Source organism: Hordeum vulgare, chromosome 1H, assembly GCF_904849725.1.
Source record: "Hordeum vulgare subsp. vulgare chromosome 1H, MorexV3_pseudomolecules_assembly, whole genome shotgun sequence".
NCBI lineage: Eukaryota > Viridiplantae > Streptophyta > Magnoliopsida > Poales > Poaceae > Hordeum > Hordeum vulgare.
In genome coordinates, this window is record NC_058518.1 from 362,991,817 (window position 1) to 363,280,174 (window position 288,358).

Below are 288,358 nucleotides of genomic sequence, written 5' to 3' on the forward strand. Positions count from 1 at the left end.
AGTGGATCCGAGTTTTGCCAGCTCATCAGCTGCTTGGTTCTTCAGTCTCGGAATATGGTGAAGTTCTAGACCTTCAAACTTCTTCTCAAGCTTCCTCACTGCATTGCAGTATGTGGTCATGGTGGGGTTCCTGACGTCCCACTCTTTCATCACTTGATTGACCACCAAATCCGAATCGCCGTAGACCATCAAGCGGCGGACGCCGAGTGAGACGGCCATGTGCAATCCGTAGAGGAAAGCTTCATACTCTGCCTCGTTGTTGGAGGAATCGAAGTGTATCTGTAGCACGTACTTGAGCTTGTCGCCCTTTGGTGATATGATCCATCGAAGAACATTGTCCAATGGGCCGAGCAGATGTGGGTCGGTTGCTGTTGTTCTACCCATTCTGCTATGAAGTCAGCCAGAGCTTGAGACTTAATAGATTTCTTGGCCTCGAACTTGATATCGCAGTACAACATATCCATTGCCCACTTTGCCACTCGGCCTGACGCGTCTCGATTGTGGAGAATTTCCGACAAACGGAGCATCAGAAACGACACATACTGAGTGGTCTTGGAAATAATGGGCCACCTTCTTCGTAGTCATGTAGATCCCGTAGATAAGTTTTTGATAGTGGGGATACCTCTGCTTGGAAGGAGTCAGGACTTCGGAGACGTAGTACACTGGCCGTTGAACTTTGTATGCTTTGCCTTCTTCTTCTCGTTCGACTGTTAGAACAGTACTGACGACTTGATTTGTAGCCGCGATATACAGAAGAAGGGGCTCTTTACTGAGCGGAGCAGTAAGAACCGGCTGGGTGGAAAGTAGGACTTTGAGGTCGTCGAATGCGACTTGGGCTTCGTCTGTCCAGTCGAAAGTATCTGATTTCTTCATGAGTCGGTACAGAGGAAGCGTTTTTTCGCCGAGTCGACAGATGAACCTGCTCAAAGCCGCTAGGCAACCTGTGAGCCGTTGAACATCGTGTATTCTGACCGGCCCCTCCATTCGGACGATGGTCCCGATCTTTTCGGGGTTGACATCGATCCCTCGTTCGGAAACGAAGAAACCGAGTAACTTTCCGCTGGGAACACCGAATGAACATTTGGCGGGGTTGAGCTTGATATCGTACCTACGAAGGTTGGCGAATGTTTCTGCCAAGTCAGTCAGCAGGTCGGAACCTTTGTGTGACTTGACTACGATATCATCCATATATGCCTCCACATTCCGACCGATTTGGTCGAGAAGGCATTTTTGGATCATGCGCATAAAGGTAGCTCCTGCATTCTTCAAACCGAATGGCATAGTGATGTAGCAAAAGCACCCGAATGGGGTGATGAAGGATGTTTTTAACTCATCAGGACCATACAGACGGATCTGATGATAGCCCGAATAGGCATCAAGAAATGACAGACGCTCGCAACCCGCAGTCGAATCGACAATTTGATCTATGCGGGGGAGCGGAAAATGGTCTTTCGGGCAGACCTTATTGAGATGCTTGAAGTCGATGCACATTCGGAGCGAATTGTCCTTCTTGGGCACCATGACGACATTGGCGAGCCACTCGGAGTGGTGAACCTCGCGAATGAAGTTGGCTGCCAGCACCTTGGCCACCTCCTCCCCGATTGCCTTCCTCTTGTGTGCGGCGGACCGGCGCAGGCGCTCTCGGACGGGCTGAGCGACGGGGTCCACATGCAGTCGGTGCTCAGCCAACTTCGTGGGTACACCTGGCATGTCAGAGGGTTTCCATGCGAAGATGTCCCAGTTCTCACAGAGGAATTGGGTGAGCTCGGCTTCCTATTTAGGGTCGAGGGTGGTGGAGATGTTCGTCGGGGCAGCAGTGTCGTCTGTCGGGTGAATGTTGACCTTCTTCGTCTCTCCCACCGACTGGAATGCAGACTCTGAAGCTGGCTTCTTTGAGCGCATCAGGTCGGCGGGGTCGACTGTTTTCTTGTACTCGTCGAGCTCGAGGACGGCCATCTGCTGGTCGGTGATTCTTGATCCCTGCTGCAGACACTCTTCGGCTCGCTGTCGATTGCCCGTGATGGTGATCACGCCTTTCGGGCCTGGCATCTTCAGCTTCAAGTATACATAACATGGACGGGCCATGAAACGCGCATACGCTGGGCGGCCCAGAATTGCGTGGTAAGCGCTGTGGAAGTCCACCACCTCGAACGTCAGCTTTTCCTTGCGAAAGTTCTTGTCGGAGCCGAAAACGACATCCAACGCGATCTGGCCGAGTGACTTGGCCTTCCGTCCAGGGACGACTCCATGGAACTGCATGGTGCTCTCGCTGAGTTTGGACATCGGAATGCCCATCCCCTTGAGAGTGTCGGCGTACATGATGTTCAAGCCACTGCCGCGGTCCACGAGGACTTTGCGCAGTCGGACTCCTTCCACCACCGGGTCGACAACCAGAGCCTGTCTCCCCGGGGTGGGTACGTGTGCTGGATGATCCGACTGGTCAAAGGTGATCGCAATCTGAGACCATTTGAGGAACTTGGGGTTGGTAGGCGTGGCCATGTTCACCTCCCTGTTCACCAGCTTCAGTCGACTCTTGCTCTCCACGTCAGCAAAAATCATGAGTGTTGCATGGACTTGGGGGAACGGATCCTCCTTATCCTCCTCATCCTGTTTGTTGTCTTTTTCACTCGGTTGCCCTTCGCCGAACCCCTGGATCAGGAGGCGGCACTGTCGAGTGGTATGTTTTGGATATATGGGGTTGCCTTCTTCATCCATCTTCGTATGAACCGGGCAAGGCTAGTCCAGGATGGGATTATTGAACTGCTTCTTCTTGGGGGTAAACTGCGCCTTCCCTTTGCCTTTGAACTTGGCATTGGTCACGGCTGCAGCTTCTGCCTGCGGAGTGGACGGAGCTTTCTGCTTCTGCTTCCGAGTGTTACTCCCGTCTCCATCACCGACTGTCTTGTGGTTGCCGCTTCGGATGCGGTCCTCTTCTTCGCCATTTGCATAGCGAGCTGCTATCTCCATCATTTTGCTCATGGAGATGTCACCTGTTCGGCCGAACTTTAGGTACAGATCTTTGTACCGCACACCTGCCTTGAAGGCGCAGACTGCTTGATGCTCGATGACGTTCTCCACCGTGTGGTAGAGAGTTGTCCAACACTGAATGAAGTCACGCAGGGGCTCGTTCTGCTTCTGGATGCAATGCTTGAGCTCCACGAGGCCCGCAGGGCGCTTGCTCGTCCCTTCGAAGGTCTTTATGAACACTCGGGCCAGATCTACCCAACTGTAGATGCTTGAGGGGGCCAACTGATTCAGCCACGCTCGCGCCGAGCCGTCGAGCATCAGAGGGAGGTGCTTCATGGCAACATGGTCGTCCCCTCCTCCGATCTGGACTGCCACTCGGTAGTCATCCAGCCACGTTTCTGGCTTGGACTCTCGTGTAAACTTGCTGATTCCCGTCGCCAATCGGAAGTTGGGCGGGATGTCAGCCGAACGGATGGCTCGACTGAAATACTCGGGACCAGACACGATGGTCCTGCTTCCACTCGGACGGTCCATATCGTGACCCTCGCGGTGGGCACGGCCCCTGTCGACCCTTCGCTGGGCGATACGCCCTCTTGCGTCGGGCCTTGGGTCGTAAGTGTCGCCGACTGAACGCCGATCATCATGATGTCGGGGCCCATAGGGCCCACCCCGCGGAGGGGTGCGTGAACGGTGACGATCTTCGTGATTTATGGAACGGCTGCCTCCCCTGTGCCGCTGCTGGGAACCAGGGCTGTGAACTGACCGATGCGTATTCGCATGAACATAACTATTATGGATCCTGTTGTGCGACTGGGGGACTGCCGAATTCTGCTGCTGTGCCGTGTGCAACAGGGCTCGGATCTGCTCGATCCCTCTACCAGCCTCTGAATCAGTCGGCTGGAGGGAATCGTCTATCTTGGCAGCCGCAGCCAAGTTGAGGAGGGGTGTGCGGAACAACTCCACGTTGCTCCGCTGAGTGTGCCGACTGGCAGAACGGCGAGGTGGACGGCGCGCGTCGGACGTTTCGCCGATCTCGTGCTCGTTCCGGCCAGCTTGACGGGGATCTTCATGAGAGTTGGCCATGTGTACTTCTGCTGCAGGCCCGCGACCCGCGTACTCGGAAGGAAACTCAGTCGGAACCGAGCCCGAGTGCTGGGACAGCGGGGCAACAACAACAGACTCTAGAACCGCCACTTGCGAAGACGCGTTCTCGCGCGCCTGGGCGTGTTGCACCCAATGCTGGAGCCGCGGACGGCGAGACCGCTTGCTGCGGCGCGTGACGGCGGTGCAGGTCGACACCGGAGCCGACTGTTGGAGAAGAAGAATGCCGCGGGCGCCGGCACGGAAGTGTGTAACCCCGCGACGGGGAAGCGCCTCGACGTCGAGAGGAGCATCCCAAAGCCACGCCGAATCGTCGACGATGAAGGAGAGAGCGTCGAAGAAGATCTGGTGACCCATGCTCGAATCTCCACCGGACGACATGACGAAAGGAAGTAGTCGCAAACTCGCCGGAAGTCGCTTAGACGCCTGCCCCACGATGGGCACCAACCGTCGTGGGTATAAGCCTGACAGTAGATGTGTAGGGTACGAAAAGGATGGGCAGAGCCTTAGCTACGGCGAGGTTGTATGAGTTCAGGCCCCTCTGCGGTGGAGGTAAAAGCCCTACGTCTCAGTGCTCTGGGAGCTTGTTGTCGAATGGAATATGGAATACAATGAGTTGCTAACCCCTGCACCAGCGGGGGAGGGTGGCTTATATAGAGTGCGCTGCCCTCCACAACGGTTCAGGTACAGGGGTGGAGTAGTGGCGATTGAATGCGTATGTTACAGGTAACGTACGTCCTAAATGCTAATAAATGCACCGGGAAACGTACGACCGTTTCCCTCCAGGGGGTTACGATGTTCCGAGTATCGTCCAGTCGATTAGTTGGATGTTCTTCGAATGCTAGTCTCCGACTGGATGATCGAGGACCTATTACCGACTGGACGATGGGGACTCCTTAATTAAGTCGAAACTGACTAAGAGCGTTGTCCCGGGATAGTCCTTGGATAGGACTTACAGGGCAGACATATGACCCTACCCTAGGACTATAACCCCATCAGTCAGATTACCCAGTCCGGCTATAGAGGTTCTAACCGAGCGCATGGAAGCGGTGGTTGGTGAGGTACATACATACATATACATACGTCTGTGCGTGGCAGGGGCAGGAATGTTCTGGCTCGAGCAGAACGAAAGCAGTATGAACGCTGTTTTTATGCTAAACCGGGTGATGTCTTGGAATCTCGTGAGTAGTGTAACCTTTGACATGCTGTCATCGACGATTACTCATCAGCCCCTTTTCTTTCGAACAGAGAAGCATCGGCTTTGTGATTCACTGTATAGATTGGGATTGTTATTATGACGTAGCCTGCACATGGCAAAAAAGTTGGAAGGCGCGTACGGGTAAGCGGTTGCCCGGCCAAAGCGGCTGACTGCGTGGCCATGTCGGAAACCGCAACCCGGAGAATGTCCATTCACACGGACACCCCATAACCAATTAGCCATAGACCATGACTACAAAGACGCCAAGGAGCGCACTTGTGCCATCATGTACATGTGACGGGGCTTGCGACCGCGGACGGCCACACACAAATTTTTTTCGTATTTTTTAACACGGTACAAACACAAACATTTGTATACACGTGCATACACTCACTTCTATAAATGCATACGCACATCATATCCTTATGAACACCTTCGAGAGATTAAGCTCGCATAGCATCTTGAAATTTACAAAAATTCTAATGAACTGAGGATATCACTATCTTTCTAACCATTTAACCACATGTTGGTTTACGATTTTTTTCGCATTTATGTGTGGACAAAAGAAACCAGTCCATGTATATATTTTTTTTAAGATCCAGGCTTGCTGGCTTTTCATTGGCTTAGCAAAAGAGAGGTTACAAAAGTTTGATCAAGTGACCAGAGTCTGTGGAGGGTCGGCAAGGCACGCGGCACATTATATCCCTCCCTAAGTAAATCATAGATATGTGATTTCTCACGTAATCTTCTCGAATGGGGGCTCAATGTTGTTTGCTCCGGCTAGTCTACATTCCTCCATGTCTCTCCGGCAGGCCGCTATCGCGTCCCGTGTGCTCGTCGTCTTCATTCGGAAGGTGCAACTGTTTCTCTCCTACCAGATGTGCCATGTTAGCAGCGCCACCATTGTTTTGACACCCTTTCTTTCTGCTGGTGCGGAGGTGTCCATGATCGTTGTGATTACTTCAGTGGTGGTTGTGCATGTACTCTAGGTAGTAGGGGAGAACGCATTGCAGCTGGCCCACGAAGCCACTCTCGTTCAGACTTCCCTCGAGGTTTGGCATTCCATAACAAGTGAAAGGAGGACTCTAGGTTCCTGTTGCAGAGCTGGCAGAAGTAGTTGTTTTCCCACCCTCCGTGTTGTAGATGGTCGTTGTACCAGAGCCAGTCGTGGTGCAGCGGCCAGGGAAGAATTTTACATTCCCCGATGCCCAGATCTTCCAAACAAGCCCCTACTTTTTTCTTCTTGGTTACTCGGCAAACTGCATATTTTACGCTCCTCTTGGTGTGTATTGGCCTCCTGCTTGCCATTTGATCTCGTCCTCCACGTCTTCACTTAGCACAATGTTTGCTTCTCTGATGCGGTGAAGGAGCAAGACAAATTGGGGGATGATCGCCGTCTTGTTGCCTTGTTTGAGGTCGAGAATCCATCTGTCTCCCCGGAGGGCTTCTCCGACCGTGCGGTTCTTTCTGAGGAGTGTTCACTGAGGGAGTCTAGGATTCTGGGGTCCTCGGGCGGCCGGTTAGTCTATGCCGGGTTAGCCAATTGGGTCGTACTATTGAAGATCGGACCTTATCATGACCTCTCTCTGGAAGGAATGTTCTAAAGATTGGCGTGTACTTGTAGGATCAAAAGTATGTCTAGAGGGGGGTGACTAGACTACTTGACAAGATAAAAATTTAGCCTTTTCTGAATTTTAGTTGAGGGGCAAATTTGGCAGTTAAGGCAAGTCAAGTACGACCTACACATGCAGTTCTAAGAGTGTAGAAGCGGAAATTAAAACATGCAAGTGTAAAATAAAGGAGTAAGGTAGGGAGATCAAAGGCATGAGGTTGACACGGTGATTTTTGGCATGGTTCCGATAGGTGGCGCTATCGTATGTCCATGTTAGTGGAGGCTTCAACCCACGGAGGGTAATGGCTGCGAGAGTCCACGGAGGGTTGCACCCACAAAGGGTCCACGAAGAAGCGGCCTTTGTTTATTCGACCACGGCTTCCGCCCATGAAGGACTAGCCTTACTCATGGTAGATCTTCACAAAGTAGACGATGTCCTTGCCCTTACAAACATCTTGGTTCAACTGCACAACACGAAGTAGGAGGCTCCCAAGCGAAACCTAACCAATCTAGGAGGCACCACCCTTCAAAAGGTAATAGATGTGGTAGACAATGAACTCCTTACTCTTGTGCTTCTAAAGATAGTCTCCTCAACACAAAATCACTCTCTCACAAAATAGGCATGGGTAGGTGAAAGGATCGACGTGGTTGACTAGAGGGGGGTGAATAGGCAACTACCAATTTTTAGCTCTTCTTAACAAGTTAGAGAAAGAAACACAAAGGTTCTCTAAATTAACTACTAGGTGAGCAACCTATATGATGCTAACTACCATGACAACTAGTGCAAGCAAGAAATACACAACAACAATAATATACACAAAGTAAAGGCAAGAGATAACCGCAAGTGGAACCGATGAAGGCGAGGATGTGTTACCAAAGTTCCTTCCCTTTGACAGGAAGTACGTCTCCGTTGGAGCGGTGTGGAGGCACAATGCTCCCAAATAAGCCACTAGGGCCAGCGTATTCTCCTCACGCCCTCACACAATGCGAGGTGTCGTGGTTCCACTATTGGTGCCCTTGAAGGCGGCGACCGGACCATTACAAACAAGGTTGGGGCTATCTCCACACAATGCTCGGAGGCTCCCAACAAGACCGCGGAGCTTCGCCACAATGGATATGGCTCTGAGGTGACCTCAACCATCTAGAGTGCTCAAACACCCAAGAGTAACAAGATCCGCAAGGGATTAGTGGGGGGAATCAAATATCTCTTGGTGGAAGAGTAGATCTTGGCCTTCTCAACCAATCCCTAGGAAATCAACAAGTTTGATTGGCTAGGGAGAGAGATCGGGCACAAATGAGCTTAGGAGCAACAATGGAGTCTTGCAAGGTCAAATGGTAGGGTTCTTGGAGTGGAAGAACCATTTATAGAGTGAGGGAACAAATTCAACCGTTACCCCCACTTACATCACCCTCAGCACGGTACTACCGCTTGGGGGTAGCGGTACTACCACTGCCCCTAGAGGTACTACCGCTTGGTAGGGAGCGGTACTGCTGCTAGCCCCAGCGGTACTACCACTAGGCCTGGAGCGGTACTACCACTTGGTAGGCACATATCCACGGTAGTAAAAACACTACTATCGGGCCTACCACCGCTGGAAACGTGTTCGCAAAAAGTCCAACGAAGTACAACCTCTCAGAGAGAGGTACTACCGTCCCGAAGCGGTACTACCGCCCATCCGGAGCGATACTACCGCTCGGCGAGCGATACTACCGCTGGACCTTTTTGCAGAGACAGAGAGAGAACATGTGGGAGCTCCATTGCTGCAAGTAAAAGATGGTGGAAAGGAGAAGTGTGTTTGTGTGTGTTTATTCCACCCAAACCTTTCCGACGCGGAACCCTCTTAATAGTACGGCTTTCCTACAACTCAAAACCACCAAAGAGAACCGTAGAATCCATCGTGCTTCAAAAGCACCGAGGGGCGTCGAATCGTTCTGTGCCTTGCCATGTATTATCTAAAATGCTCATCGCACACGATTAGTCCGCAGAGGTACTGTCATCAATCACCAAAATCACTTAGGACAAAATATGCCCTAACAATCTCCCCCTTTTTGGTGAATTGATGACAACATCGGATTTGCACAAAAGAGAATATAAGGAAGACATATGCAAACCCAAAGTATATGAATTAGAGACTGGCTCCCCTGGATGTGTGCATGTTTAAAGTAGTGCTATCAACAACAAGGCACACAATCCAAGGAAAAGCATTCCCCTAGAAATCATAGACGGATACTCCTTGCAATGACCTGATACAACGTTGAGTAAGTAAGCAAGGTATAGCATGTGAGCATAAAGATAAGGGCACAAGATAAATGACATCACAAGCTAAGCATATAAAGAGATAATAGAGATAATATAAGGATAGCATATGTCTCATACCATATGACTAAGAGTCTTCACACACATGATAAATTATCCGACAAGATAAAACCAGCCAAGTTCAGCAAAGAAAGACTCAAAAAATACGAAAAACCAAAGCAAATCCCTAACACTCTCTCCCCCTTTGGCATCAGGACACCAAAAAGGCAGAGAGGATGCGAACGACACCGGTGGTAGCTCAGCCATCGGACTTCTCATCAGATTCCTCGGTAGCCTCCGGATCAGTCTCCTCCTCATCTTCCTCATCACGCTCCTCCAGAGCAGACTCAGCCCACTGGAAATCTCTCGCCTGTATCCAAACAGCCTCTGGAGTGATGACCTCCTCAGATCCGCTCGAGAAGTGTACGTCAAGCTTCCTCATGATACGCTTATCCATCTGACGGCTCTCCTTCTAGGCCACATGAGTCAGATACTGCCCCTTTGCCTACATGCAAAATAAGGTCCTCATCTGGTCCTCCAGCTTCTGGGCCCAAGATGGCTCAGCAAAAGAACGGGTATGAGTGGCAGGGCTGCCCTCATCCTCAGCAGCAGCAACCTCCTCCTCAGTCTCCATGCGTTTAGCAGTACGTGAAGTGGAGGTGTTGACCCACTTGTCTTTCTGGCGTAGCTTGATGGGCTCATGGCTGATACACCCAGTGGCAGCAGGGAAGGGCACGCGAGGAAAAGACTCAGACCACTTTGTCTTGATGAAGTAGTACATGTAAGGTTCATAGATGGAAACCTTACGGTTGTATATTGCCGTATGAAGCTCGCAAAATATCACCTTAGACACGTCGAGTGGGCCAAAGTTCTTCGTCCGTTCCTCCTCACACATAAGGAGCATGTCCACCAAATAAGAATATACTTGGTCTTTATTGCCAACCTGAGGGAACAGAGTGTTGTGGAAGATCCTATGCATGACATCCAAGAAGGAGGGGAGCACATTCTTCCTGAGATTGTAGGGCATCAGCTTCTCCTTGGGGGTAGCATCGGGGGTGGCATGAGGGCGCAAACCGACAGGTTTATGCAGCCCCTCGTCACGGACATGCAGAAGCTTCATGAACTCAACCCAAGAGCCAAACATCTTCTCGACATTAGTCATCCAAGTCATAGTACGACCAACATCAAAATGAAAGTGGATAGTGACATAGAATTGTGCCACTATATCTGGATCGAAGTCATAGCGAAAGGTGATGAGGTCCTCAATACCCAGTTGTTGTATCATATGCAGGGCCTCTCCAAAATATTCAGGATCCCTCTGGAGATGGTTAAGATCAATCCACTGCACCGGGACATAGATTTTCTTTCGAGTCAGGATGACATCTTGATAGATCAGTGCTTGCTGCTTGGACCAGAACATCTCACAACCCCTGATCTGAGCCCTCTCAGTGACATAAGGATTGCACTTTCGGTGTTCCACATACTCTTTAAGAGGCAAAGTGTCATATTCAATGTTGGCCTCCTTGTCTTCGATGCAGTCCGCTTAATATTGCGCTTCGGGGGATTGGAACCTTCCGGGTCGTCAGAGTTGCGGAACCTCTTGGACTGGGTGTCACGAATCGGATTTGAGCGACGGGAGCCACCACCTGTGACACGCTACACAAACACAGGAAAACAAAAAAAAGAAGTCATGGCAAAGTCCACAACATACGAGAAAATTCACATGGAACCAACTAAGATCATGCATACAAGGCACAACGATAGTACCGCTTGTTGACGAGCGGTAGTACCGCGAGATTACAGATCTCATAGAGCAGAATATAGATCTAACAATGGTGTTGCAGATTTAATACAACCGGAGACCCAAACTATGCATAATCTATTCAACAAAACACAATGGAACACTCTCAAGAGCTCTCCTCCCATCCATGTATGAGACAAAATCATGCCATAACAATGGAGGCAATACACCAAGCCCCTAACCCTAGAACCAAAAAATCCGAAACAAGAGGAGGATAGGGGCAGTACTGGGATCCATGGCACAAGGAGGAGGAAGGGGGCAATTCATTCAACTGGTACGGAAGGAGAAGCACCGCGGAGGGAGATCTCCTCCGGTGAGATTAGAGAGAAAGAGAGCTCCACGGGAGAGGAACAAATGTGGCATAAAAACTACCTCCTCTGCTTAAATAACCCCCAGGGCACGAGCAGGGCGGTAGTACTGTGCTGGTCATAGAGATAGTACCGCTCACTTGCGGCGGTAGTACCGCTTGCTTGCGGCGGTAGTACCGCTCCCCCTGAGGCGGTACAATCTCTGAAGGCGGTAGTACCGCTGTCAGAGCGGTAGTACCGCTCCTGACAGTGGTAGTACCGCTAACAGAGCGGTAGTATTGTGCCAGAAAAATACAGAAAAAATCCAGAAATTGCCAAAACTGCGAGAAATCACTATGGACACATACCAGTCATTATAAGAAAAGAAACTCAAACAAAATATGCTGGATGGTATTGTCATAACCCTCTTTTGCAGGAAGGGAGCGGTGGCCGGAGCCACCTATGTTTGAGACAAATGGTATGACACCGCGAAGAATTATCCTTGGGTTCTTGACCAAAGCTCATCTTTGAAGCACAAGTGACATCAATAATGGCTAATGTGAAAAACTTGATCGATTTATGCATAATGGGGGAAGGGGAAGTTCATTGGTTGAACAACACTCCCCCTATGTCCATGCCTACACCTAGAGAAAGATATAATGAAGAGTGAGGTGCGGAGTACCTAGTTTCAATCCACATTACTTGAATCAATGATATTTAGCTCATGCCTTAACTCCCGGAACCCTGCTTCATCTAGGGGCTTAGTGAAAATATTTGCAAGTTGCTCTTGAGTGTTGATGAATTTGACCTCAATATCTCCATGCTTGATATGCTCACGGATGAAGTGATGAGAATATCAATATGCTTGGTTTTGCTATGTTGCACCGGACTGAGGGAAATCTTGATAGCACTTTGATTGTCACATAGAAGAGACACTTTGTCACAAGTGACACTGTAATCCTTTAAAGTTTGTCTCGTCCATAGCAACCGTGCACAACAACTTGCAGCTGCAACATACTTAGACTCGGTGGAAGACAGTGAGATACAATTTTGCTTCTTTGAAGACCAACTTACTAGCGAACGACCAAGAAATTGACATCCTCCAGACGTTGACTTCCTCTCCACACAGTCTCCTGCGCAATCTGAGTCAGAATAGCCCACTAGATTGAAGCTTGCTCCTTTGGGATACCATAGGAGAAAGTTTGGGGTATGAGCCAAATATCAAAAGATTCGTTTAACAACCGCAAGGTGGCTTTCTTTTGGTGCAGATTGGAACCGCGCACAAATCGCTACACTCAACATGATGTCCGATCCAGATGCACAAAGGTAAATAAGGGGTCCAATCATGGAGCGATATACCTTTTGATCCACTTCTTTACCATCGGGGTCACTGTCAAGCTTGGATCTGGTTGGCATGGGAAATTTGACTGGCTTGACGTCCTCTAGCTCGAACCTCTTGAGCATGTCTTGGGTGTACTTGGATTGTTTAATGAAGGTTCCTTCTAAGACTTGTTTAATCTCGAATCCGAGGAATAATTTCAGCTCACCCATCATTGACATCTCAAATTTCTCGGTCATTAGTGCAGCAAATTCTTCATTTAAAGATTCGTTAGGAGAACCAAAAATGATATCATCAACATATAGTTGGCATATGAACAAATCCCCTTTGACCTTTTTGGTAAAAAGGGTGGGATCGATCTTCCCAATTTCAAACCCACGATCTTGCAACAACTCGGTAAGGTACTCATACCACGCACGTGAGGCTTGTTTAAGGCCATAGAGCGCCTTGTTGAGTTTGTATACATGATTGGGGAGCTTGGGATGTTCGAATCCCGGGGGTTGTTTGACATATACCAACTCATTTATAGGACCATTAAGAAATGCACTCTTCACATCCATTTGTTGTAATTTGAAATCATGATGAGAGGCAAATGCAAGCAGCATACGAATAGATTCAGGACGAGCCACACAGGCAAATGTTTCACTTTAGTCGATACCCTCGACTTGGGAGTAGCCTTGAGCCACCAGTCTTGCCTTGTTTCGAACCACAATCCCATTGGCATCTTGCTTGTTTTTGAAGATCCATTTGGTCCCAATGACATTATTTTCCACCTTTGGTCTTGGCACTAATTCCCAAACTTGATTGCGCTCGAAGTTGTTCAGTTCTTCATGCATGGCCATAAGCCAATCCTCGTCATCGAGCGCTTCCTGTACCTGTTGAGATTCACAATACGAAACAAACGCGTGATGCTGATACGTCCCAAATGTATATATAATTTCTGCTTGCTCCATGCAAGTTTTGGGTGATATTGTTATGTGTTTTGTAGACTTACATAACTTTTCAACATATTTAGACTAACCTACTAACTCAGTGCACCCAGTGCCAGTTTTTGTCTACTCATGTGTGTGAATTGCAGGTTTATACCCATATTTATAGTGCCCGAAAAATTCCTCAGAAAATATATAAAAAATCAGCGTTCCAGAAGACTCCAGACGCCCGAAGGAGAGCCAGAGGGGGGCCAGCCCCCACCCAGGCGGCCACCTAGCACGACCTAGGGGGAGGCCGCGCCACCATGCCGCCTGGGCGAGTGGGACCTCCCCTTGTGCCCCCCTTTCGCCCTATTATTACCCCCGTGGAGGAAACCCTGATTCCAGATCCCTTTTTCCATAAGCAATTCCGATCTCCACCGCCATCGCCAACAAGTTTCGGGGAACCAGAATTCTTGTGCCAGCACCCTACGAGGACGGGGAAGTGCCCCCCGGATTCATCTCCATCGACGTTGCTTCCTCCCTCCATGAAGCGGGAGTAGTTCCTCCTCGGGGTTGAGGTCTTCTACAGTAGCTATGTTGTTAATTTTCTCTCCCATGATGTGATCTTGATTGTGATCATAGGCTATGTTAATCTAGGGTGATCCCATGATGTTTCCCCTTCTTCTATGTATTGGATTGATGTACTCACTTGATCTTATCTAGTATAATCTCCGAGACCATGGTGATAGCGGTCTATTGGACATGGATTAGAAGAATATTTTCATGAGTGATTTCCTCTTTTGTGAATTGATTGAAGATTGAGAGTCTCTTGGTGCTTGTCTTTGACTATCCTTGAGATATGTTGTGGTGATTGTGCTACTCTCTTTGAATGGCCGCGGTGACATTGATAAATCCATAGATGAGAACTACGAACTCTGAGGTGTGCTTTTGTAGCCCTACATAATTCTCGACCTCCCTTTATCACAAAGGAATGACCTCCGAGTACGTCTCCATTGCATGTTTTAGTGCAAATATCATGTGATTAGACTATATTAATGTTGTTGGGAGTTTCCACTAGTGAAAGTATGAAGCCTAGGCCTTGTTTCTCACAATTGTTACACCATTTGTGCTCACTTTTGTCACTTGCTACCTTGCTGTAATTTTTTATTCCAGATTTATATTACCTTGCTTTGCCATACCTATCACCCACATTTTACCATATCTCCACTGAACTAGTGCACCTATACAATTGACCATTGTATTAGGTGTGTTGGGGACACAAGAGACTTCTTGTTTCTTAATTGCAGGGTTTCTTGAGAGAGAGACCATCTTCAACCTCTACTTCCCTGAGTTCGATAAACCTTAGGTCATCCACTTGAGAGAAATTGTTGTTGTCCTACAAACCTCTGCGCTTGGATGCCCAACATAGTCTACAAGAATAGAAGCGTGCGTAGACATCAAGCTATTTCTAGCGCCGTTGCTGGAGAGGTGAGTGCTTGAAGGTATACGTTTAGATCTTGCAATTAAATCTTTTCGTTTCTTCTTTTTATTTTCACTAGTTAGGCTTATGGAAAACTACACTCTTAGTTCGCTGCTTGGGGAAGGCCGCTTTACCACACCCTTGGTAGAGAAGTCTCCTCCACCTACTGAATATATCCCATTAGAAATACCACTTGGGATAATTGAAATAATTAGGAATGGTTGTTATGCAGGAGATGGAACAGTCAATCCTAGTATTCATTTGTTGAAACTTATAGAACTTTGTGAGTTATTTAAGATTTCAGGTTTGACAAGATATGGAGACATGAGGAAATTATTTGCCTTGTCACTAAAATGAAAAGCATTGTAATGGTATAGGCTACTAGATGATTCTCACCTACGGGATTGGGAAGAGTTCTGATCTCTCTTTTACTCCAAGTTTATCCTCTTCATGAAGTCCATGAGAATAGGAATTATGTTTACAATTTCTATCCTCATGGTGGAGATAGCATAGCTCAAGCTTGGGGGAAACTGAAAACTTTAATGCTAAAATGTCCTAACCATGGGCTCCCCAAAGATATGATTATTACTAATTTCTATGCGAGACTCTCTCGACAGGATAAAGACCTGATCGATGCTTCCTCTATGGGTTCTTTCACAAACGAAAGGATTGATGCTAAATGGGAACTCCTTGAAAGAATTCAACGCAATACTGAAGATTGGGAGATCGACAAAGGTAAAGAGTCAGGTATAAATTATGAGTATGATTGCATTAAGGCCTTTGTTGAAACTGCAAGTTTTAATAAGTTTAGTGCTAAGTTTGGGCTTGATTCTCAACTCCTTGTTGATTTCCTCAAATCTTTTGCTTCACATCTTAATATGCCTAAGGAGAATTGGATCAAGCATCGTGAACCTTTTAAAGATATTTGCAAAGAAAATGAAATTGTTAATGATAATTGCAACATGCATGATCTAATTCCTGAAAATGAAGTTTTATATAAGCATGTTAATTTTTGTGGAGTGGATAGACCTTGTAAAAGGCCTATGATTGAAGAAGGGAAGTATTGTAAGCAACATAAGCATGAAAGAACAATCACTTGGGTTAGATATTTAAATGAAATTGCTAGAGAATTGTGTGACCTTTATCCTTTTACTTGTGAACTTTGTGGTATAGAGGGTCACTTTAATTTTCAATGCATGTACTTTCAAAACATAATTGTTAACCAGTTGTGTGATAACATGATCACTTCTGATCTTTATGATGAACTTATGTTATTTTTGATGTGCGAAGAGTTATCAGAAAAAACTTCCTGGCTAGATGATAATGCCTTAGGAATAAACAACACTTTGCAAAAATTCCATCACTATTGTGTTTTTAATTTCCATGAAAATGATTACATAAGTGAGATTAGAAAGGAGGGAACTTTACCAAAGCATAAAAATGTATCTTATGTTTCCACTAATAAAAAGGAGAGTTTCCCCTGTTGTTTCTAATGATAAACCAGAATATGTGGAGAAGCTTCCTCTTTAACCACTCCCTGCTAAGGTGAAGAAGAAGAAAAAGAAGAGGAGGAAGAGGAACAAGAAGGAAGAAGAATGGGTATCAACCTGGCCTGAGCATATTCCTCGCATCAACTTTTATCCTAACAGACATAAATTTATGGAGGATGGTGAGCTTGATTGCATTCATTATTATCTTGATGATAAGTCTGTAGGTACTATTGAAGATGATTTTGATTATGATATCCATGTTACTTATTGTGATTGGGAAGATGATGATAATGCTACTTATGATCTTGAAAATCTTTTTGGTACAAACGCTGAAAATGATGATACGGAAAGCTCTAAGCTTGGGGTGATAGGATTGCAAGTCCTTTACCCATTAGTGATGTGATAATTGATAATTATTTTTCTAGTAAGAATAAAGACAACATGTTTACAAATATAGTTGCTAGCAATAATAATGCTCTTCTCTACCATGATGATGTTATAACTCCTATCTATAGTGATTGTAAAGATACCTATGACATAAGAAACAATTATCCATATGAAACTCGTCATAATCATGGAGGGAATTACTCCCTTGCTGAACACCATCTCCCCAATACACAATTAATCTATAGTGTCCAAGTTGTTTATGATAGTCCTACTCCCACTATTACCAATGAGAAAGATTATGCTTATGTGGAGAGTAAGAATACCTTTTTGCATGTGGATCATGGTAACAATGCTTTATGTGATACTTATTTTGTTGAGTTTATTCATGATCCCACAGAAAATTATTATGAGAAGGGAACATATGCTTATAGATATTTCAATAATATCAAGTTCCCTCTCTTTATGTTGAAGGTTTTGAAGCTACACTTGTTCTGCCTTCCTATGCTTATTTCTTTGTGCTATTACAATATTCCTATGCATATGAAGCATGTTAGACTTTAATGTGTTTGGTATTTTCTTATTGATGCTCTCTTTTGTTTTACAACTCTTATTCCTATGAGAGCATCATTAAAATCTTAAGCCTATCTTTATGGCTATAAAGAAAGAGCTCTAGGGAGAAAACCCTTGTTATCTTTACTTTGAGTTTTTAATTTCAGATTTTAGTGGTCTTGATGTGTTTTACTTCTGTAGCAACATCATTGCATCTTTATTTTGAAGATTTGTGCCAAGTTTTAGCCTCCAATTGCAAGAAAGTTCAAAAGTTGTGACATGCTCTCCAGAAACAGATTTTGTCCGCTTGACGGAAAAATTCACCAAAAATCACCAGATCATCTTTTAGATCTGAATGTTTTTGACAGTATGATCTATACAATTAGATTTCTGATGTATGTTCTGAGTTTTTTGATTTGAGTTGCAGAAGTGCCCTGAAAAAATTATTTACTACCTGCTGGTCTGTTTTTCATAGATTCTGCCACGTTTTGCGTTTTCATCGTTTTGCAAATCTTAAGCTTGCTTTTTCTTTGCAAAAACTTTTTGGAAATCTTGAGAAACAATAGCTCTTCATGAAAATCTTTATTTCCAGTGGAGAAAAAATATTTTATTATGGGTGCTAACCACTCTAATCAGCTTATGATGAGTTTCGTATGAAGGGAGTTTTCAAGTATGTGATGGAAGATGATGAAAGAAGATATAGGAGTGTCAAATGCTCAAGCTTGGGATGCCCCCATGCACCCCCAAGAAATATACAAGGAGACTCAAGTGTCTAAGCTTGAGGATGCCCCCGTGCATCCCCTTCTCCATCAACAATCATCAGTTCGTCCTTCTCCATGCTATATTTTTATCTCTTCATGTGTTATGTGCTACACTTGGAGCGTCTCGCTCTTTAATTTTTAGTTTTCTTTAGTTTTGCTTTCTGTTCATAACAATTTGGACCCTAGACTTCATTGTTTGGGATAGAAACACGCTCCACTCCACCCTAGAACACAACATAGGTTTTCATCCTTATCTTCTTGTGTGTTCTTTATCTTTTCATAGCTATTGTCATGCTTAGCTCTTAGTTTCATGCTTATCTTTTTAAGAGCTTTTATTTAGGTTGCTTTTGGAACTCTCTTGAGTTATCATGCTTATCTTGTTTAGAGAGTTGGCTTGTTGCACGGTGTTGTGTGTCTTGCATGAGTAGGCAACTGAGGTTGCTATTACAAGTGTAGTAGTAACTTGCAATAGTTTTGAGGTATTGATTTCAGTAATGTTTGGACTTCTGGTGCCAAGAGCTTTAGCCTTTTAGTGATAGGTGTCGTATTTTTGGCAATCCGTTTTATTTTCGAAAACTACAAAAATTAGTTAAGAACTCTAGCTACTAGATGGATCGCTAACCTCTGGAGGGGTTGGAATATATAGAGTACCCTCACGTACCATGGGTTGAGGATGCGCATGGATAACCAAGCCCCCATACACTCCTCTTCGGGGGTACTTGTCTCTTTGTGAATCTCCTGAATAGATAGAGAGTTACCGATAATAAGTGCATGAGTTCTTAAGACTAATGCGAGCATTCGATTGTTGGCACTTCCACCATCCATATTTTGCTAGCCTCTTCGGTACCGTGCATTGCCCTTTCTCATCTTGAGAATTGGTGCAAACTTTGCAGGTGCATCCAAACCCTTGGCATGATACGCTCTATCATCATAAGCCTCATTATATCCTTCCTCAAAACAGCCACCATACCTACCTATCAAGTCATTTCCATAGCCTTTCCGAGATACAGTGCCATGCAACATCCACCATCTCATGACTTGATCTTCATGTCATACATGCTTTTGTTTGATCGTAGAGCCACATGCTAGTTGGGCCTTGCCCTTATCATTGCTACATGATGCGCTAGTATCATTGGATATCCTGCTACACTGGCATATGCATACATTTTCATACATCATGATAGTTTTCATCTTTCTTTATGTTGAGTACTTCTTATAAAGTGTGAAGATCTTCTATTATCTTGTAAAATATAGAGTGTTGCCCTTAAGTGAGGAAAAGATCCCAAAGAGGACAAAATAAAAGATCCCAAAAGAGGACAAATTAAAAGATCCCAAAGAGGACAAATGAGAGATAAATAGAAAGAGCCAAAGAGGCCACAAAAATACAAAAAAATAAAAAAAAGAGAAAGGGGCAATACTACTATTACTTTTGAAAGATTCACACTCGTACTCCATTATCATATTTGTACTCCATAGAGATTATCGTTCATGCATAGCTATGTGGTGTCCCTTACACTATAAAACTTGGCTTGTACTCCCTCCATTCCTAAATATAAGTCTTTGTAGAGATTTCACTAGTGGACTACATACGGATGTATATAGACATACTTTAGAGTGTACATTCAATCATTTTGCTCCGTATGTAGACATATAGTGAAATCGCTTAAAAGACTTATATTTAGAAACAGAGGGAGTATATTCCAATGATGAGCCTCCTCAAATGAGATCTAGGTCTTCATGAGCAAGCAAGTTGGATGCACCCCCACTAGTTCCATTGGAGAGCTTACCTTAGCTCATATGTGCATCCGTTGCATGGCGATCCCTACTCCTCACATCATATCTATCATTTGGCTTTCTCTCGCCTATGATTGTCCTCATTGATGTGAGCCTTTCACACCTTTTTGTCTTCCTTCCCCATGATTTTTCTATTTGCCATCCTAAGTGCCAACTATCTTGCTTGCGCTCATCCATTGCATGAGTGCTCAAAGTCGAAAGGGAGAGGATCAGTTTAACTTGTGCCTGACTAATGGTCTAGGGACGAGTCAAAATAAGATTCTGAAGGAGACCAAGTGTGAAGTTTTAGTAGACTGAGTTCTCAATTAAACTATATGGTATTTTTATGCTCTAAACCCATCTCCCACTTTTTGCACGCAAACACCATTTGGAGACATTTGAGTCACGGACAGCGAGAGCTCTTGCACCTTTATGTTATTACTTTGCTAGTTTCAATACTAGATATAGTCTCTTGCTTGTTATTCTATTGGCTTGAATTGCATATCTTACTTTCTTTACTTTGAAGTTCTTATATGTGTGTTAGCATGTCACCACAGAAATTATGCTTGCTATCATTTACCTACTCGAGGATGAGCGGGAATTAAGCTTGGGGATATTGATACGTCCCAAACGTATCTATAATTTCTGCTTGCTCCATGCAAGTTTTGGGTGATATTGCTATGTGTTGTGTACACCTTCATACCTTTTTCAACATATTTGGACTAACCTACTAACTCAGTGCACCCAGTGCCAGTTTCTGTCTGCTGATGTCTGTGAATTGCACGTTTATACCCATATTTACAGTGCCCGAAAAATTCCACGGAAAATATAAAAAAAATCAGCGTTCCAGAAGACTCCACACGCCCAAACAAGAGACAGAGGGGGGCCACCCCCCACCCAGGTGGCCACCTGGCGCGGCCTAGGGGGAGGTCGCGCCACCAGGTCGCCTGGGCGAGTGGGACCTCCCCTGGTGCCCCCCCTTTGACCCTATTTTTACCCCCGTGGAGGAAACCCTGATTCCAGAACCCTTTTCTCCAGAAGCAGTTCCGATCTCTGCCGCCATCGCCAACAAGTTTCGGGGAACCAGAATTCCTGTGTCGGCACCCTGCCGGGACGGGGAAGTGCCCCCAGATTCATCTCCATCGACGTTGCTTCCTCCCTCCATGAAGCGGGAGTAGTTCCTCCTCGGGGTTGAGGTCTTCTACAGTAGCTATGTTGTTAATTTTCTCTCCCATGATGTGATCTTGATTGTGATCATAGGCTATGTTAATCTAGGGTGATCCCATGATGTTTCCCCTTCTTCTATGTATTGGATTGATGTACTCACTTGATCTTATCTAGTATAATCTCCGAGACCATGGTGATAGCGGTCTATTGGACATGGATTAGAAGAATATTTTCATGAGTGATTTCCTCTTTTGTGAATTGATTGAAGATTGAGAGTCTCTTGGTGCTTGTCTTTGACTATCCTTGAGATATGTTGTGGTGATTGTGCTACTCTCTTTGAATGGCCGCGGTGACATTGATAAATCCATAGATGAGAACTACGAACTCTGAGGTGTGCTTTTGTAGCCCTACATAATTCTCGACCTCCCTTTATCACAAAGGAATGACCTCCGAGTACGTCTCCATTGCATGTTTTAGTGCAAATATCATGTGATTAGACTATATTAATGTTGTTGGGAGTTTCCACTAGTGAAAGTATGAAGCCTAGGCCTTGTTTCTCACAATTGTTACACCATTTGTGCTCACTTTTGTCACTTGCTACCTTGCTGTAATTTTTTATTCCAGATTTATATTACCTTGCTTTGCCATACCTATCACCCACATTTTACCATATCTCCACTGAACTAGTGCACCTATACAATTGACCATTGTATTAGGTGTGTTGGGGACACAAGAGACTTCTTGTTTCTTAATTGCAGGGTTTCTTGAGAGAGAGACCATCTTCAACCTCTACTTCCCTGAGTTCGATAAACCTTAGGTCATCCACTTGAGAGAAATTGTTGTTGTCCTACAAACCTCTGCGCTTGGATGCCCAACATAGTCTACAAGAATAGAAGCGTGCGTAGACATCAAGCTATTTCTAGCGTCGTTGCTGGAGAGGTGAGTGCTTGAAGGTATATGTTTAGATCTTGCAATTAAATCTTTTCGTTTCTTCTTTTTATTTTCACTAGTTAGGCTTATGGAAAACTACACTCTTAGTTCGCTGCTTGAGGAAGGCCGCTTTACCACACCCTTGGTAGAGAAGTCTCCTCCACCTACTGAATATATCCCATTAGAAATACCACTTGGGATAATTGAAATAATTAGGAATGGTTGTTATGCAGGAGATGGAACAGTCAATCCTAGTATTCATTTGTTGAAACTTATAGAACTTTGTGAGTTATTTAAGATTTCAGGTTTGACAAGATATGGAGACATGAGGAAATTATTTGCCTTGTCACTAAAAGGAAAAGCATTGTAATGGTATAGGCTACTAGATGATTCTCACCTACGGGATTGGGAAGAGTTCTGATCTCTCTTTTACTCCAAGTTTATCCTCTTCATGAAGTCCATGAGAATAGGAATTATGTTTACAATTTCTATCCTCGTGGCGGAGATAGCATAGCTCAAGCTTGGGGGAAACTGAAAACTTTAATGCTAAAATGTCCTAACCATGGGCTCCCCAAAGATATGATTATTACTAATTTCTATGCGAGACTCTCTCGACAGGATAAAGACCTGATCGATGCTTCCTCTATGGGTTCTTTCACAAACGAAAGGATTGATGCTAAATGGGAACTCCTTGAAAGAATTCAACGCAATACTGAAGATTGGGAGATCGACAAAGGTAAAGAGTCAGGTATAAATTATGAGTATGATTGCATTAAGGCCTTTGTTGAAACTATATAAAAAATCAGCGTTCCAGAAGACTCCACACGCCCAAACAAGAGACAGAGGGGGGCCACCCCCCACCCAGGTGGCCACCTGGCGCGGCCTAGGGGGAGGTCGCGCCACCAGGTCGCCTGGGCGAGTGGGACCTCCCCTGGTGCCCCCCCTTTGACCCTATTTTTACCCCCGTGGAGGAAACCCTGATTCCAGAACCCTTTTCTCCAGAAGCAGTTCCGATCTCTGCCGCCATCGCCAACAAGTTTCGGGGAACCAGAATTCCTGTGTCGGCACCCTGCCGGGACGGGGAAGTGCCCCCAGATTCATCTCCATCGAGGTTGCTTCCTCCCTCCATGAAGCGGGAGTAGTTCCTCCTCGGGGCTGAGGTCTTCTACAGTAGCTATGTGGTTAATACCCTCTCCCATGATGTGATCTCGATTGTGGTCATAGGCTATGTTAATCTAGGGTGATCCCATGATGTTTCCCCTTCTTCTATGTATTGGATTGATGTACTCACTTGATCTTATCTAGTATAATCTCCGAGACCATGGTGACAGCGGTCTATTGGACATGGATTAGAAGAATGTTTTCATGAGTGATTTCCTCTTTTGTGAATTAATTGAAGATTGAGAGTCTCTTGGTGCTTGTCTTTGACTATCCTTGAGATATGTTGTCGTGATTGTGGTACTCTCTTTGGATGGCCGCGGTGACATTGGGAAATCCATAGATGAGAACTACGAACTCTGAGGTGTGCTTTTGTAGCCCTACATAATTCTCGTCCTCCTTGATCACAAAGGAATGACCTCAAAGTACGTCTCCATTGCATGTTTTAGTGGAAATATCATGTGATTAGACTATGTTAATGTTGTTGGGAGTTGCCACTAGTGAAAGTATGAAGCCTAGGCCTTGTTTCTCACCATTGTTACACCGTTTGTGCTCACTTTTGTCCCTTGCTACCTTGCTGTAATTTTTTATTACAGATTTATATTACCTTGCTTTTTCACACCTATCGCCCATATTTTACCATATCTCCGCTGAACTAGTGCACCTATACAATTTACCATTGTATTAGGTGTGTTGGGGGACACAAGAGACTTCTTGTTTATTAATTGCAGGGTTGCTTGAGAGAGACCATCTTCAACCTCTACTTCCTTGAGTTCGATAAACCTTAGGTCATCCACTTGAGAGAATTGTTGCTGTCCTACAAAACCTCTGCGCTTGGAGGCCCAACATAGTCTACAAGAAATAGAAGCGTGCGTAGACATCATATGCTCACAATAGTTTGAAATTTGTTGACGAGTGGATACTCCCCTTGTTAAGCTTCCAAGCACATTCTTCATAAGATGTGATTTGACCCTTAGCTTGGATGCTATCTTGGCTGCGCAACGCTCCAGGAGTTCTGCGCTAGTTAATTGAGGAGCATCAACTCAATCATGTTGTTTGGCCTTGTCATTGAGTTTTGACCCTGCCTTGGCACCGCGGTAGGAAATTGAAGAGCAACCACGTGATCAAGTTGATCTTCGTCTTGAGCAAGCTCACTAGTTTGTTCTTTATCTTGTGGCTGCTCTTGATCTTCATCTTGTGGCTGCACTTGGTCTTGATCTTGAGCATATTCGGAACCTTGTGTTAGAACTTGGACATCATTTGGTGCATCACCATCTTCGTGTGGTTGATCTTGTCCTTGATCCTTTTCAGCTGGTTGAGGGTCTTCACTTTGTTCATCGGAAGCATGTGGGGCTAGCGAGGGTGATGGCTCCACTTGAGTAGAGCATTGTCCTTCTCCTTCAGCCACAAGGGGTTCCTCAATGGGGAGTATTTGACCAATACCCATTCTTCTTATGGCTTCAGGAGGAATTTCATCACCTACATCACAAAGACCACTTTGCTCCACCTGGGAGCCATTATTTTCATCAAACTCCATGTTACATGTCTCCTCAATGAGTCTGGTGGACTTGTTGAGGACACGGTAAGCATGAGAGTTTGTAGCATAACCAACAAATATGCCCTCTTGAGCTCTAGAATGAAATTTAGCTAGACGGGCACCTTTCTTGAGAGTGAAACACTTACACCCGAAAACCCTGAAGTACTTGAGGCTGGGCTTGTTTCCTGTGAGGATCTCATATGGAGTCTTGTTCAAGCCTTTGCGGATATATATCCGATTGGATGCATGACATGTTGTGTTGATGGCTTCGGCCCAAAAATTGTACGGAGATTTGAATTCCGCCATCATTGTTCTTGCCGCGTCCATCAACATCCGGTTCTTTCTCTCCGCCACACCATTTTGTTGAGGGGTGTATGGTGCTTAATATTGATGCTTGATCCCCTCATCACTAAGAAACTCATCGAGGGTGTAGTTCTTGAACTCGATGTCGTTGTCACTTCTAATCATCAAAATCTTTGCTTCATGTTGACGTTGAGCTTCATTAGCAAAGTTAATGACGGTCTGTTGAGTCTCACTCTTCCTCTTGAAGAAATATACCCAAGTGTATCTTGAGTAATCATCAACAATCACCAAGCAGTACTTTCTGCCCCCAAGACTATCAAACGATGGAGGAACAAAGAGATCCATATGAAGGAGCTCCAAGGGCCACTTAGTGTAAATGAGAGTCGTCGGACGATGAGCAGTTTCATGAATCTTCCCTTCAATACAAGCACTGCAAGCACAATCTCTGGCAAAACTCACATTTGTTAGTCCACGAACATGGTCCCTGATACGTCTCCGTCGTATCTACTCTTCTGAACTCTTTTGCCCTTGTTTTAGACTCTAACTTGCATGATTTGAATGGAACTAACCCGGACTAACGTTGTTTTCAGTAGAATTGCCATGGTGTTGTTTTTGTGCAGAAATAAAAGTTCTTGGAATGTCCTGAAAATTTACGGAGAATTTTTCTGGAATAAAAGAAAAATACCTGCGCAAAGATCCACCAGAGGGGGCGTGCCAGTGGGCCACAAGCCCACAGGCCGCGGCCACCCCCCTAGGCCGCGCCGTGAGGGCTTGTGAGGCCCACGTGGCACCACCGCCCCCAAACTCAGCTCTATTTATTCCGTCTCGCCCGGAAATAAAATCAGAGAGAAGGTTTCATCGCGTTTTAAGATACGGAGGCGCCGCCACCTCATGTTCTTCATCTCGAGAGCAGATCTGGAGTCCGTTCGGGGCTCCGGAGAGGGGAAATCGTCGCCATCATCATCATCAACCTTCCTCCATCGACAATTCCATGATGCTCTTCACCGTTCGTGAGTAATCTCATCATAGGCTTGCTGGACGGTGATGAGTTGTGATGAGGACATCAATACCATTGCTACACCCACAGCACCAGCTGCTATACATACTGGACCAGTTACTAGAGCTCGTGCACGCCAATTGAATTACCAGGTACTTTCGTTTATTGGGAATACTTCTAATGTTCATGAACATATGATGCTGCCTAAGTTAGATACTTTTGTTGTTCTCATGAATGAAGGACCTAGCATGGACAAGAAGGATATCCGTTGGAGCGGGATGAAGCATGGCAAACAAGGGGCACGCGCGGGAGAGAACAATGGAGCTTCCCTTGGTGATTTCCGCACTTTAAAGCCACCATAAGGAGAGCATGAAGACTTTGGACGAAATATTCAAGACCCCACTTTATTAATTTCGTCCATAGGCTATTATAGGTGTTGCGCCACCTTATTTTTGGGCCAGGTCCATGTAATTTCGAAATACCATAATATAGGCTATTTTTAGAGTCCGTATGTGTGGGGAAACCGAGACTAGGGCTGTTTTCGGAACCCTTCCCCAAGGGTTACGAAATTGCCTCTCTTTTCCCTCATATATACAGCCCTTAGGGCACCGTTTAGACTTGGGTTTTGTTTAGATTTCAAGTTCGCCATAGCTGCAACTTCGCGTTCTTCGTTTGTATTCTACGACCAGACAAAGACGTCACAGAACCCCACCTTCATCAATAAAGCTTTTCTCTTATATTCGCAATATCCTGATTGCAATCTTGGTTTCTTGCTTGTTCTTCGTTTGCGTGCAGGAAACAGACCCTCGTGGTCAGTTTGATCGTGCTCCGGCGTGATCAATAACCTCTCGGAGTTGGTTTAGCGATTGCTAAGGCGCGACGTCCTCACACGTTCGTAGTCGGATCGTCAAAGTCTACTCCATCTAAACGATATCCACGATCTCATCGAAAGACAGGGACAACTTCGCCTCTATCAAGTGGTATCAGATTTTCAGGTTGCTCGGTGAGATTCTACCAGTTTTTCATCTTTAGATCGGATCTGTTCTTCATACCTATCGTCCACGAAACAGCCAAAAAAAAATATTAGGCTTAGATCATCATCTCCGAACCAATCTGAGCCTTTGCATAATCTTTTCAGTAGTTTGCTTAGTTGAATTTGCGGTTACATCGTCGTGTCGAGTTGCTGGTCTTAGTGTCTAGTTCTTTAGAGTTTCGAGTTCTGTTCATAGTTTGTCACGCCGTCACCGCATCGTATTTCATCATATACCACCACCACGCCACCATTATCCTTGCTGCCATATACCACCACCACGCCACCATTATCCTTGCTGCCATATACCACCACCATATATCCATTACCATCCTAGTCTGTTTCGGTTTAGGTTATTTCGAGATCTATTTGATTTCGATTTCGCGTTTCCTTACCTGAGTAGGTTTCGGAAAAAAAAAAAAAAAAAAAGAGTCTGGCACGCTTTCCAGAGCACTTTTTAGGCCAAAATTTCGAGGGGTGAAATTTTTTTTTCCCTATCGTTTTGTTAGGTTTTTTAAAGAGTTTTGAGACCCTCGCCATCATAGTGTTTTTTTCGCATTTTTTTGGCCGCCGCAGCCCCGCACCGCTAAAAAAAAAAAAAAAAAAAGTGTCCACAAAAAATTTCGTCCCTATCCTGTTTTTAGTCCTTGGGAAGAGTTTTGAGCCACTCGCCATTATAGTGATTTCCTGAAGAAAAAAAAAGAAAAAAAAAGAAAAAAAAAAGAAAAAATCAGAGTGGCTCTTCCCTTGATTAGTACGTGTCGTCGTGACTTCGTTGGTGTTCTAGGCTCGCGTCTCTAGTACGATCTAGCCTAGGACCAGCACGGTACCGTCGTTGAGCGTCTTTTCAATTTTGCATCTCTGAACTGATTATAGCTGACCCGTCTTGCTACCATATTATAAGCCTTCCCAGCTCCACATACATCTACATCGTGTGTTTGACACCACCTGGCAATCGCTATATCCAACCTTCGAGAGTTTTGACTACACCGGTTGCCGATCGCCACCTGCTGCTGGGTAAGAATTTGTAAGAAATTGAGATTTGCTTGACAGATTTGTGACACACCACCACCACTTCCTAGTAGTCTGTAGGGTCATATTTTGCTGTGTTCCTATTGCTGCTAACCATGCCAGGATCACACGACGAGGAGATCGACTGGGAGAACCTGACCAACCAGGAGCTTTATGATAAATTTCAGCAAATGATGTCTCAGCAGGTACAGGGTTTCCTAACAACCTTTGGAGAGGCCATGGAAAAGCTGGACGGTATGGAGCAGAAATTCGACACCAAGATGAATGCCAAGTTCAATGAGGTGCTTGCCAGATTACCACCACCAGCTATAGCTTCTGTTCCCCTTCAACCACAACAACGGCGACGACCGGGACGCGTGCCTCTCGGCCACGTGCAGCCTTTTATTGGTCTTGATCCTCCAACTGCTGCTGCTGGTGCTGGTGCTGCTGGTGCTGGTGCTGCTGCTGCTGCTGCTGAGGTTTCTACGGCTGAGCAGCATGATGATTATGATGATGATTACGATGGTGATTACGATGCTGAGGGAGAGCATGCTCCAGTTCAGCACGGGGAACAACAACCACCACCACGACAAGCCGCCGGTCGTCCACATGGATACAGCCGCAACGGTAGGGATGCACCACACCCTCAGGTACGGGATCACGACCATCTCCCTAAAGTTAAATTGAATATTCCTAGTTTTGATGGTCGCTATGTTCCTGATCTCTATCTTACTTGGGAGTTAGAAACAGAACAACGTTTTACATGCTTGCAATTTCCTGAAGATAGACGTGTGGCTGCTGCTGTTTGTTCTTTCACTAGTTTTGCTTGTGTTTGGTGGTCTGAATATTGTCGAATACATCATGCTAATATTCCAGCTACTTGGGCTGCTTTGAAAACTGCTATGCGTACTCGGTGGGTTCCACCATATTATCAACGAGACTTACTTCAAAACTTGCAGCGTTTAAGACAAGGAAAAAAGTCTGTAGAAGAATATTATCAGGAATTACAAACTGGCATGATTAGATGTGGTATTGTTGAGGACAATGAAGCTATGCTTGCACGTTTTATGGGTGGACTAAATAGAGATATTCAGACTATTCTAGAATATAAGGATTATAACACTATCACTCGTTTATTCCATCTTGCTTGCAAAGCTGAACGTGAAGTGCAGGATCGACAGGCTTTGGCAAGAACTAACTTTTCTGCAGGTCGCACTTCCTCATGGACGCCACGAACCACGTCTACTTCAACACGTCCTCCTGCATCCGCACCACCTGTTTCAGCCGCCAATTCCACCAGAGATACCAGGAAACAGGCCCCTGCACCATCGTTCGCCAAGAGTACACCTTCTGGGCCCGCACAGAGTTCTTCTTCATCCACTGCATCTACAGGGCAAACACATGAGGTTATCTGTCGTCGTTGCAAGGGTGGAGGTCATTATGCGCGAGAGTGTCCATCCAAGCGTGTGATGATTATTACTGAGGATGGTGGATATGACTCCGCTAGTGATTATGACGAGGAGACTCTGGCTCTTATTGCAAGTGAAGAACGGGGTGTAGATGATACTGCACAAGAGACACAATACATGGCTGCTGACTACGCTGACAGGTATGAAAGCTTAGTTGCTCAACGTGTTTTAAGTGTGCAGGTAACACAGGTTGAACAAAATCAGAGGCACAACTTGTTCCATACTAAGGGAGTGGTAAAGGAACGTTCTGTTCGCGTAATCATCGATGGAGGGAGTTGCAACAACTTAGCTAGCATGGAGATGGTGGAGAAGCTATCTCTCACCACCAGACCACATCCTCATCCTTATTATATCCAGTGGTTCAACAACAGTGGCAAGGTTAAGGTAACACGTACTGTTCGTGTGCATTTTAGCATTGCTACATATTCTGATTTTGTTGATTGTGATGTGGTACCCATGCAAGCATGCTCCGTTTTACTTGGTAGACCATGGCAATTTGATAAAAATTCTGTCCACCATGGTAGAACAAATCAGTATACTCTTGTTCATAAGGATCAAAATATAACTTTGCTTCCTATGTCTCCTGAACATATTATGAAAGATGACATTGCTAGAGCTAGTAAAGCAAAACAAGACCTACATAAGAGTGAAAATCAGATTGTAGCAAAAGAATTTGAGCAACACAATAAGCCTAATAAATCATCATCTAGTGTTGCCTCTGAAATAAAACTGAAAAGTGGTTGTTTACTTGCCACTAAATCCGATATTACTGATTTGGATATCACTACATCTGTTTGCTATGCTTTCGTCTGCAAAGAGGTATTATTTTCATTTGAGGACATGCCATCCTCTTTGCCTCCTGCTGTCATTAACATTTTGCAGGAGTTCGCTGACGTCTTTCCACAAGACGTGCCACCGGGATTACCACCTATTAGAGGGATTGAGCATCAGATTGATTTAATTCCCGGTGCATCGCTACCAAACCGTGCACCATACCGTACCAATCCAGAGGAGACGAAGGAGATTATGCGTCAAGTACAAGAGCTACTCGACAAAGGTTATATACGTGAATCTCTTAGTCCTTGTGCTGTGCCTATTATTCTAGTGCCGAAAAAGGATGGTACATCGCGTATGTGTGTTGATTGTAGAGGCATTAATAATATTACTATTCGTTATCGTCATCCTATTCCTAGGCTAGATGATATGCTTGATGAATTAAGTGGCTCTATAATTTTCTCTAAAGTTGATTTGCGTAGTGGATACCATCAAATTCGCATGAAATTGGGAGATGAATGGAAAACGGCATTTAAAACTAAGTTTGGATTATATGAGTGGTTAGTTATGCCTTTTGGTTTGACTAATGCACCTAGCACTTTCATGAGATTAATGAATGAGGTTTTACGTGCTTTCATTGGACGCTTTGTGGTAGTCTACTTTGATGATATATTAATTTATAGTAGATCTTTGGAGGACCACTTGGATCATTTGCGTGCTGTTTTTACTGCTCTCCGTGATGCACGTTTGTTTGGTAACCTTGGGAAGTGCACCTTTTGCACGGACCGAGTATCTTTTCTTGGCTATGTTGTTACTCCACAGGGAATTGAAGTTGATAAAGCTAAGATTGAAGCTATTGAGAGTTGGCCGCAACCCAAAACGGTCACACAAGTGCGGAGTTTCCTTGGACTCGCTGGGTTTTATAGGCGTTTTGTGAGAGATTTTAGCACCATTGCTGCACCTCTCAATGAGCTTACAAAGAAAGATGTGCCTTATTCTTGGGGTACTGCACAGGAAGAAGCCTTCACAGTTTTGAAAGATAAGTTAACTCATGCTCCCTTACTCCAACTTCCTGATTTTAATAAGACTTTCGAGCTTGAATGTGATGCTAGTGGAATTGGATTAGGAGGTGTGTTATTACAAGATGGTAAACCTGTTGCATACTTTTCTGAAAAACTAAGTGGGCCTAGTCTGAATTATTCTACTTATGATAAGGAATTATATGCTCTTGTTCGGACTTTGGAAACATGGCAACATTATTTATGGCCCAAAGAATTTGTCATACATTCTAATCATGAATCTTTGAAACATATTAAAAGTCAAGCAAAACTGAACCGTAGACATGCTAAATGGGTTGAATTCATTGAGACTTTCCCGTACGTCATTAAACACAAGAAGGGTAAAGATAATGTTATTGCTGATGCTTTGTCTCGTCGTTATACTATGCTTTCACAACTTGACTTTAAAATATTTGGTTTGGAAACCATCAAAGATCAATATGTGCATGATGCTGATTTCAAAGATGTGTTGGAGAATTGTAGAGAAGGGAGAACATGGAACAAGTTCATCATTAATAATGGCTTTGTGTTTCGTGCTAACAAGCTATGCATTCCAGCTAGCTCTATTCGTCTTTTGTTGTTACAGGAGGCGCATGGAGGAGGATTGATGGGACACTTTGGCGTAAAGAAGACGGAGGACGTACTTGCTACACATTTCTTTTGGCCAAGGATGCGACGGGATGTTGAGCGTTTTGTTGCTCGCTGCACGACATGTCAAAAAGCTAAGTCACGACTGAATCCTCATGGTTTATATATGCCTTTGCCTGTACCTAGTGTTCCTTGGGAGGATATATCTATGGACTTTGTTTTAGGTTTACCTCGAACAAAGAAGGGGAGGGATAGCATATTTGTTGTCGTGGATAGATTTTCAAAAATGGCACACTTTATACCATGTCATAAAAGTGATGATGCCGCTAATGTGGCTGATTTGTTCTTTCGTGAAATTATTCGCTTACATGGTGTGCCAAATACGATTGTTTCAGATCGTGATGCTAAATTTCTTAGCCACTTTTGGCGATGTTTATGGGCTAAGTTGGGGACAAAATTGCTTTTTAGTACTACATGTCACCCCCAAACTGATGGACAAACTGAAGTAGTCAATAGATCTTTGTCTACTATGCTTAGGGCTGTTTTGAAGAACAATCTAAAACTGTGGGAAGAATGCTTGCCTCATATTGAATTTGCTTATAATCGTTCGCTGCATTCTACTACAAAGATGTGCCCTTTTGAAATTGTGTATGGTTTCCTACCTCGTGCACCTATTGATTTGTTACCTATTCCATCTTCGGAGAAGGTTAATTTTGATGCTAAAGAACGTGCTGAATTGATATTGAAGATGCATGAGTTAACTAAGGAAAACATTGAGCGCATGAATGCTAGATATAAACTTGCTCGAGATAAGGGTAGAAAACATGTTGTCTTTGCACCTGGAGATCTTGTTTGGTTGCATTTGCGTAAGGATAGGTTTCCGGATTTGCGTAAGTCAAATCTAATGCCGCGTGCTGGTGGTCCTTTCAAAGTGTTAGAAAAAATAAATGATAACGCATATCGACTTGAGCTGCCTGCAGATTTTGGGGTTAGTCCCACTTTTAACATTGCAGATTTGAAGCCATATTTGGGTGAGGAAGATGAGCTTCCGTCGAGGACGACTTCAGTTCAAGAAGGGGAGGATGATGAGGACATCAATACCATTGCTACACCCACAGCACCAGCTGCTATACATACTGGACCAGTTACTAGAGCTCGTGCACGCCAATTGAATTACCAGGTACTTTCGTTTATTGGGAATACTTCTAATGTTCATGAACATATGATGCTGCCTAAGTTAGATACTTTTGTTGTTCTCATGAATGAAGGACCTAGCATGGACAAGAAGGATATCCGTTGGAGCGGGATGAAGCATGGCAAACAAGGGGCACGCGCGGGAGAGAACAATGGAGCTTCCCTTGGTGATTTCCGCACTTTAAAGCCACCATAAGGAGAGCATGAAGACTTTGGACGAAATATTCAAGACCCCACTTTATTAATTTCGTCCATAGGCTATTATAGGTGTTGCGCCACCTTATTTTTGGGCCAGGTCCATGTAATTTCGAAATACCATAATATAGGCTATTTTTAGAGTCCGTATGTGTGGGGAAACCGAGACTAGGGCTGTTTTCGGAACCCTTCCCCAAGGGTTACGAAATTGCCTCTCTTTTCCCTCATATATACAGCCCTTAGGGCACCATTTAGACTTGGGTTTTGTTTAGATTTCAAGTTCGCCATAGCTGCAACTTCGCGTTCTTCGTTTGTGTTCTACGACCAGACAAAGACGTCACAGAACCCCACCTTCATCAATAAAGCTTTTCTCTTATATTCGCAATATCCTGATTGCAATCTTGGTTTCTTGCTTGTTCTTCGTTTGCGTGCAGGAAACAGACCCTCGTGGTCAGGTTGATCGTGCTCCGGCGTGATCAATAACCTCTCGGAGTTGGTTTAGCGATTGCTAAGGCGCGACGTCCTCACACGTTCGTAGTCGGATCGTCAAAGTCTACTCCATCTAAACGATATCCACGATCTCATCGAAAGACAGGGACAACTTCGCCTCTATCAAGTTGGATGAGATCTATCATGTAATCGAGTTAGTTTTGACGGGGATTGATCCCTAGTATCCACTATGTTATAGATTGATGTTGCTACTACTTGGCTATGCTTAATGCTTGTCACTAGGGCCCGAGTGCCATGATTTCAGATCTGAACCTATTATGTTGTCGCCAATATATGTGTGTTTTAGATCCTATCTTGCAAGTTGTAGTCACCTACTATGTGTTATGACCCGGCAACCCCGGAGTGACAATAGCCGGAACCACTCCCGAATATGACCATAGTATGAGGAGTTCATGTATTCACCACGTGTTAATGCGTTGGTCCGGTTCTTTATTAAAAGGAGAACCTTAATATCCCGTAGTTTCCGTTAGGACCCCGCTGCCACGGGAGGGATGGACAATAGATGTCATGCAAGTTCTTTTCCTTAAGCACGTATGACTACATACGGAATACATGCCTACATTAGATTGACGAACGGGAGTTAGTTACTTATCTCTCCGTGTTATAGCTGTTACATGATGAATCACATCCATCATACTCATCCATCAACGATCCACTGCCTATGAGTCTTTTACTACTGGTCCTTGCTACGTTACTTTGTCCAGGCTTGTCCCTTGCTACAAAAGGGATTGGGCCACTTTGCTACTACTGTTGCTACTGCTGTTACTCTGTTGCTACTGATGTTCCTTGCTACTTTGTTGTTACTTGTTGCAAGACTTTTTCGACACCGTTGCCGGGGAAGAATAGTTCCCCTTCCACGTGCAACTTACTGACGTTGTTGATACAATAGTTAGGAATAGTCAGCCGTCAGCAGATCTGTTTCTAACACCGTTGCTATCATACTACTTTGCTACTGATACTTTGCTTGCACACACTAATCTTTCAGGTGTGGTTGAATCTAACAAACTCAGCTGCTAATACTTAAGAATATTCTTTCGCTTCCCCTTGTGGCGAATCAACAAATTTGGGTTGAATACTCTACCCTCGAAAACTGTTGCGACCCCGTACACTTGTGGGTTATGAGTCCCCTTTGAGAAGACTTTGCAAAGATATCATATTGACATGGGCTAGTCGGCGATGCCAAAGCAAGCCCACATCAACTTTATCCATTAGACAAGTCGCAGTCTTAGTGGGTCACTGTGAAAAGTTCACCACATAGAGACCATTTTCGACATATCCTACATAGGCTACTGTAAGAGTCTTGCTCCACAAAAGGGCCACGGTATCAAGATTAAAGAATGTGGCAAAGCCCATAATTGCAAGTTGACGAACATAAAGTAAATTGTAAGCAAGGGACTCAACAAGCATGACCTTCTCAATAGATAAATCTTGAGAGATGGCCACCTTACCAAATCCGAGTACCTTAGACGTTGAAGCATCAACAAATTCGACATGGGTGGGCTTAGATGGGGTAGGATGCACGTCCACCACCAAGTCCTTGCTTCTGGTCATATGATTAGTTGCTCCACTATCGAGCAACCATCACACCCCACCGGAAGCAAACTCCTGCAATAGATCGATGCTTGGTTTTAGGTACCCATTCTTGAATGGGTCCTTTGATGTTAGAAACAAGGGTCTTAGGAACCCAAATAGCCCATTCAATGGACTCATAATAAGAACCAACAAATCTGGCATAGACATGCCCATCACCAGCACGACATAAAACATAAGAAGGATTAAATTTGCTGGCTGTGTTGCTAGGGATGGTTTTGCCCTTCTACAGCCTATCTTCAGGATCTATTCGGAAACTTCTTGCCTCAAATTTTCAGCGCAGTTGGAGATGTTCTGATATGGTAACTCTTCGTGCCATTTTCTCCGCTGAATCTTGCGTCAGCTGTTTTGGCACCGTAAAGTGGTAAATTGTGTAAAATAGGCCAAAACACTATAATTACATCATCATAATGTGAAATATATCAATGAATAGAGACAAATTATGATACAAAATAGTGATGCATTTTGGACGTATCAACTCCCCCAAGCTTAGCCCTCGCTTGTCCCCAAGCGAATACTAAGCTAGGTAAACATGTCCACGAGTTTAGAGAGTGAAGTGTCGATAAATAAGAATACGGACAAGAAGCATCATAATGTCTCTAGTAAACTCAACCATCCTCAACAACAATCTCAACTCATAAGGCCCTTATGAAAGAGTAATATCAATTAGAATCAAAAGTAGAGCTAAGAGAACTCATCAAACCATGGCAAACATGTCCTTGGTCAAAGAACAACTAATAACTTTTAACTTTTGCTCTTGCTCTTATATTTTGATGAGATCAATTGAAGCTTTTTGAAAGAACATGTTATTAGTCAAGAAGTGAAAATGCTAACACTAAGGAAGATGTTTGCTTTAGCTAGGCTTTAACAAACAACTTACTTATCTTAATGATAACATCAACAAAGGTGTGATATGACAACTCTCAAAGAAACAATATAAATGCATGCATCTTTGTCAACATAAAGTGTCTGCTCTTTTCTGGATAGAACGAAGTAGGTTTACTGACTCAACATAAAAGTAAAAGATTGGCCCTTCGTAGAGGGAAGCAGGGAAAACTCATGTGCTAGAGCTTTTTAGAGATTTTGAAATCAACAAGATTGTAAAACAAGCTTTTGAGAGGTGCATAATTTGTCAACGAATGCTAGTAGATAGCCCAATACTTCTCATGCTGGACAAGTTTTGAGGAATGGCTCCCAAAGTGGGGACGATCACATCCCCTTAGTCTCCTTGGTTTATCACTACCAAAGTTTTCTGATTTCTCATCAACAAAGCGTGAAGGAGGTTTTGTTTGTTGTTATTATCTTTTATGAGCTGGACGCGCTCATGCCAGTCCCTTCTGGTAGTAGGGGTTTGCTGATTAAACATGCAAACCCAGGATAAAACTTGTCCAATATGAGAAGATTATGAATTATCTACTACTTCCTCATGAGCTAAAATAGAGTCACAAAACAAGGAATAATATTTGAAGGTTTAAATATAGCACATGAGTAATATACTTTAGGAGTGGCGGTGAAATACCACGTAAAGGGAAGATATGGTGGACCTCAATGCAAACACCTATTTCACGCTCACGGATACAAGACTCTCCACAAAGGAGTGATAGACCTCAATGCAAATACCTATTTCGTAAGATAACTTCCCTAGACATGATACGCCACTAAACTTGACCATAAAAGGTAAAGGATAAAAAATAAATATACCGGGCACTCCCCCAAGCTTGGAACAAGCTAAGGGAATGCCATTACCCATGAAGATTTCACTCTTAATCCTTGTTCTTGTTCCTCAGGTAATCCTTAGCGAAACACTTCCATGGCAGAGGTCCTCCCTCCACACAGGATTCTTCAGTCTCCAAGATCCTGCTTTCGGCAGATAAGCCTATGCGCAAAAACTTAAGTTCAAACTCACAGTTCTGGTTTTGAAGGTCGTAGATGTGCCCTTGAATCTCGAACACTTTAGTTTCTAGTGAATATATGATTGATCGCACTTCTTTCATCTCCTCCTCATGTTCCCTCTTTAGCTCGGCGATGATATCGCAGTCGGCCTCGACACCACGCTCGATCATCAACTAGTACTTGAAGACCTCTTGCTCCACTTCTTCCAGCCTGGCCCTGGTTCTCCCCTCCTTGACAGGTCCCTTCAATTCTTCTTTGTGGAGGACACCATCCTCCACCCAAAGTGTTTGAGAGTGTCTCTTTACATCTGCGAGGTAAGGATTGATGATGTTGATGAGGAACTTGTCCTTGGGAGATTTTGGGGAAGCCATGTCACCTAAGTTTGCTGAAAGTTCTCCTAGTACAAACAGATTGAAAAGAAAACGCATGGAATCGCAAGATACAAAGCCGGGACAATCCGGGAAAATATATAGCAAAAATTTATGCACCAAAAGGAAGGTAACAAGCCAAAGTAGAGTCGGAGACGGACTCCTAGTGGTCCAGGCGGCCTCCTGGCGTGGCCAAGGCTAGCCCACGCCACCAGGTCGCCTGGAGCACCTAGAGCTCCTCTCCGGCCCCTCTTCGGCTCGGAATTTTCCTAATTTTGCAAAAACACATAAAATGGAACTTTTACTGATGTTCGCGAAGTTTCCTTACTATATCTCATACCTATTCTTATTATGCTTTTGTCGGTGTCTGATACAGCTTTGCAATATGTTCTTCATGAGTGGCTACCTATATCACATCCACCTGTACATTCATGGGGTCTCCAGCCATGTAATGCTTGAGTCTTTGCCCATTCACAACATGTGGTTTTGTGTCTTCAAAATTATTAATCTTGATTGCACCGGAGCGGTAGACTTCTTCGATATGGTACGGTCCTTCCCACTTGGAAAGTACTTTGCCTGGAGAAAACCTGAAACAAGAACTCTACAACAAAACTTTTTCACCAACATTAAATTCACATTTCAAAATTCTCTTGTCATGCCACTTCGTTAACTTTTCTTTGAACATTTTTGCGCTCTCGTAAGCTTCACTTCTCCACTCATCTAGAGAAGTCAAGTTCATGAGACGCTTTTCATCAGCAAGCTTTGGATCAACATTAAGCTTTCTAACAGCCCAAAAAGCCTTGTGCTCTAACTCTAGAGGTAGATAGCATGCCTTTCCATAGACCATCTTATACGGAGACATCCCCATGGGATTCTTGTAAGCAGTTCTATACGCCCACAAGGCATCTCCTAGCTTATTGGACCAGTCCTTTCTAGAACTGTTCACTGTCTTTTGCAAGATCAACTTGATCTCTCTATTTGTGAGCTCAACTTGTCCACTTGTTTGAGGGTGGTAAGGTGAAGCAATTCTATGATTAACATCATACTTGGCTAGAGCTTTTCTAAAAGCACCGTGTGTAAAATGTGATCCCACGTCGGTCATGAGGTACCTAGGTACACCAAACCTAGGGAAGATTACATCCTTGAGCATTTTCAAAGATGTCTTGTGATCAGCACTTTCAGTGGGAATTGCTTCAACCCACTTGGTCACATAATCAACACCTACTAAGATGTGAGTGTACTTGTGTGAAGGAGGGAAGGACCCATAAATCAAAACCCCGGCAATCAAAAGGCTCAATGACTAGAGAATAATTCATAGGCATCTCATTCCTCCTACTAATATTACCAACTCTCTGGCACTTATCACAAGATAAAACATAATTTCTAGCATCTTTAAAGAGAGTAGGCCAATAAAAACCTGACTGGAGAACCTTGTGTGCGGTCCTCTCACTGGCATGATGTCCTCCATAAGGACTGCTATGACATTGTCTCAAGATATCCTTCTGCTCATGCTCCGGTATGCATCTCCTCACGATCCCATCCGCACCTTCTCTAAAAAGATGTGGGTCATCCCAAAAGTAATACCTCTACTCATGGAAGAACTTCTTCCGCTGCTGGAATGTCAAACCGGGAGGCAAAAACTTTGCGACAATAAAGTTAGCATAATCTGCATACCATGGATCTGAATTAGGTTTCACCTGCAAAACAGCTAACAGTTCATCAGGAAAACTATCATTGAGTGGAATAGGATCATGTGGTATGTCCTCCATCCTGGAAAGGTTGTCTGCTCCTTTCCTATCAACAATCTGCAAATCAAATTCTTGAAGAAGAAGGACCCATCTGATAAGCCTTGGTTTGGCATTCTTCTTTTCCATAAGATACTTAATAGCAGCATGATCAGTATGAATGATGACTTTAGAATCAACAATGTAAGGCCTAAATTTATCACAAGCAAACACTACCGCTAAAAATTCTTTCTCAGTAGTAGCGTAATTCTTTTCAGCACTATCAAGGGTTTTGCTAGCATAATGGATAACATTCAATTTCTTATCAACCCATTGTCCTAACACAGCTCTGATACGTCTCAAACGTATCTATAATTTTTGATGGTTTCATGTTGTTATCCTGTCATCTTTGGATGTTTTATGTACCTTTTATATATTTTTTGGGACTAACTTATTAATTCAGTGCCAAGTGCCAGTTCCTGTTTTTTTTGTGTTTTTGGCTCTTTTCAGATCCGATTTTGGAATGGAGTCCAAACAGAATAAAATCCCCGAAATGGTTTTTTCCCGAACGGAAGAAGATCAGGGGGCCTGTGGGCCAAGCCAGGAAGGCAACAGGGAGCCCACAAGCCCCCACTCCGCCACCAGGGGGGAGGCGGCGGTGCCAGGTATTGTGGCCTCCCTGAGCGCACCCTGACCTAGATCTTTGGCCTATATATTCCCTAAAATACAGCAAAAAATCAGGGGATCCACGAAAATACTTTTTCGCCACCGCAAGCTTCCATTTCCGCGAGATCTCATCTGGAGACCCTTCCCGGCGCCCTGCCGGAGGGGACTTTGGAGTTGGAGGGCTTCTTCATCATCATCATCACCCCTCCAATGACTCGTGAGTAGTTCACTTCAGACCTACGGGTCCGTAGTTAGTAGCTAGATGGCTTCTTCTCTCTCTTGGATCTTCAATACAAAGTTCTCCATGATCTTCATGGAGATCTATCCGATGTAATCTTCTTTGGCGGTGTGTTTGTCGAGATCCGATGAATTGTGGATTTGTGATCAGATTATCTATGATGTATATTTGAGTCTTTGCTGATTTCTTATATGCATGATTTGATATCCTTGTAAGTCTCTCCGAGTCTTGGGTTTTGTTTGCCAACTAGATCTATGATTCTTGCAATGGGAGAAGTGCTTGGTTTTGGGTTCTTACCATGTGGTGACCTTTCCCAGTGACAGTAGGGGCAGCAAGGCACACATTAAGTAGTTGCCATCAAGGGTAACAAGATGGGCTCTGTCGTTGATATGAGATTGTCCATCTACATCATGTCATCTTGCTTAAGGCGTTACTCTGTTCTTTTGGACTTAATACACTAGATGCATGCTGGATAGCGGTTGACGTGTGGAGTAATAGTAGTAGATGCACATAGTATCGGTCTACTTGTTTTGGACGTGATGCCTATAGATATAATCATTGCCATAGATGACGTCACGACTTTGCGCGGTTCTATCAATTGCTCGACAGTAATTTGTTCACCCACCGTCTACTTGCTTTCATGAGAGAAGCCACAAGTAAACACTACGGCCCCCGGGTCTATTCACATCTATCGTTTCCACTTTTGCTTTTACTTTGCTTTGTTACTTTGTTGCTTTCAGTTCTCACTTGGCGAACAATCTATAAGGGATTGACAACCCCTTCATAGCGTTGGGAGAAAGCTTTCTGTGTTTGTGCAGGATCTTGTGATACTCTTCCACTGGATTGATACCTTGGTTCTCAAACTGAGGGAAATACTTACCACCGCTGTGCTACATCACCCTTTCCGCTTTGAGGGAACACCAACGCAAGGCTCCAAGGCCACGGGGGAAATCCTTTGCATATTTGCCTAGGAAGTCCCTTAAGGCATAGCCGTAGCAGAAGGATTCCTGGTGCCGTCGAGACGACTATTCCTGGCGCCGTTGCCAGGGAAGCACAGCTGACATCAGAAGTATTTCTGGCGCCGTTGCCGGGGAGGAGAGATCAAGATCTATCCAAGTAGGTGTCACAAACTCATCTCTTGCATTTACTTTTGTTGCTAGTTGCCTCTCGTTTTCCTCTCCCCCACTTCACATTTGCCATTTTCATTTGCCTTTCTCCTTCGCCGTTTTCTTTTGCCTTTGTCGTTTCCCTTTGCCAGTTTTCTTGCTTGCTTGTGTGCTTGTTTGTTTGTTGAAGTCATCATGGCTGAAAACACCAAACTTTGCGACTTCTCGAGCACTAATAATAATTATTTTATTAGTACTCCAATTGCTCCCGTCACTAGTGCGGAATCATATGAAATCAACGCAGCTTTGCTGAATCTTGTTATGAAAGAGCAATTTTGTGGCCTTCCTAGCGAAGATGTCGCATCCCATCTCAATACCTTCATTGAGCTTTGTGATATGCAAAAGAAAAGAGATGTGGATAATGACGTGATTAAGTTAAAACTTTTTCCTTTCTCATTGCGAGATCGCGCAAAAACTTGGTTTTCTTCTTTGCCTAAAAATACTATCAATTCTTGGGATAAGTGCAAAGATGCTTACATATCCAAGTATTTTCCGCCGGCTAAGATCATCTCCTTACGTAACGATATCATGAATTTCAAGCAACTTGATCATGAACACGTTGCACGATCTTGGGAGAGGATGAAGCTTATGATTAGAAATTGTCCCGCTCATGGCTTGAGTTTGTGGATGATTATACAAATCTTTTACGCTGGCTTGAATTTCGCTTCTCACAATATCTTGGACTCCGCCTCTGGTGGAACGTTCATGGAAATCACGTTAGGAGACGCTACAAAACTCCTAGACAATATCATGACCAACTACTCTCAGTGGCACACTGAAAGGTCGCCTGCTAGCAAAAAGGTGCACGCTATAGAAGAAATTAACTCGCGTAGTGCTAAGATGGACGAGTTGATGAATTTTGTTGCTAGTAGAAACGCTACCGTAGATCCTAATGACATGCCACTATCTTCTTTGATTGAGAGTAGCAACGCTAGTTTGGATGTGAATTTTGTTTGTAGGAACAATTTTGGCAACAACAATGCTTTTAGAGGAAACTATGTTCCTAGGCCTTTTCCTAGTAACTCCTCTAACAATTATGGCAATTCCTACAACAACACTTATGGAAATCACAACAAATTACCCTCTGATTTAGAGAGTAATATCAAAGAGTTCATCAACTCTCAAAAGATTTTCAATGCGTCCATAGAGGAAAAACTACTCAAAATTGACGATTTGGCTAAGAGCGTTGATAGGGTGTCTTGTGATATTGATGCTTTGAAAGTTAGATGCGCTCCTCCCAAGGTCAACTTGGATGAAACTTTGAAAGCTATGCGTATCTCCATGAATGAGAGCAAAGAAAGAACCGCCCAAATTCGCGCTAGGCATGAATGGTTTAAAAGGGTGTGTTCTAGTGATGCAAATCACGAAGATCTTAAAGTGCTTGGTGTGTCTCCTCTTGAATCTTTGTTTTCGCGTGTCAAACCTATTTATGGAGGGCTGGATATGAATCCACTTTGGTTGAAAAACGCCCCAATGATTTGGAGTCCACCCATCTTGATGATAAAGGTGTGGAGAGTGGAGTAGAAGAAGTCAAAATTTTGGGTAGTAATGAAACTCCCACTTTGGATTTCAAGGAATTCAATTATGATAATTTCTCCTTGTTTTAATGCATTTCTTTGATGCAATCCATTGCAAACTCTCCACATGCTTATAGCCAAAGCAAAGCCTTTACTGCGCATATCGTAGATGCTATGATGAAATCTCTTCAAGAGAAGCTCGAACTAGAAGTCTTTATACCTAGAAAACTTCATGATGAGTGGGAACCTACTATCAAAATCAAGATCAAAAACTATGAGTGCAATGCTTTGTGTGATTTGGGTGCTAGTGTTTCCGCGATTCCAAAGTCTTTATGTGATATTCTTGGTTTTCATGAGATTGAAGAGTGTTCTCTTAATTTGCATCTTGCGGATTCTACTGTCAAGAAACCCATGAGAAGGATCGATGATGTTCTTATTATTGCAAATAAGAACTATGTACCCGTGGATTTCATTGTACTTGACATAGATTGCAATCCTTCATGTCCCATTATTCTTGGTAGACCTTTCCTAAGGACTATTGGTGCTATCATCGATATGAAGGAAGGGAATATTAGATTTCAATTTCCTTTGAAGAAGGGCGTGGAGCACTTTCCTAGAAAGAAACTTAGATTGTCTTATGAATCTATGATGAGGGCCACTTATGGTTTGAGCACCAAAGATGACTATACGTGATTTCATCACCTTTCGCCTAGCTAAGGGTGTTAAACAAAAGCGCTTGTTGGGAGGTAACCCAATGAATCTATCCTTTTTATTTCTGTTTTGTGTTTTCCACACTTTCATAATTCTGTTATGATTGTGTTTTTTTAGTTTCTTTTTGCGTTTGTGCCAAGCAAAACCATTATGATTAGTCTTGGGGATGATCGTTTGGTCATGCTGGAAAAGATAGAAACTTTGTGCTCACGAAAAGAATTTTATTTTTGTTTCTGTAAGAGCTTTTGAGTTTATTATTTTTGCTTCTGATTGCTAAGCACATTCGTCAGACTGTCGTAATTTTGCAGAATTTTTGAAGTACCAGAGGTATACGAAATATATAGATTGCTACAGACTGGTCTGCTGTTAACAGATTCTGTTTTTTGTTGTGTTGGTTGCTTATTTTGATGAAACTATGGATAGTATCGGGGGGTATTAGCCATGGAAGATTGAAAATACAGTAACCCAACATCAGCACAAGTAGAATATAAGTTTGCTACAGTACCTAAGGAAGTGGTGGTTTGCTTTCTCATACTAATGTTATCACGAGTTTCTGTTTAAGTTTCGTGTTGTGAAGTTTTCAAGTTTTGGGTGAAGTTCTTATGGACAAAGAGATAAAGAGTGGCAAGAGCTCAAGCTTGGGTATGCCCAAGGCACCCCAAGAGATTCAAGGATGCCTTAAAAGCCTAAGCTTGGGGATGCCCCAGGAAGGCATCCCTCTCTCGTCTTGAATCCATCAGTAACGTTACTTGGGGCTATATTTTTATTCACCACATGTTATGTGTTTTTTATTGGAGCTCTTGTATCGTAGGAGTATTTTATTTTTGTTGTGTCACAATCATCCTTGCTGCACACCTAGAGAGAGACATGCACTCACCGTGATTTTGTCGAGCTTCACTTATATCTTTTCGTAGACAATTCAGCTCACATGTGCTTCACTTATATCTTTTGAGCTAGATACTTTTGCTCTATGTGCTTCACTTATATCTTTTAGAGCGCAACGGTGCGTGGCTTGGTAGTTGATCTATTCTTTGAAAGTAGTCTCTAAAGGGGTAGTTATCCAAAGGGATACGAAAACTTCCACCTTCATGTGCATTGAATAGTTAGAGAAGTTTGATTCATCTCAATTAGTTTTGAGTTGTGGTTATGGCAATATTGAAGTCATGCTAGTAAGGTGTTGTGGATCTAGAAATACTTGTGTTGAAGTTAGTGATTCCCGTAGCATGCATGTATGGTGAACCGCTATGTGATGAAGTTTGAGCATGATTAGTCTATTGATTGTCATCCTTTGCGTGGCGGTCGGGATCGCGCGATGGTTTATACCTACCAACCCTTCCCCTAGGAGTATGCGTTGAATGCTTTGTTTCGATTACTAATAAAATTTTTGCAACAAGTATATGAGTTCTTCATGACTAATGTTGAGTCCATGGTTTAGATGCACTTTCACCTTCCACCATCATTATCTTCTTAGTGCCGTGCAACTTTCGCCGGTGCACAAAACCCACCATTAGCCTCCCTCAAAACAGCCACCATACCTACCCACTATGGCTTTTTCAAAGTCATTCCGAGATATATTGCCATGCAACTACCACCATGACATGTGCCACCACGTCTACATTGCCTTTGCATGATCGTAAGATAGCTAGCATGATGTTTTCCATTAATGTCTATGCCATGCTAGATCATTGCCACGGTACACTACCGAAGGCATTCCATATAGAGTCATAGTTGCTCTAAGTTTTGAGTTGAAAGTGTGATGATCATCATTAATGGAGCATTGTCCCATGTGAGGAAATAAAAGAGGCCAAAGAATCCCACCAAAATAAAAAAAGGCCAAAGAGCCCACCAAAAATAAAAAAAATGAGAGAAAAAGAGAGAAGGGACAATGCTACCACTTTTTCCACACTTGTGCATATTAAGCACCATGATCTTCATGATTGAGAGTCTCTCGTTTTGTCACCACCATATAGCTAGTGGGAAATTTTCATTATATAACTTGGCTTGCATATTCCAATGATAGGCTTCCTCAAAATTTCCTTAGGTCTTCGTGAGCAAGCAAGTTGGATGCACACCCACTAGTTTTCTTTAAGAGCTTTCACATACTCGTAGCTCTAGTGCATCATTTGTATGGCATTCCCTACTCATTCACATTGATATCTATTGATGAGCATCTCCACAGCTCATTGATATGCCTAGTTAATGTGACTATCTTCTCCTTTTTTTGTCTGGCAACCTCCACCACATTCCACACCATCTATAGTGCTAAAACCATGGCTCACGCTCATGTATTGCGTGAGAGTTGAAAAGGTTTGAGAAAGTAAAGGTGTGAAACAATTACTTGGCCAATACTGGGGTTGTGCATGATTTAAATTCGCTGTGCAATGATGATAGAGCATAGCCAGACTATATGCTTTTGTAGGGATAACTTTCTTTTGGCCTTGTTATTTTGAAAGTTCATGATTACCTTGCTAGTTTGCTTGAATTATTATTGTTTCCACGTCAATAGCAAACTATTCTTTTGAATCTAATGGATCTGAACATTGACGTCACATAAGAGGAGTTACAAAGGACATGTATGCTAGGTAGCATGAAAGCATCAAAAATTCATTCTTTATCACTTCCCTACTCGAGGACGAGCAGGAGTTAAGCTTGGGGATGCTTGATACGTCTCAAACGTATCTATAATTTTTTATGGTTTCATGTTGTTATCCTGTCATCTTTGGATGTTTTATGTACCTTTTATATATTTTTTGGAACTAACTTATTAATTCAGTGCCAAGTGCGAGTTCCTGTTTTTCTATGTTTTTGGCTCTTTTCAGATTTGATTTTGGAATGGAGTCCAAACGGAATAAAATCCCTGAAATGAGTTTTTCCCGAACGGAAGAAGATCATGGGGCATGTGGCCAAGCCAGGAGGGCTCCAGGGAGCCCACAAGCCCCCACTCCGTCACCAGGGGGAGGCGACGGTGGCAGGGCTTGTGGCCTCCCTGAACTCCCCCTGACCTAGATCTTTGGCCTATATATTCCCTAAAATACAGCAAAAAATCAGGGGATCCACGAAAATACTTTTCTGCCGCCGCAAGCTTCCGTTTCCGCGAGATCTCATCTGGAGATCCTTCCCGGCGCCCTGCCGGAGGGGACTTTGGAGTTGGAGGGCTTCTTCATCATCATCATCACCCCTCCAATGACTCGTGAGTAGTTCACTTCAGACCTACGGGTTCGTAGTTAGTATCTAGATGGCTTCTTCTCTCTCTTGGATCTTCAATACAAAGTTCTCCATGATCTTCATGGAGATCTATCCGTAATCTTCTTTGGTGGTGTGTTTGTCGAGATCCGATGAATTGTGGATTTGTGATCAGATTATCTATGATATATATTTGAGTCTTTGCTGATTTCTTATATGCATGATTTGATATCCTTGTAAGTCTCTCTGAGTCTTGGGTTTTGTTTGGCCAACTAGATCTATGATTCTTGCAATGGGAGAAGTGCTTGGTTTTGGGTTCTTACCATGTGGTGACCTTTCCCAGTGACAGTAGGGGCAGCAAGGCACACATTAAATAGTTGCCATCAAGGGTAACAAGATGGGCTCTGTCGTTGATATGAGATTGTCCATCTACATCATGTCATCTTGCTTAAAGCGTTACTCTGTTCTTTTGGACTTAATACACTAGATGCATGCTGGATAGCGGTCGACGTGTGGAGTAATAGTAGTAGATGCAGACAGTATCGGTCTACTTGTTTTGGACGTGATGCCTATAGATATAATCATTGCCATAGATGATGTAACGACTTTGCGCGGTTCTATCAATTGCTCGATAGTAATTTGTTCACCCATCGTCTACTTGCTTTCATGAGAGAAGCCACTAGTAAACACTACGGCCCCCAGGTCTATTCACATCTATCGTTTCCACTTTCGCTTTTACTTTGCTTTGTTACTTTGTTGCTTTCAGTTCTCACTTGGCGAACAATCTATAAGGGATTGACAACCCCTTCATAGAGTTGGGAGCAAGCTTTTTGTGTTTGTGCAGAATCTTGTGATACTCCTCCACTGGATTGATACCTTGGTTCTCAAACTGAGGGAAATACTTACCACCGCTGTGCTACATCACCCTCTCCGCTTCGAGGGAACACCAACGCAAGGCTCCAAGGCCACGGGGGAAATCCTTTTCATATTTGCCTAGGAAGTCCCTTAAGGCGTAGCCGTAGCAGAAGGATTCCTGGTGCCGTCGACACAACTATTCCTGGCGCCGTTGCCAGGGAAGCACAGCTGACATCAAGCTCCAACAGCAAAATCACTAGCTTCACACATGATTTCAAAAGGCAAATTCCAATCAGGCGATTGGACTATATGGGCAGTTATCAAGGCTTTCTTAAGAACTTCGAAGGGTTCCTTACAATCTTCCTGAAACACAAAAGGAATATCCTTCTCGAGAAGATTAGTGAGGGGTTTCAAAATTTTAGAAAAGTATTTAATAAATCTTCTATAGAAACCAGCATGACCGAGGAAACTACAAATACCTCTGATGTCCTTTGGATAAGGCATTCTCTCGATCGCCTCAACCTTTGCCCTGTCCACCTCGATTCCTTTTTCAGAAATCTTGTGGCCAAGAACAATTCCCTCATTGACCATGAAGTGGCACTTCTCCCAGTTGAGTACCAAGTTCGTCTCCTCACATCTGTGCAAAACTTTATTAAGGTTGTGAAGACAATGGTCAAAAGAGGTTCCATAGACGGAGAAATCGTCCATGAAGACCTCCACAATTTCCTCACAAAAACCATGAAAGATATCACACATACACCTTTGAAAAGTAGCAGGAGCATTGCATAAACCAAAAGGCATACGTCTATAAGCATAAGTACCAAAAGGACAAGTAAAAGTGGTATTCTCTTGATCGGGAGTGTTAACATGAATTTGAGAGAAGCCAGAATACCCATCAAGATAGAAAAAGTGATTGTTTTTGGATAACCTTTCAAGCATTTGGTCGATGAACGACAGCGGGTAGTAGTCATTCCTAGTTGCCTTGTTCAGCTTCCTGTAATCAATACACATTCTATATCCAATAATAATTCTTTGAGGTATTAGTTCGTTCTTATCATTAGGAACTACAGTCGTACCTCCTTTCTTGGGAACACAATGTACTGGACTTACCCACTTACTATCAGCTATAGGGTAGCTAATACGTGTGGTTAGAAGCTTGAGGATTTCGGTCCTCACAACATCCTTCATCTTTTGGTTCAACTGTCGTTGATGATCAACAACCGGTTTAGCATCAGGCTCAAGATTGATAGTATGCTGACAAATAGATGGACTGATCCCCTTAAGATCATCAAGGGTATAACCAATAGCGCCTCGGTGTTTACGAAGGACTTCCAATAATCGTTGTTCTTCATATCCTGAAAGGTTAGAATTGATAATAACAGGATATAATTTATTTTCATCTAAATAAGCATACTTGAGCATACTGGGAAGAGGTTTGAGATCAAACACCAGGTCTTCTTTTGGTTTCGATAAAATTCCCAAAGGTTCAACCAAAAGGTTGTGCTTCAGGATAGCAGGTTGTCTCAAGAATATGTCATCTAGCTCATTCATTTCCTGTATATGCATATCATTCTCGTGGTCCTCCATAAATTGCCGCAAAGGATCGTTAGGAGGAATAGCAATAGAAGCAATCTCTTCAATAATTTTATCGTTACTAGGCAAATCAGTACCACGAGTTTCCTTTGAGAATTTAGAAAAGTTAAATTCATATGGCTCGCCATTAAATTCAACAAATACTTTTCCTTTCATGCAATCTATAATAGCTCCACAAGTTTTGAGAAAAGGCCTACCAAAGATAATAGGGCAAAAACTATCTTGCACTAAACCAAGTACTAGAAAGTCGGTAGGATATTTTACCTTTCCACATAGAACTTCAACATCTCGCACAATTCCAATAGGAGAGATAGTTTCTTTGTTTGCAAGATGAATAGTAACATCGACTTCTTCAATTCACATGGTAGAATCTCATTCATGATCTCTTGATAAAGTGAAAAAGGAATAGCACTAGGACTCGATCCCAAATCACATAGCCCATAATAATTATGATCTCCTATTTAACAAAACAACTAGAGTACCTGAAATTGGGCCTCTATTCTTGGATGTAACAAGGTTAGTAGAAACAGCACAAAACTTTATATTGGAATCCTCAATATTACTAGTAACAAGATCCTTGACTAATGCAACTTGAGGATTGATTTTAATCAGGTCTTCATGCTCATCAGTCGTTCTTTCACTTTTATTCATGATGTCTGTGACAAAAGAATGCTCCCTCATCCTTGCGGGAAAAGGGGGCTTTTCATATTCAACTGCAGGCAAGATAGGGTCAACAACATTAATATCAACGGGTAATTCCTTAAAAGGTTTATGGTGTCGATCCCCCTTCTTCTTAGAAGAGTCAATATGAGAAGCAAAGTCTTTGCAAAAATCAATTAGAAGCTCGGAATCAAGACCAATCTTAGCACATAAGGTATTGAAGTAATCAGTTTTCACATAGCTCTCAATGTAATCACACTCATAATTTATAACGGGTTCAATACCTTTATCAATCTCCCAATCTTCAGCGTTCTTCTGGATCCTTTCAATAAGATCCCACTTAGCTTTAGTGCTTTTGTTGGAGAATGCCCCACTAGAGGAAGCATCAAGCATCTCTTTATCTTGACGAGAAAGCCTTGCATAAAAATTTGTAAGAATAATTTCTTTGGAGAGCTCATGATTGGGACATTTGAGAATTAAGGACTTCAATCTCCCCCAAGCTTGAGTGATGCTTTCTCCGTCACGAGACCAAAAGTTCTAAATATAATTCCTGTCTTGATGTATTTCATGAAGAGGCTAAAACTTTGCATAAAAGAGAGGCATAAGATTTTGCCAATTTAGTAAATGAGAGTCATCAAGAAGCCTATACCAATCCAAAGCCTTATCTTTTAATGATAAATAGAATAGCTTTCTCATAACAAAATCCATCGATATACCTGCAAGCTTAAATAAGGAGCATAGTTGTGAAATATATAGCAAGTGTTCACCTGGATGTCTATCTCCTACATATCGATTAGCCAAAACACAATCAATAATACCAGTTGGTATTTTAAAGGGCACAATTTCAGTAGGTGGGGGAGGCTTCTCCATCACAATAGCGTTGGGGCAATTCCCCACAAGCAAAAAACCAAGAGAAGAGTTGACCATAAGGACAAAAGGCGGAAACAGTAAAACAAAAACAGCACGTACAGCGTAATGGTTTCCTTACCAATTTCACTTACCAATAGAACTAAACTCCCCGGCAACGGAGCCAGAAAAATGGTATTGATGACCCACAAGTGTAGGGGATCTATCAGCCTTTTCGATAAGTAAGAGTGTCGAACCCAACGAGGAGCGGAAGGTACCTACAAGTGATCTTGAGCAAGGAATAACTGCAAGTACTAAAAGGTAACTTTTTATGGGTTTTCTAGTATAAGCAACAAGGAAATAAATGCAAGTAAAGTAAATGGTGCCGAGGTGCAGCAAGTGGCCCAGTCCTTTTGAACACAAAGGATAAGCCGAGGGTCTAAACTTATAAAGACTAAGGCGTTCCTAAGGACACACGGGAGAGATAGTCAAGTGCTTTCGCCATACTCTGTCTAGTACTATGTTTTGTATTGATAAGTGTTATGTGGGTGGATCTTAACTAGTGCACCGTCTAGGCTAAGACAAGTACACTCTTATGATTAATCCCTCTTGCAAGCATCCGCAAATACAAGAGAGAAATTAAGGCTAAGCCTAACCATAGCAATAGGCTTTAGGATCCAATACTCCCTCATGCAAAAGTATGCGAACTGGGGTTCAGGTTTCTGTCCTCCGGCAACCCACCATAAGCATTCTTTATACACGATGCATTCCCCTAGGTCCTTAAAAAGGTGAATTGTTATGTACTCGACGTTCACATAACACCACTAGAAGAATAACACCATAACTTAAATATCAATCAACACATATTACTTCAACATCATATGACTACTAGCATCTAGACTTTTCCCATGTCCTCAAGAACTAACGAAACTACTCACAAGACATAAAAGAGATCATGATCATAGGTGATGAAAATATGATTAACAATCTGGTCATAACAATAGTTCTCCAACAAAACTCAATAGCATTCACCACAAAAGAGTAATCAACACCGGTAGAGTAGAGAGGATGAATAACAAGGTACAACTCCGATTGCAATGGTGAAGTACATGGGATGAAGATGGAGATGGTGCTGGTGATGGTGATGATGGTTATGATGATCTCGATGATGCCCGTGATGATGGTGATGACGATGAGGACGATCTCCCCTTCCGGGAGGAGTTCTCCCTGGTGGAATTTGTCCACCGGAAAGGTTTTTTCTTCTCTGTAGGTTACCGCCGCCGAGCGGCGGCGAAATCGCGAACACTCTTCTGTCCCCCGTAACTTTTAGGTCAAGAGGAACATATAGGTCAAAGGAGAGCACCGGAGGCGGGACCCACCACCTAGGCGGCTTCCTGGTGCGGCCTAGGGGTGGCCCGCGCCAGCAGGTCGCCTGGGTGACCTTTGGCCCCCCTCCGGCCCTTTCTACGGCCTGTCTTCGGGATCTGTTCGGAAACTTCTTCCCTCAAATTTTCAGCGCAGTTGGAGATGTTCTGATATGGTAACTCTTCGTGCTATTTTCTCCGTTGAATCTTGTGTCTGCTGTTTTGGCACCGGAAAGTGGTAAACTGTGTAAAATAGGCCAAAACACTATAAGTACATCATCATAATGTGAAATATATCAATGAATAGAGACAAATTATGATACAAAATAGTGATGTATTTTGGACGTATCACCACTGTATCATCATTGTCATCATCGGAGGTGTACTCTTCAAGTGCCACCATACCCTTTGGATGGGGTTTATTGAAAAAGTTGTTCTTGTTTGGGAAATACTTGGCTTTGTCTTTGCGGATGAGCTTGCCACCGTTGTATTCCCTCTTCTCATAAGGACAATCTGCCACGAAGTGACTCACATTGCTGCAGTTATAGCATGTCCTCACACGATGCTTGGTCTTGGACCCACTCGAGTTATTCTTGGAGAAGTTGGGTCATGAGTTTCTCTTGTTGCCCCAGAATTGCCTTGGCGCAAGAGCCATGTGCTCGTGATAAGCATACTTAGTGTCTTCGGGGCACCCATCCTATTCCTCTTCTTTATCAGGAACAGCCTTGGATTTTAAGGCGAGGTTGCGTGAAGCAGCCTTTGACCGAATGCGAGCAAGAGCATTATCGGTAGTCTTGTTCATGATACCCATTGCAATGAATTCATCCAACACTTCATCGGAGGACAAGGAGTGAAAATATGGCCATTGACGAATGAGAGATGAATGGCTTTGTTGAATGGCATGATGGCCTTGAGAAACTTGTGCTTGATCCATGTGTCATCCACATATTTGCTCCCGTTATCCTGGAGAGCAACATCAAGAGAAGTCACCCTTCGATAGATATCTTGAGGGTCCTCATCTTCCTTCATCACAAACTCATCAGCCTCATCAAGAACCACTTCATAGTTGGACCGTTGAATGCTTGAGCTTCCATTGTACAACACCATGATGTGCTCCCAACAGTCCTTGGAACGAGTGAAAGGATGCAAGTGAGGAAGATCTTCAGGAGGCACCGTGGACTGAAGAATGAACAATGCGGAATGATTATATTAATTGTCCGCTTCTTCTCTTGGCGTGAGGTTGCTTGGGTCATGCGGGTAGAAGCCTTGCTCAATGATTCTCCATAAATTTGTTGAGCAGTGATTCAAATGAGACTTAATGCAAAACACCCAGTTAGCAAACTCCCCCTTAACAAGCTTAGGAGGAGGACCAAGATTATTAATATGTGGTGTAGGAACTGGTCCTCCATAGACCAGGGGAGGTGGAACCGAGGCAAAGGTTCATGTCCCATTCTTGTTGACAGGGGAAGAAGGTTGCATACCTTTAGCCACTTCCTTGGTGGAATTGGCCTCCGATTCTGTGTTGGTAGGTTTAACCACGAACGCCGGTTCGGGAGAACTTTTCAACCCCTCAAGCAACTCTTTAAACATGGAATTGACTTCGTTCATCAAGGACGACCTCACGGAGTCCATAGCCTCATTCAAGTCGTCCATTGTGACCGAATTCAAGGCCACAGCCTTGGGTGGTCCACTGTCTTCCTCTTCATCATCAACCATACTCTTCGGGTGGTCAAACCCTTAATAAAGAGACGTGGCTCTCATACCAATTGAAAGGATCGATATGATTGACTAGAGGGAGTGAATAGGCAACTACCAATTTTTAGCTCTTCTTAACAAGTTAGAGAAAGCAACACAAAGGTTCTCTAAATTAACTACTAGGTGAGCAACCTATATGATGCTAACCATGACAACTAGTGCAAGCAGGAAATACACACAACAATAACATACACAAAGTAAAGGTAAGAGATAACCGCAAGTGAAACCGATGAAGGAGAGGATGTGTTACCGAAGTTCCTTCCCTTTGACAGGAAGTACGTCTCTGTTGGAGCGGTGTGGAGGCACAATGCTCCCTAATAAGCTACTAGGTCCACCGTATTCTCCTCACGCCCTCACACAATGCGAGGTGCCATTTTTCCACTATTGGTGCCCTTGAAGGCGGCGACCGGACCTTTACAAACAAGGTTGGGGCTATCTGCACACAATGCTCGGAGGCTCCAACAAGAACACGGAGCTTCAGCACAATGGATATGGCTCCGAGGTGTCCTCAACCGTCTAGAGTGCTCAAACACCCAAGAGTAACAATATTCGCAAGGGATTAGTGGGGGCAATCAAATATCTCTTGGTGGAAGTGTAGATCTTGGCCTTCTCAACCAATCCCTAGGAAATCAACAAGTTTGATTGGCTAGGGAGAGTGATCGGGCAAAAATGACCTTAGGAGCAACAATGGAGTCTTGGAAGGTCAAAAGGTAGGGTTCTTGGAGTGGAAGAACCCTTTATATACCGAGTGAACAAACCCAACCGTTACCCCCACTTACAACACCCTCAACATGGTACTACCGCTTAGGGGTAGCGGTACTACCGCTTGGTAGGGAGCGGTACTACCGCTAGCCCCAGCGGTACTATCGCTAGGCCAGGAGCGGTACTACTGCTTGGTAGGCACATATCCACAATAGTAAAAACACTACTACTTGGCCTACCACTGCTGGAAAAGTGTTCGCAAAAAGTCCAAAAAAGTGCAACCTCTCAGAGAGAGGTACTACCATCCCGAAGCAGTACTACGGCTCATCCGGAGCGGTACTACCGCTGGACCTTTTTGCAGAGGCAGAGAGAGAACATGAGGGAGCTCCATTGCTGCAAGGAGAAGATGGTGGAAAGAAAAAGTGTGTGTGTGTGTGTGTGTGTTGATTCCACCCAAACCTTTCCGACGTGGACCCCCTCTTAATAGTACGGCTTTTCTATGACTCAAAACCACCAAAGAGAACCGCAGAATCCACCGTGCTTCAAAACCACCGAGGGGCATCGAATCGTCTTGTGCCTTGCCATGTATTATCTGAAATGATCAATGCACACGATTAGTCCGCAGAGGTACTCTCATCAATCACCAAAATCACTTAGGACAAAATATGCCCTAATAGTAGGAGAGATTTATTTGGTGGAAAGCAACTTGGGGAGGCTAGAAATCAAGTTTCAAATGATTGGATTGGAATATCTTGGTCTTACACATGAGTAGGTGGCTCTCTCTCAGAAAAATGGATCTCGCAATGAAGTGTGTGTTCGGAGTGCTTCTCCCACGATGAGAGGTGGGTGAAGGGGTATATATAGGCAACACACAAAATCCAACTGTTACATCTAAAGTGGCAAACTTAGTGACACTAAAGTCATAAACTCGACGGTATCGACTTGTACGAAAGGCAGCAACTTTTGAATCTCGGTGAAACCGATATACACAACTCGGTGGCATTGAAAAAGTGACTAAGTGTCAGATGAGAAAACTCGGTGACACCGATAGTCAAACTCGGAAATTCCGATTGTGTGTATCGAGGCAACCGAAAGTTGGTCACCAAACTCGGTAGCACCGATGTGGTTTTCGGTTGCACCGATTTGGTGGGAATGGGTCTGAGGTCAAACCCTATTTGGTGGGAATGGCGAGGGTTCTGTCTGAGGTCAAACCCGATTTGGTGGGAGTGGCTAGGGTTCTGTCCGAATTTGGTGGGGCTGAAATGATAAACTTGGTGGCACCGAATTGGAATATGTGGTTTTGGACAGAATGGTTATGTCGGAGAAAAATGACTGAATATTTTGGTGGCTAACTTTGAGCACTTCAGCAACCAGTTCATTTTAATACCTCACCCCTTTTAATAGTATTGTCTTTCCTATGGACTCAAAAGTGATTTCTCACAAATATAAAATGAAGAGTCTTCTAGCTTGAAGCTTGAGCCAATCCTATTCCTTTCTTGCATCAACGGGCATCTCCACATAAGCCTTTAGCCAAAGCATCTTTTGAATTTTTCTGAAATATACTTGGATAAACATATTAGTTCAATGATGCATATGTTGTGATCAATTATCAAAACCATCCTAGGGAGCAATTGTGCTTTCAGTACTTCAAGCTCATAAGGACTAGGTCGGCTCATCTAACCCTGATTGTGGTCGGTAACTTGTAACCCTAGTGTCCCTGGTGTCTATATAAACCAGAGACCCCTATCCGTGTAGAGGAGGCTAAGTCATCTAGGGTTTAGCATATACAATCTGGAGGTAGATCTACTGTGTAATCATCTTCATCAATACAATAAAGCAGGACGTAGGGTATTACCTCCATAGGATGGCCCGAACCTGGGTAAACAGTTGTCTTCCCCTTCTTCCTACAACTCATCGATCCAAGGTCCACAGTTCGGGACCACCAACCCGAGATCTGCCGGTTTTGACACCGACATTGGTGCCTTCATTGAAAGTTCCAGTGTTGGATCGCTGAGAATATCGATGGCTCACTTAATCGTCAGCGACGCAGTCAGCAAAGGAGACATCTTTGTCCCCGGGAAGGTTCTCTCATTCGGCAGCATTACGCTGTGAGCCGACCCAACCTACCGTCTTGGCCGGACCGGAGGTTTCGTTCCTGATCAGCAAACAAGGTCAGGGAGTTTCGAATTCCCAACCCGTTCGCAAACCGATCTGGTCCTTGCAAGAATCACGGCTTCGGCCGATGAGATCAAAACCCCCGAAGCTTAATTTCGGGTCCCACGTCTGGCCATGTCCTCGGATCCCTCTCTTCCGAAGAGTCGGCCCCTAGATCGGACTCGACCCTGATGCGTGGATCACATCAAATGGCTTTTGCCGAACACGCCTCCCTCACGGAGGCCCGGGAGGCTAACTCCAAAAATCATCCAACAATGTCCCAGGACAAGCCCTCAGTGTTAAATGAGATGCTCGACCAGATCCAATTGTTGCACATCTCAACCAGCCCGACCCGCTCGCAGTACGGCTCTGAGCCGGAATATGGGGACTTTTATGGCCCACCCAACAACCACTTGGTAGCTATCATTCGAAGATTTAACCGACGCGTTAGACTATGGCTACGAGGAGCTTGAGGGCATGCCAGTGGCACATGAACTTGCAAGACAGATGAAGCAGACCTAGTGGCACATGAACTTGCAAGACAGATGAAGCAGACCTACCTTTGAGGCCAACGGGAAGCAACAGTAGCACCGACAACTGCGGAGTTGCCGGTGAAGGCCTGTGGACATACGCGAGCTCAAGCTACCAAGGCGTTGCAACCACCCAACGATCATGCGGATATTCCACATGACAGAAAGCTAGGGGTAGAAATCTGCCACACGATAGAAATTTGCTAGAGCAGACTTGAAAATGAAGAAAGGTGTGTGCTACGGATTGGCATCTCCTAACTAGAGTAGAAATTTACCAGCATAGATTTGAAAGTGAAGCAAAGCGTAAGGGGACCTATGGTATAAATTATGGGACGGGAAACGGTGATGATCGCCGGCCGGCTGATCAACTACCTTGTCACTTAATAAATTATTAGGCGTAGGATAGTGTTGAAACGGAAGCACATAATGGTTGCTGGCGTGAAGAAGAAAGGAAACGACGCAATGTGCGACCCTTCGGGGGCAAAAGCCATGGAGTGGTGCCATGGACTGCAGAAATAGATGTTAGTATGGAGATGATGTCAGCAAATGATGTGGCATCACGTAGGAAAATTCTCTAGTGGCAGGCACCTATTTAGGAATAGATGATATATATTCATGCAATTTAAAACATATTTTGATTTTTTTAAATGTCCATGCAATAAAACAAAAGATTGTACTTTGTCACGTAATCAAAAGAGTGTTCGTGTTGTTTTTTAAAATATCCATATCTTCACTCTTTTTAAACACATGTTTACGTAACTGGATAATTGTCCATGCGTTGCAACGAGAGAATAGAAATTCTAGTAGATGAGCATGTGACAACATGTTTATTATTATGTTGTCGTGCTAAAATATTAGCAAGTTTTTGTACGCAATCACCATAATTTACCTATCATCTTATTGTTAAGCACTTATTTGATAAGAATTTATTTACAGGTTTTTGTAAGTAATCACCATGACCTACCTGTCATATTATTGTCAATCACTTATTTGATAAGAACTTAATGACTCACCATAAAAACTATTATTTTATTTTGGTGCGATGTGGGACGGTTAAATTGATTGATAGAAAACAATTGGGACAAAAAGCAAAGATGAGAGGGAGAAAAGAAAAAAAAGGAAGGGGGGAACTCTCATAGGGAGGTTGGATGAAGGAAAGCTGTAACTGAAACCTTACGTTCTTTTGAAGTTTTAGGGACAGAGATTTGCATTTTTTTGGAAAATGTTCATGCAATAAAACAAAAGTTTGCACCTTATCACATAATCAAAAAGGCGTTCATGTATTATTTGAAAATATCCGTGAAATTTTGAAAAAAAATATTTACTCCTTTTAAGCACATGTGTATGTAACTAAACAATTATGTGTGCATTGCAACAGAAGCATAGACATTCTAGTAGATTAGATTGTGATAACATGCTTATTATTATGTAGGCGTGCTAATATCTTAGTAATTTTTTACACATAGTCACCATGATTTATCCGCCACCTTATTGTTAAGCACTTATTTGGTAAGAACATATTTAGCAAGTTTTTGTATGCAATCACCATTATTTATCTTCCATCTTATTGTCAATCACTTATTTGGTAAAAACTTAATGACTTACCAAAAAAGTTACTTCCTCTATCCCATAATAAATGACATAATTTAGTATTAAGTTAGTACAAATTTTATACTAAAACAGTAAGGGCGAATGAAGTATCATTTTATTTTTGTAAGTTAACAAGACACGGGACAGTTGAGTCGATTTTTGAGAAAATCGATGGGAGAAAAACCAAAGAGAAGGAAAACAAAAAAGGAAGGGGGGACTCTCATAGAGAAGTTGGATGAAGAAAAGTTGAAACGGGAACCTCAAACATTATTTTTAAGTAGTAGTAGTGATTTGACGAGCTATTCACAAGCTAAAAATATTCTCCTTTATTTCTCAGAAAAGATTGATTAAAAATATGATAAAAATATAACTAAACAAATATATCTATACCTAATAAAAAAATAGGTATTCTTAATCCGTCGTGCGTTTTTGCGGCACCGCATTAGAAATTTTTAAATAGACCTGTAGTCCAGCAATATAAGTCATCCACTACGGGCTGAAGGAAGTAGGCCCATTTAACGCACACACGGTGCAGCCCGGAGGCAAAATAAACATAGGTGCAGGGACGCAGATTTGAATTCCCGACCACAAGCCAAGTAAGTTTTGCTCCCGCGAACTCAGTTAAGATGCTTGGTGTTTATAATTGTGCAGATTCATCTATTTAATAGTTTCACCTTGCTTCCTCACACGCAATCATTCCAATTTATATATGTCTCCAAAGTTCTTGTGATATCAACAAGAACAGATTGAGGAGAGGGTTATTTATCCCTAGAGAAGATTTAAAACAAAGTGACAAAAAGGTAAGGAAAGTAATATTCCCCAAAAGGAAAGGACTGCGCCGACGAGCTAATTCAAACGAGATTATTTGAAAAACTTTCTTCAATTTTCAAGAATATTTTTCGAAAATCTAAAAACATTTTTGAAAATACATAAGATTTTTTGGAAAAGTAAAAACATTTTCCGAATTTGAAGAACATTTTTTGAAAAATCCAAAACGCTTTGTGGAACAGAAATAGAAAATAACAAAAAAGAAACCGAAAAGAATAAAGAAGGAAGAAAACAAAAAGAAAGAAAACCCGGTTCAAGGAACCTTATAAAAGTTTCTCGAAACCGGAAAAAAAATGGCTGGGTGCGCATGTGCGAAGGACCGAGGAACATTTTCTAGAAGTTTCCCAAAACCGAAGGTGTTGGAACTATAAATGGGTCGGCCATTCATGAACGCTAGCTGGGTGCGCATGTGTGAAGGACCGAGGAAAATCCTATTTAACGCTTACTTCATCAAAATGACGGTCTTTCGGGGACCTCCTATTATACGCATTCTGCGTCCAACATGGCACCTTTGCACAAGCAAGCGACTGGGCTGCCGCCGCTAGCAAGGCGACTGGGTTGGCCCAGGTAACCACTGTTGAAAATATGACCTAAGGGCAATGATAAAATAGTTATTAATACATTTCCTGTTTCAAGATAATCGTTTATTATCCATGCTATAATTCTATTGAATGAAAACATAGATACATGTGTGGATACATAGACAAAACAATGTCCCTAGCAAGCCTCTAGTTGGCTAGCCAGATGATCAAGGATAGTCAAGGTTTTTTGACTATATGCAAGTGTTGTCAGTTGATAACTGGATACATCATTAGGAGAATCATGTGATGGACTAGACCCAAACTATGAACGTAGCATGTGATCGTGTCATTTTGTTGCTATTGTTTTCTGCGTGTCAAGTATTTATTCCTATGACCATGAGATCATATAACTCACTGGCACCGGAGGAATACCTTGTGTGTATCAAACGTTGCAATGTATCTGGGTGACTATAAAGGTGCTCTACAGGTATCTCCGAAGGTGTCCGTTGAGTTAGTATGGATCAAGACTGAGATTTGTCACTTCGTGTGACGGAGAGGTATCTCGGGGCCCACTCGGTCATACAACATCACACATAAGCCTTGCAAGCAATGTGACTAAGTGTAAGTCACGTGATCTTGTATTATGTAACGAGTAAAGTGACTTGCCGGTAACGTGATTGAAATAGGTATGCGGATACCGACGGTCGAATCTTGGGCCAGTAACATAACGAAGGACAAAGGGAATGACATACGTGATTATATGAATCATTGGCATTGAGGTTCAACCGATAAGATCCTCGAAGAATATGTAGGATCCAATATGGGCATCCAGGTCCCGCTATTGGATATTGACTGAGGAGTGTCTCGCGTCATGTCTAATAGTTCTCGAACCCGCAGGGTCTGCACACTTAAGGTTCGATGATGTTTTAGTATAGTTGAGTTATATGTGTGGTTACCGAATGTTGTTCAGAGTCCCAGATGAGATCACGGACGTCACGAGGGTTTCCGCAATGGTCCGGAAATGGAGATTGATATAGAGGATGGTTTCATTTGGTCACCGGAAAGTTTCGAGCATTTCCGGCAGTGTACCGGGAGTGACGAATGGGTTCCCGGTATTCACCGGGAGGGGCCCACCCACCCGGGAGTGAGCCCAGTGACCCTAGGCTGGCGCACAAGCCCTTAGTGGGCTGGTGAGGCCAGCCCAATAGGGCCATGCCGCCACAAGGGAAAAATACCAAAGAAAAAGAAAAAGGGAGGTGGGAAGGGAGAGGAGGACTCCTCCTTCCCCAAACCGAATTGGAGTAGGAGTCCTCCTCTCCACTTCGGCCGACGCACCAAGGGGCTCCTTGAGCCCCAAGGATAGCCCCTCCCCTCCTCCTATATATACTGGTGGTTTTAGGGTTTTTGAGACACAACTTTGCCACGTGCAACTCAAACCTATATCACATAGTTTTACCTCTAGATCGAATTTCTGCGGAGTTCGGGCGGAGCCTTGTAGGAGTAGATCATCACCACCACCGGAGCACCGTCAGACTGACGGAGAACTCATCTACTTCTCCGCCTCTCTTGCTGGATCAAGAAGGCCGAGATCGTCATCGAGTTATACGTGTGCTAAACGCGGATGTGCCATCCGTTCGGCGCTAGATCGGAACGGATCGTGGGACCACGGTGATTTGAATCACGAAGTTGTACCACTACATCAACCGCGTTTCTTAACACTTCCCGCATAGCGATCTACAAGGATACGTAGATTTAATCTCCTCTCGTAGATGGACATCACCATGATAGGTCTTCGTGTGCGTAGATTTTTTTTTGTTTCCCATGCAACGTTCCCCAACAACCAGCTCGTTTTTTACTTTTTACTTATTTATTTCCCTTTTTCCTTTTTTGTTTTCTTCTTTATTTTCTTTTGTGTTTCATTTTCTATTTTTCCAAAAAGGTTTTATGTTTTGAATTTTTTGAGTTTCTCAAACTTAATCAGCTGTTATATTTACACACAAAAATTATAAATGGATTTTTTTCAACTTATATATACTTTTTGAAACATGAAATTTTTTCGAACTTACATACATTTTTTCAAAATGTAAACATACTTTAGAAAACGAAAAACATTTTATTAAATTCCTGAAAATTTTTAGAATGGGTGAACAAAATTAGAACAACTTTTCAATTGGTGAACAAAATTTTTAAAAAGAAAAACATTTTACATCAAAAAGATCATTTTTTATATAAACAATTTTTGAAGCGGGAACATTTTTTTTAACTTATGTACACTTTTTGAAACACGGACATTTTTTGAACTGAGGTACACATTTTGAAAAATGCAAACATTTTTTAGAAAAAGAAGAATAAATTTTAAAGTTCCCAAACATTTTTAAATCAAGAACATCTTTAGAATTGGTGAAAAAGATTGGAACAAGTTCTAAATTTCTGAACAAATTTTAAAAGTGAGACATTTTTCGTATTACAGTAACATTTTTTTATAAAAATGTGAAAAGAAGAACATTTTTTGAAAATTGTGACAAATTTATGAAAAAAGGAACATTTGTTTTAATTTGTAAACAATTTTTGAAGCGGGAACATTTTTTCAACTTATGTACACTTTTTAAAACATGTATTTTTTTTATTTACATACAATTTCTGAAAAGGCAAATATATTTTACAAAGTTTTATATATTTTTTAAATTCCTGAACATTTTTGAATTGGAGAACAAAATTTGAACAACTTTCCAGTTGTGATCAAAATTCTAAAAAAAGAAACATTTTACGTAAAACAGGAACATTTTTTAAAATACCGACCAATTTATGAAAAAAGAACATTTTTTGAAATTTGTAAACAATTTTTAAAGTGGGATCATTTTTTCAACTTATGTACACTTTTTGAAACACGGGCATTTTTTGAACTGGTGTACACTTTTTGAAAAGGCAAATATTTTTTAGAAAAAGATGAACAATTTTTAAAATTCCCAAACATTTTAGGATTGGTGAACAAAATTAGAACAAGTTTTCAATATTTAAAAAAAAGACACATTTTTCATATATTAATAATTGTTTCATAAAAATGTGGGTACAAGAACATTTTTTGAAAATTGCGACCTTTTTGTGAAAAAGGAACATTTTCTGAAATTTGTAATGAAATTTCGGAGTGGGAACAATTATTCAACTTATGTACACTTTCTGAACTTATATACATTTTTTGAAATGAAAAACATATTCAGAAAATGAAGAACAATTATTCAACTTATGTACACTTTCTGAACTTATATCATGAACATTTTGAAATCATGAACATTTTAAGAATTGGTGAACAAAATTTGGAAAAGTTTTCTATTTGTAAAAAACATTATGTAATAGAAACATTTTTCGTAAAACAGGAACATTTTTTATAAAAAATTAAAAAGCAAGCACATTTTCTGAAAAATCTGACCAATTTTTGGAAATGTTCTGAAAATAACTGCAGTTTTTTTAATACAAGAACAATTTCAGAAAGACGAACATTTTTGAAAAATAAACACATTTCGAAAAAAGGAAAACTAGTTACGAATTAAAGCAATAAAAAATGAAAAGAATCCATCACATTTTTAAAAAAAGGAACATTTTTCTGTCATCGCGAACATTTTTCTAAAATCCCGACCATTTTTTGAAGTTATGAATGTTTTTGAAAAACAGCATTTATTTAAAATTTAGAACATTTTTGTAAAAGAAACAATATTTTTATATTTTCAAATACAATCTTGAAATACGAACTTATTTCAAAAAATATATACATAGAAAAAATAGAGAAAAATGAAACAGAAAAAAAAAAGGAATCAGAAAAAAGCACAAAAAAGCAAAAAACAGAACTGCCTGCAGAGGGAGATGGACCGGCCCAGTTGATCTCGCCCCTGTGCTTCTGCCCGAGTATTTGACGCAAAGAGCTTCGAATAAAGTTTTCCGGTCTTTCGCAAGCCGTCGCAACCGGTTTTTGAAACATTCTATACTTTTTCAGCCAATCTTTTCCGGTTCTGTGAAATTTCTAAAAGATTCCTTGAGTCGGTTTATTTATTTCGTTTTCTTTTTTCTTTATATTTTTTGTGTTTTGTTTTTCTGTTTCTGTTTAAAAATGTTCTGGATTTCCAAAAATGTTCCGGAATTTAAAAAAATAATCTGCAATTTTTGTGAAAATGTTTTTTATTTTTCGGAAAAATGTTACGAGATTGAAAAAATGATCCGGAATTTGAAAAATATACCGTAATTCGGAAAAATGATTTAGAATTTGGGAAAAACTTTCAGAATTTGAAAAAATAAATAGAAAAACAACTTTCAGATTTTTTTGAAACAAAAAATAAGCTGAGTCGGTATAGTTGGAGGCAAGCCGAAGGTGGGTTGGCTGAGTCGGGGACACCATCCCTGTGCGGCGCGCTACTCCTTGCCGCAATGCGCGGTGAATAGGAGGTCCCAAGCACCGACAAAGCGACGCAGAGAGCGGTGAATAGGCTTTTCCCGAGAAAGATACCATGAAATGGGTTAGCCCTCAGCCTATACATTCGGTGTCTTCGGTTTGATTCGGTTCGGTTTATACGGTTTTTGGTTTATACTGTTTTTATACTTTGGTTTATACGATTTTATACATAAATACGGTTCGGTTTCGGTAATAACCATTTAATTACGGTAATAACCATTTAATTTCGGTTCGGTTTCGGTAATAACCAAAATAACCAAAGTTGAAGCGAGTTTTTGAACTACACATAACCTTTTATCGCATGATTCAATCGATGTATATAGGTTAGTTTTTTCTTTTGTGTAGTGTGTACGTAGATTAAATTATTATATGACATACATGATTTGATGGCATATAGTATACCATACGCATGCACTAGATCGAGGCATATATGCGGTAGACTCGAGGATATTTTCACGTGAAAAAAATATATGCCAAGAGAGACACACGGCGTAAAATACATGAATGTAGTCCTCATTCTAGCTGGGCCGCGACTTGCGAGCGTCCTTCAGCCACAACCCACAGGCGCTAGGCAGCGCAGGCCCACGCGGCGAGGGCCAACCGCCCAAGCACAAGCCTGGGAGCCTGGCAGCCTCGAGCTCGCGCTATAGCTCAATCAGTTTGTGCAAGGCATGTTATATGTCATCGACGGGACGATGTGGTCGGGATCTCCTAAAAATGCTAGGCTCATGGAGTGTCGGCTCATAGACTGTACGGACCAGCTGAGCTTTCTGTTTTTGGCCTAAATAACCCTAAACGCTTTGTATCCATAGTCTGACAAGACTCAAGCATCAGACCACTTAAACGTCGTCTATCAACTCCAAATCCTACGCTCAAAACTAGTCCTCTTTTGTAATTAAGAAAGTTATAAAAAGATCACCCCGCAACGTCCGTGCATGATCTTTTGCCTTGATCCAGTTTCCTTTCTGGAGCTCATGCTCCATCCCAAACGCAGCACATCTCCCAAGCCTTGCCAGATCCCTTTTCCATACGGCACCGCCCCTGATCCTCCTTCTCCCCTCTTCATCAAGCAGCAGAGCGAGCTCCTTCTTTTCTCCTCGTCGTCGAGCAGGCCGGCAACCCCATCCTCTACTCCACCATGTGTGGGGTGTGCCCCGACCGAGATCGGTGGTGCGCCATCCTGGCATTAGGGGGTTCAGGCCCCCATCTGAACGGCGATTCCTGGATCCGCAAGGAAACCTCCTCTCCGCTCCATCTCTCACATGATGGGCCCCCAGGGAGACCTCGTCGGTGAGCCATCCTGAACGTGCCTGCCACCTGCTATCTGTTTGGTGCGTCCGTCAGAGAACAAACAGATGCATCCGGTCATTTTCCCCTCTTTGAAGCCCCCTCTCATAAGAGAAGGTATCGCAGTGCATCAATCTCCTCTCCTTTGAATATTGTTTTTCCTTGGTTACTATTTTTTCTCCGTGTGATGATCTTTAATTTCAAAATTGTAGTAGGTGTTCTATTTTGAATATTGTTCTCCTTTGAATATTGTTTTTCCTTGGTTACTATTTCGATTTCCAGTGCTCTATGCTTCAATTACAGATGAATCATATGTATAGAACATTTTTTCATGGTTCTTGCAAATTGTGCTTCCAAATCAGACCTCAACTGCTTCAACCAATATTAATTTGTGCTACGGCGACGGAAACGCTGCTTCTTATAATAAAATTATTGTTCATATATTTTTCTTCTTGCAAGAACTTTTTTTGAACCACTACCAATGTATGCTTCATTGAATCTCATTTATGTATCCATGAAAAGCTTACAAGATGCTCCTAAAATTTACTTCTATATGTTTCTGAATCCCGGCTACAAGCATTGCCAATGTGTGCTTCTGTTGTTGTCTAGGTTCAAGCAAGTGAGTGCTTGAACCAACACCGGTGATTCTTCTTTCAGATATTATTGTACATGCTTCTTGCGGCAATTTTTTGTTTCCGGCCACTCTTGATGTTAGCTTATTATTTATTTCTCATATTTTTCCTCTACATATATTTTCCCACCCGATTAAGGCGCATCTTTATTTTCAACAGAATGCTACTTGTGTTGAGTGTGCTAGACCGGAGATCACTTCTTATCGGAGGCTACCTTGTTGAAGAACTCGTGACGTGTGAGGAGCTCTTATATGACCAGTTAATTGAAAATGTACATAGAAGCTGCCTATGCATAAGTGAAATTAGTGTTGTTGTAGAAAGAATTGTATGTTGTTTGTATCAGATGAATTTGAGGTGATGTCTATTCTTGTTCTGTGTTTCAGACAATTCCTTTGATGAAACAAATATTTCTATCAAATGTGAATATTTTTTGGTACAATAAATAAAATTTCTAAAGCAACCAAAAGGATGCTTTTGTATGATAGAAATAAGGCTTCGATGATACAAAATAAAAAAGTTTTCTATCACATGATTGTATAATATGTTTGCATCGCATGAAAGGGTGCTTCCACAGGTAGAAGTAACGCTTCTACGATTGAATAATATGTTTACAACGTGAAAGTATGCTTCCATTGACAAAAAAATGCTTCCTTGCAAACTTCTGGTGAAAAAATGCATCTCGGAAAAAATGAGTGTTTTTGGAAGCACATCGTAATCTAAAAAAAGATATTCCCTTGCGCAAAACACATCTGCAAAACTTAAAATATATTTATTCGTTTAAAGCAAACCAGAAATAGTTAGGAAGCTAATTACATGTGATTAATGCAAAATTCTTGTAATTAATGGAAAGCATCCATAATTAACGCTAATCATATCCTCTCGTGAAGGTCTTGAGAGGCAAATCGGATGTCCCCGCTTCCTTCGATCCTACGGTGGAAAGATGGGCTGACGGATGCATTCCATCTATAGTCTGATGCCTAGCGTTCCCCTTCCCTATTCTCCTAATTCACCCCTTTCCCCTAATCTAACAGATGGGCTAGGCGCCCAGCCCCGTTAACCCTCATAGTTGTCCATCGATGTAGTTGCATGTGAACGGTCAAATCCTAGACATTCCACAAGATAAAGCTTGTCGCTAGCCTAGCCATCATACCTGGCAAGCTTCCATGTTAGAGTTGCGTGAGCTATAAGAACTACTCCCTCCGTTCCTAAATAATTAAAGTTGGAAGAACTAGTCTAATTTTTTTAACTACATTTATTTAGGTACATAGGAAGTACAACATAGCTAAGAGTTTTTGACAATTTGAACGTGTCCCCCCCCCCCCCCCCCCCCAAAGCGGATACTATTTAAATGCAATCATTTTCATATTTGTGAATATATTTTTTTAAAAACTCGAGCATTTTGATAAAATGGGAATATCAAACATTTTTTAATTGGTGAACAATTTTTGAAAAACGGGATTTTTTCTTAAAATGCAAATATTTTTTGAAAACCTGGACAAATTAAAAAACATCCTTTGCATGTGTGAACAGTTTTGGGAAATAGGAATATGTTTTGAAACATAGAATAAAATTAGACAACGTGAACATTTTTTTTGTAATACAATATCATTTTTTTAATTTTGAACTTTTTTGAAAAAATACGAACAATTTTTGAAACATGAGAATATTTTGAAAAATGAAAACAAATTTTGAATCCCAAAGAAAATTTGAAATTCTGTACATTGATTAAAAAACTATTTTTTCTTCAAAATTCCGAACATGTTCTAAAAAACTAATATCTTTTTCTAAAATATGAATAAAATATAAAAACGTGATTTTTAAAATTTGAACAAATTTTGAATTTATGAAAAGGTAAGCAAAAGAAATAGATAAAAAGAATCAAAAAGGAAACCAAAACATATATACGGAAAAACAAAAAACAAGTAAGAGAAACCGAGTAGATAAAAACGTTTTATAAACCTATTAGAAGATTACCAAAACCTGTAGAAAGCTATAAAAAAACTATGCTGCACACTTTGTTGGAGGCCTTCGGTCGACAATTTGTGCCAGGGCTATATCTCGCCAGTACCTATTCCTATTGGGAATTGCCTATGGCAACCGGGACAAGACCATCAACGCATTCACTCGCTAGTACACCGTTGTAGTTTGCTCGCTCAGTTTAGTTTTTATTTCAGTTCCTTTTATTTTCTGTTTTTTTTTCATCGATTTTTTCCCACATATTACTTGGTTTTCATCGATTTCCTCTGCTATCCTTTGTTTACCTTGGTTTTTTATTTCTACATCATATTTGGTTTTCTCTGTATTTCTCGTTTTTTAATCAGTTTTCTTCATATTAGTTTTTTAACACAAGGCCATGATTTAGAATAACCTTTTCTAAATTTACAAAAAAAAGTGAATTGAAAAAACAAGGAATTCAAAAGAGTAAAAAAATGTTGGCAAATATTTTTTGAGAAATTATGAACAATTTTTGGAGAATATAAAAACATTTCTAAATCGATGTAAATTATTTGAAATTGCCATTATTTTTAACTTCATGATTTTTGTAGAAACAAATTTTTTTTTGGAAATATAAACTGTTTTTTTCTGATTTTGTTTTTTACTTATGAATTAAATTAAACTGGAAAATAAAATAAAAAATAAAAAATTACAAACAAAGAAATGATGAAACAAATGGGTCAATAACCTTTTAGAAGGTTTCTAAAACTGGTCTGCAACTTTACAGAAGGTTTCTAAAACCAGTCATAATGGTTGACTCGCTCGTTTTCCTGATCAGTCGGGCTATCTTTTACGTTACTGAGCGATCGGAAGCTTAATTGTCGCAACGGGCGATAGATAGCGTTTATGCTCTCTAACTGGATCTTCCACACTATGGCGTTCCTCTACGCAAGAGAACCCTCTGTGGTTAACGCCATGGCTTTAAGCTCAAGTTGTGCCTCTACTAAAACCTTTCACGCTAACAGACACATTTCACGTAGGACAAGAAAAAGTTTCTAAAAGAGTAGGGAAAGAAAAAAGATAAATTTTTTTGCGGGAAAAACATGTATATCCTTCCCTCACAAAAGAACGCATGTATTGTATTCCAGGACCGGTCCTGTCATATCAAGGGCCTGTGCAAGACCAAAGAGAGGGCCCCATGCACATAAAATATGTATTGAAATAGTTAATCATGCATTTTTTATTACAAAGTTAATATATATAATACTTTGTTGATTACAGATTATGACACATCCTCGATCCCATCACTGCAAAAGATGAAATGCAAATCACATAAGAAAACTTCTTCTAGTATTTTGAGAAGCTTTTTTGCATCATACAAACTTTTTTGCATCACTTCGTCTTTGCATCGTCATCATAGTTAGATAGTTCAAACAAAGCTGGTCTTAATTGAGGAGCTTGATACCTAATATATATCCTTAACACTTTTAATTCATCAGTTTTTTTTTCTTTTTCATTTATCACCCCCGAATATATTTCTAGATGACGTCTTAGCAAACAAATAGTACACTTGTCAAAAGCTAAGGCAAAAGAATTGGATTGAAAGCACCTACAAACTGAAGTGTGAAGACCCGAAGAATGGTGGTAGTAGGACCTGCTTGTTGCCGAATGGACTACTCGTCTACTCCGATCCCCACGCGAACGAAATCCCCTTCACAACTTCGTGGGTAGTTTGGGCGCGACATAGACAGTGGATCAAGCATGAGGGAAAAAACAAAACATGAGTCAATCAAAGGAAGTTGTATGGGTATATAAAGGGGATTTCTATTAACCGTTGTAAATAAAGTAGGAATTCGTTGGGAATCCACCTAATAAGGCGTCGTCGTCCTTTAATTGATCCAAGCGGTTGGAAATTACATGGGAGATTGGATCGGGTCGCCACTAACGGGAGCTTAAGAGCATGTTTGGGACTGCTCTGCTCCTTAAAATTCAGCTCTACTCCAGAAAACACAAGCCAAACGGGGTAGCTCCACAATATGCCGCTCCGCAAAAAAACTAGAATGTGGAGTACAACTTCAAAGTTTTAATGAAGCTCTTGACATGGTGCTTCAAAAAACTCTAGAAGCTGGAGTTGGGGGAAAATTACCCACCACTGCCACCAGTAAGTGGATGCCCCTTCACTTATGCCTCCTCAACCAATCAAATAGATTCTTTTTATCAAATTTTCTATTCTTGAAGCTGGAGCTAAATGGAAGCCAAACATTTTGTTGATAGTGTTATAACTTTCGTATGAAACTGCTCCGAAGTGAATTTTATAAAGTGAAACTGATTTTGGTGAAGTAGAGCAGTCCCAAACAAGCCCTAAAATTGGGAAAAATGAAAGAGGTGTAGAGAATAACGAAGCAGCGTGCCGCCGTAGGTGTCAGTTGAGGCGTTGAGATGTTGGCTCCTGCCCTCGATTGGATATGCGCACGACGCCCGTACATCTCACGATTGGGCCTTTGATAATGGGTTAATTAGTAATTCTAGTTTTTTAGGAAATTACTAATTCTACTAGTTAATCACTCATACACAAACGTACCCGCTAAGGGGCCCCTGATCCTTGGGGGCCAGTGCAGCCTCACTTGTGGCACATGCACAGGGCCAGCCCTGTGCACGAGTAGAAAAGATGGCTTTGGTCCAGGTCCTAAAATCCTATTAGTCCCGGTTCACATACGAACCGGGACCTATGGTGACATTGGTCCCGAATCGTGAGGCCAGGGCGCCGGCCTGGCATCGTGGGCCATTGGTCCCGGTTCGTCTCACCCCTTTTGTCTCGGTTCCAGTCAAAAATTGGGACTAGTAGGCTGGCAATCGTTCGTATTCCCTTTAGTACCGGTTTGTGGATCAAACCGGGACTAAGGTGTGGTGGCGGGCGTTTGTACAACCGTTCGTATCCTCCTTTAGTCCCGGTTGGTGGATCAAACCGGGGTGGCGGCCCTTCGAATCACCCCTTTAGTGTCGGTTTGTCGTCCAACCCGGGACTAAAGGTCCAAATGTTTCGCCCTCCCGCGTCGTTTCGAGTGATGAAAATTACAACCGAAGCAAAGTCTATCGCCATTCTCTGTTCTTCTCCTCTAGCGATCTCCTCTGTTCTTCTTCTTCCTCTCTTCTTCCCCTCTCTTTTTCCATTCTTCTTCCACCATGACATATGAAACCAGAATGGTGCACGCACATGGGACGACCCAACTCAGGGTCGGGTACACAAACGAGAGCTCGACGGTGCCAAATTTTCTTGGACGGTTCCAGGCGTGGGTTGACGCCGTGCTGGAGCGTGAGGTGTTCTTGGGGCTTGATCTGGAGACATGGCCGACCAACAAGATGTTGTGGTCATCCAGATGTGTTTCAAACAGCATGTCTTGATCTTCCAATGGGCGAGGTAAGTTTTGAGGCTTTCTTTGATCCAAGGTTATAAAAATTGCATGTATTGATCTTCTCTAGGTTCCATTTGATAGCAATACGGAGTTTCTATATACGTTCCATTGGATAGTTAATTCAGGGTTTCTTAATCAATTCATAGGATATGAAAATTGCATAGGATAGCAATATGGGTTACAACATTGGAATCCTATATAAGATCAATTTCTCTTTAATTAGTTGTAGTGAAACAATTTTCCAGTGGTAAGTTTTGAGGCGTTCTTTGATCCAAGGTTATGAAAATTGCATATATTGATCTTCCTAGGTTCCATTGGATAGCAGTATGCAGTTTATATATATGTTCCATTGGATATATAGTTAATTGAGGGTTTGTTGATCAATTCATAGGATATGAAAATTGCATACGATAGCAATATGTTACAATATTGGAATCCTACAAAGATTAATTTCTCTTTAGTTGTAGTGAAACAATTTTTCATTGGTAAGTTTTGAGGCTTTCTTTGATCCAAAGGTTATGAAAATTGCATATACTGATCTCTCTAGGTTCCATTGGATAACAATATGCAGTTTCCTTATATGTTCCATTGGATAGTTAATTGAGGGTTTCTTGATCAATTCATAGGATATGAAAATTGCATCGGATAGCAATATGTTACAATATTGGAATCTTATAAAGATCAATTCATAGGATATGAAAATTACATAGAATAGCAATATGTTCCATTTGAATCGTTATGATAAATTTCCCTTTAGTTGTAGTGAAACATTTTTCCTTGTTGCAGCAGTATGTAACATTTGTTCCATTTTAATTTGTTGATGTTGCAGTAGTGATAAGCATTGTTCAGAACTCATGGACTTTCTTCGCAGCGGCATACATTTCGCTAGCGTTGACATAACGAACGGCACGCCAAATATGAGGCGCAACTTTGGTTTTGAGATACCAGCTGAGTGCCACATTGATATCCAAGGCCTATTCCAGCTTCAATATGAGAGGACTTCGATGGCTGATATGGAAGTCACCTTGATCGACGAGGAGTACCATGATATGAAGACTTCATTCTCGAAGTCTCAGCACAAAACATGGGGGAAGACCCCACTTGACCCTATCAACGTTCGGTATGCAGTAAAAGATGCATATGTTGCATACGAGTTGCACCGCAAGATTAGAATCGTGAAGTATGGCCAGCGTCACCTCACACCACCAGCATTGGGACATTCTGATTCAGATTTAGATTCACACAAGTAGTGTTCACAACGGCGAACACTTGTATATATATATATATATGTATGTTAGCTATTATTATGTACTGCTTGCATGTATTATTATGTACTGCTTGGACCAATTTATATATATCTAGTTTCTCTTTGTGCCATTATATAATTTCCAAATTTGAATGGTTTAGCCCTTTCTTTATTCATCACCACTTTAGGTATTGTTGTGAACTAATTCTTTATTCATATTGGTGTAATATTTCCTGTATTCAAACTTCTTCATGGTTCATACCCCCGATAAAACCCATAGATACATCGATATAAGCAAGCAACACAAAGAAAACAGAATCTGTCAAAAATAGAATAGTCTAAACTAATCTATATAATTCGAATACTTATGTAACTCCAAAAATTATGAAAAATTAAGACAATCTCGGTAAATTGTATATGAATCTTGTGTAAAAAATTGAGATCAAAAGCATGTTCCCATGAATTTCAAAAATTCCTGGACTAAGGTCGAAAGTTTTGTTTTTCTGCAAAATTAAATTGTAAACACCATAGACCATCCCAAAGGTCTTACTTGGCGCAAACACAAAATGCTATGTGGGTGAAATGATGATACCATGCCAACTTTCAACCTATTCAGAGTTCATTTGTAGTGCTTTTCAATTTCTGGATCATTTAGCTCCAAAAAATCAGTAAAAGCATGAAAAAAGTCGGAAATAGTCGAAAATTGATGATGTGGCTTTGAATGGTGCATTCTGAATACACAAAAAGTCTGTAGTTCAAATAAGTTCAAAAAAATGAAATCCCTTTTGTAACAGATGATTTTTTATATGAAACCATGATAATTTGAAAGAGATTGTCCGATTTATACACGAAGTGCATCCAATTTTTGCCGCAACCCTCTCAAATTTTCAGCACATGCTATGTGGGTGAAACGTTGATACCATGCCAACTTCCAACCTATTGAGAGTTCATTTGTAGCGCTTTTCAATTTCTGGGTCATTTAGCTAAAAAAAATCAATAAATGCATGAAAAATACCAAATGAAGTTAGAAATAGTTGAAAATTGATGATGTGGCTTTGAATGGTGCATTTTGAACACATAAAAAGTTTGGAGTTCAAATAATTCCAAAAAATAAAATCCCTTTGTAACAGATGAGTTTTTGTATGAAACCATGATAATAATTTTTGTGACCTAAATGTAAAAAGAATCACTAAAAAACAGTAAGTCGGAACAAAATAACATAAATAAAGTAACAAATGAAACAAAACAAATATAAAGAATCATTGAAAACAGTAAGTAGGAACAAAAAAACTATATTCTTTAAAGAGAAATGTCAACTAATGGGCCACCACAGCCTGAATACGACTAGAAACCCAAGTAGATAGTTGGGCCAGGATTCAGGCCCGCAAAAGCCCAACAGGCCCACACGTAGTGACAGTTTAGGCCCGGAAGCCTGCATATGAGAGGAGCTCGAAATTGTGTGCGCACAAGCGCTTATAAACCACTCCACTTCTCCCTCGGCTAGCAAGCTGGGACTAAACATCTAACCGCACCGCGGCTGTGCCAGGCAGATGCCATTCGTGTCGGTTTGTGGTACAAACCGGGACCAGAGACAAACTTTGGTGTAGGTTGGTGTCACAAACCGGGACAAATGGCTCCCTTTCGCCCCGGTTGGTTACGCAAACTGGACTACATGTATCTTCTTCCCCGCCATTTGGGCTGCTCAAAATTGACCTGTAGTCCCGGTTTGCTGAGTCAACCGGGACGAAAGGGTGGAATTGGTGCCGGTTCGGGCCACCAACCGGGACAGAAGGTTTTCGCATATAGGCGGGAGTTGTCAAAATTTCCCCAAAACTCTCCCATTGCTCGCCACCGCCCCCGAGCCAGTCCTCGTCGTCGCCGCCCCCGATCCAGTCCTCCTCCTCGTCGCCGTCCCCGAGCCCGTCGCCGTCGCCCCGAGCACGTCGCCGTCGCTGCCGCCCCCGATCCAGTTCTCCTTGTCGTCGTCGCCGCCCCCGAGCCCGTCGTCATCGCCGCCCCGAGCCCATCGCTGTCACCGCCTCGAGCCCGTCGACCCCGGTGAGCTCCTCCTCTGCGTGCTCTACTTGTCGCCGCGCCGCCCCTTCATATTGCTGTTCATACAAATTTTGTTCATATATTATACTAAAGATGTATTCGAGATTAAATTCGAGATGTATTAAGTTGATTATTGGTTCTAACTGAAAGAAAGCCTTTTTGCCTCTTGAAATCTATTGCATTATATACCATAACTGAACTATTCAACATTTCGAAGTGAAATAAAAAAAAGGTCTGTGCATGTTTAAAACATAGAAGTTCGTGTAATTCGGTTATTCATACAAGGAGTTGAAATATGTGCAGAAACTATATGTATCAAAGAGAACAGTTGTTGGTTGAGATAATGCTCGGTGATTATTTGTCGTATCTCAACGACACCGATGGTCTGGAAGGAGAGGATGACGGCTCGGATGATCAAACAATGGAGGAGTAAGGACATGATCATGATGGCTCCGGTGACCGAAGGCCGGAGGAAGAAGGAGACCATGATGACGGCTCCGGTGACCGAACAGAGGACGGAGATGTTGCAAAGTCTGGCGAGGTATATATATTAATTAAGCCTGAAGGTATGTACATATATTAACTCTTCTTTCTTCTTTTATAGCCCTCCGGATCGAGCCAAACTTCGGTAAAGAGACGAGGCCCGAGGAGAAGGTTGCGCATGGATGAAAAGTTCACAATCGCGACACTCACGGACGATGGCCTACCAATTGAACCCAAGTTGACCAAGGACGCATTTTCTGCTTAGTGCAGAGCTATTGTTAGGGACAACATCCCGATCAGCATCAAGCAATGGAAAAATCCTAAGGGCGACGACATCCCTGAAGGTGATTATGTCACTCATAGGAAGAAAGATGATCTATGGACCGCGCTGAAGGCAAATTTCACCCTACCGCCAAAGGAAGATCCGAATAAGCCAGTTATAAAGCCACTTGTCAAGGCGTGTGCTCTTAAGAAGATGGCACATCTATTCGGGAAGTGGAAGAATGATTTGGAATCAATGTTTGTCTACAAAGGGAAGACTCCAGAATTCGTTGGCCGATTTAAGAAGATAAGAGATCACTGGCCTGCATTTGTGGCCTACAAGTCATCGAACAAGAGTAAGAAAATGTCAGAGACAAACAAGAACAATGCCGCAAAGAAGCAGTATCACCATCACACGGGGTCAGGTGGCTACCTCAAAGCCCGACCATTGTGGGACAAAGCTGAGAATGACCTGATTGCTAAAGGGGTCCAACCACAGACATTGAACTGGCCAGACCGTTTAAGGACTTGGTTCTTCGGGGTTGGGGGAACTTTGGACACTGAATCAGGGAAGTGTCGTTGGATGGATGAGCAACTTGCAATACCCATGATCAAGCTTCATAAGTGTATCGCCGCAGCGTAGGAAGGGACGCTCATTCGAGATAGAGAGAATGATGAGCTGACTGAGGCCCTAGGGAATGCTAAGCACCCTGGACGAACACGAGGCACACGGGCTCCGTTTCGTGGAAGTTTGGGTTTCCTAACACAAGCGATTACATAAGCCGGGAGAGAAATAGGAAAGCGAAGCTGAGCGACATGCAGCAGATCAAGGCAAGACTACAAAAGCTAGAGGAACTTGAGAGCGAGCGAGCTGCCGGCCAACCATATCAGCGGCACGAAGCTACCCTAGAAGGTACCCCACCATCTCAGCGGAGAAGCAGCGTTGCTTCCATGGAGCCCGTTCATCATGACTTCACGGCTCCTAACTACCCCGTGGATACTATCACGGAGGCTCAACGTTGCGAGCTTATGATGAAATGTCAGAACCTCACTTTCAAGGCGGCTGTCGGCTCTCTTGAACCTCCTCAACCCAACGAAACTTTTCACTGCCTTCTGATTCCACATGGCTATGCTGTTGTGATGGTGGATCAAGTAATGGAGGAATTTGAGTAGCTCGAGCTTGACCACCCTACAGGTGAAGGGGAGATTCAGCTGGTTCATGCTGTGGGGAGTACATGTCTATGGGAGAAGGACTTCATCAAGCTTCCAAACTGGACGCCTCCGCCTCCTCCTCCTCCGACGACGAGTCAGGGCACTCCGCCTCCTCCTCCTCCTCCTCCGGCGAGTGATCAGGGCACTCCGCCTCCTTCTCCAGCTCCTCCGACGCGTGAGGGTACTTTGCCTCCTCCTTCGCCTACCCCGGTGCGTCACAGCACCGCGCCTCCTTCTCTCAGGTGGAAGAGAGACACCTCCTTCTCTCCGACGGCTAGCAGTACAAGCAGAGGCGGGAGGCAATTCAGATACGGTCCATTTCTCAAGCCTATGGAAAAGTTACCATATGAGAGGACCAAAGAGGAAAACTTCTTCCCCGTCACCGATGCAATTGGTTTTGTGCGGAAGTGGCTTTTGGACCCATTTGTAATGTAGTTTTTCTGTCGGGGTCTTCCATGTAAAATTCAGGACGGTATTGTTATTTTCCTTTCTATTTGTGTCCTTGGATGAGTGATGTACTTTATCAGTTGCTTTGGGTCCTTGGGACGCTTCCCTAGTTCAAAAAATAATGACGGCTATCCCATGCTGCATAAAATGGCTCGTAAGGAGATAGATCTTTAAAAAAAGGTCTACTGGCCGCCACATAGTCTTTCCCCTTTTATGTTTAAAATATATTAACTTCGATGCATAAAATAATATTGATTTGATATTGGAAATATTCAAATTTCCGTATAATTTTGATCAAACTCTGCAAATTTTGACTTAAGACAGGCTTATATGCAAAGTAGAAAGAAACTCTATCTTTTCTGTTTCTCTTCTAAAATTTTCCCTGCGTTATATATGAAACCGACGCTAGTCATAAAAATTTAAGTTTTCACCGTTCTACGAAACACAGATTAAATCAGTCGATGACCCTAACGCAAATGCGATGCTAGAATTAATCTTGCAGGAGACCGATCCTGACAACCCTCTTATACGTGGGCGCATACGTGGGCACGACACTGCGCAACGATCGCATGCTGCATGCGGCATGCATGCAGTGCAGCTGCGCGTACCACTTCGCACGCATCGAATAATGGCGGAGATCCTGCAGCTTTTCCATGATGCATGCATGCATGCCATCTGCCTGGAAAATCCTGCACTGTCCGATGGTGGTGCACTATGTACACCACTTCCATTTTTTCGCGTATGTGGCAAATTTTGCAACATATCAGTGAAAAAAAAACGTCAGCTACTGACCAGACTGGTAATGCTGTCCGTGGATGTCATGATGAGAACCTATGTGTACTTCTGTTTCTTGTCTAGTGGTCTCCTTGCCATCAACGGGAATACGTTGGATCGACATCACGTAAGTACAAATAGTGACAAGCTATAAGTTTTTGTCACTTATTGTGTGTGCATATTGATACTCCTATCCGACAATATGAATAACTTGAATTATATTTTGGTTTTCGAAATGACAAGCAAAGGCTGAAAAGTAATAACACATCATTTTTTACCTTTTCATCTTGGAGCTATATGCAAAATTTGTGCAAGTATACCGAAAATTCAGATGGGGGCATGTTTGGAAGGACAACGGCTGATGGCTCAATGGAGTACTACCGAACATGAAGATTAATCATGCACTATATTATGGCTGAAGCTGCATAAGCTCCAGAGCAATGCAGGTCTTCGGTGCGGGCAGGGTATTCAGAAGACACTCATGGCATAGTGGTTTGGTTACCGAAAGTTGTGGCATGGCAGATTTACAATCTTAGTATTGGGGTGCCAACTTTAATATATCGATACAAATTTTGTGAATATAATGCTGAAACAACAGAATCTTGTTTGAGCACCATCATAAATCTAAGAGAAAAGTCCATTTTTCGTTCCTTAATTTTTCGGTCTGACCACTTTTGGTCCCTCAACTCTAAAACTGGCTAGATTGCACCACAAAATCTTGAAACCGGTCATCATTCGTCCCTGCAGGGTTTCGCTGCAGAATCAATCCGGTTTTGACCATGACATGAACATCACAAAAAAACAGTAAATTTAGAAAATAAGAAAAAAAATCTAAAAAATCTGAAATTTTATGACATCAAAGATAGTTAGATATGCAAGGTTTGTGTAGAATTTTGTCATGTTTGGACGTCCGATGAGCTCACGGTAAAAAAAAGTAAATCTGCTCTCTGATGAATAGTAAATAAAAAAATAGTTACAAAATAAATAAAAACAAATTTTTTTTTTGGCATCGAAGATGCTCCGCGTGCAAGGTGCGTGCAAATTTTCATGGCCAAATGATATCCAAGGATCTCCGGACATTGCAGACCATTAATATCTTTTGGCTGAAGCTGCACAAGCTCTTCGGATGTCATTTGACCATTAAAATTTCCATGGGCCTTACACAACCAAGCATCTTCGGACATTGCGGATTTGACTATCTTCGATGTCATAAAGTTTCATATTTTTTATTTGTTTGACTTTTTTAAAATTTAGAGTCATAGATGTATTGTTCATATCATGATCAAAATCGGGTTGACTCTGCAGCAAAACCCCGCAGGGACGAAAAATGACCGGTTTCAAGAGTTCATGATGCAATCTGTCCGATTTTAGAGTTGAGGGACCAAAAGTGGCTAGACTGAAGAATTGGGGGACGAAAAATGGACTTTTCTCTAAATCTAACAAGCAGTTCGCCGGCGTGTCCGGAAGTCCAGCTGATAAAAAACCGATGTGACAATTGTGCTATAGCCCAGCTTCTGGTTTGGTTACGAGTGAGTTTAGTCATGGGGTTTTTAATGGTTCCATCGTGTGGTCTTAGAAACAAAACTGATACAGTAGGATTTCTAACATATTGTCGAAGGTGAACACAATATCCCAATTTTGTTACCCGCTTGCATTGCTATTTCCTGATTTTGAAAAGTTGTATAAGGTTGGGACAGGAAAAAGAGCTTCAAAATCGTAAGTGAAATTTTTGCCTCGTGCATCATAGATAAATGGTTCATGTTCTTAATGACCTAGACAAGAAATTAGGGCTAGGCGAGCATACATAGCGTAAGCTTTCCAAGATTGAACATCATAACTAGATGGCCTATAATTAATTAATTGGACCGTTATGATACCCGATTCGAAAGGGCTAATAGGGGGTAGGGGAGGGGATAGCCAGATCTTCACGAAAAGCGACCGCCACTACTCCACTCCTCGTCTCAAAGGCCGATAGCTCGTGACTGACATTGATCGTTTCACGCGTTCGATCCCGTAATGCAGACAATCGGCACGCATGCGCCGTCGACTGATCCAACATTGATACCGAACAACTAAAATCAATCTAAATGTAGCAACCCCGCTTGTTGCATCCCCACACCACAAAGGAGAAAGAAGGGGCTCATAGACGAAGGGATCTAGCATCCTAGCTAAGATAGCCCTTTGAGGGGACAATGGTTCATCACCTAGATAGGCATCATGCATTCCAACACTTTTCCCTTGCCTGTGCCGGGGGGAAAGGTGGGGAGCACACTATACTGGTCCCACTGAAATGTGGTCCCCACCACCATTTCCAGCCAACGACACCCGGTATGAAGTAAAGACAATACTTGCAGTAGATCAGTACTCTGCCGCGTGGGCTAACGGTATGCAGTTTTGTCTTGACTGACGTTGGCCCTGTGTGCCTGTGCCCACCCAATGAAGTTGGGACCCATCGGATTCTTGGGCTGCTTGTCAGCCAGAGGATAGCGCTAAGCCTTGGGAGCGTGGCGGGGGAGTTTAATGGCGTCACAGGTGACAGACCGGCGGGTCTAAAAGAAAGAACGGAATGAGAGCCTGCTCTCTGCTACTGCAGACGTTCGTACGTACCGTCGGTGCATGCCTGTGACCGAGCCTGCTCTCTGCGCTGGGCTGTGCCCACGTACGTACTATCTTGTGTTAACATTTTCCTATCAATAAGCACTAGTTGGGTTATGTCTGTGTTTGTACATCGTCTCCTACCTACTACTGCTGCTACGATATACTCCATCCCTTCCTAAATATAAGTCTTTTATACGATTCACTAAGGGTCTACATACGGAGCAAAATGATTGAATCTATACTCTAAAGTATGTTTATATACATTCGTATGTAGTTCACTAGTGAAATCTCTGCAAAGACTTATATTTAGGAACGGAGGGAGTACATACTAGTTACGAAGATGCGCGGCGCACGCCGCACCCGTGGAATGCCTCATTTATATTTCAAAATTGTACTTTAATTTATATTTTTATTTCATGTAGGTTTTTTTTTCATGTTTAGCTGGTTGCGTTTGTTTTGTTTAGTTTGGGTTTTATAAGATGAAAAGGAGGTGTAGATTTGTTTTGGCACAGTTCATTGGTGCAATAAAAGTTATTTGTATCATATTTATATTCATCGTACATGCTCTTTTCGTCGTTGCATGTAGAGATGGTTGACTTGTTTTTTGTATAGAGAGACAAATACCGTTGCCTGTGGCGTCCATTTTATGTTTTTAATAGAATGAAAGTGTTTTAAGGATTATGGTATTGAAGTTTTGAATGAATCGTGATTTATTTATGCCATAGAGTTAAATAGTACATGTGCGGTACATAACAAAGCATTCTAAATACGGTCTGAAAAAATCAAAATCTTTTTCTAGTCCTTTCGTGGGTAAATCATAAGTGTTTTGCCTTTTTGTCCTTGCAGAATTTCTTCAACATGTGAGGCATGACGACATTCAATAAGAGATGCAAAATCAATGCTATATATTATTTCTTAACTATATTGTTTCTTATCTCGGTGTCACAAATATCTTCTTCCATGACCTCTATGTATTATGTTTCTATCTGGACTGCCATGTGTTCATCCTATCGATGTGGGGGTTTTAGTAGTCGAGCAATATTGAAATCAGTAGCATCAAAGGCATTTTTGTATTCAGTGGGCGAGGAAACATTGGTCACATGAAGCACTTGCGCATACAAAGTTACCGTTCTGAAAATAGTGTTTTGATTTATTCGGATTTTTGTTAGGTTTACCGTTCTCTTAAAATCAGATTTCAGTCATACCATTAGAGGAAAATAAAATCCTGGGGCAACGGTACATAAGATTGAATCTATGAAAAAACTAAAATGAGCAATATCGTTGTAAACAACAACAAAAGGTTGACACCCAGGATGCGATCTTTTCTTCGGATTTTGGCTTTGTAGTAAAATTGAAGTGGAAAGACGATCACTTTATTATCACCAAGAGCATGCTAATAGGTAAAATTAATTATTACATAATATGAATATAAGTTAGATCAAACTAAGTTGGCATTTATTATGCCCATATTTTTTACTCTAAGAGCAATGACAATTAATTAACAAATAATATGGATACAAATCAAATCAAACCAAATTGGTATTTATTCATCTTTTCTACCTATGTATTTTTAGGTAATCCATTAGATCTGTGCGTTTTCTACTTTAGGTAATTATCCATATGACAGTCTAAAAGATAGCATGATATAATTGTATTAGAAAAACCCCATAAACAGTTTATTGGGCAGGAATAACAATAAGTATAATATCAATGTATTTGTACGTGTAAGAGGGCGATAAAATATACATGAAGATCTCCTTTTTGAAAATATTAAAACCTCTAATGATATGCACTACGTAAAGAAAGTCAATTTTATGGATACTGTTCACACATAATGCTATTCATGTTGCTACTCACTATTGGATAGTAAATGAACAGTGAAAGATTATTGATAGTAAATGAACAGTGAAAGATCGAAAAAGTCAAAAAAAGGAAAAAAAAACTTGTAGCTTTAATATCTGTGCTTGTCACAGTAAAGGTAATGTTCACCCGTAATTACTATGCATGGTTGGACACGTAAAATGAACAGTAAAAGGTTGGAAAAAATTGGAAAAAGAAGAAAAAGGGAAAGCTTGCCCCTTTAGTATATATATATAAGTATGCATGCTTGGACACGTAAAATGAACAGTTAAAGGTTGAAAAAAATGTATGCATGCTTGGACACGTAAAATGAACAGTTAAATGTTGAAAAAAATTGAAAAAAGAAGAAAAAGGGAAAGCTTGCCCCTTTAGTATATATATATATATATATGGAAGTGATGAAGATTGCTGCTTGGTCTCCTTCCCTCCGCACAAAACAATGACAGGCTAAGAGCATCTACCGACGGTCATTCGAAAACGGTTTCAAGAACCGCCCGTTCATTGACCGGCAAGAAATTTCAACCCAATCAGATGCCTCAAGTGCCCGGACTTATCAGACACAAAATTCCGATCCAGACACGCGCCTCACACAAGTCTTAAACATCCGGACTGACCAACACCCTTCATATGCAGTTCAAATAAGAAGCGGGCATATAACACCCGGACGCGTCCGTCACGTTGGCCTGGCCCACGCTGGTCCACAACGACCCCACATATATTCGTCTCCATCTCTTTGCTGGATCAAACACTAGTCACTTCACTCCACTCCCTTCACTCCCCTCCGTCACCCAAACTCACCTACGACGATCTCCATCATGGCGGACAACGAATCCGAGTCCTCCATCTCCAGATCTGCTGACCACGAGCTCATCGAACACGGCCTCGAGGAGGAGATGGCCGTCGGGCTGGTGCTCCGCCGCTCCCGGGAGGCGTTCGCCCCACGGGTGCGCTCACACTTGCAACGTCGAAAATCCATTGCGTCCGCACAAACATTGCAAGGATCCGGCATCGCTGCCTCACCAGAGGTGGTGCGTTCTTTCTGGCATCCGAACATCGTGGCATACACGCAACCCCTTCATTAGCGTGCCGATGATGCACCATGGGCATCCGCGGATGCAAACATGGTGCGACATGCCCGCCGTGCACTAGTGCAGAAAAACCTATTTATGACGTGGCAAAAATAATTTTGCTGGATTGGACACCCGACGCCAACAATATGATGTCATTGTTGAAGTATAGTGGTGGCGATGGATCCCGTCAATAGTATTTTATGTTCTCATGGTGTGTCACATGGCCAATGCCAATAGTATTTTTCTTGACCTAGCGGCACCCAGTGTGACTAGCACGTCAGAACAGTTTTGGAGCAGAAAATTATATGCACCTGCATATAGCATTCTGCTTAACCGTCACATTGGTAATTATATAGACCAGCAATGGCACAATGGCCAAACATAGGTAACTATATAGACAAGATCATATTCAACAATCATCCATCTCATAAGCATTTTTAACTAGTGATTAGTCATTGTCAACATGCACTACAACAAGTTTATTTAAGACTTAGTCATTGCCAACATTGTCGAGCCGCACACATTTTCTCAAAATGATGTCATTGCCGATCATCATCCTCAAGTCATGACGTATGGTGTTCCTGCTAGTATCTATGACAACTTGCTCGTTGTGTAGAATCTTGCCAACGAGGAAGTCCCTCCACCCCATCGCGCTTAAGACAATACGGTCCATCCCTGTTCGCTATGTACATACAAGTGGAGACGGAGTCCATTGTTGCAAGGCATACTCCAGGAGAGTGTGCTTCATCAACCTCAATGTCACAACTCATTGCTAGCCTATTAGGCAATTTCTGAGAAAACACACACACACACACACCTATATTTACCTATGTGTATATATAGGTAAATTGTTTGGGGGCACCTAGGTGCCTGGGCAGCTAAGCCCATTATGACATGTCATATTCATTACTGCATGTAATACAATCCACAAAATAATGAGTTTTCATATTTTATTTGCATGCACTATCATTCTCAATGGTCAATGATTGCTTTCCAAAACTAATATCAATCGATGTCATGTATGTCTACTTTATATTTATCACATTTTGATCATCGTTGCATATCAGTATACCCAAGTGTATGGCGTGTGTGCATGTATGTACATACCCAAATATATCCTTTATATTTGTTACTTTTCTTACTTTTAGGTATGTATATACATGCATACTCGTTCGAGTTATATCCGTAAATGATACCATATACATACCTAAAAAGGATATACCCCACGAATATAATTAGAATGAGACATACTCGGAAATTATATACCACTCACATGTGATGTATCACAAAATCAATATACTCACATGTGATGTATCATTAAAAAATATGTCGAAGGTAGGTATATACCCAAAAAATTAGTACGTGAATATATATAATATGCATGAATACTGCACATGCATACCCCATAAAAATACTAACATTGTATATATATACTTGATCGGAGTTTCCATTCTTCGTACAATGAAATAAATTAAGAAGAAATTGCATTTATTACTTTCCAATATACTCACATGTGATGTATCAATCGAAAATACGTCAAAGGTAGGTATATACCCAAGAAATTAGTACGTGTGTATATATAATATGCATGAGTACTGCACACATATACCCCATAAAAATACTAATGTTGTATGTATTTACTTGATCGGAGTTTCCATTCTTCACACAATGAAAAAATTAAGAAGAAATTGCATTTATTACTTTCCAATATACTCATATATGATGTATCAGTCGAAAGTACGTCGAAGGTAAGTATATACCCAAGAAATTAGTACGTGCGTATATATAATATGCATGAGTACTACACACGCCCATAAAAATACTAACATTGTATGTTTATAGTTGATCGGAGTTTCCATTCTTCATACAATGAAATAACTTAAGAAGAAATTGCATTTATTAATTTCCTATTCAAAGCATGATATTAAGACACCTAAATCAGAAATTTATTGGTAGTTGCCATTTACTTCCATAAAGCATATGTGGAAGCTGCTAAATATATTCACATTCATTACTATCTGCATGCATCAATCTAAGATCCGGTGGTCACGAGGTATGGAGCCTTGGAGAGAGAGAGAGAGAATCTATATTAGTTCACACGAGAAAAACATTCAAACACTTTATTCTGTTGAAGTAACATGGTCTTACTTTTCTTTGTGTGTCCATTGCCCGGATCAGTGTCTTTGTTGTCTTGCTCTTATGTACGTGAGAATTTTAGGTTTAATTTAAACCTATTTTAATTGTTAATGTAGTAGATGGTACTTAATTTTTTTTCCTGCTTTGTCTTTAGAGGAGATGAGATAATAACTTTAATTGCCTTAAGAGGAGTTGTACCTTGTCCTTTGTCGTCACTTTCTTGTTTTGATTGCGCTTGCTCTGGTCAGTCATGAGGTCCCTCCTATGAAGTTTCTTTTGGATCTTCGTTTGAGTCCGGATTGCCTTTGTCGGCGTCCACCTGTTACATTGCAAATGTGAGATCGTGCCAAAATTTTGTGGCAGCAACCTCTTTGACAACACAATCATTCTTGTCCGTCGTTGTAGGGTTTTCTTGTATAGTGTCTAAGACCTTGTCTGGAACACGTGTCTCATGTTTGTCCACAACACTCTAAAGGTTTGCTTCATTTTCTGTATGCGTGAGCTCATCTTCTTGGGCTTTCCGCGTTACCATGGAGAAGTGTAGTTAGAACAAAAAAATGCAATTTAATTTTATATAAGCACCTTGTGGAATTCCACCTCTTCAGATGTTGTCACCGCTATCGTGTCTTGTAGCTGTTCTACTTTCAATGGAGGTTTTTGGGCCTCCACTGGTTCTGTTGCTTGTTGCTCAATGGCAGTGTGCTCTTTTTTCTCTTATGGCTGTTCAATCAAAGAGGTAATTTAAAATTTGCCCGCGGAGCTATTTTTTCATTTCATTGGAGAAGCTTGTGTAAATTTACCTTTTGTGATCCTGTTGTCGTCGGAGTCATCAATACTTCTTTCTCACTGAGTGAAACTTTGGGTCTCTAGTGGAGTCGTTGTATAGAATTGGAAGAATATGTTTGCCTTGTGTGATGACCTCTTCTGGTTTCTTGCTCTGTACTCTTCTTTGTTTCTTGCTGCAGTTCAAACTAAAGAGTAATTATTAGGGGATTGTATTTCTTCCTTGTCCAATTTCTTTAAATGTTGTAGAAATAGTAACTGTTGGTTGGTTGTGTTCACCTCTTTTGTGTTTCTATCTTGGTCTGTGTCTTGTAATTTTGCTTCTTATTCCTCATTTACTCAAGGTCTTGGGTCTTCTCTAGTGTAAGTTGCATCGACTGTTATTTTTAAGATTTGTTCTTGGTCCCCGGTGACAACAATGACTTGATGTTCTATGTCATTGCTTTCGTTTGTTTCTTTTTCCTGTTGTTGAACCAAAAATATAAATAACAATGAAACTATGTTTGGAATGTGGGGTCTCTTCTAGTTCTTGTCCAACTTTACATGTTCAGTGATTGGCGCCTGTGTGATCTCTCCCTGTTGTTGTCTGTGAAGTGAAGGTTGATCTTTGGTTACAACACTTGGTTCTTCTCCAGTGTAAGCCGCATCATCTGTTATTTGTAAGACTTGTTCTTGGTCTGTGCTGACAGAACAATCATGTTGTTCTTGTTGGAAATATGCCCTAGAGGCAATGATAAAATAGTTATTATTATATTTCCTGTTTCAAGAAATCGTTTATTATCCATGCTAAAATTGTATTGAATGAAAACATAGATACATGTGTGGATACATAGACAAAACAATGTCCCTAGCAAGCCTCTAGTTGGCTAGCCAGTTGATTATGGATAGTCAAGGTTTTCTGACTATATGCAAGTGTTGTCACTTGATAACTGGATCACATCATTAGGAGAATCATGTGATGGACTAGACCCAAACTATGAACGTAGCATGTGATAGTGTCATTTTGTTGCTATTGTTTTTTGTGTGTCAAGTATTTATTCCTATGACCATGAGATCATATAACTCACTGGCACTGGAGGAATACCTTGTGTGTATCAAACGTCGCAATGTAACTCGGTGACTATAAAGGTGCTCTACAGGTATCTTCGAAGGTGTCCTTGAGTTAGTATGGATCAAGACTGGGATTTGTCACTCCGTGTGACGGAGATGTATCTCGGGGCCCACTCGGTAATACAACATCACACACAAGCCTTGCAAGCAATGTGACTAAGTGTAAGTCACGGGATCTTGTATTAAAGAACGAGTAAAAAGACTTGCCGGTAACGAGATTCAAATAGGTATGCGGATACCGACGATCGAATCTCGGGCAAGTAACATGCCGAAGGAGAAAGGGAATGACATACGGGATTATATGAATCCTTGGCACTGAGGTTCAACAGAGAAGATCTTCGGAGAATATGTAGGATCCAATATGGGCATCCAGGTCCCGCTATTGGATATTGACCGAGGAGTGTCTCGGGTCATGTCTACATAGTTCTCGAACCCGCAGGGTCTGCACACTTAAGGTTCGATGATGTTTTAGTATAGTTGAGTTATATGTGTGGTTACCGAATGTTGTTCGGAGTCCAGGATGAGATCACAGACGTCATGAGGGTTTCCGAAATCACTACAAGGAATATGCTAGTACACGGCGCTATTTTTTCATCGCTACATCGTCATGTTTTTTCATTTACGACGATCGCACGACGAAAAACCAAGCGTCGAAAACGGAGCGTCAGAAATGAACAGCAACGACGTTTTGGTCAAAATCGTCGTAACTTTACGACGATTCCTGGATTGTCGTAACCTTTAGGACGATCCTAAATCATCGCTGACAATCAAACCCAGTCGTACATGGCAGTCCTACGTGGCAAAATTACGACGAAATCAAAACGTCATGGCTGAAATCAGCCCAACCCATTTCAATTGATCACATGGACTCGTTTTTTTTGGGCTATTCTTACTGAGCTTCTTTTGGGCCTTGGCCTATTTTCAGCCACTTTAGTTTTTTTTCGATTTTTTTATCATTCTAATTTCGGCCCTAGCCTTTTAGAGCCCAAATACATTTGGTCCAGTTTCAGTTTTGGCCCTTTTTCATTTTTGAATTCAGCAACTTTTGTTCCAGAATTTGGATTTGTTTCTATTTGTTGGGCCTTTTCAACCCAATTATTTATCCAGTATTAAATCCAACACTATTTCATATTCAAATCAAGAAAACTCCAAGTCGAATTAAAATCATCCATCATATAACATCACAAAATACATATCCCAGGTTTACATATCACAATAAATCATCTCATGAATACATTTCTTTACACAGGAATATAGCAAGAACGAACAAAATTGCAAAAAAGAACAATGGCACATCTGCTACTGTCCCAACAGTATAGTGGACTTCATTCCGCTCTCCTATGAGGCATCATCGAGATGCCACAACTTGTCAACCTACAAAAACATTACTGTGCACATGCATCAATCAAAAGGAAACAAATATAAAAAATATTAGAAATAAAAAGATTTGTTTTCATCGTGAAGATGATGTTAAAAATTCCGAGATGTAAATTCTGGAGTATAATTAGTCCAACCTAAACAGGTCATAGAAACTGAAAATTAAACTTCAAACTATCTAAGATTGTTCCAGGAAATTCTGGACAAAGGAAATGCAGACAAGCAAACTCAATATCTTTATGGTATTTTCGCATTACTAGAGGAATTTAAGCACTGACACAAGCAGGAGTCAATGACACAATAATTAGCAGACATGTAAGATAATACAAAACAAGCTACTCCACATTACTGTGATAACCAAGTGCAAACCAGGGTGTAAGAATATTAGCCCAAAAAATCCTTTCGTCAACATACATCACTAAATTACGCTATCAATAAGTGCACCAGAGACTCTAATTTATTACCTTCAGAAGTTTTAGATTGAATCAAATGAAAACATGAAAAAGGGACTACCAAAGAGCATTATTGATTTAGATAGAGCTTGATGCTGAGTTGATTTATGGTGTCAACTGGGGTAATTCTTTAGCCAGATTGGAGAAAGGAAACCTGACTAGCACTCAAAATATTAACCAGAAGGCAATAGTAAAACATAAAAGATGGATCAGATTTCTCGCTTGGAATCCTGATGGGATTACATTTGCGCATTGTATAGTCATAGTTGATAATTTGGGGAAAGTATCCTTAGGTCCATATAATCCAAGAAAAAAAGCAATTGATCATCACAGTAAGTGCACAAACGTGGTATGGATATGATATCATCACTTCTCACAGCAAACAAAAAATGGTGTAGGAGTTTCTATTTATTTAAGACAAGACAACTATACAGCATCCATGACATAATGTGCTGCTTACTAGACATTTAGAATAAGTAGAGATACAAAAACATAACTTCAGATGCCGAATATGCACAGTTTAATAATATACTGTATGATGAGACACCTAATAAGTGTTGATCATCACTGATGAATCAACCACAGAAACCAGCTACAGAAAGAACAATGTATGGACAAGTTGAATGCAAAAACCATCTCAAAGAATGGTTCGTGCTATAATCTTAATCCAAAGAAGGCAAATAGAGTTAAGCAAAAATATCGACATTCTTTATTGATTTTCATTACATGCAAATAAGTAAAAATGCCCTACTCTACCAATAAGACATAAGTAAAGAGCTGACAACACTAGACTGTACAACTACACAAACACATGAGGTGCTTCTAAGACAAAAAATAAACCTGAATTTAGCGTCAGGACTAGCCAATCCAGAAAGTAAAAAACACATTACTGAACAGTCACAGTTTCCAAAACACTAGCCAATCCAGAAAGTAAAAAACACATTACTGAACAGTCACAGTTTCCAAAACACTAGCCAATCCAGAAAGTAAAAAACACATTAGCAAAATTGCAGGACAACAGAAAGGAACAGTTAATTGGTGTAGGTGACTGCACAAATACTATTCATTTGGACAGCAGAAAACTGATCAACAAATCCTTTTCGGACAACTAATTCATCAAAAGGAACAGGACATATCAGGTACTGAATTTGGTAAACTGAAATATACCCAACAAAATACCGAGCACAAACAACATGTTTTAATATTCATATTCAGTTAGGGGAAAAAAGTTGGCAGACATTTCTACATTAGAAAGTCCACGACTAACAAAACATTCATGGTAACACAAAAGGCACAATCCGGCGAAGTGTTGTAAATTCCCTTGTATCCGAGTGGCACAAATCTGCCTATTTATGAAGTAAATCTAGGCCGGAATTCCTAGAATCTCGAACCCCCGAAGTCGTTGAATAACCAATTTATTAGCAGATCCAACGGGCTAAACTTGTCAAGTACTAGAAACATCTATCTAAAAGTTGTTCCATGTAACAGCAGATCCGGAAAATCTCTAGTTGGGACGTGTCCCGCTTACTTGAGGTAGTCGTCGTTGAAGAGGTCTTCCCCGTCGTCTTCCTCCTCATCGAGGATAACGGTGGTGCCGTCGTCCTCGGGGTGCACATTGGGGTCGACCTCCGCCTCGCCATCGTCGTCCGAGTAGGAGGATGGGTCGGTGGCGCCGCGGCTGGTGGTGGTGTTGGGAGGCACCCGGTCGGTGCTGAAACCCGGCGAGCCCAAGGGATACAAAACTGAATATTTAGCAATTATAACAGGTTTTAATTAATATACAATGCAAATGTCTTCCTAATTGGTACACCCTGAATTTTCTCGTCTGTTCATTTTATTTACAAGAGAAAGAAAGGAAAGCAATATGTACACTATTTTCCACAGAACATTCTTCACTGCAGTAATTAAGAGCCCTTCAGGAACATAGAAATTTTACCGAAACGGTTCAATCCACATTTCCCTTGTGGGAAATGGAGAATAAATGCTGCATTCCAACAGGGCCTTAAATCACTGGCTAATCGAAGACACCCCGACCACATTAAGGACGCTAAAATTTATGGACAACAAGTAAAATTTGTGTGGAATTCTGAACATTTTCCACCGAGCTCCTTCCGTATTGGCACACCACATGCTTCAAAAGCATCAGGTGGTTGGATTTCAATCAGTACAGCCTGGTGGTTATGTGCTGCTGGCACATAGGGCAGCGCACCAATGTTTTCCTGCAGTCATAGCAAGTATGAATTAAACGTGTTAGCAATCTGTATATACAACAAGAATTATGAATAAATGTTTAGAGGAAAGCAAGGGGATATTTTCTGCACCTGATGTCCACATCCAAACGCGAGATCCTTTGGTTTATCCATACATATGTCGCATGAGTGCAATCACAAAAATTGCAAGGCTTAGTTCCTTTTCCACAAAAATTAGAGGGTCCTTCAGTTACCAAATTTTTTTAGTATACAGAAACTTAGCATTACGAAGAAGAACTCTATTTCATGATCTGCTCGTCGGCAAAAGATGAAACTGTATGTGTCAAAGTACAGTAAAAGCTCAGAATATGATTTGGGGAGGTGGTGGCGAGGCGTGCACGAAGTAGGCCCAGCGTGCTGTCCCAGACGAGGAGCCAACCGTCGACGAAGCCCATGTACGGCCCGCGGTCGCGCACATCGAAGGCGACGCTCTCAGGGCCCTGCACCTCGCCGCGGAACCGGATCTCCGCGCCGCGCAGCCGCTCGCCCGCGTCCGCATGCTGGGGCATCTCCGCCGTGTCCGGGAGGTCCACCAGGTGCGCCTCGAAGCCTGGGAAGTCCACCATGGAGCCTAGCTGCAGCGGGCCCGTCGCGCAGATCGGATCGGAGGGAGGAGGGGCGTTGGGTGGGTGGGTGAGAGGCGAGAGGAGGGACCGCGTGGGGCTGGGTGTCGGTGGGAGAGAGAGAACGAGGGGGGGTCGGTCGATCTGGGGGAGGGAGAGGCCGAGGGATAGGTGGGGCGAGCGGGTGCGCTGTGTGGGATGGGTGGCGGCGGCCATGGGAGTAGGGAGGGTGAATGGGTCGGTTAGGTTTTGCCCCGTGGAGGGCTTTATACCCGTGGGTGGTTATGGGCTCGGGCGGTTGATGGCCAGCTCGGCCACTTGGCCAGTTGGGCCAGGGGGTCTTTTTTTTTTAAATACTTTTTTTCTATTATTCTTTTATTAGTTATCATTATTGTTATTTCTTTTATTATTTCTATTTTAAATATATAGAATTTTAACCAATTTTAAAATGTTCGATTTATAATTATAATCTATTAGGGAATTTTCATATCACCCCCATATCTTAATCTTCGCATTCGATAATTATTCCCGCTTTGTTTTATTTTTAAATCTCAAATTCAAATTGTTCTGAACAACCTTCAGATTCTCATGAATAATGCAGACTTGATCTTCGGCATGTTGGATAATATCCGACATCATTACCTCTCTGAGATTTGGGAAAACGAGTGACGAAATCCATTTTAACATGGTCCCATTTCCATCACCTTTCCGGGTGAATAGACAATGGTGTGTCGTGAGCTTCTTTCATCACCTTTCCAGTCATCCTGAGATTTTCCTTTTTATTTGGGACGGATAGGCGACCCTTGAAATAACAAACTTGTAATACGACAATTATTTTTAAAAAGTATTCTCAAAAATGAGCTATCATGTGTGAAGGTTCATGGCTTTCAAGCCAAATGATCAATCATATGGCCACATTCATGGCATAGTTTGTTCAAAAGATCTAATATTGTGCACAAGGGTGCATATTGGAATGGCAAACAATGTTGATTAAGGAAGTTTTCATTTTCCTTGTATGAAAAATTCATTTTTCATTTTTCAAGTGTCCAAAATGAGTTTTTTTGTGAATGACCTACCATATATTTGTAGCAAAATTGGACCAAATCATTTTTCTAACATACTAGGACATATTTAATTTACAGTTGACCAAATGGTTGAGTGTTAAAGGCTTTTATCGACCTCTCGTAAAAAAGACAAATTTTCGTTGAATCAGCTGAAAGCAGGTTAAATTTGAACTGCAACTACATTATAGTTTGCTCTATATTTTTCCTAAAAACAATTTCTAGGTACACAAGTATCTATTTAATCATAGAAACATCAAAACATTTCCAAGATTCAACCACTAGGTATGAACGGTCATACCCGCTGTTTTGACCGCGTTTTGAAATGACCATGAAAAATTCAAAACAAATTCAAAAAATGGAAAACCATTGCATTGTGTCATTATATGTGACAAAGTTACGAGTAAAAATAATAAACTAGTAATACGACAACTATTTTAAATAAGTGTTCTTAGAAATGGGCTATCATGTGTGAAGATTCATGGTTCTCAAGCCAAATGATCAATCTTATGACCACATTCAGGACATAGTTTGTTGAAATGATATAATATTATGCACAAGGGTGCATATTGGAATGACAAACAATGTTGATTAAGGAAGTTTTCATTTTCCTTGTATGAAAAATTCATTTTTCATTTTTCAAGTGACCAAAATGAGTTTTTGTGAAGGATCTACCATATATTTGTTTGAAAATTGTATCAAATCATTTTTATAAAATACTAGTCCATATTTAATGTACAATTGAAAAAATGGTTGGGTGCTAAAAGATTTTATCCACCTCTCGTGAAAAAGACAAATTTATGTCGATTCAGATGGAAGCGGGTTAAATTTGAACTGCAGCTGCATTATAGTTTGCTCTTTATTTTTCCCAAAAATCATTTATAGGTATATAAGTATCTATTTAATCAGAAATACATGGTGTGGTGCCCTGACGTTGAGGTTTGGATGGTGGTCGAGGGCCCCAACTCCAGAGCGCGTGAACTTGCATGCGAGTCGCATGGTCACCGCCTGACCGTTGCATTGCCACATGTTCTAGGTGGAATAGGCATGTCTCGTGGGTTGGACAATCCCTCGATAGGTGTTAGCAAGAATAATACAATAGAAGAATCTCATGAGGAGACTGAACTAAGCACAAACATGAATTAGCAGCCAAGTGTTTGATTAGCGGTGCGGGTAATTCACATAGACAATGGGCCTAAATTTTGGCTGAGGACGATCATCTACTAAGGAGACTCTCTTGGCAAATTTTTATCTCAAATGGATGAATCTAGGTGTCACTTGCTTTGCAAAGTAACACATTATGCATAAATATGGATGTTGAAGCTAGGATCAAATGAATGAATGGATTGAGCCGAAATTTGGTGTATGATGTTAATTTGGGCATATGAAGGCACTGTATAAAAAGTATACCATTTGGACATGCCAAAGTGACACTTCCTTCACAATGTGCCAATCTGGACAAAAAATGGTAATTGAAACTGGCCTCACATAGATGATTGGATTGAGCTTAAATTTGGAGGAGGACGATAATTTGGGCACATTAAGGTACTGTAAAAATTTCATAAAATTTGGATAAACAAAAATTATACTTCCTTCACAATGCTCTCTACTGAACAGAATATTCGGAAAAATATTGAGAGAAACTGGCTAAATTAAATGAGCTAAAATTTGGCGGATTGAGGTTATATGGTCACTGTCATCCCGTGGTAAATTTTCATCAACTATAAAGCAATATAAAACATAGTTGCTTCACAAAATGAAAATATTACCAAAAAACAAAGATTGGATGATGAGCTCACATGTATTGTTAGATGTGGCTAAACTTTTATGGAGAGCTATGTTTTGGGCACATAGATGATGTGGAAAAATTTTAACTCATCAATATATTCCTATCTAGTACTTCCTTCACAAAGCTGTTAGCTGAACACAAACTTTCAAAATTTGCTGAGAAATATTTACTAGGCAAATCATTACGGAAGTTTTCATGAGGCAATGATTTGGATAGGAAAGAGTGCTCAAACAATATAAGGGTAATCAAAGAAATAGAAATAGCACTTCCTTCACAAAGTGCTATTCTGAACAGAATAGGAAAATGAATATTTTTGAATTATTTTTGAACTATGGAAGGGAGGGTTTTCACATATTTGAGAAATATATGGTCCAAAGTATTTATGAGAATTTTTCGAGAATTTTCGGAATGACAAAATAGTAGGTTGCTTCACAAACTAGGATCAGGTGGGATAGAATGGACCCACGAGTGACATGTCAACATAGTTAGAACATGTTACGACATTTTTACAATCATCATAAAAGTTATGACGACCTCATCTTATGCGGTTACGACGTTTTTGACTCCCATCATCGTAATTTATATGTAGATTTGATCCCCTCAAACGGTTTACGACGATCTCGGATGAAATCGTCACAGATTTATGACGAATTCATCAACAACGTCTTAGAAAACGTCATGTATGAGCATATTTCTTGTAGTGAATGGTCCGGAAACGAAGATTGATATATAGGATGGTTTCATTTGGTCATCGGAAAGTTTCGGGCATTTCCGGCAGTGTACCGGGAGTGACGAATGGGTTCCAGGTATTCACCGGGAGGGCCCCACCCATACGGGAGTGAGCCCAGTGAACCTAGGGTGGCGCGCCAGCCCTTAGTGGGCTGGTGAGGCTAGCCCAATAGGGCCATGGTGCCACAAGTAGAAAAACACGAAAGGAAAGAAAAAAAGGAAAGAGGGAGGTGGGAAGGAAGAGGAGGACTCCTCCTTCCCCAAACCGAATTGGAGTAGGAGTCCTCCTCTCCCTTCGGCCGGCACACCAAGGGGCTCCTTGAGCCCCAAGGCTAGCCCCTCCCCTCCTCCTATATATACTGGTGGCTTAGGGCTTTTTGAGACACAACTTTGCCACGTGCAACTCAAACCTATACCACGTAGTTTTACCTCTAGATCGGATTTCTGCGGAGCTCGGGTGGAGCCCTCCACGAGTAGATCATCACCACCACTGGAGCGCCGTCACGCTGCCGGAGAACTCATGTACTTCTCCGTCTCTCTTGCCGGATCAAGAAGGTTGAGATCGTCATCGAGCTGTACATGTGCTGAACGCGGAGGTGCCATCCGTCCGGCGCTAGATCGGAACGGATCATGGGACGACGGTGATTTGAATCACGAAGCCGTACCACTACATCAACCACATTTATTAATGCTTCCTGCTTAGCGATATACAAGGGTACGTATATCTAATCTCCTCTCGTAGATGGAAATCACCACGACAGGTCTTCGTGTGCGTAGGTTTTTTTGTTTCCCATGCAACGTTCCCCAACAGTGATATCAGAGCAAGGTTCATTCGTAGATGTTATATGGAGTAGAACACAAAATGTTTTGTGGACGTTGATGTTCCATTTGCTGCCCTCCTTAGTCTTTTCTCGATTTGGCTGTATTGTGGATTGAAGCGGCCCGGACCGACATTACTCGTACACTTACGAGAGACTGGTTTCATCAAGTGACATGCAAGTCGTTGCAAAAAGATGACTGTCGGGTGTCAGTTTCTTCAACTTTAGTTGAATTGGTTTTGACTGAGGCGGTCCTTGGAGAGAGGTTAAATAGAAATTTACACATCTCCGTTGTGGTTTTTGCGTAAGTAAGATGCGATCATACTAGATACCCATAGCAGCCACGTAAAATATGCAACAACAAATTAGAGGACGTCTAACTTGTTTTTGCAGGGTATGCTTGTGATATGATATGGCCAATGACGTGATGTGATATATTGGATGTATGAGATGACCATGTTGTAATAGTTAATATCGACTTACACGTCAATGCTACGGCAACCGGCAGGAGCCATAGGGTTGTATTTAAACTAACGTTTGTGTTTGCAGATGCGTTTACTATATTGCTAGGTCGTAGCTTTAGTAGTAATAGCATAGATAGCACGACAACCTCGATGGCGGCATGATGATAGAGATGATGATGATGATGGAGATCATGGTGTGGCGCCGATGACAAGAAGATCATGCTGGTGCTTTGGTGATGGAGATCAAGATGCACAAGATGATGGCCATATCATGTCACTTATGAATTGCATGTGATGTTAATCCTATTATGCACCTTATTTTGCTTAGAACGACGGTAGCATTATAAGGTGATCTCTCAGTAAATTTTCAATATGAAATTGTGTTCTTCCCGACTGTGCACCATTGCGACAGTTCGTCGTTTCGAGATACCACGTGATGATCGGGTGTGATAGACTCAACGTTCACATACAACGGGTGCAAAATAGTTGCACACGCAGAACACTCGAGTTAAACTTGACGTGCCTAGCATGTAGAGACATGGCCTCGGAACACATGAGACCGAAAGGTCGAGCATGAATCGTATAGTTGATATGATTAGCATAGAGATGCTTCCCACGGAAACTATTCTCAACTCACGTGATGATCGGACTTGAGTTAGTGGATTTGGATCATGTACCACTCAAATGACTAGAGAGATGTACTTTTTGAGTGGGAGTTTATGAGTAATTTGATTACTTAAACTCTAATTATCTTAAACATAGTCTAAGTCCACTTTGCAATATTTGTGTTGTAGATCAATGGCTCACGCTGTAGTCACCGTGAATTTTAATACGTTCCTAGAGAAAGCTAAGTTGAAAGATGATGGAAGCAACTTTGTAGACTGGGCTCGTAATCTAAAGATGCTCCTGCAAGCTGGGAAGAAGGATTATGTCCTTAATGCTGCGCTAGGAGATGAACCACCCGCTACGTACAACCAAGATGTTTTGAACGCCTGGTTAACACGTAAGGAGGACTAATCAGTAGTTCAATGTGTAGTCTTGTATGGCTTAGAGCCGGGACTTCAACGTCGCTTTGAGCGTCATGGAGCATATGAGATGTTCCAGCAGTTGAAGTTTATCTTTCAGAAGAACGCCCGGATTGAGAGGTATGAGACCTCTGATAAATTCTATGCTTGCAAGATGGAGGAGAATTCGTCTGTCAGTGAACATGTGCTCAAAATGTCTGGGTACTCAAACCGTCTAGCTGAGCTGGGGATTGAACTCCCGCAAGAGGCTATCACTGAAAGAATTCTTCAATCACTGCCACCTAGCTATAAGAGCTTTGTGTTGAACTATAACATGCAAGGGATGAACAAGTCACCCCGCGAGTTATTTGCGATGCTGAAAATCGCAGAGTCAGAACTCCGGAAAGAGCATCAAGTGTTGATGGTCAATAAGACCACTGGTTTCAAGAGAAACAGCAAAGGCAAGAAGGGTAACTCCAAGAAGAGCGACAAGCCTATTGCCAATCCGACGAAGAAACCCAAGGCTGGACCTAAGCCTGAAACAGAGTGTTATTATTGCAAGGGACTGGGTCACTAGAAGCGCAACTGCCCCAAGTATTTGGCTGATAAGAAGGCGGACAAGGAAAAATCAGGTATATTTGATATACATGTTATTGATGTGTACTTAACCAACTCTCGTAGTAGTGCCTGGGTATTCGATACCGGTTCTGTTGCTCATATTTGGAACTCGAAGCAGGAACTGCGGAATAAACGAAGGCTGGCGAAGGATGAAGTGACGATATGCGTGGGAAATGGTTCCAAGGTTGATGCAATCGCCGTCGGCATAGTTTCACTTCAGTTACCATCAGGATTAGTTATGAACTTAAATAATTGTTATTTAGTGCCTGCGTTAAGCATGAACAACATATCTGGATCTTGTTTATTGCGAGATGGTTACTCATTTAAGTCACAGAATAATGGTTGTTCTATTTCTATGAGTAATATCTTTTATGGTCATGCACCCAATGTGAGAGGATTGTTCATATTGAATCTTGATAGCGATGATACACATATACATGACATTGAGACCAAAAGATGTAGAGTTAACAATGATAGCGCCATCTTTTTGTGGCATTACTGCTTGGGTCATATTGGTGTAAAACGCATGAAGAAACTCCATTCCGATGGGCTTTTGGAGTCACTTGACACGTGCGAACCATGCCTCATGGGCAAGATGACTAAGACTCTGTTCTCCGAAACAATGGAGCGTGCAAGTGACTTGTTGGAGATCATACATACCGACGTGTGCGGTCCAATGAGTGTGGAGGCGCGTGGAGGATATCTTATTTTCTCACCTTCATTGACGATTTGAGTAGGTATGTATATATCTACTTGATGAAGCACACGTCTGAAACGTTTGAGAAGTTCAAGCAATTTAAGAGTAAAGTTGAAAATCATCGTAACAAGAAGATCAAGTTCCTACGTTTTGATCGTGGGGGTGAATATCTGAGTTTCGAGTTTGGTGCTCACTTAGGATAGTGTGGAATTGTTTCACAGTTGACACGGCCTGGAACACAACAACGTATTGGTGTGTCTGAACGTCGTAATCGTACTTTGTTAGAAATGGTGCGATCTAGGATGTCTCTTACCGATTTGTCGTCATCGTTTTGGGGTTATGCATTAGAGACAACTGCATTCACTTTAAATAGGGCACCATCAAAATTCATTGAGACAACACCATACGAGCTGTGGTATGGCAAAAGACCAAAGTTGTCATTTCTTAAAGTTTGGGGATGTGATGCTTATGTCAAAAAGCTTCAGCCCGAAAAGCTGGAACCCAAAGAGGAAAAGTGCGTCTTCATAGGTTACCCAAAGAAGATAGTTGGTACACCTTTTATCGCAAATCCGAGGGCAAAGTGTTTGTTGCTAAGAATAGATCTTTTCTTGAGAAGGAGTTTCTCTCAAAAGAATTGAGTGGGAGGAACATACGACTTGATGAGGTTGTCGAACCTCTAATCCCTCTAGATGGTGGCGCAGGGCAGGGGGAAACCTCTGTCGAAGCGATGCCGGTTGAGGACGAAGTTAATGATGATGATCATGAAACTTCGAATCAAGTTCCTATCGGACCTCGTAGGTCGACAAGATCACATACTACTCCTGAGTGGTACGGTAATCCTGTCTTATCAATCATGTTGTTAGACAACAATTAACCTACGAATAATGAAGAAGCAATGATGGGCCCGGATTCCAACAAATGGCTGGAGGCCATGAAGTCCGAGATAGGATCTATGTATGAAAACAAAGTATGGACTTTGGAAGTATTACCTGAAGGCTGCAAGGCTATTCAAAACAAATGGATCTTTAAGAAGAAGACGAACGCGAACTATAATGTAATCGTTAATAAAGCTCGACTTGTGGGAAAGGTTTTTTCACAAGTTCAAGGAGTTGACTACGATGAGACGTTCTCACCGGTAGCGATGCTTAAGTCCGTCTGAAGCATGTTAGCAATAGCTGCATTTTTCGATTATGAAATCTGCCAGATGGATGTCAAAACGGCATTCCTTAACGGTTTTCTTAAGGAAGAGTTGTATATGATGCAACCCAAAGGTTTTGTCGATCCAAAGAATGCTAACAAAGTATGCAAGCTCCAGCGATCCATTTATGGACCGGTGCAAGCATCTCGGAGTTGGAATAAGCGCTTCGATGAGGTGATCAAAGCATTTGGGTTTATACAAGTGGTTGGAGAATCTTGTATTTACAAGAAAGTGAGTGGGAGCTCTGTGGCGTGTCTAATATTATATGTGGATGACATATTGCTGATTGGAAACAACATGGAGTTTTTAGAGAGCGTAAAGGATTACTTGAATAAAATTTCTCTATGAAGGACCTAGGAGAAGCTGCTTACATTATAGGCATTAAGATCTATAGGGATAGATCGAGACGCCTGATAGGACTTTCACAAAGCAATACCTTGATAAAGTTTGGAAGAAGTTCAAAATGGAAAAGTTGAAGAAGGGTTTCTTGCCAGTGTTACATGGTATAAAATTGAGTAAGACCCAGTGCCCAGCAACTGCGCAAGATAGAGAACAAATGAGTTCTGTCCCCTATGCTTCAGCCTAGGTTCTATCATGTATGCAATGCTGTGCACTAGACCGGACATCAGTTTGGCCATAAGTATGGTAGGCAGGTTTCAAAGTAATCCAGGAGCGGATCATTGGACGGCGGTCAAGAATATTCTGAAGTACCTGAAAAGGACTAAGGAAATGTTTCTCATTTATGGAGGTGACGAAGAGCTCGTCGTAAAGGGTTACATCGATGCTAGCTTTGACACTGATCCGGATGACTCTAAGTCTCAAACCAGATAGGTATGTATTCTTAATGGGGGTGCGATAAGCTGGTGCAGTTCCAAGAAATGCGTTGTAGCAGATTCTACATGTGAAGCGGAGTACATGGCTGCCTCGGAGGCAACCAAGGAGGGTGTGTGGATGAAGCAGTTCATGACGGATCTTGGAGTTGTGCCGAGCGCACTAAATCCAATAACTCTGTTCTATGACAACACTGGTGCCATTGCTTTAGCAAAGGAACCAAGGTTTCACGAGAAGACCACACACATCAAATGACGCTTCAACCTCATCCGCGACTACGTCGAAGGAGAGGACGTGAATATTTGCAAGGTGCACACGAATCTGAATGTAGCAGATCCACTCACTAAACCTCTTCCACGGGCAAAACATGATAAACACCAGAACTGTATGGGTGTTAGATTTATTACAATGTAAATCACATGGCGATGTGAGGACTAGATTATTGACTCTAGTGCAAGTGGGAGACTATTGGAAATATGCCCTAGAGGCAATGATAAAATAGTTATTATTATATTTCCTGTGTCAAGATAATCGTTTATTATCCATGCTAGAATTGTATTGAATGAAAACATAGATACATGTGTGGATACATAGACAAAACAATGTCCCTGGCAAGCCTCTAGTTGGCTAGCCAGTTGATCAAGGATAGCCAAGGTTTTCTGACTATATGCAAGTGTTGTCAGTTGATAACTGGATCACATCATTAGGAGAATCATGTGATGGACAAGACCCAAACTATGAACGTAGCATGTGATCGTGCCATTTTGTTGCTATTGTTTTCTGTGTGTCAAGTATTTATTCCTATGACCATGAGATCATATAACTCACTGGCACCGGAGGAATACCTTGTGTGTATCAAACGTCGCAACGTAACTGGGTGACTATAAAGGTGCTCTACAGGTATCTCCGAAGGTGTCTGTTGAGTTACTATGGATCAAGACTGGGATTTGTCACTCCGTGTGACAGTGAGGTATCTCGGGGCCCACTCGATAATACAACATCACACACAAGCATTGCAAGCAATGTGACTAAGTGTAAGTCACGAGATCTTGTATTACGGAACGAGTAAAAAGACTTGCCGGTAACGAGATTGAAATAGGTATGCGGATACCGACGATCGAATCTGAGGCAAGTAACATGTCGAAGGACAAAGGGAATGACATAAGGGATTATATGAATCCTTGGCACCGAGGTTCAATCGATAAGATCTTCGGAGAATATGTAGGATCCAATATGGGCATCCAGGTCCCGCTACTAGATATTGACCGAGGAGTGTCACGGGTCATGTCTACATAGTTCTCGAACCCGCAGGGTCTGCACACTTATGGTCCGATGATGTTTTAGTATAGTTGAGTTATATGTGTGGTTACCGAATGTTGTTCGGAGTCTCGGATGAGATCACGGACGTCATGAGGGTTTCTGAAATGGTCCAGAAACGAAGATTGATATATAGGATGGTTTATTTGGTCACCGCAATGTTTCGGGCATTTCCGGCAGTGTACCGGGAGTGAGGAATGGGTTCCGGGTATTCACCGGGAGGGGCCCACCCACACGGGAGTGAGCCCAGTGAACCTAGGGTGGTGCACCAGCCCTTAGTGGGCTGGTGAGGCCAGCTCAATAGGGCCATGGCGCCACAAGTGGAAAAAAACCAAAGGAAAGAAAAAAAGGAAAGAGGGAGGTGGGAAGGAAGAGGAGGACTCCTCCTTCCCCAAACCGAATTGGAGTAGGAGTCCTCCTCTCCCTTCTGCCGGTGCACCAAGATGCTCCTTGAGCCCAAAGGCTAGCCCCTCCCCTCCTCCTATATATACTGGTGGTTTAGGGCTTTTTGAGACACAACTTTGCCACGTGCAACTCAAACCTATACCACGTAGTTTTACCTCTAGATCGGATTTCTGCGGAGCTTAGGCGGAGCGTGATACGTCTCCGTCGTATCTACTTTTCTGAACTCTTTTGCCCTTGTTTTGGACTCTAATTTGCATGATTTGAATGGAACTAACCCAGACTAACGTTGTTTTCAGCAGAATTGCCATGGTGTTGTTTTTGCGCAGAAATAAAAGTTCTCGGAATGACCTGAAAATTTACGGAGAATTTTTCTGGAACTTATGAAAAATACTGGCGCAAGAATCAGCGGAGGAAGTGGATCCATGAGCCCACAAGCCCACTAGGCACGCCCCCTAGCCGCGCCTAGCAGGCTTATGGGGCCCACAAAGCTCCACCACCTCCAAATCCAGCTCTATTTAGTCCGTCTCGCCCGAAAAAACAAGGAGAAGAGTTCATCGTGTTTTACGATACAGAGGCGCCACCACCTCCTGTTCTTCATCTAGAGGGCAGATCTGGAGTCCGTTTTGGGCTCCCGAGAGGGGAAATCGTCGCCATGATCATCATCAACCTTCCTTCATCTCCAATTCCATGATGCTCTTCACCGTTCGTGAGTAATCTCATCGTTTGCTTGCTGGACGGTGATGGTTTGGATGAGATCTATCATGTAATCGAGTTAGTTTTGACGGGGATTGATCCCTAGTATCCACTATGTTCTGAGATTGATGTTGCTACTACTTTGCCATGCTTAATGCTTGTCACTAGGGCCCGAGTGCCATGATTTCAGATTTAAACCTATTATGTTGTCGCCAATATATGTGTGTTCTTGATCCTATCTTGCAAGTTGTAGTCACCTACTATGTGTTATGACCCGGCAACCCCGGAGTGACAATAGCCGGAACCACTCCCGTAGATGACCATAGTATGACGAGTTCATGTATTCACCAAGTGTTAATGCATTGGTCCGGTTCTTTTTTAAAAGGAGAACCTTAATATCCCGTAGTTTCCATTAGGACCCCGCTTCCACGGGTGGGATGGACAATAGATGTCATGCAAGTTCTTTTCCCTAAGCACGTATGACTACATACGGAATACATGCCTACATTAGATTGATGAACTGGAGCTAGTTACTTATCTCTCCGTGTTATAACTGTTGCATGATGAATAGCATCCGCCATAATCATCCATCACTGATCCAATGCCTACGAGTCTTTTTCTACTGGTCCTTGCTATGTTACTTTGCCGCTACTGCTGTCACTGCTACTGTTGTTACTCTGTTGCTACTGCTGTCACTTTGTTGCTACTGGTTACTGTTGCTACTGTTGCTATCACACTACCTTGCTACTGATACTTTGCTATAGATACTAAATCTTTCAAGTGTGGTTGAATTGACAACTCAATTGCTAATACTTGAGAATATTCTTTGGCTTCCCCTTGAGTCGAATCAATAAATTTGGGTTGAATACTCTACCCTCAAAAACTATTGCGATCCCCTATACTTGTGGGTTAGCAAGACTATTTTCTGTTGCTGTTGCCGGGGAAGCACACCTATATTCTCTAAGTCACTTGGGATTTACGTCTGCTGGGCACTATGAAGAATCGAAGAGATCCAAGAACTAAAGTCTTGCCCCCAACTACGAGGACAGGCAAGGAACTGCCATCTAGCTCTGCACTTGATTCACCTTCAGTTATGAGTAAGTTTGCGACACCACCTCCTGCTAGAAATCTTGATATGTCGCCTGTGCTTGATGATGCTACTTCTGCTGCATATGATGCTTATGATGATGCTATGCTTGATACTGCTTTGCCTGATGATGCTATGCTTGATACTGCTTTGCCACTTGGTGCATTCCTTGATGCACAAATTGCTAGAGTTGCTGCTAGATGTGATGATACTTCTGAAACTGCTGATACTATTGAAGTAGACCCTGCTATTATGCCTGAATTGCCTGATATGCCTAAGCGTTATGTTATGGAGGGAGAGATAGATGAGGACTTTCTTGCGTCTAAGGATAGCTATGATGTTGAGAATTTACTGCGCAAGTGGAAGGAAAAATCTGTGAACGCTAGGATGAAATACGACCCGAAGTTTGCTACTTCGCCTATCTTTGTGACCGATAAGGATTATGAATTCTTTGTCGACCCTGAGTTAATCACTCTGGTCGAATGTGATCCTTTTCATGGTTATGAATCTAAAACAGTTGTAGTCCATCTTACCAAACTGCACGATATAGCCACCCTATTCACTAGTGAGGAAAAGATCCGCCACTACTTTATCCTCAAGCTGTTTCCTTTCTCGCTAAAGGATGATGCTAAGACCTGGTTCACTTCTCTTGCTCCTGGTTGTGTGCGTAGCCCCCAGGATATGGTCTACTAATTCTCTGAAAAATGTTTCCCTGCCCATAAGAAGCAAGCTGCCTTGCAGGAAATATACAACTTTGCTCAAGCTGAAGAAGTGAGTCTCCCACAAGCTTGGGGGAGGCTCGTCCAGCTGCTGAATGCTTTGCCTGATCACCCTCTTGAGAAGAATGAAATACTTGATATCTTCTATAATGGACTTACCGATGCTTCTAAAGACCACCTAGATTGTTGTGCTGGTTGTGTTTTTAGGGAACGAACCGTAGAACAAGCTGAGATCCTATTGAATAACATCTTGTGCAATGAGAATGCTTGGACTATTCCCGAACCACCTCCTAAGCCAACTCCAAAGAAAAGAGGTATTCTATTCCTCAGTCCTGAAGATATGCAAGAAGCTAAGAAATCTATGAAAGAGAAAGGCATTAAATCTGAAGATGTCAAAAATCTACCACCTATCGAAGAGATCTATGGTCTTGATAACCCGATACAGGTAGTTGAAGTAAATTCTCTGCGTAGGTTTGATGAGAGTGATATTCCTTTTGATAAACCTGATAGCCTATGCCTGGATGAATTTGATAACTTTGTTGCCAAACAACAAAGTTTCAATGATTATGTTAGCAGACAATTGGAACAGAATGCTCGTATGCTTAGTCATTTAAGTGCTTGTGTGGATAGAAACGTCAACGATCTTAAGCTTATGAGTAAACATGCCTCTATGGTTACTACTCAGGTAGAACAAGTTCTTAAAGCTCAGAATGACTTGCTCAATGAGTTGAATGACAATTCTGTCAGAGTCTTCACTAGAGGCGGTAGGATGACCGAGGAACCTTTGTATCCTGAGGGTCATCTGAAGAGAATTGAACAAGATTCTCAAGGAGTTAGCACTCATGCACCTAATCATCCTAGAAGGAAGAAGAGAGATGATAGGAACCTGCACGCTAGCAACCCTGTTGCTGCTACACCTGAGAGTCCAAACGATGTCTCTGCTTCTGATGCTGAGACACAATCTCGTGATGAACATGAGGCTAATGATAATATCAATAGTGATGTTCATAATGATGCTCAACCTAGCAACGATAAGGATGTGGAGATTGAACCTCTTGATCTTGATAACCCACAACCTAAGAATAAGAGATACGATAAGAATGATTTCGCTGCTAGGAAGCATGGTAAAGAAAGGGAACCATGGGTTGAGAAACCCATGCCCTTTCCTCCCAAATCATCCAATAAAAAGGATGATGAGGATTTTGAGCGATTTGTTGAAATGATTAGACCTGTCTTTCTGCAAATGCGTTTGATAGATATGCTCAAAATATCTCCGTATGCTAAGTACATGAAGGATATTGTGACTAATAAGAGGAGGATACCTAAGGTTGAGATTTCCACCATGCTCGCTAAGTATACCTTCAAGGGTGGAACTCCTAAGAAACTCGGTGATCCTGGAGTGCCCACTATACCTTGCTCCATTAAAGGCAACTACGTTAGAACTGCGTTATGCGACCTTGGAGCCGGTGTTAGTGTTATGCCTCTCTCTCTTTATCGTAGACTTGAACTGGATAAGTTGACACCCACTAAAATCTCTATGCAAATGGCTGACAAATCAACTGCTTTCCCTATCGGCATTTGCGAGGATGTGCCTGTTGTGGTTGCTAACGTCACTATCTTAACAGACTTTGTTATCTTGAATATTCCCGAGGACGATGCCATGGAGGTCATCCTCGGAAGACCCTTTCTAAACACTGAAGGGGATGTTATAGATTGCAACAAAGGCAATGTCACTTTCCATGTCAATTGTAATGAGAATACGGTGCACTTTCCAAAGAAACAATATCAAGTACATTGCATCAATGCTATCGAAAATTTCATCGATTCTTATTGAGAGCTTTGAATGCCCTATTCCTCCTGTTAAGATGAAGTATGATTTGCTTGTTGGGGAGATACACATCCCCATTGAGGTGACCTAGTGACTATTCAAAAATTCTCCGTTCTCTTTTGCGATTCGAAAAGGTTTGTCAAGGAGACTTGATCAACCTCATTGACAGATTTCTTTCGATCACCATGAGATGGATGAATCGAGGAGTCACAAACCTCTATTCCAAGCTTTCACCTTCAGTTGCTTAGAGGAAAAATGATAGGTTTAGTTTAGTTTTCCCTGTTTAGCGTCCCGTGAAAAAGTACCCCGAAAATAAAAGTTCTCTGAACGTCCTGAAAATCAAGTATGATTTTTTCTGGAATTTTTGAAAAATACTGAGATGAAGAGCTAGCCTGGGGGCTACACCAGTGGGCCACAAGCCCTGGAGGCGCGGGCACCCCCCTGGCCGCGCCTACCTGGCTTGTGGGGCCCACGTGCACCCCCTCCACTCATTCTAGCTCCCATCTACTTCTCCTACCTCCAGAAAAAAATCGTTTCACAGCTCAAATCCGTGTTCTTGCTCTTCTTGCTGGGATTTTCGATCTCCTTGCTCAAAGCACCATTCTCCGAACTGTTTTGGGGAAATTGCTCCTTGGTAAGTGACTCCTCCATTGGTCCAATTAGTTTTTGATATAGTGCTTTATACTTCGCGTATTTTTGCTGCCTTGGTGACCATGTTCTTGAGCTTTGCATGCTAATTGTAGCTGGTCCCAAGTAGTTTTGATGCGTAATATGGCCTCTAGGCACTTGTGGGAGTAGTTTCTATGAGTTTTGTTGAGCCTTGTTCACTTTTCCTTAGAGTCACTAAAAATTTCAGAGATAGAAAAGGGAAAAGATGAGGAGGTTCTTCAAGCCGTGGCCCCAAGGATGATGGAAGTGAGAAGAAGCCCAAGTATCCGGTCCCTCGAGTTGCAGAAGTTCGAGCGTGCGAATGGCCAAGCGATCCGCCAGACTTTATGCGGACTTTTATTACTTGGTGGAGAACGCAAGCCATACTGCCTTCATTGAAGATAAGTGTCCGCAATACCTCCTCCTTACTAATATCTTCGTGCAAAGCTTTAACTTCTATCCGAGGAAGAATCCTCCTATGGTTGAGTTCAAATTATATGATATCCCTCAGCTCATGTCACTCCAGGATTTTTGCAATGGTTGCAAATTGCCTTTTGATGGGGATATTCATGAACCTCGTCCACGGGACTTGGAAGCTTTCATCGATGCAATTGTTGTAGGAGAAGAAAGAGGAGTGTCTTGCGCTAGAGCTCCTAGCATACATTTTCCCGTGCTTCGGTACTTCTCACTATTTGTGGGAAAATGTTTGATTGGCCGTGGGAAGGCTGGGTCCCTTAGCTCCCGAGATCTTGCGGTCTTGCGCGAAGCCCTTTATAATGATAAAACTTATAGCTTGGGTGCTATAGTAGCTCAACGGTTGAACACGAACCGTTCTAAATGCGTTGTCTATGGAGGTATATATGCTACCCGTCTTGCCAGACACTTTGAGATACCTATTAGATTGGACGAGGAAGAAGAGATTCTTCTTCCGGAGAGATATCTAGATTATGATAGCATGGTTCACCATGACTTTCTTGATAGAGGTATAAATAGAAGGCTGATTTATAACCTGGTATTTAGTCAGGGTACTCGTGAGACTATTACTTTGCCTGCTCCTTCTTTGTTCAATCTTCATGCAGGCAGGTACATTATTATGCCCTCGGACATCTACGCATATTGGGGCTTGGCCCAACCACAGGTGCCCGTGCCCGAGCCACCAGTCGAGTACCAGACGCCAGTTTATCAGTGGGAGCCAGAGGAGCTCACACAAGAGTGGCATCCTCAGTCCACTCCGGAGTACCCCGGAGCTGGTTATTTCCCTCCATGGGAGTAGACCAACTTAGGCCAAAAGCCTAAGCTTGGGGGAGTACGTGTTTCTCACCGACTTTACATTCTTGCTTATACTTTCACTTTGTTCGTCGGTGTTCACACTTTGCCACTGTATCATCCATGCTAGTTTATTTTTTTTTCTCGTTTTCTTTTCGTGTGTCTGTCTAGTTTGAGAAAACCCAAAAAGATTTTCTTTTTCTTCTTTTGCTTGTTGGGAGCTTTCCCGTGTAAATAGTTTTCTTCTTCTTTGGGTCAAGGTAGAAGACCATGGTTACAATGTTTAGTGGCTCTCGCATGCATACCTGTTTAGCTGTCATAGAGCCATATTACTTTGTCTTCTCCTTTGTGTTTGCCTGCAGATTCCAGCTTTAGTCCAATGCATGAGCACTCTTATTATTGTTCACATCATTAGGTCGTGCAAGCGAAATGTAATAATGACGATATATGATGAAGTGACTGAGCCTGGAAAAGCTGGTATGAACTCAATCTATTTTTTTTGTAAATATGACTAGCTCATCGATCCTGATTCAGCTTTGTTGTGAGATAAACATGTTTGCAATGAGAACTTAGAGATCATAGTTGCTGATGCCATGCTTAATTAGCCAGGAGCTTATAATGGTTTGTCTTGGTTGCCAACATGAATTTTGAGATGACTGTGTTGTAGTATGATAGGATGGTATCTCCTTTGAATGATTCAAGTGGCTTGACTTGGCGCATGTTCACGCATGTAGTTGAAACAAATCAACATAGCCTCTATGATATTCATGTTCATGGTGATTTATGTCCTACTTATGCTTGCACTCAAGGTTGGTTAATCTCAATGCATTTTGATGACTGTTGTCGCTCTCTAGTTAGTTGCTTCCCAGTCTTGTGCTAGCCTATACTTGTACTAAGCGGGAATACTACTTGTGCATCCACTTCCATAAACCCAAAGTTGTTCCATATGAGTCCACCATACCTACCTATATGCGGTATCTACCTACCGTTCCAAGTAAATTTGCATGTGCCACTCTCTAAACCTTCAAGAAATAATCTGTTTTGCATGCCTGAACCGCTCATGTGGTGACAGGGGGCTATCAGTATCTTCCATGCTAGGCGTGTTATCCTCGATATGTGTTTATTCAATATCATTCACGAGAAAGGGGCCGGTAATTGGAATTCCCGGTTCCATGCTCAAATCGAAAAGATAATTGCAAAAAAAAAACTCCCGCTGGATTGATGTTGGTATGGACGGCACCCGAGGATTCGGCTAGTCGTGGAGTGTGATTGATCGGTGGTGGGGGAGTCAAAACTTTCCTTTCTATTTGGGAACCGCCTATAGCATGTATAGCGTGGAAGATTGTGAGAACTCCTAGTCATTGCATTGACAATGAAAGCATGCCACCCAAAATTATTATCTCTGTTTTAAAAGCTCGAGCTCTGGCACCTCTGCAAATCAATGCTTCCCTCTACGAAGGGCCTGTCTATTTATGTTCCTGTTGAGTCATCCTCCTCTTATAAAAGCACCAATTAGAGAGCACCTCTGTCATTTTTATGCTTTGCTTTTAACTATGATTGAGTATGACTGTGACTGGATCTTCTTTGCCATGAATTACAATGCTTAGTCAGCCCTTGGTCTTTGAAGGTGCTCTGCATTTATGTTTTGCGGTCTCAGAAAGAGCTAGCGAGATACCATGTGTTCGTACTGCTTCGTGATTGTTTTGATTGAAGTGTTGACGTTTGAGACTTAGTATTATTTGCTCGCTAGTTGATTATGCCATTGATATGAGTTTACCGTGAGACCTAGATGTCATTTCCTTATGTGGTTTGTTTGTGATCTTGCTGAAATTCTGGTTATGAGTTAGACATAGTTGCAACAACAAGATCAAACAGAGTTCGTAATAGTTTTTCTTTTGTCTCTTTCAGTTTATCAACTGAATTGCTTGAGGACAAGCAAGGCTTTAAGCTTGGGGGAGTTGATACGTCTCCGTCGTATCTACTTTTCCGAACTCTTTTGCCCTTGGTTTGGACTCTAATTTGCATGATTTGAATGGAACTAACCCAGACTAACGCTGTTTTCAGCAGAATTGCCATGGTGTTGTTTTTGCCCAGAAATAAAAGTTCTCAGAATGACCTGAAAATTTACGAAGAATTTTCTAGAATTTATGAAAAATACTGGCGCAAGAATCAGCGGAGGAAGTGGAGCCGTGAGCCCACAAGCCCACCAGGCGCGCCCCCCCTGGCCGCGCCTGGCAGGCTTGTGGGGCCCAAAAAGCTCCACCGCCTCCAAATCCAGCTCTAGTTAGCCCGTCTCGCCTGGAAAAAAAATCAAGGAGAAGAGTTCATCGTGTTTTACGATACGGAGGCACCGCCAACTCCTGTTCTTCATCTGGAGGGCAGATCTGGAGTCCGTTTTGGGCTCCAGAGAGGGAAAATCGTCGCCATCGTCATCATGAACCTTCCTTCATCGCCAATTCCATGATGCTCTTAACCGTTCGTGAGTAATCTCATCGTAGGCTTGCTGGACGGTGATGGGTTGGATGAGATCTATCATGTAATCGAGTTAGTTTTGACGGGGATTGATCCCTAGTATCCACTATGTTCTGAGATTGATGTTGCTACTACTTTGCCATGCTTAATGCTTGTCACTAGGCCCCGAGTGGCATGATTTCAGATCTGAACCTATTATGTTGTCGCCAATATATGTGTGTTCTTGATCCTATCTTGCAAGTTGTAGTCACCTACTATGTGTTATGACCCGGCAACCCCGGAGTGACAATAGACGGAACCACTCCCGGAGATGACCATAGTATAAGGAGTTCATGTATTCACCAAGTGTTAATGCGTTGGTCCGGTTCTTTATTAAAAGGAGAACCTTAATATCCTATAGTTTCCATTAGGACCCCGCTGCCACGGGAGGGATGGACAATAGATGGCATGCAAGTTCTTTTCTCTAAGCACGTATGACTACATACGGAATACATGCCTACATTAGATTGACGAACTGGAGCTAATTACTTATCTCTCCGTGTTATAACTGTTGCATGATGAATAGCATCCGGCATAATCATCCATCACCGATCCAATACCTATGATTCTTTTCCTACTGGTCTTTGCTACGTTACTTTGCCGCTACAGCTGTCACTGCTACTGCTGTTACTCTGTTGCTACTGCTGTCACTTTGTTGCTACTGGTTACTGTTGCTACTGTTGCTATCACACTACCTTGCTACTGATACTTTGCTGCAGATACTAAATCTTTCAGGTGTGGTTGAATTGACAACTCAACTGCTAATACTTGAGAATATTCTTTGGCTTCCCCTTGAGCCGAATCAATAAATTTGGGTTGAATACTCTACCCTAGAAAACTGTTGCGATCCCCTATACTTGTGGGTTATCAGAGCCCTGTAGGAGTAGATCATCACGACCACCGAAGCGCCGTCACGCTGCCGGAGAACTCATCTACTTCTCCGCCTCTCTTGCTGGATTAAGAAGGCCGAGATCGTCATTGAGCTGTACGTGTGCTGAACGCGGAGGTGCCGTCCGTTCGGCGCTAGATCGGAATGGATCGTGGGACGACGGTGATTTGAATCACGAAGTTGTACCACTACATCAACCACATTTCTTAACGCTTCCCGCTTAGCGATCTACAAGGGTACGTAGATCTAATCTTCTCTCGTAGATGGACATCACCATGATAGGTCTTCGTGTGCGTAGGATTTTTTTTGTTTCCCATGCAACGTTCCCCAACAGTTCTATGCTGGTGCTTTTGTTTGTTTATTTTTCTTGTTGTTGAACCAAAAACGTAATTAACAATGGAAGTTCATTCGGATTGTTGGATCTCTTCTAGTTATTTTACAACTTTAACTCTACCATGGTTGGTGCCTATCAGATCTCTGTTGGTTCTTCTATTATAGCACTTGGTTCTATAGTAATGAAAAGTTCCCATGGTTTTTTGGCTTCCTCTTGTTGTGTTTCTTGTTGTTCTTTTGTAGCATTGGTCTCATTTCTTTCCTGCATTCGTTCATATAAAACATGTCATTGTAATAAACTGGATTCCAGAATAAATCTCCAAGAAAGGTTTTTTTCTTGCCGTTTTATTTTACCTCACCGTCCGTCGTTGTGGAGTTTGTCTATGCCTCTACTATTTCTTTTTGACGTAAAACACGTTCTAGCTTGTCATCCATTGGGATCTCTAAGGCTTGTACCTTTGTATCAGTAGCAACTTCTACTTTAGTGTTGCATTCATGCGCCTTAGATTCATCATGGTATATGGGTTGGACCTGGGTTCCGCCTTGTATTTCATGTTCTTGTAATACCAAGAGATGAAACATGGTTAGCTTTTTGGTGCATTTTCTTTGGACCTGATGAGTCGATGGTATGTGGTGAAGTTGGTTGTGGAAGTTCACCTCTTCTGGTTGCTTGCTTATGGGTTAAACGTCGGTACTCTCCTTTGTTTCTTGCGCTTGTTCAAACGAAAAAGAAATTATTAGGATTTTTTTTCCTTGTTCTGCATTTTTTTAAATGTTGTAGACACAAGAATTGTTGGTTGGTGGTGTTCACTTCTTCAGTTTTTGTGTCCTCGGCCGTGCCTTGTACTTTTACTTCTTTTTCTTCATCTACTGAAGGTCGTGGGTCTTGTCCAGTGTAAGCCGCAGTTTCTGTTATTTGTAAGACTTGTTCTTAGTCTCTGCTAACAACACTGTCTTCCTATTCTGTGCCGATGCTTTCGTTTGTTTTTTCCTTGTTGTTTAACCAAAAATGTAAATAATGATGGAACTTCATTTGGATTGTTGGATCTCTTCTAGGTCTTGTACAACTTTACCTCTGCCATGATTGGTGCCTATGGGATCTTTCCTTGTTCTTGTCTGCCATGTGAAGGCTACTCTTGTGTTACAACACTTGATTATGTCGTAATAACAAGCTCCCCTAGTTTTTGGGCTTCATCATGCCGTGTTTCTTGTCGTTCTTTTGCAGCAGCAGTCTCATTTGTTTCCTGCGTGCGTTCATATAAAAAGTGTCATTGTAATAAACCGGATCCCAGGATAAATCTCCAAGAAAGGTTTTTTTCTTGCTATTTTATTTTACCTCTCCATCGGTTGTTGTGGTGTTTGTCTCTGCCTCTACTATTTCTTTTTGAGTTAAAACATATTCCACCTTGTCATGAACTAGGATCTCTCAGGCTTGTACCTTTGTACCGGTAGCAACTTCTTGTGTAGTGTTGCTTTCATGTGCCTCAGAATCATCATCCGATCCGGGTTCGACCTGGGTTGCCTCTTGTATTTCGTGTTCTTGTAATACCTGGAGATGAAACATGGTGAATTTTCTTTGGACTCGTATGTGGCGAAGTTGGTTTTCAAAGTTCACCATAGATTCATATTGTTCTCTGTCGCTGCCTGAGTCTAGCTCGGTGGGATTCGTGTGCTGATTCTCGTATAGACGGGTCTATATTTCATTCGAGGTTTGTTAGTCAGTGAAACACATATGTATCTAGCTTACGAAAGGAAAAAGGTTGTTTATACTAAACTTTTGGCTGGTTGCGTTGCGTGAGGATGAGCCTTTCCTTGAGATTTCTCTTGTTTCTGTAGAGATGACAGGTGATTTGTTCTTTGGATGCTCGTGTTCATCGTTGTCGCCGTCATTATGCTGTTAGCCTTCCTGTTTGGCCGGCATGCTGTTACCACGTGCCTGAGAGTTTGAAACACAAATGTTTTTTTACTTCAAGTATGACAAGAGCCTGCAGAGTAAGACCAGATGTTTTTTATTGTGAACATTTAACTCACTTGCTTTTTTGTGCTCTGCATTTATTACTAGTTCTACTTTTCTTCCTTGGTTTTCATATCCCATATATTTTGTGGTAAGACTTTGTACGTGCTTCCGCTCCTGGTCCTCCTTTTATTTTAGCAGCTTCTCCTGTCTGATTCAGTTTTCATCTGTCTTCTTTTGTGTCCTCGTTCTTTTCCTCGTGTCTTCTTTCTCTTCTTCTTCTTTATTTCTTTTTCGCGTTGTTCGCCGTTCAATTTTGTCTTCTCCTTTTGTTTGCACTATTGGTGTCAAGTTCCTATTGCAAATCATGCGCTGATAGACATTGTGTTGATTGAAACTTCAATCAGTGTCATCGTTTGCTTTATTAGTGCATCTTTGTCTAATTGGTCGTAATTTTCTTCATCGTCAGTCCATTCTACCACAATCTTCCTTATCGCGGTTAACCGTGATGCTTCGTCCACCACATTTTTCAATATCATGTTGATCTTTTTAAACGCTTCTTCAGATTCTTTCCTAGTGCTTGCCTCATGTTCCCTGCTCGTTCTGGTTCTGGCCATTGCTCGACGCCGAAGCTAGGGTGGAGGTCGTAGCAGTTTGACTGTTTGCTGGTCGAGTGTCTTACTGTGTGCTGGTACCAATTGCATTGAAGTTGAAGCTGATTCTGTGTTTATGTGATTCGTGCAGAATATCCTATGTGTCGTTCCTTTCCATGTATGCATTGTTCGGTAAGATGAAGTTTGTTAGAATGAAAAATGTTTTTACACGGTATGAGGAATTCATAGACAACAGAGCCAATATACATGTATCTTGCCAAATTCATAGTCATCTCGATGACCTTTTCCATCCTTCTTCATGTCTTCTTTAGCTATGTTCTTTGGATTCTTCTTATCAAGATAGTTCGCTCTGGGTGTTGAAGTATTGTTCATTCTTTTGGATATTTTGTTCATTTCTTTGGTGTTTGTTAACGGAAGGGAGTCAAGGTACATGATTACTGGTCCTTGCGCCAAACCATAAAGGTGATCTTGGTTTTCATTTTCACCCTTTTTTTGTTTGCCAATCAATAGCTCCAGCCTGGATCACTTCGACAATGACCTGGCAGAAATCCATCTTTGCCATTTCTTTATAATTCATATTCCTAACCATCATTGCTTGTTTGCTGTAGCGAGGGAAGGTTGTTCCACACAAAACATTGTTGAAAAATATGAGGAAAAATATTTTGACTGCCTCCATGTTTTCTTCTTCTTCATTTATTTCTATAAAGTCATTTAACTTCTTAATTAGATCTGAACGTTTGAACACTGTTTTGAAGCCAAGTTTTGAGTGGAGCTCTTTCATTGATTTGATGCAATTCATTGGCCTTGGTGTTGTATTTGTGTTGCCGTTCTGGTATCCAAAACCTTTATGGATGCCTTCCTTGGTAATCCTTATTTCCTTGTCTTTATCACCATCATTGAAAATTATCATCATGTCGTGTGTGTTCATATTTTTGTAGATGTATGCTGCAAGGTTCCTGTTGATGGATCCGATTATTAAAGAGTGCTCTATGCTACCAAATCCAGCCTCTCTAACATCTTGTTGGTGATGTTCTTTTAGAATTTTCCAAGCTTCATTGACCTGCACAAATACAACTCTTGCCTTGATTTGACATTTTTTGCGTGTCTCTGTTTTCAGTCCTTCGTTGGCTATCATTTGTGCCAATTGTTTCCTGCTTGTCTTTATCCTCTTTGTCCTCTTTCGTTTGTATTTTCCTGTTTCAGAAAAAACAAAAAAATGTTTTGTTAGGAAAACATTTTCAGTGGGAGACAATGGCATCAAATACTTGTAGAGAAAATGTCTCTTACATGATCGTGCCATCCTCTCCAGCATCACTGCCGTCTGCATGGTTGAAATCATCGTCGCTTTTTGTGTTGTCGCCGACGCCACTCGACTCCTCTGAAACTTTGTTTTCAGAATTATCTGCTTCTTCATCCTGCTGTCATTTGTTTTTGTTCCTCCGGATGATGTGTTTTTGTTTGCGGATGGTTTTGGTTCATGAGGTGGTGGAAGTACCATCAGAGGCTTTGGCTGTTGCTTTTCTGCAAGATTACCATCATCTGTGCTTTCTGGCCGCCTGTTTTGCTTGGATTCTTTTGCTTTTTGCCTCCTGTAAGTTATTGTTCTTTTCTGTGGCTGTGGTACGGTGGCAGCTGCCTTTTTATCCATGCTTGGTCTCGCCCTTTTTCCTGGTTGGCTAGGAGAGATGTTGTGTTTTTTGGAAATTTGCAATTAATTTCAAGAGGATTTTTTGAATATCGGTGTCTTAGTGCCCTCCTTAATTATGAGTTAGCAGATAGGGCTTGTGATGGAATATTGACTATAAGCAATAAGACATAGTCTTAAATCATACGATGGATTATACATGAGATATAATTCCTTTGGATGAAAATAAGGTACCATTCGAGCATATTAAAATGCCTTTAATAAGCATTATTTGGCAGTAGATGGCATAGTTCTTTTTATGCCATCACTAGTTAATTTTGTAGCAATTATATTATTTGTTTGGCAATTTGTACTTTGTTCCAGCATATTCCAGCATTTGTTTGTCATTGAAATCACAGTAGAGCAAAAAGAGTTGTCACTTAGAAGCAGAGTTGGATGAGAACAATTACCTTTATTGAGTGCATGCTATGCAGGTATGATTGCTGAATCAACAATATTATCTATTTTCTCTTGCTGTTTATCCATGTATTCCTTTGCACCAGCCATTTTTGCATGTAAAATGAGGTGTTGCGAGAGACCGAGTTGGATTTGACAACAATTTAGGCAGCCATAATGTGGAATAAAATGACATAATCTGTATATGCACAGTTTGTTTGATGCTTGAAGAACAGATGTACCTACTCATGAAGCACGGTTTTTGAGAAACAGGGGCACATTATTTGAAATGGATAAAATGTAGAGATATAAGTAATCATGATAATTATTAGGTTTGATCTCTTATTGTGGTCGCATTTTTGAATCTACAGTTGTGTCCATGTTCATTGAGCTAGTTAACATTTCCGGAGCAAGTGAAGAGTAAAATCATTAATTCTATGCTTGCAAATGTGTAGCTGAGAAGGACCAGCGTTTCATTTCAACTATTTTCCTACGTTATTTCTGCTTGTTAGATAAGTTGAAACAAGCTATTCCAAATCAGATTTGGTGCGGTGCTAGGGTTTTTATTTGGGGAAAATCGCTTCTATGAGCGACCTCGTGCAACGGGTTGGAATGCATAAATGTTTACCTTCAATTTTGCGTGCGGGGATCCTCAAATCCATCCTCTGGTTCTGTTGTTGCTCTTTGTTGTGATCTGCGTCGCCGATTTTGCGAGCCTAGTTCTTCGCCTACAGTCGCCGCCAGCCTGAGGGGATTTTGTGAGACGCACATTTTGACAGCTTGTGTCAAAGTGGAGGGCGGTCGGTGAAGCGCGGCGGCGGTTACCCCGTTGCCGGCGAGACGAGCGCGGTTTCGAATTTTGCCTCGTTACCAAGGAGAAGAGTTGAGCGCGCACGAGGGGAAGTGTTCGAGATTTTCTGTGCGAGAAAGGAGAAGATAGACGGTAGCAGAGAGAAGGAGCGAAACGATGGAACCGCCCCGAATCTTGCATTAAGATTGGTGAACAGCCACCTTGTCTTTTTGCTAGAATTTTATTTTATTATGGTGACACCGCTAAAAATATATTCATGTATTCTTTTTTTTTTTGAACCGGTATTCATGTATTCTTTTAATGTTTCGATTGACATGTTTCAGTTTGACAGTGACGGAGGGGCGGGAGCTAAAGTCTTCCTCGTTCCTAGCTCTCCGCGCTGCACGTCTGTCGTCGATCGCTCTCCCTGGGGGCACGATTATGCAGCCCACAGGTGCACTCTCCTTCATCATGCAGGGCCACTTCCGTGCCCATGTGTGTGGGAGATTGTTCCACTATTTCGGCACACGTTTATTGAGGTGTATAGGCACGGTTCCGTGTGTAGCAAAGCCACGATCGTGTACTGACATTCGGACGGTGACTGGGAATGGACTTGTAGTCTTTGCGTGCATGGTTTTGCAAGCATCAGAGGAACGGTTTTCAACAAGATTATTTTTTTGTCACAGAGGTGGCATTAGTGGCTCACCGTGATGCACGTCTTCCGTTCATCACTCACTCGGGGGACACGGTTGTGCAGCCCAAAGGTGCATGCCCCCTCATTGGCCAGGGCAACATCCGTGCCGCTGCGTGTTGGAGATTGTTGAGCTGTACCGGCAGGGATTTACTGAGTGAGGCACGTGCGTTATTCTGCGACAGGCATGGTGACATATCATGAAGAGTATTGGCAGTGACACTAGCACATGGACGGATGTGAAGGCGGGCAGGTCACATTTTTATGGTAAGCGGAGTCACATTTGTTTCCTCTGCGTCATAGGATTTTTTTTCCACTGACTTGTTTACTTCGAGAAGCCCGGGTGTGAGCTATCTCTGTGCCCCCCGATCTGTGGAGGAACATTTTTTTGTTTCACTGAGAAATCCACGGACATGAAATTTCGAGATACACCATCTGTGGAGGAACATTTTTTTGTTTCCGTGATGCATTTCGCCGAGAGATACACGTGAATTTTTTCCATTGACTGGTTGACTTACGAGTTTAGTTGTAACATCAAATGGTGTCTAAGCATCACTCAAGTGTGCGAAAAACAACCGAAATGAACATTCATACTTCCTCACATCCATTCATTCACTATTATTACTGACCACAGTAAAATAGTACTAAAGTGACCAATCCAAATATACACCACCATCGACCTAGACATAATTATATCTTTAGTATATACGACAACCTTTTGTAATAGTTATATAGCAAAACGTATGGTGCACCGTGTTGGATAGGACTTAACATATAGTTCACCTATGAAGATCTTGAGACATTACCAAAACCCTATTCACGAGAGATCATTGATTATAAGACGCAGTAACTTCAAATCTCACACTCTTGGCCTGCCTTTTCAATGGTTATAAGGACTATTGAGCCAACCCTCGGCTGAGATTCTTCCGCAAAATCGGAAAACTCTGTTAGGTCCATTCTCCCGTCAACTTTTATCGATTTCATCATTGATCTGTTGAAGGCTTACGGTGCCTCTTGGCGGAAGGTATCCAAGCTTGACTTTCAAAGTTCTCACAACTGCTGATGGAATTCTCTACAGCTTGTTATGACATCAAAACAAGAAACTTTTAGCATGCACATAAAATAACCTAATTACTAATGAAAGTCAGAAGTAGGTCAAAACAAATAAAAAATGACTTACTAACGTGCGAGTCGTGATATTTGTGACATTTAGATGATGGACATACGGTATTGTTGGGAAGTCATTTGCTTCGAAGACAAAGTAAATAAGGTCTCCCATTTGTCTGTATGGCTGTTGTAATCCTGCTGTATATACTGTTTGCTGATGTATTCCTTCTGTGAAGCATTAAGCTCATCTAGAGCTAAATAAAAAACATTGTAAGCCAATATCCTTGAAATAATATTGATGTGAAAAAGTACAAGCTGTGATACTGACAAAGAATCTTTGGATACAGTTAATGCAGTTAAAGGCATAAGGGATAATATAGGAAATGTTGTATTTAAAATGAAAAGTACCTTTCAATAGTTTTGTATATAAATATTTAAAAAGGGTTAAGAGCATTAAGAGTAGTTGAAAAAAGTATCACTCGCAAAAGAAAAATAACGACGCAGACCAGAAGTTGTTGTATGGTAGATGAAAAACATATCAACTGATGGTTTTGGTTCTGGTCTGTGACCTCCTCGATATTCACTGAGCCTCAGATCAATTTCAATGGAAAGAACTTCGCTGTCTATGTTTATGATGATGATATCTTGATGGCGAAGGTCATAGTCACTCACTAACTTTGTCCAACCAGGTCCATGAATTTTAGTTGTGAGAGCTTCATGAGTGATGTTGACTTCATATGACAGATCTTCATTTGTCACAAGTACGGTTTTATTTTTGCTTCTTCTTTGAGTGCTCTTTCCTTCCGTTGTTTCAGTGAGGAAATCACTTGTTGCCTACAATAGCATGGTATGTACTATAAAAAATTAGAATGCTTCAATTGGTAAAAAGGAATTCTCGTATACCGTTTTCTGTTATCAACAGATGCAGGGTTTTTCCGATTCCTTAAAAAAATGCTTCACACAGTAGTCTAGCTTATGTTAAAAGATGTACTTTGAAAATTTCAGTCATTACGTCGACTATAGACATCTGCTTGTAATGGTATTAGAGAAACTTGTATTTCGTCCCATGAGAAACCTAACATATTAGTTGTTGGTGCAGGTGTGCACACGGTCACCTAGGGGACCTTTCGGCCCCTTGTGGTTCGGGGGGAGGTCGTATCGCACAGAGAGCAGAGACTACAAAACAACACGATGATGAGACTCGGTGGTTTTACCCAGGTTCGGGCCGCTGTGAAGCGTAAAATCCTACTCGTGCTTTGGTTGATTGATTGGGAAATATGAAGTTTGCACGGAGCTATACCCCGGCAAGGGTGGCCGGGGAGAGCTAGCACGCGCGTACACTTACACTTGGCTCTAATCCCAACGTGACCTAATTTACCAAGTGCCGAATCTCTAAGTGCTCGAATACCCAAAGATCCGAATCCTTTGCTAATTTGCCTCGGGACTCCTTATATAGCTCAAGGGGCGTCCACAACGGAAACTGACATGATCAGATAGCTAAAAGTGCTATCATACCTAACTCTGGCACTTAAGATAGAGTGCCATAAATGCGGCCCTATGCGGCAAGCGAGGGTCCATTCCCTGCAAGCCTCTGCCACCTATGAGCTAGCCATGGCTTGAGGTCTTGACACACTTCTGGACGGGTGTCAACAGGTTGCAACCTGTCTTCCGGCGTGGCGCCATGTAGCTAGCGAGAGCCACCTAGCCGCCTGGGTGCTCCACACCTCATCGACAAGTGACTGGTGTAGCGATGAGGTGGAGCTGTGGCAGGTGTGCTCACACCTGCCGGGGAGGCGCCTTGCTGGGTATTGGTGTGGATGATCACGTCTTCACCCCCGGCAGGTTCCAGGGGTTGTTGGCACGTTTGAGGCTGCCGGAGTTGGTGTTGCTGGCGCCGACGGCCACTGGGGCCATGTGTGCTGGAGTCTTGGTCTTCTTGATGTGCTCCTTGACTTCTCGTAGAGATGCTTCTGTGGCCCTGACCAGACCTCGATGAACTGGTAGCGTTCCTCAGCAGCCTTAGATTGTCGGGCCAGTGGCTCGTCGTCCGTGCACAAGTCAGGGGAAATAAACACCCCTGTTTGTGTACCCCGACAGAAGCCCTCGAGCCTGAGCCATACGTGTCATTGGGATTGTTGGGTTAGGCTCCCTCAATGCACGGACACGTATCGAGGAACCGTTACTCCTCCCACGACCCACATCCATTCTGCGCATTTAACGCAAGTCGTGGGGGGCGCCGAATAGTAGCAGTTAGGGAGTAAAAAAGAGGAACCCCCGGTAGGCAAACGACAGTTCCTTGCAGCGACAGCGAAGAGCCAGCCCCCAACACGTGGCCCCCATACATAAGGAAGGGTTCCTGAGAAGGGGGCGTTGCTCATTTGCATTTTCTTCTCCGCCCCCTATCCTGTCCTTCCTCCTCCAACCAAGAAGCCACTTTTGCTGCCACCGGTCCCTTCACGCGCATTGCCGAATCTCCCGCTGCTTAAGGGAGATGGGGAAGAAGACGGCTGGCGTGAAGGGGAAGGAGACAGCTAAGGTGAAGATGCGGGCCACTGACGAGAAGAGGATAAGAACAGAGGAAGCAGAGAAGCACTGCAGGGAGATGTGTTTTTCTCCCCGTCAAATCTGTACCCCAACACCTTGATTGCGAAGTACACCTACATGTGGGGGATAGACACAAAGGGGCACGGGGCGCCCGTAGTTCTGCCGAATATCCCCAAGGTGAAGACGCCATCAGATTCGTACCACTTCTTTTGTGCGTACTTCTACTATGGCCTCTCTCCCCCTTTTCTGATTTCTTCTGCGCCATGATGGTGACATATGGATTGCATCTCCTGGATTTGACACCCAACGCAATGTCGTTCATGGCAATTTTTGCCCACCTGTGTGAGAACTTCGTTGGAGTCGCCCCAACGTGGATTTGTTCACGCAGTTCTTCATCCCCCGGATAGAGGACAAGAATCACTGCTCGGGGAACATTAGCTGGATTCCCCGGGCCAAGAAGGATGGCTGGGGGTACCTCCGTGGCCAATACCGCGGGAAGTGGGAAGAGTGGAGGGGCGACTGGTGTTGGATCAAGGACGCTGATATGTCCCAAACGTATCTATAATTTCTGTTTGTTCCATGATCTTTCGGGTGACATTGTTATATGTTTTGCTACACTTTCATACCTTCTTACACATATTTGGACTAACCTACTAACTCAGTGCACCCAGTGCCAGTTTTTGTCTGCTGATGTATTTTTTGGAAGGATTTTTACCCAAATTTACAGAGTCCCAAAAATCCTAAGAAAAATATATAAAAATCAGCATGACGGAAGCTTCACGAGCACCAAAGGTGGGCCAGAGGGGAGCCAGGGCCTGCCGAGGCTACCTCCCTGCGCGGCCCCCCTCCTGGCCGCACCACCAGGCCGCCTGGGTAGGTCTCATGCCCTCTGGTGCCGTCCTTTGGCCTATATTTACCTCTCCGATAGGAAACCCTTCCATAATATCCAGAATCGTGAATTTCTCCATCGTTCCGCCGCCGCAGCGCTCCCGAGATCGGGAGCGCCAGAAGATCTCTTTCCGACACCCTGCCGGAGGGAGGATTGACCTCCGGGAGCTTCTCCACCATCATGGACGCTTCTCAGGCGCGCCGTGAGTAGTCGTCCCTAGACCATGGGTCCATGACCAGTAGCTATGTGATGTCTTCCCTCCAATCTTGTGCTTCAGTGTTTAGCCCTTATGAGCTGCCCTACATGATCAAGGCATCTATGTAATTTTCCTGCTATTGCTATGCTTGGTTTGCTGGGATCCGATGGATTATGAGATTATGTTCAGATTGTGATGAGTTATATATTTGATTATCCTTTTATATTATGTTCTTTAGTGATTCATGCATGTTCTCTGTTGCTTTTTATTGCTTTGGATGAGTAGTAGATTGTAACTCCAAGAGGGAGCGTTATGGATGATTATGGCTTCATGCCCCCTGATGTCCATCTTGAGTGACAGAAACATGAGACTAGGGGATGTGTTGTTGCCACCAGGGAGAAAACGATGGTGCTTGTGACCACGGTTGCAAGGATTGTTTACCTTACGCAAAGTTCGTTAATGCAGTTGTCCGTTGCTTTGAGTTTACACTTTGAGTGGGGCTCGCAACTTAATACCAGCAAGATGTTCTAGATAGATATCTCAAGGTGGATGACTAGTAAGTAGATGCTGATGAATAAACGATCTACTTGTCTTGGCGTACTGCCCATTACTTTTGAGCCTCTAACTTTCTAGTAGCATAATTAGCATTGCAGTGCGTTCATAATTCTGTCAATTCCCCAACTGTAATTTGTTTACCCAGCATAGTTGTTTATCGTCTTTTGGGAGAGAGACATCACTAGTGAACATCACGTGACTCTGGTCCATATTACCACCTTTGTTTACACCTCCACCATTTACTGCTTTTATTTACTTTTACGTTGCAATCACTATCACTATTCCCGCTTGTGTTTTGATCCTTTGCAAACTACAAGGTCGGATTGATTGACAACCTCTATGTACTCATTGGGAGCAAGTTATTTGTTGTGTGTGCAGGTCCACGTCTTCTGCTAGCGCCGGAGCAGCGGACACCTACTTGTTGATCCTCGGAGTCCTCCTGGTTCAATAAACCTTATAGTCCGTGTGTAAGGGAAATTTATTGCTAGCTACATCTCCACCTTCCACTTGGGGTAACCAACGAGGGGCGAGAAGTATATCCATCAACTCGTCATCAAGCAAATTTCTGGCGCCGTTGCCGGGGACTCCAGTCTTCAAGATAGGGGAGTTGCACGCTATCCTTTACCTTTTCTTTTTAGTCTTGTTAGTTTGCTTTCTAGTTTTTTCTTTAGTTTCTTATACTAAAAACCACAAAAAATTAGATGACCTCGGCTTAATGGAAAACAATAAAAATATGAGATAGCTTTATAAACTTTATGTTGGACTAGAACATGAAGTGCTTGAGGAGATAATTAAAAAACCTATGGAACTTTATTATTTGCATAACAATTCTGATGGTGGCAATGTTATTAGTATGCTTTCTTTGAATACCAATATTGCTATGACATGGAAAGCTCTAAGCTTGGGGATGACAAGTTTGAAGAAAATGATATTTTTAGTCCCCCAACTTTTGAGGAGTAAATTTTCTTTAATGATACTATGCTTCCTAGATATGATGATAACCATGATGATAATGATTGCTTTACTCTCACTATTCCTAATAAGAAAGATTTTGCTTATAAGAAGAGTAATGATACTTTTATGCTTTTGGATCATGGAAATAATGCCTTATGTGATAGTTACATTGTTGAGTTCATCCATGATACAACTAAAATTTATAATGAGAGGGGGAGACATGGTTCTAAATATCTAAAAAATAAGAATTTTCCCCTCTTTATGTCCAAGGTTTTGAAGCTGCACTTGGTTTGCCTTCCTATGCTTATTGCTTTGTGCTTCAACGAATTATTCTATTGTAATATTCATATGCATAGGAAGCATGTTAGACTTAAATGTGTTTGGTATTTGCTTCTTGATGCTCTGTTTTGTTCTACAACTCTTATTCCTACGAGAGCATCATTAAAATCTTAAGCCTATATTTATGGCTATAAACAAAGAGCTCTTGGGAGACAACCCTTGTTATCTTTACTTTGAGTTTTTACTTTCATTTTTAGTGGTCTTGATGTTTTTTACTACTGTAGCAACATCATTGTATCTTTATTTTCAAGTTTTGTGCCAAGTTTTAGCCTCGATTGCAAGAAAGTTTAAAAGTTGTGACATGCTGTCCAGAAACAGATTCTGTCTGCTTGACGAAAAAATTCGCCAAAAATCATGAGATCATCTTTTGATCTGAAGTTTTTTGAAAGTATGCTATATATAATTGTGTTTCTGGCATCTGTTCTGAGTTTTTTGATTTGAGTTGGAGAAGTGCCCCGAAAAAATTATTTACTACCTGCTTTTTTGTTTTTCACAGATTCTGCCACGTTTTGCGTTTTCATTCTTTTGCAAATCTTAAGCATGCTTTTTTCTTTGCAAAAAACTTTTGGTAATCTTGAGAAACAGTAGCTCTTCATGAAAATCTTCATTTCTAGTAGAGAATAAATTATTTTATTATGGGCACTAACCACTCTAATCAGCTTATGATGAGTTTCGTATGAAGGGAGATTTCAAGTATGCGATGGAAGATGATGAAAGAAGATCCAGGAGTGTCAAGCGCTCAAGCTTGGGGATGCCCCCATGCACCCCCAAGAAATATTCAAGGAGACTCAAGCATCTAAGCTTGGGGATGCCCCCGTGCATCCCCTTCTCCATCAACAATCATCAGTTCGTCCTTCTCCATGCTATATTTTTATCACTTCATATGTTATGTGCTATACTTGGAGCGTCCCGCTCTTTACTTTTTAGTTCGTTTTAGTTTTGTTTGCTGTTCATAAAAAGTTGGAACCTAGCCTTCTTTTTTTGGGAGAGAAACACGTTCCACTCCACCCTAGAACACAACATAAGTTTTCATGCTTATCCTTTTTGTGTGTTCTTTATCTATTCATAGTTGTTGTCATGCTTAGCTCTTAGTTTTCATGCTTCATCTTTTTAAGAGCTTTAATTTAGGTTCTTTTGGAACTCTCTTGAGTTATCATGCTTATCTTGTTTAGAGAGTTGGCTTGTTGCATTGAGTTGTGTGTCTTTCATGAGTAGGTAACTTATGTTGCTATTTAAGTATAGTAGTAACTTGCAATAGTTTTGAGGTATTGATTTGAGTAATGTTTGGACTATTGGTGTCAAGAGCTTGATCCTATTAGTGATAGGTGTCGTATTTTGGGAAATCCGCGTGTTTTTCAAAAACAATTTTTTTTGTTGAGAACTCTAGCTACTAGATGGATCGCTAACCTCTCGAGGGGTTGGCATATATAGAGTACCCTCACGTTACCATGGGTTGACGATGCGCAAGGATAACCAAACACCCAAACACTTCTCCTTGGGGTACTTGTCTCTTTGTGAATCTCCTAACTAGATAGAGAGTTACCGATAATAAGTACATGAGTTCTTCAGAATAATGTGAGTATTCGATTGTTGGCACTTCCACCATCCATATTTTGCTAGCCTCTTCAGTATCGTGCATTGCCATTTCTCATCCTGATAGTTGGTGCAAACTTCGCCGGTGCATCCAAACCCTTGGTATGATACACTCTATCTTCATAAGCCTCATTATATCCTTCCTCAAAACAGCCACCATACCTACCTATTAAGGCATTTCCATAGCCTTTCCAAGATACATTGCCACATCCACCATCTCATGACCTGATCTTCATGCCATACATGCTTTTGCTTGATCGAGGAGCCGCATGCTAGTTGGGCCTTGCCCTTATTATTGCTACATGACGCGCTAGTTTTATTGCATATCCTGCGACACTGGTAGAGACATACATTTGCATACATCATGATAGTTTTCATTTGTCTTTATGTTGAGTACTTCTTATAAAGTGTGAATATCTTCTTTTATTATTGTAAAACATAGAGTGTTGCCCTTAAGTGAGGAAAAGATCCCAAAGAGGACAAATTAAAGATCCCAAAAGAGGACACATGAAAAGATCCCAAAGAGGAAAAATGAGATATAAATAGAAAGAGCCAAAGAGGCCACAAAAAAAAGAAAAAAATGAATAAAAAGAGAGAAGGGGGGCAACACTACTGTTCCTTTTGAAAGATCCACACTCGTACTCCATTGTTATATTTGTACTCTATAGAGATTATTATTCATGCATAACTATGTGGGGACCCTTACACTATAGAACTTGGCTTGTATATTCAAATGATGAGCCTCCTCAAATGAGCTCTAAGTCTTCATGAGCAAGCAAGTTGGCTGCACCCCCACTAGTTCCATTGGAGAGCTTACCTTAGCTCATATGTGCATTCATTGCATGGCAATCCCTACTCCTCACATCATATCTATCATTTGGCTTTCTCTCGCCTATGATTTTCCTCATTGATGTGAGCCTTTCACACCTTTTTGTCTTTCTTCACCATCATTATTCTCTTTGCCATCCTAAGTGCCAACATATCTTGCTTGCGCTCATCCATTGCATGAGTGCTCAAAGTCGAAAGGGAGAGGATCATTTTGACTTGTGCCTGACTAGTGGTCTAGGGGTGAGTCAAAATAAGATTCCGAAGGAGACCAAGTGTGAAGTTTTAGTAGATTGAGTTCTCAATTAAACTACAAAATATTTTTATGCTCTAAACCCATTTCCCACTTCTTGCACGCAAACACCATTTGGAGACATTCGAGTCACGGACAGCGAGAGCTCTTGCACCTTTATGTTCTTACTTTCTAATTTCAATACTAAATATAGACTCTTGCTTGTTATTGTCTTGACTTGAATTGCATATATTAGTGGCTTTACTATAAAGTTCTTATATGTGTGTTAGCATGTCACCACATAAATTATTTGTGTTATCATTTACCTACTCGAGGACGAGCAGGAATTAAGCTTGGGGATGTTGATACGTCCCAAACTTATCTATAATTTCCGTTTGTTCCATGATCTTTCGGGTGACATTGTTATATGTTTTGCTACACTTTCATTACTTTTTACACATATTTGGACTAACCTACTAACTCAGTGCACCCAGTGACAGTTTCTGTCTCCTGATGTCTTTTTTGCAGGGAATTTTACCTAAATTTACATAGTCCCAAAAATCCCGAGAAAAATATATAAAAATCAGCGTGACACAAGCTTCACGAGCACCGAAGGTGGGCCAGAGGGGAGCCAGTGCCTGCCAAGGCGGCCTCCCTGCATGGCCCCCTTATGGCCGCGCCACCAGGCTGCCTGGGTGGGTCCCACGCCCTCTGGATCCCTCCATCGGCCTATATTTACCTCTTGGTAGGAAACCCTTCCAAAATATCCAGAATTGAAATTTCTCCATCGTTCCACCGCCGCAGTGCTCCCGAGATCGGGAGCGCCAGAAGACCTCTTGCGGCACCCTGCCGAAGGGAGGATTAACCTTCGGGAGCTTCTCCACCACCATGGACGCTTTCTGAACATGCCATGAGTAGTCCTCCTTGGACCATGGGTCCATGACCAGTAGCTATGTGATATCTTCTCTCCAATCTTGTGCTTCAATGTTTAGCCCTTGTGAGCTGCCCTACATGATCAAGGCATCTTTGTAATTTTCCTGCTATTACTATGCTTGGTTTGCTCGGATACGATGGATTATGAGATTGTGTTCAGATTGTGATGAGTTATATATTTGATTATCCTTTTTATATTATGTTCTTTAGTGATTCATGCATGTTCTCCGTTGCTTTTTATTGCTTTGGCCGAGTAGTAGATTGTAACTCCAAGACGGAGCGTTATGCATGATTGTTGGTTCATGCCCCCTGAAGTCTAGCTTGAGTGACAAAAACATGAGACTAGGGGATGTGATGTTGCCACTAGGGAGAAAAAAACGGTGCTTGTGACCACGGTTGCAAGGATTGTTTACCTTACGAAAAGTTCGTTAATGCAGTTGTCCGTTGCTTTGAGTTTACACTTTGGGTGGGGCTCACAACTTAATACCAGTGAGATGTTCTGGATAGATATCTCAGGGTGGATAATTAGTAAGTAGATGGTGATGAATAAACGGTCTACTTGTCTTGGCGTACTGCCCATTACTTTTGAGCCTCTAACTTTCTAGTAGCATAATTGCATTGCGGTGCGTTCATAATTCTGTCAATTGCCCAGCTGTAATTTGTTTACCCAGCATAGTTGTTTATCGTATTTTGGGAGATAGACATCACTAGTGAACATCATGTGACTCTGGTCCATATTACCACCATTGTTTACACCTCCACCATTTATTGCATTTATTTTCTTTTCCGTTGCAATCACTATCACTATTCTCGCTTGTGTTTTGATCCTTTGCAAACTACAAGGCCGGAGAGATTGACAACCTCTGTGTACTCGTTGGGAGCAAGTTATTTGTTGTGTGTGCAGGTCCACGTCTTCTGCTAGCGCCAGAGCAGTGTACACCTACTTGTTGAGCCTCGGAGTCCTCCTGGTTCGATAAACCTTACAGTCCCCGTGTAAGGGAAATCTGCTGCTGACTACATCTTCACCTTCCACTTGGGGTAACCAACGAGTGGCGAGAAGTACATGCATCAACTCGTCATCAGACGCCAAAGCCCTAGAGTTCTGTCCCGCACAAACAACTTGTGCCTTGTGCGATGATGACTGGAGTAGCTTGGGTCTCTCCCACGACAAGCTCCGCCCGACACTGAACATGATCACCCACCTCAAAGCTGCTGGGCTGACCATCCAACACATAGGAGCTGACTTCCTTCGATGTTGCATCGCGCCACTGTAGGAGAGGGACAGGTTTGCATGGGAGTCCAACGGCCGTGCCGACTGGATGCGGCTGTACCGAGGGACCGTCAACAACCTCACGTTCTACGACCATGGTTGGCTGTGTGACTAGTTGTTCAACAACATGGGCCTGTTCCATCTGCCGGCAGGGGTCGTCCCCTTGAATATCAACTCCGTGAGGAACCAAATTCTAAAGTGGATGCCAGATTAAAATGCCTCCGGGGTCAAGCTAGGCTCGGCTTTGCCTTCTCTCGAGGACGAGATGGTGTGGCTCTCCAGTGTGGCAGAAAGGGCCACCAAAGAAGTCGAAAACCTGACCGCACCCGCCAGGGACATGGAGAGGGCTTTTATTGCTTCTCGAGTCGCGGAGGACAGACATGCCACATCTGCCAAGGGAGTGGCCTCCGAAGGAGAGGAGGAGTCCGGAGGAAGCGACTCTTCCCGGGAGGAAGATGAGAACCTTTCCTCGGGAGAGGCTATTGGGTTGGTGCATGCCGGGGCCGAAGCTCTCTTGACTGAGGGTGAGGCGGAGAAGGCAACGGAGCCGACCGTGGAGGAAGAGGAGTTCGAGGAGGACCCTCAAGCTCCAGAACCAGGGCGACACCTTTGCGTGCATGTTGGTCAAGAAGCGGCAGCCCCCACACCTCTGCGGGCGCCCCCTAGGAGGAAGTAGACAACATCCAAGGGAAAAGGATGCATGACACCAAGTCGCGAGTGCCCCCGCCCTTCTCAATCCAAAGTTTCTCCCACCAAGCGACGGAGGGTTGCATGGGTGGACCACAACCCACCGTCAAGCCCAACTTCTTTTCTGGGCTCGCCTCTAGCCAAGGCCCCAAATCTGCCATCGAATCCCGACCCTCTGACTCTGAAGGGGCAGAGAAACTCCACCGCCTTCTCGTATGAGTCAGGATCCATGCTCATGGCTTCAGAGTAAGTTCTTTGACCACTAGTGTGGTCAAAGTTCCCCTTCTCTCTCTCTTTTTTGATGCCTCGGCTGACTTGGCGTGATCATTGGCTTGATAGAGACGAGGACGAGGATCCCCTCATGCGTAGGGCCAAAGGGCTAGGTCTACGGCAGGTGACGATCACGCGATAGATACGGGCCAGGCGGGAGATGTAGGGGATAACCCCCATCATGATGCCCCGACGCACTCTCCGCGTCATGGCGGAGACGAAGAGAAGCATCCTCCCATACCTGCCAGGGAGACGAGAGAGGTTCATCAGGAAGAGACCCGCCAAGAGGGGCCTCCCCTTCAGGACCTCTCTGAAACCTCCGCCATGGGGAGGGATTCTCTCGCAAGTGCCTATGTCGAAAAGCCTCCCGCGCAGACGCTGCTGTTGACGAAGCAGAATGGACTGTCCCCCGGCAACTGATCTTGTCGGGGGAGCACATATTCTTGCACGGCAGATCCCGTCGGGTATCCCACTTGCCTGACATTTTATTCCTTCTGCTTTTTTGCTTTCCTTTAATCAACTTCTTGATCCTTAACTTCCTGTCCATTGTCCTTGACCACAGCGTCGCCACCCGAAGAACTAGAGCTGCTGGAAGAGGTGGCCGACATTGGAAAGGCTGCCGCTGCAGAGGCAGACAAGATTGATGCCGCGGAGGGCCAAGGGACGGTTGCTGGGGAACATCATGCATCCCTTGGAATAACATCATCGAGCCCTGGCAGCTCGTCTGCCCCAACCTTGGTGATTGAGGGGAAGACCCCCCTTCAGGCCCTAACCACTGTCGAGTCTCTCCAGAAGGAGGCAGAGTACACACTGGGCCACCATATCGAGCAGCACGACCTCAGGATTAGGAGCATGGTCGACATTGCTCAGAGCCTCACCGCCCAGTTTGTGAGCATGAACATGAAGAGTTGGGCCTACGCCGTCAGCCAGCATGAGGTCCCAAGCGTTAAGCTAACACTCTTCTTCAAGGGCTTGATCGTGGGGCTGAAGACGTATGAGGACGACATGGCGATCTACTTCGCTGAAGAATCGTGGAAGCTGGCCTGCGATAACCTCTTCATGGTCTTGAGCAACCTCGCCTTCTTCCACCCGGAGCTCGACCTCTTTGACGGGTTCAAGAAGGTTCCACGGGACGTAGATGTCTCTGCTGCCGTGGACAAGGCGCACGCTCTTGCCGACAGGGTCCTTACGGTCTCAAGGGTCCAAGGAGGCCGTCGGAGTTAGTTCTGACCCACTCCTACTGTCGCCGTGCTGTCCTGTAGCTTAAGACACAATATGTATCTCGTATTAGTCCATGCACTATTTTTTTTCTTTTGTTGAACTAATATCTATATATAATCGCATATTATCCCCCGTCACTTTCCTTTTGGTATTTGTATGGCTAATCCTTTTGCATGCTGTGGTTTCCCACCAACAATGTGATGCCGTGATTGCCTCGAGGAATAGGTCCTTAGCATTCTGCATGCGAAGACACACTGTCGGCGAGTTTTTCCTCATCGGTCTTTGATCCTGCCGCGGGTTTTGTTGAGCAGGCACAAAACAAAACAGGGGCGCGACTAGGAAGACAACGAGGTTCCATTGCACAAAAGGTTCACCATACAAACAAACCTTGGTCGCGAAGGAGGAATATCTGAAATGTAGGCTTTTTAACGAAAAACCGATGGTTGTGTCGACTTATCTTTCGTTGAGGCCTTCTCTTTATCTAGGCACTCCTTTGCCCACATTCGCCTTCCCTCCTCCCCCTCCATCATTGTTTCTCCCCTTCTTGCTCCTCAGCGTTCGGAAGGCGTAAACCATGGCTGTTCTGAGAGGGAGAGAAAGACATAGAGAGGAAAAAGCGGTACTTGGGGAAATGTTAGTTATAATCTTGGGGCGGCAAGAGCTTGTCGTGCCAATGTAAGCGTCCGCAACTTAACCGGAAGGGATGGAACAGTGAATATGCCCGGCCGAACCTTCCTCTTCCTCCTTCTTGGCGAACGGCCCCGTTACTACCTCAATGCCGGCTACGTTGGGTCATGGGGCCTCGCTATGGCCCGTACGCCGGGGTCCTGATACATCCATTTTGCATCATGTTGTCATGTTGATATTTATCGCTTCTTTGGCTCTTATTTCACTTCACGGTGCAATTCTTATGCCTTTTCTTTCTTATTTTGCAAGGTTTACATGAAGAGGGAGAATGCCGGCAACTGGAATTCTGGCCTGTAAGTGGAGCAAAGTTGACATACCTATTCTGCGCAACTCCAAACACCGTAAAAATCAACGAGGATTTTTCCTGATTTATCAAAAATACTGGGCCGAAGAAGTGTCAGAGGGGCGCCATGGGGTGGCCACAAGCCTGCACGGCGAGGCCACCCCCCATGCCGCGCCATGGGGGCTTGTGGGCACCCTGCTGGCCCACTTGCCCCCTCTTTTGCTATATGAAGGGTTTCGTCCAAGAAAAAATCAGGGTGGAGCTTTTTCGTGGATTCGCCGCCACCAAGAGGCAGAACTTGAGCAGAACCAATCTAGGGCTCCGGCAGGACGATCGTGCCGGGAAAACTTCCCTCCTGGAGGGGGAAATCGTCGCCTTCGTCATCACCAACACTCGTCTCGTCGGAGGGGCGTCATCTCCATCAACATCTTCATCAGCACCATCTCCTCTCCAAACCCTAGTTCATCTCTTGTAACCAATCTCCGTATCGCGACTCTGATTGGTAATTGTAAGGTTGCTAGTAGTGTTGATTACTCTTTGTAGTTTATGCTAGTTGGATTACTTGGTGGAAGAGTTTATGTTCAAATCCTTGATGCTATTCATTACACCTCTGATCATGATTATGATTATGCTTTGTGAGTAGTTTCTTTTGTTCCTGAGGACATGGGATAAGTCATGCTAATAATAGTCATGTGAATTTGGTATTCGTTCGGTATTTTGATATGATGTATGTTGTTTTCCCTGTAGTGGTGTTATGAGAACGTCGACTACATAAAACTTCACCATATTTGGGCCTAGAGGAAGGCATTGGGGAGTAGTAAGTAGATGATGGGTTGCTTGAGTGACAGAAGCTTAAACCCGAGTCTATGCGTTGCTTCGTAAGGGGCTGATTTGGATCCACTAGTTTAATGCTATGGTTAGACGTTGTCTTAATTCTTCTTTCGTAGTTGCGGATGCTTGCGAGAGGGGTTAATCATAAGTGGTATGCTTGTCCAAGTAAGGGCAGTACCCAAGCGCCGGTCCACCCACATATCAAACTGTCAAAGTAACGAACTTGAATCATATGAACATGATGAAACTAGCATGCGAGAGGGGTATCTTCACCACGAACGGAAGCACGAGAAGTTGTTCCTCAACCTGAGGTACGTACTGAAAATATCTTTTATGAAATTCCTTCGGGTATGCTTGAGAAACTGCTGGCTAATCGTTTTACAGGAGACAGATCTTCACATCCAGACTTGCATCTAATCTATGTAGATGAAGTTTGTGGTTTATTTAAGCTTGCAGGTTTGCCCGAGGATAAGGTAAAGAAGAAAGTCTTTCCTTTATCTTTGAAGGATAAGGCGTTGACATGGTATAGGCTATGTGATGATACTGGATCATGGGACTACAATCGGTTGAAATTGGAATTTCATCAAAAGTTCTATCCTATGCATTTAGTACATCGTGATCGGAATTATATTTATAACTTTTGGCCTCGTGACAGGGAAAGCATAGCTTAAGCTTGGGGGACGCTTAAATCAATGCTATATTCATGCCCCAATCATGAGCTCTCGAGAGAAATTATCACTCAAAACTTTTATGCTCGGCTTTCTCATGAAGATCGTACCATGCTTGACACTTCTTGTACCGGTTATTTTATGAAGAGGGATATTGACCACAAGTGGAATTTATTGGAAAGAATCAAACGTAATTCTGAAGATTGGGAGCTTGAAGAAAGTAAGGAGTCAGGTATGAATTTCCAGTTTGATTGCGTTAAATCTTTTGTTGAAACAAACACTTCTAGAGATTTTAGCGCTAAGTATGGACTTGACTCTAAGATAGTAGCTTCTCTATGTGAATCTTTTGCTGCGCATGTTGATCTTCCCAAAGAGAAGTGGTTTAAGTATCATCCCCCCTGTAGAAATCAACATAGTTAAACCCAATCTAGTTGAGGAGAAAGTCATTGCTTTTAGTGATCCTATTGTTCCTTGTGCCTACGCTGAGAAACCACCTTACCCTGCTAGGAAAAAGGATTATTCTAAAGCTCCAACTGTGATACGTAGGGGTTACATTAGACCACTTGCACCCCATGAGGAGATTAGAGTTGAACCTAGTGTTGCTATTATCAAAGATCTCTTAGACGAAGACATAGATGGACATGTTATCAAATTCTGTGAGGACTCCGCTAGAATTGCTAAACCTCACGCTAAAGACAAATACGGACCTGTAGTTGTCCTGCCCGGTCTTTCTGTCAAGATAGGAGATCATTGTTATCATGGTTTATGTGATATGGGTGCTAGTGTTAGTGCAATACCCCGGTCCCTATATGATGAAATCAAATATGAGATTGCACCTGCTGAGTTAGAACCCATTGATGTCACTATTACGCTAGCTAATAGAGACACTATCTGCCCTCTGGGAATTGTGGGAGACATAGAAGTCGTGTGTGGTAAGACGAAGTATCCTACTGATTTCCTCGTCCTTGCTACTGCACAAGATAGCTTTTGTCCCATCATTTTTGGTAGACCCTTTCTCAACACTGTCAATGCTCACATTGATTGCATTAAACAGACTGTCACTGTTAGTTTCGAGGGTGTGTCTCATGAATTTAACTTCTCCAAGTTTGGAAGACAACCCCATGAAAAAGAGTCGTCTGGTAGGGATGAAATTATTGCTCTTGCCTCTATTGCCGTACCTCCTACGGATCCTTTAGAGCAATATCTGCTTGAGCATGAAAATGATATGCATATGGATGAAAGAGATGAGATAGATAAAATTGTTTTAGAATAATATCCTATTCTCAAGAATAATCTGCCTGTTGAACTGCTTGGGGATCCTCCCCCACCAAATGGTTATCCTGTGTTCGAGCTAAAACAGTTACCAGATACTCTTAAGTATGCCTATCTTGATGAGAAGGAGATATATCCTGTTATTATTCGTGCTCACCTCTCGAATCACGAAGAGAGAAGTTATTAAAAACTTTGAGGAAGCACCGTGCTGCTATTGGATATACTCTTGATGATCTTAAGGGTATTAGTCCCACTCTATGTCAGCACTAGATTAAAAACGATCCTGATTCTAAACCAGTTGCTCATCATCAACGGAGATTAAATCCGAGGATGAAAGAGGTCGTGAGAAAAGAAATATTAAAGCTTCTGGAAGAAGGAATCATTTATCGTGTTGCTCATAGTGATTGGGTAAGTCCAGTACATTACGTACCTAAGAAGGGAGGTATGACCGCCGTTCCTAATGATACGAATGAACTAATCCCACAGAGGATTATTACTGGCTATAGGATGGTGATAGACTTCCGGAAACTGAACAAGGCAACCAGGAAAGACCATTATCCTTTGTCGTTTATCGACCAAATGCTAGAAAGGCTATCTAAACACACACACACACACTTCTGTTTTCTAGACGGTTATTCAGGTTTCTCGCAAATACCTGTTGCACAATCTGATCAGGAGAAAACCACTTTCACCTGCCCCTTCGGTACCTTTGCTTATAGACGTATGCCTTTTGGTTTGTGCAATGCACCTGCTACCTTTCAAAGATGTATGATGGCTATATTCTCTGACTTCTGTGAAAAGATTGTTGAGGTTTTCATGGATGATTTCTCCGTTTACGGTTCTTCCTTTGACGATTGCCTCAACAACCTTGATCGAGTCTTACAGAGATGCAAAGATACCAACCTCGTCCTGAACTGGGAGAAGTGCCACTTCATGGTTAATGAAGGCATCGTCTTAGGACACAAAATCTCTGAGAGAGGCATTGAAGTAGATAAGGCTAAGGTAGATGCAATTGAGAAAATGCCTTGCCCCACAGATATCAGAGGTATACGAAGTTTCCTAGGTCATGCTGGCTTCTATAGAAGGTTCATTAAAGACTTCTCTAAGATTTCTAGGCCTCTTACCAACCTCTTGCAGAAGGATGTTCCTTTTGTTTTCGATGAGGATTGTGAGGAAGCTTTCAAAATACTTAAGAAGGCCTTGATAACCACACCTATTGTTCAAACACCTGATTGGAACTTGCCCTTTGAAATCACGTGCGATGCTAGTGATTATGTTGTTGGTGCTACTCTAGGACAAAGAGTTGACAAGAAGTTGAATGTCATTCACTACGCTAGTAAAACTCTAGACAGTGCCCAAAGAAACTATGCCACTACGAAGAAGGAGTTTTTAGCACTCGTGTTTGCATGTGAAAAGTTCAGATCTTATATAGTTGACTCCAAAGTCACTATTCACTCTGATCATGCTTCTATTAGGTACCTTATGGAGAAAAAGGACGCTAAGCCTATGCTTATAAGATGGGTTCTCCTGCTACAGGAATTTGATTTGCACGTTGTTGACCGAAAGGGTGCTGATAACCCTGTAGCAGATAACTTGTCTAGGCTAGAGAATGTCCTGATGACCCACGACCTATTGATGACAGCTTTCCTGATGAGCAATTGAGTGTCATACGCACTTCACATAGTGCACCGTGGTATGGTGATTACGCAAACTATATCGTAGCCAAATACATACCACCCAGTTTCACCTACCAACAAAAGAAGAAATTCTTCTTCGATTTGAGACACTACTTTTGGGATGATCCTCACCTTTATAAGGAAGGAGTAGATAGTGTTATTAGACGTTGTGTGGCTGAACATGAACAGGGACAGATCTTGCAGAAGTGTCATTCCGAAGCCTACGGAGGACACCATGCTGGAGATAGAACTGCTCATAAGGTATTGCAATCAGGTTTCTATTGGCCCACTATCTTCAAGGATGACCGTAAGTTTGTCTTGTCTTGTGGCGAATGCCAAAGAATAGGGAACATCAGTAAACGTCAGGAAATGCCTATGAACTATTCACTTGTCATTGAACCATTTGATGTTTGAGGCTTTGATTATATGGGAGCCTTCCCGAGTTCCAATGGGTATACTCACATCTTAGTTGTTGTGGATTACGTCACTAAGTGGGTAGAAGCTATCCCCACTAGAAATACTGATCACCACACCTCTATTAAGATGCTTAAAGAAGTCATTTTCCCAAGATTTGGAGTCCCTAGATATCTGATGACTGATGGCGGTTCACACTTCATACATGGTGTTTTCCGCAAGATGCTCGCTAAGTATGATGTCAACCATAGAGTTGCATCTCCTTATCATCCTCCGTCTAGTGGTCAAGTGGAGTTGAGTAATAGGGAGATCAAATTGATCTTACAAAAGACCGTCAATAAATCTCGAAAGAATTGGTCTAGCAAACTTGACGATGCACTATGGGCTTATAGGACTGCTTATAAGAATCCCATGGGCATGTCGCCGTATAAAATGGTTTACGATAAGGCATGTCATTTACCTCTTGAGCTGGAACACAAAGCTTATTGGGCAATCAAAGAGCTCAACTTCGATTTCAAACTTGCCGATGAGAAGCGGTTGTTTGATATCATCTCATTAGATGAATGGAGGGCCCAGGCATTTGAGAATGCCAAGTTGTTCATGGAAAAGGTTAAGATATGGCACGATAAAAGAATACAAAAACGAGAGTTCAATGTAGGTGATTATGTCCTGCTATACAATTCTCGTTTAAGATTCTTCGTAGGCAAGCTTCTCTCTAAATGGGAAGGTCCCTACGTTGTCGAGGAAGTATATCGTTCCGGTGCCATCAAAATCAATAACACGAAAGGTAATTTTCCTAGGGTGGTAAACGGGCAAAGAATCAAGCATTATATCTCTGGTACTCCCATAAATGTTGAGACCAAAATCATCAATATCATAACTCCAGAGGAGTACATGAGGGATGTTTATCAGCCTGTTTCAGACCCTGAAAACGAAGAGGTATCTGTTTCGGTAAGTAATTAGACTCCAAAACTTTTCCAATAGGGATTTTTCTCTGTTTTGGAATTTATGGAAAATTAGAAAAATAAAAAACAGTCCGGAGAGCGCACGAGGTGGCACAACAGGGCTTGTGGGCACCTCGTGTGCCTCTCAGACTCCGTTTTCTTGCGGAGCACTCCTTCTGGCCCAGAAAAATCATTATATATACGCCCGTGGGTTTTGATCTCCGTATCGCGCAATTTTCCTCTATTTTCATTCCGAGCCTGTTGTCTGCCGCAGATTTAGAGCAAAGATGTCTCAGGAATCTGTTGGGGAGAATAATCTTCCTCAAGTTCATGAAGAATTAGATGCTGATCTGAAAAGGGTAGAAGTGACATAAGCCAGGGACAAAGCTAAGGAGAAAACCCAAGCTAGGGAGGAAGTTCAATCTATGTTCAAAGTTGAAGACGTTGAAGGAGTAGATTTTCTCCAACCCTTCCTCCACGTGCTGTCTCCATCCTTGATTGAACTCTTGAGGTTTTGTGAAACAACTCGTGCTCGCAATATTTCCCTTTCTCGTGAAGTTGTTTTATTGGAAAACTGTGTCGCAGATCTCAAAGGTATAAATCAAAGATTGATAGCTCTCTTGGAATCAAAGACGGAGGATCAAACTCATGTTGCAACTCCACCACCATCACCACCAAAGGAAGACAACTAAGCAATGGTATGGGCAACTCCCTTGGCTTATGCCAAGCTTGGGGGAGTTGCCCTAGTATCGTATCACCTTTATATCTTTTGCTTTTACCTTTCTTTTAGTTCTTTCCTTTTTAGTTTTATTTCTTCTCTTAGTGGAATAAGTCTTTAGTGTTTAGTTCGAGTCTTTTGCCTTGTGTCTCCCCTGATGTATTCGAGCTTGCGAGGTTTATAATAAAGAGTATCTTAGTTAAGAGCTTTGTTTTGTGCCATGATCAAAAGTATGAAAAGAACGATAGCATGAAAGATCATGAGATGATCTTATGGAAAGTGATAGCTTCACTTATAACAAGTATGATGATTGAAACTTGTTGAGAATAGATCAACATAGACCCCAGTCATTGTTGCAACTAATAAGAAGTAATAAGGAAAGAGAGGTTCACATATAAATATACCATCTTAGACACTTTCTATAATTGTGAGTAGTCACCAAACTATTACATGCTTAGAAGTAGATGTTGGACAAGGAAGACAACATAATGAATTATGTTTGCTTGGTTCCAAACAATGTTATATGATTAGAGATCCCTTAGCATGTGACGATTACTTCCACCTCATATTAGCCGAAACTCCCGCACCAAGTAGAGATACTACTTGTGCATCCATAAACCTTCAACCAAGTTTTGCCATGAGTGTCCACCATACCTACCTATGGATTGAATAAGATCCCTCAAGTAAGTTGTCATCGGTGCAAGCAATAAAAATTGCTCTCTAATATGTATGATCTATTAGTGTGTGGAAAATAAGCTTTGTACGAACCTGTGATGGGGAAGACATAAAAGTGACAGACTGCATAATAAAGTTCTTTATCACATGAGGCAATATAAAGTGACGTTCCTCCACACTAAGAGGACACGCATTCAAACCTCAAATGCGCATGACAACCTCTCCTTCCCTCTGCGAAGGGCCTATCTTGTACCTTTACTTTTTACCTTTGTAAGAGTCATGGTGATCCTCACCAATTCCTTATTTAGGTTTTTTCTTGGTGAACGTCATATGCTTGGGAAAGATCTATATTCATATATCAACTTGGAGTTGAGTACTTATGCTTTATTTTTGTTGACTTTACCCTTGAGGTAAATGGTTGGGAGGCAAAATTATAAGCCCCTATCTTCCTCTTTGTCCAATTGAAACTCTGATACCATGAGTACCACGTGAGTTGTAACAATTCTGGAAAAACAAAAGAGATAATTGAGTATGTGGATTTGCTTTGCAAGCTCTTATTTGACTCTTTCTGATAATATGATAAATTGCAATTGCTTCAATGACTATGGACTGTTGTTGGCTACTTCTCGGTAAGTATTTTGTTTCATACTTTGCTTTGTGAAGGAATTGTTACTTTCCCATAAGAATCTCTATGATGTATTGTTGTTCTTTGTGTGATCATGATGCCCTCATGTCCATATTATGTTTTATCGACACCTTCACCCCTAAACATGTGGACATGTTTTTGGTCTTGGTTTTCGCTTGAGGACAAGCGAGGTCTAAGCTTGGGGGAGTTGATACGTCCATTTTGCATCATGCTTTCATGTTGATATTTATCGCTTTATGGACTGTTATTATAATTTGTGGAACCTTACTTATGCCTTTTCTCTCTTATTTTGCAAGGTTTATTTGAAGAGGGAGAATACCGACAGCTGGAATTCTGGACTGGAAAAGGAGCAAGTCTGAGTCCTCTATTCTTGGGAGCAGCCAGGGGCCCACAAGCTTGGTTGCCACGGCCTGCCCCCCTGCCCGCGACAACAGGGCTTGTGGGCACCCTGGTGGCCCACTGGCCCCCCTCTTTTGCTATATGAAGGGTTTCGTCTGAGAAAAAATCAGGATGGAGCTTTTTCGTGGATTCGCCGCCGCCACGAGGCGGAACTTGAGCAGAACCAATCTAGGGCTGCGACAGGACGATCCTGTCGGGAAACTTCCCTCCCGGAGGGGAGTCATCTCCATCAACATCTTCATCACCAACACTCCTCTCGTAGGAGGGGAGTCATCTCCATCAACATCTTCATCAGCACCAGCTCCTCTCCAAACCCTAGTTCATCTCTTGTAACCAATCTCCGTGTCGGGACTCCGATTGGTACTTCTAAGGTTGCTAGTAGTGTTGATTACTCTTTATAGTTGATGCTAGTTGGATTACTTGGTGGAAGAGTTTATGTTCAGATCCTTGATGCTATTCATTACACCTCTGATCATGATTATGATTATGCTTTGTGAGTAGTTACTTTTGTTCCTCAGGACATGGGATAAGTCATGCTGATAATAGTCATGTGAATTCGGTATTCGTTCGGTATTTTGATATGCTGTATGTTGTTTTTCCTCTAGTGGTGTTATGTGAACGTCGACTACATAATACTTCACCATATTTGGGCCTAGAGGAAGGCATTGGGGAGTAGTAAGTAGATGATGGGTTGCTAGAGTGACAGAAGCTTAAACGCCAGTCTATGCGTTGCTTCGTAAGGGGCTGATTTGGATCCACTAGTTTAATGCTATGGTTAGACGTTGTCTTAATTGTTCTTTCATAGTTGCGGATGCTTGAGAGAGGGGTTAATCATAAGTGGTATGCTTGTCCAAGTAATGGCAGTAGCCAAGCACCAGTCCACCCACATATGAAACTATCAAAGTAACGAACGCGAATCATATGAACATGATGAAACTAGCATGACAGAAATTCCCGCGTGTCCTCGGGAGCGTTTTTCCTCTTATAAGACTTTGCTCAGGCTTGTCCCTTGCTACAAAAGGGATTGGGCCACTTTGATGCACCGTTGCTACTACTTGTCATTTGTTACTTTTCGCTTGCTACGTTTCACCTCACTACAACATCACTTGTTACCGCTACTTTCAGTGCTTGCAATTATTACCTTGCTGAAAACCGTTTATCTGAGCCTTCTCCTCCTCGTTGGGTTCGACACTCTTACTTATCAAAAGGACTACGATTGATCCCCTATACTTGTGGGTCATCACATTACCCTTGAGGTAAACAGTTGGGAGGCAAAACTATAAGCCCCTATCTTTCTCTGTGTCCAACCAAAACTTTGATCTCATGAGTACCACGTGAGTTGTAGCAATTGTAGAGAACGAAAGAATGATTGAGTATGTGGATTTGCTTTACAAGCTCTTATTTGACTCTTTCTGATGTTGTGATAAATTGCAATTGCTTTAATGACTAAAGGCTATCGGTTGTTACTTCTCGGTAAGGTTCTTGATCCATGCTTTACTTTGTGAAGGAATTATCACTTTAGCATGAGAGATTATATGTTGGTATTGCTGTTCTGGTCTTGATCATGATGCATGCATGTTCGTATCTTGTTTTGTCGACACCTCTCTCCCTAAACATGTGGACATATTTATTGAGCTAGGCTTTCGCTTGAGGACAAGCGAGGTCTAAGCTTGGGGGAGTTGATACGTCCATTTTGCATCATGTTTTCATGTTGATATTTATCGCTTCTTTGGCTGTTATTTCACTTCACGGTGCAATTCTTATGCCTTTTCTCTCTTATTTTGCAAGGTTTACATGAAGAGGGAGAATGCCGGCAACTAGAATTCTGGCCTGAAAGTGGAGCAAAGTTGAGATACCTATTCTGCGCAACTCTAAACGCCGTAAAAATCAATGAGGATTTTTCCCGATTTATCAAAAATACTGGGCTGAAGAAGTGCTAGAGGGGCACCAGGGGGTGGCCACAAGCCTGCACGGCGCGGCCACCCCCCAGGCCGCGCCATGGGGGCTTGTGGGCACCATGCTGGCCCACTTGCCCCCCTCTTTTTCTATATGGAGGGTTTCGTCCAGAAAAAATAATTCAAGGAGGAGCTTTTTCATGGTTTCGCTGCCGCCACGAGGCGGAACTTGAGCAGAACCAATCTAGAGCTCCGGCAGGACGATCCTACCGGGGAAACTTCCCTCCCTAAGGGGGAAATCGTCGCCATCATCATCACCAACACTCCTCTCATGGAGGGGACTCGTCACCATCAACATCTTCATCAACACCATCTCATCTCCAAACCCTAGTTCATCACTTGTAACCAATCTCTGTCTCGCGACTCCGATTGGTACTTGTAAGGTTGGTAGTAGTGTTGATTACTCTTTGTAGTTGATGCTAGTTGGATTATTTTGTGGAAGAGTTTAGGTTCAGATCCTTGATGCTACTCATTACCCCTCTGGTCATGAATATGATTATGCTTTGTGAGTAGTTACTATTGTTCCTGAGGACATGGGATAAGTCATGCTAATAGTAGTCATGTGAATTTGGTATTCGTTCGGTAATTTGATATGTTGTATGTTGTTTTTCCTCTAATGGTGTTATGTGAACGTCGACTACATAACACTTCACCATTATTTGGGCCTAGAGGAAGGCATTGGGAAGTAGTAAGTAGATGATGGGTTGCTAGAGTGACAGAAGCTTAAACCCTAATTTATGCGTTACTTCGTAAGGGGCTGATTTGGATCCACTAGTTTAATGCTATGGTTAGACTTTGTCTTAATTCTTCTTTCGTAGTTGCGGATGCTTGCGAGAGGGGTTAATCATAAGTGGGATGCTTGTCCAAGTAAGGGCAGTACCCAAGCGCCGGTCCACCCACATACCAAACTATCAAAGTAACGAACGCGAATCATACGAACATGATGAAACTAGCATGACATAAATTCCCATGTGTCCTCGGGAGCATTTTTCCTCCTATAAGACTTTGTCCAGGCTTGTCCTTGGCTACAAAAGGGATTGGGCCACTTTGCTGCAGCGTTTCTACTTTTGTTAATTGTTGCTCGCTACGAATCATCTCACCACACAATCACTTGTTACCGACAATTTCAGTGCCTGCAGATATTTCCTCGTTGGGTTCGACACTCTTACTTATCGAAAGGACTACGATTGATCCCCTATACTTGTGCGTCATCAGGTCCCCGACCAACAGATCTGCTCATGCGTTTGGCCTGGGATTTACCAATGTAGGGTAAATGCATGACCTAGCCGCATGTGAACTCATCGACGTCGGCGACTCCACCTGGACGCAGAACCGGACACCCATGGGGACGGAGAAAAGAGGAAAGATGTCGGCGTGTTCCATTTCGTTCTTCCCTTCCCCTTTAGTCGCAACCGCACCCTCCCACGGTTTAGGTAGGCCGGCGGGATGATGGTGATAGGGATGTCGCCGTCATCTGGTTTGCTTCTTCCTCGATGCCTCACGCGGATGGAATGCTCATGTAGATCGATGCAGCGTGCCGCAACCTCAGGTTTGCGCGAACGAATACCCCTACCTGGGTGCCAAAATATGTTGGTTCAGGTGTGCACACGGTCACCTATGGGACCTTCGGGCCCCTTGTGTTTCGGCGGGGAGGTCATATCACAAAGAACAGAGACTACGAAACAACACGACGACGAGACTTGGGGGTTTTACCCATGTTCGGGCCGCTGTGAAGCATAAAACCATACTCCTGCTTTAGTGGATTGATTGGGGAAGAAGAAGTTTGCAAGTAGCTATACCCCAGCAAGGGTCGACGGGGAGATCTAGCATGCGCGTACACTTACAGTTGCCTCTAATCCCACGGGGACCTAATCTACCAAGTGGTGGATCTCTAAGTGCTCGAATACCCAAATATCCGAATCCTTTGCTAGGTTGCCTCAGGCCTCCTTTTATAGCTCAAGGGGCATCCACAATGGCAACTGACATGATCAGATAGCTAACAGTGCTATCATACCTAACTCTCGCACATAAGAGAGAGTGCCATAAATGTGGGCCTAGGTGGCGAGAAGGGGTGTGTTCCTAGCAGGCCTCTGCCACCTATGAGCTGGCCATGGCTTGAGATCTTGACACGCTTCTGGATGGGTGTCAATAGGTTGCAACCTGTCTTCCGGCGCGGCGCCACATAGCTAGCGAGAGCCATCTGTGGGGGCTTGACACCTCATTGACAAGTGACTCGTGTAGCGATGAGGTGGAGCTATGGTAGGTCGTCGCACACCTACTGGGAAGGTACCTTGCCGGGTCTTGGTGTGGATGATCGCGTCTTCGCCCCCGTCACGTGCCATGGGTTGGTGGCATGCCTAGGGCTGTTGGAATTGGTCTTGCCGACACGGACAACCATTGGGGGCCGCGTCTGCAGGAGTCTTGGTCTTCTTGATGTGCTCCTTGACTTTTCATAGAGCGGCTTCTCTCGCCCTGACCAGGCCTTGATGAAGTGGTAGCATTCCTCGACAACCTTAGGTTGTCGGGCCGGTGGCTTGTCGTCCATGCACAAGTCAGGGGAAATAAACACCCTTGTTTGTGTATCCTTACATCAGTAATTTATGTACTTGATGTGCCAAAACTTTTCTTCTTACGATGCATGTCTCGTAACATAGCGGCATGTGATGTGTTATTGTAATGTGGAGAACACATGTTTCTAATCCAAGGCAGCAGACCTTTTTTCACGTATTACAACCCATAATTCTCTTTCAAAAATATATAGCAAAGGTATAAGAAGTTACATGTGAAATATGAAATGTATGTAATTACCAATAGATGCTTACATTCAAAATCCTAAATGCAATGGCTTGATTTATGACAATTCAGTTCGAGCAACAATTATAATAGGAAAAAGGATTGAAACACATTAATCTAGTGTTTAAATTTTCACAATTCAGCTAGTAATGGAAGTAGCATTGTGAAATATATTCACATAAATTTAAATTTGTTACCCAACGCAAAGATCTATGTCCAGCTATTAATGCACGTAGGATTGCGAAATATATTTTTCCTGATAACATATTAAGTAAACATGCATCGTATTTGGTAGTTGCATTTTATTAGTCACATTTGTATCTAGTACGCAAGTTTTGCGTCCAGGAGCTCGCATCTTCTTTCTAATTCCAGCACTGATACGTCTCCAACGTATCTATGATTTTTAATGGTTCCATGCTATTATCTTGTCAACTTTGGATGTTTTGTATGCATGAATATGCTATTTTATATCTTTTTTGGGACAAACCTATTAACTCAGTGCCAAGTGCCATTTCCTGTTTTTTCTGTGTTTTGACCCTTTTCAGAGAAGAATATTAAACGAAGTCCAAATGGAATAAAACCTGCGGAATGATGTTTTCCGTAACAGAAGATACGCAGGGAACTTGAGAACCAAATCAAAGGTCCCCGAGGGAGGTTACAAGCCCCCTAGCCGTGGCCTGGGGGGTGCCTACCAGGATTGTGGGCCCCATGTGGCTCCTTTGCCCTACTTCTTCCACCTATAAATTCTCTAAAAATCCAAAACCACCAGAGAGAGCCACGAAAATACTTTTCCGCTGCCGCAAGCTTCTGTCTCCGCAAGATCCCATCTGGGGACCGTTCTGGTGCCCTACCGAAGGGGGATTCGAAAACGGAGGGCTTCTTCATCAACACTATTGCCTCTCCGATGATGCGTGAGTAGTTCACCACAGACTTTCGGGTCCATAGCTAGTAGCTAGATGGCTTCTTCTCTCTCTTGGATCTTCAATACAAAGTTCTCCATGATCTTCATGGAGATCTATCCGATGTAACCTTCTTTTGCGGTGTGTTTGTCAAGATCCGATGAATTGTGGATTTATGATCAGACTATCTCTGATTATTATTTGAGTCCCCTCTGATCTCTTATATGCATGATTTCGTATCCTTGTAATTCTCTTCGAGTTGTGGGTTTCGTTTGGCCAACTTGATCTATAATTCTTGCAATGGGAGAAGTGATTGGTTTTGGGTTCATATCGTGTGGTGTCCTCACCTAGTGACAGCAGGGGTAGCGAGGCACGCATCGTGTTGTTGCCATCAAGGGTAAAAAGATGGGGTTTATATCTATTGCATGAATCTATCCCTCTACATCATGTCATCTTGCTTAAGGCGTTACTCTGTTTGTTATGAACTCAATACACTAGATGCATGCTGGATAGCGGTCGATGTGTGGAGTAATAGTAGTAGATGCAGAAAGTATCGGTCTACTTGTCTCGGACGTGATGCCTATATGTATGATCATTGCCTTAGATATCATCATGACTTTGCGCGATTCTATCAATTGCTTGACAGTAATTCGTTCACCCACCGTAATACTTGCTATCATGAGAGAAGCCTCTAGTGAACACTATGGCCCCCGGGTCTACTTCACATCCTATTTTTAGTTCCACAGATTTACTTTGTTGCACTTTTTAGCTTCAGATCTCACCTTGCAAATAATCGTGAAGGGATTGACAACCCCTTTATAGCTTTGGGTGCAATTTGTTTGCTTCTGCGTAGGTACATTGGTGCATCATCTTGATACTCCTACTGGATTGATACCTTGGTTCTCAAACTGAGCGAAATACTTACTGCTACTGTGCTGCATCACACTTTCCTCTTCAAGGGAAAAACCAACGCAAGCTCAAGAGGTAGCAAGAAGAATTTCTGGCACCGTTGCCGGGAAGTATTGAAAGTGAAGCTTATCCAAGTAACTGTCGCAAACTCATCTCTTGCATTTACATTATTTGCCTTTTGCCTTTCGTTTTCCTCTCCCCCACTTCTGAAAAAAAAATTACAAAAATATTTGCCTTTTTCGTTCGCCCTTTTCTTTCGCTTGCTTTATGTTTGCTTGTGTGCTTGTCTGCTTGCTGAGTCACCATGACTGAAAACACCAAATTGTGTGACTTCTCGAATACTAATAATAATGATTTTATTAGTACTCCGATTGCTCCGGCCACTAGTGCGGAATCATATGAAATCAATGCTGCCTTGCTGAATCTTATTATGAAAGAGCAATTTTCCGGCCTTCCTAGTGAAGATGTCGCATCCCATCTCAATACCTTCATTGAGTTATTCGATATGCAAGAGAAGAAAGATGTGGATAATGATATGATTAAATTGAAGCTATTTCCGTTCTCATTACGAGATCGAGCAAAAACTTGGTTTTCATCTGTACCCAAAAATAGTATTGATTCTTGGAACAAGTGTAAAGATGCTTATATTTCCAAGTATTTTCCGCCGGCTAAGATTATCTCTCTCCGTAATGGTATCATGAATTTTAAGCAACTAGATCATGAACATGTTGCACGATCTTGGGAGAGAATTAAATTGATGATTAGAAATTGTCCCGCTCATGGCGTGAGTCTTTGGATGATTATACAAATCTTCTACGTTGGTTTGAATTTTGCTTCTAGAAATATCTTGGATTCCGCCTCCGGTGGAACTTTCATGGAAATCACACTAAGAGAAGCCACAAAACTACTAGACAATATCATGCCAAAATATTCTCAATGGCACACTGAAATGTCACCTACTAGTAAAAAAGTGCATGCTATAGCTGAAATTAACTCTTTGAGTGATAAGATGGATGAGTTAATGAAATTGTTTGCTAGTAAAAGTGCTCCTTTAGATCCAAATGATACGCCTTTGTCTTCCTTGATTGAGAATAGCAATGAGAGCTTGGTAACGTCTACCACTCCATACTTGAGGCTCTTGCTGATCTAGATGCCTACTTCATTTCTGTTTGTAACCGTCCCCGTGTACCACAACTTGAAGCCGGTACCGTCCACTTCCTTCGCCTTCTGTCCCCTCTGCTGGGGAACGTAGCATAAATTCAAAATTTTCCTACGCATATTCAGATCTTCCTATAGAGAGACCAGCAACGAGAGAAGGGTAAGAGCATCTTCATACCTTTGAAGATCGCTAAGCGGAAGCGTTGCTAGAACGCGGTTGATGGAGTCGTACTCGCAACGATTCCGATCTAGTGTCGAACTATGGCACCTCCGCGTTCAACACACGTGCAGCCCGGTGACGTCTCCCGCACCTTGATCCAGCAAGGAGGAGGGAGAGGTTGGGAAAGAACTTCAGCAGCACGACGGCGTGGTGTCGATGGAGAGACGAGGTCTCCCGGCAGGGCTTCGCCAAGCACCGGCAGAGAGGAGGAGGAAGAGGGGCAGGGCTGCGCCGAGAGAGAGAGAGAAAACCGTGTGCCTCAATGGCCAGAACCCCTCTCTATTTATAAGAGGAGGGGAGGGGGGTGCGCCACCCCTAGGATTCTGCCCTAGGTGGTGCGGCAGCCACCAGATGGGAGGGGGGGAGGCCAGGGCAGGGAAAGGGGGGCGCACCCTAGGTGGGCCTTGGGCCTCACCTGCGCCTAGGGTTTCCCCTTCCCCCTTCTCTGGTGCACATGGGCTGGGTGGGGGCGCACCTGCCCACCTAGGGGCTGGTTCCCACCCCCACTTAGCCCATCTAGCCTCCCGGGGTCGTTGCCCCCTTCGGTGGACTCCCGGGGCCACCTCCGGTGGTCCTGGTGGTCCCCGTACGTTATCGGTGATGCCCGAAACACTTCCGGTATCCGAAACCATCCGTCCTATATATCAATCTTTACCTCCGGACCATTCCGGAGCTCCTCGTGACGTCCGGGATCTCATCCGGGACTCCGAACAACTTTTGGTAACCTCGTATAATAATTCCCTATAATCCTAGCGTCATCGAACCTTAAGTGTGTAGACCCTACGGGTTCGGGAGATAGGCAGACACGACCGAGACACCTCTCTGGCCAATAACCATCAGCAGGGTCTGATACCCATGGTGGCTCCCACTTGCTCCACGATGATCTCATCGGATGAACCACGATGTCAAGGATTCAATCAATCCCGTATACGATTCCCTTTGTCTGTCGGTATAGAACTTGCCCGAGATTCGATCGTCGGTATACCTATACCTTGTTCAATCTCGTTACCGGTAAGTCTCTTTACTCGTTTCGTAGTACGTCATCGTGTGACTAACTCCTTAGTCACATTGAGCTCATGATGATGTTCTACCGAGTGGGCCCAGAGATACCTCTCCGTCACACGGAGTGACAAATCCCGATCTCGATTCGTACCAACCCAACAGACACTTTCAGAGGTACCCGTAGTGCACCTTTATAGTCACCCAGTTACGTTGTGACGTTTGATACACCCAAAGCACTCCTACGGTATCCGGGAGTTGCACAATCTCACGGTCGAAGGAAAAGATACTTGACATTAGAAAAGCTTTAGCATACGAACAATACGATCTAGTGCTATGCTTAGGATTGGGTCTTGTCCATCACATCATTCTCCCAATGATGTGATCCCGTTATCAATGACATCTAATGCCCATGATCAGGAAACCATGATCATCTATTGACTAACGAGCTAGCCAACTAGAGGCTTGCTAGGGACACATTGTGATCTATTTATTCACACATGTATTACTGTTTCCTGTTAATACAATTATAGCATGAACAATAGATGATTATCATGAACAAGGAAATATGATAATAACCATATTATTATTGCCTCTAGGGCATATTTCCAACTATCTCCCACTTGCACTAGAGTCAATAATCTAGTTACATTGTGATGTATCGAACACCCATAGCATTATGGTGTTGATCATGTTTTGCTCGTGGACGAGGTTTAGTCAACGGGTCTGCAATATTCATATCCATGTGTACTTTAAAAATATCTATCACTCCACTCTGGACATGGTCCTGGATGGAGTTGTAGCGGTGTTTGATGTGCTTCGTCTTCCGGTGAAACCTGGGCTCCTTGGCTATGGCAATGGCTCAAGTGTTATCACAGAAGAGTGTCATAGGACCCGACGCGCTTGGAACCACTCCAAGGTCGGTGATGAGCTTCTTCATCCAAATTCCTTCATGAGCCGCTTCTGAAGCAGCTATGTACTCCACTTCACATGTAGATGCTGCCAGGACTTCTTGCTTGCTGCTGCACTAGCTCACTGCCCCACCATTCAACACATGTACGTATCCGGTCTGTGACTTAGAGTCATCCAGATCTGTGTCGAAGCTAGCGTCGACGTAACCCTTTACAACGAGCTCTTTGTCACCTCCATAAACGAGAAACATTTCCTTAGTCCTTTTCAGGTACTTAAGGACATTCTTGACCGCTGTCCAGTGTTCCATACCTGGATCACTTTGGTACCTCCCTACCAAACTTATGGCAAGGTTTATATCAGGTCTGGTACATAGCATGCCATACATTAGAGAGCCCACGGCTGAAGCGTAGGGTACATAACTCATCTTCTCTCTATCTGCTGCCGTGGTTGGCGACTGAGTCTTACTCAATCTTATACCTTGCAAAACTGGCAAGAACCCTTTCTTTGAGTTTTCCATATTGAACTTCTTCAATATCTTGTCAAGGTATGTACTTTGCGAAAGACCTATGAGGCGTCTCGATCTATCTCTATAGATCTTGATGCCTAATATGTATGCAGCTTCTCCAAGGTCCTTCATTGAAAAACTCTTGTTCAAATAGGCCTTTATGCTCTCCAACATCTCTATATCATTCCCCATCAATAATATGCCATCCACATACAGTATGAGGAAAGCTACAGAGCTCCCACTCACTTTCTTGTATAGACAGGCTTCTCCGTAAACCTGTATGAACCCAAACGCTTTAATCACCTCATTAAAGCGAATGTTCCAAATCCGAGATGCTTGCACCAGCCCATAGATGGAGCGCTGGAGCTTGCACACTTTGTTAGCACCCTTAGGGTCGACAAAACCTTCTGGTTGCATCATATACAACTCTTCCTCAAGGTTCCCGTTAAGGAACGCTCTTTTGACGTCCATTTGCCAAATTTCATAATCATAAAAGCAACAATTGCTAACATGATTCGGACTGATTTCAGCTTCGCTACGGGAGAGAAAGTCTCTTCGTAGTCAACTCCTTGAATTTGTCGAAAACCCTTTGCGACAAGTCGAGCTTTGTAAACGGTTACATTACCGTTTGCATCAGTCTTCTTCTTGAAGATCCATTTATTTTCTATGGCTCGCCGGTCATCGGGCAAGTCCACTAAAGTCCATACTTTGTTCTCATACATGGATCCTATCTCGGATTTCATAGCCTCAAGGCATTTGTTGGAATCCGGGCCCGCCATCGCTTCTTCATAGTTTGAAGGTTCACCGTTGTCTAACAACATGATTTCCATCACAGGGTTGCCGTACCACTCTGGTGTGGATCGTGCCCTTGTGGACCTTCGCGGTTCAATAGTAACTTGATCCGAAGCTTCATGATCATCATCATTAACTTCCTCTTCAGTCGGTGTAGGCGCCACAGGAACAACTTCCCGCGCTGCGCTACTATCTTGTTCAAGAGGGGGTGTAATTACCTCATCAAGTTCTACCTTCCTCCCACTTAATTCTTTCGAGAGAAACTCTTTCTCTAGAAAGGATCCGTTCTTGGCAACAAAGGTTTTACCTTCGGATCTAAGATAGAAGGTATACCCAATAGTAGCCTTAGGGTATCCTATGAATACGCATTTCTCCGCTTTGGGTTCGAGCTTTTCTGGTTGAAGTTTCTTCACATAAGCATCGCAGCCCCAAACTTTAAGAAACGACAACTTAGGTTTCTTGCCAAACCATAGTTCATACGGTGTCGTCTCAACGGATTTAGACGGTGCCCTATTTAAAGTGAATGCTGCAGTTTCTAATGCGTATCCCCAAAATGATAGCGGCAAGTCGGTGAGAGACATCATAGATCGTACCATATGTAATAAAGTGCGATTACGACGTTCAGACACTCCGTTGCATTGCGGTGTGCGAGGCGGCGTCAGTTGTGAAACAATTCCACACTTCCTTAGGTGTGTGCCAAACTCGTGACTCAAATATTCTCCTCCACGATCAGATCGTAGACACTTGATTTTCCTGTCACGTTGATTCTCGACCTCACTCTGAAATTCCTTGAACTTTTCAAATGTCTCAGATTTGTGCTTCATCAAGTAGATATACCCATACCTACTCAAATCATCGATGAGAGTGAGAACATAACGATAGCCACCGCGAGCTTCAACGTTCATTGGACCACACACATCAGTATGTATTATTTCCAATAAGTCGGTTGCTCTCTCCATTAATCATGAGAATGGAGTCTTAGTCATCTTGCCCATGAGGCACGGTTCGCATGTGTCAAATGATTCAAAGTCAAGAGACTCTAATAGTCCATCAGTATGGAGCTTCTTCATGCGCTTAACGCCGATATGACCAAGGCGGCAGTGCCACAAGTATGTGGGACTATCATTATCAACTTTACATCTTTTGGTACTCACACTATGAAGATGTGTAACGTCACGATCGAGATTCATCAAGAATAAACTATTCACCAGCGAAGCATGACCATAAAACATATCACTCATATAAATAGAACAACCATTATTCTCTGACTTAAATGAGTAGCCGTCTCGCATTAAGCAAGACCCTGATACAATGTTCATGCTTAAAGATGGTACTAAATAACAATTATTAAGGTTTAAAACTAATCCCGATGGTAGATGTAGAGGTAGCGTGCCGACGGCGATCAGATTGACCTTTGAACCATTCCCGACGCGCATTGTCACCTCGTCCTTGGCCAGTCTCCGCTTATTCCGTAGTTCCTGCTTTGAGTTGCAAATGTGAGCAACAACACCGGTATCAAATACCCAGGAGCTACTACGAGCGCTGGTAAGGTACACATCAATAACATGTATATCACATATACCTTTAACGTTGCCAGCCTTCTTGTCCGCTAAGTATTTGGGGCAGTTCCGCTTCTAGTGACCTTTTCCCTTGCAATAGAAGCACTCAGTCTCAGGCTTGGGTCCATTCTTTTTCTTCTTCCCAGCATCTGGCTTACCGGGCGCGGCAACAGCTTTGCCGTCTTTCTTGAAGTTCTTCTTACCCTTGCCTTTCTTGAAACTAGTGGTCTTGTTGACCATCAACAGTTGATGCTCTTTCTTGATTTCTACTTCTGCAGACTTGAGCATCGAGTACAACTCGGGAATGGTCTTCTCCATCCCTTGCATGTTGTAGTTAAGCACAAAGCCTTTGTATCTTGGTGGGAGAGACTGGAGGATTCTGTCAATTATAGCATCATCCGGAAGTTCGACTGCAAGTGAAGTCAGACGACTGTGTAACCCAGACATTTTGAGTATGTGCTCACTGACATAACTGTTCTCCTCCATCTTACAGCTAAAGAACTTGTCGGAGACTTCATATCTCTCGACACGGGCATGAGCTTGAAAAACTAGCTTCAGCTCCTGGAACATCTCATATGCCCCGTGTTGCTCAAAACGCCTTTGGAGCCCCGTTTCTAAACTGTATAACATGCCAGACCTAACCAGAGAGTAGTCATCACTCCGCGTTTTCCAGACGTTCAGAATGTCCTGGGCTGCTGCGGGAGCGGGAGGGTCACCTAGAGGCGCATCAAGGACATAAGCCTTTTTAGCTGCTTCAAGGATGAGCTTCAAGTTGCGAACCCAGTCCGCATAGTTGCTACCATCATCTTTCAGCTTGTTTTTCTCTAGGAATGCGTTGAAATTGAGGTTGACGTTGGACATCTACAATATTTATAAAGACAACTTTTAGACTAAGTTCATGACAATTAAGTTCATTTAATCAAATTAAGTATGAACTCCCACTTAAATCGACATCCCTCTAGTCATCTAAGTGATACATGTTCCATGTTGACTAACCCGTGTCCGATCATCACGTGAGACGGACTAGTCACCATGGTGAGCAACTCCATGCTGATTGTATTCAACCATAGGACTCATGTTCTACCTTTCAGTCTCTTGTATTCGAGGTCATGTCTGTACATGCTAAGCCCGTCGAGTCAACCTAGGTGTTTCACGTGTGTAAATCTGGCTTACACCCGTTGTATGCGAACGTAGAATCTATCACACCCGATCATCACGTGGTGCTTCGAGACAACGAACCATCGCAATGGTGCACACTTAGGGGAATACGTTCTCGAAATTTTAAGAGGGATCATCTTATTATGCTACCGTCGTTCTAAGCAATAAGATGTAAAACATGATAAACATCACAATGCAATCATATAGTGACATGATATGGCCATTATCATCTTTGCTCTTTCGATCTCCATCTTCAGGCATCGCATGATCATCATTGTCATCGGCGTGACACCATGATCTCCATCATCATGATCTCCATCATTGTGTCTTCGTGAAGTCGTCACGCCAACTACTACTATCACTACTACTATAGCTAACCGTTAGCAATGAAGTAAAAGTAGTAAGCACATGGCGTTGCATCTCATACAATAAATTAAGACAACTCCTATGGCTCCTGCCGGTTGTCATGCTCATCGACATGCAAGTCGTGAAACCTATTACAATAACATGATCATCTCATACATCATACATGCAACATCACAACTTTGGCCATATCACATCACATGTCAAACCCTGCAAAAACAAGTTAGACGTCCTCTAATTGTTGTTGCAAGTTTTACGTGGCTGATTTGGGTTTCTAGCAAGAACGCCTTCTTACCTACGTGACAGCCACAACGATGATATGCCAAAGATATTTACCCTTCATAAGGACCCTTTTCATCAAATCCAATCCGACTAGAGTAGGAGAGATAGACACCCGCTAGCCACCTTTATGCACGATGTGCATGTCTATCGGTGGAACCAGTCTCACGTAAGCGTACGTGTAAAGTCGGTCCGGGCTGCTTCATCCCACAATACCGCCGGAAAATAATAAGACTAGTAGCGGCAAGCAAATTGACAAATCATCGCCCACAACTTTTGTGTTCTACTCGTGCATAGAATCTACGCATAGAAAACCTGGCTCGGATGCCACTGCTGGGGAACGTAGCATAAATTCAAAATTTTCCTACGCATATTCAGATCTTCGTATGGAGAGACCACCAATGAGAGAAGGGTAAGAGCATATTCATACCTTTGAAGATCGCTAAGCGTAAGCGTTGCTAGAACGCGGTTGATGGAGTCGTACTCGCAGCGATTCCGATCTAGTGCCGAACTACGACACCTCCGCGTTCAACACACGTGCCGCCCGGTGACGTCTCCTGCACCTTGATCCAGCAAGGAGGAGGGAGAGGTTGGGGAAGAACTCCAGCAGCACGACGGTGTGGTGTCGATGAAGAGACGAGGTCTCCCGGCAGGGCTTCGCCAAGCACCGGCAGAGAGGAGGAGGAACAGGGGCAGGGCTGCGCCGAGAGAGAGAGAAAACCGTGTGTCTCTATGGCCAGAACCCCTCTCTATTTATAGGAGGAGGGGAGGGGGGTGCTCCACCCCTAGGGTTCCCCCCTAGGTGGTGCGGCAGCCACCAGATGGAGGGGGGGCGGCGGCCAGGGCAGGGAAAGGGGGGCGCACCCTAGGTGGGCCTTGGGCCTCACCTGCGCCTAGGGTTTCCCCTTCCCCCTTCTCTGGTGCGCATGGGCTGGGTGGGGGGCGCACCAGCCCACCTAGGGGCTGGTTCCCACCCCCACTTAGCCCTTCTAGCCTCCCGGGGTCGTTGCCCCCCTTCGGTGGACCCCCGGGGCCACCTCCGGTGGTCCCGGTGGTCCCGATACGTTACCGGTGATGCCCGAAACACTTCCGGTATCCGAAACCATCCGTCCTATATATCAATCTTTACCTCCGGACCATTCCGGAGCTCCTCGTGACGTCCGGGATCTCATCCGGGAGTCCGAACAACTTTAGGTAACCTCGTATAATAATTCCCTATAACCCTAGCGTCATCGAACCTTAAGTGTGTAGACCCTACGGGTTCGGGAGATAGGCAGACATGACCGAGACACCTCTCTGGCCAATAACCATCAGCGGGGTCTGGATACCCATGGTGGCTCCCACTTGCTCCACGATGATCTCATCGGATGAACCACGATGTCAAGGATTCAATCAATCCCGTATACGATTCCCTTTGTCTGTCGGTATAGAACTTGCCCGAGATTCGATCATTGGTATACCTATACCTTGTTCAATCTCGTTACGGTAAGTCTCTTTACTCGTTCTGTAGTACGTCATCGTGTGACTAACTCCTTAGTCACATTGAGCTCATGATGATGTTCTACCGAGTGGGCCCAGAGATACCTCTCCGTCACACGGAGTGACAAATCCCGATCTCGATTCGTACCAACCCAACAGACACTTTCGGAGGTACCCGTAGTGCACCTTTATAGTCACCCAGTTACGTTGTGACGTTTGATACACCCAAAGCACTCCTACGGTATCCGGGAGTTGCACAATCTCACGGTCGAAGGAAAAGATACTTGACATTAGAAAAGCCTTAGCATACGAACAATACGATCTAGTGCTATGCTTAGGATTGGGTCTTGTCCATCACATCATTCTCCCAATGATGTGATCCCATTATCAATGACATCTAATGCCCATGATCAGGAAACCATGATCATCTATTGACTAACGAGCTAGCCAACTAAAGGCATGCTAGGGACACATTGTGATCTATTTATTCACACATGTATTACTGTTTCCTGTTAATACAATTATAGCATGAACAATAGACGATTATCATGAACAAGGAAATATGATAATAACCATATTATTATTGCCTCTAGGGCATATTTCCAACACCCTCCATTTGGTATCTTGGAGGCGAAGGATATCAACGCCTTCTCACAGTTGCATAAAAGAATACACTCATAAATGTATTACTTCACAGTCTATAAATGTCATCACTGTGGCAAATGACTGAAAAATAACAACAAGCTCCTCAACACGCTTTTTAAATGTTATGAGCACCAAATTGTTGACTTCAATAGAGGATGCCCGAAGAAAATTATTGAAGCCTTCCTTCTTGAACACCATTATACCACCCAGGCCAATAAAGTAGGAACAAGGAATGCTCACATATATATCATCAACATGAGAATCCAAAATAACTTCAAGATTTAAAGAACCAGTCCTAGGAATTGACAAAAATCCTTCAAACTCCTCACAACCATGCTCGGAATAACCTGACCAAAACATTGAGTTATATGATGTTTTGTTTACAAATTTAGAAGACTATACTATAGAGCAAATAACAAATAGATAAATAGTAGCCAAAAACAAAAGCTCACCATATGTTGACCATTCACATTCACGGAAGTAATCCTATGAACAAAAGGAGAACACAATATGTGGTTGTCATGAAAGAGTTGTAGCAACATGAAATACATTTGATGATAATTCAGATTGACACCACAACTTTAAAAACAACTATCAAAATGTTCCCTCTCAGATTCACTCAGATCCTCAAGAGCTAAAAAAATTCAAATTTTCCAAAACGTATCACGTGAAACAAAATTTAAAATTCCTTGAAAACAAACCTTACCAATACAGGGTAAAGGGAACAACATATCACCACCTAGATGAAAATAAACACCAATCATAGTTCCATAGTGCTCAAGCCAAACAGTCATAATGTCACGATGACGGAGAAGATAATCATTAACCAGTCCCTTCGAAGAAGGACATGGAATTTATTGCTCACCCGACCATCGCTAAACAGAACACCATATAATTGACCCTCACTACTATGAAGAGCAAGCTCCATATCTTTGTCACTCCTCCGAATACCTAAAGCCCCGCACCTCTCAATGTACCAAGCAAGATGTGATCTAACACTGCACGTAATATACTACAAAAACAATGGAAGCAACCATCAGAACCATATAGACAAAGCATTAGGATACTTTCCATCCAAAATAACATCAACCATACGCAACAACCAGATAAACAAGACATAGAATCTTACAACACGCCTCGAACAACGCCGATCCAGCACCAAAGTGAACTCAGTGGCACAAAAATCAAATGAGGAACAAGGGCCACCTGACGTTCGGCACTCGACAAAAGAGGCAAGCCATTACATACAAAGAAACTATGACAACTAAGAACTGATTCAACAACTTAGTTGAAAGTTGACATCTGATCATGTTGGAAGCCCCCGCCGGCAATTACCCCATAAATCTCCATTACCCGAAAATATAATGGGAAAGAAGAAAAAAGGAAACAGGGAACAAACGAAGAAACATAATTACCGCGCCCAGAGGTCATAGAGAGACTCGACAAAGCAATTACTGGGGGGCGATGTCGGCGGGGAGACGACATTGTGACTATGACGGCGGGCAGACTACGGCGCGACGACGGAAAAGGGAAACGCAGAAGACCACAAACAGATCTTAAGAACAATCCTACAAAACCTAAATTGTTTAAGGACTAAAGTGTAAAAGGGAAAACTAGAAAACAGAAACCACAAACCGGAAATAACGGGACTTCTCCTCCATGCAACAAGTGTCAGAAGCGGAGCGTGTGTGAAAAGTCTCTAGCATGCCCACAACGCGACACTTGTCACGCGCGAAATCCCCCACCCTCGAGCGAACTTTGCAAGGAGTACTCCCTAATTAGTGATTGTGGCACACTACACATAAAAACACTAGTATATACATGGCATGTAATTGCTTCATTTGCATATAAAAATAGAATTGCCCCATGGCAATCTCTTTGCAAGTGATAACTTCTACAAAAATGCAAAACAAGCTGCATAAAGGCGGCCACAGTGTTGAATTTCGCAAAGAATCCTAATGTAGTGTGTGTTCTAAAACGAAATAAAAACCGTCATGCACTGTGTGCATCTTCATAAAAAATTCCACATACCATGTGAAGATTCTTTTTGCTCCCCTCCCCCCTCACCCCCTTAAATTTCGTTGAAACTCCGCCACTAGTAGCATGCATACCAACTAGCCAATTATAAAGGTGACATAGAATTAAATAAATAAATAAAGTGTTGAGCATCATCTCATGATATTGAATTATATTAAATAATGTGCTAAAATGTGTCATGCATGTCAAAAAATGAAGTCCATTATGATACTAGGGATGGCCATAATGATGGCATCTTAGCCGGTATCATTCACTTGGGAATAACAAACACGCCGTCGTGGCAAAGAATTAAAAAAGAAAGAGAGTATTAATGTAACATAGTTAAATACCATATCGTATTAAATGCTATCCTATTTTGTATAATGCATGACAATAAATAAGATCATATATATATATCATTCTATGATACTATGCATTATGAAGGTATTATTATACACTATCATCAGATGCATGATATTAATATATGATACCCACACTATAAATAGCCTGACATATGATACTGTACACCAGAGGTATAATATCATACATTAGTATGTATGCATGATACTGATATATAATACTTTCCACTACGACTAGCCTAAGTCAATTGGGCGACCACAAATCTGTGTGCCGTGTCCCTGCGTGCTACTAATTATTTCCTCTCACCATTGCGGGTGGATCTGCCTCTCAAAATCGTAGGTCTACTGGAACAAATGAAGAAAGTGGATCAGTTGCTGTATACTCACTAAGGATGTATTACACTGAAACATATGCAATAAGGCCCTGTTTGGAACCACCCAGATTATATAATCCGGTTTTTATAATCTATTCTGTCTCCAAACAGAACATATTATGGTATATATTATAAAAACTAGATGAACAGATTATTAAAAACTCATAATCTACTCTACACCAGCTAAAGTCAGATTATGGATTGTTAATGACCCATTACCCTTGTAAAGTTGAAGATAATTACATTCCTACAATCGCCACCCTCCTCTTTTAAAAAAAACAGAGGACAGACAGATCATTATGCAATGTAAAACCTGGATTACAGCTTATATAATCTGGTTTTCAAACATGTTCACCTAAATTATTTTTATAAAAACCAGATTATATAATCTATCTTCATAATTCACATTATCATAATCTATTGTGATTCCAATCAGGGCCAGCAGACCAAATTACCTTTAAGAAACTAATAAGTCATCTTTTCTGGATCTCAAATATCTACGCACGATCTTTGTACATATGTGTAATGCATACGTGCAAAGGAACAGAGATGCAAAGCGTCTGTATGTTTCCCTATCAAGAAGAGATAGCCAGAAAGGCTACAGTACATGCGTAGTTGTCGAACAACGTGATGCAATGCCAGAACGAACAGTAACCTCCAAAGTAGGTATAATAGTATCGGATGCCAGATCGGCGCACCATACCAAGTGGGAATTTCGTTATCCTTGCCACTGTTTGGCATGCCACTAATGTGATGAGTTCCTTTCCGCGTTTTCTCACTTTGCGGCTGCCTAGCTCACGGGAAATACGTCCATCTGATCTAGCCAAATCTTGATCTTAAGTCCCGGCCCAACTATATCTGTTAGCTTTCATACTCTGTTTCTGTTTTAGGGTGATTGTAGTGTAGGGATTCTGGACCACAGAAAGAATATCTCAGTGAGGGAGTAATATTTTCATGTGTTGGCATTGCTCGTGGGATTTGGTTGCAACTGGCCTAGATTTGATGGTGACAGTTGAAAATGCCAGAATTTGATGAATTTAGTGTTCGATCTATAGCACAAATCAAGCACACGGGGAATACTATCTCCGTCCTAATTTATTGGCCCCCTTCGTATTTTCTATTTATTTTTTATCATAGTTTTAACTAATATAATGCTAGTGCATGTCATCAAAAATTATATTATTGAATTTGTATTTGAACGTAGTTTTTAATGATATTATTTTTTGTGACATGCATTAAAATTATGTTGGTTAAACCTGAGATTAAAGTTTGACACACAATACAAAGATGACCAATAAACCATGACGAAGGTATGTAAGAGTTGTGTCTATGTCTAATAGTTGCTTAGTGTTTGTCAACTTTAAACTGAGTAAATATCATAAAACTACTAGTTTACATGCTAGGGTTCCAAAAACACTACATTTTTTTTATATTTTCTCAGATAACTATCAAACGCGTGGTTGGCTGTTTCAAAAAACCCAAAACATCCAATGTTTTATAATTTATCGTGATTATAACAATTGGGACCCGCACGTAAGAAAACTGATTGTTTGACCGTGTGTTTTCACGTTACTGACATGTGGGGTCCACATGTTAGCTCTCTTCTTTAGTCTCTTCAACTACACGTCCTGCCTCTCTTCTTCCCGAGGAGGTTGATGGAGCGTCGGCCGCGGCTCCTTCCACCAGCGCTGGTCGCCCCTCCTTCCATCTCGCCAGCATCACCCGACCGCTCCTCCGACTCAACTACTGCCCCCTTTTCTTGGAACCTCTTCTTCTCAGCATGGCCTATTCTCCCCCAACGCGCAACCAGCCTCCGCGTGCAGCCATGGCGCCTGATGTGCCGCACTCCACGGAGCCAGGGCGCCACCGGCCAGGGGTGCTGCCCCGCCAGCTTGGACGGTCACGACGGAAGGGAGCCCCACGACGGCCCCCGCGACGCAAGGGAGCTCCATGCCTGGGTGCCATGGTTGTTGGTCGCGACGGAAGGGAGCTCCACGATGGTGCCATGGCTGCTGGTCATGACGGAAGGGAGCTCCATGCGCCGCCCTCGACAGAAGAGAGCTCCACGACGACGCGATGGCTGCTCGTCGTGACGGATGGGAGCTCCACCCGCCGCCTACGATGGAAGGGATATCCACGGCGGCACCATGGCTGCTGGCCGGCAACCCTCACGACAGCTGCTAGCGCACGACGACAGGAGGGACCCGATTGCTTTTTTCAAAAGTTTGGAGGGACCCGATTGCGTTTTTGAAAAGTTTGTAGGGACCTAAAGGCAATTTTTGAAACGTTTGCAAGCACTGACATGTGGGACCCACATGTAAGTTAATGGTCAAACAAACGGTCAAATCGATGAGTCGTTTAGGTGCGGGCCCGACCTATCATAAACCTGTTTAATTTTTAAACAACGATGATTTTGGGTTTTTTGAAATAATCGACGACACGTTTGGTAGTTATCCGAGAGAAATTAAAAACCGTTTGTTTTTTGGAGCCCTAGCCTGGAAACTAGTAGTTTTATGCTATTTACTCCTTTAAGTAGTAGATTTGAACGAGATCTAGATGAAAACTTAGTTAGTCTTTTAGCTGGGAGAATTGTAAAAAGACACACCTTATGTGGTTAGTTTAATGCCCTCTCTTAAGCAGAACCATGGTAAAATTTTCAAATAGTCACAGATGGAGACCTTAGTGAACCAGATGACTCCCTGTTGATCATTTGGAAGGTATAAACCAAATTTCATGCTTCTAAGAGACAATATAGTGAAGTTTTCATATCGACACGATCCCCATAGTAACCATTATCATTGTCTTTTTGGTCAAAAAAATCCCTCTAACATCGTCATTATCCAGGCCTCGATCGCCATAATTTTTGTAGGGCGCTCCAGGACCGCGAGCATCCATATTTGGCAGTTGGGTGGGGGTGATATTGGTGTCATGGACATTTAAGGGGCACTTGCTTCACCAACAAGACTACCCGCATGAAGATTCTGGACTTATAAAGCAAAACTATCACTTCTAGGTCCACCGTCCCAACTCTTGTAAGACATTGGCCTCTCTATGGGTTTTTCATGTCCCTCTAATTCATTATAACATAGACAAAGATAATAGCCACATGAAACCACCATGATTGAAGAAAAACTAGGAAGTATACATTGCATGAAACCGTGAGAGGAATAATCGTAAAATCTTCCCCTTTTGCATAATGTCCTAAAATTGGTAATTAAGTGTGGTCTAAAAAGGAAAATACAATATACAACTTTGAAGTGGCACATGCTTCACAAACAAGACTATCCCACAAGAGGATTATAGACTAGCGCAAATCCCCACTTCGAGACTCACCAACCCAACTATTACAAGACCTTGGCCTATTTATGGGTTGATAATGTACCTATGACCCGTTATAACCCAAACAAAGAGAATATCCACATGGAACCAGCACTTTTGCAGAAAATCTACGAGGCAAACGTTGCATGGCCCACTTGACAACGTGACACACGAAATCGTGCGATGGACCGAAACCCTTCCCTTTTGCATGGGTTGGGGGTACTAAAATTTGTATTTAAGGGTGATGTAAAGAGGAAAATACATTATAGGAGTTCGAAGTGACACTTGCTTCACAAACATGGCTATCATGCATGAAGATTCTAGACTGATAACATAAAACTCTCACTTCTGAGCCCAACGACCCAACTCTTTTAAGATCTTGGCATCTTTGGGGGTTTTCAAGTCCCTATGACCCATTCTAACACAAAAAAAGATAATGGCCACATTGAACCACCACTTTTGAAGAAAAACTAATGGTATACATTGTGGGGCCCGGCGTATAGGGGCTTGTTTGAAATCATGCAAGGATGGGACGTAAACACTTCCTCTTGTATATGGTGTCCTAAAATGGTTATTTAAGGGTGTTGTGAAGAGGAAAAGGCCAATACACAACTTTGAAGTGCCACTTGCTTTACAAACATGCCTATTATGCAAAAAGCTTATGGGCTTGTAGCTCAAAAATCCCACTTCCGTGCCCACCAACCCAACTCTTGTAAGACCTTGTCCTATTTTTTGTTTGTTGATGTCTCTATGGCCCATTCTAACACAAATAGAGAGAATAACCATGTAGAACCACCACTTTTGAACACAAACCAGGTGATATACGTCGAGGGGCCCGTCGGATAGTGAGACGCATGAAACCGTGCGTGGAATAGTAAAAACATCCCCATTTTGCATGGTTGCTTATGTGAGGGTGGTGTAAGAGGAAAGGACAATTCAAAACTTTCAAGTGGCACTTGCTTCGCAAACACAACTATCCCACAGGTGGATTTGAACTTATATCACAATACTCCCAGTTCCGACTCGCCGACACAACTCTTGTAAGACCTTATACTAGCCTCTTTTTGGCTTCCTCAATGTCCCTATGCCCATTTTGACATAAACAAAGGGAATATACACATGGAACACCCACTTTTGAAGAAAAATCACGCGGATATGTTGCGGGGCCCATTGGACAGCGGTCGATGGAAATATTGCGAGGAAGGGTCACAGACCATTTCCCCTTTTGCATTGGTCCTAAAATGGGCATGTAATAGTGGTGTAAAGAGAAAAAATATAATACACAATTTTTGAAGCGACACTTGCTCTGCAAACAACACTATCTCACCAAAAGATTATGGACTTATAGCACAAAACTCCCACTTCCACGCCCACCGGTCCAACTCTTGTAACTATATGAAATAACCATATCTGGATGATTTCTAAGTCGATATGCATAGCTCCTCCTTTTCCACTTTTATGTATGAGCGAACATGAGTGTCATGCTTCTTAGCACCGATTTATAAATAGACATTTCTCAGCCCTAAGAAATAGCATGTCACGTCCTGTCTTTGTACCAGTTTGATATGCCATAAGTTTATAAAAAAATGTACCAATTAAAAACTTTTTGTGTGCTTGTGATGTTTGATTTGATTGTTATTTGCTTGAGTGCTTGATTGTGTTTCAAATCACAAAAATCTCCTTCTCTCAAGACTCATATTCTTTCTCCCAAATCTTTCCCCACTGACCATACCATGTGTAAGGACCTAAAACTATTTTTGGAAAGTATTATTTTGACCAAAAAACATTTATTAATTAAAGCTTTCCAAAACCCCTCAATTGAGGTTTGTACTACAAGTCCTCAAATTAGGAGAAATGGTTTGCTCCAAATATTTTATTTGAACCCTATTATCAAAAAGACTTCCCAAAACCACAAAATTATTATTTTCGAAGTTATTGTTCCATTTTATTTAAATACCTTTTTTGAGGCCAGAAATGGTATTTTATGAGGAAAAATTATTTTTATGCTTCCAAAATAATTGTGAAAATTTAAGGAAACTCACTAGACATATGTTTTCCATATATAAGAGTTACAACACACGGTCTTGTTCAAAATATTGGACAAACCCCTTCAAAATATTTTCTGTCTATTTCAAGTATTTGAAATATTTTTATAAGAAATATTCTTAAATAATTCCAGGAAAATTCTAGCAAGTCCCACATGAGATATGTGATGATCTTGCCAAGTTTCATACCAAATTGGTTTGATTCACCAAAATTTTCCAAAACTCTCTTTGTCCAGATCCAAACTTGGACAAGTTTACATTGTCAAGTTTCTTCTCTTGATCCCAAAATTTGTGGGCATGCTATAAATACCAAATAATGCCACCACAACAATCGATGCATTAGGGGGAATAGTTTTGCATGACTAGATCTAATGAAACCTATTTCTATCCAATTCTAGGGTTTACAATATTTGAACATCCTTCAGATAACCTCAAACCTTGTGATTAACCTTGTTTTTACATTCTATTTGACCCTGTTAAATCTCACAACAAGTGGAGAAAAGTATGTTGCCCATAACAGCATCAAACACCTTCCGGTGATTTGGTAAAACACACATTTTGACCCCTTCCACTATTCTCCTTACCCCCATCTTTTTACCACAACTCCACCTAGTTACTATGTCACCTAAGTGACAATCTCAGGGCAGCAGATCAATCATAGGAGGGGTAAAACCTCTCTTACACCCCTGTTTTCACCAAACCAACACCTTTTCTACCCCACATTTCATTACCTCTACCTCTCCTTAGCCCTAAAGCTACAATAGCATATTTAGTACCCCCAGGAGCCAATGGACAAGGTGGGACACCCGAGAGCACGCGGGCAACCAGCCATGCCAGCCATCTGCATGTTTTAGAGCATGCTAGTGTGTGCTCCCGCACTGTAGCCGCCCCCAATCCTAGGCCCCAACCACCTCGGGCCTCTCCATTATGTCTCCCAAGGACACCTCAATGTCACGGAAACACTAAGTGGTTGGCCCCCTCCTCCCTCTCTCTCCGACGACCATTGCCACATGCGCTTGATGACGAGATGTTGTATATACTTCTCGCTCCTCGTTGGTTACCCCAAGTGGAAGGTGGAGATGTAGTCAGCAGCAAGTTTTCCCTTACTTGAAGACTATAAGGTTATCGAACCAAGAGGACTCCTAGGATCAACAAGTAGGTGTCCATTGCCCTGGCGCTAGCAGAAGACGTGGACCAGCACACACAACAAATAACTTTGCTCCCAACGAGTACAGAGAGGTTGTCAATCTCTCCAGCCTTGTAGTCTGCAAAGGATCAAAACACAAGCGGGAATAGTGATAGTGATTGCAACGGAAAATTAAATGAAAGCAGTTAATGACGAAGGTGTAAGCAATGGTGGTGATATGGACCGGAGTCACATGATGTTCACTAGTGATGTCTCTTTCCCAAAAGATGATAAATAACTATGCTTGGGTAAACAAATTACAGCTGGGCAACTGACAGAATTATAAACGCACCGCAATGCAAATTATGATACTGGAAAGTTAGAGGCTCAATAGTAATGGGCAGTACGCCAAGACAAGTAGACCATTTATTCATCAACATCTACTTACTAATCATCCACCTTGAGATATATATCCAGAACATATCGCTGGTATTAAGTTGCTAGCCCCACCCAAAGTGTATACTCAAAGCAACGGACAACTGCATTAATGAATTATGTGTAAGGTAAACAATCCGTGCAACCATGGTCACAAGCACTGTTGTTTTCTCCCTGGTGGCAACAACACATCCCCTAGTCTCATGTTTCTGTCACTCAAGCTAGACATCAGGGGGCATGAATCCACAATCATGCATAACGCTCCCTCTTGGAGTTACCATCTACTACTCGACCGAAGCAATAAAGAGGAACAGAGAACTTGCATGAATCACTAAGGAACATAATATAAAAGGATAATCAAATATATAACTCATAACAATCTGAACATAATCTCATAATCCATCGGATCCCAGCAAACCGAGCATTGCAATAGCAAGAGAATTACATAGATGCCTTGATCATGTAGGGCAGCTCACAAGGGCTAATCATGGAAGCATAAGATTGGAGGGAAGACATCACATAGCTACTGGTCATCGACTCATGGTACAAGGAGGACTACTCACGGCACGTCCGAGAAGCGTCCATGGTGGTGGAGAAGCTCTCAAAGGTCAATCCTCCCACCGGCAGGGTGCCGGGAAGATGTCTCCTGACAATCCCGGTCTCGGAAGCGCTGCGATGGCAAAGCGATGGAGAAATTCACGATTCTGGAAGTTGTCGATGGGTTTCCTCACGGAAGAGTAAATATAGGCCAAAGGAGGGCGTCAGAAGAGGTGGGGTCCACCCAGGCGGCTTGTGGGCGCGACCAGGGGCCAGGCCACGCCCGAAGGTCGCCTGGGCAAACCCTAGCCCCCTCTGGCCCATCTTCGGTGATCTGGAAGCTTCTGTTACGCTGATTTTTATATATTTTTCTCGGGATTTTTGGGGCTTCGGAAAATTGGGTAAAAGCCCGTGCAAAAAAGACATCAGCAGATAGAAACTGCCACTGGGTGCACTGAGTTAGTAGGTTAGTCCAAATATGTGTAAAAAGATATAAAAGTATACAAAACATATAACAATGTCACCCAAAAGATCATGGAAGAATCATAAATTATAGATACGTTTGGGACGTATCACCGCTATTGCTGCCCCTCTCAGCCAACCATTGGCCTCGCATGTGTGTGCTCCCACGCTTCTTCTCTCCCCTCAAGTGGTCATAGACTGATACGTCTCCAAAGTATCTATAATTTTTTTATTGTTCGATGCTGATATATTATCATTCTAGGATACCTTTTGGGTATTTATTTAACAATTTATATTATTATTGAGCACTAGAATATTGACCCAGTGCCAGTGCGAGTTGTTGTTTTCTGCATGTTTTTCACTTTTCATGTTTTCAATACCAACCGAAGTCCAATTGACCTGAAACTTTTTGGAGATTTCTTATGCGTCAAAAGAATACCAATGAGCATCGGAAGAAGGCTACATGCCACCCGAGGGCCCCACAAACCAATACGGCATGACCTGGGGGACGCCGTGATGGCTTGTGGGCTTCTCGAGGCTCTTCCGACTCCGTTCTCTGTTTTATAAATTCTAATATATCCCAAAAAACCCTAAAGACAGTCGTGAAACACTTTTTACACCGCCACAAGTCTATGTTCTGACGGGAGGCCATCTGGAGTTCTGTTCCAGCACCCTCCCACACGGGGATCGATCACAAAGGGTATCTTCATCAACCTTACTTCCCTCATGATGATGTGTGTGTAGTTCATCATAGACCTATGGGTCCATAGCTAGTATATAGATGGCAATCGCTCTCTCTCTCTCTCTCTCTCTCTCTTTCTCTCTCTCTCTCTTGATCTTAAATAGAATGATCATCACATCTTTGCTTTGATCCATATGATGTAATAAATTTGTGCGGTGCATTTGCTGGGATCCAATGAGTTGTGGGTTTATGTTCAGATTATTCATGATAAATATTTCAGGCTTCTTCGAATACTAATATGATTATTATGTGCATGATTATTATCTGGGTTTATGTGCATTTTCAGGCTTCATAATTCTCTCCGACCGATTGAAATAGTTTGGCCAATTAGATTGATATTTCCTCGGTGAGAGAGGTGTGTTCAAGTAGGTTCAACATGGAGAATTTCTATATTCCACTAATAGAAGGGGACAAGATGTGTCTTTGTGTTTATTCTACTTAGGATAACTTGATGGGGTTTATTCCTATTGCTTGAGTTTACTTTTTCTACATCATTTCATCGTTCTCCATTCATTACTTTGTTTTACGTAATACTCTAGATGCATGCTGGATAGCAGTCGATGAGTGGAGTAATAGTAATAGTTGCAAGCAGGAGTCGGCCTATTTGTTTATGGACGTGATGCCTATATACACATGATCATTGCCGTGAATATCGCATAACTATCCACTTTTCTATCAATTTCCCAAGAGTAATTTGTTTACCCACCATATGATGTTTTCAGGAGAGATGCCATTAGGGAAAACTATGCCCACCGGGTATATTCACCATATATTTTCAAAACCTTCAATACCTTGCTACCATTTACTTGTTTTCATTTTATTTTGAAATTTACAATTATCTACACATCTCACTTGCTTGCAAATAGCGAGACCAAGTGGATTGATAATCCTCTTGCCCGCGTTGGGTGCAAGTTGTTTGCTCTTTTGTGTGCAGCCGCTTAAGATGGTTGTGGTTGATATTCCTATTGGTTCAACAAACCTTGGTTTCATAGCTGAGGGAAATACTTACCCACATTGTCCTGCGATGACCCATTCTTCTTCATGGAAAACCCAACCCAGATCACAAGTTTAAGGAAGGATTTTTTGGCGCCGTTGTCGGGCAATATCATCACCCACTACCAATTAAGTTCACTCAAATTTCCATTCACTTGTTACTCTTTTTATTTACTATTGTATTTTGTTTGTCTCATAAAAAATAAAAATACAAAAATATTTAAGTTTTCTTGTTACTAATTTTCTTGTTTGAAGTCATGGCTAGTTCTTCCTTTGTTCGCGTTACTCCCAATAATGATGTTGTCAATTTTAAACAAAGCGGGTGAGAAAGTATGAAAGATGCATGGTAAAGAAATTAGTACACCTCCTACCAAAAGGAACGAAGATCTCAAAATGATTGTTGTTCATCCCTACATTATAAACCTGATAAAAGATACTATTCTCAAACCCTCTTTTGTTCCTATTATCCATGGTTGTGTTATTAAGGAGCTTTATGTCAAAGATGACAACTCTTGAAACTATGCAATATGCCTAGCTAGGGGCGTAAAACAATTGTGCTTGTTGGGAGGAAACCCGATAGTCCTCTTTATTTTTGCTTTTACTTTGTATTTGTTTGTGATAACATGATTATTGCCTATGAAATGACTGTGTTTTTATGTTTTAGTTAGTGTTTGTGTGAAGTAAATCCTTTGGGATGATTTGTATGATGAATAGAATTGATAAGGTGCAAAAACAGAAACTTCGATGTCGAGTGCAGAATTTATCTGATTTTACTGGAACGTATTTTTAACCTGAATGCTTTACACGGTACTTATATCGAATTCCTCGGGTTGTCCTAATTTTTCAGAATGTTTGGAGTTATAGAAGTATAAGTTCATTACACATTACTATAGATTGTTCTATTTTAGACAGATTTTGTTTTCGCTTTCATAGTTTGCTTGTTTTGATGATGCTATGGATCGTATCGGGGGTATAAGACATGAAGAAGTTAGAATAAAATACCTTTTGCTAAAATAAAATAAGAAGCAAATCATAAAAATAGCTAAACATATTTGATATGTTGCTTATACTAACGGATATCACGAAGTTTTGTTGAGTATTATGTGATTCATGTTTTCAAGTTTTCGATACTATCCCGATGGACAAAGGAATGAGGAGCAGCAAAAGCGTAAGCTTGGGGGTGATCAAGGCACCCCAAGGTAATATTCTAGGAAGACTCAAGCATCTAAACTTGGGGATTCACTATTGGAATTCAGTTTTCCGCCGTCTGCGAAATCTTTGTCGTCTGCTGGCTGATGGCAAAGAGTGTCTTTGCCGTCACCTCCCACAAAGCAGACGGCAAAGAACTTGCTGATGGCAAAGAAGGTCTTTGCCAGCAGTCAATTCTTTGTCGTCAGCCACAGACGGCAAAGATGAGGACAACAGACGGCAAAGCTTTGGGCTGGGCCCATCTGGCCGAGGAAAGGTTAGGTCAAACTACGCCCCTTCTTTGCCGTCTGATGGCGGACGACAAAGATTCCGGAGGCACACGACAAAGAGTCGAGACCCTTTGCTGTCCCCCAGCAAACGACAAAGTTCAGGAATTATGTAACAGTTGTCCCGCCCCACCCCGGCCCTCTCTCTCTCTCTCAAACGGCTGCTCTCTCTCTCCTCCCCGACGCCCATCGCCGCCACCATCGTCGGGCCGCCGCCCCCGGCGCCGCCTCGGTGCCCCACAGCCTTGCCGCTGCTGCCCCACCGCCCCTGGCGTTGCCCCGGTGCCTGCTACCTCTTGAGCTTGTGTTGGTTTTTTTCCCTTGAAGAGGAAAGGGTAATGCAGTACAGTAGCAGTAAGTATTTCCCTCAGTTTGAGAACCAAGGTATCAATCCAGTAGGAGTATCAAGCCAAGTCTCCACCGTACCTACGCAAAAACAGGAAACTTGCACCCAACACTACAAAGGGGTTGTCAATCCCTTCACGATTGATATCAAGATGATATCTGAAGGCAGAAAGTGCAACAAAGTAAAAGGGTAAGGCTGAAAATATGATGTGAAGTAGACGCGGGGGCGATAGTATTCACTAGAGGCTTCTCTCATGATAGCAAATATTACGGTGGGTGAACGAATTACTGTCGAGCAATGGATAGAACCGCGCAAAGTCATGACGATATCTAAGGCAATGATCATACATATAGGCATCACGTCCGAGACAAGTAGACCGATACTTTCTGCATCTACTACTATTACTCAATACATCGACCGCTATCCAGCATTCATCTAGTGTATTGAGTTCATGACAAACAGAGTAATGCTCTAAGCAAGATACATGATGTAGAGGGATAAATTCATGCAATAGATATAAACCCCATCTTTTTACCCTTGATGGAAACAACATGATGCGTGCCTCGCTACCCCTTCTGTCACTACGTGAGGTCACCGCACGGTATGAACCCAAAACCAAGCACTTCTCCCATTGCAAGAATCATAGATCAAGTTGGCCAAAAAAATCCACAACTCGAAGAGAATTACAAGGATATGAAATCATGCATATAATATATCACAAGAAACTTAAATAAGATTCATAGATAATCTGATCATAAATCCACAATTCATCAGATCTCGACAAACACTCCACAAAAGAAGATTACATCGAATAGATCTCCATGAAGATCATGGAGAACTTTGTATTGAAGATCCAAGAGAGAGAAGAAGCCATCTAGCTACTAGCTATGGACCCGAAGGTCTATGGTGAACTACTCACGCATCATCGGAGAGGCAATGGTGTTGATGAAGAAGCCATCCGTGTCCGAATCCCCCTCCGGAAGGGCACCAGAACGTGCCCCAGATGGGATCTTGCGGAGACAGAAGCTTACGGCGGCGAAAAAGTATTTTCGTGGCTCCCTCCCGTGGTTTTGGATTTTTCGGGGATTTATAGGCGGAAGAAGTAGGGCAGTGGAGCCTCAGGGGGCCCACAAGCCTCCTAGGCGACCCAGGCCGTGGCTAGGGGGCTTGTGGCCTCCCCTGGTGCCCTCTGCCTTGGTTCTCAAGCTCCATGCGTATCTTCTGCTCCGGAAAAAATCTTTTCAGAAGTTTTATTCCGTTTGGACTCCGTTTAATATTCTCCTCTGAAAAGGGTCGAAAACACGGAAAAAACAGGAACGGGCACTTGCCACTGAGTTAATAAATTAGTCCCAAAAAAGATATAAAAGGCATACAAAACATCCAAAGTTTGACAAGATAATAGCATGGAACCATAAAAAATTATAGATACGTTGGAGACGTATCAGTGCCCCCACAACCCTCGAGCGCCACCGCCCCATCGCACCCGTGTCACACCCTGTTTTTGCTATCACCTGTGTGTGTTATAAAATTCTGAGCTTGTTAAAACTTTTTCAAAACTAATGTTATGAGTGCCATGATTAACATTGTATCCTTGTATGCTTGATCATGTGAGGTTCTAAAACCCTAAATTCCTTTTTGCTATTTTACTGATTTCAGAAAACCTTTGATAACCCAAGTAAAACCACCTTGAGTTGCACTGCATGTCTTTGATAGCAAGCAGTGCTACTACTCATATTTGGTAATCTGATTTTTACCTATCTTTATGTTTCAAAACCACAAAAATAATTATTTTTGTGAGTATTTTCCTAATTAAATAACATGTCCATTTCTAAAGTCAGAATCGGTATTACAACATGGGAAAATACTTTTCTAGTTTGGAAAAATCTAATTAAATTTGGAGATGACGAGAAGGACATATATTTTCCATACATAGGATTTTAAACCCCATTTTATATTATAATTATTGATTAAAACTATAAAAGCTATTTCTGTCTGTTTGGCATTTTGAAATATTTACAAAGGAAATATTCTCAATAAATTCCTAGAAAATTCCACTGATGTCCCTAAGCCTTATTTGGTGTCCCCATAAAGTTTCACCTTGATCAAAGGTGGATAAGTGCCCCAAATAACCCAAAAACCTTGTCTGTCCAGAATCAAGTTAGAGCAATTCTACATAGCAAAGTTTGTCCATTGAGGCTAAAACTTTGTAGGAGTGCCTAATACCTCAAATGAGGGTTCTACACCAAAAATGGGATTTGTGGGACTTACTTGCCCACACTCCCTTTGGAAAGAGCAGATCTGGTCATAATGGAGTGCTTTCAAGTTTGCAAAGCTAAACTTGTCCTTTGGAGCTCAAATTTGGCGGAACTCCAAGGTTTACCACCAAAACCAAACCTGTTAAGTCTCAGCACGAGTGGTGGGGTGCAACCCCGTGTGACCACTGTCGAACACCTTCTGACAGATAGGAAAAAGCCACCTTAGCCACACCTAAACCAAACTCCTTAGCTTCAAACTCTTAGATTAAGTAGCCAACACCTGTATCTAACCCCAGTCAACTGGCCCCTCACTGGTTAAAAGTGGAAAGGCCAAAAACCCCAATTCAGACCTTAGTTCATGACTGACAGCACAAGTATTTATTGCCTCCTTTGACCAGCCGAAGCTCCCACTAAAACCAAACGGCTAGCCACACCCCCAGCAAGTGCCAAGACATGCTAGGCACGTCCAAAGTGCCTCAGAGCGCACCAACATGCCGTGGCATGCCAAAACTGCGCTCTGGGAGCGCTACACGGAGTCTCCGAGGTGGGGGCGACGCCCTCGGCCAGTTCCAGCCTCCCTCGAGATGTCCAACCTCCTCCCCGACAGCCCCTCTATGTCGGGCAAGCCTCAGGGCACCTCTCCTCTCACGCTAGAGCTCGCCCGACGCGTGCCCGCACGCTCCAGATTCGGCCAAGCTTGCGTGACCACGAATGCGCGACTCTCCTCTCTCTCTCTCTGCAGCAGACGGTTCGGGCAGTACAATACCACGTCCTGAGACCGTGGTTTCAACCCCAACGTCTCTCTACACCCCCCCTTGCGCGCCATGGTGAGTCACCGGCGCTCCCGAGTCTGCTCACCATCGCGGGCCTATAAATAGCCCCCCTCGCTCCAGCACCCCTCAGATAGCTTCGCCGCAGCCACTAGCACCTCCCTAGCCACCCCAGCAAACCAGCAGAGCCCTGGTGCTCGAGATCGACCGAGGCCCCTCTGCCTCGGAGCTCCGGTCGATCTCCGTCTACACGACGGCTCCTACACCCCTCGTCCCACCAAACTGACCCCCTTGACCCCAGGAAGCTTTCCCCCAACTCGCACGAGCTTTTCCGTGTCTCTAGCCACCCCCTCGACCACTTCCCGAAACCCCTCCGCCACGGCCTCCTCGTCGCCGGTGAACCCGTGCCTCCCCTTCATTGCTTCGACCACCAGCAGGTAGGCGACGGTCAGGCGAACCCATTCCCGTGTTCATTGGAGCTTGAGCACGTCGGCAACCTCGTCGGCATCCTCCTCCTCCTGTCTGGCTGGAGGTAGTAGACGACCCCGACAGGTGTGCCCCACCTGTCGGTGGACCAGCCTCTTCCCCTGCGCTGGCCTCGGCCACTGACCGCAGGGCCCCGCGCGTCAGGTTCAAACCTGACGGCGCACACGCCTGGGCAGGCCGTCGGCTGGCCATGGGCCAGCACAGCTCTGGGCCGAGTCAGGCCAGGAGCTGGCCTGTTTTCTTTTTATTTTTCAAACCTGGATTTCTAAGATTTTTATAAAAACATTTAACCAGTGTAAAAATATAATTCTTCCACTATTATCTTTCTAAAGATGTGTAGTATTTAATGGTATGCTTAGATGAATTTTTCCAGCAACTAATCTATTTTACAATATTAAAAAGGGCTAAAATGGAATACTTTTGCTTCTGCTTGGTTGTTTTCAAAAATATTCCTTCAAGGAAAATTAAGGAAAGTATTTTTAAAATGATATATTAGATTTATCAGAAATAGGGAACATTTTTAAAATGACTTTCTGGATTGTTTCTGTGCGACCTATTTCTTATTTATTGTTTTATCGACGATAGAAAACCTGTGTGACGAGGGAATCGGAGCGGAAGACCTCGAAGACCCCGGATACTTAGCTGACCAAGGCAAGCAGCCCTTTGACCATGACTGAGCATATGTTACTTTGCATGTTGTAATAGCAAGTATTCCCGTTGCGTATGATCATAAGTGCCGGTAATCATTTGATATGATTTTACCGAAGGCTCCCCCGGAGCATTTGCATTTAGCTTGACTCTACCCCTTAGGGTCATGCTAATACCATGTTGACAAGTAAAGATAGCAGTAGTACTATCATGAGAATGATGTTGTCATAAAGCAAGAATTTATGAAAACCCCGTCGGGTGCCACTAATGCCCAAGGGTGATGATGAGTTAGGTGGTCACTTTTGGTGAAGTGATGCACCCAGTATTTGTGTGAGTAAGGTTTCGGAAATGGGATTAGATTTATGATGTGTCGACCGTCCCAACCTTACCAGTACGACAACGTTACCCCTTATGGGACGGGGCTATGTTAATTACTCTGGTCGCTGCTAGCAAAGAGCCACATTACTAGTGGCAGGAATGATATGTGGTCACTTTCGTGATGGGGTCGTGCCGGGTAAGACGACTATGCCATTTTTATGAGTTCCAGTCACACTGTTGGTCCCCGCATGGTCGGTACGGTCTAGAGTTGGTGCTCGTAAGACGTACAACATGTGGGCTGGGTACCAATCGAGTGGACCTCTTTGTCTAGTATCGTTAGGGAAAAGGCATTGATCGGGTACTTACCTCGGGTATGTGATATACCGCGAGTCGTGGATGACACGGAAGTTTCCCGGATCTCGTGGGTCCAGCGTACTACCTTTGCAGAGTGTAAACTATTCGAATAGTCGTGTCCACGGTCAAGGACAGTTGGGTAATCCTGCTTAAACTACGTCCTGATATTTCCGCATAAACCAAGTGTGCGTAAGTGTGAGTGTGTGTGGTGATAAGAAAAGTGTTGCTATGATAAGCAATGATATGACCAAGTTTGGTGACCTGGCATATAGGGTGAACCCGGATGGTTCAACCCTCGAGAGATATATTGATATCTGTAACCTGTTCTTCAAGAGTAATTCTTTAACTTGATGCATATTCATGATCATTCCACCCCGATGAGTTATACTAGAAATGCATGATATTGTTATCCTTCACTTTCATTGTTCATATCATGGGCTGTTTGCGAGTACATTCAAAGTACTCATTGGCTTGCCACTGGTTATGTTATTGACCAGACATGGAAGGACCGGAGTTTGGAGATGAGTACGTCTTCGGTGACACCCCTGCGAACTAGGACGCTTCCAAGTCAGAATGCCTGTTGGTGTTGTTGGGGAACGTCGCATGGGAAACAAAAATTTTCCTACGCGCACGAAGACCTATCATGGTGATGTCCATCTACGAGAGGGGATGTGTGATCTACGTACCCTTGTAGACCGTACAGCAGAAGCGTTAGTGAATGCGGTTGATGTAGTGGAACGTCCTCACGTCCCTCGATCCGCCCCGTGAACTATCCCGCGATCAGTCCCACGATCTAGTGCCGAACGGACGGCACCTCCGCGTTCAGCACACGTACAGCTCGACGATGATCTCGGCCTTCTTGATCCAGCAAGAGAGACGGAGAGGTAGAAGAGTTCTCCGGCAGCGTGACGGCGCTCCAGAGGTTGGTGATGATCTCGTCTCAGCAGGGCTCCGCCCGAGCTCCGCAGAAACGCGATCTAGAGGTAAAATCGTGGAGATATGTGGTCGGGCTGCCGTGGCAAAAGTTGTCTCAAATCAGCCCTAAAACCCCACTATATATAGGAGGAGGAGGGGGAGCCTTGCCTTGTGGTCCAAGGACTCCCAAGGGGTCGGCCGAACCTAAGGGGGAAGGTCTCCCCCTCCCAAACCGAATTCTACTTGGTTTGGAAGGTGGAGTCCTTCTTCCCTTTCCCACCTCCTTCTTTTTTTTCCTTTTCTCTTTGCTTTTTCTTCCAATGCGCATAGGGATCTTTTGGGCTGTCCCACCAGCCCACTAAGGGCTGGTGCGCCACCCCCAAGGCCTATGGGCTTCCCCGGGGTGGGTTGCCCCCCCGGTGAACACCCGGAACCCATTCGTCATTCCCGGTACATTCCCCGTAACTCCGAAAACCTTCCGGTAATCAAATGAGGTCATCCTATATATCAATCTTCGTTTCCGGACCATTCCGGAAACGCTCGTGACGTCCGTGATCTCATCCGGGACTCCGAACAACATTCGGTAACCAACCATATAACTCAAATACGCATAAAACAACGTCGAACCTTAAGTGTGCAGACCCTGCGGGTTCGAGAACTATGTAGACATGACCCGAGAGACTCGGTCAATATCCAATAGCGCGACCTGGATGCCCATATCGGATCCTACATATTCTACGAAGATCTTATCGTTTGAACCTCAGTGCCAAGGATTCATATAATCCCGTATGTCATTCCCTTTGTCCTTCGGTATGTTACTTGCCCGAGATTCGATCGTCAGTATCCGCATACCTATTTCAATCTCGTTTACCGGCAAGTCTCTTTACTCGTTCCGTAATACAAGATCCCGCAACTTACACTAAGTCATATTGCTTGCAAGGCTTGTGTGTGATGTTGTATTACCGAGTGGGCCCCGAGATACCTCTCTGTCACATGGAGTGACAAATCCCAGTCTCGATCCATACTAACTCAACGAACACCTTCGGATATACCTGTAGAGCATCTTTATAGTCACCCAGTTACGCTGCGACGTTTGATACACACAAAGCATTCCTCCGGTGTCCGTGAGTTATATGATCTCATGGTCATAGGAACAAATACTTGACACGCAGAAAACAGTAGCAACAAAATGACACGATCAACATCCTACGTCTTATTAGTTTGGGTCTTAGTCCATCACATGATTCTCCTAATGATGTGATCCCGTTATCAAGTGACAACACTTTCCCATGGCCAGGAAACCTTGACCATCTTTGATCAACGAGCTAGTCAACTAGAGGCTTACTAGGAACAGTGTTTTGTCTATGTATCCACACAAGTATTGTGTTTCCAATCAATACAATTATAGCATGGATAATAAACGATTATCATGAACTAAGAAATATAATAATAACTAATTTATTATTGCCTCTAGGGCATATTTCCAACAGGTGTAGGCTTGATGGCATGGGCACCCGCTTAGCCCCTTTGTTTTCTGCTATTAGTGTACTCGTGTGATTTGGCCTTAGGCCCTATCTTGTGAACTTGACCCTTCGGTCACGTGTTGTAATAATCGGTACTCGGATGTAAGACTCTTTATTCAGTATCTGTGTTTGGTGACCATTGATCTCTGGAATCACTGAGCATGACGATTCTCATAGAGCTGGTATCAGAGCCATCCTGACTATAGGAAGCCTTAGGTAGCATGGGCGATAGCCGGACAATTGGTGCACATAGATTGACCCGAGAACCGCACCCACTATATATTTCTAACCCTCTCCTCTACACCCTGTAGATGGCCGCCGTACCAGAGACGCTTCTGGAAACGGGATTTCCTCTGCTTTTGAGTGATAGCCTCGAGAAGTGTGAAGTGCGCCACACGCCCGTCTTTCTCTACCACGAACACTGGGTCAACGCCGACACCAAGGAGTATCACACGAACGTTATAGTGAAGGCTAATGACTCCCCAACTAGGTGGTTCTTTGAAGGGCCACAAATGGAGGATGTGATGTTGGCCGTGGAGACTGCAGCACGAGAGGCACTCGTGTGACTCCGCGACATCCTTCGTGAGATGGCAAACGAACCCGCTACTTGTCACTTACCTTTTGTTAAGGATAAGATAGACGGAAGCTGGACACTCAACCCCTCATCTGAGGACGGGATGCCATTAAGGTTTCAGACCTACTTCATCTTCTCCTCAAACACCTTGACGCATCTTTTGATCAAAGAGTCAACTAGGATTCGCCAAGAGCTGCACAAAGTTAAGGACCTACTTCGTATGGAGAAGATGAAGAACAGTAAGGTGAAGAAAGAAGGAGCACCTGTGATATCACCTGGCTTTGCTTTCCGAGGAAGAATACCCCCACTTGAGGATGTTCCTCTTCAGAGTCGACGTTTAACCGCAGAAGAGTACACCGAGCTTTTCGCTACCTCACCAACCAAGAGACATCGAGATGGTCTACTTCCGTCCCCTACCCCTTCGAGGAAGGGAAGCACTAATGAAGACGAAGACAGAGATGAAGATGAAGAAGAAGATCCCACAGAGCTGGCTTATGAGACCGTGCAGTCGATCGCGTAGTAGCGTAGGACGTACCGAACGTAGGAGTTCTTGTATCAGGATTTTATGACCCCGATGTTGTGTGAACCTGTTGGATGCAAGTCGCATTCTTCCTTAGGCAGTGTGTGAGCGACTGCATCGCTTTCTTTTAAATTAATGCAGTAGTTCTTTTCAAAAAACCTTTGTCATAAAACCTTGCACACTAGCACACACCAGACCCCCTCTTTACTAGAACGTCATCCCTTTCGAGTGCAACCGGTTCAGCAGAATTTGACCTGTCTACTCCCCTGACAGGATGGTGAATGCAACTCGCAACAACACTTTTGACAACCCCGGCTCTGCCTCTTCAGGACAGCAGCAGGGAACCAGAGGGGAAGCTAAAGCTGGAGATCACCATGTGCAGCAAGACGATGTTCCACCGCCGCCGCCTCCCCCTGAAAGCTTTACCATGGCTCAGTTCCTTCATGCTCTTCGGGAGGAGCGCCAAGCCAACAATGCCGCTATCCAGCAGCTGGCTCAAACTTTGGTGAACCACCCGCCGCAGAACGGGAATGGTAACGATCGCTCAACTCTCCCTGAGTTTATGCGGACTACGCCGCCCATATTCACGGAGATGACTGAGCCCTTGGATGCCGATGACTGGATCCGCACTATCGAAGACCTTCTCGCGCTGGTCAAGTGCACTGACGACAACGAGAAAGTTCTCTATGCAACCCACAGCCTCGGAGGCACAGCCAGAGCTTGGTGGGATGGATTTCAGATCATGCTAGCCGGGCAAGTCATCACTTGGGCCGTGTTCAAGGATGGATTCCGCGCCGCTCACATTCCTCCGGGGATGATGACCATTAAGAAGCGGGAATTCCGACTTAAGGCAGGGCAGTGGATCAGTCAAGGAGTATTTGCAGAAGTTCAACCATCTATCAAGGTATGCACCTGAAGATGTCAGCACTGAGGCTGCCAAAGTGGAGCGCTTTATGGAAGGACTACAACAGTCACTCCAGTATCAACTGGTTGTTTGTGAATGTCAGACCTTCAGTGACCTGGTTAATAAGGCTGTTATGTTGGAAGACAAGTGTCGTGCAATGGACGACACCCGTAAGCGCAAGCTAATAAGTAGTGGAGGACCGATCAACTCGAAACCACGACCATGGCAGTCAGCCCCAGCAAGACCCAACTATCAGCAGCAGCAGTACAAGCATCGAACATTTCGCCAGAATTACCAACCTCAGCAAGTCGCGTCACGCAAGCAAGCACTCTGCCAAACAACGGTGGGAGCAAGACCAATCTTCCAGCGCAAGTTACCTGTTTTGGGTGTGGACAACCAGGGCACTATTCCAAACAGTGCCCCAATAAGAAACCCGATGTTCCGCGCCCCAATGCGCCAAATCCAGGCCAAGGAGCACCAGGTATGAACCAGGCTCCCCGCAATCAGCAGTATCACAGCAAGGGGCGGATTAATCATATTTCCGCGGAAGAGGCACAAGAAGACCCGGACTGCATTCTGGGTACGTTCCTCGTCAACTCTACCCCAGCAACAGTATTGTTTGATTGTGGTGCTGCACATTCCTTTGGTACGCAAAAGTTTGCGGAAAAGTGTGGACTAGAACCTACCTTGCTTCATGGGCATATGGCAATTCAAACCCCGGGAGCAGTTTTGAGAACCAACCTAGGGTGTAGAAAGGTTGGGAAAGTTATCAATGGGAAGAGCTTCTCAGCAGACCTCATTGTGCTTAAGTCGCAAGGCCTAGAAGTAATCCTCGGTATGGACTGGTTTGCCAAGCATCAGATTATCTTGGACTGTGCTAACAGGGCCATTACCATGACAAGTGACCAAGGGGTCAAAGTCAAGTATGTCTCTGAGCCAGTACCCACTCAAGTGCCACGAGTTAACAACCTATCACAGGAAGGACTCGACCAAGTGCCAATAGTCTGTGAATAACCGGATGTCTTTCCTGATGAGCTACCAGGGATGCCTCCTGACCGAGACATCGAGTTCATCATCGAACTCATGCTCGGATCAAGGCATATCTATAAGAAGCCTTACAAGATGGGATCCGAAGAGCTAGCGGAGTTGAAGAATCAACTGGATGAGCAACTCGGGAAAGGGTTTATTCGTCCAAGTGCGTCACCTTGGGGATCACCTGTTCTCTTCGTGTCCAAAAAGGATGGGACAATCCGACTTTGCGTCGATTACCATTCACTCAATGAGGTCACGATCAAGAACAAGTATCCACTCCCCAAGATTGAAGACTTGTTTGACCAGCTTAATGGAGCAAAGGTATTCTCCAAGATCGACCTCCGATCTGGATATTACCAACTAAAGATTCAACCCGAAGACATTTCGAAGACGGCATTTGTGACCCGGTACGGTCTGTACGAATGCACTATCATGTCCTTCGGATTGACAAATGCCCCAGCTTACTTCATGTACCTCATGGATAGGGTCTTCATGGAATATTTGGACAAGTTTTTCTTCGTATTCATTAACGACATATTAATCTTTTCCAAGTCTGAAGAAGAGCATGAGCAACACTTGAGGTTAGTATTGGAAAAGCTTCGAGAGCACCGACTGTATGCCAAGTTCAGCTAATGCCAGTTTTGGCTGAACGAAGTTGGATTCCTAGGTCATACCATGAAGGCAAGTGGAATGGCAATTGATCCCTCTAATATTACCACGGTAATCAACTGGGAGTCGCCAATCAACGTGAAGGAAGTCAGGAGCATTCTCGGACTCGCAGGGTATTACCGCAAGTTCGTGGAAGGATTCTCCCGCATCGCGTGACCTATGACTCAGCTCTTGAAGAAAGGCAAGAAGTTCGAATGGACGCCAGCATGTGAGGCAAGCTTCCAAGAGTTGAAGAAGAGGCTAACCACCGCCCCGGTATTTGCCACTCCAGATATCAGCAAGGAGTTCGTGATATATTGTGATGCCTCAAGGATCGGGCTAGGTGGGGTTCTAATGCAGGATGGCACGGTCGTGGCATACTTTTCGCAGCAACTGCACCCACCTGAGGAGAATTATGCCACCCATGATCTCGAGCTGGCAGCAATAGTGCATGCCCTAAAGACATGGCGACATTACCTTCTGGGGAAGCGATGTGAAATATACACCGACCATAAGAGTCTGAAGTATATTTTCATGCAAAGGGAATTGAATATGAGGCACCGGAGATGGTTGGAGTTAATCAAAGACTATGACCTCAGCATTCAATATCACCCTGGTAAGGCAAATGTAGTGGCTGATGCCTTGAGTCGGAAGACCAGCACCTTAAACGTCATGCTTAAGGAAAGGCAGCCCGCCTTATACGAAGAATTGGAGAACTTCGGATTGGAACTGGTGGAACCAGGATTCCTAGATAATCTCCAAGTCAAACCAACGCTGGAAGACGACATCAAGGAGGCCTAGAAGGGTCACAGGAGTATCGAAGGTATCAAGAAGAAGATTCGAGAAGGCAAGGCCCCAGGATTCTTGGAGGATGATCAAGGAGTGGTGTGGTTTGGGAAACGTTTATGCGTACCCAATAAGGCTGAACTCAAGGAACTCACCCTACAGGAAGCTCATGATACATCCTACTCCATTCACCCGGTGGTACCAAGATGTATCAAGATCTCCGAGAAAGATTCTGGTGGCACGGCATGAAGAGGGAAATCGCGTCGTATGTGGCCAAGTGCGATGTGTGTGAGCAAGTTAAGGCTGACCATCAGCGACCCGCAGGACTTCTACAACCTCTCCAGGTGCCAGAATGGAAGTGGGACAAGGTAGGGATGGATTTCATTACCGGTCTACCAAGGTCTAGCAAGGGCCATAACTCGATATGGGTTATTGTCGACCATTTGACCAAGGTGGCCCATTTCATCCTTGTCAACACCACATATGACGGGAACAAGTTGGATAGTCTCTATGTCGACCGCATTGTAAGCCTTCATGGAGTTCCCAAGGAGATTGTATCTCCCGAGGTACGCAGTTCACCTCAAGGTTTTGGAGGAAACTTCAGGAAGCCCTCGGTAACAAGCTCTCTTTCAGCACCGCCTTCCACCTGCAGACGGGAGGACAAACGGAAAGGGTGAATCAGATACTCGAAGATATGCTCCGCGCATGTGTCCTAGCGCATGGAGCCAAATGGGAAGACTGTCTGCCTTCGCTGAGTTTTCATACTACAACACCTACCAGTCTAGTCTCCAGATGGCCCCGTTCGAAGTGTTGTACGGACAAAAATGCCGCACCCCGCTCAACTGGTCAGAAACCGGAGACGGGCTGATTTTTGGACCAAAAGTTTTGCACCGGGTAGAAGAGAAGGTGCAACTAGTCCAGGAAAATATGAACGCAGCCAAGTCGCGACAAAAGAGTTATGCGGACTCTCGCTGCAGGAATGTGGAGTTCATTCCCGGAGATCTGGTGTACCTCCGTGTCACACCTCTCAAGGGAACCAAGCGTTTCCATGTTAAGGGGAAGCTTGCTCCAAGGTTCATTGGGCCATTCAAGATCACGGGAAGGCGTGGACAGGTCGCTTATCAGCTGGGATTACCTCCGGAACTTTCGGGTGTGCACCACGTTTTCCACGTGTCACACCTTCGGGAGTGTCTCCACACGCCAAGTTGTTCTGATCCTTATAAGGACATTGATCACCAGGCCATTGACCTTCAGTGTGATCTCACCTATCGCGAGAGGCCAATCCGCATTGTGGATGAAGCAGAGCGATGCACTAGAAGCCGCACCATCAAGTATTTCAAGGTTCAGTGGAGCAACCACACCGAAGCCGAAGCTACATGGGAGCGTGAAGACTATCTTCAATCTGAGTTTCCAGACCTTTTTAGCACCTAGCTTAGGAATCTCGGGGACGAGATTCTTGTAAGGGGGATAGGTGTGTCACACCCTACTTTTGCTATCACCTGTCTGTGTTGTAAAATTCTGAGCTTGTTAAAACTTTTTCGAAACTAATGTCATGAGTGCCATGATTGACATTGTATGCTTGATCATGTGAGGTTTTAAAACCCTAAATTCCTTTTTCCTATTTAAGTGATTTCCAAAAACCTTTGATAACCCAAGTAAAACAACCTTGAGTTGCACTGCATGTCTTTGATAGCAAGTAGTGCTACTACTCATATTTGGTAATCTCATTTTTACCTATCTTTATGTTTCAAAACCACAAAAATAATTATTTTTGTGAGTATTTTCCTAATTAAATAACCTGTCCAATTCTAAAGTCAGAATTGGTATTCCAACATGGGAAAATACTTTTCTGCTTTGGAAAAATCTGATTAAATTTGGAGATGATCACAAGGACATATATTTTCCATACATAGGATTTTAAACCCCATTTTATATTATAATTATTGATTAAAACTATGAAAGCTATTTCTGTCTATTTGGCATTTTGAAATGTTTCCAAAGGAAATATTCTCAATAAATTTCTAGAAAATTCCAGTGATGTCCCTAAGGCTTGTTTGGTGTCCCCACAAAGTTTCACCTTGATCAAAGGTGGATAAGGGCCCCAAATAACCCAAAAACCATGTCTGTCTAGAATCAAGTTAGAGCAACTCTACATAGCAAAGTTTGTCCATTGAGGCTAAAACTTTACAGGAGTGCCTAAAACCTCAAATGAGGGTTCTACACTAAAAATGGGATTTGTGGGACTTAGTTGCCCACAGTCCCTTTGGAAAGAACAGATCTGGTCATAATGGAGTGATTTCAAGTTTACAAAGCTAAACTTGTCCTTTGGAGCTCAAATTTGGTGGAACTCCATGGTTTACCACCAAAACCAAACCTGTTAAGTCTCAGCACCAGTGGTGGGGTGCAACCCCGTGCGACCAGTGTCGAACACCTTCTGATAGATAGGAAAAATCCACCTTAGCCACAGCTAAACCAAACTCCTTAGCTTCAAACTCTTAGATTAAGCAGCCAACACCTGTATCTAACCCCAGTCAACTGGCCCCTCACTGGTTCAAAGTGGAAAGGCCAAAAACCCAAATTTAGACCTTAGTTCATGACTGACAGCACCAGTATTTCTTGCCTTCTTTGACCAGCCGAAGCTCCCACTAAAACCAATCGGCTAGCCACACCCCTAGCAAGTGTCAGGACATGCTAGACACGTCCAAAGTGCCTCAGAGCGCACCAACATGTCGTGGCATGCCAAAACTGCGCTCTGGGCACGCTACAGGGAGTCTCCGAGGTGGGGGCGACGCCCTCGGCCAGTTCCAGCCTCCCCCGAGATGTCCAACCTCTTCCCCGACAACCCCTCTGCGTCGGGCAAGCCTCAGGGCCCCTGTCCTCTCGCGCTAGACCTGGCGCGACGCGTGCCCGGGCGCTCAAGATTCGGCCAAGCTTGCACGGCCACGAATGCACGGCTCTCCTCTCTCTGTCTCTCTCTCTCTCTGCAGCAGACGGTCCGGGCAGTCCAATAACACGTCTTGAGACCGTGGTTTCAACCCCAACGTCTCTCTGCACCCCATGCGCGCCACGGTGAGTCACTGGCGCTCCCGAGTCTTCTCATCGTCGCGGGCCTATAAATAGCCCTCCCCCTCGCTCCAACACACCTCAGATAGCTTCGCCGCAGCCACTAGCACCTCCCTAGCCACCCGAGCAAACCAGCAGAGCCCCGGTGCTCGAGATCAATCGAGGCCCCTCTGCCTCGGAGCTCCGGTCGATCTCCGGCTACACGACGGCTCCTACGCCCCTCGACCCACCAAAGTGACCCCCTTGACCCTAGGAAGCTTTCCCCCAACTCGCCCGAGATTTTCCGTGCCTCTAGCCACCCCCTCGACCACTTCCCGAAACCCCTCCGCCATGGCCTCCTCGTCGCCGGTGACCCATGCCTCCTTGTCATTGCTTCAACCACCAGCAGGTAGGCGACGGTCAGGCGAACCCATTCCTATGTTCATTTGAGCTTGAGCACGTCGGCAACCTCCTCGGCGTCCTCCTCCTCCTCTCTGGCTGGAGGTAGGAGATGACCCAGACAAGCGTGTCCCACCTATCGGTGGCCCAGCCTCCTCCCCCGCGCTGGCCTCAGCCACTGACCTCAGGGCCCCGTGCGTCAGGTTCAAACCTGACGGCGCGCGCGCGTGGGCAGGCTGTTGGCTGGCCATGGGCCAGCCCAGCTCTGGGGCGAGTCAGGCCAGGAGCTGGCCTGTTTTCATTTTATTTTTAAAATCTCGATTTCTAAGTTTTTTATAAGAAAATTTAACCAGTGTAAAAATATAATTCTTCCACTGATATTTTTCTAAAAATGTGTAGTATTTAATGGTATGCTTAGATGAATTTTTCCAGCAACTAATCTATTTTACAATATTAAAAAGGGCTAAAATGGAATAGTTTTGCTTCTGCTTGGTTGTTTTCAAAAATATTCCATCAAGGAAAATGAAGGCAAGTATTTTAAAATGATATCTTAGATTTATCATAAATAGGGAACATTTTTCAAATTAAATAACCTGCCATTTCTAAAGTCAGAATTGGTATTCCAACATGGGAAAATACTTTTCTTCTTTGGAAAAATCTAATTAAATTTGGAGATGATCACAAGGAGATATATTTTCCATACATAGGATTTTAAACCCCATTTTATATTATAACTATTGACTAAAACAATAAAAGCTATTTATGTCTGTTTGGCATTTTGAAATGTTTCCAAAGGAAATATTCTCAATAAATTCCTAGAAAATTCGAGTGATGTCCCTAAGGCTTGTTTGGTGTCCCCATAAAGTTTCACCTTGATCAAAGGTGGATAAGGGCCCCAAATAACCCAAAAACCATGTCTGTCTAGAATCAAGTTAGAGCAACTCTACATAGCAAAGTTTGTCCATTGAGGCTAAAACTTTACAGGAGTGCCTAAAACCTCAAATGAGGGTTCTACACTAAAAATGGGATTTGTGGGACTTAGTTGCCCACAGTCCCTTTGGAAAGAACAGATCTGGTCATAATGGAGTGATTTCAAGTTTACAAAGCTAAACTTGTCCTTTGGAGCTCAAATTTGGTGGAACTCCATGGTTTACCACCAAAACCAAACCTGTTAAGTCTCAGCACCAGTGGTGGGGTGCAACCCCGTGCGACCAGTGTCGAACACCTTCTGATAGATAGGAAAAATCCACCTTAGCCACAGCTAAACCAAACTCCTTAGCTTCAAACTCTTAGATTAAGCAGCCAACACCTGTATCTAACCCCAGTCAACTGGCCCCTCACTGGTTCAAAGTGGAAAGGCCAAAAACCCCAATCTAGACCTTAGTTCATGACTGACAGCACCAGTATTTCTTGCCTTCTTTGACCAGCCGAAGCTCCCACTAAAACCAATCGGCTAGCCACACCCCTAGCAAGTGTCAGGACATGCTAGACACGTCCAAAGTGCCTCAGAGCGCACCAACATGCCGTGGCATGCCAAAATTGTGCTCTGGGCGCGCTACAGGGAGTCTCCGAGGTGGGGCCGACGCCCTCGGCCAGTTCCAGCCACCTCCGAGATGTCCAACCTCCTCCCAAATGGCCCCTGTGTGTCGGGCAAGCCTCAGGACCCCTCTCCTCTCGCGCTAGAGCTCGCGTGATGCGTGCCCGCGCGCTCAAGATTCGGCCAAGCTTGCGCGGCCACAAATGCACGGCTCTCCTCTCTCTCTGCAGCAGACGATTTGGGCAGTCCAATACCACGTCCTGATATCATGGTTTCAACCCCAACGTCTCTCGGCACCCCCATGCGCGCCACGGTGAGTCACCGGCGCTCCCGAATCTGGTCACCGTCGCAGGCCTATAAATAGCCCTCCCCTCGCTCCAGCACCCCTCAGATAGCTTCGCCGTAGCCACTAGCACCTCCCTAGCCACCCCAGCAAACCAGTAGAGCCCCGGTGCTCGTGATCAACCGAGGCCCCTCCGCCTCAGAACTCCGGTCGATCTCCGGCTACACGACGGCTCCTACGCCCCTCGACCCACCAAACTGACCCCCTTGACCCGAGGAAGCTTTCCCCCAACTCGCCTGAGCTTTTCCGTGTCTCTAGCCACCCCCTCGACCACTTCCCGAAACCCCTCCGCCATGGCCTCCTCGTCGCTGGTGAACCCCTGCCTCCCCGTCATTGCTTCGACCACCAGCAGGTAGGCGACGGTCAGGCGATCCCATTCCCGTGTTCATTGGAGCTTGAGCACGTTGGCAACCTCGTCGGCGTCCACCTCCTCTCTGGCTGGAGGTAGGAGACGACCCCGATAGGTGTGCCCCACCTGTCGGTGGCCCATCCTCCTCCCCCGCGCTAGCCTTGGCGACTAACTGCAAGGCCCCGCGCGTCAAGTTCAAACCTGACGGCGCGCGCGCCTTGGAAGGTCGTCGGCTAGCCATGGGCCAGCCCAGCTCTAGGCCGAGTCAGGCAAGGAGCTGGCATGTTTTCTTTTTATTTTTAAAACCTGGATTTCTAAGATTTTTATAAAAACATTTAACCAGTGTAAAAAAATAATTCTTCCACTGTTATTTTTCTAAAAATGTTTAGTATTTAATGGTATGCTTAGATGAATTTTTCCAGCAACTAATCTATTTTACAATATTAAAAAGGGCTAAAATGGAATAGTTCTGCTTCTGCTTGGTTTTTTTCAAAAATATTCCTTCAAGGAAAATTAAGGCAAGTTATTTTAAAATGATATCTTAGATTTATCAAAAATAGGGAACATTTTTAAAATGACTTTGTGGACTGTTTCTGTGTGAGCTATTTCTTATTTATTATTTTATCGACGATAGAAAACCCGTGTGACGAGGGAATCGGAGCGGAAGACCTCGAAGACCCCGGATACTTAGCTGACCAAGGCAAGCAGCCCTTTGACCATGACTGAGCATATGTTACTTTGCATGTTATAATAGCAAGTATTCCCGTTGCATATGATCATAAGTGCCGGTAATCATTTGATATGATTTTACCGAAGGCTCCCCCGGAGCATTTGCATTGAGCTTGAATCTACCCCTTAGGGTCATGCTAATACCATGTTGACAAGAAAATATAGCAGTAGTACTATCATGAGCATGATGTTGTCATAAAGCAAGAATTTATGAAAACCCCGTCGGGTGCCACTAATGCCCGAGGGTGATGATGAGTTAGGTGGTCACTTTTGGTGAAGTGATGCACCCGGTATTTGTGTGAGTAAGGTTTCGAAAATGGGATTAGATTTATGATGTGTCGACCGTCCCAACCTTACCAGGACGACCACGTTACCCCTTATGGGACGGGGCTATGTAAATTACTCTGGTCGGTGCTAGCAAAGAGCCACATTACTAGTGGCAGGAGTGATATCTGGTCACTCTCGTGATGGGGTCGTGCCGGGTAGGACGACTATGCCTTTTTTATGAGTTCCAGTCACACCGTTGGTCCCCGCATGGTCGGTACGGTCCAGAGTTGGTGCTCGTAAGACGTACAACATGTGGGCTGGGTACCAATCGAGTGGACCTCTTTGTCTAGTATCGTCAGGGAAAAGGCATTGATCGGGTACTACCTCGGGTATGTGATATACCGCGAGTCGTGGATGACACAAAAGTTTCACGGATCTCGTGGGTCCAGCGTACTACCTCTGCAGAGTGTAAACTATTCGAATAGCCGTGTCCACGGTCAAGGAAAGTTGGGTAATCCTGCTTAAACTACATCCTGATATTTCCGCATAAACCAAGTGTGCGTAAGTGTGAGTGTGTGTGTGGTGATAAGAAAAGTGTTGCTATGATAAGCAATGATATGACCAAGTTCGGTGACTTGGCATATAGGGTGAACCCGGATGGTTCAGCCCTCGGCAGGTATATTGATATCTGTAACATGTTCTTCAAGAGTAATTCTTTAACTTGATGCATATTCATGATCATTCCACCCCGATGAGTTATACTAGAAATGCATGATATTGTTATCCTTCACTTTCATTGTTCATATCATGGGCTGTTTGCGAGTACGTTCAAAGTACTCATTGGCTTGCCACTGGTTATGTTATTGACCAGACATGGAAGGACCGGAGTTTGGAGATGAGTACGTCTTCGGCGACACCCTTGCGAACTAGGATGCTTCCGAGTCAGAATGCCTGTCGGTGTAGGCTTGATGGAATGGGCTCCCGCTTAGCCCCTTTGTTTTCCGCTATTAGTGTACTCGTGTGATTTGGCCTTAGGCCCTATCTTGTGAACTTGACCCTTCGGTTACGTGTTGTAATAATCGGTACTAGGATGTAAGACTCTTTATTCAGTATCTGTGTTCGGTGAACATTGATCTCTGGGATCACTGAGCATGGCGATTCTCGACTCGTAAGTCGGGGTCCCCACACCCCAGCGCCGCCCCGCAGCCCAACATCCCCAGCGCCGCCCCGCCGCCCCAACACTCCTGACCCCGCCGCCCACGACGCCACAGTCGCCCCAGCCGGTGAGCCCCCACACCCCCCTGCATTTTGGATTGAAATCATTAGAAATTTTGTTAGCATATGTTAATATGTGTGAGAATGGTTAGTTCGGAGAAGAACATAAGTAAATGTTGTGCAAATTTTGAAGAAACATCCAACTTTGAATGTACACTACTCATATATTCATGTTTCATGATGAAAATGTAAGGGAAATGCATTCTCAAGAATGTTTGCAAAGTAGCACAAATATAGTGGAAAATAATTTCATTGTTTTGGATTTTATGATATATTCGTCACTCTTGAATGTATTTTAGATATCCTTGTTTTACTTGGCCCCATCATTTGAAAATGTTGGTTAATACGAAAAGAGTAGACTTCGGTAGTATGTGTGCAGAACATTCTAGCAGGTTTAGCAGAACACTCTAGCCTTAGCATTTGATAGAATACCTTCAGTAGGGATTTTGTTTCTCTGTCAAGCACATATTTCTATAAATATCTCAATATAGCATGAAAAAAGGAAATCAATGAAGCTAGTATGTGTGCCATAGTTATTTGGTAGCACTGTCTGCAATAAACATAAATAAAAAATTAAGAAATTACACCTCTTGTACGTATTGCTTTATGTATGTAGCTGAAGTTAGAACTAAACACTGAAATGATCCTTTATAAACAGAAAATTTATGCCAATCGGCAACTGTTTTTGTTGTTTGTATATTACCAGAGTTAGTAAATACATTAACATGAGCAAACTATATGACGACACTTCGATCTAGAATACGATATATCTCGTATCAGCTTTACGTCCTCACCTTGGGCAAATAAAGATCTGCTATTTCTCCAAAAGATTGAAAATGCCTATTCAAACAATGTCAACTCTTAGACAAGTTCCTACATTAGCGATGCTCTCTTTGTTCATTGTATATCATCTTTGTTATGTAACTATGCTATGCATATTTGTTATGGAACTATGCTATGGATATGTGTTATGGAACTATGCTATGGATTGTAGTTGTTGTAGTAGTTGTTGTAGTAGTGGTTGATGTTATTGTAGTTGTTATTTAGTTCTTAGCTTTTCAATTTTTTTACTTGTACTATTTTCTCTTAATATTTATCATGGCAGGTCAGCAGGTGTTGAAAGATGGTGTGCGCGGGTCCAGATCGCTCGACGGGTTCTTCTTCGACGGCCCGCACGAGGGGTGGTACTTCCATTGCACCCCTATCTCTCCGTAGAGCCTTGGAAGACAGTCTAACGACACCACCCGGGGGTGCTTCTTCGTCGGCGGCATTTCCCACAGGGAGAGGTGTTGGTCGGGTAGGGAAGAAGGGGAAGGTTACAGGGAGAGGTGGTGTTCGCGGAAGAAGTAGGCAGAGTGTTGCGCCGTCCTCGCCACCACCACCAGCTCATTCACCCGAGCACATGACTACTATGGTGGACCCATTTGAGGAGGAGGCTATGGGGACTCCGGTCCAGGAGCCTAGGGTGGATGGGCATTCGGCCCATGAGACTCCGATCCAGGATCAGCCTCGGGTCGAGGTGCCTTCGGCCCACGAGACTCCGGTTCCTGAGGCTACATCCCAGGAGACTCCTGCCACAGACGCTTTGGCCGACATGGAGAGGTCCGGTTGGGGTGCCTGGCCGGATTGGACCGAGGTGCTCGATTGGACTGAGGGTCCGGGTGGCTGTTCTGTTGATGGCGGGGATGAGTTTACGAATAGTGAGGGCGATGTGCTGGTGGACGGGGCCACCGTGTACAAGCGTGGTTGTACACGTCTCCCGGTCGTGTCGGCTACCCGCGAGCAGAGGCCAGTGATTAAGCCTGAAGGGGATAGGTAAGTACAATTACTCTCTTTTTTAGCTTTTCCCTTCAAGTTTCTTCAAATATGTAATGTGTTGACCTTATCATACTGCAGGGTATGGGCACACCCTCGTGGAGTCCACAAGCCTTGGTGTGCTTCGCCGGACAAACTTTCCGGGGTTTGTCACGTTGCCTGGTGAGGGTCAGGTTCCTACACTAGGATTTTCCAAGGAGCACTACCAGGCTGCGGAGGCCCCACTGGAGGAAATTATGGATGGTGTCTTGTGACACACGAGGGCCGAGATGGTGATCAAGAGCTTTTGGGTAAATTATCCTTTTACACAATCTAAAATTAACAATATAGCTAATTATTGTACTAATCGGTGTTGTCTCGTTTAATTGCAGACCTTCTATAGGTGTGAGGAGGGATATGAGGAGGAGGCGGCCAAGGTTCTCGAGGTCGAGTGTAGGTGGTTATTACAGAACTTACGCCACGAGGCTCAGTCGCAGGCTATTCGAGACTACTACGCCACGCGTGGTATTAAGAAGGAGAAGAAGGAGTGGGCGGAAAGTATCTGAAGAAGGAGCGGTACATGAAGGTAATTACCTATTCTTAAGGCCTTCTACGTAGTTCTCTTGATTTGATTCATAGGTGTAGCGCTCAAAATTCTTTCTAATAACTTATAGGTACCCCCAAGATGGTGTGCGGATAAGATGGATTGTTGGGAGGCGTTGGTGGATGAGTGGTGCATAGGGAACTGGCGAGCCGTCCACGACAATGCGAAGAATCGGCGGAGCCAAATGGTTGGTGTGCCACACCATCAAGGCAGCGCCAACTTACTCTAGTTCGGACGAAACTAAGTATGTGGTTTGCTTCATGATTCATGCAATTCATTCTTCATGCTAGCTTGAGCCCGTTACTAATACTTTGTTCCTCTCTTTTAGGCGCATCACAATAAGACGGAGATGCCACACTTGTATGACCTTTATGGCATGGCCCATAGTGCCTCCTACAAGAAGGCGAAGGCATTCTCTGAGTCTGACCTAGATGATCCAAATAACTTCACCAACATATCATCCCACCACAAGCTCGTGACATACAGGGACACGGGGAAGGCTAGGAAAGGGGAGGACTTTAACCCGAGCCAGGAACCTTTGGATCCAGAGCTGGTGATGATATCTGGTGGCGGGAGGCCCCATGGCTCGATAGCCATTGGAGATGGGATAATACGTTGTCCACTCACTCTCCCGGAGATCAAGGCGCGCCAGTCGAGCTCCTGTCCTGAGATACCACCTTGTCCACGGCCCTCGATCTTGCCATCGAGGTTAGTTGTACGGACTAAAAAAACTTTCATCCATTTCATTATGTGTGTGACCATCGATCATTATTGTGGTAACGAGGAATGGTGTTGCAGGCTGCTCTTCAAAAAGAGAGAGCGGCAAACCAGGCTGCTCTTGAGCAGGAGAGGTTGGCAAGCCAGGCTGCACTTGAGGCTGCTCTTGAGGAGAGGGACCAGACCATGGCATGAATGATTGAGGAGGAGAGGGCCCGAAATGACACGGGTGAACGGGCCATGTACGAGCTTTCTGTGGTAAGTTTTTTTTTCACATTAGCCAAATCATGTCTGTAATGTCTATTTCATTACTAACTAATACGATCGACTCTTCAGAGTCTGTGCGAGAAGAACGGTCAAGTCCCTCCGTCGATGCACGTCTTCTCTGTGATTGGCACGGTGAGTTTCATTTGAATGGTCATTATAAAGTAGTATTAACAATTGAGTGTCATCATGTTAACTGAGACATTGCAAAATATCTTTTCTGCAGAATAACTCCCGAGCGGCATCGCACGACACTTCTCTAGGGCAACCATCTCCAAACGAAGTCGGCGCGAGCAACCCTGGTGTTACTCCTCTTTGATGACCACGATGGTAAGTTTTCTCTAGTTCATTTTTGACATAATTAGATAATTTAGGTCTTCCTCTTCTCAAATGACATATTTAACCCAAGTTAGCTCCAAAACAACATAATTAGCTTAGTTAGGGTAAAAACATCATAAGAACCTTGGTTAGCTCACAACTTAGCTAATTATCCTCCAAAATGACATAATTAGCTTAGTTAGCTCCAAAACGGCCTATGTAATAAAAAATGACCTATACTTAGCTAAGTTATCTCCTAAATGACATAATAAGGCCTAAGAGAATAAGAGAAGAAGAAGAAAATAAGAACAAGAAAAAGAGAAAAAAAGAAGAAAAGAAGAATAAGTAGAAGAAGAGGATAAAGAAAAATAGAAATAGAAATAAGAGGAAGAAGAAGAAGAAGGCGAGGAAGAAGAGGATAAGAGGAGGAGGAGGAGGAGGAGGATAAGAAGAAGAAGAAGAAGAAGAGAAGACGAGAAGAAAGAGGAAAAATGAAAATAAGGAAGAAGAAGAATAAGAGAAGAAGAAGAGAAGAAGAAGAGAAGAAGAAGGAGAAGGAGGAGGAGGAGAAGGAGCCATCCTTCTTCTCCTTCTTCTCTCCTCCTTCTTCTTCTCCCTCCTTCTTCTCCTTCTTCTTCTCCTTCTTCTCTCCTCCTTCTTCTCCTTCTTCTTCTCCTCCTCCTCTGTCTCCTTCTTCTTTTTCTTCTCCTTCATCTCTTCTTGCTTCTTCTCTTACTTCTTCAATTTAGCTTATTTTCCCCAAAAAAGACATACTTAGCTAATTATCCTCCAAAATGACATAATTAGCTTAGTTAGGGTAACAACATCATAAGAACCATGGTTAGCTCACAACTTAGCTAATTATCCTCCAAAATGACATAATTAGCTTAGTTAGCTCCAAAATGGCCTATTTAATAAAAAAATGACCTAAATTTAGCTAAATTCTCTCCTAAATGACATAATAAGGCCTAAGAGAAGAAGAGAAGAAGAAAAAAAGAAGAAGGAGAAGAAGAGAAAAAAGAAGAAAAGAAGAATAAGTAGAAGAAGAGGATAAAGAAAAATAGAAATAGAAATAAGAGGAAGAAGAAGAAGAAGAGGAGGATGAAGAAAAGGAGAAGAGGAGGAAGAGGAGGAGGAGGAGAAGAAGAAGAATAGGAGGAGGAGGAGAAGAGGAGAAGAAAGAGGAGAAATGAAAAGAAGGTAGAAGAAGAAGAATAGAAGAAGAAGAGAAGAAGGAGGAGGAGGAGGAGAAGGAGCCCTCCTTCTTCTCATTCTTCTCTCCTCCTTCTTCTTCTCCCTCCTTCTTCCCCTTCCTCTTCTCCTTCTTCTCTCCTCCTTCTTCTCCTCCTCCTTCTCCTTCTTCTTTTTTCTTCTCTTTCTTCTCTTCTTCCTTCTTGTCTTTCTTCTTCAATTTAGCTTATTTTCCCCCAACAAAGACATAGTTAGCTAATTATCCTCCAAAATGACATAATTATCTTAGTTAGGGTAAAAACATCATAAGAACCTTGGTTAGCTCACAACTTAGCTAATTATCCTCCAAAATGACAAAATTACCTTAGTTAGCTAAAAAATGGCCTATTTAATAAAAATGACCTATACTTAGCTAAGTTCTCTCCTAAATGACATAATAAGGCCTAAGAGAAGAAGAGAAGAAGAAGAAAATAAGAAGGAGAAGAAGAGAAAAAAGAAGAAAAGAAGAATAAGTAGAAGAAGATGATAAAGAAAAATAGAAATAGAACTAAGAGGAGGAAGAAGAAGAAGAAGAAGAGGAAGAAGAGGAGAAGAGGAGGAGGAGGAGGAGAAGGAGAATAAGAAGAGGAGAAGAGGATAAGTAAGAGGAAAAATGAAAAGAAGGAAGAAGAAGAAGAAGAGAAGAAGAAGGAGAAGGAGCCCTCCTTCTTCTCCTTCTTCTCTCCTCCTTCTTCTTCTCCCTCATTCTTCTCCTTCTTCTTCTCCTTCTTATCTCCTCCTTCTCCTCCTTCTCTAAGTTCTCTCCTAAATGACATAATTAGCTAAGTTCTCTCCTAAATGACATAGTTAGCTAAGTTCTCTCCTAAATGACATAATTACCCCATTCAGCTCCAAAAAGACATAGTTAGCTAATTTAGCTCCAAGAAGAGGAGAAGAGGAGAAATGAAAAGGAAGAAGAAAAAGAAGAAGAGAAAAAGAAGAGAAGGAGAAGGAGAAGAAGGAGGAGGAGAAGAAGAAGAGAAGAAGGAGAAGGAGGAGAAGAAGGAGCCCTCCTTCTTCTCCTTCTTCTTCTCTCCACGTCCTTCTCCTCCTTCTTATCCTTATTATCCTCCTCATTCTCCTTCTCCTCCTGCTCCTCCTTATTCTTGTTTTTCTTCTCCTTCTTCTCTTCTTGCTTCTTCTCTTTCTTCTTCAATTTAGCTTATTTGTCATATATATGTTTTTGTTCTTCTTCTTCTGACTTTCTTATTCCCATTTTGCAGATTGGATGTACTACAAGCATGGAAGCTGGCATTGAAATGCTTTAGTTCTAGTTTTTATTTGAGTCGACGAACAATGTGGAACTATTTGTATATGTATATATGGATGAACAATATATGTGGAACTATATGTATGTATATATGGATGCAACTTTGTATGTGTTGGTTCTTTCGATATATGGGATGTACGTTGATGAACAAATGGCATTGATGAACTTTATAAGTATATCATATATGTGTTGTGACCTATATATATCATATATGTGCTATGAATTATATATATGTACTGTGAAATAGAAAAAATAAACAAAAATGTGAGAATATGGGCTCTTTGCCGTCTGCCAGCTGATGGCAAAGGCCTCTGCCATCAGGCAGCTGACGGCAAAGGTGCCACGTGGCACCCAGTTGTGCAACCTGGGCAGCACCAGCTGGCCATATGGGCTCTTTTGCCATCCGCTGCCTCGGGAGGCTGACGACAAAGTGGTCGGGAGGCAGACGGCAAAGAAGCCGACAGGCGCTGACCCAACTATGTGCTGGCCCATAGAAGCAGATGGCAAAGATGGGGAGGGAAGCAGACGGCAAAGATGCGAAGGGAAGCAGATGGCAAAGCCTCCATTAGCCCTAACGGAGGCGTCGCCTGTCGGCTGTCGTCTCAATCTCTTTGCCGACTGCTCAGTGTATGACACGGACGACAAAGAGCTTTGCCGTCCGCTTAGAGTAGGCTAACGGGAAAGAAGCTACAATGGCGTCGTAGGCTGACACAGAATCTTTGCCGACAGGTGGCAGACGGCAAAGCTCTTTGCCGTCGGTGTAGACCTCTTTGTCGTCTGTGATGGCAGACGGGAAATAAGATGATTCCCGTAGTGATTGCCTAGAAGGCATCCGCTCTCTCGTCTCAACCCAAAGGTATGTCTCTTGGAGCTACATTTTAATTCATCACATGATAGGAGTTTTGCTTGCAGAGTCGTTTGCTTTTGTTTAATTTTACTTTTATTTTGCCACAAACATCATTTTCTGGACACACTATTCGAGAGAGACACACCATCATCATAATTTGTTGGAATACTCTATGTGCCTCAGTTACATCTTTTGCTCTTAGCAGTTGCTATAGTACATCCCTTATATATTTTATGGAAATATCATGCTCTCACCTTCACTTATATTTGTTTTGAGAGTTAAATAAATAGTGAGGGTAATTTGCATGGGTCATAAGACTAGACCAAAAATAATAGGTGTTCAATGAATGATAGTTAAAACAATCATGTAGCACATATAGAGAAGTTATGGGTTAATGATATTGACGTGGCGATATGAAAAATGTGTGCGTGCATTATTATTAATCCATTGAGGTGTCTTTATTAAGAGATGTTAACTTCTTGTTCATCTAAAAATGAAAAAGCCACGGTGATGATGTGTGAGCATTTCTATTCCTCGTTTAAATCTGAGTGTTGTTTCGAGTCGGAGTCGCGTGATGGTTAATTCCTCCCAACCTTCTCCCTTGGGCATGCGAGTAGTACTTTGATTCATGATAAAACTAATAAAACTTTGCAACAGTTATATGATTTCTTTATGACTAATGTGACACAATGGACATGCGCAATCTCACCTCCTCATATTTGCTAGCCTCTCGGGTACCATGCATTACCCATTCTCACCTCGAGGATCGATGCATCCAAACCCCATGACATGACACGCTCTATTGCACATAATCCTTCTTATATCTTCCTCAAAACAGCCACCATACCTACCTATAATGGCATTTCCATAGCCATTCCGAGATATATTGCCATGCAAATACGATCATCACTTCACATGACTAGTTTGTTCATCATCGTAATGCTTTGCATGATCTCTATAGATGACATAGTATTTATGGAAAAGCCACCGTTCATCATATTTTTGATACATCCCATGCTAGACCTTTGCACATCCTGGTACACTCCCAGAGGCATTCGTACTGAGTCATATTGTCCTATCAGTCTTCATATTGAGTTGTAAGCAAATAAAAGTGTGATGATCATCATTATTAGAGCATTGTCCTAGTGAGGATATAAAAATGGGGAGACCAAATGAGCCCATCATAAAAAAATGAATGAGAGAAAAAGAGAGAAGGAATTTTTCTACTATCCTTTACCACACTTGTGCCTCAAAGTGGCACCTTATTCTTCATATAGAGAGTCTCATGTTATACCATTCATATGCTAGTGGGAATCACTTTTTCATAAACTTGGCTTGTATATTCTGATGACGGGCTTCCTCAAATGCCCGATGTTTTCATGAGCACGCAAGTTGGATCCACACCCCACTTAGCTTCAGCTGAGCTTTCATACCATATAGTTCTAGTGCATCATTTGCATGTCAATCCCTATTCCTTGCATCGATATCTATTAACGGGAATCTCCATAGCCTGTTAGTATGCCTAGTTGATGTGAGACTATCTTCTCCACTTTTTTTACCCCTTTGATACCTACCATCATATTCTATTCCACCTATATGCTATGTCCAATGGTTCATGCTAATGTATTGTGTGAAGAATAAAAAGTTGATGCATATTGAAAATGTACGATCCAATTGCCTCACTTGGGAACCATGGTGCTTGACATTTTGATTAATGTGGAGAGGGTGGATCCATGCCTTGCTAATATAATAAGATGAATTGGGGTAAAACAATCTTTGAGGATCATATACTTTGAAAGATTAATGATTTTGTTGCTTATAATTATAAGTATGCTATGTTAATGTTTGTTAATTCACTGTTTCTCAATGAGGATATATGCATAACGTTACATAATTGGTACATAGTCACATAAAAAAATCTATTTTAATCATTTAGCTACTTGAGGACGAGCAGGAATTAAGCTTGGGGATGCTTGATACGTCCTAGCGTATCTACAATTTTTTATTGTTCCACGCTGATATATTATGGTTCTAGGATACTTTTTGGGTATTTGTTACCAATTAATATTATTTTTTAGCACTAACCTATTAACCCAGTGCGAGTGCCAGTTGTTGTTTTCTGCATGTTTCAGTTTTCAGGTTTTCAGTACCAAACGAAGTCCAATTGACGTGAAACTCTTTGGAGATTTTTTGGATCAAACAAAGACCAAGAGTATCGGAAGAAGGCTAGAGGCCACCCGAGGCCCCCACAAACCAACATGGCGCGGCTTGGGGCGCCGTGATAGCTTGTGGGCCCCTCGAGGCTCTCCAGACTCCGTTCTCTGGCTTGTAAATTCTCATATATCCCAAAAACACTAAAGGCAGTCCTAAAACACTTTTTACACCACTCGCAAGTATCTATTCCGACGGGAGGCCATTTGGAGCTATGTTTCGGCATCCCGTCGGAGGGGGTCGATCATAGAGGGCCTCTTCATCAACCTTGCTGCCCTTATGATGATGTGTGAGTTTTTCGCTGATGTCCCACAAGCGTATGCGATCGCAGCAGTTTTCGAGGGTAGAGTATTCAACCCAAATTTATTGATTCGCTCACAAGGGGAAGCTAAAGAATATTCTGAAGTATTAGCAGCTCAGTTGTCAATTCAACCACACCTGAAAGATTAGTGTCTGCAAGTAAAGTATCAGTAGCAAGGTAGTATGATAGCAACGGCACCAGAAAAAGCTTTGACAATCCCCGGTAACGGTACCAGAAAAAGCCTTGTTGACGGCATGTTAGCGCCAACAAAGTCTTGCAACAAGTAACAGTGGAGTAGCAAGGAACAGTAGTAGTAGTAGCAGCAAAGTAACAAGTAACAATAGTAGTGACAGCAGCAGCAAAGCGACAAGTAAAAGCAGTAGCAAAGTGGCCCAATCCCTTTTGTAGCAAGGGACAAGCCTAGGCAAAGTAATGTAGCGAGAACCAGTAGTAAGAGACTCGTAGGCAGTGGATTGGTGATGGATGAGTGTGACAGATGTGATTCATCATGTAACAGCTATAACACGGAGAGATATGTAACTAGCTCCCGTTCATTGATCTAATGTAGGCATGTATTCCGTATGTAGTCATACGTGCTTAGGGAAAAGAACTTGCATGACATCTATTGTCCATCCCTCCCGTGGCAGCGGGGTCCTAATGCAAACTACGGGATATTAAGGTTCTCCTTTTAATAAAGAACCGGACCAACGCATTAACACGCGGTGAATACATGAAGTCCTCATACTATGGTCATCTCCGGGAGTGGTTCCGGCTATTGTCACTCTGGGGTTGCCGGGTCATAACACATAGTAGGTGACTACAACTTGCAAGATAGGATCTAAAACACACATATATTGGCAACAACATAATAGGACCATATCTGAAATCATGGCACTCGGGCCCTAGTGACAAGCATTAAGCATAGCCAAGTAGTAGCAACATCGATCTAGAACATAGTGGATACTAGGGATCAATCCCCGTCAAGAACTAACTCGATTACATGATAGATCTCATCCAACTCATCACCGTCCAGCAAGCCTACGATGAGATTACTCACGAACGATGAAGAGCATCATGGAATTGTCGATGGAGGAAGGTTGTTGATGACGATGGCAATGATTTCCCCTCTCCGGAGCCCAAAACGGACTCCAGATCTGCCCTCCAGATGAAGAACAGGATGTGGCGGCGCCTCCTTATCAAACGAGATGAAACTTTCTCTCTGATTTTTTTCCAGGCGAAACGAAAGATATAGAGTTGAGTTTGGGGGCGGTGGTGCCATGTGGGCCCCACAAGCCTGCACGGCGCGTCCTAGGGGCGTGGCCGCGGCCTATGGGCTTGTGGCCCACTAGCACGCCCCCTCCAGTGGATATTTGCGAGGTATTTTTCTTTTATTCCTGAAAAAATGTCCGTAAATTTTCAGGACATCCCGAGAACTTTTATTTCTGCACAAGCTATAAGTTTTATCGTTATAAAGGGCGTCGCGCAAGACCGCAAGATCTGGGGAACTAAGTGACCCAGCTTTCCCACGGCCAATCAAACATTTTCCCACAAATAATGAGAAGTACCGAAGCACGGGAAAATGAATGCTAGCAGCTCTTGTGCAAGACACTCCTCTCTCCTCTCCTACATCAATTGTACCGATGAAAGCTTCCAAGTCCCGTGGACGAGGTTCATGAATATCCCCAACGTAAGGTAATTTGCAAACATTCCAAAAATCCTGGAGTGACATGCGCTGGGGGATATCATAAAGTTTAAACTCAATCATAGGAGGAGTCTTCCTCGCATAGAAGTTAAAGCTTTGTACAAAGATATTAGTGAGGAGGAGGTATTGCGGACACTTATGTTCAACGAAGGTGGTAAGGCCTGCGTTCTCCACCAAGTGATAAAAGTCCTCATAAATTCCAGTGGCGCGTAAGAACACGTCGCTTGGCCACTCGCACGCTCGAACTTCTGCGTCTCGAGGCACCAAATACTTGGGCTTCTTCTCACTCCCATCAACCTTGGGGTCACGGCTTCACGAGCCTCTTAAGAACCTCCTCATCTTTTCCCTTTTCTATCTCTGAAAATTTCTGAAATTTTTAGTGATTCTAAGGGAAAGTGAATAAGGCTCAACGAAACTCGTAGCAACTACTCCAACAACTGCCTAGGGACCATATTATGCATCAAAACCACTTGGGACCAACTAGAATCAGCATACAAAGCTCAAGAACATGGTCACCAAGGCAGGGAAAATACGCGGAGTATAAGGCACTAGAGCAAAAACTAATTGGACCAATGGAGGAGTCACTTACCAGGGAGTAATTTCCCCAAAACAGTTCGGAGGACGGTGATTTGAGCAAAGAGATCGGAAATCCGAGCAAGAGGAGCAAGAACACGGGTTTGAGCGGCGAAACGATTTTTCTGGAGGTAGGAGAACTGGATGGGAGCAAGAATGAGTGGAGGGGGTGCCTGTGGGCCCCACAAGCCTGGGTGGCGCGGCCAGGGGGGTGCCCGCGCCCCTAGGGCTTGTGGCCCACTAGTGTGCCCCCCAGACAGACTCTTCGTCCCAGATTTTTTCAAAAAATCCAAAAAAAATCATACTTGATTTCCACAGTGTTCGGAGAACTTTGATTTTCGGGGTACTTTTCTACCGGACGCTAAAACAGAAAACAAGGAAAACTAAACTAAATCTATCATTTTTTTCTGAGAAACCGAAAGTGAAAGCTTGAAACAGAGGTTTGTGACTCCTCGATTCATCCATCTCATGGTCATCGAAAGAAATCCATCAATGGGGTTGATCAAATCCCCTCGACAAAAAATTTCGAATCGCAAAAGAAAACGGAGAATTCTCGAATAGTCATTAGGTCACCTCAATGGGGATGTGTATCTCCCCAACAAGCAAATCATACTTTATCTTGACACGAGGAATAGGGCATTCAAAGCTCCCAATAAGAATCGATGAAGTTTTTTCGATAGCATTGGTGCAATGTACTCGATATTGTTTCTTCGGAAAGTGCACCGTATGCTCATTACCGTCGACATGGAAAGTGACATTGCCTTTGTTACAATCTATAACAGCCCCTGCGGTGTTCAACAAGGGTCTTCCGAGGATGACAGCCATGGCATCGTCGTCGGGAATATCCAAGATAACAAAGTCTGTTAAGATAGTGGTGTTAGCAACCACAACAGGCACATCCTCGCAAATGCCGATTGGGAAAGCAGTTGATTTATCGGCCATTTGCAGAGAGATTTGAGTGGGTGTCAACTTATCGAGTTCAAGTCTACGATAAAGAGAGAGAGGTATAACACTAACACCGGCTCCAAGATCGCATAACACAGTTCTAACGTAGTTGCCTTTAATGGAGCAAGGTATAGTGGGCACACCGGGATCACCTAGTTTCTTCGGTGTTCCACCCTTGAAAGTGTAATTGGCAAGCATGGCGGAGATCTCAAGATCAGGTATCCCCCTCTTATTAGTCACAATATCTTTCATGTACTTAGCATATGGAGACATTTTGAGCATATCAGTCAAACGCATCTGCAGAAAGATAGGTGTGATCATTTCAACAAAGCGCTCAAAATCCTCATCATCCTTTTTCTTGGATGGTTTGGGAGTAAAGGGCATATGTTTCTGAACCCATGGCTCCCTTTCTTTACCGTGCTTCCTAGCAACAAAGTCATTCTTATTATATCTCCTATTCTTAGGCTGTGGGTTATCAAGATCAACACTAGGTTCAATCTCCACATCCTTTTCATTGCTAGGTTGAGCATCTTCATGAACATCACTATTGATATTATCATTAAGCTCATGTTCATCACGAGATTGTGTTTCAGCATCAGAGACAAAGACATCGTTTGGACTCTCAGGTGTAGTAGCAACAGGGTTGCTAGTGTGTAGGTTCCTATCATCTTTCTTCTTCTTTCTAGGATGACTAGGTGCATCAGTGCTAACTCCTTGAGAATCTTGTTTAGTTCTCTTCGGATGACCCTCGGGATACAAAGGTTCATGGGTCATTCTACTGCCTCTAGTGACGACTGTGACAGAATTGTCATTCAACTCATTGAGCAAGTCATTCTAAGCTTTAAGTACTTGTTCTACCTGAGTAGTAACCATAGAAGCATGTTTACTCAGAAGTTTAAGATCGTTGACGTTTCTGTCCACACAAGCACTTAAATGACTAAGCATACGAGCATTCTTTTCCAATTGTCTGCTAACATAATCATTGAAGCTCTGTTGTTTAGCAACAAAGTTATCAAATTCATCCATGCATCAGCTAGCAGATTTATCAAAAGGAATATCACTCTCATCAAACCTACGTAGAGAATTTACTGCTACTACCTGTATCGGGTTATCGATACCATGCATCTCTTCGATAGGTGGTAGATTTTTGACATCTTCAGATTTAATGCCTTTCTCGAGCATAGATTTCTTGGCTTCTTGCATATCTTCGGGACTGAGGAATAGAATACCTCTTTCCTTCGGAGTTGGCTTAGGAGGTGGTTCGGGAATAGTCCAAGCATTCTCATTGCACAAGATGTTGTTCAGTAGAATCTCAACTTGTTCTACGGTTTGTTCCCTAAAACACTACCGGCACAACTATCTAGGTGGTCTTTGGAAGCATCGGTAAGTCCATTATAGAAGATATCAAGTATTTCATTCTTCTCAAGAGGGTGATCAGGCACAGCATTCAGTAGCTGGATGAGCCCCCCCCCCCCCAAGCTTGTGGGAGACTCTCTTCTTCAGCTTGAGCAAAGTTGTATATTTCCTGCAAGGTAGCTTGCTTCTTATGGGCAGGTAAATATTTTTCAGAGAAGTAGTAGACCATATCCTGGGGGCTACGCACACAACCAGGAGCAAGAGAAGTGAACTAGGTCTTAGCATCATCCTTTAGCGAGAAAGGAAACAGCTTAAGCATATAGTAGTGGCGGATCTTTTCCTCACTAGTGAATAGGGTGGCAATATCGTGCAGTTTGGTAAGATGGGCTACAATCGTTTCAGACTCATAACCGTGAAAAGGATCAGATTCGACCAGAGTGATTAACTTAGGGTCGACAGAGAATTCATAATCCTTATCGGTCACAAAGATAGGTGAAGTGGCAAACTTCGAGTTATATTTCATCCTAGCGTTCAGAGATTTCTCTTTCCACTTGCGCAGAAGTTTCTCAACATCATAGCTATCCTTACACGCAAGAAAATCCTCAGCTATCTCTCCCTCCATAACATAGCGTGTATCAGGCATAACAGGCAATTCAGGCATAGTAGCAAGTTCTACTTCAATAGTATCAGCAGTTTCAGAAGTATCATCACATCTAGCAGTAACTCTAGCAAGTTGTGCATCAAGGAATGCACCAAGTGGCAAAGCAGTATCAGGCATAGCATCATCAGGCATAGTATCAAGCATAGCATCATCAGGCATAGTATCAAGCATAGCATCATCAGGCATAGTATCAAGCATAGCATCATCAGGCACAGGCGACATATCAAGATTTCTAGCAGGGGGGCGAAGTCGCAAACTTACTCAGAACTGAAGGTGAATCAAGTGCAGAGCTAGATGGCAATTCCTTACCTCTCCTCGTAGTAGAAGGCAAGATTTTAGTTCTTGGATCTTTCGGATTCCTCATAGTGATCAACACACGTCAATCCCAAGTGACTCAGAGAATATAGTTGTTCTTCCCTGGCAATGGTGCCAGAAAAAGCCTTGATGTACCACAAGCGTATGGGATCGCAGCAGTTTTCGAGGGTAGAGTATTCAACCCAAATTTATTGATTAGTTCACAAGGGGAAGCTAAAGAATATTCTCAAGTATTAGCAGCTAAGTTGTCAATTCAACCACACCTGAAAGATTAGTGTGTGCAAGTAAAGTATCAGTAGCAAGGTAGTATGATTGCAACGGCACCAGAAAAAGCTTTGACAATCCCCGGTAACGGCGCCAGAAAAAGCCTTGTTGACGGGATGTTAGCGCCAACAAAGTCTAGCAACAAGTAACAGCGGAGTAGCAAGGAACAGTAGTAGCAGCAGCAGCAAAGTAACAAGTAGCAGCAGTAGTGACAGCAGCATCAAAGCGACAAGTAACAGTAGTAGCAAAGTGGCCCAATCCCTTTTGTAGCAATAGACAAGCCTAGGCAAAGTAACGGAGCGAGAACCAGTAGTAAGAGACTCGTAGGCAGTGGATCCGTGATGGATGAGTGTGACAGATGTGATTCATCATGTAACAGCTATAACACGGAGAGATATGTAACTAGCTCCCGTTCATCGATCTAATGTAGGCATGTATTCCGTATGTAGTCATACGTGCTTAGGGAAAAGATCTTGCATGACATGTATTGTCCATCCCTCCCATGGCAGTGGGGTCCTAATGGAAACTACGGGATATTAAGGTTCTCCTTTTAATAAACAAGCGGTGAATACATGAACTCCTCATACTATGGTCATCTCCGGGAGTGGTTCCGGCTATTGTCACTCCGGGGTTGCCGGGTCATAACACATAGTAGGTGACTACAACTTGCAAGATAGGATCTAAAACACACATATATTGGCGACAACATAATAGGTTCAGATCTGAAATCATGGCACTCGGGCCCTAGTGACAAGCATTAAGCATAGCCAAGTAGTAGGAACATCAATCTAGAACATAGTGGATACTAGGGATCAATCCCCGTCAAGAACTAACTCGATTACATGATAGATCTCATCCAACTCATCATCGTCCAACAAGCCTACGATGAGATTACTCACGAACGATGAAGAGCATCATGGAATTGTCGATGGAGAAAGGTTGATGATGACGATGTCGACGATTTCCCCTCTCCGGAGCCCGAAACGGACTCCAGATCTGCCCTCTAGATGAAGAACATGATGTGGCGGCGCCTCCGTATCGCAAAACGAGATGAAACTTTCTCTTTGTTTTTTTTTCAGGCGAAACGGAAGATATAGAGCTGAGTTTGGGTGCGGTGGTGCCACGTGGGCCCCATAGGCCAACACGACGCGACATAGGGGGGTGGCCGCGACCTGTGGTCTTGTGGCCCACTGGCACGCCCCCTCCGGTGGATCTTTGCGCACGCATTTTTCTTTTATTCCAGAAAAAATCTCCGTAAATTTTCAGGACATTTCGAGAACTTTTATTTCTGCACAAAAAGAAGACCACGGCAATTTTGCTGAAAACAGCGTCACTCCGGGTTAGTTCCATTCAAATCCTGCAAATTAGAGTCCAAAACAAGGGCAAAAGAGATCAGAAAAGTAGATACGACGGAGACGTATCATTCGCCACACACCTATGTGTCCATAGCTAGTACCTAGATGGCAATCTCTCTCTCTTGATCTTTGATACAATGATCATCGGATCTTCACTTTGATACATATGATGTAATCCTTTTGTGCGCTGCGTTTGTAGGGATCCGATGAATTGTGGGTTTATGTTCGGATTATTCATGATAAATATTTGAGTCTTGTCTAAATACTAATATGATTATTATGTGCATGATTATGATAGCTTCGTAATTCTCTCTAGTCTATTGAAATAATTTGGCCAACTAGATTGATATTTGTTTGGTGAGAGATGTACGATGTAGTAGGTTCAACCTGGCGAATTTCTATATCCAAGTGACACGAGGGGACATGATGCGCCTTTGTGTTGCTTATACGAAGGATAACACAATGGGGTTCATTCATATTGCTTGAGTTTACTTTGTGTAGATCATGTCATCATTCTCCATTCATTACTCTGTTTTACTTACTACTGTAGTTGCATGTTGGACAACGATCGATGAGTGGACTAATAGTAATAGGTGGAGGCAGGAGTCGGTCTATTTGTTTATGAATGTTATGCCGATATACACATGATCATTCGTGAATATTGCATACTATCTGCTTGTCTATCAATTGCCCAACTGTAATTTGTTTACACACTTTATGTTGTTTTCAGGAGACATGTCATTAGGGAAATCTATGGCCCTGGTCTATTCACCATATATTTACAAAACCTTTAATACATTGCTTCCATTTACATGTTTTCATTTTATTTTGCAATTTCAAATTATCTAATATTATCTACACATCTCACTTGCTTGCAAATAACGAGACCAATGGGATTGACAACCGTCTTGCCCGTGTTGGGTGCAAGTTGTTTGTTCTTTTATGTGCAGCCGCTGAAGATGGTTGTGGTTGATATTCCTATTGGTTCGGTAAACATTGGTTTCATAACTGAGGGAAATACTTACACACATTGTGCTGTGATAACCCATTCCTATTCACAGAAAACCCAACGCAAATCACAAGTATCATAGACCACCCCCAGGAGGACCCCACACACCAGCCATCGGGGCCCCGCGCTCTCTTGCGATGGACTTTCCACGACTTAAGCCCCCCCCCAAGATTTCTATCCCCACGGTCCCTCTCTCTTACCTCCAATCGAACCCCGAGGCCACTCACTCCTCCCATGAGCCACCCAAGCTTATGATAGAGCTCGAGCTCTACCTCATCGGATCGCTGTCTATCTCACGGTGAGAACCTCTCCGGCTCCACTTCCTGCTCCTCTGGCTCCACCTTGCCTCCCTAACACATTTCCCACTCTCTCCCGCGTGGATTACTGCAAGGAACGTGGGCTTGGAGCTTGCCTGAAACTCCCCGTCGTGGCCTCTTCGTCGCCGAAGACTCCGACCACCCCGGCTACTCCCTCGACTCCCCGTCGAAAGGCAGCAACCTCCTGAAGTCGTTCCCGTACTCACTTGCCCTCGCCGTGCCCCTAAGGCTCGCCAATGATCTAGCCATCCTCCTTGGACGGGAGGTTGATGACGACCATGGTGGGGGGAGGGGGCGCTCGTGAGCTTCCTACCTCCCTTCTCTCTGTGACGTTGGGCCCCGCCCGTGAGGCTAAAACCTAGCATGTGATGGAGGCACCGTGTCTTGTCTACCACTTTGCTGGCGGGACTGGCTCGGCCAACCACGTTTGGCTCATGGGCACAATGTCGTTTTCCTTTTCCATTTTCTGGCATTTTCAAATAATTCCACTGGATTAAATATTTACCCAAATCCAAATATTCCAACTCCACAAATACTGTAATATTCCACCCTATTTGATTATGCCGCTTGTGCATTTTTTAGAAAAAGTTTTATGCGCTATTTTATATAAAACCCTGTTTTGAATATTCAAAACCCCTGCAAAAATGATTTTTACCACTTTTACACTCCAAAACTAGTAACTAGTAATTTTAGTATTTTTACTTTTTAACCTAGTAATTTAAAAAAGTGGTTTGACATTTTTAGGAGAGATTTATTTTCTCTGTTTTTGCTGTGATCTTATTTGTGCCCTTAATTTTCCGACGATAGATCACGTTCTCGACGAGGGAATTGGAGAGTAAGCACTTGAAGACTTTGTTGAGCCAGGCAAGTAGCCCTTTGACCATGACTATGCTACCCTTTTATGCATGACATATGGCACTTTATGTTGTTGCGTTTGAATCATAATGAATCGGCGATCACCTTGGTGGTTGCCTCCGATTCTTTCCTCGTCGACACTTGCACTCAGCATGACCCTACCTTCCTATGAGGATTGTGCGGGTGGGAAGTAGTTGGGATGCTAAGTAGTTGCTATGCAAGCGGTATTGTAAAATGCATGGTGTAGGAAAGAAATTGATTTTAAAGACTTTTCAAAAAAAAGGACCCCGTCGGGTGCCACTAATGCCCGAGGGAGATGGTGTTGAGCTAGGTAACCACTTCAGAAAGAAGTGGTGTACCAGAGCAAGTTGCGTGTGTGTGTTTTCGAAAACGGATTAGATTTAAGATCTACTGACCGTCCCAACCTTACATGTGCGGCCATGATTCCCCTTATGGGACAGGGCCTTGTTGATTACCTTGGTCGATATTAACAAAGAGCATGCGTTACTAGTGGCGAGAGGGCAATAGTTAGCCTCTCGATATGGGGTCATGCCAAGTAGGGCGACCATGGACTGCTTTTACAAACACCGGGCGCACTGTTGTGTCCCCTCAGGGATTGTACGATCTTGAGTGAGTCCCGTATGATGTAAATCATGAGGACGTGGGCCAACGAGTGGACTCTTTGTTTAGTGTTGCTGGCATAAAGGCATTGTACGGGTGCTTACCTTGGGTATGTAATATACTGCGAGTCATGGATGAATGGAAGTTCCCCGAGTCTCGTGGGTAAACCGCGCAACCTCTCGAGAGTGTAAACCTATTTGAATAGCCGTGTCCACGGTCATGAACAGTTGGTGGTCCTCCTTAGACTATGTCTAGATGTTTTCACAAAAACTTGGTGTGTGTGGGTGGGTGAGAAATATGACACTTGAGCTGAGTCAGATGACCTTACATGATAACTGAACATGAGATGTTCAACCCCTGCTTATATCGATACCTGTAACTTGTACATATGGATATCTGCAACCTCATGAGGCATACTTTTAATTGTTGATTGATCATGTCGTTGCACTCAAAATTAGCTTTCTGCAACTTACCCACTTAGTGCTATATCATGCATTGTTATTGCCTTGTTCCAAAACATGGGTTGATTGTAAGTCCATTCAAAGTACTCATTGGCTTGCCACTAGTTATTTAATTGGTCGGGCATGGAAGAGCTGGAATATGGTGAAGAGTTCGTTGGTGCGAAACATGCAAACTAGGACGCTTCCTAGTCATAATGCATGTAGGGTTAATGTAGATGGCATGGGTTCATGCTTTCATTCAAGATTTCCGCTGCTAGTTGTGTTTGATCATTAGCCATTATGGTCCTATCTATGTAAGACTTGACCTTAACGATCTTTATTTGTGTAAGACAGTATGTATGGATGTAAGACTCTTGTTATCCAGCTTTTGCGTGTTCACTGAGCATTGATCTCTCGAATCATTGTACATGTGCATTCGGTGATCACGACTTATGAGTTGGGGTCCTCACATATCAAAATCAATAACTATAACTATCCCCGTCCAATGACATTTCGCGCCCATTTGCATGGGTCAACGTGCTTGTTTGAGACCCCCTCAATACCGGAATAAAGATGTATGCCGATGACCTACTTCCGTCGGCATACGGGAAAACACCATCGGCAACGCGTACGTTGACGTACCCAACCTGAGCCGACGGCAACGAAAAGTCGTCAACATAGCTTTCTATGCCGACGTCCATCATACAACCGCCAGCAACTTGCCCCCGTATGACGACAGCTGACGGTGTCATCGTCAAGGTAGATCCAACCATGAGCAGGCACGTGACGCGCATATGCCGATGGCGCAACCGTCGGCATAACTTAAGACCTATGCCGACGGTTGGGCTGTCGGCATACCCGTGCCACATGACAACCAATGGGACGTCCCACTGGTGGAATATACCGATGGCTGGGCCATCGGCATACCCCATCACTAGGAAGGCCAAGTGGGTGTCACATGACGACCACTCGTAGCACGACACCTCTATGCCGACAGCTAATCATCAGTACGGTCCTTAACTGTTTTTTATTTCTACTTTAATTTCATTCAAATACACACACACACACATACGTATATATATATATATCAGCACAACATAATAGAGAAGATAATCATGTACACAACAACAACAACATCATCATCATCGTAATATAACTCATCATCACAAGAAAAGTATCATCATCACAAAAAAAGCGACAACTCATGTAAAGAAGCATAAAAGACTGTCAAGTTCATCACCGCCAAAGGCTTAAGCGCCATCACATCCATGACCAAAGGCAAGACCCGTGCGATGTTTTCGTGCTATAGCTACCCCACGAAGGCCTCCCGATCGGATTAAACCCTCGCCACGTTGACCCGGCGCTTTAGGGCTTTGACTTTGACTGGACGGGCTTTGACCAATGGACACTTCCACCTGGCTGTGATAGGTGAGCCCATAGGAACATCCCTGAACATGGTCTGGACCCAACCAACCGCTAGATCCCCTCCGGCTCTACCCAACACGCACGTTTCCCCCCTCCAAGTGACGGCAGCAGCGCCGTCCGTGGAGGGGGTGGGGAGCACACCCCGGAGCCCCGCGATGGGCGTCTACGAATGCCACATCACTTTTAGATATATTCGAGGACCCGTGCGATGTTTTCGTGGCATAGCTACCCTCAGAGCCGTCCTAGCCGGATTAACCATAGCCCCGTTGACCCGTCTACTTGTGATTTTAACTAAGTACAAGGACCTATATGCAAAAGTACATGAACTTACATTTCTAACATACTCGAAAGCAAAAACAAACTGGATATTCATAATCTATGGAAAATTCTACCCCAAATTGACATATAATTTGTTTATGTTTAAGATTATATAAATCAAATTTAAATTAATCATATTTAAGTTTTTTTTAAATATGAACTAAAAAACAGATAATACCTATGCCTACGGCAAGGCTATCGGCATGGATTTACCACGTGGCATTTGTTGGATAAAAAAGGTAAGACATCCATGCCGATGGCTGACCATCAGGGCCGTCGGCATAGTTTGGACGGCGTCAATCTATCGTTTATCCCCGAGTCCACCTGTATGCCGACGAGGCCTTTATGCCTATGGCCACCGTCGGCACAATTGAATCAACGCCGACGGCCTTTCTATGCCTACGACCGCCTTCGGCATAGACGTAGGTATGCCGATGGCCTTTATGTACAGATGGTTTTCTGTGCACCGTCGGCATACCTCCATAGATTTGGTCGTAGGCATATTGAGTTATTCGGGTAGTGCTTCCATTCCCTTAGACTAACCATAGTGAGAGTAACATGAAGAGCAACATATATGACATCTAAGTAAAAAAGATTATGTGGCAGCTAATTAATAAGGAGAGAGATAAATTGAGTAACATAACTAGTTACTCATATTATAGGTAACAAACTCAGATTACAGGTAACAAGGTAAACTTTAATGACTGTTTTGCGAACTAATTATTTTCCGTTGACGGGATCGCCGCATGCATGCATGGAAGAAATGAGAAGAAAATAGCTAAGTATGATTATGACTACATGCATATTAAACAAGCTGTTAGTATGAGGAAACATCATAATTTTCTACCTTGATTACTGTTCGTGGCCTTTATACAGATGCAAAATGTGTTTTTCATAGTGGCCTTGCATAAGAAAATGAAGGAAGTAATATGCATGTGGAATTGTGGATACGAATTAACTCTTTAGAAAATAGGTTTTTCACCTGTTTCATAAAGTATTTCTAAAGGACCACTACCCCGGTGCTGGGAAGAGGGGACATAAAGCTAGTAGAAGCAAAGGACAAGTATATAAGTATTACAATGGCAGTTTACTATGGACTGAAGGTGCTATATACAAGTATTGTGCCCTGAAGAATATTTGAACTGGAGAGAGGTATTCCAGCGCACGGCGGTTGCACGACAGCACCAGAAATCTTCATAACAGTATTACTTCTCACAACTACTCCGTACTTGACATGGCCAGCTAGTAATAGTATTAATTTCAAGAGCTGAAGCAGCTGGCATAATTTCAGACGAGTGATGGACGAACTGCGGAGATTTGCAGCATGCATGCGGTGCAGCAAACAGAGTCAGAAGCGCATCAGTAATCAGTAGACATCAGATGCATGCGGCAGCAGGGAAAGAATTGTGCACATGAACCAACCCAAGAAGCTAGCACGACAATGTTCATCGCAGATCGATGCAGATATCTGTACATGTAGGAGAAGGATTAGGTTCTGACACTGACCTGACCTCCTCTATCTCCTACCTTGCTTAGGGAGGAGAGCCTTTTTTCATCGATCTCCAGAACGACACTGCTTCAAGAAACTTGAAAGTGAAACATACCCAAGCATGAGTTGCATATACGTACATTGTTGCTAATTGTTATCATATGCAGGGAGCCAGGGAACAAGACGACATAAATACTAGCACTCGTATATAAAATCATAAAGGGAAGCCCTAAATCTAGCTCCTGTATTCTTCAAATTATACTAAGATGACATAAATATTTAGTTGTGTGAAACTGTGAATGTATCCCATGATGCAGATGTTGAGAGAGGTTTGATACAACATAAAACTCAGACTAAAATGAAGAACAAAATAATTAATTAGTGTACTTATCAAAGCAAGCAAATAATCATACAAGCAAGGATGGATATCGTCAAGAATGAAGAAACAACCCATCTGATCTGAATGTTACACATAATGCAGGAGCTATATACGTACGCAGGCTGCCCCAATCACGCATTGCCTCTCTGGATCAGTTCGCGTGTCAGTACTATTCTTTAATCCGGCCTTGAATTCACAATCCAAGATCCAGGGAGCACTGCCTCTCCTTACCCGCCGTCGACGACGTTGACGACGACGGGGAAGGCAGCAGCTGCTGCAGGAGCGTCGAGGTCACCATCGGCGTGACTCCGCAGGCGCCGCCGTCTTCCGTGTCCGGGCTATCGAGGTTCACGCCGAACAGCCGGACTCGCTTAGGCATAGGCCTCGTCGGCGGCTCCAGTACGGACGCCGCGGCGCGCACCGGCACGGACTTGAGCACCACAGCCGCGGGCACCTGTTGCCGCAGGAATAGCACATGACGGTTGGATCCCGACGCGGCCGAGGCGACGCCGTAGGTGCTTCCGAAGCCGAAGTCCCGCCGCCATGGGCAGAACGGCACAGACGGGAGGAGCGGCAGCCGGTGTGACAAAGACGACGTCGCCGGCGGAGGGAAAGCTACGGTGGCGCTGTAGGCTTCGGCCGGGCGCCGGCGGCGGAAATCGATGAAGAGGCGGCCGCGCGCCGCGCTGTCGCCGACCCCGCGGCCGAACAGGACGGTGTCGCCGGCGCCGAGGCGCTTCTCCTTGACGAAGCGGCTCCAGCCCTTGGTCATCACGTAGCTCTGGCTGCTGTTCCAGTACGAGTACCGGAACCGCCACGCCTTTCCCGCGCGGTCCTCGAAGCTGAGGACCATCCCCTTGCCGCCGCTACCCTCCGCTGCCAGCGCCGCGGCAGCGCCATCGAGCGGGAAGTAGCGCTCGGCGTGCTGCTTGGGGATGACCAGTCGGTTCAGCTTCCCCACGTCGCTCGGGGTCACTACCTTCTCGAACATGTGCTCTTTCTCCACCACCGAGGAAGACGCGCAAACCCTCTGGGATTCCTCGCCACCGGCCGGTGCGGTTGGCGAGAACTCCATGGATATGGCGCGCTAGCTCCCTCCCAACCTCCCGAGCTCGAGGCACCAAGGTGCTGACTTTGACTAGTATGCTATTTCTGGGAACCGGGAGAGCACGCAAGAGTACTAAGCTGCTATTTTTGGAGAATATAGAATTAGGGCTATGGCTATCAGCTTACTATAATATGGGCCTCGAGATTTCTTTGGATGATTGGAAAACTGGAATAGATGTGTGTACTATGATATGCGATTATGCCATGGATGAACCGACGGATGAAGGTTAACAGATGCCAGAAATGGGAGGTAGCTAGCTCACGAGGAGGGGAGCACAATGAAGGTTCTTGGATCTTGGTGTATGTGCAGTGTGTATGAGTGTATGTATGAGATAAGGTAGGGGAAAAGGTTGGGAACAATACGAGCAGCCCATGGCAGCTGCTTTCTCCTTTAAGAAGGAAGATGAGAGAGATGGGGGGGGGGGGGGGGGTCCATACAGGCTACGAATGATAGGGTTTGAGAGATCATGTGATGGAGCGTCCCTCTCAACGACCCAATTGTGTGTGTGATCGGTCAGCTCTATATATGGATGTGTGATTCTGATTGCTTTGCTAGTTGTGGATTGTGATAGCCCCTTCGGTTAACAAATTGTGTGGCATGCTGGCAAGAGCTATCGGTGAAAATGGATGGATCGATGGGTGAACAATATCTTTGTGGCACGATATTTTCTACTCCCTCCGTCTCAAAATATAAGATCTTTTTTTACACTAGGAAGTAGCTTGTTATCACAACTCCTCATGAATCATGGGACTGGATGACCGAAGAGTTGTGTTGTATTTCCACAGAAAAATTGTCATTTGACACTACAAATTGGCATAGATTGCATACACTCTATAAAGAAAATTTCATTCCAACATTTTGAAAATGACACTCAAAATGTTCTTGGAATTGCTTGCAGTATATATATTTTGTTGAGATTTGGTTATCCGGAATGTGAATATGAGATCGAAAAATGTAAATACATATGCTTTATTGAACTTGATTATAACTTTTTGTAAAATATTTATAAAGTATATATAGTATGTATTATTTTCCATGCATGTTGAGAGAAATATAAGTAGTGGAGTTCATGAGGTGGTATGTATGGTCAAGTGACATGTGTTCATATTGAGATAAATAAAAATAGTGTTGCAAGGATCAACTATATATATATATATGTATATGTATATGTATATATATATATATATGTATATATATATATATGTATATACATATATATATTGTATCGCAGGAATCAACTATATATATATATATATATGCACCCTAGCTGCATATAGGTGGTTACTCAAAAAATACCAATTGTAGGAATTATAACCTGTCGCTTGTTTTAAAAATTATGGCAAAGATATTGAGATCAGTGGCGTATCTAGAAAAAAAAATGGAGGGAGGCTGAGCTGCCTTAGAAGTGCAAATATGTATTAGGCTGAGCTAAAAAATGACTGCATTGGACTTTAAGACTAGTAGTAAAAATTATTTTAGCAGTGCTGGAGGGAGGGCCACTCAATCTCAGGAGGGAGCCCTCTAGTTGGGTTTATAAGGTGGGCACGCGTTTTTAGGTCGTTAATTTAACTAGGGAAACATATGTTATATTTTACAAAAATATATTATTAGATTCATTGTCAAAATAATGACTCTAATAATATAATTTGTGATGCATATTATATATTTTTTATTAGTTAAATAAAGTCCTAAAACCTCACGCGTGAGTTATAAACCCCAATCGAGATGCAACCTCCGCTCTAGGTATAAATGTGCAACTAATACCATCCAATAGTGATGAAGAAAAAAAAAATCACAACATTGACATAAGATTTGGAGTTAAAACTGGATACACATGCTCCAGTAAAAAAAGTTACTACCTCCGTCACGGTTAAGTTTGCGTGTGTTTGCACAACATACAAGGTTTAAAGCGCACTGCATTTATTCCTAGTACCTAATTAGTACTCCGTTGTACTACTTCTATATGCATGCGTAGTGTGAATGCTGTTTTTCAACTCATTTTATAACCAATCAATAACCACCTTGATTCTAGAGAATTTCCATGCACGTCTTCTAAACCGTGACGGAGGGAGTATGATGTAATCATTGTGAATAGTTAATGGATACTACTGATAGCAGATTTTAGTTTCTTTCTCGACATATAAATTGGCTTAACTTGGACTTGAAATTTGATGGCACGATATAGATATGCATACTGTGTTACCGTTATCAATTTATTTTCAAGTTTTTCATGACCTATCATATCAGTACATGGTTAGAGTGCATACGAGCTACTCCCGAAACTCGGCCCATATCAGTTGCATATAACCAAAATAACCACTCCTTGTCCATTCTACGTGCCCGATATTGTGTGTGTGTCGCCAAAAATTAGATTATTCATATACTAATATGAACAACATGAGTTGTGATACTTTTGATTTGATCTGCTTGACTTTTTTACCCTATTTGATAATTATCCATACGTCTATTGGTTATCAAAAATTGTTATACCTCCATTAAACCACTTCATGCTTAATACTCCCTCCGTCCCAAAATAAGTATCTCAACTTTGTACTAGCTCTAGTACAAAGTTGTATTAAGCATGAGACAGTTATTTTGGGACGGATGGAGTAATTTCTATTGAGTTTTTCTCTCAAATACTTAGCCTCTGGTATCATTTTGCATGCACAAAGTTATTATCACTTACAGAACATGTTGATTTTATGAACTACACTTTTTTACATAATTTCTTCCTTGATGTGGTACTGTTAATAAAAAGCAAAAGCATGTCTCTCTTGCTTGGTTCAAAAGGTTATTGGATCTTAGCGTAAAAGAACATGTCAAGAGAATTGTTACTTTGTTTCGTGTCGAAATATGTTTGCAGAAATTGGTTTGTCTATGCATCATTACTATGTTATTCGTACGAAGTTGTGTTCAAAAAAAGTATTATCCATACAAGTACTAGGTTGTGTGATTCTTTTGATATGATGAGTGAGATCTATATTTTGTTATTAGGGGCTCATAATGTAAATTGGATAATTTTTTTTCTTAAATTATATACTTTTGGTATAATCAATCCTTACTAATAATGGCCTCTCGGTTGCTTGATCACTGTTCATTATATTTTCCATTGGCGGTTTGAGAGGACCACTTCAATTGAGGTAAACTTAAATGAATTGTTTTATGCATATGGTGGTTTATACTATTATATTCGTGTATCATACTCCCTCCGTTCCTAAATATATGTCTTTTTAGAGGTTCCACTAGTGAACTACATATGAATGTATATAGACATATTTTAGAGTGTAGATTCACTCATTTTGCTCCGTATGTAGACACCTAATGAAATCTCTTAAAAGACTTATATTTAGGAACGGAGGGAGTATTTTGGAACTAATGTGTATTGCATGTGTACAGTTGCAAGTTTTGTAGAAACATCAACTATATGGAAAAAGAAATATCTTATGTCAATGTTGGATAGCTATCTAGAGAAGCTAGCAGCTATTTTGGGTCGATGTAACATTGTACTAGTTTCCACACATTCGTACCATATTTTTACCGAACCATGCAGGAGAGTTAATTATGTGCGAATTCATTAATAAGGACTAAGGAGATGATATATACACTGCCAAAGAAGGCACATTTTCATAGATAAAACAAGCAACTAACGGACGAACTATACGGCACACCATTCTGATCAGCTTCTGATGATCACTGCTCCATAGATCAGCGCGAGAACTATATTCCGGCAGGGGGCGCCAGTTGCTGTGCGGTATTTATTTCAATTAATTCATGCATGACACAAGTACTGATGACATGCACCTATACTGTATGACGCAGTAGTTTACTGTTACACCTCTCGACCATTTAGAACTGTCAGCGCGCGCAGCTAGCACTACCTGCGCCATGTTATTGATATCATTTTCCTGGCCTCGGCTACGTAAACTTGACCGCGTCTCCTGTCCTTTGCTGCGGACATGTGCTCAACAGTAACTTAATCTGCGGCTAGCTAGCCGCCTGCAGGTTCGTCGCGATCGCCCCCCTGGGCTGACAGAACCATCGTATAATATCCCATTCTACGGGTGCATCCATGAGTCCATTACCCTTGAAGGGCTGAATATACTCATGGGAGCGATGGTGCTCGACATTGCCAACCTGTAGGTAGTCGCCAAGCTTAGCTTCTTATAGAGGAGTATACTGCAGTTGCTCTCTATACCTTCCTGGTTTATGCTTGTACTCTCACCGTCCCAAAATTCTTGTCTTAGATTTGTCTAAATACAAATGAATCTAGTTGTGTTTTAGTGTTAGATACATCTATATATAGACAAATGTAAGAAAGAATTTTAGGACGGAGGGATTATATAGATTTGATTAGCTCGTCTCGAATCGAACTGCTTGCTTTCTCTGCACTCGCAAAGTTTTTCAGATGCAATAAACCACGCGGGTGGCATGGGCGCGTGATTCGCGCAAGTGGATCGTGTTGTTGTTATGTTAAGAGAGGTCCCGGTTGAGACCATGGCAATTTCCTAACCAGTTCGCCTCCCAGATTCCGTGGGGGACCGGCCGGCCGGCTGGCCTCCGGAATGCGTTCTTCGTACATGGTAAATCTCTGCTCCGATCAGAAGTTAATTTGATGACACTATGCTACGTACAGAAACAAACAGTGGGAAAATTTGTGCGCGTGCATGGCTACGCTTTGTTTGATATAAATATACCTCTAGATATGTAGTACTCCCTCTGTAAACTAATATAAAAGCATTTAGAACACCACTTTAGTAATCTAAACACTTTTATATTAGTTTACGGGAGTAGAGTATTATATACGTCCACGGCGGCAGATGATGTCTTGATGTAACTTTGCTGAGCTGGACGCATACATGTGTGAGATCGGTCGATGATGCATGGTTGTTTTTTAGCACAAAAAAGGGCTCATCGTCACGTACCCCGGTCGATATCGATCCAACTTTCACTGAAATGCATGTCGAGATGATAATCATATGCACACACAGTGCAGGCAGCTTAGGTGCAAGTACGCGTACGTTCCAATTAAGATCTCGAGGGGCGGCCTTTTGAGATCCTGAGGTGTCGAGCTGCCGATGGTAGGGTGAGATTAATTAGGTTATCGGCTTCAGGGCGCCCAGCACCTACAATCATAATGCTTGATCAGATCGAGACCGCCCAATGAAACCGCGCGCTGATCACAGCGTACATATATTGTCGCTGGGGCTGAACATATTGTTATTTAATATATTTGCACATATAAAGCGTATAGGGAGAGGAGACGCTGCAGATCGGATGAATAGAAATGGAAAGCTGCGGCATTTTTTTTTAATTCAGTAACTGATCAGGAGCTCCGTGTAGTCATGCTGCTGTCAAGGAGAGCTTTGCTTTTTCCAGAGTATATGTTACTTCCAACAGCGGATATCTTCTATGCAGTATACGTGCATGCCATGTGTCTATCAGTCTATGCTCCACTCGCGGAGCTAGACCAGGTTTAATTTGTGCGTGTGTGTTCTATGGATTTTCACTGACTTTGTAGACACATAAGTGAAAATCGCAATCTGCGTGTGAATACCCCAAAAAATTAAGTACTTGTCTTATATTTTAGAAAGGAGAAAGTATGCAAGAAGATGGTTACTTTTTATCCATCAACTAAGTAGAGACTAGACACTACTAGAATCGACACATGTGTCGACTGCGAGGAACACTCGACAAAGGGACAAAACACTCGGCAAAGCTTTTGTTGAGAGTTGCACTCGACGAAGCCCACGCGGCGCACACCTGTAGACAAACATAAGTTTACCGGGAGCAAAGATATGGGCCTACGGCAAATTCTTTTGCCGGGTGCTGAATAACACGCACTGGCAAAATGAAGTAACTCACGGACGATAGATGGAGACGGCGTAGCCACGTGGCTTAACGGTGCCGAGAGCAACCCTCGGCAAACACAACCAATAAGAAACCACCACGTGTCAAGGTACTAACATGTGGGTCCCGCAATGTCAGCCAAGCACTAGCTTTCCCGAGAGCAGCCCTCGGCAAAACTAGCCAATAGGGAACTGACGGTATCCAGCTCCTGGCAAGTGGGTCCAAGTATGAAAGCCGAGAGCCATATTTGTCGAGGGCGATGCTCACCAAAGGTAGCCAATGGGAAAGAACCATGTGGCGACCACCTGACATGCCGGCTCAACAGCAAAAGTCGAGCGCCTTCTTTGCCGAGAGCCGCCGTCGGCAAAGAGAGCCACTAAGGAACCTCCATGTGTCGGCCACCTAACTAGCGGGTCCCACAAAAAACGCGGAGCACCATGTTTGCCGGGAGTCACGCTCGGCAAACACCTGACAGCCAAGCGTGTAGGTTGACAAAGGGCACTATCGGTAAATGTTTTAACCTTTGCCAAGAGCAATATGCTCTCGGTAAAGATGTCAGAGAGACCACTCGAGGAATGTTGCCAGTTTAAGAGGTTTACCGAGAGCCCTCTCACAAACATTGCTAGTTCAAGATGTTCACCGGGAGGCATCTCGGTAAATGTTTGTCCAGCAATCTTCTTTCCTTCATATCCCTGCAGCAAAAACATATACATCAACAGTACATAATGCATGTCACATAGAGTTTCTCACATATAACCAGAATCGCACAAAAAAACAATGATTTTCAAGAACATACCACATCAAAACAATAGTGCATAAAAGGTGCAATATTTTTCGAGCTCACTCGAGTACCACAAGTTCACAAGTCTCAAAAACACACAACACGCAATAGTTCTCAAGCACACACAATATCTTCAAACACAACATAACATAAAGTTCACATGGTTTTGGAGATCTCAGTGGGAACATCAACATCAAAAGGCGTCATTTCGTTTGGTTCCCCAACTCCACCAACTTGAGGTCGAACTAGTGGAACATTGTTCGACCCTTGTGATGGATTGAGCTATAAGATTTTTGAGATGATAAGATAAATGGATATGTTAATGCCGAAAATGGTTATAGATATAGTTTGAACGAAACTCACAATGTTCCACTCTCGCATCGCTGGCATCTCTGGCATTGGTTTGCCCTACATGGAATAAAGATTAGCCACCATATGTTGTAAAGACTTCACTAGATCATCTTGCACGTTCAGCTTAGCCCGGTCTTCATCTTGTTCTTTCTCGGTGTCATATAAGCCGAGTCTTCAATATGGCAATGCAAATGTCACTCATATTGAAATGCAAACATGCAGGACCATGAATGACCAATGAAGAAGCATTGACCTGAATTTTCTCAATAATGGACACGGTATGTGGTACGTGACGCTCTATGGTAGAAGTAGAGCCCATACTCATAGCACGAAGCGTGTTATCTCTTGGAAGTGAAGAGGTTATGACAGAGTCGATGTGAACCTCCATGCGGCCATTCGGTCTACCGCCTGCCACGACAATGGCCACAAGAGGATCAAATGGCACCACCAGAGGATCAGTCTCTTGCCCGTACGTCTCCTTTAAGTTTTTGGTGTAGCACTCCCCGGCTGACCGGGATTTTGAGTTTATCGAGTCGATCTCCGGGTGGAGAGGGTCCCTGTCCTTGTCGTCTTTGGTATGTTTCATGGTCCATGCCTCAAAATAAGAGATATCATTTCCAGTGTCTTGTTTCTACAAAATATAGCGATCCAAACAATCAAGGGAATGCTCACAAATCAAAGAGAACATGATGAAAAGAAAAGGATGGTGTTGCCTACATGTTTGGTGATGACACCTAGGATGGTGAGGTTGCCTTGGCGGTGTCCTGGACAACCCATCATGTTACGTCGATCCGATATTACCTTATGTTCATCCTGCTACACTAGATCTGTCCACCGTTCTCCGATCCTCTCCCAGCACACACATTTGTCAGCGCGCCACCGAGGAATCATCTATAATAAGTTAACAAATACATCTTGGAAGGAATCTAATTTGTGGTAATATAGGGAATAACAAGCATCCATTGTCACTTGCCTTGAAGAAATCGTCCCGTGAAAGATCCTTCCCTCGAGTATCCTTTTTGGAAATCTTCTGTTTCACATAGTTCGCGTGATACTTGACCACTCTCCGGACGTGCTCCTCATAGTGCATGTCATGGACTAGTTTCTCGATAATATTCTCAACCACCACATTGGTGCAATCCTTCTCACCATCTACGCATGTAAAGAAATCCTACAAACATGCAGATATGGAAGATGTTGGAAATATGCCCTAGAGGCAATAATAAAATAGTTATTATTATATTTCCTGTTACAAGATAATCATTTATTATCCATAGATGATATCTCGAGTAGAACACAAAACAGTTTGTGGGCGTTGGTGTTCAATTTGCTGCCCTCCTTAGTCTTTTCTTAATTCAGCGGTATTGTTGGATTGAAGCGGCCCGGACAAACCTTACTCGTACGCTTACGAGAGACCGGTTTTATCGACTGGCATGCAACTTGTTGCATAAAGATGACTGGCGGGTGTCTGCTTCTTCAACTTTTGTTGAATCGGATTTGACCGAGGCGATCCTTGGAGAAGGTTAAATAGCAATTTGCATATCATCGTTGTGGCTTTGCGTAAGTACGATGCGATCATACTAGATACCCATAGCAGCCACGTAAATCATGCAACAACAAATTAGAGGACGTCTAACTTGTTTTTGCAGGGTATGCATGTGATGTGATATGGCCAAAGACATGATATGATATATTGGATGTATGACATGATCATGTTGTAATAGTTAAATATCGACTTGCACGTCGATGCTACGGCAACCGGCAGGAGACATAGGGTTGCCTTTAAACTAACGTTTGTGCTTGCATATGCTTATACTATATCGCTAGGTGGTAGCTTTAGTAGTAATACAATAGATAGCGCGACAACCTCGATGGCGGCACGATGATAGAGATCATGGTGCGGCGTCGGTGACGATGGAGATCAGGCCGGTGCTTTGGTTATGGAGATCAAGAAGCACAAGTTCATGGCCATATCATGTCACTTATGATTTGCATGTGATGTTAATCCTTTTATGCACCTTATTTTTCTTAGAATGACGGTAGCATTATAAGGTGATCCCTCACTAAAATTTCAAGATAAAATTATGTTCTCCCTAACTGTGCACCGTTGCGACAGTTCGTCGTTTTGAGACACCACGTGATGATCGAGTGTGATACACTCAACGTTCACATACAACGGGTGCAAAACACTTGCACACGCAGAACACTCGGGTTAAACTTGACGAGCCTAGCATGTACAGACATGGCCTCGGAACACAGGCGACCGAAAGGTCGAGCATGAATCATATAAGTGATAATCGGACTTGAGTTAGTGAATTTGGATCATGCGACACTCGAATGACTAGATGGATGTCTATTTGAGTGGGAGTTTATTAGTAATATGATTAACTAAACTCAATTGTCTTGAACATAGTCTAAGTAATCTTTCCAAATTTTATGTTGTACATCAATGGCTCGCGCAGTAGCAACCCTCAATTTTAATATGTTCCTAGAGAAAGCTAAGCTGAAAGATGATGGAAGCAACTTTGTTGACTCGGCTAGCAATCTGAGGCTTATCCTCCAAGCTGGCCAAAAGCAATATGTGCCTGATGCAGCGCTAGGAAATGCACCACACGCGACAGTAGACCAAGATGTTTTGAACGCTTGGCAAGCACGTAAGGATGACTACTCACTAGTTCAATGTGGAGTTTTGAATGGCTTAGAACCGGGACTTCAAAGACGTTTTGAACGTCATGGAGCATATGAGATGTTCTAGGAGTTGAAGTTTATCTTTGAGAAGAATGCCCGGATCGAGAGGTATGAGACCTCCAATAAGTTCTATGCTTGCAAAATGTAGGAGAATTTGTCTGTCAGTGAACACGTGCTCAGAATTTTTGGGTACTCTAACCGTCTAGCCGAGCCATGGATTGAGCTCCCGCAATAAGCTATCACTGACTGAATTCTTCAGTCACTGCCACCTAGCTATAAGAGCTTCATGTTGAACTATAACATGCAAGGGATGAATAAGTCACCCATCGAGTTATTTGCGATGCTAAAAGTCGCTGAGTTAGAAATCCAGAAAGAACATCAAGTGGCGATGGTCAATAAGACCACTAGTTTCAAGAAAAACGGCAAAGGCAAGAAGGGTAACTCCAAGAAGAGTGGCAAGGCTGTTGCCCCTCCGACAAAGAAACCCAAGGCTGGACCTAAGCCAGAAACTGAGTGCTATTATTGCAAGGGGACTCGTCATTGGAAGCGCAACTGCCCCAAGTATCTGGCCGATAAGAAGGCGGCCAATGCCAAACAAGGTATGTATGAAATACATGTTATTGATGTGTACCTCACCAACTCTCGTAGTAGTGCCTCGGTATTTGATACTGGTTCTGTTGCTCAAATTTGCAACTTGAAACAGGAACTGTGGAATAAACAAAGGCCCGCGAAGGATGAAGTGACGATGCACGTGGGAAATGGTTCCAAGGTTGATGCGATCGCCGTTGGCACGGTCTCACTTAAGTTACCATCGGGATTAGCGATGAACTTAAATAATTGTTATTTAGTGCCTGCGTTGAGCATGAACACTATATATGGATCTTGTTTATTGCGAGACGGTTACTCATTTAAGTCAGAGAATAATGGTTGTTCTATTTATATGATTAATATCTTTTATGGTCATGCACCCAATGTGAGGGGTTTGTTCATATTGAATATCGATTGTGATGACACTCATATCCATAACACTGAGACCAAAAGATGTAGAGTTAACAATGATAGCGCCACTTTCTTGTGGCACTACCGCTTAGGTCATATCGGTGTTAAGCACATGAATAAACTCCATGCTGATGGACTTTTGGAGTCACTTGATTTTGAATGACTTGACACATGTGAACCATGTCTCATGGGGAAGATGACTAAGACTCTGTTCTCTGGAACAATGGAGCGTGCAAGTGACTTGTTGGAGATCATACATACTGATGTGTGCGGACCAATGAGCATAGAGGCGTGCGGCGGATATCGTTATTTTCTCACATTCACTGATGATTTGAGTAGGTATGGCTATATCTACTTGATGAAGCACAAGTCTGAAACGTTTGAAAAGTCCAAACAATTTCAGAGTGAAGTTGAAAATCATCGTAGCAAGAAGATCAAGTTCCTATGATCTGATCGAGGAGGTGAATATCTGAGTTACGAGTTTGGTCCTCACTTAAGACAATGTGGAATTGTTTCACAGTTGACACCACCTGGAACACCACAACGTAATGGTGTGTCCGAACGTCGTAATCGTACTTTATTAGATATGGTGCATTCTATGATGTCTCTTACCGATTTGCCATTATCATTTTGGGGCTATGCATTAGAGACAGCAGCATTCACTTTAAATAGGGCACCATCGAAATCCGTTGAGACGACACCATATGAGCTATGGTATGGCAAGAAGCCAAAGTTGTCGTTTCTTAAAGTTTGGGGATGTGATGCTTATGTCAAAAAGCTTCAGCCTGAAAGCTGGAACCCAAAGCGAAAAAGTGCGTCTTCATAGGTTACCCAAAAGAGATAGTTGGGTATACCTTCTATCTCAGATCCGAGGGCAAAGTGTTTGTCGCTAAGAACAGAGCTTTTCTTGAGAAAGAGTATCTCCCGAAATAATTAAGTGGGAGGAAGATAGAACTTGATGAGGTTGCAGAACCTCTGCTTCAACAAGATGGTGGCGCAGGGTAGAAAGAAATTTCTATCGAGGCAACACCAATTGAAGAGGAAGTTAATGATGATGATCATGAAGCTCCAGATAAAGTTACTATCAGACCTCACAGGTCGACAAGAGCACGTACTACTCCTGAGTGGTACGGGAATCCTGTCTTGTCAATTATGTTGTTGGACAACAATGATCCTGCAAATTATGGAGAAGCAATGGTGGGCCCAGATTCCAACAAATGGTTAGAAGCCATGAAATCCGAGATAGGATCTATGTATGAAAACAAAGTATGGACTTTGGAAGTATTACCTGAAGGTCGCAAGGCTATTCAAAACAAATGGATCTTTAAGAAGAAGACGGACGCAGACGGTAATGTGACCATTTATAAAGCTCAACTTGTGGCAAAGGGTTTTTTACAAGTTCAAGGAGTTTACTACGATGATACATTCTCACCCGTAGTGATGCTTAAGTCCGTCTGAATCATGTTAGCAATAGCTGCATTTTTCAATTATGAAATCTGGCAGATGGATGTCAAAACGGCGTTCCTTAACGGGTTTCTTAAGGAAGAGTTGTATATGATGCAACTGAAGGTTTTATCGATCCAGAGAATGCTGACAAGGTGTGCAAGCTCCAGCAATCCATTTATGGACTGGTGAAAGCATCTCAGAGTTGGAATGAGCGCTTTGATAAGGTGATCAAGGCGTTTGGGTTTATACAAGTTTTTGGAGAAGCTTGTATTTACAAGAAAGTGAGTGGGAGCTCTATAGCGTTTCTATATATGTGGATGACATATTGCTGATTGGAAACAATGTGGAGTTTTTGGAAAGCGTAAAGGATTACTTTAATAATTTTTTTTCAATTAAAGACCTAGGAGAAGCTGCTTACATATTGGGCATAAAGATCTATAGAGATAGATCGAAACGCCTAATAGCTCTTTCACAAAGCATATAGCTTGATAAAGTTTTGAAGAAGTTCAAAATGGAACAATCCAAGATGGGGTTCTTGCATGTGTTACAAGGTATAAAGTTGAGAAAAACTCAATGTCCAGTAACTGCAGAAGATAGAGAAAAGATGAGTGTCGTCCCCTATGCTTCAGCCATAGGGTCTATCATGTATGCCATGATGTGCACAAGACCGGATGCCAGCCTGGCCATAAGTATGGCACGTAGCTTTCAAAGTGATCCAGGAGTGGAACACTGGGCGACAATCAAGAATATTCTGAAGTACATGAAAAGGACTAAGGAAATGTTTCTCGTTTATGGAAGTGGCGAAGAGCTCGTCGTAAAGGGTTACGTCGATGCAAGCTTTGACACTGATCCGGATAACTCTAAGTTGCAAACCGGATACGTATTTATTCTTAACGGGGGTGCGGTAAGCTGGTGCAGTTCAAAGCAAAGCGTCGTAGCTGATTCTACATGCGAAGCGGAGTACATACCTGCCTCAAAGGCGGCTAAGGAGGGTGTCCGGATGAAGCAGTCCACGTCAGATCTTGGAGTAGTGCCATGTGCACTGGATCCAATCAATCTGTTCTGTGACAACACTGGTGCTGTTTCTCTAGCAAAAGAACCAAGGTTTCACAAGAGGACCAGACACATAAAGAGACGCTTCAACGCCATCCGCGATTACATCAATGAGGAGGACACAAATATTTGCAAAGTGCACACGTATCTGAATGTTGCAGATCCGCTGACTAAACCTCTTCCACGCGCAAAGCATGATTAACACCAGAACTGTATAGGTGTTAGATTCATTACGTTGTAAATCACATAGATATGTGAAGCTAGATTATTGACTCTAGTACAAGTGGGAGACTATTGGAAATATGCCCTAGAGGCAATAACAAAATAGTTATTATTATATTTCCTATTTCAAGATAATTGTTTTTTATCCATGCTATAATTGTATTGAATGGAAACATAAATGCATGTGTGGATATATAGACAAAATAATGTCCCTAGTGAGCCTCTAGTTGACTAGCATGTTGATCAAGGATGGTTAAGGTTTCCTAGCCATAGACAAGTGTTGCCACTTGATGATAGGATCACATCATTACGGGAATGATGTGATGGACAAGACCCAAACTATGAACGTAGCATATGATCGTGTAATTTTGTTGCTATTGTTTTCTACATGTCAAGTATACATTCCTATGACCATGAGATCATGTAAGTCAGTGACAATGGAGGAATGCCTTGTGTGTATCAAACGTCGCAACATTACTAGGTGACTATAAAGGTACTGTACAGGCATCTCCGAAGGTGTCCGTTGAGTTAGCATGGATCAAGACTGGGATTTGTCATTCCGTGTGACAAAGAGGTATCTCGAGGCCCACTCGGTAATACAACATCACAAACAAGCCTTGCAAGCAATATGTCTAAAAGAGTTAGCCACGTGATCTTGTATTACGGAACGAGTAAAGAGACTTGCTGGTAACGAGATTGAAATAGGTATGGAGATAGCTACGCTCGAATCTCGGGCAAGTAACATATCGAAGGACAAAGGGAATGATATACGGGATTGTGTGAATCCTTGACATAGAGGTTCAACCGATAAGATCTTCGTAGAATATGTAGGATCAAATATGGACGTCCAGGTCCCGCTATTGGATATTGGTCGGAGAGTGTCTCGGTAATGTCTACATAGTTCTCGAACCCGCAAGGTTTGCACACTTAAGGATTGGTGACGTTTTCGGTATAGTTGAATTATTGATGTTGGTAACCGGATGTTGTTCAGAGTCCCAGATGAGACCCCAAACATCATGAGTGTCTCTGAATGGTCCGGAAACAAAGATTGATATATAGGATTGTTGCATTTGGCTTCCGGAAAGATTTCGGGCATTACCGGTAAAGTACCGGGAGTGACGAATGGATTCTGCGGTTTTAACAGGAGGGGCCACCCACCCGGGAGAGAACCTAATAGGCCCATGGGTGGCGCACCAGCCCTTTAGTGGGCTGGTGAGGCCAGCCCAATAGGGCGGCTGAAGCAAAAATAAAGGAAAGGAAAGAAAAAAAGAGAGGAGGTGGACAAGAAGGAAAGGACTCCTCCACCAAACCGAATTGGAGGAGGAGACCTTCCTCCTTGCTTAGGCCGAAGCCTCCTACTTGGAGTAGGAGGCAAGGCAAGCCTCCCCTTGGTTCCTCCTATATATAGTGGAGGGTTTTGGGGGTTTTTGCAACTGAAGCCTTTGTACAAACCTCTCTCCCTCCTCTACTTCATAACACCTCGTAGCTAGATCGGTTCGGCACGACGAAGCCCTGCCGGAGTAGCTCCACCATCATCACCGCCACGCCGTCGTGCTGCCGGAGAATTCAGCTACCTCTTCGTCTCTCTTGCGAGATCAAGAAGGCGGAGATAGTCATCGAGTTGTACATGTGCTAAAAGCGGAGCTGTCGTCCATTCGGTGCTAGATCGGGACGGATCATGGGACGGCGGCGATTTGGATCGCGAAGACGTTCCACTACATCAATCGTGTTTCTTAACGTTTCCCGCTTAGCGATCTACAAGGGTATCTAGATACGATCTCCCTCTCGTAGATCATCATCACCATGATAGGTCTTCGTGTGCGTAGGAAATTTTTTGTTTCCCATGCAACGTTCACCAACAGAAGAAGGGTAAAATCATTACTACAAGAAATTTAAACCTTTTAGTATTGGCATTGCGGTGTTTCAAAGGACTTACCTAAAAATCGTTGACCACTCGCAAGGCTCTATTACCATAAACACTCTGACGTGTATCCAAGAAATCCAGAGCGAGTTTGTAGTGATCCCATGACCAAGTTGGCTCAATGATACCGTTCGGCAAAGTGACCATCCCAGGATAATTTAACCTACAGAGACCCCAATGTTGCCACTCGGCGAACGTATGAGACTCTTGTCACGAGATTTTATGAAGTTCATACATTAGGAAGAGTGAAGTCATATTATATGTTATGAGACAACAAAGGTAGAATTTACGGGTGAGTCGATATAACCACTTACTTCTCTTCCACTGGTTTAATCAACATGTTACTATGCAGATATGCATGTTTTGGAAGCTTTCAATGACCACTCAGCCACACTTTCTCTCTCGAAGTAGTGCTAATAGTCGAACCGCCCGGCTGTGAGGCCTTCAACTCGTGGTTCTCCGTCACTCGTGAGCGTCCATTCTCACCCTAAGAAACCTTACCAACAACCAACCTCTTCTCGAAGAAGTCGTGATCCACCGCCTCCTCCTCAATCTCCTCATCCTCCTCCTCCTCATAAGAGGGTCCAGGAGAAGAAAGAGGTTCTCTACTCCGGGCTGCTCTACGTAAGGATGCTCCTTCTCCTCCAACTCCTCCAACCACCTCCCCTGTGTCTAGCACCACTCCTCCTCGTTGTCCTCCTCCTCATCCCCCTCCTCATCTGCCTCCTCCTGTTGCATCATTTCCTCCTCCTCCTCATCCACATCCCACTCATGCGTCATCTACTCCTTCTTGTCGCCCTTCTCCTTGAGCATCCTCCTCTCCTCCTTCGCCTCCTCCTCCACATCCTAGTCCACCTCCCTTACCTCCTACTCCTCCTCCCCCGCGTCTTACTCGAGCTCGTGTCACCCGGTTTTTAATGGGAGGGGGCTCCACACCCAACGATCGTTTGGCGTTCTTGGCGGCTATGACAACCGACGCGGGAGTGGCCACCTCTTTCATAGGTCGAGCAAGTTGATCTGGGTACAAAGCTACCACATCTTTAAACTTTCCTTCGGATTCTTGTTGACACCTGTCATGTTTCGATCACGTGCTTCGAAAAATAAAAAATCAGTTTGTACAGATAATATGATGTAAATACTTTAAATATATAACATATGAAGAATACATGGAGTTGTCACAATAATAGATATAGTTGTTACACACATGAATACATAAAGTTCTTACACATACAAATATATAGGGTTGTTGCACATACGAATACATAGAGTTGTTGAACATACGAATATGAAGAGTTGTTACACAAATACATGGAGTTTTGACACGAATAAATTTAGTTCTCACATGTTTACATGGAGTTTTTAGAAATAGGGGTAAATATTAGGTGCAACATTTGGATCAGGACTGTCATTTTCGCTATCACTCCTGTTCATACATTCATCCTCGAAGTCTTTAGGGGGACCCTCATCATCATCATTATCTTGCCCTAGTTGCCATCGCAGAAGTAATGCCAACTCGAGGGTCGGAAACATCCTTGTATCCGCCCTCCGCATTATCTAGTTCCATGTCATCTATAGCCCGATATTCCATAGCATTATCTTTGTGATGCACGCCCGCATCTTCCTCCGCATCATCTTCGTTTTCTTCATTGTTTGTTTCTTGATAGAACTCTCCCTCGTATGTGCCAGGGTTTATGTGGTAATCATCTTTGTTTGGGGTAGCTACCTTGTTATGCGGGGTATCTTGTACACAACATCCCATTTTAAGAGATCGATATGTTTTCGTACATGTGCACGCGTACGGGAGATAAAACACTTGTGTAGCCTGTTGAGCCATAATATAGACATCATTTCCTGCATATTTTGATGCTCGTTCAACTTTGACCCAGCCAATACTAGGGGTCCGTCTCATGATCTCTATATCTAGCCAATTGCACCTGAATACGACGGGCTTGACACATTCTAGACTACAGTATTGCAGTTTATAAATTTCTTCGATTGTCCCAAAGTAGTGATGTACATCTATCCCTAGAAAATAGACCCTGCTATTTACTACCCTTCGATTGAGCCTCTCAGACGTGTGTTTATGATTGTGGAAGAGATACCCATTCACGTCGTAAGCCTAGTTCATATGACTTGGCCTCATACTCAAAAGTTTTGGCTACTTCTATCAATTTGGCGTCCATGTCAACCTTCGTGCATGCCTACAAGATTAATAGTAGATTGTACGGTTAATTACCGACAAGTAAGAACAACTTGAAGTGTATATAAAATTAGGAAAGTTACTTTTCTTGAGAACCAAGAAATGAAACCGCCATCAGCATTGGTATCTTCAAGAAGGTTTGTTGCTTCTTCATTGCTAGGGTGCATGGAAGCTTCTAGAATTCATTCTGAAATTCCCTATAGCAATGAGAAGAATTCACGTTAGGACTCATGACTAGTGAGTAGTTGTCAATGAATGTGTTGTACACTTACTGTATGTACGGTTGCACTTCTTCCATGTTGGTCAAGACATAGATCATAAGAGTCAACCACTCGATAGGTGAAAATTTCTTGTGCTTTGCACCACATGCTTTTCCACCATGACCTTCGAAGAGGCTTAGGTCAGAAATAGTATTGGCAGGTTCTTCATTGTAACGAGGAGCTAGATTTAACCTAGTGTGAATATTGTCCTGATAGTACTTTGTCGTGGTCGCTGCCACCTTCTCATTAAGGTATGCCTTGGATATGTAGGCTTTGACGTGGGCTTTATTCTTATATTTTCCACGAAGATGGTTGAACTCCCTTTCAGGTGCATACTACCATCAAAACTGCACAGGTCCTCCCATTCGTGCCTCATACGGGAGATGCAAGATCATATGATGCATCGGATTAAAGAAACCTGGCGGAAATGTCTTCTCTAACTTGCATGCCAATTCGGGTGCTTGTTCCTCCAACTTCGCAACCACTTCATAATCTAATTCTTTGGCACAAAGCTCATGAAATAATTAGTTCAACTGCATGAGCACTCGCCATATATCCTCTCTGACATACCCTCGAATCATCACAAGCATTATCCGCTCAAGGTATATGTGGTAGTCATGACTCTTGAGGCCCCCTATTCATTGTGTAGCCATATTCCCTACCCTCATGATATTAGCTACATATCCATTAGGGAAGTACAACTTGTTCACAATCCATTGGAGAATTTCCTTCCTTTGGGGGATTGATGGGGTGAAAGGGGCTTGTGGCTTCTTCCAAGAACTACCTCTTGCACGAGGCACGAATTTTAATTTTGGCATGTTGCATAGATTTTCTTGCTCAATCCTAGCCTGAATGTTATCCTTTCTCTTCTCAGTGTCGAGGAGTGTGCCGATAAGGGCCTTCGCAATATTCTTTAAGTGTGCATTACATCAATGTTGTATGGAAGGAGAAGATCTTTAAAGTAAGGGGGCCTCCATAAGCTTGGAATGTGAGTCCACTTGTGTCTCCCCATATCCCACAAAACCTTTCACATTCGAGTTTTTCTCGAGAGCATCTAACTCATCCTTAAGTTGGGCACCATTGATAAGGTGGTGCGAGTCATCAACAATTACACCTTTCCATAAGTTCACAGTGTCTTGTCTGTATGGGTGATCAAGATGAAGGAACTGCCGATGTTGGTCAAAACATACTAGTTGTGATCCTTAGCTAGCCAAAAGAAAGTCACACGATGTCGACATACTAGGCAAGGCCACTTCCCCTTTACACACCAGCCACAAAATACTACACGTGCTAGTAGGGCATGTACCGATGTGTGGTACCAAATATGCATATTGACGTGCTTCTGTGAAACATCATCGTATGTCCTTACCCCCATCGTTCCAGGCAATAAGTAAGTCGTCCACCAGTGGCTCCATGTACACACTCATATTCTTCCTTGGATAGTTAGACCCTGGAATTATCAGCGTCAGGAACATGTGACGTCGTTGCATGCAAATGCTAGGGGACATATTCAGGGGGGGTAACATATACGGGCCAACAACTATATATGGAAGCCATCAAACCAAATGGATTGAACCCATCGGTTGTTATCCCAATAGCTACACTCGTTGAGTCATCATTTTTTATGAATTTCAACAAATTTCTTCCATGCTTCACCATCCTATGGATGTTGCATCTTTTTTGCATTGTACATCTTCCCTTCAGCGGCCCATCTCATATATTAGACAGTCTCCTCAGTCATATAAAGTCATTGGTTCCTTTATGTGAATGAAAGATATCGAAGGATATTCACGCTAGTTTTGATTTGCCTCTTGGTACCATCATCAATTTGTACCTCAATATACCCAGAGGATTTGCACTTGAAACAGTAGTTTGTATTTTTATGTTCATTTCTAAATAACATGCACCCGTTTGGACAAGCATGTATTTGTTCATACGACATCTTAAGTGAACCGAGGATTTTTTTTCCACTCATACATGTTATTTGGAAATACGTTTTTACGTTGCGGTCTAGCAATAACGGACAGAAAATCATTGAATCCCTCTATGCTCGAGCCATGGCGCGCCTTTAGGGCCATCGGGCGCGTGATGCCATCTAGTTGAGTAACCTTTGTATTGACGTGAAGGGGTTTCTGTGCCACAAACAAAGTTGCATGATACTCTTCTGGGCTTTCCACCGGCTCCTCGGAGTCCAGGTCCTCCCCATGATCTGCACGACAAATGACATCTAACAAGTTTTCAATTCGAGTATCATATTCGCCTGTGCGCTATCACACCACCTCCGCTCTAGACTGTTTTGTCTCACCGTGAAAGATCCACCCATAATAGCCATGCATAAACCCATTTTTGCCTAAGTGTTTAATCATAGTAATCTTATATCTTTCAACATGGTTATGCACTCCGTTCAAGGACACCAAATTCCACAAACTGGCGTTTCTTGAGCAAATACTAGTTCCAAGAAAGCATTGTTCTTCGACCTCCACTCACGGGCCATACCCTCCATGCTATGATGTCTAGTGTACATCCACTCACGATCTTCCTGTTGGGGAACGTCGCATGGGAAACAAAAAATTTCCTACGCGCACCAAGACCTATCATGGTGATGTCCATCTACGAGAGGGGCTTTATGATCTACGTACCCTTGTAGATCGCACAGCAGAAGCGTTAATAAACGCGGTTGATGTAGTGGAACGTCCTCACGTCCCTCGATCCGCCCCGCGAACCACCCCACGAACCGTCCCGCGATCCATTCCACGATCCGCTCCGATCTAGTGCCGAACAGACGACACCTCCACGTTCAACACACGTACAGGTCGACGATGATCTCGGCCTTCTTGATCCAGCAAGAGAGACAGTGAGGTAGATGAGTTGTCCGGCCGCATGACGGCGCTCTGGAGGTTGGTGGTGATCTAATCTCGGTAGGGCTCCGCCCGAGCTCCGCAGAAACGCGATCTAGAGGAAAAACAGTGGAGGTATGTGGTCGGGCTGCCGTGGCAAAGTTGTCTCAAATCAGCCCTAATACCTCAGTATATATAGGAGGGAGGAGGGGCCTTGCCTTGAGGCTCAAGGAGCCCCAAGGGGGTCGGCCGAAGGGGGGGAGGAGGAATCCTCCTCCAATCCTAGTCCAACTAGGATTGGAAGGTGGAGTCCTTCCCTTCCTTCCCACTTCCCCTTTTTTTCCTTTTCTCTTTGATTTTCTCTTATCCTGCGCACGGGCCTTCTTGGGCTTTCCCACCATCCCACTAAGGGCTGGTGCGGCACCCCTAAGGCCTATGGGCTTCCTCGGGGTGGGCTGCGCCCCCCCGGTGAACATCCGGAACCCATTCGTCACTCCCAGTACATTCCCGGTAATGCCGAAAACTTTCCGGTAATCAAATGAGGTCATCCTATATATCAATCTTCGTCTCCGGACCATTCCGGAAACCCTTGTGACGTTCGTGATCTCATCCGGGACTCCGAACAACATTCGATAACCAACCATGTAACTCAAATACGCATAAAACAACGCTGAACCTTAAGTGTGCAGACCCTGCGGGTTCGAGAACTATGTAGACATGACCCGAGGGACTCCTCGATCAATTTCCAACAGCGGGACCTGGATGCCCATATTGGATCCTACATATTCTACGAAGATCTTATCATTTGAACCTCAGTGCCAAGGATTCATATAATCCTATATGTCATTCCCTTTGTCCTTCGGTATGTTACTTTCCCGAGATTCGATCGTCAGTATCCGCATACCTATTTCAATCTCGTTTACCGGAAGTCTCTTTACTCGTTCTGTAATACAAGATCCCGTAACTTACAATAAGTCACATTGCTTGCAAGGCTTGTGTGTGATGTTGTATTACCGAGTGGGCCCCGAGATACCTCTCTGTCACACGGAGTGACAAATCCCAGTCTTGATCCATACTAACTCAACGGACACCTTCGGAGATATCTTTAGAGCACCTTTATAGTCACCCAATTACCTCGTGACGTTTGGTACACACAAGGAATTCCTCCGGTGCCAGTGAGTTATATGATCTCATGGTCATAGGAATAAATACTTGACACGCAGAAAAACAGTAGCAACAAAATGACACGATCAACATGCTACGTTCATTAGTTTGGGTCTAGTCCATCACATGATTCTCCTAATGATGTGATCCCGTTATCAAGTAACAACACTTGCCTATGGTCAGGAAACCTTGACCATCTTTGATCAACGAACTAGTCAACTAGAGGCTTACTAGGGACAGTGTTTTGTCTATGTATCCACACAAGTATTGTGTTTCCAATCAATACAATTATAGCATGGATAATAAACGATTACGATGAACAAAGAAATATAATAATAACTAATTTATTATTGCCTCTAGGGCATATTTCCAACAGTCTCCCACTTGCACTAGAGTCAATAATCTAGTTCACATCTCCATGTGATTCTAACGAATCCAACACCCATATAGTTCTGGGGTCTGATCACGTCTTGCTCGTGAGAGAGGTTTTAGTCAACGGTTCTGAAACTTTCAGATCTGTGTGTTTGTTTACAAATCTTTATGTCATCTTATAGATGCTGCTACTATGTCCTATTCGGAAATAATCCAAATATCTACTCTACTATACGAATCCGCTTCACTACTCATAGTTATTCGGATTAGTGTCAAAGCTTGCATCGACGTAACCCTTTACGACGAACTCTTTAACCACCTCCATAATCGAGAAAAATTCCTTAGTCCATTTAGTTACTAAGGATAACTTTGACCGCTGCTAGTGATTCAATCATGGATCACTCTTTGTACCTCTCAACAGACTTTGAGGCAAGGCACACATCAGGTACGGTACTCAACATGGCATACTTCAGATTCTACGGCCAAGGCATAGAAGACGACCTTCGTCTATTCTCTTTATTCTGCCGGGGTCGGGTTTTGATTCTTACTCAAATTCACACCTTACAACACAACCAAGAACTCCTTCTTTGCTGATCTATTTTGAACTCCTTCGAAAACTTGTCAAGGCATGCATCTTGTTGAAACTTCTATTAAGCGTTTTTGTTGAAACTTGTTTAAAATCCATAGATCTTGATGCTCAACGTTCAAATAGCGCATTCCAGGTATTCCTTTGAAAAACTCCTTTCAAACAAACTTTTATGCTTTACAAAAATTCTACATTACTTCTGATCCACAATATGTCAACCACATATACTTATTAGGAATTCTATTGTGCTCCCACTCACTTCTTTGGAAATACAAGTTTCTCATAAAACTTGTACAAACCCAAAATCTTTGATCATCTCATCAAAGTGTATATTCCAATTCCGAGATGCTTGCACTAGTCCATAGAAGGATCGCTGGAGCTTGCATACTTGTTAGCATCTTTAGGATCGACAAAACTTTCCGGTTGTATCACATACAACCTTTCCGTCGAAGAAAACAATGTTTTGACATCCTATGTGCAATATTTCATAAGTAATGCAGCAATTGCTAACATAATTCAAACAAACCTTTAGCATCACTATGAGTGAGAAAGTCTCATCATACTCAACTCTTTGAACTTGTCGGAAAACATCCTTGCGACAAGTCGAGCTTTTCTTAATGGTGACGTTTCACCATCATCGTCTGTCTTCCTTATAAAGATCCATCTTTACTTAATAGTCCTATGACCATCAAGTAGTTCTTCTAAAGTCTACACTTCGTTCTCACACATGGATTCTCTCTCAGATTTCATGGCCTCCAGCCATTTGGTAGAATCCGGGCCCACCATTGCTTCTTCATAACTCGTAGGTTCATTGTTGTTCAACAACATGACCTCCAAGACAGGGTTACCATACCACTCTCTAGTAGTACGTGACCTTTGTCGACCTACGAGGTTTGTAGTAACTTGATCCGTAGCTCTAATGATCACCATCATCAGCTTCTACTTCAATTGGTGTAGGCGCCACAGGAACATCTTTCTGTGCCCTGCTACACACTGGTTGAAGTGACGGTTCACTAACCACATCAAGTTCCACCACCCTCCCACTCAATTCTTTCGAGAGAAACCTCTCCTCGAGAAAGGACCCATTTCTAGAAACAAACACTTTGCTTCCGGATCTAAGATAGAAGATGCATCCAATTGTTTTGGATATCCTATGAAGATGCATTTATCCGCTTTGGGTTTCGAACTTATCAGACTGAAACCTTTTCACATAAGCATCGCTGCCCCAAACTTTCAAGAAACGACAACTTAGATTTATCTAAACCTTAGTCTATACTGTGTGATCTCAACGGAAATACGCGGTGCCCCATTTAAAGTGAATGCGGTTGTCTCTAATGTATAACCCATAAACGATAGTGGTAATTCGATAAGAGACATCATAGTATGCACCATATCAAATATGGCGTGGCTATGACGTTCATACACATCATCACACTATGGTGTTCCAGGTGGCATGAATTGCGAAACAATTTTCACATTGTCTTAAGTGTGTGCCAAAAACTCGCAACTCAGATATTCATCTCTATGATATATCGTAGACAGTTTATCCTCTTGTCACGACGATCTTCGCTCTGAAATTGCTTCGAACTTTTCAATATTTCATACTTGTGATTCATCAAGTAAATACTCGTGTATCCACTCAAATCATCAGTGAAGTAAGAACATAACGATATCAATTGCGTGCCTTAGGACTCATTGGACTGCGCACATCAAAAATGCATTACTCCCAACAAGTTACTCTCTTGTTTCATGTGGCATGTTTTGCATGTCTCAAGTGATTCAAAATCAAGTGAGTCCAAACGATCCATCTCTATGGAGTTTCTTCATGCATTTATACCAACAGGTATGGTTTGCATGTCTCAAACGTTTCAAAAATGAATGAGTACAAAGATCCATCAGCATGGAGCTTCTTCATGCATTTTATACCAACATGACTCAAGTGGCAGTGCCACAACTAAGTGGTACTATCATTATTACTTTGCATCTTTTGGCACCAATATTATGAACATGTGCAACACTACGATCGAGATTCAATAAACCATTGAGGGTTATTTTTCAAGCAAATATAACAACTATTATTCTCTTTAAATGAATAATCGTATTGCAATAAACACGATCCAATCATGTTCATGCTTAACACAAGCACCAAATAACAATTATTTAGGTTCAATACCAATCCCGATGGTAGAGGGAGCATGCGACGTTTGATCATATCAACCTTGGAAACACTTCCAACACGTATCGTCACCTCGCCTTTAGCTAGTCTCCTTTTATTCGTAGCTTTTATTTCATTTTACTAATCACTTAGAAACCGAACCGGTATCCAATACCCTCGCGCTAATAGGAGTACTAGTAAACTACACATCAACATCATGTATATCAAATATACTTCTGTCGAGTTTAGCCAGCCTTCTTATCTACCAAGCATCTAGGGTAGCTCCGCCTCAGTGACCGTTCCCCTCATAAAAGAAGCACTTAGTCTCGGGCTTGGGTTTAATCTTGGGTCTCTTCATTAGTGCAGCAACTGTTTTGCCGTTTCACGAAGTATCCCTTCTAGCCCTTGCCTTTCTTGAAACTTAGTGGTTTTACTAACCATCAACTATTCATGCTCCTTCTTGATTTCTACTTTCGCAGTGTCAATCAACGTGAATCGCTCAAGGATCATTGGATCTATCCTTGATATGTTATAGTTCATCACAAAGCTCTCACAGCTTGGTGGCAGTGTCTTTGGAGAACCATCACTATCTCATCTGGAAGATTAACTCCCACTTGATTCAAGCAATTGTCGTACTCAGACAATCTGAGCACATGCTCAACGATTGAGATTTTCTCCTTTTACTTCATGGACAAAGGATCTTGTCGGAGGTCTCATACCTCTTAACAAGGGCACTAGCATGAAATCACAATTTCATCTCTTTAGAACATCTCTTATGTTCCGTGACGTTTCAAAAACGTCTTCGGCGCCTTGCTTCTAAGCCATTAAGTATTTTGCACTGAACTATCGCGTAGTCATCATAAGCGTGTATGTCGGATGTTCACAACATCCAGAGACGACGCTTAAGGTGCAGCACACCAAGTGGTGCATTAAGAACATAAGCCTTCTGCGCAACAATGAGGACAATCCTCAGTTTTACGGACTCAGTCCGTAAAGTTGCTACTATCAACTTTCAACTAAATTTTCTCTAGGAACATATAAAAACAATAGAGCTATAGCGCAAGCTACATCGTAATTCGCAAAGATCATTAGACTATTTTCATGATAATAAGTTCAATTAATCATATTACTTAAGAACTCCCACTCAAAAAGTACATCTCTAGTCATTTGAGTGGTGCATGATCCAAATCCACTATCTCAAGTCCGATCATCACGTGAGTCGAGAATAGTTTCAGTGGTAAGAATCTCTATGCTAATCATATCAACTATACGATTCATGCTCGAATTTTCGGTCTCATATGTTCCGAGGCCATGTCTGCACATGCTAGGCTCGTCAAGCTTAACCCGACTGTTCCGCGTGTGCAACTGTTTTGCACCCGTTGTATGTGAACGTTGAGTCTATGACACCCGATCATCACGTGGTGTCTCGAAACGACGAACTGTAGCAACGGTGCACAATCGGGGAGAACAAAATTTCGTCTTGAAATTCCAGTGAGAGATCACCTCATAATGCTACCGTCGTTCTAAGCAAAATAAGGTGCATAAAAGGATTAACATCACATGCAATTCATAAGTGACATGATATGGCCATCATCATGTGCTTCTTGATCTCCATCAGCAAAGCACCGGCACGATCTTCTGTCATTGGCGCCACACCATGATCTCCATCAACGTGTCGCCATCAGGGTTGTCGTGCTACTCATGCTATTACTACTAAAGCTACATCTAGCAATATAGTAAACACATATGCAAGCACAAACATTAGTTTAAAGACAACCCTATGGCTCTTGCCGGTTGTCGTACCATCGACATGCAAGTTGATATTAACTATTACAACATGATCATCTCATACATCCAATATATCACATCACATCGTCGGCCATATCACATTACAAGCATACCCTGCAAAAACAAGTTAGACGTCCTCTAATTGTTGTTGCATGTTTTACGTGGTGACCATGGGTATCTAGTAGGATCGCATCTTACTTACGCAAACACCACAACGGAGATGTATGAATTGCTATTTAACATCATCCAAGGACCTCCTCCGTCAAATCCGAATCCACTAAAGTTGGAGAAACCGACACTCGCCAGTCATCTTTGAGCAACGGGGTTGCTCGTAGCGATGAAACCAGTCTCTCGTAAGCGTACGAGTAATGTTGGTCCGAGCCGCTTCGATCCAACAATACCACGGAATCAAGAAAAGACTAAGGAGGGCAGCAAATCGCACATCACCGCCCACAAAAACTTTTGTGTTCTACTCGAGATGACATCTATGCATGAACCTAGCTCATGATGCCACTGTTGGGGAACGTCGCATGGGAAACAAAAAAATTCCTATGCGCACGAAGACATATCATGGTGATGTCCATCTACGAGAGGGGATTTCCGATCTACGTACCCTTGTAGATCACACAGCATAAGCGTTAATAAACGCGGTTGATGTAGTGGAACATCCTCACGTCCCTCGATCCGACCCGTGAACCGTCCCACGAACGGTCCCGCGATCCGTCCCACGATCCGCTCCGATCTAGTGTCGAACGGACGACACCTCCGCGTTCAGCTCACGTACAGCTTGACGATGATCTCGGCCTTCTTGATCCAGCAACAGAGACGGAGAGGTCGATGAGTTCTCCGGCAGCATGACGGCGCTCCGGAGGTTGGTGGTGATCTAATCTCAGCAGGGCTCCGCCCGAGCTCCGTAGAAACGCGATCTAGAGGAAAAACCGTGGAGGTATGTGGTCGGGCTGCCGTGGCAAAGTAGTCTCAAATAAGCCCTAATACCTCAGTATATATAGGAGGGAGGGGAGGGGCCTTGCCTTGAGGCTCAAGGATCCCCAAGGGGGTAGGACGAAGGGGGGGAGGAGGATTCCTCCTCCAATCCTAGTCCAACTAGGATTGGAAGGTGGAGTCCTTCCCTTCCTTCCCACTTCCCTTTTTTTTCCTTTTCTCTTTGATTTTCTCTTATCCTGCGCAGGGGCCTTCTTGGGCTTGCCCACCAGCCCACTAAGGGATGGTGCGGCACCCCTAAGGTCTATGGGCTTCGACGGGGTGGGCTGCCCCCCCCGGTGAACATCGAGAACCCATTCGTCACTCCTCGTACATTCCTGATAATGCCGAAAACTTTCCGGTAATCAAATGAGGTCATCCTATATATCAATCTTCATCTCGGGACCATTCCAGAAACCCTCGTCACGTCCGTGATCTCATCCGGGACTCCGAACAACATTTGGTAACCAACCATATAACTCAAATACGCAGAAAACAACGCTGAACCTTAAGTGTGCAGACCCTGCGGGTTCGAGAACTATGTAGACATGACCCGAGGGACTCCTCGGTCAATATCCAATAGCGGGACCTAGCTGCCCATATTGGATCCTACATATTCTACGAAGATATTATCGTTTGAACCTCAGTGCCAAGGATTCATATAATCCCGTATGTCATTCCCTTTGTCCTTCGGTATGTTACTTGCCCGAGATTCGGTCGTCAGTATCCGCATACCTATTTCAATCTCGTTTACCGGCAAGTCTCTTTACTCGTTCCATAATACAAGATCCCGTGACTTACAATAAGTCAGATTGCTTGCAAGGCTTGTGTGTGATGTTGTATTACCGAGTGGGCCCCGAGATACCTCTCCATCACACGGAGTAACAAATCCTAGTCTTGATCCATACTAACTCAACAGACACCTTTGGAGATACCTGTAGAGCACCTTTATAGTCGCCCAGTTACGTTGTGACGTTTGGTACACACAAGGCATTCCTCCGGTGTTAGTGAGTTATATGATCTCATGGTCATAGGAATAAATACTTGACACGCAGAAAAATAGTAGCAACAAAATGACACGATCAACATGCTACGTTCATTAGTTTGGGTCTAGTCCATCACATGATTCTCCTAATGATGTGATCCCATTATCAAGTAACAACACTTGCCTATGGTGAGGAAACCTTGACCATCTTTGATCAACGAGCTAGTCAACTAGAGGCTTACTAGGGACAATGTTTTCTCTATGTATCCACACAAGTATTGTGTTTCCAATCAATACAATTATAGCATGGATAATAAAGGATTATCATGAACAAAGAAATATAATAATAACTAATTTATTATTGCCTCTAGGGCATATTTCCAACACTTCCATCCTCTAATATAATGGGGAACACACACGTAATGTTTTTATGTAACAAGTGATTCCATGAAGTTTTACGACACACACCGAGCTATCTGATGACCCACAAGTATAGGGGATCAATAGCAGTCCTTTTGATAAGTAAGTGTCTCGAACCCAACGAAGATGAGAAGGAAATGATAAGCAGTTTCAGCAAGGTATTCTCTACAAGTACTATGAGTAACAATGATTGATAGTTTGGTAGCAAGATAATTCGTAACAAGTGAAAAGTAACTTTAGTAGCAAGTGTGCAGTAAGATAGCCCATTCCTTTTTATAACAAAGGATAAGCCTGAAAGTACTCCTATACGAAGGAAGCGTTCCCGAGGACGCATGGGAATTTCTGTCTAGTTATGTTCAGCATGTTAAGTTGACTCGCGTTCATTACTTTGATAATTTGATATGTGGGTGGTGTCGGTGTCAAAACTGGCAGATCTTGGGTAGGGGGTACTGAACTGTGGACCTTGGATCAATGGCTAACAAGAGACAAAGGAGACACTATTTTACCCATGTTCGGGCCCTCTTGATGGAGGTAAAACCCTACGTCCTACTCTTGTTTATAATGATGATGGACTACCAAGTACAGAGTTGATCTACCTCGAGATCGTATGTTGTGGTCAAAACTTTAGGAGTAATGAGCTTCACTTGTCCTATGAAATAAAGCCCTCTAGTTTATATAGATACGAGGGATACTAGGGTAACACAATGGGTTACATCAGGGAGGAAACATATCTATTACCATGTGGTTGTGGGGTGCACGCCAAGTATTTGGAAGAGTCCATCTTGAATATAGCATCACTTTATTTATCAGGAGTCCAATAATGATAATAGGACAACCTAGGAGTCCGGGCCATAGAAATAGGTAAGCGGCCCGAGCACCCTTTAGTCCCAAAATCCCTCAGCAGCCCATGAATTGGCCTCCAAAGTCGTAGTATTGATCTATCATCTACTAGCATTCAAATTCTTCAGCTTGTGGGGTGATTTCTTCGCATGTCCCGTGTTCGGCTGACTCTAGTCCGACTTGTGTCGCATTCTTGATTTTCGAAGCTTCGCATGGCCCATAAAATTAATGTTTCTTTCGTGGGGTTAATCATACCCCTTTATTCCCGTGCGCTAATAAGAGATAGGCGGTTCCAAGAAACTTTTCACAAAAACTACTTTACACAAAATGGGGAAATCTACTTATTACATAAGCCACGCGTGCTTCAAGCAACACATCATATCCCCCCAACTATCGAGAAGAACACCAGAAAGTCATAGACACGACAAGTGCTCCAGGATCCTCCTCGCGCCCTCGTGGCCCTCTTCGAGGCGACTGGGAAAGTTGTTGTGTCTCACGTCTTCGTCTGTGTGAACTTGAGGTATAAGGGTACCTCCCTTGCTCAAATCTGGCGCCTTCCCATTCCGCATTAACTTCCACAAACGACGAAGGTTTCATAGAGAAATTCCATACTCCCTGCAAGAAGGAAAGGGTATGTTTTGCTTCCTTCCTCTTACGAGCTTTAGGCTTCCCCGTTCACCCCTTTTTAAGGGGCTTATTAGTGTTTTATGGGATTCAAATCCACCACCTCACCCCTGGATCCATTCTTCACATATTGGGTTTTGTTGCCCTTTGCTAGATGTTTGTGGGTTGTGAAGCCGATTTTGATCTATGGAGGAAGTTTTTTCTGCCTCGTCCCCTGAACTCAAGGAGGGATTGTTCTTGTAGACTATGTTAGGCCTCCAAGCACAGAGTTTTGTAGGACAGTAGCAATTTTCCCTCAAGTGGGTGACCTAAGGTTTATCAATCCATGGGAGGTGTAGGATGAAGATGGTCTCTGTCAAACAACCTGCAATCAAATAGAAAAATCTCTTGTGTCCCCAACATACCAAATACAAAGGCAAATTGTATAGGTGCACTAGTTTGGCGAAGAGATGGTGATAAAAGTGTAGTATGGATAGCATATATAGGTTTTTGTAATATGAAAATATAAAAGCGACAAGGTAGCAAGCGTAAAACATCAAGAAAAATGTTGTAAAAATGCTTGGTAATAAGACCTAGGGTTCATACTTTCACTAGTGCAATCTCTCAACAATGCTAACATAGTAGAATCATATGATCATACCTGAACATTCAATAAAGAATCACTCCAAAGTACCTATCTAGCGGAGAACAATAAGATGAAATTGGTGTAGGTAGTAGAACCACCTCAAAGTTATTCTTTCTTTTGAGTTATTCCTATAAGTGTCACAAAAAGGCCTAGAGTTTGTACTAGAATAACACCCATGATACATATCAATCAACCCTAATGTCACCTAGATACTCCAATGCCACCTCAAGTATCTTTGGGTAAATTATGCGACATGCATCAAACAACTTCAGATCAATTGTATTCAATCCAACACGTAGAACATCAAGGAGCATCCCAAGATTTGTACCGGAGAACATAGTATGAAAACGTGCAATCAACCCCTATGCATAGATCCACAAGGCCACAGGAATCCGCAAGTTGATGCCATAACATATATCAAGTGAACCACTTGAATATCCCAATGTCACTACGGGTATCTGCATGCTAGACATATATCAAGTGTTCTCAAACCTGAATATTCAATCCAACATAACGAGATCTTAAAGTGAAAGATTCAATTCATCACAACAATAGCAAGGGACAAACACCATATGATCCAACTATATTAACAAAGACCGTGATACGTCAACATCATGACATCTGAAGAATACGAGAGAGAGAGAGAGATTGAACACATAGCTACTAGTACAAAACCTCAGCTCCGAGGGTGAACTACTCCCTCCTCGTCATGGCCTCCACCGGGACGATGAAGATGGCCATCAAAGATTATTTCCCCTCTCTGATAGGGTACCAGAAAGGCTCCAGATTGGTTTTTCATCGATACAGAGAGATCCGGTGGTGGAGCAAAAGTTCTCTTTTTTACTTTTGGTATTTCTGGTACATATGGGATTTTTCGGTGTTGGAATCACGCCAAACAGAGCTACGAGGGCCCAACAAGCTATCAGCATGACCTGGGGGTCGTGGCTTGATAGCTTGTGGCCCACTGGTGGCTCCACTCTGGTGGTTCTTCACTGCAATATTGATTATTTCCTTCTAAAAAAATATAAAAAAGTTCCGGGTGATTCCGAGAACTTGCATTTTGTGCACAAAAACAACACCGTAATTCTGTTGAAAACAACGTCAGTCCGGGTTAGTCCTAAATAAATCACAAAAAGTGCATCAAAGCCATATAAAAATATTGTAAACATAGGCAAACATGGCATGAATACTTCATAAATTATCGATACTTGAAGATGTATCAGCTTCCCCAAGCTTAATTCCTACTCGTCCTCGAGTAGGTAAATGATAAAATAAATAATTTATGAAGCGTGAATGCTAGCATAGTATATAAGTTTGATAATGATAATTCCAATCACTCTTTCTATCATCATAACCAACAACTTTTTCAAAAAAATCATCATGGTTGAGTAGCAATCAATTCAGATGTCATGGTTCAAACAATGCATTCTCTTGAAACTCAACATCCTATGTTCTTAGTCATCAAAAAATTCCAATACATCATCAAGTCTAAGTAAGAGCTTCACATACTCAATTATCATATAGTCTTCTATGATTGCTAATACTCAAGGCATATTTTTAGAACAAACAACATCCATCGAACACAGAGAAAGATAGGGGCTTAATGTTTTGCATCCTAACATATTTATCATAAAGATAATTATCAACAATAATGACTCATGATCAAATATATTTGACTGGATATATATGTTTGGATCATTCCCCACCACATGATGCTTGTCAACTAATAGATTGAGCTTGGAATAGGAAGTTGACTCAACATTAGAAGTAAGTAACATGAAAGTAAATAGATATCTCTTCACAGAGGGGGGCAGGGATTTGGAGAGGTGCCGGAAAACATTGTTTAAAACATAGGTGAACATATTTTGTGTGGTGTGCCTTTTACGTCAACGTCACATTATTGGTGGTTCCTAAACAGAATTGAAATTTTACTCCCCAACCATCCAATCACATTCCATGGCTAGCCGTATCCACGGGTGCCCTCCAAATAATCAAGTTTCTAGGGGGGTTCTTGTTTATCTATTTTTGTATTATGTAGGACCGGGAATCCTTTTTACCGTCCCCCCTCGTGCAATGACAAGTGAATAAACACTCATCATGAGAATAACTCACTTACCATGGAAGATAATGACCGCCCCGATCACTCCATGAGCGGTACGGGCACACAAAACGAATGTTTATTTGAAGGATTTAGAGGTGGAACATGCAAATTTACTTGGAATGTAAGTGAAATACCATATATAGGTAGGTATGGTGGACTCTCATGGAAGAAACTTGGCCCAAGGATTAGGATGCACAAGTAGTATTTCTACTTAGTACGAGTTTAGGCTAGCAAAATTTTCTAAACAAGCACCGCATGTTGGAGGATCCATAATAATATAACTTCGATGCAAATATACCCAAACATAACCATTACATTGTATTCCTTGTCCAACTTCAACTATTTTATAAAGTTTGGAAATAAATGATGGGTATTCACAATCATAAAAGATGTCCAAGATAATATATTTGTATGTGAAAGTTCCCTTTCTTATACTAATCATTCATGAATTGCCTTTATGAGCAATTTGATGATTAGAAAACTTAAATAGATTTTAGTTTATAAACCAGATGTGAATATACTACTAAGAATAAAGCACATTGATAATTTCATATTTATGATATTCAATTCATTCACAATTTACTCTTTGGATATTAGTGAAGCACAAGAGCAAACAATCAAACTACTATTGAAAAGATATAGATCAATGAGTAGTCGAAAAATTAAGTAGCTATGTGAGGACTCTCTCTCAATAAATATTTTAAGATCTGAGTATTTTATTCAAACAGCAAAGAAAACAAAATACACTCCAAGAATAGCATATGTCATGTGGATAAATAAAAATTTAGGCTCAACATAGGCTAACCGATATTTGTTCACGAGGAGAGGTGGGATGCTAGCGTCCCCAAGGTTAGATGCTTGAGACTTCTTGAAATAATTAATTGGGGTGACTTGGGCATCCCCAAGCTTTATCTTTTGTATCTTTTTCAATTCTCTCATATCTCAGCTTCACCTATGTCTCAAAAACTTGAGCCACACAAAACTTGAAAAGAACTCGTGAGATAGGTTAGACACATAAAATTAAATCAACAACTCATGTACTGCCAAGACAAGTTGCATAATAATTTTCAAATATTAGGTACTGTATACTTTCATTCCAAAATTTATATCCACTAATACAAGCCATGAAAACTCTGGATAATTAGACAAAAACATATGCCAGCAATCTGTCCAAACATAACAGTTTGTAGCAATCTATAAAAACTGTGTACTTCTGTAACTCAAAAAATTCTAACAATTTATTACACGATAAATAATTTGTACTAAATTACTGTGTAAAAAGTTTAGAAACTTTCCACTTCGAGTAAAATCTGATAATTCAAATACTACAACAAAAGTTTCTATTTTTGTACAACACACATCACACATGCAATTCAAGCATTCCAAAAGAAAGTATTGGAAATTTTTATTGAAAAACAAGAATATAAATAACATCTAACATATAAAAAAAATGATGCTCCAAGCATAACACATAACATGTGACGAATAAAAATATAGCTCCAAGTAAGACATATCGATAATGTTGGAGACGAAAGAGGGGATGCCCTCGAGGCATCCCCAAGCCTAGATGCTTGAGTCGTCCTTGGATAATTACCTTGGGGGTGCCTTGGGAATCCCCAAGATTAGTGTCTTGCTTCCCCTTATTCTCCTTATATCGGTATCTCACCCAACACATGAAAACTTCAATCACCCAAAATTAACGGAACTTTGTGAGATGGGTTAGTGTAACAAAGATAGATCATTTACTTAGATGGTGACAAGATAATATTCATAATTGTTCTAACATAATGCCTATTGTATTCAATCATTCCTATAATTTATATCCCTAAATATAAGCTATGGAAACACTAAAACAAGAAAGCTATGCATGCAAAACAAAATCTGTCAAAAACTGAACAATCTATGAAGATTTGAATGAACACCATACTTTCCTGACTCTAAAAATTCTGAACATTAGGACAACGCGGATAATTTGCATAGAAATTTTGTGTAAAAATTTCATAATTTTTTTATGCTCCTGTAAAATTAGAGAAATTATGCACTAGATGTAAAAGTTTCTATTTTTGCATAGAATCAAGCAAACAAGTATTCACATTATCCCAAAGGCTTTACTTGACACATTATTTAAATAAAAGATAAAAAACATGACTAGTACAGTACAGTAATCATGTTAACATACAAAAATAGAAAGGTAAATTGTTGGGTTGTCTAACAACAAGAGCTTTTCTTTAATGCCTTTTAGCTAGGCATGATGATTTCAATGATGCTCACATAAAAAGTAGTAATTGAAACATGCAAGAGAGCAGCATGAATCACTTGGGAAGCACATTTAAGTCTAACCCGATCCTATGAATAGGGATTTTGTGAGCAAACAATTTATAGGAGAAAGAATCAACTTGCATAGGAAGCCAAAACAAGGATATCTTCAAAATTTTCAACACATAGGGAGTAAACTTGTTATTATTGCAATTCCTACAAGTATATAGTCCTCTCTCATAATTATTTTCAGTAGCATGATGAAGGAATTCAATAGTATAACTATCACATAAAGCATTCTTTTCATGATGCACAAGCGCTGAAGTTTTATTACTACCCACACAAGAAAAATTCTTATCATTCATAATAGTGGGAGAAAACTCAGCAAAATAACTATCATGAGGTAGTTGATTGGTATAATCCGTGTGAAAATTAAAATCATGATGACAAGTTTCATGGTTATACTTATTCTTTATAGCATAAATGTCATCATAATAATCATCATATATATGAGGCATGATTTCATCATAATAAATTTACTCATAAGAACTTGGGGGACTAAAAATATCCTCTTCATCAAACATAGCATCCCCAAGCTTGTGGCTTTGGATATCATTAGCGTCATTGATATTCAGAGAATTCATACCCACAAATGAGCCCTTCATTCAAGTATTTCACATTAATCATTTTCGTAAATTCTTCCTCTAGCAATTGATTACAATTATCCGAACCATCATTTTCTTGAAAGATACTATAGAGATGAAGCAAATGAGGCAACCTAAATTCCATTTTTTGTAGTTTTCTTATATAAAACCAAACTAGTGAAAAATAAGAAACTAAAATATTTAATTACAAGATCTAAAGATATACCTTCAAGCACTCACCTCCCCAGCAACAGCGCTAGAAAAGATCTTGATGTGTACTACACAACTTTATTCTTCTAGACTATGTTGGGCCTCCAAGTGCAGAGTTTTATGGGACAGTAGAAATTTTCCCTCAAGTGGATGACCTAAGGTATATCAATCCGTGGGAGGTGTAGGATGAAGATGGTCTCCCTCAAACAACCCTCCAAACAAATACAAGAAATCTCTTGTGTCCCTAACACACCCAATACAATGGTAAACTGGATAGGTGCACTAGTTCGGCAAAGAGATGGTGATACAAGTGTGGTATGGGTAGTAGATATAGGTTTTTCTAATTTGAAAATATAAAAACAGCAAGGTACCAAGCGTAAGACAGCGAGCAAAACGGGAAGGTCCAGCCAACCAAGATCTACTCATCATGCAAATCATCCCAAATGATTTACTTGGAACAAACACTAATTCAAACATAAAAACGAAATTATTACAGAGGCAATAATCATGTTATGACACACTAACAAAAAGTAAAGGAAAAAAAAAAAGATAACTATTGGTTTGCCTCCCAACAAGCGTCATTGTTTTACGCCCCTAGCTAGGCATATTGCATAGTTTCAAGTGTTGGATCCCTTCATATCTTTCAAAATTAGTTCCTCCAAAATTTTACTAAATAAATCACCACTACTAGGAGAAAGCCTAGTAGTAGCGCTTGATTTACCCATACCAGTAGCGCTGCTGGCAGCGGTACTACTAAGGCGCTACAGCTAAGTTTATAACAGTAGTGCTTTTCCAGTCAGGGCTACTCGTAAGTATAGTTAGTAGTGGCGCTTTTCCAGCCAGTGCTACTACTAACTATTTGTAGTGCTGCACTATACCAAGCGCTGCTACTAGACGCCAACCAGCGCTACTGCTAAGATCTCCTGCTTTAACATATTTATTCCTCCTCTATGTATTTGTGCATGCTCTATACAGTAGTTTCATCGTATCATAGTATACATACATTATTCTCATCATATCATACACATAGAATAGTCTCGTCATACCATCATCATTATCCAACACAAATTCATCACATCTCAAAAATAGCGATACACAAGTTATGACACACCCAGAAGTTTCATCATCCCTAACTAAACCATGATATATAAGAGAAGAGCGATCAGCTTGAGCAAGAGCACGACTATATAGTAATTCTTGAGGCACCGGTTTTGCTCCCTCTCTTGCCATAGCATCCACCTCAAGTAACTATTTTCCTCTTTGGCTCTCCTATCGAACCCTCTGTGGCTAGCGCCCGGGTACCTATCCACATAGGCCTGAGCATCTGGCCAGTGGTCGTACACTCCTGGAACCCTCCCAATGAATACGACTTAGCTGTCCTTCGCCATCTGCAATCTATGTACCTGCATCATAAGTTGATGAATTGAACGATAATATGCAACATAATGTAGTTGAGAAACACAAAGAGGCATAGTTAGCACAATACAAGCAACCTATAGTAAACATAAATAACGAAGTTCCTCATACACAAACTAATAAACTAGAGCGATGTATACACTAGTTCATAGAAAGCCGGTAGTACTAATTATAAACACACATTGTCATCGTCAATCACTCCTCCATCTCGGTGCACCAATCTTCATACTCAGCTATGAATGACCTGAGCTTGTTGAAAGAATTCAGGTCTAGACGCTGAGCGCGTAGCAGTTTTCGGACATTCTCCCGCCTCATTGGCCCATGGAAGTACATCCCTGTTTGTTCGACGACCTCCTTCATGATCACTTGGGTAAGTTCACACTGTATGTGATAAAACTTTGCTAGGATTTGATGATCCAGTGTCCTTCCTATGCTTGAGGCCCAGTTGATAATCTCGGTATCGCCGGAAGTAGCTGACATGTGAAAGCGTTGTTTATCCCTTTTGTACTCGATCATGTGATGCATGAGGTAGAATCCATCAGCCTTACTACTGTTCGGTTGGTAGATGCAACAAAAGTCGGTCTTATGGCCGAAAGCTAGTCCTTGATTCCTGAACTTTTCACCTGGATATATCCACCAGTAAGCTTGAAGGTGAAAATGGCACTATCGAGAACACTCTTTATGTGTGTGTAATAATTTTTCTTGATGTTCTTCACTGAGTCCAAGTATAGAGCATCAGAGTATTGTGGGTACAGATAGATGAGGAACCCCCCTCGCTGCGCAAATAAGTAAACCTCAAATTAGGCTCCATATTTGCAATGGAATGATCAAAACTTATGAAAGGATATCCACGGATGACTTACGTGGGATGATAAGGCAGGAGAATCGTTTCTTGTCCTTATTAGCGATCATGAAATCACTGATGTACTTTCTCGCATCGTCATGGTGCTCTTTGCAGACTGGCAAGAAGCTATCGTGCATATAGTTGGGTCGCGACGCAGATATATTCTATGTTCTCAAGCCTGATGATGTAGTTGAGATACATCACATCATCATGAAGTATCCTTAAATCATTGTTTAGTATGGTCTCTAGCGCTTTCTCAGGTAGGATCGGGTGTCCGACGACATGGAAACACTCCACACCTACAACAGGTATTCTGTCTACGTCCCGGGTCTTCAGAGGCGGTTGTCGTCTCTTCTTTTTTTCCTCCGGCTTCTCGTGGTAGCACTTCTTCCACGAAGCTCCATCTTCGACGCCGTGCACACATCCATACGATGGAGGTTTGTCCATCGAGACATTTTTCAGTATGTTCAGGGCCCGGTTGAACGGGTTGTCCCACTTGGGCCTCGCCGACGATCGAGATGACTCGTCGCTTTCGGCTGCCTTTTGGTGCTGCTCTTTCTGCAAAAGGAACGTGGATGGTTTAAAAATGTGACAAAACTTGTTGTCGAATTGATTGGAAGCTAATTAATATAAGGTGGTAAAACAACAATTACTAGTAGTCTCATGAACTCCCTCATGTTCGGGTCCGTGTAAAATATCTTATTGACGGGTCCCACTTGTGTCAGGCCTTGATCTAGTCACGCTCCCGCGGGTCGGTGAACTTCGCCAAGGGGTGTGGGATTCCTTGACTTCCATGTTCGGCGTCCTCCTTGGCCCATACGTGCCTCTTCCCCTCATAATCACGGCTTCCGAGGTGGTGGGTGGGCATGTTCCTGGCCTGGAGCTCCTTCATTTTCTCCGACTTTTTCTAGGCTTCTTCTGTAGCGCAAGTCTCCTTGAATTTTTGGAAGTCCTCTTTCATTTGTGTCGGATTGTCATCATGAATCTTGGACCACGGTTCATTCTTCGTAATCGATTTTTTCACCCATACTTTCTAGGCGGACAAGGCGTTGGTGAACGTCACCATTGCCTTGCTGTTTATCTTTGTCCTAGGTTCGTCATCCCACGGAAGGTTATCTTCATCCCGGCCAAGGAACAGGAACCTGTTGTGCAACTTTGTTAGGAGCATGTGCTCCATATGTGGTATCTTCTTTATCTTTGCCTTGTTGTTTATCTTTGTCATGGGTTCGTCCTTCCATGGAAGTTTGCTTTCAGTCCGTTCGGGGAACAGGAACCTATTGTGCATCTTCATTAGGAGTGTGTGCTCCATATGTGGTACATTCTTCAACTTTTCATCATTGATGTTGGCGGTTCCCCTGAGGATGCATCCTAGTTGATTGTCATAGCACTTGCGCGCTCCCTCCAGCGCCGTTGTGTGGGGACCCGGACTTACTAGTCGAGAATCGCCGTGATCAGTGATCCCAGAGATCAATGCTCACCGAACACAGATACTGAGTAAAGAGTCTTACATCCAAGTACCGATTATTACATCACGTGACCGAAGGGTCAAGTTCACAAGACAGGGCCTAAGGCCAAATAACGCGAGTACACTAATAGTGGAAAACAAAGGGGCTAAGCGGGTGACCATGCCATCAAGCCTACACCGACAGGCATTCTGACTCGGAAGCATCCTAGTTCGCAGGGGTGTCTCCGAAGACGAACTCATCACCAAACTTCGGTCCTTCCATGTCTGGTCAATAACATAACCAGTGGCAAGCCAATGAGTACTTTGAATGTACTCGCAAACAGCCCATGATATAATCAATGAAAGTGAAGGATAACAATATCATGCATCTCTAGTGTAACTCATCTGGGTGGAATGATCATGAATATGCATCAAGTTAAAGAATTACTCTTGAATAACAGGTTACATATATCAATATATCTGCCGAGGGTTGAACCATCCGGGTTCACCCTATATGCCAAGTCACCGAACTTGGTCATATCATTGCTATCATAGCAACACCTTTCTCATCACCATACACACACACACACACACTCACGCACACTTGGTTTATGCAGAAAATCAGGACGTAGTTTAAGCAGGATTACCCAACTGTCCTTGACCATGTACATGGCTATTCGAATAGTTTACACTCTGCAGAGGTAGTACGCTGGACCCACGATATCCGAGAAACTTCCATGTCATCCACGACTCGTGGTATATCACATACCCGAGGTAAGTACCCGATCAATGCCTTTCCCTTGACGATACTAGACAAAGAGGTCCACTCGATTGGTACCCAGCCCACATGTTGTAAGTCTTACGAGCACCAACTCTAGACAGTACCAACCATGCGGGGACCAACGGTGTGACTCGAACTCACAAAAATGGCATAGTCGTCCTACCCGGCACGACCCCATCACGAGAGTGACCACATATCACTCCCGCCACTAGTAATGTGGCTCTTTGCTAGCACCGACCAGAGTAATTAACATAGCACCGTCCCATAAGGGGTAACGTGGTCGTACTGGTAAGGTTGGGACGGTTGACACATCATAAACCTAATCCCATTTCCGAAACCTTACTCACACAAATACCGGGTGCATCACTTCACCAAAAGTGACCACCTAACTCATCATCACTCTCGGGCATTAGTGGCACCCGACGGGGTTTTCATAAACTCTTGTTTTATGACAACATCATGCTCATGTTAATACAACTGCTATCTTTACTTGTCAATATGGTATTAGCATGACCCTAAGGGGTAGAGTCAAGCTCAATGCATGTGCTCCGGAGGAGCCTTCGGTAAAATCATATCAAATGATTACCGACACTTATGATCATATGCAACGGGAATACTTGCTATTTAACATGCAAAGTAACATATGTTTAGTCATGGTCAAAGGGCTGCTTGCATTGGTCAGCTAAGTATCCAGGGTCTTCGAGGTGTTCCGCTCCGATTCCCTCGTCACACGGATTTTCTATCGTCGATAAAACAATAAATAAGAAGTAGCTCACACAGAAACAGTCCACAAAGTTATTTTAAAAATGTTCCATATCTCTGATAAATCTAAGATATCATTTAAAAAATATTTGCCTTAGTTTTCTTTGAAGGAATATTTTTGAAAACAACCAAGCAGAAGCAAAACTATTTCATTTTAGCCCTTTTTATTATTATAAAATAGAATAGTTGCTGGAAAAATTCATCTAAGCATATCATTAAATACTACACATTTTTAGAAAAATCACAGTGGAAGAATTATATTTTTACACTGGTTAAATGTTTTTATAAAAATCTTAGAATTCCATGTTTAAAAATAAAAAGAAAAATAGGCTAGCTCTTGCCTGGCTCGGCCTAGAGCTGGGCTGGCCCATGGCCAGCCGACGGCCTACCCAGGCGCAAGCACTGTCAGGTTTGAACCTGACGCACGGGGCCCTGCGGTCAGCGGTTGAGGCCAGCGTGATGGACGAGGCTGGGCCACCGACAGGTGGGGCACACGTGTCGGGGTCGTCTCCTACCTCCGGCCAGAGAGCAGGAGGAGGACGCCGACGAGGTTGCCGATGCGCTCATGCCCCAATGAACACGGGAATGGGTTTGCCTGATCGTCACCTACCTGCTGGTGGTCGAAACAATGACGGGGAGGCAGGGGTTCGCCAGCGACGAGGAGGCCGTGGCGGAGGAGTTCCGGGAAGTGGTCGAGGGGGTGGCTAGAGACACGGAAAATCTCGGGCGAGTTGGTGGGTCGAGGGGCGCAGGAGACGTCGTGTAGCCGGATATCGACCGGAGCTCAAAGGCGGAGGAGCCTCGTTCAATGTCGAGCATCGGGGCTCTGTTGGTTTGCTGGGGTGGCTAGTGAGGTACTAGTGATCATGGCGAAGCTATCTGAGGGGTGCTAGAGCGAGGGGGAGGGCTAGTTATAGGCCCGCGATGGTGAGCAGATTCGGGAGCGCCGGTGACTAACCGTGGCGCGCATGGGGGTGTAGACAGAGGTTGGGGTTGAAACCACGGTCTCAGGACGTGGTATTGGACCGCCCGAACCATCTGCTGCACAGAGAGAGAGGAGAGCCGTGCATTCGTGGCCGCGCAACCTTGGCTGGTTCTAGAGCGCACGGGCACGCGTCGCGCGAGCTCTAGCGCGAGAGAGGAGGGGCCCTGCGGCTTGCCTGACGCAGAGGGGTTGTCGCGGAAGAGGTTGGACATCTCAGGGGAGGCTGGAACTGGCCGTGGGTGTCGCCCCCACCTTGGTGACTCCCTGTAGCGCGCCCGGAGTGCAGTTTTGGCATGCCACGGCATGCTGGTGTGCTCTGAGGCACTTTGGATGTGTCTAGCATGTCCTGGCACTTGCTGGGGGTGTGGCTAGTCGTTTGATTTTAGTGGGAGCTTCGGCTGGTCAAAGGAGGCAAGAAATACTTGTGCTGTCACACATGAACTGAGGTCTAAATTGGGGTTTTTGGCCTTTCCACTTTGAACCAGTGAGGGGCCAGTTGACTGGGGTTAGATACAGGTACTGGCCACTTAATCTAAGAGTTTGAAGCAAAGGAGTTTGGTTTAGCTGTGGCTAAGGTGTCTTTTTCCTACCTGTCAGAAGGTGTTCGACAGCGGGTTTAAGGGGTTGCACCCCACCACTGGTGCTGGGACTTAAGAGGTTTGGTTTTGGTGGTAAACCATGGAGTTCCATCAAATTGTAGCTCCAAAGGATAAGTTTAGCTTTGTAAACTTGAAATCACTCCAATATGACCAGATATGTTCCTTCCAAAGGGAGTGTGGGCAAACTAAGTCCCACAAATCCCATTTTTGGTGTAGAACCCTCATATGATGTATTAGGCACTCCTGCAAAGTTTTTTTGGTTATTTTTGGTGTAGAACCCTCATATGAGGTATTAGGCCTCTTTGGACCAACTTTGCTATGTAGAGTTGCTCTAACTTGATTCTGACAGACAGGTTTTTTTGGTTATTTGGGGTCCTTATCCATCTTTGATCAAGGTGAAACTTTATGTGGACACCAAACAAGGCTTAGGGATACCACTGTAACTTTCTAGGAATTTATTGAGAATATTTCCTTTGGAAATATTTCAAAGTGCCAAAACAGACAGAAATAGCTTTTATAGTTTTAATCAATGAATATAATATAAAATGGGGTTTAAAGTCCTATGTATGGAAAATATATGTCCTTCTGATCATCTCTAAATTTAATCAGATTTTTCCAAGGCAGAAAAGTATTTTCCCATGTTGGAATACCAATTCTGGCCTCAGAAATGGACATGTTATTTAATTAGAAAAATAATCACAAAATAATTATTTTTCTGGTTTTTGAAATATAAAGATAGGTAAAATCAGATTACCAAATATGAGTAGAAGCACCGCTTGCTATCAAGGACATGTAGTGCAACTCAAGGTGGTTTTACTTTGGTCAGCAAAGGTTTTTGTAAATCAGTATAATACCAAAGGAGTTTAGGGTCTTAAAACCTCACATGATCAAGCATACAAGCATTCGATGTCAATCATGGCACTCACAACATTAGTTTTGAAAAAGTTTTAACAAGCTCAGAATTTTACAACCCAGACATGTGATAGCAAAAACAGGGTGTGACAGACCTATCCCCCTTACAAGAATCTCTTCCCCGAGATTCCTAAGCTAGGTGCTAAAAAGGTCTGGAAACTCAGATCGGAGATAGTCTTCACGCTCCCAGGTAGCTTCGGCTTCGGTGTGGTTGCTCCATTGAACCTTGAAGTACTTGATAGTGTGGCTTCGGGTGCATCTCTCTACTTCATCCAGAATGCGAATTGGCCTCTCGCGGTAGATGAGATCATACTGAAGGTCAATGTCCCGGTGATCAATGTCCTTGTAAGGATCAGAACGACTTGGCGTTTGGAGACACTTCCGAAACTGTGAAACGTGGAAAACGTTGTGCACTCCCGAAAGTTCCGGAGGTAACTCCAACTGATAAGAGACCTCTCCATGCCTTGTCGTGATCTTAAATGGCCTAATGAACCTTGGAGCGAGTTTCCCCTGAACGTGGAAACACTTGGTTCCCTTGAGAGGTGTGACACACAGGTACACCAGATCTCCGGGAATGAACTTCACATTCCTGCGGCGAGAGTCCGCATAACTCCTTTGTCGCGACTTGGCTGCTTTCAGATTTTCTTGGACTAGTCGCACCTTCTCTTCTGCCCGGTGCAAAACTTCTGGTCCAAAAATCAGCCCGTCTCCGGTTTCTGACCAGTTGAGCGGGGTGCGGCATTTCCATCCGTACAACACTTCGAACGGGGCCATTTGGAGACTAGACTGGTAGCTGTTGTTGTATGAAAACTCAGCGAATGGCAGATAGTCTTCCCATTTGGCTCGGTGTGCTAGGACGCATGCGCGGAGCATATCTTCGAGTATCTAATTCACCCTTTCCATCTGTCCTCCCGTCTGCGGGTGGAAGGCGGTGCTGAAAGAGAGCTTGGTACCGAGGGCTTCCTGAAGTTTCCTCCAAAACCTTGAGGTGAACTGCGTGCCTCGGTCAGATACAATCTCCTTGGGAACTCCATGAAGGATTACTATGCGCTTGATATAGAGACTAGCCAACTTGTTCCCGTCATAAGTGGTGTTGGCACGGATGAAATGGGCCACTTTGGTCAAATGGTCGAAAACAACCCATATCGAGTTATGGCCCTTGCTAGACCTTGGTACGCCGGTAATGAAATCCATCCCTACCTTGTCCCACTTCCATTCCGGCACCTGGAGAGGTTGTAGCAGTCCTGCGGGTCACTGATGCTGAGCTTTAACTTGCTGACACACAATACACTTGTCCACATACGACGCGATTTCCCTCTTCATGACGTGCCACCAGAATCTTTCTCGGAGATCCTGATACATCTTTGTACCACCGGGGTGAATGGAGTAGGGTGTATCATGAGCTTCCCGTAGGATGAGTTCCTTGAGTTTAGCCTTGTTGGGTACGCATAAACGTTTCCCAACCACACAACTCCTTGATCGTCCTCCAAGAATCCGGGGGCCTTGCCTTCTGGAATCTTCTTCTTGATACCTTCGATGCTCTTGTGACCCTTCTGGGATCCCTTGATGTCGTCTTCCAGCGTTGGCTTGACTTCGAGGTTATCTCGGAATCCTGGTTCCACCAGTTCCAATCCGAAGTTCTCCTATTCTTCATAGAAGGCGGGCTGCCTTTCCTTAAGCATGATGTTTAAGGTGCTGGTCTTCCGACTCAAGGCATCAACCACTACATTTGCCTTACCGGGGTGATATTGAATGCTGAGGTCGTAGTCTTTGATTAACTCCAACCATTTCCGTTGCCTCATATTCAATTCCCTTTGGGTGAAGATATACTTCAGACTCTTGTGGTCGGTGTATATTTGATACGTCTCCATCGTATCTACTTTTCCAAACTCTTTTGCCCTTGTTTTGGACTCTAATTTGCATGATTTGAATGGAACTAACCCGGACTGACGTTGTTTTCAGCAGAATTGTCATGGTGTTGTTTTTGTGCAGAAATGAAAGTTCCCGGAACATCCTGAAAATTTACGAAGAATATTTCTGGAAAATATGAAAATACCTATGCAAAGATTCACCGGAGGGGGTGAGCCAGTGGGCCACAAGCCCTGTGGCCGCGCCCACCCCACCAGGTCGCGACATCAGGGCTTGTGGGGCCCACGTGGCTCTGCAGCCCCCAAACTCAGCTCTATTTATTCCCTTTCGTCCCAAAAAAATAAAGAGGGAAGATTTCATCCCGTTTGCGATACGGAGGCGCCGCCACATCCTGTTCTTCATCTGGAGGGCAGATCTGGAGTCTGTTTTGGGCTCCGGATCAAGGAGATTGTCGCCATCGTCATCATCAACCTTCTTCCCTCTCCAATTCCATGAAGCTCTTCATTGCTCATGAGTAATCTATTCGTAGGATCGCTGGGCGGTGATGAGTAGGATGAGATCTATCATGTAATCGAGTTAGTTTTGACGGGGATTGATCCCTAGTATCCACTATGTTCTGAGATTGATATTGCTACTACTTTGCCATGCTTAATGCTTGTCACTAGGGCCCGAGTGTCATGATTTCAGATCTGAAATTATTATGTTGTCACCAATATATGTGTGTTTTAGATCCGATCTTGCAAGTTGTAGTTACCTACTATGTGTTTTGATCCGGCAACCCCGGAGTGACAATAACCGGAACCACTCCCGGTGATGACCATAGTTTGAGGAGTTCATGTGTTCACCATGTGCTAATGTGTTGGTCCGGTTCTTTATTAAAATGAGAACCTTAATATCCCGTAGTATCCATTTGGACCCCGCTGCCACGGGAGGGATGTACAATAGATGTCATGCAAGTTCTTTTCCCTAAGCACGTATGACTACACACGGAATGCATGCCTACATCACATTGACGAACGGGAGCTAGCCACATATCTCTCCGTGTTATAACTGTTGCATGATGAATGTCATCCCACAAATCACCGATCCATTGCCTACGAGTTTGTCCCACTACTGCTGTTACTTGCTTTGCTCTGCTGTTGTTACTACTCTTGCTGCTACTGTTACTTGCTTTGTCCTGCTGTTACTTGATACTGCTGCTACTTGCTACTGCTGTCACTACTGCTGTTCCTTGCCACTGTTGTTACTCGTTACACTGCTGCTACCTGGTACAATACTTTTCTGGCGCCATTGATACAACCGTTAGGAATTGTCTGCCTTGTCACCAGATCGTTTCTGGCACCGTTGCTATCATACTACTTTGCTTGCAGACACTAATCTTTCAGGCGTGGTTGAATCTGACACATTTAGCTGCTAATACTTGAGAATATTCTTTCACTTCCCGTCGTGCGAACCAACAAATTTGGGTTGAATACTCTACCCTCGAAAACTGCCGCGATCCCACGCGCTGGTGGGCCATTGCAAGACAATTGCTAATTGTTGAGCAACTGGGACAAACTCTTTTCTGGCTCCATTGCCGTGGAGGCATCAAGTCAGGAATAGTTGCACGTCAACATCATTTTTCTGGTGCCATTGCCGGGGACTGCTAGCAATATTTCCCATCACTTCCCCAGAAGGTAATGTCGCCGTGTCTTCAGGGCATGTACTATTGCTGCCAACTCGAGATCATGGGTGGCATAATTTTCCTCATGCGGGCGCAGTTGCCGTGACAAGTATGCCATGACCCTTCCATCCTGCATTAGAACCCCACCTAGCCTGGTCCTTGAGGCATCGCAATATATCACGAACTCCTTGCTGATATCTGGAGTGGCCAATACCGGGGCGGTGGTTAACCTCATCTTCAACTCTTGGAAGCTTGCCTCACACTCCGGCGTCCAATCGAACTTCTTGCCTTTCTTCAGGAGCTGAGTCATAGGTCGCGCAATGAGGGGGAATCCTTCTACGAACTTGCGGTAATATCCTGCGAGTCCGTGGAAACTCCTGACTTCCTTCACGTCGATTGGCGATTCCTAGTTGGTTACAGTGGTAATCTTAGAGGGATCAACTATTAAGCCACTTGTTGTCATGGTATGACCCAGGAATCCAACTTCGTTCAGCCAAAACTGGCACTTGCTGAACTTGGCATACAGTTGGTGCTCTCGAAGCTTCTCCAATACTAGCCTCAAGTGTTGCTCATGCTCGTCTTCAGACTTGGAAAAGATTAATATGTCATCAATGAATACGACGAAAAACTTGTCCACATATTCCATGAAGACCTTATTCATGAGGTCCATGAAGTAAGCTGGGGCATTCGTCAATCCAAAGGACATGACAGTGCATTCGTACAGACCGTACCGGGTCACAAATGCCGTCTTCGGAATGTCTTCGGGTCGAATCTTTAGTTGGTAATATCCAGATCGGAGGTTGATCTTGGAGAATACCTTTGCTCCATTCAGCTGGTCGAACAAGTCTTCAATCTTGGGGAGTGGATACTTGTTCTTGATCGTGACCTCATTGAGAGAACGATAATCGATGCAATGTCGGATTGTCCCATCATTCTTGGACACGAAGAGAACAGGTGATCCCCAAGGTGACGCACTTGGACGAATAAACCCTTTCCTAAGTTGCTCATCCAGTTCCTTCTTCAATTGTGCTAGCTCTTCGGACCCCATCCTATAAGGCTTCTTATAGATAGGCCTTGATCCTGGCATGAGTTCGATGATGAACTCGATGTCTCGGTCAGGAGGCATCCCTGGTAGCTCATCAGGAAAGACGTCCGGGTATTCACAGACTATTGGTACTCGGTCGAGTCCTTCCTCTGATAGGGTGTTAACTCGTGGCACTCTAGTGGGTACTCGCTTAGAGACATACTTGACTTTGACCCCTTGGTCACTTGTCATGGTAATGGCCCTGTTAGCACAGTCCAATATACACTGATGCTTGGCCAACTACTCCGTACCGAGAATTACTTCTAGGCCTTGCAACTTAAGCAAAATGAGATCCGCTGAGAAGCTAGTCCCATTGATAACTATCCCGACGTTCCTACACCCTAGGTTGGTCCTCAAAACTGCTCCCGGGGTTTGAATTGCCATATGCCCACGAAGCAAGGTAGGTTCTAGACCACACTTTTCCGCAAACTTTTGCGTAACAAAGGAATGCGATGCACCACATTCAAACAATACTGTTGCTGGGATAGAGTTGACGAGGAACATACCCAGAATGTAGTCCGGGTCTTCATGTGCCTCTTCTGCGGAAATATGATTATTCCGCCCCTTGTTGTGATACTGCTGATTGCGGGGAACCTGGTTCCTGCCTGGTGCTCCTTGGCCTGGATTTGGCGCATTGGGGCGCGGAGCATCGAGTTTCTTATTGGGGCACTGCCTGGAATAGTGCCCTGGTTGTCCATACCCGAAACAGGTAACTTGCGCTAGAAGGTTGGTCTTGCCCCCACCGTTGTTTGGCGAGTGCTTGCTGGCTTGATGCTGACTTGCCGAGGTTGGTATTTCTGGCGAAATGTTGGATGCTTGTACTGCTGTTGCTGATAGTTGGGTCTTGCTGGGGCTGACTTCCACGCGTCATGGTTTCGAGCTAATCGTTCCTCCACTACCCATTGGCTTGCGCTTATGGTTGTCGTCCATTGCACGACGCTTGTCTTCCAACAGAAGAGCCTTGTTAACCAGGTCACTGAAGGTCCGACATTCACAAACAACCAACTGATATTGGAGTGACTGCTGCAGTCCTTCTATAAAGCGCTCCACTTTGGCAGCCTTAGTGCTGACGTCTTTAGGTGCATATCTTGATAGGAGGTTGAACTTCTGCAAATACTCCTTGACTGATCCACTGCCTTGCCTTAAGGCTCGGAATTCCCACTTCTTAATGGTCATCATTCCCGGAGGAATGTGAGCGACGCGGAATCCATCCTTGAACACGGCCCAAGTGATGACTTGCCCGGCTCGCATGATCTGAAATCCATCCCACCAGGCTCCGGCTGTGCCTCTGAGACAGTGGGTTGCATAGAGGACTTTCTCGTTTTCGTCAGTGCAATTGACCAGTGTGGGAAGGTCTTCAATAGTGTGGATCCAGTCATCATCATCCAAGGGCTCAGTCTTCTTCGTGAATATGGGCGGCGTAGTCCGCATAAACTCAGAGAGAGTTGAGCGGCCGTTGCCATTCCCGTTCTGCGGCGAGTGGTTTACCAAAGTTTGAGCTAGCTGCCGGATAGCGGCATTGTTGGCTTGAGGCTCCTCCCGAAGAGCTTGAAGGAACTGAGCCATGATCAAGCTTTCAGGGGGAGCCGGCGGCGGTGGAACATCGTCTTGCTGCACATGGTGATCTCCAGCTTGAGCTTCCCCTCCAGTTCCCTGCTGCTGTCCTGAAGAGGTAGAGCCGAGGTTGTCGAAGGTGTTGTTGCGAGTTGCATTCACCATCCTGTCAGGGAGTAGACAGGTCAATCTTTACTACTGTTTGCATTCGAAAGGGATGATGTTCTAGTAAAGAGGGGGTCTGGTGTTGTGCTAGTGTGCAAGGTTTTCATGACAAAGGTTTTAAAAAGAACTACTCCATTAATTTAAAACAAGTGATGTAGTCGCTGACAAGCTGCTTAAGGCAGAATGCGACTGGCATCCAACAGGTTCACGCAACATCCGGGTCATAAAATCCTGATACAAGAGCTGCTACGTTCGGTACATCCTACGCTGCTAAGCGTTCGACTGCGCGGTCTCATAAGCCGGCTCGGTGGGATCTTCGTCTTCATCTTCATCTTTGTCTTCATCTTCATTAGTGCTTCCCTTCCTCAAGGGAGTAGGGGAAGGAAGCAGACCATCACGACGTCTCTTGGTTGGTGAGGTAGCGAAGAGCTCGGTGTACCCTTCTGCGGTTAAACGACGACTCTGAAGAGGAACAGCCTGAAGCGGGGGTATTCCTCCTCGGAAAGCAAATCCAGGTGATATTACGGGTGCTCCTTCTTTCTTCACCTTGCGGTTCTTCATCTTCTCCATACGAAGTAGGTCCTTGACTTGGTGCATCTCTTGGCGGATCCTAGTCGACAGTTTGATCAAAAGCTGCGTCAAGGTGTCTGAGGAGAGGCTAAAGTAGGTCTGAAACCTTAATGGCATCCCGTCCTCGGATGAGGGGTTGAGTGTCCAACTCCCATCTACCTTATCCTTAACAAAAGGTAGGTGATGAGTAGCGGGCTCGTCCGCCATATGAGGAAGGATGTCGCGGAGCCGCACGAGTGCCTCTCGTGCTGCAGTCTCCACGGCCAACATCAGATCCTCCATTTGTGGCCCTTCAAAGAACCAGCTAGTTGGGGAGTCATTAGCCTTCACTATCACGTCCACGTGATACTCCTTGGTGTCGGCGTTGACCCAGTGTTCGTGGTAGAGAAAGACGGGCGTGCGACGCACTTGACACTTCTCGAGGCTATCACTCAAAAGTAGAGGAAAGCCTGTTTCCAGAAGCGTCTCGGGTACGCCGGTAATCAACAAGGTGTAGAGGAGAGGGTTAGAAATATATAGTGGGTGCGGTTCTCGGGTCATTCTATGTGCACTAATTGTCTCGGCTATCGCCCATGCTACCTAAGGCTTCATATAGTCAACCTGGCTCTGATACCAGCTCTGTGGGGATCCCGACTTACTAGTCGAAAATCGCCGTGCTCAGTGATCCCAGAGATAAATGATCACCGAACACAGATACTGAATAAAGAGTCTTACATCCAAGTACCGATTATTACATCAAGTGACCGAAGGGTCAAGTTCACAAGACAGGGCCTAAGGCCAATTCACACGAGTACACTAATAGCGGAAAACAAAGGGGCTAAGCGGTGCCCATGCCATCAAGCCTACACCGACAGGCATTCTGACTCGAAAGCGGCCTAGTTCGTAGGGTGTCTCCGAAGACGTACTCATCTCCAAACTCCGGTCCTTCCATGTCTGGTGAATAACATAACCAGTGGCAAACCAATGAGTACTTTGAATGTACTCGCAAACAGCCCATGATATAATCAATGAAAGTGAAGGATAACAATATCATGCATCTCTAGTGTAACTCATCTGGATGGAATGATCATGAATATGCATCAAGTTAAAGAATTACATTTGAAGAACAAGTTACAGATATCAATATATCTGCCGAGGGCTGAACCATCCGGGTTCACCCAATATGCCAAGTCACCGAACTTGGTCATATCATTGCTATCATAGCAACACATTTCTCAACACCATACACACACACACACACTCACGCACACTTGGTTTATGTGGAAATATCAGGACGTAGTTTAAGCAGGATTACCTAACTTTCCTTGGTCGTGGACACGACTATTCGAATAGTTTACACTCTGCAGAGGTAGTACGCTGGACCCACGAGATCAGGAAACTTCCGTGTCATCCACGACTCGCGGTATATCACATACCCAAGGTAAGTACCCGATCAATGCCTTTCCCCTGACGATACTAGACAAAGAGGTCCACTCTATTGGTACCCAGCCCACATGTTGTATGTCTTACGAGCACCAACTCTGGACAGTAGCAACCATGCGGGGACCAACGGTGTGACTGGAACTTATAAAAATGGCATAGTCGTCCTACCCGGCACGACCCCATCACGAGAGTGACCACATATCACTCCTGCCACTAGTAATGTGGCTCTTTGCTATTACCGACCAGAGTAATTAACATAGCCCCGTCCCATAAGGGGTAACATGGTCGTATTGGTAAGGTTGGGACGGTCGACACATCAAAAATCTAATCCCATTTCTGAAACCTTACTCACACAAATACCGGGTGCATCACTTCACCAAAAGTGACCACCTAACTCATCATCACCCCCGGGCATTAGTGGCACCCGGCGGGGTTTTCATAAACTCTTGTTTTATGACAACATCATGCTCATGATAATACTACTGCTATCTTTACTTGTCAACATGGTATTAGCATGACCCTAAGGGGTAGAGTCAAGCTCAATGCATGTGCTCCGGAGGAGCCTTCGGTAAAATCATATCAAATGATTATCTGTACTTATGATCATATGCAACGGGAATACTTGCTATTTAACATGCAAAGCAACATATGCTCAGTCATGGTCAAAGGGTTGCTTGCCTTGGTCAGCTAAGTATCCGGGGTCTTCGAGGTCTTCCCCTCCGATTCCCTCGTCACACGGATTTTCTATCGTCGATAAAACATTAAATAAGAAGTAGCTCACACAGAAACAGTCCACAAAGTTATTTTAAAAATGCTCCCTATCTCTGATAAATCTAAGATATCATTTAAAAAATATTTGCCTTAGTTTTCTTTGAAGGTATATTTTTGAAAACAACCAAGCAGAACCAAAACTATTTCATTTCAGCCCTTTTTATTATTAGAAAATAGAATAGTTGCTGGAAAAATTCTTCTAAGCATATGATTAAATACTACACACTTTTAGAAAAATAATAGTGGAAGAATTATATTTTTACACTGGTTAAATGTTTTTATAAAAATCTTAGAAATCCAGGTTTAAAAATAAAAATAAAAATAGGCTAGCTTTGGCCTGGCGCAGCCCAGAGCTGGGCTGGCCCATGGCCAGCCGACGGCCTGCCCAGGCGCGTGCGCCGTCAGGTTTGAACCTGACGCGCGGGGCCCTGCGGTTAGTGGCCGAGGCCAGCGCGGGGGAGGAGGCTGGGCCATCGATAGGTGGGGCACACCTGTCGGAGTTTCTCCTACCTCCGGCCAGAGAGGAGGAGGAGGACGCCGATGAGGTTGCCGACTCGCTCATGCCCCAATGAACACGGGAATGGGTTTGCCCGACCGTCACCTACTTGCTGGTGGTCGAATCAATGACGGGGAGGTAGGGGTTCGCCGGCGACGAGGAGGCCGTGGCGGAGGAGTTTCGGGAAGTGGTCGAGGGGGTGGCTAGAGACACGGAAAAGCTCGGGCGAGTTGGGGGAAAGCTTACTCGGATCAAGGCGGTCAGTTTGGTGGGCCGAGGGGCGCAAGAGCCGTCGTGTAGTCAGGGATCAACCGGAGCTCCAAGGCGGAGGGGCCTCGGTCGATCTCGAGCACCGGGGCTCTGCTGGTTTGCTGGGGTGGCTAGGGAGGTACTAGTGATTGTGGCGAAGCTATCTGAGGGGTGCTGGAGCGAGGGGGAGGGCTATTTATAGGCCCGTGATGGTGAGCAGATTCGGGAGCGCCGGTGAATCACCGTGGCGTGCATGGGGGTGCAGAGAGAGGTTGGAGTTGAAACCACGATCTCAGGACGTGGTATTGGACCGCCCGAACCATCTGCTGCAGAGAGAGAGAGAGAGAGGAGAGCCGTGCATTCGTGGCCGCGCCACCTTGGCCGGTTCTGGAGCGCGCGGGCACGCGTCGTGCAAGCTCTAGCGCGAGAGAGGAGGGGCCCTGAGGCTTGCCCGACGTAGAGGGGTTGTCGGGGAAGAGGTTGGACATCTCGGGGGAGGCTGGAACTGGCCGAGGGCGTCGCCCCCTCCTGGGTGACTCCCTGTAGCGCGCCCAGAGCGTAGTTTTGGCATGCCACGGCATGCTGGTGCGCTGTGAGGCGATTTGGACATGTCTAGCATGTCCTGGCACTTGCTGGGGGTCTGGCTAACCGTTTGATTTTAGTGGGAGCTTCGGCTGGTCAAAGGAGGCAAGAAATACTAGTGCTGTCAGACATGAACTGAGGTCTAAATTGGGGTTTTTGGCCTTTCCACTTTGAACCAGTGAGGGGCCAGTTGACTTGGGATAGATACAGGTACTAGCCACTTAATCTAAGAGTTTGAAGCAAAGGAGTTTGGTTTAGCTGTGGCTAAGGTGGCTTTTTCCTATGTGTCAAAAGGTGTTCGACAGTGGGTTTAGGGGGTTGCACCCCACCACTGGTGCTGGGACTTAACAGGTTTGGTTTTGGTGGTAAACCATGGAGTTCCACCAAATTTGAGCTCCAAAGGATAAGTTTAGCTTTGTAAACTTGAAATTACTCCAATATGACCAGATGTATTCCTTCCAAAGGGAGTGTGGGCAAACTAAGTCCCACAAATCCCATTTTTGGTGTAGAACCCTCATTTGAGGTATTAGGCACTCCTGCAAAGTTTTAGCCTCATTGGACAAACTTTGCTATGTAGAGTTGCTCTAACTTGATTCTGGACAGACAGGGTTTTTCGGTTATTTGGGGTCCTTATCCACCTTTGATCAAGGTGAAACTTTATGTGGGCACCAAACAAGGCTTAGGGATACCACTGGAATTTTCTAGGAATTTATTGAGAATATTTCCTTTGGAAATCTTTCGAAGTGCCAAAAGAGACAGAAATAGCTTTTATAGTTTTAATCAATAAATATAATATAAAATGGGGTTTAAAATGCTATGTATGGGAAATATATGTCCTTCTGATCATCTCTAAATTTAATCAGATTTTTCCAAGGCAGAAATGTATTTTCCCATGTTGGAATACCAATTTTGGCCTCGGAAATGGACAGGTTTATTAATTAGAAAAATAAAGATAGGTAAAAATCAGATTACCAAATATGAGTAGAAGCACTGCTTGCTATCAAGGACATGTAGTGCAACTCAAGGTGGTTTTACTTTGGTCAGCAAAGGTTTTTGGAAATCAGTATAATACCAAAGGAATTTAGGGTTTTAAAACCTCACATGATCAAGCATACAAGCATTCAATGTCAATCATGGCACTCACAACATTAGTTTTGAAAAAGTTTTAACAAGATCAGAATTTTAGAACACACACAGGTGATAGCGAAAACAGGGTGTGACACGTTGGCTCCAATTTCGTGGGGTGCATCGCCGTGACCACAATTTGTCCGGTGTCGAGCTCGTTTGGTTTTCTTGCTCTCTTCAGCTTTGGTCCTTCACTGAATACGTCAGCATCATTGCCGGTCTTAGGGGTGGTGTGGGTGCCGGTGCTACTATTGGTGTCGGGGTTGGTCTCATTGCACCCTGCATCCGCATCTGGTGTTCGTCGAGGTAATCGAAAAAAAGATTTGCTTCCTCAAAATGGTCTTCTTCGAGGCGACCAGAACCCCCGGCTTCCTCGTGGCTAGACATATTAATTTCCTACGAGTGTTTAAGTATAATACTTTAATTCTAGACCCAATAACATGAATAATAAAAAGGGGCCTATATTTGGTCAGAATGTTCAATCATCCCATGTTTCTGCAATTCCTGGGCACTCGATATGTCCTAGTTTCTAGCACAAGTCATGCCTAAATTCACGGAAAGTTTCGGCATGACCTTTGCTAAAAACTGGAAATATGGAGTGCGTGAAATTTGCCGGAACGAAAATGAATCAACATTCCGGCAAAACATAGGCCACTCAGAAATTTTCTTGACCTATTCTAGAAGAATAAGACATGGAGCAGTAGGCCATGACTCCGGCAAAATATATGTACCTCACATGACACATATGTCCAACACACACAAAAGAGCGACATGTTGTCTATAATAAAAAAAGCATGATGTATTTCATAAAAATGGTCATGTACTTAACTAGTAAAACCACCTACAATAAGACTACCATGATCTAATTAATACTAAAAGTGTCAGGCTATGTACCATGAAACTTCCGTGGTATTGTTAATAAAATTGACATTGTTTAAATAATAAAAATGCCATGCTAGTTACAATATCTACTTCATGGCAAAAGATCTCTTAATTTTCCATGGCTAAGAAAAAGAAACGATCTTTAATTCATGGTGAAAATGTAGAAAAAACAAACCATGGCATCTCTTATTTAAAATGTTGGTGACAGTCATGCATTGGTTGGAAGAAGAATTTCATCTCACATTGCCTAAGAGTCTCACATTGCATAACATGGCAATAGAAAAAATAAGCTTATTTATATCCACGCAGAATGATTTGTGTTTTAAAAAAAAGTTTTTTATTATTGAAACGTGTAATCTGATTTGGTTTCAATCTTGATTTGTTTGCAGGTCTTGGAGGTGGTGGACAACAACTACTTCATCACGGAGGACAATATCGGCATGCTCAAGCTAGCCAAGGAGGCCAACAACATCCTCTTTGACTACCGCATCCAGCTTGTCGGGGAAGACACGTGTTGCACGCTGTCAGCGGCGGTGGAGAGCCACGACAACAATGGCATGGTGATGAACGGGCTGCCCATTTGCATCTACGCGCCAGAGATAGTGGGGTGCACGGTGGTGGACTATAACGGCTTCACGGCGGCGACCACCTACACGGGCGGGCTAATGAACAAGATGATTGTCCGCATCAGGGAGAAAGAAGAGGTCTCCGGTGGTAGTGGGAGGGGAGGGGCGGCATAACTCGGGGGAGAAAGAAGAGGTCTCCGACGATGGTGTGAGGTCGAGGAAGAGGAAGCAAGGGACCGGCAACGACGGCGATGCTAATGGAGGAGGTCTTCGGCGAGCGGCGTGAGGTCGAGGGCGCGCAAGAATGGGCGGCGGCGGCAACACAGGAGCGGGGGGAGAGGGGGGGTGGAGGGAGAGGGGGAGTTAGGGAAATTTTGAGCCGGGTTAACTAAACATAGTAGTAGCGCTGGTTTGGTACCCGTGCTACTGCTAAGCTAGCCGTAGCGCTCGTACTAATCCAACACTATTGCAAACACCTATAGGACATATAGCAGTAGTGCTGGTTTAGGCCCTCTTCGGTAATCGACTGGCTCCCAGAATCTATGGAGCTGGAAAAACCGAGCTCTCGTATTTTCAACTATAGCTCCGTCAGCTCCGCTCCCGGAGCTGCGAAGCGGAGCGTCTCCGAACAGGCACTTAGTATAAGCGCTACTCCTACGTTAGAAGTAGCGCTCCTACCTAACTTGCGCTACTGCTAACTTTATTTTCTTTATTACTTTCTTTTTATTATTTTTCTTTATCATTTTCTTTTTATTATTTTACTTTTCTTTTTATTATTTTCCTTTCCTTTTGTATTTACTTTCCTTTTTCTTTTGTATTGCTTTCTCGCTTTTGTTTTTGTTTTTTGTTTTTATCCTGACGTCCTCGCACGCAGTCGACAATGAGAAAGTCTCCCTCCCACACTGCGCGAATATTACCGGAACCATGTGTTGTTTCATACACAAAATACATATATAAATGCTTGTTTCTGAGCTGCGTCGAAGACGTTTCACATTGAGCATCTTTCCTTTCTTGTTCGTTGTCTTGATTCTTCTTTCCAGCACCATGTAGTATGATCTTTCTTAGGTAATGTAGTCTTGATTCTTATTTTCACGTATTCTTCATTGTCATTGTCATCTTCCCTCATCAGTTTGTCGTATTGGTCGTAGTCTTCCTTGTTGGCGACTCCATCCATTCTGACAATGTTGCTTTTGCCTCTCCTTACGACAACATGGCTCGGATTGGTCGAGTCGGTTATAAAGAAGCATTGTGTCACGTGCTTAGTGTGTATCCATGACTTAGTTTTGGCGATGACGTTAACGTTCACGGTAGCGCTCTTCGTGTAGGATATAGACATGGTAGTGAAATGCTTGTATTCTCTTACGACGGCCTTAGCCCACCTGACACGGAACATTGTCGCATCGTGCCTTCCAGCGTAGTTAAGCTTCGAGGTCTCTTTGATCCTTCCGTAGAATCTTTCAGTTGTGCCGTTGGAGTCGGTCACCCCTGAGTTCTAGTAATCACTATCCATGCCTTTGCCTCTGTGTAGAACGTGTACCCGTTGATACTGTATGCCTCATAGGACAAAAGTTTGGGCATGTGGCCATGTGCTAAGACGTGTATGAGAAACCCGTCTGCACTGCCCTCTTCCGGGGGATTAGCACGAACTTGATCTTTGAACCAACGCAAGAAAGTGGCGTTGTGCTCTACAGTAACTTCGTCATTCGTCTTCCGCATCCCCGTATCACAGTACTTCTTTGCGATGTTTTCTTTGTGCAGTGTCACATAATCATCTACCACATCTAGGTGTTGTAGCACTACTAAGTTAGCCCTGTCAAAGTCGTCCCGTCGATTCGAGTAGTCCAGTTGCAATTCCTTTGACCGTTGTTGTGACCTTCTCCTGTGAGCCTCCCATGGTGCTTGTTGATGGACGAAGCAACAATAGGGTTTTCTTTGGATATATAATTCTCGCAAAAGGAGATGCACTCTTGGGTTAGATACCCCTGGACCATGCTCCCCTCGGGACGAGACATGTTATGAATGAATCCTTTGATGACCCATTCATCCTCTTGAACGACATCATGCTGTGAAGGAATGTCGGCCCGAGGTCGATGATGCTGTCCGTGATGTGGACACACAGATGCACCATGACGTCAAAGAACGCGGGTGGGAAGTACATCTCAAGCTCACATAGTATGACAACAATCTCTTCCTGTAGCCTTCGGAGCTGCTTCACACTATTGGACTTTCAAGAGATAACGTCGAAAAAACTGTAGAGACCAGTAAGCATCTCACGGACATGCTTGTCCATTATCCCTCTAATGGCAACCAGGTGTATCTGCGTCACCATCACCTGACACTCATGACACTTCATCCGACTGAACCTTTTCTTCTTGGTTTCTAGAAATCTGCGTATCTTCCCACAGTAACCGGAACTGACTTTGATTCCCGTAAGGCACTTGATGAATTGATCGATCTCCTTCGGACTTAAGGTGAAGCAAGAAGGGGGCAACAATTCTCCTCCTTCTTGTTGACTTTCTTCCCCTTGGCACCGACGTCGTCTCTGTCTCCGTCTCCTGTATTGACTTTTTATGGGGCATGTGGAGATCCCTCCTCATCTCCAAATCTTCCAAGTATTTTCTTGTCTTCGGACCTTCCTTGTTCTTCTCCGCCTTGTTCATTAGTGTGCCAACTAAGCTCTCGAGGACATTCTTCGTCATATGCATGTGATCAAGGCAATTAGGCATGTCGTGATTGGGCGAGTACTCCAAGTCCCAGAAAATAGACTTTGTTTAGGCTTCAGCGCCTTTTCCATCTTGCCCAGCGCGGGGCACTATTTCCAATTATTCAACAGCTCGTTGATTTTGGCGCCGTTCCACTTACATGGAGGTTGATAACCCACAAGTATAGGGGATCGCAACAGTTTTCGAGGGTAGAGTATTTAACCCAAATTTGTTGATTTGACACAAGGGGAAGCAAAAGAATATTCTCGAGTATTAGCAGTTGAGTTGTCAATTCAACCACACCTGAAAGACATAGTATCTGTAGCAAAGTTTCAGTAGCAAAGTAGTGTGATAGTAATGGTAGCAACGGTAACAGTAGCAGTAGTGACAGTAGTAGCGGTAAAGTAACATAGCAAGGACCAGTAGGAAAAGACTCGTAGGCATTGTATCGATGATGGATAATTATGTTGGATGACATTCATCATGTAACAGTTATAACCTGGGGAGATATGTAACTAGCTCCAGTTCGTCAATGTAATGTAGGCATGTATTCCATATATAGTCATACATGCTTATGGAAAAGAACCCGCATGACATCTATTGCTCATCCCTCCCATGGCAGCGGGGTCCTAATGGAAACTAAGGGATATTAAGGTCTCCTTTTAATAGAGAACCAGAACAAAGCATTAGCACTTAGTGAATACATGAACTCCTCATACTATGGTCATCTCCGAGAGTGGTTCCAGCTATTGTCACTCCGAGGTTGCCGGGTCATAACACCTAGTAGGTGACTACAACTTGCAAGATAGGATCAAGAACACACTTATATTGATGAAAACATAATAGGTTCAGATCTGAAATCATGGCACTCGGGCCCTAGTGACAAGCACTAAGCATAGCAAAGTAGTAGCAACATCAATCTCAGAACATAGTGGATACTAGGGATCAAACCCCATCAAAACTAACTCGATTACATGATAGATCTCATCCAACCCATCACCACCCAGCAAGCCTACGATGAGATTACTCACAAACGGTGAAGAGCATCATGGAATTGGCGATGAAGGATGGTTGGTGATGATGACGGCGTCAATTTCCCCACTCCAGAGCCCAGAACAGGCTCCAGATCTGCCCTCTAGAGGAAGAACAGGTGGTGGCGGCGGCTCCGTGTCGTAAAACGCAATGAACTCTTCTCTCTTAATTTTTTCCGGGTGAGAGATACTATATAGAGCTGGAGTTGGAGGCGGCGGAGCCACGAGGGCCTCACAAGCCTGCCAAGCGCGGCCAGGGGGAGCCTCCTGGGCTTGTGGGCTCCTGGCTCCATCCCTCTAGGTAATTCTTGCGCCAGTATTTTTTATATATTCCACAAAAAATCCTTGTAAATTTCCAGGTCATTCCGAGAACTTCTATTTCTGCACAAAAACAACACCATGGCAATTCTGGTGAAAACAGCGTCAGTCCGGGTTAGTTCCATTCAAATCATGCAAATTAGAGTCCAAAACAAGGGCAAAAGAGTTTGGAAAAGTAGATACAATGGAGACGTATCAGAGGTCCTCGATGCTCAGCCAAACCATTGAATAGATCTCCACGTTTTCTCCACGGGTCATCCTTTTCGAGCCATCTACGATGGCCCATGTACACGATTTTCCTAGACCCGCCATCTTTCGTTGACGTAAGGCGTTGATATGTTGAATCATCCATGCACCTCGTGCATCCGTAGTATTCGTGGTACACCTTCCCTCAGGTGTACTCGTAACTGAGATAGTCATGCACCGTCGTCATCAGCGCAGCTGTCATATAGAAATAATCTCTTGTGCTGGCGTCCCATGTCTTGATCGGCGATTTCCATAACGTGTCTAGCTCCTCTTTTAGAAGCCCCATATACAGGTTAATACTATTTCCCTGTTGTTTCGGCCCTTGAATCAGCAAGCTCATGGGTATGTATGTTGGAGAACGTTGCATGGGAAACAAAAAATTCCTACGCACACGAAGACCTATCATGGTGATGTTCATCTACGAGAGGAGATTAGATCCACATACCCTTGTAGATCGCTAAGCGGGAAGCATTGAGAAACACGGTTGATGTAGTGGTACAACTTTGTGATTCAAATCACCGTCGTCCCATGATCTGTCCCACGATCCATTCCGATCTAGCGCCGAACGGACGACACATTTGCGTTCAGCACACGTACAACTCGATGAAGATCTCGGCCTTCTTGATCCAGCAAGAGAGACGGAGAAGTAGATGAGTTCTCCGGCAGCATGACGACACGCCGGTGTTGGTGATGATCTATTCCTACAAGGCTCCGCCCGAGCTCCGCAGAAATCTAATCTAGAGGAAGAACTATGAGGAGAAAAGTTGTGTCTCAAACAACCCTAAACCTCTAGTATATATAGGAGGAGCCAAGGGGTGGGGCAAAGCCCTAGGGCACCGGACAAAGGAGGCCTTCCATGGGTCGGTCGAAGTGGGAGGGAGGAGTCCTACTCCAATCCCACTTCGATTAGGACGCCTTACTTGTTTTCCCACCTCTTTTGGATTTTGCACTTTTTCCTCATGGGCTTTCCTTGGATGACTTTGACAGCCCATTATACCTTATTATGCATCCAATAAACCCATGTTGACCCCTTCGGGCGTGGTGGGCCCACCCAGTGGGCCCCCGGAACCCATTCGTCACTCCCGGTACACTGCCGGCAATGTCCAAGAACTTTCCGGAATCCTCGTTTCCAGACCATTCCGGAAATCCTCATGATGTCTGTGATCTCATCCAGGACTCCAAACAACCTCCGGTCACCAACACATATAACTCAACTAGACTAAAACACCATCGAACCTTAAGTGTGTAGACCATGCGGGTTCGAGAACTATGTAGACATGACCCGAGACACTCCTCGGTCAATATCCAATAGTGGGACCTGGATGCCCATATTGGATCCTACATATTCTATGAAGATCTTATCAGTTGAACCTCTGTGCCAAGGATTCATATAATCCCGTATATCATTCCCTTTGTCCTTCGGTATGTTACTTGCCCGAGATTCGATTGTCGGTATCCGCATACCTATTTAAATCTCGTTACCGGCAAGTCTATTTACTCGTTCCGTAATACAAGATCTCATGACTTACACTTAATCACATTGCTTGCAAGTCTTGTTTGTGATGTTGTATTACCGAGTGGGCTCGAGATACCTCCCCGTCACACGGAGTGACAAATCTCTGTCTTGATCCATACTAACACAACGGACACCTTCGGAGATACCTTTAGAGCACCTTTATAGTCACCCAATTACGTTGCGACGTTTGGTACACACAAGGTATTCCTCCGGTGACAGTGAGTTATATGATCTCATGGTCATAGGAATAATTACTTGACACGAAGAAAACAATAGCAACAAAATAACACGATCACATGCTACGTTTATAATTTGGGTCTTGTCCGTCACATGATTCTCCTAATGATGTGATCTCGTTATCAAGTGACAACACTTGCCTATGGGTAGAAAACCTTGACGACCTTTGATCGACGAACTAGTCAACTAGAGGCTCACTAGGGACAGTGTGTTGTCTATGTATCCACACATGTGTTTGAGTTTCCAATCAATACAATTCTAGCATGGATAATAAACGATTATTATGAAAAAGGAAATATAATAATAACTAATTATTATTGCCTCTAGGGCACATTTCCAACAGTCTCCCACTTGCACTAGAGTCTATAATCTACTCCCTCCGTTCCTAAATATAAGTCTTTTAAGATATTTTATTAGAAATCTACATACGGAGCAAAATGAATGAATCTACACTCTAAGTATGTATATATACATCCGTATGTAGTCCACTAATGAAACCTCTTTAAAGACTTATATTTAGGAACACAGGGAGTAGTTCACATCACTATGTGATTTTGACGAATCCAACACCCGTATAGTTCTGGGGTTTGATCACGTCTTGCTTGTGAGAGAGGTTTTAGTCAACACTTCTGAACCTTTCAGATCCGTGTGCGCTTTACAAATCTTTATGTCATCTTATAGATGCTGCTACCATGTGCTATTCGGAAATATTTGAAATATCTACTCTACGATACAAATCTGTTTTACTACTCAGAGTTATTTGGATTAGTGTCAAAGGTTGCATCGACGTAACCCTTTACGACGAACTCTTCAACCACCTCCATAATCAAAAAAAATTCCTTAGTCCATTAGTTACTAAGGATAACTTTGAGCGATGTTTAGTGATTCAATCCTGGATCACTCCTTGTACCCCTTGACAGACTCATGGCAAGGCACACATCAGGTGCGGTACACAGCATGGCATACTTTAGAGTGTATGGCTAAGGCATAAAAGACGACCTTCGTCCATTCTCTTTATTCTGCCATAGTCGGGCTTTGAGTCTTACTCAAATTCACACCTTACAACACAGCCAAGAACTCCTTCTTTGCTGATCTATTTTGAAATCCTTCAAAAACCTGTCAAGGCATGCATTTCATTGAAAGTTCTATTTAGCGTTTTGATCTATCGCCATAGATCTTGATGCTCAATGTTCAAGTAGCTCTATCCAGGTCTACCTCTGAGAAACCCCTTTCAAACAACCTTTAAGCTTTATGGGAATTCTACATCACTTCCGATCAACAATATGTCAACCACATATACTTATCAGAAATTCTATAGTGCTCCCACTCACTTCTTTGGAAATACAAGTTTTTCATAAACCTTGTACAAACCCAAAAGCTTTGATTATCTCATCAAAGCGTATATTCCAACTCCGAGATGCTTGCACCAGTCCACAGAAGGATCGCTGGAGCTTTCATAATTGTTAGCATCCTTAGGATCGATAAAACCTTCTCGTTGTATCACATACAACCTTTCCTCAAGGAAACTGTCGAGGAAACAATGTTTCGACATCCTATGTGCAATATTTCATTAATAATTCAACAACTGCTAACATAATTCCAACAGACTTTTAGCATCGCTACGATTGAGAAAGTCTCATCATAGTCAATTCTTTGAACTTGTCGGAAACATCTTTGCGATAAGTCGAGCTTTTCTTAATGGTGACTTTTCACCATCATCGTCTGCCTTCTCTTTAAAGATCCATCTTTACTTAATAGTCCTACGACCATCAAGTAGTTCTTCCAAAGTCTACACTTTGTTTTCACACATGGATCCTCTCTCGGATTTCATGGCCTCCAGCCATTTGCCGGAATCTAGGCCCACCATCGCTTCTCCATAGCTCGTAGGTTCATTGTTGTTCAACAACATGACCTCCAAGACAGGGTTGTTGTACCACTCTGTAGTAGTACGCGACCTTGTCGACCTACGAGGTGTGTAGTAATTTGATCCGAAGCTCAATGATCATGATCATCAGTTTCCACTTCAATAGGTGTAGGCGCCACAGGAACATCTTCCTGCGCCCTGCTACACACTGGGTGAAGTGATGGTTCAATAACATATCAAGTTCCACCACCCTCCCACTCAATTCTTTCGAGAGAAACCTTTCCTCGAGAAAGGACCCGTTTCTAGAAACTAACACTTCGCTTCCGGATCTGAGATAGGAGATGTACCCAACTGTTTTGGATATTCTATGAAGATGCATTTATCCGCTTTGGGTTGGAGCTTATCAGACTGAAACTTTTTCACATAAGCATCACAGCCCCAAACTTTTAAGAAACGACAGCTCAGGTTTCTCGAAACCATAGTTCATACTGTGTCATCTCAACGGAAATATGTGGCACCCTATTTAAAGTGAATGCGGTTGTCTCTAATCCATAACCCAGAAACATTAGTGGTAATTCGATAAGAGACATCATAGTATGCGCTATATCCAATAGGGCGCAGCTATGACGTTTGGACATACCATCACACTATGGTGTTCCAGGTGGCATGAATTGCGAAACAATTTTCACATTGTCTAAACTGTGTACCAAAAACTCGTAACTCAGATATTCGTCTCTATGATCATATCGTAGACAGTTTATCCTCTTGTCACGGCGATCTTCACTCTGAAATAGCTTTGAACTTTTCAATATTTCAAACTTGTGTTTCATCAAGTAAATACTCATGTATCTACTCAAATCGTCAGTGAAGTAAGAACATAACGATATCCAGTGCGTGCCTCATCACTCATTGGACTGCACACATCAAAATGCATTGCTTCCAACAAGTTACTTTCTTGTTCCATGTGGTATGATTTTGCATGTCTCAAGTGATTCAAAATCAAGTGAATCCAAACGATCCATCCGCGTGGAGTTTCTTCATGCGTGTATACCAACAGGTATGGTTTCATGTCTCAAACGTTTCAAAATTGAGTGAGTACAAAGATCCATCAGCATGGAGCTTCTTCATGCACTTTACACCAACATGACTCAAGCGGAAGTGCCACAAGTAAGTTGTACTATCATTATTACTTTGTATCTTTTGGCACCAATATTATGATTCAATAAACCATTGAAAGTAATTATTCAAAAAAATAGAATGACCATTATTCTCTTGAAATGAATAATCATATTGCAATAAACACGATCCAATCATGTTCATGCTCAACACTAACACCAAATAAAAATTATTTAGGTTTAACACCAATACCGATTGTAGAGGGAGCGTGTGATGTTTTGATCACATCAACCTTGGAAACACTACCAACACGTATCGTCACCTCGCCTTTAGCTAGTTTCCGTTTATTCCGTCGCTTTCATTTTGAGTTAATAATCACTTAGCAACCGAACCGGTATCCAATACCCTCGTGCTACTAGGAGTACTAGTAAAGTAAACATCAATATGATGTATTTCAAATATAATTATGTCGACTTTGCGAGCCTTCTTATCTACCAAGCATCTAGGGTAGCTCTGCCTCAGTGACCATTCCCCTCATAACAGAAGCACTTAGTCTCGGGTTTGGGTTCAATCTTGGGTTTTTTCATTAGAGCAGCAACTGGTTTGCCGTTCCATGAAGTATCCCTTCTAGCCCTTGCCCGTCTTGAAACTAGTGGTTTACTAACCATCAACAATTGATGTCCTTCTTGATTTCTACTTTCGGAGTGTCAAACATTGTGAATCGCTCAAGGATCATCATATCTATCATTGATATGTTATATTTCATCACGAAGCTCTAGCAGCTTAGTGGCAGTGACTTTCGAGAACCATCACTATCTCATCTGGAAGATTAACTCCCACTTGATTCAAGTGATTGTTGTACTCAGACAATTTGAGCACATGTTTAACGATTGAGCTTTTCTATTTTACTTTGTAGACAAAGAATCTTGTCGGAGGTCTCATACCTCTCAACAAGGGCACGAGCATGAAATCTCAATTTCATCTCTTCGAACATCTCTTATGTTCCGCGATGTTTCAAAACGTCTTCGATGCCTTGCTTCTAAGCCATTAAGTATTATGCACTGAACTATCACGTAGTCATAAAAACGTGTATGTCAGATGTTCGCAACATCCACAGACGATGCTCGAGGTGCAGCACACCGAGTGGTGCATTAAGGACATAAGCCTTCTGCGCAGCAATGAGGGCAATCCTCAGTTTTACGGACTCAGTCCGCAAAGTTTGTACTATATCTTTCAATTAAATTTTCTCTAGGAACATATAAAAACAGTAGAGGTATAGCGCAAGCTACATCGTAATTCGCAAAGACCTTTTGACTATGTTCATGATAATTAGTTCAATTAATCATATTACTTAAGAACTCCCACTCAAAAAATACATCTCTCTAGTCATTTGAGTGGTACATGATCCAAATTCACTAACTCAAGTCCGATCATCACGTGAGTTGATAATAGTTTCAATGGTAAGCATCTCTATGCTAGTCATATCGACTGTACAATTCATGCTTGACCTTTCGGTCTCATATGTTCCGAGGCCATGTATGCACATTCTAGGCTCGTCAAGTTTAACCCGAGTGTTCCGCGTGTGCAACTGTTTTACACCCGTTGTATGTGAACGTTGAGTCTATCACACCCGATCATCACGTGGTGTCTCGACACGACGAACTGTCGCAACGGTGCACAGTCGGGGAGAACACAATTTCATCTTGAAATTTTAGTGAGAGATAACCTTATAATGCTACCGTCGTTCTAAGCAAAATAAGGTGCATAAAAGGTTTAACATCACATGCAATTCATAGGTGACATGATATGGCCATCATCTTGTGCTTCTTGATCTCCATCACCAAAGCACCGACATGATCTTCTTGTCACCGGCGCCACACCATGATCTCCATCATCATGATCTCCATCAACGTGTCACCATCGAGGTTGTCGTGCTATCTATGCTATTACTACTAAAGCTACAACCTAGCAATATTGTAAACCAATCTATGAACACAAATATTAGTTTAAAGACAACCCTATAGCTCCTGCCGGTTGCCGTAGCATCGACGTGCAAGTCGATATTAACTATTACAACATGATCATCTCATACATCCAATATATCACATCACGTCATTAGCCATATCATATCACAAGCATACCTTGCGAAAACAAGTTAGACGTCCTCTAATTTGTTGTTGCATGTTTTACGTGGCTGCTATGGCTATCTAGTATGATGGCATCTTACTTACGCAAAAACCACAACGGAGATGTTTAAATTGCTATTTAACCACTCTCCAAGGACCGCCTCAGTCAAAACCAATTCAACTAAAGTTGAAGAAACCGACACCCGCCAGTCATCTTTATGCAACGAGGTTGCATGTTAGTCGACGAAACCAGTCTCTCTTGAGCGTACGAGTTATGTCAGTCCGGGCCGCTTCAATCTAAAAATACCGTGGAATCGAGAAAAGACTAAGGAGGGAAGCAACTCGAACATCACCATCCACAAAACCTTTTGTGTTCTACTCGAGATAACATCTACGCATGAACCTAGCTCATGATGCCACTGTTGGGGAACGTTGCATGGGAAACAAAAAATTTCCTACGCACATGAAGACCTATCATGGTGATGTTCATCTACGAGAGGAGATTAGATCCACATACGCTTCTAGACCGCTAAGTGGGAAGCATTGAGAAACGCGATTGATGTAGTGGTACAACTTCGTGATTCAAATCATTGTCGTCCCACAATCTGTCCCACGATCCGTTCCGATCTAGCGCCGAACGGACGGCACCTCCGCGTTCAGCACACGTACAGCTCGATGACGATCTCAGCCTTCTTGATCCAGCAAGAGTGATAGAGCAGTAGATGATTTCTCCGGCAGCGTGATGGCGCGCCGGTGTTGGTGATGATCTATTCCAGCAGGTCTTCGCCCGAGCTCCGCAGAAATCTAAGATAGAGGAAGAACTATGAGGTGTAGGTTTGAGTTGCACATGGAAAAGTTGTGTCTCAAACAGCCCTAAACCTCTAGTATATATAGGAGGATCCCAGGGGTGGGGCAAAGCCCTAGGGCGCCGGCCAAAGGAAGCCTTCCTTGGGTCGGCCGAAGTGGGAGGGACGAGTCCTACTCCAATCCCACTTGGATTAGGACTCCTTCCTTATTTTCCCACCTCTTTTGGATTTTCCACTTTTTCCTCATGGGATTTCCTTGGATGACTTTTTCAGCCCATTATACCTTATTATGCATCCAATAAACCCACGTGGACCCCTTCGGGCGTGGTGGGCCCCCGGAACCCATTCATCACTCCCGGTACACTGCCGACAATGCCCAAAAACTTTTCGGAATCCAAACACCAACTTCCTATTTATCAATCTACATTTACGGACCATTCTGGAAGCCCTCGTGACTTATGTGATCTCATCCGGGACTCCGAACAACCTTCGGTCACCAACACATATAACTCAACTATACTAAAACACCATCGAACCTTAAGTGTGCACACACTACGGGTTCGAGAACTATGTAGACATAACCCGAGACACTCCTCGGTCAATATACAATAGCGGGACCTGGATGCCCATATTGGATCCTACATATTCTACGATGATCTTATCGGTTGAATCTCTGGGCCAAGGATTAATATAATCTCGTATGTCATTCCCTTTGTCCTTCGATATGTTACTTGCCCGATATTCGATCGTCGGTATCCGCATACCTATTTCAATCTCGTTATCGGCAAGTCTCTTTACTCGTTGCATAATACAAGATACCGTGACTTACACTTAGTCACATTGCTTGCAAGGCTTGTTTGTGATGTTGTATTACCGAGTTGGCCCCGAGATACCTCTCCGTCACACGGAGTGACAAATCCCAGTCTTGATCCATACTAACTCAACGGACACCTTTGGAGATACCTGTAGAGCACCTCTATAGTCACCCAGTTACGTTGCGACGTTTGATACACATAAGGTATTCCTCTGGTGACAGTGAGTTATATGATCTCATGGTCATAGAAATAAATACTTGACACACAGAAAATAATTGCAACAAAATAACACGATCACATGCTACGTTTATAATTTTGGTCTTGTCCATCACATGATTCTCCTAATGATGTGATCCCGTTATCAAGTGACAACACTTGCCTATGGCCAGGAAACCTTGACTATCTTTGATCGACGAACTAGTCAACTAGAGGCTCACTAGGGACAGTGTGTTGTCTATGTATCCACACATGTATTTGAATTTTCAATCAATAAAATTCTAGCATGGATAATAAACGATTATTATGAACAAGGAAATATAATAATAACTAATTTATTATTGCCTCTATTGCATATTTCCAACAATGTACTTTGTCTTCGTGCACTTCCATGGGGGGAGGTTGTACATCCATACAAAGACGGGCCATGTGCTGTGGTTGGTGCTGTCGTTTCAAAACGGATTCATGCCATCGGTACTC

General features: G+C 43.3%; 1 protein-coding gene and 1 non-coding gene across 2 annotated transcripts; both read right to left on the reverse strand.

Annotated features, from left to right (window-relative positions):
* Window positions 1-90,103: 90,103 nt before the first annotated feature.
* Window positions 90,104-90,198, reverse strand: LOC123423078. Its single transcript, XR_006620903.1, has one exon. It is a non-coding gene; the product is annotated as a small nucleolar RNA Z103 (small nucleolar RNA).
* A 126,381-nt stretch (window positions 90,199-216,579) lies between these two features.
* LOC123411109 (putative B3 domain-containing protein Os10g0537100) lies at window positions 216,580-218,170 on the reverse strand. The gene has a single exon (XM_045104040.1). It carries the CDS (start codon window positions 217,753-217,755, stop codon window positions 216,874-216,876), a length of 882 nt encoding a protein of 293 aa, XP_044959975.1. The 5' UTR covers window positions 217,756-218,170; the 3' UTR covers window positions 216,580-216,873.
* Between the last annotated feature and the right edge of the window lie 70,188 nt (window positions 218,171-288,358).

What these genes read in the sequence shown, in the direction of transcription:
- LOC123411109 (XM_045104040.1), bottom strand. Translation starts at nt 217,755, where the DNA reads ATGGAGTTCTCGCCAACCGCACCGGCCGGTGGCGAGGAATCCCAGAGG.